The sequence below is a fragment of the Mastigoproctus giganteus genome, chromosome 4 (genome assembly GCF_048544385.1).
Source record: "Mastigoproctus giganteus isolate SK-2022 chromosome 4, ASM4854438v1, whole genome shotgun sequence".
Classification (NCBI taxonomy): Eukaryota; Metazoa; Arthropoda; class Arachnida; order Uropygi; family Thelyphonidae; genus Mastigoproctus; species Mastigoproctus giganteus.
In genome coordinates this window covers 229,867,875-230,156,232 of record NC_143578.1, presented here as the reverse complement: position 1 = coordinate 230,156,232, position 288,358 = coordinate 229,867,875, and the positions used below count along the sequence as shown (strand labels likewise).

At 37.5% G+C, this 288,358-nt stretch overlaps 2 protein-coding genes across 5 annotated transcripts in view; one reads left to right on the top strand and one right to left on the bottom strand.

Moving 5' to 3' along the window:
• Positions 1 to 11,483, top strand: part of LOC150087472 (putative protein phosphatase CG10417) — a 143,286-nt gene extending 131,803 nt beyond the window's left edge. For both annotated transcript variants that reach the window (XM_090371205.1, XM_090371204.1), the window contains exons 8-9: positions 7,212 to 7,299; positions 10,916 to 11,483. In XM_090371205.1, the coding sequence (XP_090227331.1) occupies positions 7,212 to 7,299; positions 10,916 to 11,107 (280 nt within the window). In that variant the 3' untranslated portion in view covers positions 11,108 to 11,483. The remainder of the gene's footprint in view (positions 1 to 7,211; positions 7,300 to 10,915) is intronic.
• A 33,837-nt stretch (positions 11,484 to 45,320) lies between these two features.
• Positions 45,321 to 283,410, bottom strand: LOC150087471 (uncharacterized). Of its 3 annotated transcripts, XM_090372089.1 has the most exons (26): positions 283,276 to 283,410; positions 270,188 to 270,339; positions 261,453 to 261,530; positions 234,799 to 234,924; positions 215,246 to 215,391; positions 213,493 to 213,592; positions 198,592 to 198,606; positions 191,332 to 191,408; positions 186,150 to 186,313; positions 176,245 to 176,341; positions 169,508 to 169,531; positions 149,211 to 149,242; positions 141,366 to 141,399; positions 126,344 to 126,406; positions 124,257 to 124,311; positions 124,092 to 124,141; positions 118,708 to 118,778; positions 107,976 to 108,142; positions 89,236 to 89,385; positions 76,891 to 76,989; positions 75,287 to 75,395; positions 67,940 to 68,034; positions 54,206 to 54,311; positions 48,163 to 48,212; positions 47,676 to 47,751; positions 45,321 to 45,431 (listed from the first exon to the last, which is right to left on the bottom strand). In XM_090372089.1, the coding sequence occupies exons 2-25, from the start codon at positions 270,308 to 270,310 to the stop codon at positions 47,707 to 47,709; spliced, it is 2,076 nt and encodes a 691-aa protein (XP_090228215.1). In that variant the 5' UTR covers positions 270,311 to 270,339; positions 283,276 to 283,410; the 3' UTR covers positions 45,321 to 45,431; positions 47,676 to 47,706. The 3 variants fall into 3 exon arrangements, with proteins under 3 accessions (XP_090228215.1, XP_090228216.1, XP_090228217.1); XM_090372090.1 differs by lacking the exon at positions 126,344 to 126,406; XM_090372091.1 differs by lacking the exons at positions 270,188 to 270,339; positions 283,276 to 283,410 and having other exon boundaries at positions 234,852 to 234,924; positions 261,453 to 261,535.
• Positions 283,411 to 288,358: the final 4,948 nt, after the last annotated feature.

Here is a 288,358-nt window from a genome sequence, read left to right as displayed (position 1 = left end):
CCTCAATTTGAATTTATGCCCTCTCAGGTGATTATTCTGAGCGAGAGGAAGAATCCCATCAGCATTGAGCATGCTAAAACCATTCAAGGCTTTGTACACCTCTATCAGATCACCTCGCTGGTGCCTAGTCTCCAGACACTGTAATTTGCAAAACTTAAGCCTTTCTTCGTAAGAGCACCCCTTTGTTCCATTCACTAATCTTGTTGCCCTTCTCTGTACTCGTTCCAGCAGCTCTACATCCTTCTTGAAATGAGGCCTCCAGGCCTGTATACAGTACTCTAGGTGTGGCCTGACCGTTTCCTTATACAAGGGAATAATCACCTCCTTATCCCTGCTAGAAAAATTCCTATATATCATTGACAATACTCCATGAGCTACTCTTGCAGCCCATCTGCAATGCTCAGAGAACTTCATATCTGCCTGCAAACTACCCCCAGGTCATTTTCATTCTCTACCACTGTCAGTGTAGTACCACAGAGTTGATACGTTGCTCTGGGGTTGCTGTTTCCCATATGTAGTACTTTACATTTGTCAATGTTAAACTTCATTTGCCACCTCTCAGCCCATCTGCTCAACCTTTCCAGATCCTGTTGCAGCAGCATAGTGTCAGTAGTGTCCTTGACAACCCTGCCCACCTTTGTATCGTCTGCAAACTTGGACATTAAGCTTGATATACCATCATCAGTATCATTTATAAATACAGAGAACAATAAAGGACCCAATACTGAACCCCGAGGGACTCCACTAATAACATTAATCCACGATGAGCAGTGTCCATTGATTACCACTCTCTGTCTTCTCCCCCTCAACAACCCCTTTATCCAGCAGCAATTTGCCTCCAATGCCACACTGCTCCAATTTGTGCAGCAGTCTTCCATGTGCAACAGTATCAAAAGCCTTTCTAAGATCCAAGTATATAATATCAAAGTTATTCCCTGCATCCAGTTCTTTTGTGACTGCATCATAGTATCCAATCAAATTGATCAGGCAAGACTTCCCCTTAACAAAACCATGCTGTGTCCAACCTATAACTGAAGTCTTGTCTAGATGATCCTGCAGTGCTTCTTTAACCAGTGCCTCCATTAATTTTCCGGGAACAGAAGTTAAACTCACAGGTCTATAATTACTTGTGTCAGCCTTTGATCCTCCCTTGTGAATTGGGGTCACATTTGCACATCTCCAGTCCATGGGTATCTCCCCTGAGTCCAAGGAAGCCCTCATAATTATGGCTAAGGGTTTGCTTACTTCCTTTGCTGCCTCCTTTAATATAACTGGATAGATCCCATCCACCCCAGGTGCTTTTCTTGTGTTTATCTTCAACAATTTCTCCTCCACTTTACTCTCAGTTATTACAAGATTCTCTAGCTTACTGCTAGAGTTGAATACACCTCTGGCATTCCCCTCGCTGAATAACTCCTCATGTGTGAATGTCGATACAAAATATTCATTTAGTTTGTTAGCTACCTGAGCAGGGTCATCAACAGTTGACCCATCGATATCAAGTGGACCAATCTGATTCATCCCCTTCCTTCTAGAGTTTACATAAGTAAAGAACTCTTTGCTGTTTTTCTTCGCATCCCTTGCCAAGGATTTCTCGTAATCTGCCTTCGCCTGCCTAACCTCCTTTGTAACTTGGTTACAGATCAACTTGTATCTATCATAGGCTTCTGTGTCACGTGTTAATTTGTATGTATCCCATGCATTTTTCTTCTCTGCCATATGCCTCATTAGTTCATCTGACATCCATTTAGGCCTAAACCTTGAACAGTATTTCTTAGTTGGTATGTAAAGCCTAGTAGCGTGCAAGATAAGTTCTTTGAATGCTTCCCATTTTGAATTTGCTGTTGGTAACGTCATCAGTTGATCCCACTGTATAGAATTTAAATACTGTCTCAGTCCATCGTAGTCGCCTTTACGAAAGCAATACCCCTTCCCTTTACCCCTAATGGTAGTTACCTCTTTGAGTAACTCCCACTTCAGAACACTGTGATCACTGCCACCTAGTGGTTCATTTATCTGCAGATTCTTAATGCATGAAGAATCACTACTGATAATCAAATCAAGAGTATTACTCCCTCTAGTTGCCTCCCGAACATGCTGATGTAGAAAACAATCATCCAATAAATCCACAAAAGCCTTGCTAGTGTGTGAGTGACCAGCCCCCCAAATTCCAGTCAATATCTGGGAAATTAAAATCCCCCATTATAAGACTCTCTGATTTACTGGCCCACTCTATTTCTCTGTACAGTTTCTTAACTCTATTTCTCTGTACAGTTATGAAGTATAACTCCACAATATGAGATGCCAAATGGTGTACATAGTAATAATACTAAGAAAATTAATGCACAAGACGTAATACACTACGAATTAGAAATTCACTACAGAACTATCAGTGATATTTCATATAAAATAGTCTTCTCCATTCGTGAAGTGTTACTTATTTGAGGTAGTGCAATATCGTGGTAACTCATTGTGAAGGTAGTCACAGTATGAGATACAGTTAAATCAATGCCTCTTATACTACTGTTGTAGTTCACTACTATAAAAACAAAGTATTGTGAAATATCACTGATAGTTCTGTAGTGAAGTTCTAATTGGTAGCGTATTACACCTTGTGCGTTTATTTTCTTAGTATTATTACTATGTATACCATTTGGCATCTCTCATATTGTGGCGTTATACTTCATAACTGGGTTGGCATGACTTCAACACCAGGGTACCTATCCCCCACCGATGATAGGCCAGTAAGCCTTGAAACGGTGGCATCTGGGTAGTGGTGGTATTCACTGAAAATAAGTAACAGTAGTCTCCGTTGGTGAGGCATTACTTGATAGGTAGTGCAATATCATGGTAACTTGTTGTGAAGGTAGCCACAGTATGAGATACAGTTAAATCGATGCCTCTCATTGTAGTTCATTACTACGAACAGAGTATTGAGAAATTCAGGGGCGGGCCATCCCGAGGGTGCCAGGGGTGCACTGCACCTGGGTGCCAACGTTCAAGGGGTGCCTGAAAACCTGAAACTTACATACACATATGAAGACAATTTTAAATGTCATATTTTTCTGAATATGAAATGTTACTGAACTTTTGTTGATGTGTGCATAATGCATAATGTGTGCAAAATACTCTCAAATATACTATATGAATTAACCCTTCGATACTCATGCGAGGTCCAGGTGGACTCCAGCTTTTTTTTACACGGCTGTACTTTCTTGGTAAAAAAATTTCCAGAAACACTGTTCACGGCACCTTTCTAGGAAGTTGTGTAGGACTCATTCGTTTATTCTTTTTATGAATGAAATTTCGAGGAGGAGCTAACCCACTTAGGAAGACAGAGCAGCTTGTTCTTGCCCTGGATCTATATAAGACAAGCTAAGTTATGTGACTTCTACCTGTGTAGAATGCACAGTGGCCTGTGGCAATGACCACAGGCCTCTGCTGTAGTGTTTAATTTGGAAAAAGCATGCTTTTTCCAAATTAAAAATGGTAAAGAACCATTTAAGATCAACAACATCCCGAGGGTGCCAGGGGTGCACTGCACCTGGGTGCCAACGTTCAAGGGGTGCCTGAAAACCTGAAACTTACATACACATATGAAGACAATTTTAAATGTCATATTTTTCTGAATATGAAATGTTACTGAACTTTTGTTGATGTGTGCATAATGCATAATGTGTGCAAAATACTCTCAAATATACTATATGAATTAACCCTTCGATACTCATGCGAGGTCCAGGTGGACTCCAGCTTTTTTTTACACGGCTGTACTTTCTTGGTAAAAAAATTTCCAGAAACACTGTTCACGGCACCTTTCTAGGAAGTTGTGTAGGACTCATTCGTTTATTCTTTTTATGAATGAAATTTCGAGGAGGAGCTAACCCACTTAGGAAGACAGAGCAGCTTGTTCTTGCCCTGGATCTATATAAGACAAGCTAAGTTATGTGACTTCTACCTGTGTAGAATGCACAGTGGCCTGTGGCAATGACCACAGGCCTCTGCTGTAGTGTTTAATTTGGAAAAAGCATGCTTTTTCCAAATTAAAAATGGTAAAGAACCATTTAAGATCAACAATGATGCAAGAAAGGTAAACAAATTTGAGTCTCAGCGTTGAAACATTGTTTCCAGTTTCAATATTTCTGAAACTGTCAGTGATTTAATTTGAGTCTCAGTGTTGAAAAACGTATTGTTTTCAGTTTCAATATTTCTGAAACTGTCAATGATTTTTCAATAAGAAATCAAGAATAAACATTATTTAGTTTTTTACTATGATCTTATATTCTTCTTTGTTATATAATTTATATGTATGTATAACCTTTACTTCAATGTTTCTTTTCTAATTAATTTTTAATTTATTCTTTTTATTAGTTGTGATTATGTAAATTGTAAATTTTGTTGTCATACAATTATAATTGTATTACTTTTGTGATTAATTATCATTATATGAATAAAAGTACAACAAAATATAAATATTTTTGAGGGGTTGCCAAATAGTGATTTGCATCTGGGTGCCACATTCCCCAGGAAAGCCCCTGGTGAAATATCACTGATAGTTCTGTACTGTATTACATTATAGTGAATACATACTATGGAAACAACTAACAGCCAGTGAAGCAATAAGAACCAAATGGCGTGTTTGATAAAAACACAGAATCTCAGCAGAAAAAAAAGGACTAAGCAGCAAAACACTGGTAATTATTTTAAAGCTGTATAAGCCTGTACACAATGTGTAAGTAATGAATGCAAATTACTGTAATGTTCTCCAATTTTTCCTGTTTTCCATTATAATGTAATATAAAAGGGAAGTAGAAAAAAATTAAGAAAGCACATTTAAAATGAACTATCCAGTAAAGTTTACTATCTGAGGTATCCTCTATCCAGATTTTTTCAGATAATTGGGATTCTACTGTATATGCACTAACAGCTGTGCAAGAATGCAAATAGTGCAATACAAGAATAAAGTCACAGTATGTGTGTCTGTGTGCGTGGACTTTGGTAACTCTGCTGATGCATAAAAATTTAAAAACCATGAAAATGTAATGACAATTATTTTCGTGGTTTTGAGCATGTAGTTCTCTAAACTATCCAATTTTAAATTTTGCATAAAGATGACTACTTGTACTTCTGGTCTACAAGTATGTTTTGAGTTATGTGGTTAATGCATTGTTATATATTAAAATATATCATGTATTTTAATATTTGAATATGCTCGGTGTAGTTTGTGTTGTTCTAAGAATTCTTAACAAAATGCTCTGGTGGTGGTGGTGGTGGTTCTATTTCACACTTATATTAACTCAATGTTTTGCATATTTTGTTGTTAAACTTATATATCTGTATTATTGTTTGAACTGAGTACCACTGTCAGTAAGTATTGATTTAAATTTTCATTCATTCATTACTGAGCATGTGCATCAATTAACATGGTCATTGATGCTTGATTTAAGTGATTGATATCATTGATTGAAGCCTGTACTATAGAAAATTTAATTTTACTTAGCAGCTGTGTATACTAAATGAAGCAGTAAATTTTTTGCAGCAGAAAGGCAAGGTAAGTTTTGGTTTGGATGATATTTGCTGTTTAATCTTTTAACAGAAAGCATGTAAAACTGTTGGGCTGTTGCAGTTTCCTAATTTTTACATATTAACAGTGTTGTTAAACCTTTGTGAAAATAATGATCAGTGATGATACATTAAAGGCAATTCACTGATATAAAATTCACAAATATATGATTCTTCATTAATTTTGTCAGTCATGACACTGCCCATTTTTTTTTGCAAGGAGAAATATATGGAAATATCTGCTATTTGCCCCCCCCCCCCCCGCGTGCCAGTTGAGGCAGCGCCTCCGTAGCCAGGTGGGAAGGAGCAGCAGTGCGTAGCACACGCTTCTTGATTAGACCGGGGTTCGAGCCCATCACCACCAAATACGGAGGATGCGGAAAGGTCAGGGAATGACCACCGCATGTCCCGGAGCAATATGGCCTTAGTTGCTAATGCTCCTGAAAACCAAATAACAACAACAACCATTTGAGGCAAAACTTATTTCTTATCTTTCAGAATGTATTTTATTTCTCCCCCACCCCACAAAAAAATATCAGTAGTTGATGTCCAGGGTGTGGTAAATAAAATGTAGCGAATATTGTAAATAACACCAATGTTGCATAATTAATATGTTAATATATTTTATTACCTTATTGTGGGAAATTTAAAATGAATAAAATATTAATTATGCATGTGATAATGCAAAATAAAACAATGTAATTTACAGCATACTGAAAAATAAAATTCCTATAATGGCTACACATATCAATTTTTCCACAGATTTTCATGTGTATTACAGTGAATGAAAATCACTGAATATTTGCAAATGGCAGAAGGTTGGGTTTCTTATACCATGAGTTCATCCTGAGTTCAAAATATACAAAGCATTGAGTTAATATTGAATTTATCTGTATTATTGGAAATCTGCAAATGATAAGGTTGAGAGCCCACGAGAAAAGTATTGTCTACTATTTTACCTGTGTTGAGCAGGGCACAATTTTATATTTTTGATGTGAATGGCTATGGCACAAATATAAGGTTTAGGTATGTGTATATTCATTTAATTTAAAAGCAAAACAAAATTCTGTTACTGTGCAGTAGCATTCTTAATGAGACTTGCATGTTTAAATTTTTGAAGTGTAAACAATCTTTTCTGTTGTGAATAAAAATGGTGGATTTAAAGATAGGTAAAAAAATTCAATTTGGAAAGCACTTTCTTGTCTCAAAAGGATATTTTGCTGCACCTGGAAATACCAGGGATTTATTCTTACTATAGACCTATTAATTAGATCTGATAGGTTTATAGTAAGAAACTTGCTTTTCCACCTATTAAAAAAAAAAAACACCTTTATTACCTTTATTTTATAAAATTTTTGCAGTAGCAATCAGCATATATAAACCAATAATATACATTTAAATATTATCTCTATGAAAAAAGTGTAATGGAGAAATTATTTAACTTTTGACTTCATTTAGTAGTGTATATTTTCCATCTTATTTGATAAATAAACTATCTCAAAAAAAATTAAAAATATCATATGTCATGATTTAATATAGTTAAAATTATTAGTTGAACTTATTTTACCTCTAGCAGATTTATGTTAATTTACTTTATAATGACGAAAGTGATAACTTTAATTTGAAATTCTATACATTTCTAAATCTTACAGGAATTACATGTCCAGCCAGGAAGTAGTTGACTTCATCCTGGAGAGGATATCACAAGAAGGGAAAAAATTTTCAAACATTTGTGAAGAAGTAGGTTGTAAATTTATATAATTAAATATAAATCTACATTGTTTAATAGTGAACCTCGCAAATTTCTTAGTGATGAAAAATTTTTTACTTTGCAGTAACTTGTAAATATACCTACAAGCATGTCAATTACTGAAATTTGTGTTTACCTTTGACCAGGTGTGTAGGACATGGCATCAATTAACACAGAAAAACTTGTGTAGATTTTTGAAAAAATGTGAAAACTTTAATTATTTATCATGTATAGTAAAACCCCATCACCAATATGTATTAATTATTTTTTGTAAATGCATTATAACCACAGCAGCTTATGTGCCATTAAACCCCCATAACACACACAGTTATTTTTGTTGGAGAAGTACAGACATAAGTAATTCTTTAAATAAGGCTTTGTTTTGGGGTAGAAATATAGGCTTAATAAAGCTAATTTTCTAAGAGTGCCAGCTGTCAGTTGTAGCCAACATAAATTATTAACATTATTTTATTTTATATATATTTTTTTTTTGGTTAACAAAATCACTTATAAAGAATTTTTGAATATTATTATTATCCAGTATACAGGCAACCCCTGCAACACTACTTCTACAACAGTTTCGCTCTAACACGATTGACAAATTGCGACAATCCTCACATAACATGGTACTTATATAATACATTTCGCTTTAACATGGTTAGAGAATTGCGGCAAAACTCACATAATGTGATATTTTTGAGCTTTTTTTTAGGAGAAAACCCTACTATTCTGTTGGATGTAATTTTTCAATGTTTCCATTCTTTTTTGCGAATTCCCGCTGTTGACTTAATAGTCGTTATGCAAAAAAAAATATTGGGAAACCTCCGTATTTTATTTTGTTGGGAAATTCATGTAAGGTTCTGTGCTATTGAACTTGTGCTTGTTTGAGACCATAAAAAATTGTGACTTTGAAGTGTGCAGTTCGTGACTTTTTAAGGTTATTGTAAGGTTATTTTGGTTTTTATTTGATTGTTTATAAATTTTTCCGGGCATGTATTACTAAACTTTGTTCCTAAGAACCATATTGGAATAATTTCTTTGTTGTGAATTAAATTCCAGCCCTAAATTATGCCTAAGGAACTTAGGCATAATTTGGGTAATTGCCGATTTATTTAAAGAATGGTTTCTAAATTGTTTTGTGCCAGCTGTGGGAAAACTATTTAAAGTGGAAAAAATCTAGATTTCAAAGTTTTATTACTATTAGATAATACTCCAGGCCATCCAAAAGATTTAAGTCATCCAAAATGTTGAAGTAATGTTCCTACCACCTAATACAACTTCTTTAATTCAGCCATTAGATCGAGGCATTATATCTACCTTTAAAACTCATGACATGAGAAATTGTTACAATGGATTTTGGAAAAAAATTGATTACGAATCTATTGAAGTGATGAAGGCATGGAAACATTTTTCAATTGTGGACCGTATCAGAATCAGCTTTGTCACTCCAAGAAGTAAAACCATCAACATTAAATGCATGTTGGAAAAATATATGGCCAGAGTCAATTCATTCAGGAAATATGGTTGAACCGGCAGAAAACGGAATCTGTAAGATAGTAGAACTTGCTATGTCGGTAGGAAGGGAAGGTTTTGATGATATGACTATTGAAGACTTTCAAGAATTACTGGTAGAAAAAGAGGCTGGCAAAGCAGATCTGGTGGATTTATTATCTTCACTTTTTGAACATATTCTGTAACAGAGAAAACATTCTTGTTTGATTGTGCTTAGCAGCAATGAAGAGAAAGAAAATTAAATGAATGTACATTATCTGACATATATGTATCACAGTTTGTAAGACATTAAGTTATTACTATTTTTAATAAAAATTTAAGTTTCTGATAGTTATAAAAAAAAAAGTCTTTTTGTTAGCTTTTGGAACATAACCCCCTTTTTGTACTGGTTCTTAGTCCTGTATAACATAGTTTTGCACTACACGAGATTTTATAGGAACCTAACTACCGTTTTATATGAGGGTTACCTGTATTGTCAAATAAATAAATATATATATATATTTTTTTATTTCCTGTTTTCATTTATTTCTTGCCTTTTTATCCCAAAAAATCTAATTGGCGACTGTTGCATTTCTACGCCAAAAATGGCCACTGCTGTGACTAAAAATGAACCTGCTTGAAAATGTAAATAAATCACTCTAAGCCAATTTTATTTTAAATATGAGACCCTGCCATGACATCCTCTTGCAAGACTAATTGGTCTCATCAGTGGGTGGTCTCTAGTAGTGATTGTCATTCCTTTGGAAATTGCTTATTGATATGAGCTGCAATGTTTATATGTGAAAGATCACTTCAGATATATGTTGTACTGAGACAGCATTATTTTAGGCAGCTAAATGTCTACAGTCTACTAAGCATAAGAGTGAATAGGATAGTTGTACTTTATACAATCTTATCTAGACTATATAGCATATTAAAATTTCTGAAAAATTAAAATTGTAAAAAGTATTTTTTAAGCATATATTGCAAAGCATTATTAAAAAATATATTACATATTATTCTATGCAATCAGCAGTATATTTTGTGAATGAAGTTTTAGTAAGTTAAAAGCTTCCTTCAATATATTGGCAATTTGTCTAGCCATCATACACTTTGCTATTTTTACTTTATTTCTCAAATTTTAAGGTTGTTTATCAATAATCATGGTTTAATACATAGTAAACTCTATAAAATCTGGAACTCTTTAAATTTTACAGTAAATTTTACAAAAGAGAGAGAAAGAGAGGAATAAGAAAGAAAGAAAAAAATCAACATTTCCTAATCCGGATATATTAAGACAGCATTCCAGCGCTCATATTAACAATTGCGCTTGTCTTTAAGAATTCATGGGGGGGGGAGACATTTCATTCTTTATAAGATGCTTGCAAGACTGTTGTCTTTTAGTCTGTTTTTCAGGCCAGCAGGATTTAAAAGTGCCAAGTTGCAAAGGCTAGATACAAACTTGCCTTTGCAACAAGTTGTCCTGGGTTGAACTACTTTCATATGGATGGCTTCTCTAAAAGGTTAACTGACCCTTTGTTTAAAAGATGAGACTGCTATGACAGCCTTTTTCAGGACTAACTTGTCTCTCATCAGATAGCAGGTAGTCTCTAGTGAAAACACGCAGATAAAACAAGATGTAAAGAATTGTTCCATGTTTTGCCTGTATGCAAAATCAGTTTTCAAAGTTGTAATATAGCTAAAGCTATTTGTTGAAAGAGCAATGCATTATCCATGCAGTTTAAATCCTGCTGCCTGCAAAAACAAATGAAAGGACAAGATAGTCATTATAAATGTTTACAGATGTAAATAAGTTAAATTGTTTGTTTAATATTTATTGAAATATGCTCCTCTGAAACTGCACTGCCACTATGTATACCTCACTAAAATCCAGAAATTTTAAAAATCTGTCACTTCTCAATCCCAAGGGTGACAGATTTTAGAGAGTTTACTATAGTTGCTTTAAGCAGATTTTTTAGTTAATAAATTTTGTTATGACATATGGGAGGATACAGGTAAATCTAAATTTAAGGAAGGTAAAGGGGAAAACATGCAGAGTATTATGCTACTTTTTTATGTAGTTGTGCATTACCTTTATCCTTTTTGTCTTTACAGCTTTTTGACCACTGCCTTGCACCGAATACAAGAGGAGATGGTACAGGTTGTGACAATATGACATGTATTATTATTAAATTCTCTGATCTTGAGTCTCAGCCTTCTGCCAAAAGACCATGTCCAGAGGATGGCACACTTGAATCTGTTTCAAAAAGACTTAAAGGAAACACTACAGATTCTAGTGTGTCATGAGTAATTTTGCATTATATAGTGTTACTGATGTATTGGTTCACTGCTCTCTGTCCCACCATGAGAATAAATGTATATATTGACACTTTTTTTTTTCTGCATATAGCACCTTTCTTTTTCAGTCTTTTTAATATGATTTGATATTTTGTGTTCTATTTATCTCTTATCAGTAAATCAGTTAAATCAAATAATTGAAATTTCATAATGTTGCAATTTGTGGGACATTTACCATTGTGAAAGAATAGTCAGTTTGTACAATCTACACATAATGTTGCACTTATTTCCTGAAATCCCTTCCCCTCCCAACTATGATGACAAAGTCATTACAACCTCTTTTTGGTTATTTTATATCCTAATGGATTTAAAAAAAAAAAAAACACAATTAAAATTTTACTCAGAAATAAACATTTCAGACTTTTAATTGTTGAACTATTTCATTTATATAGAAAAAATATTGCAGACGGATAGTAATTTATATGTTGAAAATATTTTCACTTTAATTTCCATTTTATTATACAGAAATGATGCCTTTAGGCTGTCATTAGGATTTCAGTAATTGTACAAATTAAATCTTGTATTTTAGTGTGTTTATTAAAATTTGTTTAGGTAGTCTATTCTTTTCTGAACAAACACGCACCATTAATAATTTAATTTTATTAATCTGGAAGTGAATTGCATCAGCATAAAGCATTATTTCTTCTAATACAGAATCTCAAAAATTGTATTCTTTAGCTCCTAGTACTTTTTCTCCTATGAATACAATATATTAATGAGCAGATCACAGTTGACCCTGGTTCTAGCCCCTTAACTGCTGAATGAGTACTCTCTTTTATTCTCTTTGTAAATTCCTCTGGTAGTTAGTGTATTTTAGTATATACAGTAAGTTCCAGTTGTATTGTATTCTTACTTACTGAGGAGATAAGAATACAATAAGTGTTCATCAAAACAATGCTGATAGAAATATCTGTGGAAAAATCATGCAACAGAAATTGAATGTCTGTGTGATAGTAAGTGGGATGTGTTTATGTAGGAATGATTAATTAACCTGACTGTCCTTGTTTGTATAGGCTAGGAGTTTGAGGTTTGTAGGGGGGGGGGGGCATCCTAGATGTGGGCACTATTAAGGAAGATTTGTAATTTGTACAATCAGAACTATATAAAAGAAAAGTAAGAATGAAAAACCCTACTTGTGTAGGGTTTCCATTGTGAAAGTGTCTGCAATTCTGCCCAGACACGATAGGAGGGAGTATATGATGAGAGCCTTGTCGATCAATTCGGCCCTGGAAAGATTGTGCAAGGCTCAAGGGGTAGAATTTTTTTCAGCCTGGACTGTACTTGTTAACAGGAGAGATTGCTTCTACAGGGATGGGATACACTTAAATAGAAAGGGTGCAAGAATATTTGCTGATGCTATCGAGGCAGTGTTAGGTGGGTCGGAAAACTGCTAGCTTGGGGGGAGACAAAGACCAATAGATTGACAGTAGCCACTGGCAGAGGTGAAAGAGATTCTTGCACTGCTTCTATTAGAATGAGCAGAAGCCTGAAAAACAAGATGCATGGTATTTCAGAGACTGCTGGGAGCCATTGCGGTACAAGTAAACACATGGGTTGTGTTAGGGTAGCTAAGAATAGAAACAGGTGCAGGTATACTTGCGTGTACACCAATGCTAGGAGTTTAGTAAATAAATATGATGAATTTGAGGTATTGCTCAAAACATCGAAGGCAGATATTGTTGGGATATCAGAGACGTGGTGTCACACAGATATAAGGGATGCAGAACTGCAATTTGGGGAGTACAACGTCTACAGAAAGGATAGACAGGATAGGAAGGGGGGAGGGGTTATGCTATTAGTGAAGAAACACATAAAAACCAAGGAAGTGAAGCCAGTCGACATCGCTGGACAGTGCAGTGTGGAGTCAGTTTGGTGTGACATAAACATTGGGAGATCAAAATTGAGAGTAGGAGTGTGCTATAGGCCTAATGACTCTGATGAGTATAATAAGGAACTGTACAGGGAAATAGAGTGGGCCAGTAAATCAGAGTGTCTTATAATGGGAGATTTTAATTTCCCAGATATTGACTGGAATTTGGGGGCTGGTTACTCACACACTAGCAGGGCTTTTGTGGATTTATTGGATGATTGTTTTCTACATCAGCATGTTCGGGACGCAACTAGAGGGAGTAATACTCTTGATTTGATTATCAGCAGTGATTCTTCATGCATTAAGAATCTGCAGATAAATGAACCACTAGGTGGCAGTGATCACAGTGTGCTGAAGTGGGATTTACTGAAAGAGGTAACTACCATTAGGGGCAAAGGGAAGGGTTATTGCTTCCGTAAAGGCGACTACGATGGACTGAGACAGTATTTAAATTCTATACAGTGGGACCAACTGATGACGTTACCAACAGCAAATTCAAAATGGGAAGCATTCAAAGAACTTATCTTGGAAGCTACTAGGCTTTACATACCAACTAAGAAATATTTTTCAAGGTTTAGGCCAAAATGGATGTCAGATGAACTAATGAGGCATATGGCAGAGAAGAAAAATGCATGGGATACATACAAATTAACACATGACACAGAAGCCTATGATAGATACAAGTTGATATGCAACCAAGTTACAAAGGAGGTTAGGCAGGCGAAGGCAGATTACGAGAAATCCTTGGCAAGGGATGCAGAGAAAAACAGCAAAGAGTTCTTTACTTATGTAAACTCTAGAAGGAAGGGGATGAATCAGATTGGTCCACTTGATATTGATGGGTCAAGTGTTGATGATCCTGCTCAGGTAGCTAACAAACTAAATGAATATTTTGCATCGACATTCACACATGAGGAGTTATTCAGCGAGGGGAATGCCAGAGGTGTATTCAACTCTAGCAGTAAGCTACAGAATCTTGAAATAACTGGGAGTAAAGTGGAGGAGAAACTGTTAAAGATAACACAAGAAAGGCACCCGGGGTGGATGGGATCTATCCAGTTATATTAAAGGAAGTAAGCAAACCCTTAGCCATAATTATGAGAGCTTCCTTGGACTCAGGGGACGTACCCATAGACTGGAAATGTGCAAATGTGACGCCAATTCACAAAGGAGGAGGATCAAAGGCTGACACAAGTAATTATAGACCTGTGAGCTTAACTTCTGTTCCAGGAAAATTAATGGAGGCACTGGTTAAAGAAGCACTGCATGATCATTTAGACAAGACTTCAGTTATAGCTCAGACACAGCATGGTTTTGTTAAGGGGAAGTCTTGCCTGACCAACTTGATTGGATACTATGATGCAGTCACAAAAGAACTGGATGCAGGGAATAACTTTGATATTATATACTTGGATCTTAGAAAGGCTTTTGATACTGTTGCACATGGAAGACTGCTACACAAATTGGAGCAGTGTGACATTGGAGGCAAATTGCTGCTATGGATAAAGGGGTGGTTGAGGGAGAGAAGACAGAGAGTGGTAATCAATGGACACTGCTCATCGTGGACTGATGTTATTAGTGGAGTCCCTCAGCGCTCAGTGTTGGGTCCATTATTGTTTTCTGTATTTATAAATGATATTGATGATGGTATATCAGGCTTAATGTCCAAGTTTGCAGACGATACAAAGGTTGGCAGGGTTGTCATGGACACTACTGACACTATGCTGCTGCAACAGGATCTGGAAAGGTTGAGCAGATGGGCTGAGAGGTGGCAAATGAAGTTTAACATTGACAAATGTAAAGTACTACACATGGGAAACAGCAACCCCAGAGCAACGTATGAACTCTGTGGTACTACACTGACAGTGGTAGAGAATGAAAGGGACTTGGGGGTGGTTGTGCAGGCAGATATGAAGTTCTCTGAGCAGTGCAGACGGGCTGCAAGAGTAGCTCATGGAGTATTGTCAATGATATACAGGAATTTTTCCAGCAGGGATAAGGAGGTGATTATTCCATTGTATAAGGCGATGGTCAGGCCACACCTAGAGTACTGTATACAGGTCTGGAGGCCTCATTTCAAGAAGGATGTAGAGCTGCTGGAACGAGTACAGAGAAGGGCAACAAGATTAGTGAATGGAACAAAGGGGTGCTCTTACGAAGAAAGGCTTAAGTTTTGCAAATTACAGTGTCTGGAGACTAGGCACCAGCGAGGTGATCTGATAGAGGTGTATAAAGCCTTGAATGGTTTAAGCATGCTCAATGCTGATGGGATTCTTCCTCTAGCTCAGAAAAATCACCTGAGAGTGCATAAATTCAAATTGAGGAAAGACAGATATAGGATAGACATGCGGAAATTTGCCTTTAGCCAGCAGGTGGTTGGTTGGTGGAACAGACTTCCATCCCTTGTGGTGGAGGTTGATAGCCTAAATAAGTTTAAGGCTCAGCTGGGCAGGTATTTTGAACGAACAGAGGGGTGAAGTGGAAGTGGTTTTTTTTTTTTTTTTTTTTTTGGCTGATGCTGCATAAGCTTGCTTTCTTGCATCAAATGCCTCTACTAATGCTAATGCTTTTCCAGGCAGTGGAAGCAATATGTTTAAGCCACGAATTGCTAGAAGTCAGATTTATTCCCAGTAAAAAAAGATATGTTTAGAAATCTAAGCTGCAGATGAGCATCTAAGGAAAATTCTGTTTTTGTGAGAAATAAGGTAGGAATGGGATTTGGAGGGATTGAAATTAAGTTATTTCCTTCCTGAGAATTATCTGGTGATAAGCATTTAATAATTGGTGATGGATTTCTGCAGAGCAGGGTTTGTCAAAGTGGAATGTAGTATACTGTCGTCAGCAAATCATGGTTAGGATTTTCAACAAGAAGAAAGCAAGTGTACAGGAGACAAAGAGTGGATGAAGGAACATTGGGGAACAAAGTTAGTCACTGTATTTTAACTATTTCAGTATTTTTTAAATATATAAATTAAATGTAATTTAACTCCAGTATTATGTGATAAGATAGAAAACTAGCTACCATAACAAGCAGAAAATGGCCAGAGAAGAAACTGGCTATCAAGTCGCAAAAATCAGTAGGCAGGCCATAAGATGGAAGCTTCTTTACAAAACCTTGAGCACAATCAGAAGCCTTAGAAATATTGATAGCAGCCTCTTCAAAATTTTCCATGGAATTTTACCATAGAGGAATGATGTAAACTAAGATTATCACTATTGGATCAGCACTAATGGAATTCATATTGGTGATCAATAATCAGATGGAAGGTTTCAACATAGCATAAGAGATAAGATTTGAATATCTACTAGTTTGGAAAGGGAGAAGTGCAACAGGCTGATAACTGAAGAGGAGTTTTTTTTTTTTTAATTAGTTCTATATGAGCAAATTTTCAAGCAGAGGGAAAGAGGAGTGGAAAAAAGGAGACACAAAACAGGAGCAGGTTTTAAGGAACAGATATTATTAAGAATGTTTGAGATAACAATAATAATACAGCACATCCAATAGAGACAATAAGATAATAACTAATCTTAGTTTTATCTAGTTATTGTCTCACTGGATGTGCTGTATTATTATTATTATCTCAAACCATGGAATCCAGTACTATAGGCCCATTTTTATTAAGAATGTTGTCTTTATGGCAAAATAACCAGGTCATCAATGCAAGTTATAGGAAAACTAAGATTGCTAATAAATCAACTTTAGCTAAGTATACAGTAGAACCAGCAGGATGTAACTGTGGTTGGAAGTATAGATTGACAGATTTTTGTTCAACAGAAAATTGCCTGTACACACAACGGTAAAACCCAGAGGGTTTTATTGTTGTGTGTGTACAGGCAAGTTTCCTGCTCACAGCCCTTTCAGAGTTTTAAATTTCGATTTATTAATAAATTGTTTACAACTGTGTTCAATATACTGAAATTTTTTTTAGTATAAATTAATAGGACAGTATCTAATCTTCATAAATTAGTAGAAACAACTTTAAAACTAGTGTAGGAAGTCATCCCAGATATAGGGTTGACTTCAAACAATCTGTTAGGCTAGTAGCAAAATACACTGATCATTATAACTGCTCAGGAAGAAAGGAATTTTTGTCACCTTTCTTTGTTCAAGACTAGTGCCCCAAAGTTAAGGCCCTTTTTTGTTTCCCTTAAAGCACAACTGTTTTCTTTTTTTTTGCAGTTATTACTGTTTTAATATACACCATTTTGGAAAAAGCGCATGAAAATTTTCTTTATAGGCAGAAGAAAAGAGTTAACAGTTATCATGAAGGGAATTTTTTTTTTTTTTTTTTTATTCAAGCACAGCTGGCTTGCAAAATCAGCTAACTGTTCAGTGGTGTGTGTGTGTGTGTGTGTGTGTGTGTGTGTGTGTGTGTGTGTGTGTGTGTGTGTGTGTTAAGCACCAAAGCAACCAAGACTCTGTGGTATCAGTTTCTGTAATTGCATATATTTCTTGGCAGTTTGCTGGAAAAAACCTGGGTTTTCGGAGAAAAAAAAAACATGCCCAAAACCACTAACCCAGCCACGTGAAAGTTCCAAAAAAATACTTTGCTTCATTGATGGGATTTGACATGGGCCTTTTCCATCTGTTATGGGAGGACAGTGATTATAACCATTGCGGTGCCAGAGAGTAATCATTTTGGCAAAATCTCTTAAGTGAAAATTTGTATTCAGGGACAAGAAAGGAATTTTTGCCATAGAACAGCTTTTAATTTACTTAATTTACTACAACTGACTAGTTATGTCATTTTACATTTAATATTATATGAAAGCATATTAGTAGTAGTAAATGATACAAGAAGCAAGCTTATACAGCATTAACCACAAAAAAAAAAACAGCCCTATCCATTCCCTCCAATAGCATGTCTAGTTCTTAGTTCTTCCTTGAATTTATTTAAGCTATCCACTTCCACAACAAATGGAAGTTTTTTCCAGCAATCAACCACCTGGTAGCTAAAAGCGAACTTCTGCACAATTATTCTGCGACCATCCTTTCTCACTTTGAATTTATGCCCCCCTCATATTTGTAATCTGAGCAAGGGAAAGAACCCCCATCAGCAGTGAGCTTGATCAATCCATTCAAAGCCTGAAACACCTCACAGATCACTCCACAGGTGCCTAGCCTCCAGATACTGCAATTTGCAGAAATGAAACCTTTTGTGGTAAGAGTATCCCTTTGTTTTCATCACCAATATTGCCCATCTCTATACCCATTCCAGCAGCTCTACATGCTGCCTAAAATGAGGCCTCCAGACCTGTGTGCAGTCCTCAGGATGTGACCTGACCATTGTCTTATATAATAGGGTAATCACCTTGTCCCTGCTGATAAACAAAATTCCTGTATATTATTGACAAAACCCCATGGGCTGTTCTGGTAGCATGTCTGCAATGCTCAGAGAATTTCATATCTGACTGCACAATTACTCCCAGTTCTTTTTTATTTCCCACTACTCTAAGTGTAGTACCACACAGTCAGTATATTACTCTGGGATTACTGCTACCCATGTGCAGTACTTTGCATTTGTCAAGGTTAAACCTCACTTGGCATTTCTCAGCCTATCTGCTGAGCGCTGAAACTCCTTCAAAGAGCTAAGCAAACATGACTCCCTCACTCTCAAAACCATACTGGAAGATAGAAAAAATATAGCAGATGTTTTTCAGTTCCTCAAGAAAATAAATTACTATAATCAAATATAAAACTAAATATTATCTCTAAAGCAAGCTATAGTCATTCTCTGTTACTCTTGGAAATTATTAGCAGCAATATATGAATTAGAACAAAACCATTATATAAAACCTTACAGGCGCATTTTAGCCGTAGTAGCTCTTGCGCCAAGAATTCTTAAATCAAATCAAATCAAATCTCAGCCTATCTGCCTAAAATTTACCTAGATTCTGGTGCAGTAGCATACTGTCATTAACCATGCTGCCAACATGTGCAAACTTGGATGTGTTCAAGTGCACACTGCTCTGGTCGAAGGCGACCTAGTTTTATTAGGAGACACTATTGTCAGGGAAACGGGTAACATTTTTAATAAAAATAAGTGGTCCAGAACCAGAGTGTTTGACAGGAGCAACAATTGATGATGTTACCAACGGATTGGTAACATCATCAATTAAGGGAGGTAAGGAGAGAATTATTATTCATGTTTAACAATATTAAATAAATACAACCCGACCAGTTATTGGTTAAATTTAGGACTGTGCTGAAAATAATGCCATGAGTTAGGTCAGATTGTGTATTTGGCTCCAATTCTGCTCAGCGATACGAGGGATTATATGCTGAAAGCCTTGTGGACTGACTTGTGACTTGAGGGAATCTGTAAGGCCCGGGGGGGGGGTATGTGTGGCCCACATTTAGTATTAGCCTTATAAGAAGCCTAAGGCTTATGCTGCACCAGCCAAAAAAAAAAAAATAATAAGAGAAAAGGAAATGGACAACCTATGTATTTCCCTCCCCCATAGATAACATCCAACTAACTTTTGAATTTCCCCAAACTATCAGCCTCTACCACCCATGTAGGCAACTTATTTTAGTAATTTGTAACTAAAAGAAATTAAAAGAACTCACTGGCTAAAAGAAAACTTTGTGCACAATCCAGTCTAAAACATCTCTCCCTGTAACTTGAATTTATGGCCCCTAGTTCTAGAAACATTTATAACTGTGAAAATTTCATCTTTCATTTTGCTGTTGCCTCTCAGAGCCTTAAACACCTCAAACAAGTCATCTCTAAGGTGCCCAGTTTCCAAGCTGTACATCCCAAATATTCGAAGTCTTTCCTCATTTTGCCAATCTCACCAGGCGAGTTACCCTTCTCTAGATCCTTGCAAGATGCTGTCTTTTTTTAGGTGCGGTCTCCATACTCAACACGGTATTCCAAGTTTTGTGTAACCATAGCATTATATAATGGGATTATGACATCCTTATCTCTCCTAGCAAATGTTCGATAGGACATCATGGGCCTTCCTTGCAACCTGTCTAGAGTGCTCAGAGAATTTTATGTTTGACTGTATCATAACTCCCAAGTCCCTTTCTTCCACTACTGACTTTAGTTCAGCTCCACCAAGTGTATAAGTTATTTTGGGGTTACTGTTCCCCAGATGTAAGACTTTGTACTTTGCTGGATTAAAGCATAGCCGTCACATTTTTGACCATCCCTGAAGTCACTGAAGAAGCTCTGCTTGGTGGTGATCATTAACTACTCCACCAATCTTTACATCTGAAAATTTAGGCATCATGCCTTTCATCCCATCATTAGCATTAGCATATGATGTAAGAAAGCAAGCTTATGCAGCATTAGCCAAAAAAACTTCCTATTTCACCCATCCATTTTCTCCTCCAAAAGTTTTTCCAGTTCCTCCTTGAATTTATTTAAGCTATCAACTTACACAACAGATTGGTCCAGCAATCAACTACCCACTGGCTAGATGAGAGCTAGTCAAAAACACAATACTGAAAGCATTTTAGGGATAAAGCCCTAAAATGCTTTCAATATTGTGGGGTTATACTTCATAACTGGGTTGTCAACATTGTAACACCAGGGTACCTGCCGACCTATCAATGAGAAGCCAATAAGCCTTGAAACGGTGCAGTCTTGTTGGCGGTATCTGCCAAGAATAAGTAATAATAGTCTTCTACATTGAAACCTTACGTATTCGAGGTAGTACAATATCATGGCAACTCATTGTGAAGGTATTCACAATATGAGAGATACTTAAATTTTTTTTTTAACTGCTTTAGTAGGTTGATGCATTTGCAGTAACTGTTACATCAGTAAACTTTAATGCAACACAAGACTTTAGCCCTGAATGCTTTCAGTTCCATTTAGTTTAATTATGGGGGCATATTTGGACTTGGGGAGAGGGGATTCCTTTGGATTGGAGAAGCACCAATGTATTGCCAATACATAAAAGCAGTTCTAAGAGTGAAGCTGGTAACTACAGACTGGTTAGTCTGCCTTCAGTGGTAGGAAAAATCTTAGAGGCCGTGATTTAAGATTGAAATCCAGGGACATTTAGATATTATTTAGATATGATATTCTGAATTACACACAACATGGCATTGTTAAGGGAAAATCATGTTTAACTAACAGTAGGCTATTTTGACACAATTACTCATGAGCTGGATTTAGGGAATGATTTCAATATGATTTATTTGGATTTTAGCAAAGATTTGACTCAGTCCCTCGAGAGGTTACTGTATAAGGTTGAACAGATCAGGATTACTGGTAAGATTCTAAGACAGACTGCTGCAGGGCAGAAGGCAGAGGTTTGTGATTAATGGATATTCTTCAGATTGGTGTAACATCAAGAGTGGGGTCACTCAAGGATGGGTTCTTGGATCACTGTTGTTTTTTATTTTCATAAATGATATTGATGAAGGGATAGAAAGCATGATATCAAAATTGGCAGAACCATTAATTATAGTGCCAAATAGTGCTCCTTCAGGATGACTTGAACAGTCTTCAAAGATGGTTAGAGAAGTAGCAGCTACTTCTGAATGGGCAAAACGGGCAGCCAGGAAAGTTCATGGTGTCCCATTGTTGATTTATTGAATGTTATCCTGTAGAGATAGGGAGATCATAATCCTATAAGGCAAAAAGACCACATTTGGAATACTGTATTTAAGTTTGGAGACCTCATCTGAAAAAAGACATTGAGCTTCTTGAAAGGGTCCAAAGATGGACTACTTGAATGGTAAGATCGGCAGAAGGAGAACCATTTGAGGAAAGACTCCGATTATGCATGCTACAGAGCTTGGCAACTAGGCGCCTCAGTGGTGATCTGATTGAGGTTTATAAGGCTCTCGGAGGGATTAGTAAAATGAATGAAAATGGAATTCTCACTGTTATAATTAATCCCAGAACTAGGCCATAAATTCAAATTACAGGGGTTTGAGGTTGATTAGATTGTAGGAAGTTTTCTTTTTAGCCGGGAGTCATTGATCGTTGGAACAAGTTGTCTTTGCAGGCAGTTGAGGCTGACAGTTTGAATAAATCAAAGGTCAACTGGATTACTTGTGTGAGGAGGGAAGCATATAATTTGTATTTTCTTATCTACTTGGGTTTTTTTTTGCCAGTGCAATAAAGGCCTGTGGCTTCCTTGCACTACATGGAACTTACTATTACGAATGTCATTAATTTTGTGTATTGTAAATATTCTAACGTTTAAAACACTTTAAAAAAAATATTAATAGGAAGATGTATGTATGTATGTCTGTAAAAATTAAATGAAATCAAGTGTTTTTATATTATCTCAGAGATGAGTATTTTCACCTTGTGTAGCAAATTCGTGGAATATGTTAATTATAAGTTTTGGAAAATCTAGTTTCACACCAGGCTTTTTTCCCAACCTGATAGTCGGAAGCTAGAGTTGAATGGTCATCCCCCCCCCTCCCCCAGAAATTAGAATGTTTCATCCAGAAGACAAATGAATCAGCCAATAATATGAACAATTTAGTCACAAATATACTGATGTCTCATAGCCTTAATTGCTTTGGTACCTGACACACATACCTGAGGACCAAACTAAAATTTTGACTTTAAATGGTTGAGAAGAATGTAACAATATTTGTCATTCATCAGTGTGAACCCAGATAATGTTCTAGGATCACTCCTTTATGATCCCACCCTAAAGTGAATAGTATTATAAAGGAGTTCAAGTTCAGAGTTTTGTCATATGCAGCACCTTGAACTTGTACATTTGCTTTCTGGTGTGTAATAGTGCACCTAAATGCCACATCTTGAGCAAAATGTTTTAAAAAAATCCAACACCCCGCTAATGACGAACTAATACCAACTTTGCATGCCAAATATCATATAAGTTCTTCCACTGTGAATTTTTGTGTTGTGACAATGTGCTTGCCCAGGTCAAGGAGTATCCTCAATACTTTACTGCTCCTAACCTTATTTGCCACTTGTTATTGTCTCATGCCCTTGATACTGGTAGGTGTATTCCTTCTCCATTCAAAATTCTGATTAGTATCTCTACCTTGGTTTTAAAATAACCTAGCTAGCAGTTAGTATCATAGTGATTCTCAGTGTTACCAGTAAACAGTTTTTTTTTACATAACATACATTTTATGTTAGTTTTTTTTTTTTTCCTTTTTTTTTTTTCAGTTTTCATTTGAATAACTTATGCTTTGGGACACCATTGAAAACTATTATGAAAGTTAATCTCTGTAAAATGGATAAATGGTGTGGCAAAAAGTGGTTTTAGCATCCATTATATTACTATATAGTCCACTTCATGGAAATGACATCTGTGTAAAAAAATATGGCCGCACTTACCCATTACAACTTCCAACAGATTTACATCTTTTCAGGATGTAATTTTGTGGAATGGGTTTAGGGGCACAGAAGGAGTATGTTACACCTATTCCAACAGATTTGCATCCTTTATAAAAGGATATACATCTGTTGGAACAATTACATAGAACAACAAGATTAGTCAGGCCAAAAATGATACTTTTACTAAGACTTGAGTTCTGTAAATTGTAGCAAAGTTTAAACTAGGCATTATGAGGTGACCCGATTGAATTGTTTAAGACTTCAAGTGAGTGAAAATGTTACTGGCATTTTTATTCTCTTTAGTTACACAGAAATGGTCAAATTCAAAGTAGGAAGCCAGAATGATTGTTGGAGTAAGTACAAATGGGCATTCAGAATACATTTAAAAGGGTTTGTGGAGATTATTAGAAAGGATAGAGGCATGTTATAGTAGAGTCCCCCCCCCCTTTCTTTGTTTCTTTCATTTTGCCTGATGCTGTATAAGCTTGCTGGTATAATTTCACCACTGCTAATCCAAGCACTAAAAAATCATTTTTAGATCAACTTCAGATGTCAGTATATGTTTAGTGTTAGAAAAACATGAGTTAATAAATACCAATATTTTTATGGATATTCACTGAGTGGCCACCTCATTAGGTACACCTACTGTAGAGCAGTTCCTTTAGCCCAGAACCTGGATTTGTTACGGAACGGACTTAATGATGTGCCAAAAGTTTAACTAAACTGCCTCATACAGTTGCAAATTGGTTGCGAATCTTTCTTCCAAAAGAGCTTGCCTCACCATAACCAACAGTTGTATGTGAAAATCCCAACAGGGTTGCAGTTTTTGGGTTACAACCATGTCTCGACTGACTACTATACCATAAGTTAAATCTTTTCTTGTCTGTTTGTGCTGAATTGTACATGTACAGCATCCCTATGCTTGACTTCTTTCTACTGCATGGTAGAAAAGTGATTCTGTTACTCAAGGAGCACTCCATTACTTGGAAAGGGTAACTGTATCCAATAAAGTGGTCACTCAGTGTATAGTGATGCCTACTAATTAAAACTTTTTTTTTATAACCAAGATGAAAATTTTGTATAAGAGGTCATAAGTTATGTTTTAGAGAACATCATCACGGGATATATTAACCAATTTTTGTTTTTACAAAAATTGGTTAATATATCCCGTGCTGTAACAATTTACTTGCACAGAACTTGTAAAGCAGGGTGCATATTTTTTGTGTGTCAGTTTTCTCCATTATGAATGGCCCCTAAATAGCTTAGAAATGCATGTGTTTAATAATTAATGTCCAGCTTCTTGGTTTAAATGCATTGTCAGTGTTACTGAATCTCAACCTTATTGCATTATTAAGTGGAATTTAAGCATATTACATCCTATATCAGTAAATGAATATTCTTTCACAGGTCCCTTCATAGTTTAATTTCATTTTTGCCCAACTAATCTTTCAAAAAGCATGCTGGGAATCTTTTTGGCATTTTTTTTTCTCCAAAAAAAAAATATTCCATCAGACATTCCAGCCAATATTACAGTGAATCAGGTGTAGGTTTATTTTAAAAACAAGGATTGCTTTGATGCAAAAGTGGGCACTTTATCTTATCATTTCATAATTTGATATTGTATCATATATTTTGAGCCCTTTTGGCTCAAAAGGGCATTTAATCTCATAATTCATGGTTCGAAATCCCAGAATGGTACTCATACATTTTCAAATGACGACTTTCAGTAGTTTTTGGATGATCTTAGCATTAGGCATATGATGCAAGAAAGCAAGTTATACCGCATCAGCTATATAAAAAAAACTTCCCATTTCTCCCATCCATTCACCCCAAATGTCTGTCCAGTTTTTCTTTGAATTTATTTAAACTTGAGGTGTATAAGACCATTCTAGCAACTCTACATCATTCCTAAAATGAGGCCTCTAGACCTGTATGCAGTGCTCAAGGTGGGGCCTGATTACAAAGGGATTATCACCTCCTCACCCCTGCCATAAAAATTCATGTATGTCATTGGCAAGATACCATGACCTGTTCTGGCAGCACTACTCAGAAAACTTCATATCTGACTGCACAATTACCCCCAGGTCTTTTTCATTCTCCACTATCCTGAGTTTCTCTGGGATTACTGCTACCATGTGCAGTACTTTGCATTTGTCAATGTTAAACTTCAGTTGCCACTTCTCAGCCTAGCTTTTCTAGATTCTGTTGGTGGCATACTGTCATTAAAAATCCTGCCAACCTTTGTATCATCTGCAAACTTGGACATTAAGCCTGATATACCTTCATCAATATGATTGATAAATATACAAAACAACAATGGGCTGAACACTGAACTGGGGGGGGGGGGCTCCACTGATAGCACCAGTCCATGAAGAGCAGTGCCCATTGATTACTACTGTCTTCTTCCACTCAACCATCCTTTATCCATTGTAGCAACTTGCCCTTAATGCCATACTTCTCCAATTTGTACAATAGTTTTCCATGTGCAATAGTATCAAAAGCTTTCCTGAAATCCAAGTATATGATATCAAAATTATTTTTTGCATCCAGTTCCTTTGTGACCACATCATAGTATCCAATCAAATTTGTCAGACAAGACTTCCCCTTAACAAACCCATGCTGTGTCCAAGCTATAACTGAAGTCTTGTCTAGATGATCCTGCAGTGCTTCTTAACCAGTGCCTCCATTAATTTCCTGAAAACAGAAATTAAACTAACAGGTCTGTAATTACTTGTGTCACCCTTTGTGAATTGGGGTACATTTGCACACCTGCCCTGAGTCCAAGGATGCTCTCATATGACTAAGGGTTTGCTTATTTCCTTTGCCACCTCCTTTAATATAATTGGATTGATCCCAGGTGCCTTTCTTATGTTCAACTTCAACAATTTGTACTCCACTTTGCTCTAAGTTATTAGAAAATCATTTAGTTCCCTGTTAGAGTTTAATAAGCTGTCCTGCACTTCCCTATAGAAATTTTCTTTTCATAACAAGGCCTACCCCAGCTACCTGTTGTCTCAAAATGGTTTGCTGTGCCAACATTTGATTGATTTTTCATTTCTGATAATCATGTTATTGGACTGTTAATTTGAAATCGCTTGTGTGAATATTTGGCCAATGAGGTGCTTGCCCTTGTGTCATGTTTGGTCTTTGATGTCTTATTAATAGAGGATTTTTTTTTTTCTGTTTAGTACCAACTCTTGACTAACTTCAGAATCTCTTTCAGCAGCATTACAAATTTAATTCAAGAGTTTAACTGCTAACCTGATTAATATCACTTTAAAGCAAAAAAAAAAAAAAAGATTAAAGCCTCAAAAAAAAAAAAAAAAAAGTCAACCAAAGTGTATGGTTATGGTTTCAAACATTATATAAAATTAAAATATGAAATTAATTAGTAATATTTAGAAGATATTAGTTGCTGGGATTACTTGTAAAAACCTTTCTCCTTGGCAAGGGTGGGGAGAGCCAGTGGTTGCTGCACCAAGCAAAAGATAGATAACAGAAAGATCCATTAAGTGTATTTTTTGAGAAGCATGCAACCCTTCCTCTATCAAAAAAAAAGGGGGGGGGGGCTGAATTGTTCCATTCCTATAATTGGGAAGGACATGGTTGCACTGCTTTCGTAATAATTATATAATCATGACACTAAAAAAATATATATATATATTTCAGAGAACACTAACATACCATATTTCCCCATGTATAAGACGCACCTTTTTTCGAAAAATTTTGGGTCTAAAAACTGGGTACGTCTTATACAGTGGTTCTAGATTCTTTTACTTGCATTTCCCACTTTTTCGCGCTTGTTGTCTTTGCGCTCATTGTTTTGCACTTGTTACCGGTATATTACGTTTTGCCACGTTCTGCCCAGAAATGGCTCAGAAAAGATTTTTGTACAGTGCTGAATTCAAGTTAAAAGTGATCCCGTTTGCAAAAGTGAATGGAAATTGTGCTGCTGTAAGTTTGATCCTCCAACTGAGAAAACAATCCGAGACTGGCTACGAGAAGAAGAAACCCTACTGAAAATGCAACAGCAGGAGAAGGCTAAATCAGCAAAATGGCCTGATTTAGAGAGGAAATTGAAGATATGGATTGAAGAGCAAAGGGCAATTGGAATTCCTGTGTCCACAAAGATGGTTCAGCATGAGGCAAGAAGAATTGCTGATAAAAAAGAAGTTACCGATTTCAAAGGAGGACACAATTGGTGCTTCAGGTTCATGAAACGGAATGGACTAAGCATGCGTACACGCACCAGACTTGCCCAAAAGATGCCTGAAAGCTATGAGAAGGTCCTTGAATTTCATCGTTTTGTCATTCAATGTCAGAAGACACATCAGTTTGAGTTGGGACAGATTACAAATATGGACTAAGTCACCCTTCAATTTGTCCCAAGTAACAGAACTGTTGATAAGAAAGGGGTGAAAACAAGTCTGTAACTGTGAAGACAAGTGGACAGGAAAAGAGCCATTATACAGTTGTTGTGCTGACGGAACCAAGCTGCCTCCTATGCTGATTTTCAAACGCAAAAGACAATCCTCGAGGAGTGATTTTCCACGTTCATGAAAAGGGTTGGATGGATGAAAATGTGGTTTGGGAAAATTTGGAGCAGGAGACCATGTGGGCTCTTATGCAAACCTGTTGGTGCTTGATCAGTTCAGGGCACAACAAAAAAACACAAGATTGCTGCAGAGCAAAAAACAAAACTTGCCATCATACCTGGAGGCTTGACATCCCAGCTCCAACCACTGATGTCAGCATTAACAAACCCTTCAAAGCTGCCATGAGAGACGAATGGAACCAATGGATGAAGTCTTCTGGGGACAATTTGACACCAGCAGGAAGAGTGAAGAAACCAACTATAGGAGAAGTTTGTACCTGGGTGAAAAGATCCTGGGATAATATCAAGATTGAGATCGTTGTCAAGTCATATAAGAAGTGTGGCATTTCAAATGCAATAGATGGAACTGAGCAATATATGAAGACAGTGATTTGTCATCAGACACAGATGAGGACAAGCTAATGGAATGGGAGTTTTGACAGTGATGAGGAGTTGTATGAATTTTCTGATGAATAAAACTTTGAGTTCAATAACTTTATGTAATACATTTTTTTTTTTTTTTTCCAAATTTTGGGTCCTAAAATTAAAGTGCATCTTATACATGGGGAAATACAGTAACTAGAAGAAAAAAAAATTTAAGGCTTGTAGTGTTGGAGTGGCCATTGTACACTGCTGTGCAAAAGTTAAGGACCAATCAGGTTTTCACCTGTAGCTTCTCATAGGAATGGTCTGAATATGGGAAAAGCATACCAAAGGAACCTCGTGAGGTACAGAAATGAAGGAAACAACAGAAACAAAACGGTACAGAGGGACTTTATTCAAAAATGGCAACATAGCACCGGCTGCCATGATACAGATGCATGACTGCCAAAAATGGAACAAAGGGAAGAAATGTTCCTTAGTAGGAGATATGGCCACTTCTAATGTTGATGCAGGCTTTGCACTGCCTGTCCATACTTAGAACAATGTTAAGTTTTTGTGGTAAGACTGTCCATTCCTTTGTCAGTGCCATTTTCTGGTGGGTGTGGATGTGCTACTAGGTGTCTCCCCAGAGCATCCCATATGTGTTTGATGGGATTTAGATCTGGTGGAACGGGCAGGCCAGTCCAGTCCATACAAACAATGTTCTAACTTTCCAAAAGCATATCAACAGCTGCAGTGCAATGGGGTGTGGTATTATCATCCATAAACACGAACTCGGGGCCAATTGCTTGGAAGAGGTGCAATTGGACTCGTCTGCCCGTTCCACCCGATCTAAATTCCATCAAACACATATGGAATGCTCTGGGGAGACACCTAGTAGCATGTCCACACCCACCAGAATTGCACCTTGGAAGACGTCCATCCAAGATAACGCCTCCCCAGATGAGAACATATCGATCCCTTTCAGTGATGTTTGCAGGGGGTGATACCACGTGTCAACCTCTCGCCAGATTAGCTGACATCCAGAATCGCTGCTGAGACTGAATCTACTCTCATCGGTAAAGAGCACCTTAAGTAAAGATTTTGTGGTTGCAACCTTTGGAACACCAGCGTAGTGAAAGAGGTCATTTGAAGATGAAAATCTAAAATAGGCAACATTCTGCTGTAGCACTCTCTAACTTTCTGGATGCAGGTCTACTAGAAGGAAACATAACTAGGATCCTTCCATTTTTACTTTAGGGGAGGCTGTATGCCTCATTTCTGGTGATATGTAGGGAACACTGGAAATTTCCTTGTTTTTTAGGTAGGTATACAGGGTGCTGAATGTAGATTTTTTTTTCTTGCTGGTATGCCACCACTATTTTCAATAGAATATTATGATAATCATAATAATAAATACATTTTAAAAAGTATGTAAAATTTTTTTTTTTGTCAAGCTGAATGCTTCATTGGAAACAATCTGAAATATTTTTATTTTTACCAGTATTCCATACCAATCTACTTTCAGCACAGTTACAGTAATTGAGTTTCCACTTAAAATTATGGAAACTTATTATTAAGAAAAAAAAATGACTATTGAAAGTCATTATTTAAATAATTATGTTGAAAACACTTATAAAAATTCTGAGCAAAAAGCTTCATGATGTTAGTTTAATAAATGGTGTTTTGATTAAAATTTGATTTTTGTTGTATTCAAGCTTAAACATTTGAATTTGATGTTAACTAAGTGTTACCATTTAAATTTTGCTTAATCAAATAACTGCATACTGCATTTTTCTTAATGGGAAAGTTGCTCCCTGGCCTTGATATAGCCAGAAAACAGCATTGGCAAACTTCTAAACTGAAATGTAAACCAATTTTATTTCAAGAAAATAACTACAGCAGTTGTAGTGTGAATACAGATGACATTCTTCCCTTATTAAAAAATTAACACCTGCCACACAGTTAAATTTATAGCAAAGGGCAAGCATAAACAACCACTGTGTGTGCTGTGTTTTTTCCTTCAAATAAAATGTTTATAGCTTTCTTTTTTCTTTAATAAAGGGTGGAGTCAAGTTCGAATAGCAAAGCTTAATAAATGGTACTCACCTTAGATAATCTGCTGTTGCTAAATGAAGTAGGATGGATGAATAATTTTGAGGTTTAAGAGGTTTCGAATAATTTAGAGTTTAAAAAAATAAGTTAATTAGCAAGGATACGGAATTGAAAATTAAAAATGGAATTAAAATATGATCAAGGAAGTAGAAGTGCACAACTTTGTCCCTGGTTGTCATTAAAAACTTTAAAATATGAAACTGGTGAAGCCAAAAGTCATAAACGAAGTGAGAAGAGAATGCATGTTTTAAAGACTTCTCTGTTCCCATGATGCTCTTTGTGACATGTGGGAATCTTAAAGTGCGTGAGATTCCAGACCGGGGAAAGGTTGGAGGGTAGTTTTGCATTTATGACATTTAGTTTGGTGTGATGGCGGCACCATTCTATAATAAAGGCTTCATGTTGAAAAATTTTGTAACTAGATTTTAATTTTGTGATGGCAATGGCAAAATCAACTAAAGGGGTGTGGTTGTGGGAATGTAGGTGTAGTGTAAGCTCGGTACTGGATTGCCTTGTTATAATGGTAATAAGCCCGTGTGTTAGAAGTTTTTGTGGAACCGTATTTGGTAGTGGTGCTTCTGATGTAGCAGGCATTGCAATTTTGCTGCCATTTAATTAAATATACAATATTCATGTCATTTATTGGGTATTTATATGTTTCTTTGTATGTATTAAATAGTGACCCTAGTTTGTTATATGAGGAAGATATAAGTGTGATGTCAGTGCCTGCGAACACTTGACGTAATTGTCTAGCGAGACTACTGTGATAAATGTGTTTGGATAAATTGTTGGTGTTATTCTTGGCGACGGAAATTGTGTTTGGATTAATTGGAACAGATATTTCCTGGACATGAACTTTTTTGTAAGATATTGTAATTCAACAGATAAGTCATCTTGTGAAAAACTATTTTATAGTATTATGAATTTGATTATAAAGAACGGTTTTTTTTTTTTTTACTAAGTGGGTGGTGTGATTCAAAGTGTAAATATTTACCTGTGTGTGTATTTTTCCTAAAAATCTTGGTTCCCAGTTTGGTGCCTGTTTTGTATATTGTGAGGTTAAGGATATTGATTTGATTGTTAACTTCTGTTTCAAGTATATATTTTAGTCTATCATGTATTGAGTTGAATTAATAAAAAGATTATCAATTGTAGTTCTATTTCCTATTAAGAGTAAATACCCAATAAATGACATGAATGATATTGTATATTTAATTAAATGTCAGCAAAATTGCAATGCCTGCTACATCGGAAGCACCACTACCAAATACGGTTCACAAAAAATTCTAACACACGGGCTTATTACCATTATAACAGTTTTAGAACTTTACAATCCAGTGCCAAGCTTACACTAAACATACATTCCCACAACCACACCCCTTCAGTTGATTCTGCCATTACCATCACAAAATTTTTCAATACAAAGCCCTTATTATAGAATGGTGCCGCCATCACACCAAACTAAATGCGAAACTACCCTCCAACCTTTCCCCGGTCTGGAATCTCACGCACTTAAGATTCCTGCATGTCACAAAGAGCATCATGGGAACATAAGTCTTTAAAACACGCATTCTCTTCTCACTTTAGTATTTCCAACTGATGACGTTAAAAAACGAAAGTCAGTCGTTTATGACTTTTGGCTTCACCGGTTTCATATTTTAAAGTTTTTAATTAATTCTTCAATGACAACCAGGGACGAAGTTGTGCACTTCTACTTCCTTGAGCATATTTTAATTCCGTATCCTTACTAATTAACTTATTTTTTAAACTCTAAATTATTTGAAACCTCTTAAACCTCAAAATTATTCATCCATCCTACTTCATGTAACAACAGCAGATTATTTAAGGTGAGTACCGTTTATTAAGCTTTGCTGTTCGAACTTCAGTCCAATCATATTGGTACTTTAAGAAATTCTATAACTTATCCAAAGGGTGGAGATTACCTCTGCATGTGTTTCTGTGTCAAGAAAACTGGCATTGGCTATGGTATAGTGAAATGTGTGATGCAGATCAAGGAGTGATTGGCCGAATCTGTGACTCCAACAAATTTTTCGACTGTCTTAATCATGTGTTTTAGGACACATTCATGGAAAACGTTTTTTTTTTTTATGGATGCAATAAACCATATAATTTATGTGCAAAAAAAGGTACAGATGTTGAACAGAAGAAAATTGTAAAAAAGTTATTTTATCAAATTTGTGCCATTTTTTAGATGTTAAATCTGGCTAGGTAGTAAAGATCTGCCCACAGCCAGCATTCGATAAACATCCGTCTGTCCAAAAATGCTTTGAATATGAAGGATAGATACTATTATACACATATACAACTTAAAAACAAATTTATTGGAATACATGAAACTGCAGTCACTGTAATGATTCCTGGTTATGGATTATCAACCATATTTAATTACATTTATTAGCTCAATATGAATTTTCTATTTGCATTGGGGTATCCATGGTCAGTTTTCTGGTGACAAGTAGGCCATAATGTAAACAGTTGCAAATTTCAGTGGCAGATGCTTCCATGAAGTTGTATCCCAAAACTTTTTTTTTGTGTTAGTAGGTGTTAGCAACAGCACCAGATTTAGGTGGTCTGGGATCCTGATGCACATATTTTAGAAATCCTAAAAATAATTCTGCTGGGATATGGACCAACAATAATTTCATTGCGTGATGATTATAATGGCCATCCTGCACAGTGAAAATGTCTGAGTTTGATTTTACCAATGTTGCAAGGAATTTTTGTGGACTTTTTTCACCACGTGGCGGAGTTGATTTTGGGCAAGAATTGCATGGCTTTTGCAGACCAAAGAATACAATTAGACACAATATTCTGATCTGTCATGGCCTTGGTTTGGCATTTAACACCCACACATCTGCAGTCTGGTTGAGGAAAATCTTTGAATCCCAGGAATACCTTGCCACATATCAGGCTGCTGCTTTGAACTTATTTGGGGTGGGCAACTTGTGTTCCTATACAGTTTCTTGCATTTCTGGAGCCAGACTCATCTCATTACTAATTTGAACATAATCTTTCTGGTCTTCTTTTAAAATATTAAAAATTTTCTGACATTTTTGTCCAATTCTTTGAAGCAGTCAGAATCTTTAGAACCCAGCATAGGTTTATCATGAAGTACAGCAGAACCTCCCAAGTTCAATACTATAGGATTACAGGGGAGGTTTAAATGCAGTAGTTGAAATTGAATAGAAAAAAATTTTTGTGTGCCATACTGCATTGAGATCAGCGATCATCTTGTGACCACAAAACTTCCATATGCTGCGGCTCGGTGTACATTGGAAATTTTCTGTTGAATAAAAGTTCTGTTTTATTGCTATTTCATGTCATTAATTTCTTTGAGTGAAAAACATGTTGCATCAGTATTAGCACAGTTAATAAGAATATTAAGGCAGGTTCTGCTTCTGTGTAATTTAACTTTTTTATTTATTCTTCATCACCTATACTTCCTGTTGAACTGCTGTTTCTTCTTCCATTCCCAAATTAATATAATTTTTGCTACAATTGTGCAGCACATATTGATGCTCTTTGTCATTGATTCAACTTAAATAAATGAGAACATTTATTATCACAAATATATATATAATGACATATATATACCGATCACAAATGTTGAGGTATTTTAAAAACTGTCTTGTATTTGTGCTTCAGAACTTTAAATTCTAGACAGTATGTGTAAAAAAAGCATGCAGCTTGTCTGTTATTCTTAACTAGATGACAAGCAATTCTACCCTCCTTCCTAAAATGAGGCCTCCAGACCTGTACGCAGTACTCAAGGTGTGGCCTGACCTGCTCTAGCGGCCTGTCTGCACTACTCAGAAAACTTCATGTCTGCATTGCACAATTACTCCCAGGTCTTTTTCATTTTCTACCACCCTAAGTGTTGTACCACACAGTTGGAACATTTATCTGTGGTTACTTCTATCCATATGCATTAGTCAATGTTAAACTTCAGTTGCCACTTATCAGCCCAACTTTACTAAAACCTGTTACAGTAGCACACTCATTAATAACCCTGCCAACCTTAGTATCACTGAAACTTGAACATTAAGCCTGATATACCTTCATCAATATCATTGATATATGTATACAAAACAACAGTGGGACCAATGCCAAACCCTGGGAGACTCCACTAATAATGTTAGTCCATGAAGAGCAGCATCCATTGATTACCACTCTGTCTTCTTCCACTCAACCACCCTTTTATCTATTGTAGCAACTTACCCCTCAATACCATTCTGCTCCAATTTGTGCAGCAGTCTTCCATGTGCACCAGTATTAAAAGCTTACCTAAAATCAAGTATATGATATCAAAATTATTTTTTGTATTTAGTTCCTTTGTAACCACATCATAGAATCCAATCAAATTGGTCAGACAAGACTTACCCTTAACAAACCCATGTTGTGTCTGACTGAATTATTTCTGCTGTCTTGATCAGATGATCCTGCAATGCTTCTTCAACCAGTAACTCCATTATTTTACTCAGAACAGAAGTTAAACTAACAAGTCAATTTACAGGATACTAGTTATAATTTTTTTTTATTTTATTTATGTAACTTAACCTTTGGCATGACAGCAGTTTGGACTTGACAATATAATTTTAGCATTAGCATAGGCATATGATGCAAGAAAGCAAGCTTATTCAGCATCAGCCAAAAAAAAAAAAAAAAAAAAAACCACAACCACTACTCCCATTTCACCCCTCCGTTCGTTCAAAATACCTGTCCAGCTGAGCCTTAAATTTGTTTAAGCTATCAACTTCAACAACAAGTGATGGAAGTCTATTCCGCAAACCAACTGCCCACTGGCTAAAGGCAAATTTCCACACATCTATCCGACATCCGTCCTTCCTCAATTTGAATTTATGCCCTCTCGGGTGATTATTCTGAGCAAGAGGAAGAATCCCATCGGCATTGAGCATGCTCAAGCCATTCAAAGCCTTGTACACCTCTATCAGATCACCTCACCAATGCCTAGTCTCCAGACTCTGTAATTTACAAAACTTAAGCATTTCTTCGTAAGAGCAACCCTTTGTTCCATTCACTAATCTTGTTGCCCTTCTCTGTACTCGTTCCAGCAGCTCTACATCCTTGAAATGAGGCCTCCAGACCTGTATACAGTACTCAAGGTGTGGCCTGACCAATGCCTTATACAAGGGAATAATCACATCCCTATCCCTGCTAGAAAAATTCCTGTACATCATTGACAAGACACCATGAGCTACTCTTGCAGCTCGTCTGCACTGCTCAGAGAACTTCATATCTGCCTGCACAATTACCCCCAGGTCCTTTTCATTCTCTACCACTGTCAGCGTAGTACCACAGAGTTGATACGTTGATCTGGGGTTACTGTTTCCCATATGTAGTACTTTACATTTGTCAATGTTAAACTTCATTTGCCACCTCTCAGCCCATCTGCTCAACCTATCCAGATCCTGTTGCAACCTATCCAGATTTGTATCGTCTGCAAACTTGGACATTAAGCTTGATATACCATCATCTATATCATTTATAAATACAGAAAACAACAATGGACCCAACACTGAACCCTGAGGAACTCCACTAATAACATTAGTCCACGTTGAGCAGTGTCCATTGATTACCACTCTCTGTCTTCTGCCACTTAACCATCCCTTTATCCATAGCAGCAATTTGCCTCCAATGCCACACTGCTCCAATTTGTGCAGCAGTCTTCCATGCGCAACAGTATCAAAAGCCTTTCTAAGATCCAAATATATAATATCAAAGTTATTCCCTGCATCCAGTTCTTTTGTGACTACATCATAGTATCCAATCACATTGGCCAGACAAGACCTGCCCTTAACAAAACCATGGTGTGTCTGAGCTATAACTGAATTCTTGTCCAGATGAACCTGCAGTGCTTCTTTAACCAGTGCCTCCATTAATTTTCCTGGAACCGAAGTTAAACTCACAGGTCTATAATTACTTGTGTCAGACTTTGATCCTCCTTTGTGAATTGGGGTTACATTTGCACATCTCCAGTCTATGGGTACCTCCCCTGAGCCCAAAGAAGCTCTCATAATTATGGCCAGGGGGTTTGCTTACTTGCTTTGCTGCCTCCTTTAATATAACCGGATAGATCCCATCCACCCCGGGTACCTTTTTTATGTTATCCTCAACAATTTCTCCTCCACTTTCCTCTCAGTTATTAGAAAATCATCTAGTTCACTGCCAATGTTTACTTCACCTACGACATTCCCCTTCCTGAATAACTCCTCGTGTGAATGTAGATTAAAAATACTCGTTTAGATTGTTAGCCACCTGAGCAGGATCCTCAACTGTTGAACCATCAACATGCAGTGGACCAATCTGATTCATCCCTTTCCTTCTTGAGTTTAAATAGGTAAAGAACTCTTTTCTGTTTTTCTTTGCATCCTTTGCCAAGGATTTCTCATAATCTGCCTTTGCCTTTGCCTGCCTAATCTCCTTTGTGACTTGGTTACAGACCAACTTTATCTATCATAGGCTTCCCTGTCACCCATTAATTTGTATGTATCCCATGCATTTTTTTTTTCTCTGCCATATGTCTCATTAGTTCACCTGACATCCATTTAGGCCTAAACCTTGAACAATATTTCTTGGTTGGTATGTAAAGCCTGGTAGCTTCCAAGATTAGTTCCTTGAATGCTTCTCATTTTGAATTTGCTGTTGGTAACATCATCAGTTGGTCCCACTGTATGGAATTTAAATACTGTCTCAGCCCATCATAGTCGCCTTTACGAAAGCAAAAACCCTTCCCTTTACCTCTGATGGTAGTTACCTCCTTGAGTAAATCCCACTTCAGCACACTGTGATCACTGCCATCTAGTGGTTCCTTTATCTGCAGATTCTTAACGCATGAAGAATCACTACTGATAATCAGATCAAGAATATTACTCCCTCTAGTTGCCTCCCCAACATGCTGGTGTAGAAAACAATCATCCAATAAATCCACAAAAGCCTTGCTAGTGTGTGAGTGACCAACCCACAAATTCCAGTCAATATCTGGGAAATTAAAATCCCCCATTATAAGACTCTCTGATTTACTGGCCCATTCTATTTCCCTGAACAGTATCTTATTATACTCATCAGAGTCATTAGGCCTATAGCACACTCCTACTCTCAATTTTGATTTACCCATGCTTATGTCACACCAAACTCACTCGACACTGCCCTGTGTCGAGTCAGTTTGGTGTGACATAAAACTGACTCGACACTGCCCTGTCCATCGATGTCGTCTGGCTTCACTTCCTTGGATTTTATGTGTTTCTTAATTAATAGCATAACCCCTCCCCCCTTCATATTCTGTCTATCCTTGCTGTAGACATTGTACTCCCCAAATTCCAGTTCTGCATTCCTTATATCTGCGTGACACCATGTCTGATATCCCAACAATATCTGCCTTTGATGTGTTGAGCTAAACCTCAAATTTATTTACTCAACTCCTAGCATTGGTGTACACGCAAGTATACATGCACCTGTTTCTATTCTTTGCTACCCTAACACAACCCATGTGTTTACTTGTACCGCAATGACTTCCAGCAGTCTGAAATATCCTGCATATTGTTTTTCAGGCCTCTGCTCATTCCAATAGAAGCAGTGCAAGAATCTCTTTCACCTCTGCCAGTGGCTACTGTTAATCTATTTGTCTTTGTCTCCCCCCCAAGCTAGCAGTTTTCCGAACCACCTAACACTGCCTCGATAGCATCAGCAAATATTCTTGCACCCTTTCTATTTAAGTGTATCCCAACACTATTTTAAATAGTGTTCTCCATTTTCAAAGCCCATTGCTGTATATATTTTTCATGTTTTAATGTTCTCAGCAAAGATTTTAATTCTTTAATTGATAAATCTCTTAGATTGTCTTATACTAGGGATAGTATAAGATGGTATAAGGAGTTTTAAATTTTTTTAACTTGCAGCTAATTTTTCTGAAATTCTTATGCTATCCTTCCCACCTACAGCAATAATAAACATTTTTATTTTTTAGTTAAGTGAATGGGTAGAATCATCCACTTGAAAAACTACATGTTTTTATAACAAAGAATGATGACAATTTCATTGTTTATGATAAAACAAGTGACAAATTTTTATCATGTTTAATGTAGAATGAAAATTTTCAAACTGCAGTGCAAAGCATTTATATGGATGCCATTGTATAAAAGGTACACCTTAGCTTATACAAGCCTTTTGTGAATTTCCTTGGGGTTTGTTTTCTTATTGAGGAATTTAATGATTTCCATATCCCAAATTCTACAGATCAATGGTACCTTCTAAAAAAAAAAAAATCTGGACTTTTTATGACATTATTTTGAGTATAATCAAATAACTTATGACCCCCCCCATCCCATTTATATACAATGCTTTTTTTGGGACGGTATGCAACGGTACGGCATATCGGCACCTTTATTAACAGTGAAATTTGGATGCAGTGCACTTCAAAATTTATAATATTCCATAAATTTTTTCACATGTTTACCTATTATTCAAATAAGCTTAAAATTATTTAACTAAATTTGCATTTTCACTGTCTATTGTTAAGATATTTTCTATATAAAACTGTATAACCATTTTTATAATTCTAAATTACTCAGTCGGGCCTCTGTTTAACAAAGTCCTTTATAGCGAATCATTTTGAATTCCCTTTGGAAGCAATTCATTTAAAATACTTTCCGTTGAGCGAAGAAAATTTTCATATAGCAAACGGATTAGGAGAGAATTAACTCGGTACACACTGTTCGCATTTCTGGCCTTCAGGCAATTAGTGCTGCTGCGCGAATTAAGAGATCTAAAGGGATTACCATTGTACAACTTAGTGGTACCTGGTAAAACCTATCCGACCACCTGTCCCACATACGGTGAAGTCGCGCTAGTCAACAGTGAGCAGGTCAAGGGGTATTCCCAATGGGCTCTGGCCCACCTACTGCAGTGGTGTCCAACCTTTTCCTGTACAGGGGCCATATTCAAAAAAATTCAAAGTTAGATTTCTTTAGTGTGTTACATTTTTCATATCTTGTTGCATGTAAAAGTAATATTGAAAATATTCGAAAATTTTATTAAGTACAATACACAATTACATTTACTGAACAAAACATTTAATGAGAAAATTTTTTTGATAATTAACAAAAATTAAAATGCTGTTCTAGTTCACTTTCCGGGCGGGGTCTGTAGGTTGGACACCGCTGTGAATCAACTGTAAGCGCCCCATTCGAGAAATTAGGAGAGCCTGATTTTCTTTTACATCGACAAATAATCATCTGTTGTTTCGTGGAAGTGCGTTACCCACATTTTTCCCTATCTCTGTTTACATGGCACAGTACCTGAATATCGGAATGACAGTGACATTTTGGACAGTTTCAAAAAAAGAAAAGAAAAAATTCAAATTTAAGAACTAGTGACGAAACCTATGACGAGAGAAGGAAAACGAGGGCAACAAAGGTATTAAACCTTCTAAACATGAATTGTTGGCATTTGGTGAAAATGAAATTAGAAAATTGTCAATTAGGTTACAGTTAAATGAAAGATAAAATTCGTGGATTTCAGGAATACCTAATTGAAATGGTGGTTTTGGAAGAATTGAAGCCTTTGATGGACGCTCTGAGTGCAATACCAATTTCATCGAGTGAATATGTGAACGACGATTTTCACAAATGAATCTGATCGGCAGCCCAACCAGAGCTTCGTTGATGACAAAACTGTTTCTTAAAATTGTAGGCCCACCGTTGAGCCGTTTTGATCCAGCAAAATATGTTGATTCGTGGCTGCTTCGGAAACGTCATTCAGCAAGAGAGACAACACAAAGAAGAAGAAAAAAAGTCGGCAAGGGTGTTGGATGAGAACTTAATAAAAATTTGGAATATTCTACAAAAGCTTTATTATGAAATTATTTTTACTTATTACTTTTAGGGTTTTTAATAAACCCTAAAAATAATAAGTAAAAATAAATGTCACTCAGTTGTACGTCTGTCACAGCAGTGTATCTCCCGAACCACTCAATCTATTGACTTGAAATTTTGCATGGGTTTGTACATAATGTGAGCCAACATACGCCATATTGATCGTTGTTGATAAATTTGTTTAAGAAATGGGGGAGGGGTAAAATCTTTTTGACAACCTATAGCTTATTATACACCGTTGGAAAGAGCTCAACAAGTAGGTTTAAAATATAATTTTAAAATATTTTTAAAATTAAAAATGGCGGCACCAGACAGGAAAATGTAATTTTCGTGGCCCCCCTCTATTTCCGTTGCTAATGGAGCTAAAAATTTAAAAATCACATTAGCTATGCGTTATTCGATGCTTTTCAAGGGAAAACTATTCTGATTGAAATCTATCATTTACTTTTTGTGTTAAAATTAAAAAAATAATTTTTTATTGCACCTCAATAGTGCACTTCTTTTTACTAAGTAATCCTCCTTTTGGTGACGAAAAGATTGCTAAATAGTTATTTAATAATTCTATAAAGGTCATTTATAAATTTTGCGACGAGAACTATTTTTTAAGTTTTCAAAGTTGGAGTTGTCCCGACAAGGAGGTAGTCAGAGAGCCAGTGTTGAGGCGGCGGTAGTGGAGAGGCACCTGCTTGTAGTCTTGCATGGCCCTCGACTGCCAGTTGCCTCTCCCCCCACCAAGACTTTAATCGCTTCTCCAGGAAGAAGTCGGAGTTGCTTCTCCCACCCTTGCCATTCACAACAACTGGAAAGACAAACAGACGTTTTCGTTAGTTCCTCAGTTTTAGGCCGAGCCGGGGTACTAGAAACTTTTTTTCAGTTACCATAAAGCTCTCTATTTGAGATACTACACTAACGACCATTCGTGACTACGGACCTTCATCCTGAGTGCCCCCGGCACTCAGTAGTTGACCGATTTATTTACTTATTTTACTCACATTTTACTTATTTTTTTATATACTTGAATAAATTCATGCTTAATAAACTGTTAATATACTAAATTTGTGGTTCTTATTCCAAAATTATTACTACTAAAGTAACAATATTAAGAAAAAAAATTTTTACACTACTTTTCATATCCTTTTAATTTTAAATTTTTCCTGATAGCAAAGAATGAGTACCAACACCTATTTTTTTACAAAAAAAGCACTGTATATATATATATATACAGCGAAACTTCCCTTTAACGGACAGCCATGGGGAACGAAAATGTGTCCACTAACAAGAAGTCTGAGGGAGAAAAAAAAAAAAAAAAGGAAAGAAAAATCGTTAAACGTTTAATGTAAAATTAAATTAAAATATATACAGATTTTGCACAATATTTCTGTAAATAATATACATACAATTGTGCTATGCATATTATGACTTTATCTTAAGAAAAATGCATACAGTAATCACTTATTTTCTTCTGCACCTTCTTCCGGCTGATAATTTTGTTTTCAACATTTGTTTGGAGTGAAGAAACCATCGAAAGTCCTTCAGTATCTTCTTCAGCGGCGAAAAACATTTTTAAACCATTGATTTGTATGAGCGCTTCTTCTATTTTCATCGGTGGTATGTTCTTCGACAGAATGACCTCCTTCCATTTCTTCATCCTCATGAGGAACTTCTTGAAAAATATCGATGATAATGTCGTTGATATCTAGAGCACCATCTTCTGTAAGGTTTGAGTCTATATCTTTGTAGCCAGGGTCACTTGTAGCGGAAGTATCGTACATTATCAATAGATGTTGAAGTTCTTGTTCTTCTTGGTGCTCCACATTGCTGTTCACAACTTCAATTTTTGCGTTTGAGAAGCCAGACTTTACAAAACAGTTCACGACAGTTTGTTTTCTAATTGCGTTTACTGAAGAGGAAATCCACTGAATCGCATCTAGGATGCTGATTTTCTTTGCAAGGTCACTCGCACATGTTTACAATGAGATGTCTTAAAACACGTTTTCTGTAGTGAAGTTTAAAATTTTTTATTATCCCTTGATCCAAGGGCTGACACTCTGCAGATGTGTTTGGTGGCAGAAAAATGATTTGAATGTTGGACAATTCAATGTGCGGGTGAGATGCAGCATTATCCATGAAAAGAATAATTTTTCTGTTTTGACGAATCATGTTTTGGTTAAAGTGACTTATCCATTCGCTCATGATATTTCGTGTCATCCACGCTTTTTTATTAGACTTCCAGTCAACATTCAAAATATTCAACTTTATGCCCTTGAAACAACGAGGATTTTGTGGGTTTCCTATAACAAGAGGTTGTTCAAAGTCTCCCAGCATATTTGTACACAATAGTACAGTCAAGCGTTCCTTAGAAATTTTTCCGCCCTGGCACTTTTCGTTTTTTAGACTCGTTTTTTCAGGATGAACTTTAAATAAACAACCCTGTTTCGTCACAGTTGTAAATATTCTTAGCTTCAAAATCACGACATAAATCTTCCAATTTGACGGTCCACTCTGTTACAACACCAGTATCAACAGATCCACCTTCATTACTTACGGTTTTCCAAGAAATTTTATGCCGAGTTTTGAACTTGTCTAGCCATCCCACAGAAGTTTTGAACTCATTTACTCCCATAGATTTCGCAACCTCCAAAGCCTTTTCCCTAATAATAGGCCCATTAATGGGAATTTTTTTAGCATGTGCGCGACAAATTTGAAGTCCAACAGTTTTCGGGAATGATTTTTGAACCTGATCATTTCCGTGTTGCCAAAATTGTTTGAGCAGTTCATTTTTTTTCTTTAGGATGTCGCTTACCTGCGTCTTCCCGATTTTGAATTTTGTACCGAAATTGCGAACACTATTTTTTTGCCGACTATACGCATTAATGAGTTTGACTTTATCTTTTAAAGTTAAATGTTTACGAGAAGACATTGTGCACTTACACGACACTGAACAAAACTGAAAGCTGAAACTGAAAAGATGAAAGGCTGACCATATTCCCCCCCCCCCCTGCACACACCGAATTCATCAGAAGTTTTACACGTGCCTTAAAATTCTTGAAAAAGGGTTTAGAACCGCGACGTAAACCTTGATAAAATTCAGAGAATCAGAAATAGAAAATAAACACACGATTGAGGCAATACGTGGAAGAAACGTTCCTAGAAAGAGGGCCGTGAGCTCACCCGCTGTCTGTTATGGGGAGATCAAATTAAGTGCTAATCTAAACGAAACAGTGCAGATTGCCTGTCCGCGTCCGTTACAGAGAATGTCCGCTAGACAGAAGCTGCAAACACATTAAAACCAATGGAGGTGAGTTGGGGAATTTGAAAATATCCGTTGTAGAGAGATGTCCGTTAGGAGAAGTTTCACTGTATATAATGAATAGATCTGGAAATATTATTTGTGTTTTTATATACTGTGCTCCATGTCCAAAGGTGCCACTGAAGAAAGGCTAGAAGATTTTTATATAAATTTTTAGCCAAGAATGCAGTGAAGTATTTCCTATTCAGTTCGTAATTACCTGTATTAATGTTTAACGACCATAGCAGTCACTTATAGTTACTAAATTCAAGTGGAAAAAAAATATTTTTTTTAAATAGATTCTCTTTTTGCAAAATGGATTTCTACAGGTGACAATTTGCTTAATATATGTTTTTTAGATCAGAACCTGCATCTTATGAAACACTTGTATTATAATTGGTTGAACACATTAGTTGTTCAGTTTATGAAGTTCAAGTAACATCAAGCCTGTTCAGCAATCCAGAGGAAAATGATCTGGTCCCCTCCCATGTTTCAATTTTATTTTTACCATAGTAGAAAGCTGACACATTTGTACCGATTAAAGAAAGTATTTATTTCAGATATAATAATTTAATATTAATTAATAAAATTTATCTAAACCCAAATGCTGAGAGTATTTCATTATAATTGCATAATCTGTTTGTGGTTCAGTTTTACTATCCTGGCCCAGCAGTATATATATCAAAGAGACAATACTGCTTTTCACATACAAATAAAATATGTTTAGAATCCTTATATTAAAAACAAACACAGGAACTCAGTATCAGTGCACATAAATACAACATAAACTGCATCATTTTATTTTCTGTACAATACATCATCTATACTACATTAAAAACAAAACTATGTTCGTTATATTAACTATATATATTCAGCAGTAAAAAATAAATCAATTACCAATTTTATAAATGCTCAAATTCCCACGTTTAACGTGTACGTTTTTAATGTTTCGGGTATTGCACACATTATTCAGTTTTAATAAATTATTTTCTTTTTTTACAATATGCATAACGCTTCTGCTGTTGCACTGTGAACATTTCCAATGCCCTTAAAATATTCACAATAAATGAACTATATTATCAAGTGCAACAAATAATCTCATTCAACAAAAAAAACTATTCACTTGATTTCTATATCTACAGAAGCAATGCTTTCTGCTGATGTCTTATTTGTTGTTGTGCACTTACCAAACTATGCTTGAGACCAACTCCTATGGAGCTTTAGGGTATGAAGAACATTTATAGTGTAGCTGCAAAAATAAATATTTCCATTAAGTGTCTTTAAGGAAAATACAAATGCAAAAAATATGTGTACATTTTTAACTCTGTTGTAATTCTTTATAGACAAATCACAATGTTACTATGTATTTTTCTTTTACAGAATACATAAATTTTATATACAATAAATATACAAATCAAAATAGTGTTAAAACAAAAACTACCATACTTAATGAAGTAAGTAAAGACTATTATTCTCAATATAATTTATGACAATACATTTATGCACTTAATGAAAACAATCTATGATGTGGAGATTTTAAGAAATAAAATCATTGCACACATGTATCATTGACACTTTTATGCTTTACTGTAAATAAATTAAGACTGCTGGAGTTTAAAATTTAATTATAATAAGTAATTATACTATTTTGTTAACCATATTCTCAAAACAGCTTGACATGAGATTAGGACACTTCTGGTTTAAAAATTTATATACATGGTAATAAATATTCACGCTGACTTAAGGAAAATTTGTGAATTCTTGATAGAAGGCACTCTGTGGCATTTAGAGCTCTCTGAAGCCTGGTATTTCTACATAATTAATCCGACGGTGCACAGATACCTGCAAGTAGATACACAGAAAAATGGATTCTAAAATACATTTTATAAATATCACCATAATGGCAATCATAATCAATAGTTATCTAGATAGATATGAATTCAGAAACCATTTAAGTTATATTTTTGCCTGTTTTAAATTTAATCTAAAATAGTCTTAAAACTAGGATGAAATATCAGATGGCAATATTTATTTCAGCCCAAAAACATGATTTAATTTAATTTAATTTTTATTTACCACATAACTGCAGCTGTGGGTAAGGAAACAATTCTTCTTTCATCCATAATCATCTACTTCACTCCACCACCAACCACCTGGGTGGCTAATCCTAATACATCCATGTCTCTTTTGTCTATACAATGTGTGTTTTGTTTTTTTTCAGCTAATTTCCACATTGTGTGGGTAGAAAAAAACAATACAACTTATGAGGAAAATCCTTGCTTCCACCAATTGAGATCTGCTGAGATGTCGAATTCAGACCTCTCCAAATGACTGGCAGGCAGTTAAGTCCTCCATCGGCATGATGTATCATGCCGATGGAGAACTTAATTTCGTTATGATGAAATAAATCAATAAAATAATTTCATTATGATAAAAAAATAATTTTGCAATGACGTATCTGAAATTTTAATTCATTTCATCTTTTGCCTATCACATTGATTCCCAACCCATGGGTACTGATTCAAACATGGGTTAGCATTAGATTTGCTAGGGTCATAAAAATACATTTCTGTTATACTATATTTAAGTTATACTTAAATATAGTATAACACTGTCGATAATCTGAACTAATTGGGACAGGGGGTATTCAGACTTCCGATCTGTTTAGATTTTAGAATTTATCAAAATACTGTTCTGGAGACTTAAAAAAAAAAAAAAAAAAAAAAAGGTTTAATAAGTTTAGGAATAAAAATAAGTTTGTATTTACATATTTTTATTCATAGGTTACAAAACAAATGGAACTTTCAGCCACAATGATACATATGTATAGGCCTTTAACAAAAATAATTTTTTGCTGCACCATTTTTGAACTTCGTTTCATTATTGCCAGATCTCTCACTCTTTTCAACAAGAATAGATGAGTTGGACAGCATTCAATTTGTTGATTGTTTGCCGATTCATCAATTTTCACATATTTAATTTTGTTAATTGGTAAGATAATAAAAAGTGTAAATTGGCTCTTTATATCTTAATTTTTATAGCCTGTGTATAATATTTTTCTGATTTTTGCTTGTTAGAATTGCTGTTTAATAGAATCAAAATTCAATTTGCAAATGTGATCACAATAACTGGCACTTACTGTAATTATTTTATAGCACCAGCATAAAAATAAATGCTGGCTTGTTTGGGTTACTGACACTCTACTGTATTTAATAAAATAATACTAAAAATAATATTTAATAAAATATTACTCCTAACCATGCCACTGCAATTGTGTATATCACAATCAATACAACAGCACCAAACCTGTTATACTTATTGCAATATGTACATTATGATTCATTAGTACAGCATCAATGTGATGTTTGCTTTATGCACTTATTTTTGTTATCATATAGCAACACAGTATATTCTTTCACCTTTTATTCGAAAAACGACTAAAAGCAGAAAGAGGATACAATGACAAATATATCAAGTATGGATTTTATTTGTTCGGAAACTTAAATTTGCATACTGTAAATAGCCAAACCAATCATAGAATCAACCATGTTATGGTAATACGTTACCATAACATGGCTGCAGTTCCTCTGGTCAGTTCAGTATAGGCTCATTTACCACACATTCTCTTAAGTTAATGTGCTGAAAGGCCTTGGAGATATGACTTCGTCTTTTATCAGAACTTTTGAATACAGTTCTGATAAGCAAATACAGTTATTTTATTCAAGAATAAAATGTGGTTGGTTGTTCAGAATTCGTTGGCAAGTCGGATAGATCACGAGGCACTGCACTTCATTTTCATCTTGATCGGATTTGAACCAATTTTTTTTCCACCTGTCATGGAAGGACAGTGATCAAAACTGGTATGTAGCTATCAGAGTGACAAAATGTCAGAAATGAAAACTGTAGTACTGGGCATAATCAGTAAAGGAAGAACTTTTTATAGGAGAGGAAATGCTTCTAAAGCAAAGCTTTTGTGGAAATAATCCATGCCCGTATTGATAATGCCAAAAGACAATTATTGACATAAAACAGCAGTAAAATGTATATCATTAAAAATTACACTGAAATATGATATTTACTACTTACCATGTCTACAAACTTGAAGAATGTCGAAACTTTAGTCAAAGTTTACCACATCTATGTCATTTTCTACTTCATTTTTCTGTAAAGAAATTAAGTAGACATACTAATTACTCTAATAAATTCAATACTTAAATGTATTCATGTTTTAGGGAAGATATATCTGCATGAGGCATAAAAATCAGATATAGCAATATGGCATGTTCAACCAAGGTAAATCTGATGATGTTGAATTATGATAAAAAGAATAACTGGAATACAACAGAGCAATCTTTTTAGAGAAAAAAAATAAATAAATAAAAATGTATTTTAAAGTTACCTTAGTCTAGTGATTGGAGCCTTTCAATTAATTAGTCTGTTAATTCTTATAGCAGCTACTGTCTGTCATAGAAGAATACTCCATTTCTTTATACTTCCATTTCTAAGTAAATATGCACATTAAGTTCATATTATAACACTTTCTCTAAAAAAAAAAAAAAAAAAATGTACTTACTGATTGTATTCTTTTAGTTGGGGTGGAATTTCCTGAACCAACAGAGTAGCCTGCAAAGAAAATAAAATAAGTTTTGATGATATGCAATTAAATCTTTTTTTCTCCCCCCACCAACATACATGACAAAGAATGTTCTTGGCAAAATAAAAACTATTGCCTGTTATTGAAGATAGGAAATTTTTCGCTGGTTTGAAAATACTAAGAACCTCTGTTAACTAAATGGAGTACAGTACGAAGTATAGCTATATTTAAAAAAAAAAATGCATTACACTGAAATCATGAAGAAAACATGCACTGAACAATGGCATAAAAATACATGCATGTATTTTTATGCCATTGTTCAGTGCATGTTAAAACTTTACACACATATACATGCATGTATATGTGCGTCAAGTTTTTTTGGTTTTTTTTTATTGTTGAATATGAGATAAAAATAATGAGCCTAAAATTGAACATTTATAAAGAAGTTTACTTAAATTATAGGTGAAAAATTTCATACCTTTTTAGTAGGACTGTTAATTTTTTTTTTTTTTTTTGGTAGTTGTTGGCGCATCGGAATCTGTGGCCATAATGCACCTCCCAAGATTTTTGCAGCACTTTGATCCAAGCCCGAGGTGGGATTCGAACCCGCGACCTTTGGGTTGCCAGAGGACTGTTAATCTCAACACTCAATCGCAAATGATTATAATATGAACTTACCCCCCCGTGCATAGGCAATAAATAAATCAAATTAAAATAGCTATTAATTAAAATAATCATGCCATCAACTCTCATATCAAGGGTATCAGAAAGACGGCGGCCACCAACCTCCAAAAACCCAACCAAGATCACAGAAAAACAATTGTCACAAAATTCTAATAAATTAAACTTTAAAACCGTTTTTTAACTTCTTTTAAGAGACCACCTTATTCGGTTTGTTACCGTGCAAATGATCTGACACGAGATTATTTATATAAACCAATGTATGAATTACTATTTATGCATGTGCGTAAGCATCCATGAGTCCATGTGTATATTAATAGAGTTAACATTTAATCTCATTTCTAATGTTTCAGCAATTAATAATTTAAAATATTCCTGCTGTTTATTAAGAACCTTCGATTCATTAAAAAGGAACACATGTCCATCAGTGATTGCATGAAACGCAAGCTCAGAGGCACTCGTCCTACCTGCCCTAACTGATGCCACATGCTGCTATACCGAATAATAGGAATAATATGAATCTGTTTTTTTTTTTTTTTGGCTGATGCAGAAGTCTGCTTCCTTGCATCATTTGGCTTTAAGATGCATCCACAGGGAAGAAGGCAAATTTTGGAACAAAGTATTTTTTTGTGCATACAGTGGACCTCACGTTACGATTGGTTCATTGTATACTGCAATGCATAGCACACGCTTCTTGATTAGACCGGGGTTCGAGCCCTTGCCCACCAAATACAGAGGATGCGGAAAGGTCAGGGAATGACCACCGCATATCCCCGGAGCAATATGGCCTTAGTTGTTAATGCTCTTAAAAACCAAATAATAACAACAACAACAACTGTATGATGAAATCACTTTACAATGGACTCTTCATAATAAAATACCGCTCACTATACAATATGTAGTATTGTATAGTGAGTAATTACCTTCTTCTTCTTCTTGGTCCTTAGCTGGCAGCTGGGGGAGGCGGTTGGCCACGCAACCAGTATGCTACTGTAGGTGCCGCAGGGTTTCGGACTTGCTCTGTGATGTTCTTCCATACTTTACAATCCATGGCATCAGTCCTGGCCTGGTTAAGGTCGAGACGTCGGCTCTTCAAGTCATTTTCCACTTGCTTGGCCCACGTTTTCCTAGGCGCGGTCCGTTGGGTGGGTCGTTGTCTCCAAAGGAGTGTGGATGGTATTCTGTTCGTGCCCATTCTACATACGTGGCCAAACCATCTAAGCCTTCGCTTCTGGATTTGGTCGGCAATGGTTGGTTGCTGTTGGCATCTGGTGCGGATGGTATCATTAGTGATGCGGTCACGAAGTGAGATTCCCAAAATCTGCCGCAGGCATCGCATTTGGAATACCTCAAGTTTGTTTAAATCTAGCTTGAGACAAATCCATGTTTCTGATCCGTAAAGGAGAATGGGCAGGATCAAAGTCCGGAAGAGTCGGATTTTAGTCTTTGAGGAAATGTTGGTCCTCTTCCACAGACACCATTTGAGCGAGGCGAACGCAGTGGCCGCCTGTCCAATTCTGCTGTGGATTTTCATGGAGATCCACAGCAGAATTGTGGATTATCGCAATTACCTTATCAATTAAAATTAAATGATACATAAAATTGGAAGAATATTTTCCACAGGTTAGCAAAATAAAAATAAATTTATGCTTATGTACATAGCTTAATTAATATAGTAATATGTGCATACTAACTAATTGTATTTCTGTTCACTGACATTCTTTTTTTTTTTAAGTTGTAAAAGTTAAAACAGTAAAAAGGATAAGAAATCAATAACAGAACACGGCAAACACAAATTGCAACTAATACGATACCTGCAAGTGAGATACAGAGTAATAAGTACGAAGCTTAAAAAATAGGAATGAGAGAAGATTCTGAAAATTTGTTTTTTATATGATTGAAGATTTCACAGAAGGGGGAAACACATTTCACCATAATAACTTAAAAACCCACAGAATTCCAGCTATCGGTATTATCGCAAATGCAATAAGATTGAGTTTACTATCTGTTTATAATAGAGTGCATTAACAGAAAAGCCCAATAAAATGGAAACTGCAAATTGTTTTTATTGTTTTAAGGACATTACCTCCAGAAATGTGCTTTAGAAAAATATCACAAAGTCGTTCAAAACTGATTCTATAAAGCAACTGATTCTATTAACCAGTGATCATGTCAACCAGCACCCTACTTATTTTACTTTACAATGGGCTTAATAGATTATCTCCAACCGGACCATGTGGTCCTTCCTCTCAGCCAATAGCAGCATTTCTAAACATGTTGACCGCATGTTTGTTTTTGCATCCTTTAGTTGAAGTGATATTTTATATTGTGCTTTAATCAATACATTAGTTTTAATCAATATATACAATTTCCATTATAAAAAATCACCTTTTAGAGAGATAAACAGCTTAGTTATATAGCGAAAATTTCAACTTCTCAGATCTTGGAACGAATTAGCAAAAACAATGTGTTATTGGGTTCACATTACAATATTTTCACAATATGATGGTGTCTCTGGAATAGATTGATGTCATAAAACGGTTCCACTGTGTTTGTTTCAAACACAGTGGACCAGTTTTATGCCATTAATCCATTCCAGTAGGGGTCCACTGTGTTTGTTTGAAACAAACACAGTGGACCCCTGCTTTCACTTTCTGCAAAGAGTGCAGCATCTTCATGGCTATCAGTAACTTTGCTAATTCCACATTTTACAACAGATGCCTTGTTTCACTATCCCCACTAATTTTTCAATCATTCACACACCTGGAAAATGGTCACATTGTTCATCCAGTTGGTGTCATCATGATTTAGGGAGTCCATCCATTTAGTCCACTATTGAATGAGTACCTAAAGTTTTTGTTTCTATACTAATGGTTAAGCCATGTACCTAAAAACTTTGCATTCAGCTTTTCAAATATGCTGGAAGTGTTGTGATATATTTTGCAGGCTGGTATCACAATGCTATATTTTATTTCTTCTCCACTGCAAATCTTTACCATTAGAAAATGCCACTTATGGTTTTGATAATAACAAATCTATAAAGGCTGTTCATAACATTATATCTGGTTCTGAAAACTTATTCAACCATTAGTTCTTTTCACTAACTCACTGAAAGAAATTGCAGAGAAATTTTTTTCATTGGATTACTAAAAAGCACATTTTACACATCTTGATATACAGTTCAAGTATGAGCTAAAGTCTGTTAACACAGAATCGTGTACAATGGGGAAAACTATAACAAATGTATTCTCTATCATCACCTAGTTGGAAAAATTTATACCATTATCAGAAACGTTATGTGATCGTTTTCACTTTTGAGTAGCAGCTCACATATGAATACAGCACCAATAGTAATTAACTCCAACTCAACACAAGGAAGGTCTAGCACTTTTATTGTCAAGCTACCAAACCTCAGCCTCAAATTTTTTGATGCAATTCAACTAATGCCAGTTGACACTTACTCTATTTTTTGCACAGCAGTCTTAAGTTGCCTGTGGATAAATGCAATTGTCTTGTATCAGGTTTTTCTTTAACATTTTTATCATGTTTAGTTGCATGCAACTGAAAATAATGAAACAAGGCACCAACTTATGATCAGCATTATATGCATGCTACATAATTCATTCAGAAGTGTGTGTGCACGTGTGTGTTATGGGTGCATAAGCTGCCGGGGCTATAGTGTGCCTTCATTCAGAAGTGTTACAATATTGTCCTGTTCAGAGTTTGTTCCCTAAAAACATCTTAAGTGGGTTTTATTGTATATTTAAAGTAGTCTTCACCATCATCATCAGCCAAATCTGTTATACCTAGTGGTCATTATGATAGTCCATAAGGACTGATTTGTATTCTCTTCACTATTTTCCTTCATACTATCCTACTTTCTATTAGGTTTTAACCCTGGCCAGAGTAAGCCATTTTTCTTCTACTGTTTCTACCAATACTGCTGATTTTACTTTAATACCATTTAAATTTGTTTCACTTATCTTCGAGTGGATATTTATTACCCCAAGATTTTTTTCTTAATTTCTCATTTGTAATCTGATCTTGCCACTGCTTTCATTTGTTAAGAGAACTTTTCGATACTTCCAAAAGAATTCAGAGAGAATTCACTGAGTGATCAAAGTCAGTTTTTTTTAGTTTTTACTCTATTCTACTGCACACAAAACATGTTTAACTGGTGTAGCCCAGTACTATTATCGGACATTAGAAGAGCCACAAATCCCTTTAATCTCTGTAGGCTGAAAATAGTTGCAGTAACTTTTCAGTTAATATACAGGGTGTCCACAAACCTCTTTATAAAATTAAAATGTTATTGTGTGAATTGGGTACATGATACAAACCTGAAATCACTTCCAACATGATAGAAGATATTTTCAAGTTTTTATTCAACAGCCAGAAAATGTGCATGCTGCAGCAGACAGCAGGATAATCAAAAACTAATCATGGTGGAATTTACTAACTCCAAGAAGGGTGCAATTTGAACTATGGTTCAACAAACTGAAATCTACCACTGCTATTATATGTAAATTTCAAATATGGCTTAAAAAGAAACTAGTAGGCCAACAGATCTGCAATGGTATAGAAAATTTATAAGGAATGCCTATTTACATAGTCATCCTAGCCAAGGTGGTGGCTGAAAAAAAGCAAGTGAGAGAGCAGTGGAACTGGTTTGAGGAAGCTTTGCAAAGCCCAGAGAGAGGGATCCACATGATATGCATCTCCGGCAGTGTGCACATTTTCCAGTTGTTAAATAAAAACTTGAAGGCATCCTACATAACCTGCAAGTGGTTTCAGGTTTGTATCCCTATTCACAGAATAATATTTTGATTTTGTGAAGAAGGTTTGTAAACAGCCTGTACATATATCGTATTTCTGCCTTTTCATCTGTTTCGTACCTTGGTTTCTAGAGCGAATCAATCATTTATTGCAGAAGACATTTAAAAAAATTACTATTTATATTTTTCACAATAGTATTTTTCATATTAATGTTTTAAACATTAATAACATAATATAAGGACATAATATCCTTCATTACCAATAACAAATATTAACAGCAATTGTTAGACATTTGATTTCACAAGGTCTTATCTATGACTTTATACAAAATTAGAATTTACAAAACTTTTTTTATTCCATATAATGAAATATTTATAAAAAAATTAATTTTGGAAAAGAATATTATTGTAGATAAACTACATTTTTTGAACAATTACTATACTTTTTTTCTCTCTATGCTCTGTTACGCTAATAATATGTGAAACAGTAGTTAAAGAATTTTTAAAGAGATAAATTTTGAAATATCCTGTCAACATGGAAAAAATGAAAAAAATTCTTCACTTACTTTTATTTTTGTTTGTATTTTTCAAAGAGTAACTGTCGTCGTCATCATCATCTTCATCAGCATGAGCTTGTGATACACCTTTTCGATCCATTACTCTATAATTTTTCTGAAATTTTTAAAAATCATTATAAAATAAATTTAAAAAAAAACATGAATTTCAAAAGCAATTTTTGAAATTCTTGACATGTGTTTTGTACAGTGCTATGCTTTTAGTATTATGTAGAAAGAATTAATTTCAAGAAACTGTATAAATTCTCTATATGACAAATACACTGAAATCATTTATTGCTATAAACCCACTCAGTACATTGAAACTACAGAAAGCAAGGTACTACATTTCAGCTTACTCCAATATTCTGTTCAAATTATAAAGTTTTTGTTCCGACAGTTATCAGAATAACCTCGAAAACAGTAACTATACTTTACAGATCCACTTCTTTCGACACTAGAATACTGATTAAGAAAGAGTCAATTGCTGCTATGCTGGTCAGAGATTATTTTGAATAGAGTAATTATAAATGACAATGTTCAACCAGCAGAGCAATAAATGACTTCTCCCAAATAGTTTCAGTATAAATTACTAGGAATAAACTCTAGTTCAAATGGATATAGCACATAGTCTAATTTAATATTAATATTAAATGGCAGAATGATGCAAACAAGCAAATCTTACATAGCATAAAAAAAAAAAAATATATATATATATATATATATATATATATATATATACACACACACACACAATAAAATAAATAACAAAAATGAGAAAAATGTCTCCCTACTTTTATATTTTATTATTACTACTACCAAATATTTATCTAATCCCTCTTTAAAACTACACCAGTGTTCTGCCTCTAAAAGCTAGTTAGTAACTTGTTCTAATAGTTTGATTACCTTTTGACTGGATATAAGGTGAATTTCCTGACATCCAGTCTAAAATTATCTTCCTTAATTTGAATCTGTCTTCTTGTTTGCATGATCTTAGAAAATATGCCTCCGTCATAAGTTTGATCAACCCTTTTATGGCCTTATACAGGTCAATATGATCTCCATGCAGAGGCCCAAAGTTTGCAGATCCTAGGCACATATCCCTCTGTATACAACAAGATTAGTTGTGCAATATAGAAACCTGAAATGTTTTTTTAAAAAAAAATTTTAATAACACTGGCCCAACCACAATCCTGAAGGACCCTGCTCATGACACTGGTGCATTCAGCCTGCACATTTATGAGTGCCTCATAATGCCTTATGACATTAGTCACACAAAGCATTCCCTTTAACAAAAACCATGCTATGATGCTTATAATATCATTATATAAATATTATATAACTATTGATGTAATCCTGCAAAGAAATTAGACTTATAGGTCTAGATGGACAGATCACTCTTGGAACTTTTTATATCCCACCTTTGTATATGGGAGAAATATTTTCTCATTTATAATATTATGAAACTTCACATGAAACTATGGATGCCTCTATTATTATTACCGATAAGAATTTAGTGACCTTAGTTGCTTCTTTCAGTATTAACTGGATAGATACCAACTTCTCGTGCTTTCATTTTACACCTGATAATTTCATATCCAGAACAATTTCACTAAAACAAATTCATTTAATGCTGAATAGCTGTTATCTGTATGTTCTTGAGTGAATTGAAAAGCAAAGAACTTGTTCATCAGTTAACTTCTTGAGGATCATCTATATTGATCATACTGTTCTGCAGTGGGCCAATCATTTTTATTTTAATGCTCATATACAGAGAACTCGTTAATATCTTTCTTGGACCTCTTCTGCTAAATTTTTTTTCATAATCTGGCTCTCACACACACACACACACACACACACACACACACACACACACACACACACACACACACACACACACACAGCTGCCTCCATAGCCAGGTGGGCAGGAGCAGCAGCAGTGCGTAGCACACGCTTCTTGATTAGACCGGGGTTCGAGCCCGTCACCACCAAATACGGAGGATGTGGAAAGGTCAGGGAATGAACACCGCATATCCCCGGAGCAATATGGCCTTAGTTGCTAATGCTCCTAAAAACTAAATAAACAAACAACAACAAACACACCACCCACCCATCCTGAATAACCCAATTATAGACAACTTTATACATTCCATATTGAATAGATTTTATGGATAATCTGTAGATATCCCAAGCACTCTTCTTTTCCGATACCAAATTCATCAATTTTTTGATCTTATATTTCAGTTTTCACTCTGTGCCATATATTTTTAAAGGTATGAAACAGTGTATAGAATCTATCTAGAATTATTTTTCTGAAATATTTCTTATTTGGTATGTGTATCCCTTAGGAATTTCACCTGCCACCACAGGATTGAACTCAAATAATGTCTAAGACCAATATAATCTCCTTTAAGAAAATGAAAATCCTTTCCTTTACTTTCAATATCTGTAATTTCATTGATGCTTCCTATATTTACCTTATGGTTTTTAATAACAGATGAATTTTCAGTAATGACATGATCAAGTGAAGAATATTTATTTCTCTCATAGCATTCCTAACAAGTTGATGTAGAAAGCAGTCATCCAGATGGTCCAAGTACTGACTGCTAGTAAGCAAGTAAATCCTACCTTCAATTCTCCCTGTCTATGTCTTGAAAGTTATATAAAAAGAATCCCCCAAAATAATAAGATACTCTGATTTGATTGCTCATTCTATTTGCATGTACAGCTGAATCGTCATGCCCAACACATTCATTAGCATTAGTATTAGTTGAGGCATACGATGCAAGAAAGCAGGCTTATGCAGTATCAGCCAAAAAAAAAAAAACCCCCTCCCATTTCACTCAACCATTCACTCCAAATGCCTGTCCAGCTCAACCTTAAATTTATTTAAGCTATCAACTTCCACAACAAGAGATGAAATCTGTCCAGTAATCAACTATCCGCTGGCTGAAGGCAAATTTCCACACATCAATTCTACAACTGTCTTTCTTCAATTTGAATCTATGACCCCTCATGTTCATAATCTGAGCAAGAGGTGCCTAGTCTCCAGGTGCTGCAATTTGCAGAACCAATCTTGTTGCCCTTCTTTGTACTCATTCCGGCAACTCTACATCCTTCCTAAAATGACGCCTCCAGACCTGTACACAGTACTCAAGGTATGGCCTGACATTTGCTTGTACAATGGGATAATAACATCCTTTTTCCTGCTAGAAAAATTTCTATATATCATTGAGAAGACTCCATGACCTGCTCTGGCAGCCCATCTGCACTGCTCAACAAACTTCATATCTGACTGCACAATTACCCTCAGGTCTTTTTCATTCTCCACTTCACTGAGTGAAGTACCACACAGTTGGTACGTTCCTCTTGGGTTTCCACTACCCATATGCAGTACTTTGCATTTGTCAATGATAAACTTCAGTTGCCACTTCTCAGCCCATTTTTCCAACTTATCTAGATTCTGTTGCAGTAGCATATTGTCTTTAACACTCTGCCAACCTTCATATCATCTGCAAACTTGGACTTTAAGCCTGATATACCTTCATAGATATCATTGATGAATACACAAAACAACAATGGGCCCAGCACAGAACCCTGGGGAACACCACTAATAATATTAGTCCATGAAGAGCAGTGTCTGTTGATTACCACTCTCTGTCATCTGCAAATCAACATCCTTTTATCCATTGTAGCAACTTAGCCTTAATGCCATACCTCTCCAATTTGTACAGCAGTCTTCCATGTGCAACAGTATCAAAAGCTTTCTTGAAATCCAAGTATATGATATCAAAATTATTTTGATATCATATACTTGGATTTCAGGAAATTTGTTTTGCATCCAGTTCCTTTGTGACCACATCATAGTATCCAATCAAATTGATCAGACAAAACCTACCTTTAACAAATCCATGCTGTGTCTTAACTATTACTGTGGTCTTGTCTAGATGATCCCACAATGCTTCTTTAACCAGTGACTCCATTATTTTCCCCGGAACACAAGTTAAACTAACAGGTCTATAGTTACTTGCGTCACCTTTTGAACCCCCTTTGTGAATTGGGCATACATTTGTAAACCTCCAGTCCATGGAGACCTCCCCTAAGTCCAAGAAAGCTCTAATAATTATTGCTAAGGGTTTGCTTGCTTCCCTTGCTGCCTCCGTTAATATAACTGGATAGATCCCATCCACCCCAGGCACCTTCCTTATGTTTAAACTTCAACAATTTCTCCTTCACTTTGCTCTCAGTTATTACAAAATCACTTAGCTCCCTGTTAGAGTTTGATAAACTTCTGACATTCCCCTCCTTGAGTATTTCCTCATGTATGAATGTAAATGCAAAATATTCATTCAGTTAGCATTAGCAGAGGCATTTGATGCAAGAAAGCAAGCTTATGCAGCATCAGCCAAAAAAAAAAAAAAAAAAAAAACCCACTTCCACTTCACCCCTCTGTTCGTTTAAAATACCTGTCCAGCTGAGCCTTAAACTTATTTAGGCTATCAACTTCCACTACAAGGGATGGAAGTCTGTTCCACCAACCAACCACCCGCTGGCTAAAGGCAAATTTCCGCACGTCTATCCTACATCTGTCTTTCTTCAATTTGAATTTATGCCCTCTCAGGTGATTATTCTGAGCTAGAGGAAGAATCCCATCAGCATTGAGCATGCTCAAACCATTCAAGGCTTTATACACCTCTATCAGATCACCTCGCTGGGGCCTAGTCTCCAGACACTGTAATTTGCAAAACTTAAGTCTTTCTTCGTAAGAGCACCCCTTTGTTCCATTCACTAATCTTGTTGCCCTTCTCTTTACTCGTTCCAGCAGCTCTACATCCTTCTTGAAATGAGGCCTCCAGACCTGTATACAGTACTCTAGGTGTGGCCTGACCATTGCCTTATACAAGGAAATAATCACCTCCTTATCCCTGCTGGAAAAATTCCTGTATATCATTGACAATACTCCATGAGCTACTCTTGCAGCCCGTCTGCACTGCTCAGAGAACTTCATATCTGCCTGCACAACCACCCCCGAGTCCCTTTCATTCTCTACCACTGTCAATGTAGTACCACAGAGTTCATACGTTGCTCTGGGGTTGCTGTTTCCCATGTGTAGTACTTTACATTTGTCAATGTTAAACTTCATTTGCCACCTCTCAGCCCATCTGCTCAACCTTTCCAGATCCTGTTGCAGCAGCATAGTGTCAGTAGTGTCCTTGACAACCCTGCCAACCTTTGTATCGTCTGCAAACTTGGACATTAAGCTTGATATACCATCATCAATATCATTTATAAATACAGAAAACAATAATGGACCCAACACTTATTAGTGTTGGGTCCATCGTGGACTAATGTTATTAGTGGAGTCCCCTGAGGGACTCCACTAATAACATTAGTCCACGATGAGCAGTGTCCATTGATTACCACTCTCTGTCTTCTCCCCCTCAACCACCCCTTTATCCATAGCAGCAACTTGCCTCCAATGTCACACTGCTCCAATTTGTGTAGCAGTCTTCCATGTGCAACAGTATCAAAAGCCTTTCTAAGATCCAAGTATATAATATCAAAGCTATTCCCTGCATCCAGTTCTTTTGTGACTGCATCATAGTACCCAATCAAATTGGTCAGGCAAGACTTCCCCTTAACAAAACCATGCTGTGTCCGAGCTATAACTGAAGTCTTGTCTAAATGATCCTGCAGTGCTTCTTTAACCAGTGCCTCCATTAATTTTCCTGGAACAGAAGTTAAGCTCACATGTCTATAATTACTTGTGTCAGCCTTTGATCCTCCTTTGTGAATTGGGGTCACATTTGCACATCTCCAGTCTATGGGTACCTCTCCTGAGTCCAAGGAAGCTCTCATAATTATGGCTAAGGGTTTGCTTACTTCCTTTGCTGCCTCCTTTAATATAACTGGATAGATCCCATCCACCCCGGGTGCCTTTCTTGTGTTTATCTTCAACAGTTTCTCCTCCACTTTACTCCCAGTTATTTCAAGATTCTCTAGCTTACTGCTAGAGTTGAATATACCTCTGGCTTTCCCCTCGCTAAATAACTCCTCATGTGTGAATGTCGATGCAAAATATTCATTTAGTTTGTTAGCTACCTGAGCAGGATCATCAACAGTTGACCCATCAATATCAAGTGGACCAATCTGATTCATCCCCTTCCTTCTAGAGTTTACATAAGTAAAGAACTCTTTGCTGTTTTTCTTTGCATCCCTTGCCAAGGATTTCTCGTAATCTGCCTTAGCCTGCCTAACCTCCTTTGTAACTTGGTTGCATATCAACTTGTATCTATCATAGGCTTCTGTGTCATGTGTTAATTTATAAGTATCCCATGCATTTTTCTTCTCTGCCATATGTCTCATTAGTTCATCTGACATCCATTTTGGCCTAAACCTTGAACAATATTTCTTAGTTGGTATGTAAAGCCTAGTAGCTTCCAAGATAAGTTCTTTGAATGCTTCCCATTTTGAATTTGCTGTTGGTAACATCATCAGTTGGTCCCACTGTATAGAATTTAAATACTGTCTCAGTCCATCGTAGTCGCCTTTACGGAAGCAATAACCCTTCCCTTTACCCCTAATGGTAGTTACCTCTTTGAGTAAATCCCACTTCAGCACACTGTGATCACTGCCACCTAGTGGTTCATTTATCTGCAGATTCTTAATGCATGAAGAATCACTGCTGATAATCAAATCAAGAGTATTACTCCCTCTAGTTGCCTCCCGAACATGCTGATGTAGAAAACAGTTTATCAGCTACCTGAGCAGGATCCTCAATAGTCGAACCATCTATGTTGAATGGGCCATTCTGATTCATCCCTTTCCTTCTAGAGTTTACATAAGTAAAGGACTCTTGGCTGTTTTTCTTTGATTCCTTTGCCAAAGATTTCTCGTAATCTGCCTTCGCCAGCCTAACCTCCTTTGTGACTTGATTACAAACTAGCGTATGTTTGCCATAGACTTCTGTGTTGCATGATAATTTATATGCATCCCATACATTTTTCTTCTATACATGAGCCTTATCAATTCATCTGACATCCAATTGAGCCTAAACCTTGAACAGTATTTCTTAGTTGATATGAAAAGCCTAATAGCCTCCAAGATTAAGTCCCCAAAGGCTTCCCATTTAAAATTCACCTTGGTGACATCATCAGTTGATCCCACTGTAGTCACCTTTACGAAAACAAAAACTCTTCCCTTTACTCTTCACGGTAGTTACATCTTTAAGTAAATCCCACATCAGTACCCTGTGATCACTGTCACCCAGTGGTTCCTTTATCTGAAAATTCTTAATGCATGAATAATCACTGCTGATAATCAGATAAAGAGTATTACTCTCTCTGGTTGTTTCTCGAATATGTTGCTGTAGAAAACAGTCATCCAAAAAATCGAGTCTTGCTAGTGTGCAAGTGACCAATCCACTAGTTCCAGTCGTCAATCATCAAGTTCCAGTCATCTGGAAAGTTAGAATCCTCATTATATGACATTCTGATTTAATTGCCCACTCTAGTTCTCTGCACAATTGTTCATTATACTCATCAGAGAAATCAGGCCTATAGCACACCTTCTCTCATTTTACTCTTCCCAGTGCTTATGTCACACACAACACTGACTCAATATTGCATCCATCAATGTCAATTGTATGCACTTCCTTAGATTTTATGTGTTTCTTAACCAACAGCATAATCCCTCCTCAATTCCTGTCCTGTCTAACCTTTCTGTACACACTGTACTCCCCAAATTCAATTCTGCACTGCTTATATCTGTGTGACACCACTTCTCTGATATTCTAACAACATCGGCCTTTGATGTCTTGACCACCACTTCAAACTCATCAAATTTATTAACTATACTTCTAGCACTGGTGTACACGAAAGTGCACATGAACCTGGTAGTTAACATGGGCTGTGTTAGAGTAACTCTTAGTTACTCTAACACAGCCCATGTATTTACTTGTTCCACGATGATTCCCAGCAGTCTTGGAAATCCCCAGCACCTTGCTTTCCAGGCTGCTGCTCATTCTAATAGAAGCAGTGCAAGAATCACATTCGCCTTTGCCTGTGGCCACTGTTAATCTTTTAGTCTGTGAATCCCCCCAAGCTAGCCGTTTTCCGACCCACCTAACACTGCCTCAATAACATCAGCAAATATTCTTGCACCCTTTCTATTTAAGTGTATCCTATCCCTGTAGGAGCAATTTATCCTGTTAACAAGCACAGACCACTCTGAAAAAAATTCCACCCCGTGAGCCTTGCACAATCTCTCCAGGGCCAAATTGATTGACATGGCTCTCATCATATACTCCTTCCTATCATGTCTGGGCAGGATTGAAGACACTTTCAAGTTTAACCCTAACTCGACACTTTTTTTCAACATAGACCTGTACTTTTTAAGTAAATCTGCTGATCTCTTACTCTTAATGTCATTAGTGCCAACAAATACAACAATATCACCTTTTGTGCCCTTAAAAGATGATATCTGCTCTAGAATGTCATCATCTGGCAGACATACCCTGGTCCTATTCCACCTATCCTTTTTGCATAATATATTTACCGTCTCCCTGACAATAGAGTCACCAACAATAACTAGTTCCTGTGGGAACAGCGCATTCTGCCTATTAGATTGCCGATGTGTTGCCTGATGCACAGGAGTGAGCTCTGGCGTTGAGTTCGGCAGCTGAACTCAACGCCTTAATTTCTTTAAGGGTATCTACAGTACACCTCAAACTATCATAGACACCCATCAGAATGCTGAATTAGCACCTAATTTCTCGACACTCTAGGCACCTAGCACATACAAAGATATCCTCCTTGGGTAGATCATGTCCTGTTCCAGAAAGATCTGCAAGCATTTGACATTTTGCACATTTTTTGAGACAGCGATGCATTGGAGAATCACGCCCTTCGTTTCTCCCCTGAGCCACAGCACTCCCACTAATCTGTTCACATTGCTTCGCAGCTCTAGTCTGAGTCATGATTTCCATTTAAATACAATTTAACAATGAAATTTAATAAGATTAAATTTTATTGATTAATCAATAATACTCTGCTAAGCTAACAGATTCCTAATACAGTGCTACGTATTATGCTATCTAATTTTAAATTATACCTTATGCTATCAATTCAAGAACTATAACAATGGCAGCAAGTTCAACGATATTGGTGGCAACACTGGTGATTAATAACTTAAAAAATCACTCGTTAAATTTAAAAAATAAGCTAACGAATGCTACTAAGCATATTTAATATCTTTGTAGAACACAACATAATATGTTAATTAACAAAGAATATTGTAAAACTATCAAAACTACTTATCTGTTTTCAGCAGCAGAAAATCCACCGTCTGTTCACCTCTGCGACCTCAGTGCCCTACATTAATTCTGTAGTGCAAAACCTACTCTCAGTTTTGTTGTTCCACTCTTTATATCCCACCAGACTGTTTCAATTATCCTGATGTCTCCTATCCAATTTATATACTCTTCTTGAATTTATGTGTTGTGATCAGGAGGATAAGCTCTCCTTCCCTTCTGTTATGCCTGTCCTTACTACACATTGAACTTGACATTATTCTGACATTATTAAATCACAACTGCAGCTGTAAGTAGGGAAGCATCTACTTCCTTTCGTCATCTACTTCCCCCACTCCTTTCTGCCAAGTGGGTTGACTAATCCCTATTTATGGACCATGTATCTTGTTTGTACATGTATTTCATAGGCAAATTTGCATATTGTGCAGGCAGAAAAACTCAAAATAACTCCCTTCTTGAGATCAGCTGACTACAGTCTCAACTGAAGAGGCCTAAAGAATTCCTCCAGTTTCTGATGGGAACTGAACCCAGATCTCTTCAGACATGTGACAGGTGGCAATGCAACATGCAAACTAGGCTGTCTAGCTACTATGAAGTACAAACTGCAGCATTTACCACTTCAAATTCTACACGATACATGCAGAATTTAAATATGATTTAACCAGTACTTCCAATCATCAAATTTATTAACTATACTTCTAGCATTATTAAACAAACATGTAATAGACTGTCTTTTTAATATTCTTCGTATCCTGTTAGGGATACAAAGAATATTAATGATACAAAGAAAGTTAAAAAGTTAATGTTAAACACATCCCAGATAGTTGCTTATAGCAATGCTCCTCTCCACCAGAAATTAGTTGTGTAATTTCCCATTATTTTCCCATGATTCCATAATCCTAAAGTCAGATCCAGGTCTTACTGTATTAGTATTATAAGAATTTCCAGCAGGTACTTTCCAAGTCATTGTATTTAAAACATTTGGGGTTATTTGACCAGGAAATTTTACGTGGTCAAAGAATTTGATCCACACCACTAATCTGTAACTTTCCAGTGAATTTCCCCTCAGACCCCCCCCCATTAGCAGTTTCCCAGAATCCTTACGGCCTCTATAACATTAGCAAAAAATTTTTTCTGCCAACTAGGGTAGGCCATATACTAAGAAAAATTCTTTTCTCCCCTATAAGCTTTGTAGAGTCAGTTGAGTGAGTTAACAGACAAGGGATAAAAGCGATAAAACATTGACTGAAGCTTTTGGAGGCTTCTGCCTCATTTCTCAACAACAACGATGTTTAAGCAACACATCTTTAAGTAACAGGCTCACAGCACACGTGGTTGACCAGGCGCATGCTCAATATTTCTTCCATACGATCCAGAACCGGAAGCGGCTCGGGAGCGTGGAAATATAAAACGCTTGTCTTTTGCCAGGAACACAGCTTCTAGTAGGGGGTGAAATCGAACACCCCGTCCCTATTCATACTATTGTTCTCAGACGAGCCTATCCACAAACTCTCTAGCCACTTAAGGTCCCAGAACCTATGCGCCCGGTCAAGGATGACAGCATTCACCGGGGAGACCTGATGATGTTTCTCCCAATAATGCTCAGCAATGGCGGACATATTGAACTCTGTGGTCTGTATAGCTCGCATGTGCTCCCCCAGATGGTCTTTTAGTCGCCGTCCTGTCTCCCCCACATAACATTCCCCACAGTCCGGGCATTCAATCTCATATACGACCCCACTACTGGAATCCCCAGGAATGGGGTCTTTGACCTGTGACAACACTGTGTGCAACTTCCGACCCGGAAGCTGCATACAGCGTGTCTGAAAGTCACGTAGCATTCTTGAAACTCGATCTGACAGGCCCGGATAGTAGGGAATATAAACTGTGGCGACTGGAACGGACGGTATTTCATGATTAGGCTCCACGCCTCTATTATATTTATCAATGACCCTCTGGGGGTAACCGCATTTCATAAGATCCGCCCTAACTCGCCCAATTTCTTTCTCTCTCTCCTCAGAGGTGCTACAATGCATCCTAACCCTACCCAAAAGTGCCCTGGCCATGCTGTTTTTATGCTGGGCAGTCTGTGCTGACCTATAATGGGTGTACTGGCTCCTACACATAGGCTTCCTAAACACTGTAGTACTAAGCCTGGAGCCTTCTCTACTCACCATTAAGTCCAGGAATGGGAGGGAATCATTCACTTCCACCTCTGAGGTGAACTGTATAAAAGGAGAGAAATCATTGAGAAAGCCAACTACATCCTCTTCTCTCCCCTTTTGCACCAAAGTGAACGTGTCATCCACGTATCTCTTCCACTTGCGCATAGGGAACTCCAAACTTGTAAAAACCCTATTTTCTAACTCTTCCATTGCCAGGTTTGCGACAATGGCACTAATAGGAGAACCCATAGCTGTGCCGTGAACCTGTTTGTACATCACTCCTTTATACAGCAAAGTCGTACTCGAAAGACATAATTCTACACCACAGCATATATCCTCTACACTTAGGTGCGATCTAGTACTTAGGGTATCATCTCTTTGCAGTGACACCCTTACACATTCCAACCCATGGGCTATGGGTATACAAGTAAATAATGACACCACATCTAGCGACACCATTATTTCATTCTTCCCTACATTTTGACTTTTAACGAAGTTCACAAAATCCACACTGTCTTTAACAATATAAAGGAGTGATGTACAAATAGGTTCACGGCACAGCTATGGGTTCTCCTATTAACGCCATTGTCGCAAACCTGGCAATGGAAGAGTTAGAAAATAGGGTTTTTACAAGTTTGGAGTTCCCTATGCGCAAGTGGAAGAGATACGTGGATGACACTTCACTTTGGTGCAAAAGGGGAGAGAAGAGGATGTAGTTGGCTTTCTCAATGATTTCTCTCCTTTTATACAGTTCACCTCAGAGGTGGAAGTGAATGGTTCCCTCCCATTCCTGGACGTAATGGTTTGTAGAGAAGGCTCCAGGCTTAGTACTACAGTGTTTAGGAAGCCTATGTGTAGGAGCCAGTACACCCATTATAGGTCAGCACAGACTGCCCAGCATAAAAACAGCGTGGCCAGGGCACTTTTGGGTAGGGTTAGGACGCATTGTAGCACCTCTGAGGAGAGAGAGAAAGAAATTGGGCTAGTTAGGGTGGATCTTATGAAATGCGGTTACCCCCAGAGGGTCACTGATAAATATAATAGAGGCGTGGAGCCTAATCATGAAATACCGTCCATTCCAGTCGCCACAGTTTATATTCCCTACTATCCGGGCTTGTCAGATCGAGTTTCAAGAATGCTATGTGACTTTCAGACATGCTGTGTGCAGCTTCCGGGTCAGAAGTTGCACACAGTGTTGTCACAGGTCAAAGACCCCATTCCTGGGGATTCCAGTAGTGGGGTCGTATATGAGATCGAATGCCCGGACTGTGGGGAATGTTATGTGGGGGAGACAGGACGGCGACTAAAAGACCGTCTGGGGGAGCACATGCGAGCTATTACAGACCGCAGAGTTCAATAAGTCCGCCATTGCTGAGCATTATTGGGAGAAACATCATCAGGTCTCCCCGGTGAATGCTGTCATCCTTGACCGGGCGCATAGGTTCTGGGACCATAAGTGGCTAGAGAGTTTGTGGATAGGCTCGTCTGAAAGCTGAGAACAATAGTATGAATAGGGACAGGGGTGTTCGATTTCACCCCCTACTAGAAGCTGTGGTCCTGGCAAAAGACGAGCGTTTTATATTTCCACGATCCCGAGCCGCTTCCGGTTCTGGATCATATGGAAGAAATATTGAGCATGCGCCTGGTCAACCATGTGTGCTGTCAGCCTGTTACTTAAGGATGTGTTGCTTAAACATCATTGTTGTTGAGAAAGGAGGCGGAAGCCTCCGAAAGCTTCAGTCAATATTTTATCGCTTTTATCTTTATTGTATTTTAAATATTTTATTTATTTATTTATATTTTATTGTATATTAAAGTTTCATCGTATATTTATTTTGTAAATCAGTCTTTTGCATATATCATTTTACAGTGTAGTATCGTTTGGTACATTTTATTTTCTAGTATTAAACCATTATAATTAAATGGTTGGTGTATTTGTTTTAAATTCTGGATATGTACTCTCCCAACCTTAGAGGCCTTTTTGAAGATAACAGACAAGGGTCTCATCATATAATCTCTCTTGTTGTGCCTGGCAGGACATCTGTGATAATATTATTTTGACCTATTTCATGCATTTTTCCATCATTACTTTATTCATTCCTTTTTTTCATTCCATCATTCATTTTCTCATTTACTGTTTATCCCTCCATATGGTCATTGCTGACAGCACAGATGACCATTACAGAATGGTAATGAAAAGGAAAATATGCTAAATGAAAGATGGATAGTTAAAACAGTATTAAAATTTGAAAATGAAGTGTATTACTTAACTGTTTGTTGATGAAGTTTTTCCCTCATTTTCTTTTGTTCTTCTTGTAGTTGCAACCTCATCTGAGATAGTTGACTCATAATTTGTTGACGTGATTCTATAAAATTAAGAGCACATTTTCATTCATTTTTTAAAAAAATATAAATCTTTTATACATTAAATATGATTTATATATATAAATATATAAAGATAAAAAACTAAAATAAGACATAAAAGGAATTGTTTAATATGGCCTTTGATCTGAAACCATGACTCAAGACCATTTTTAAATCTGCTCAATAAATGAAAAATTGTTAACAGGAGTTCTCTTAATAAAACAACATAATATATCTTTGATATGAAATAATAATTCTACCAATGAAAAATAAAATCAGAAAGTGAATTATCTTTAGCTTCAGAATTTATTAAATTACATATATGATAGAAAATATACAATTTCTTTTTGTCCACTCAATCTAAATACAGAAAAATTCTTTGTTATGTAACTTCTAGTAACTTGCTATGAGTGCATCAAAAAAAAAAAGCCATAACTACAGATGCATCTTCGTCATCATTGAGTATTTTTCAGAAAAAATGCAAGATAACTGACTTCATCACAGTAATTAACACTAATCAGAAATGACCTTCCCTTCATTAATCCATGTATAAATCCTGTTATGATCCATTAGGGATACCTTTCTAATCAATATGGTCCTGAATGCCATTTCCTTAACACAGACTCCATGATCTTAACCAACACAGATGTCAAACTCTCACTGGTCTATACACCGATGAGCCAAAACATTATGACCACCTACCTAATATGATGTTGGTCCTCCATGTGTAGCCAAAACAGCTTGTACCTGACGAGGCATGGATGCTACAAGATTTCTAAATGTGTCTTGTGGTATCTGGTACCAACACGTAACCAGCAGATCCTTTAACTCCTGCAAGGTCCATGCTTAAGACGCCGCAGATCGGAGTTGCTGTTCCAACACAAACCACAGATGCTTGATGGGATTGATGTCTGAGAAATTTCAAGGCCTGGAAGTCTTCCTCATGTTCCGCGAACCAGTCTCAAACAATCCAGGCAGTGTAGCATGCTACATTATCCTGCTGAAAGACGACACTGTCAGAGTGGAAGACCGTTGCCATGAAAGGGTGTACCTGGTCAGCAATGATGTTTAGGTAGATAGATGTCAGAGTGCCCTGCACACGGATGACTGGACCCATAGTACCCCAGCAGAACATTGCCCAAAGCATGACATCACCGCCACTGGCTTGTTTTCTTCCTACAGTGCATCCAGGCATCATCACTTCCCCAGGTAAACGATGCACACGTACCCGGCCGTCCACATGGTACAGCAGAAAACGTGATTCGTCGGACCAGATGACCTTCTTCCAATCACTCAAGGTCCAGTTTCGATGCTCATGTGCCCATTGTAAGCACTGTCACCGGTGAACTGTGGTTAGCTTGGGCACTCAGAGCGGACTGCGGCTACGTAGCCCCGTTTTCAGCAGGGTTCGATGTACTGTGTGTTGTGACACATTACTCCCGTTACCAGCATTCCTATTACTGGTCAGTTGTGGCACAACTGACCGGTACGTGGCATCAGAAGTCGCCCTTCTGTTGCCACGTACCATCCAGAAGAGCCTTCGCTCACCTCGAGCATTGATAGCCCTGGTCATCCAACACCTCACCGGTGGTTCGTGGGTTCCCCCCTCCCTGGACCACTTTTGGTAGGTACTAACCACGGCTGACAGTGAGTACACCACCAGCTGTGCCGTTTTGGATATGCTCTGACCCAGTCGTATGGCCATTACAATTTGGCCTTTGTCAAATTCGCTTAAGTCCTCTGCCTTTCCCCTCTGAAGAACAAGAGTAACACTGGTTAATGGAGCTCAGTATCAGGTGTTTTTTTATACCGTGTCCCGACCCACGCACCAATTTGATTTCAATTTGCATTACAACTCGCTGATCATAATGTTTTGGCTCATCGGTGTAGCTGCCTTCTGTATCTTTGTGAATTGGGAATTATTCTGGAGTCTAATGATGGTCTCATTAACATTTCCAATAGGTATACACTGTCCCCATCTAGAGTGTCACTTTCTCTCAGTCTCTTTTTTATAGCAATCTATATGAGGATTGGTAAGGGATGTGTTTGCTAGTAATTTCTCATACTTGGCTTCTGCTTAATTTACCATATCAATGGTTTTGTCATCTATATTCTCATACTTATATAATTTGGTGCCTTGTAGTAGTCTGTTACTGTCCCATTCCTTTTTATTTTATTCAATTAAACCCTTTACTGTTTTTGTCATCTCTCTTCTTCATGAAACTTCTTCACTGGAATGAATGCATTGCAGCTTCCAGTAAATTTCCCATAATGGACTCATATCCGATAGCATAAGTTGTGTCTTCAGTTAAATGAGCTTAAGAAATACCTCACTCCACTACAGTCTCCTCTCTCAAAACCAAAGTCCTCATCTCTACCTTTGATCACAGAAATTTCTTTAAACATTACTGATTTTATGACAGTGTGGTCACTACCCATTACTGGCTCCAGCAAGGTCAAATTTTTGATGCAGTTTGAATTCTTGGTGAGAATCAGATTAAAGATATTAGAGCCCCTTGAATTTTTGTTATGTGCTGGAATAAATAACATTCATTAAGATAGTTCAAAAATGTTTCCACATAGCATATATTGCTAGCTCACATTTTTCAATCTATAAGAGGTAGTTTGAAGTTGCCTACAATGAGGCAATCATACTTCCTGCCCATTCAAGTTGCCTACAGAGATATTTGTTATATTCCACTGAATTATTTGGTTTGTAATGTATACCAACTATTATTTTCCCAGAAGTCACAGTACACAGACTTGACATCTATCTCAACTTGGTTCTGTTGTTGTTGTGTTTTAGGCACATCAGCAACTTAGTCCATATTGTATCCATATAATTTCTGCAAAAGTGCATGTGTTCTGTGGCTGTGTTTGCTGGATGAAAAACCTGAGTTTCCAGGAGGAAAAAAACATGCTATCCTTGCCTGACACTGACTAAATCAGCCACATAATGAGAAAGACCCATAAAAATTCCCTGTGATACTGACAGGATTTTAAACTGGCTTATTTCCAACTGGTGTGGGGAGGATGGCGATTATACCAACTGTGTTACCCACAAGAGCAGTCACTTGTAGAAAGATTTTGATGAGGTACGATTCTAGCCCCCCCACACCAATTAATCTATCCCAATTCTACAACTGTCCTCCAAATTAGCAGTTTCCCTTCCCTTAAAGCCTCCTCAAAGACATTAACAAAAATTCTTACACTTCCTCTGCTCAAACAAATTCTTTTTATTAACTGGGCATGCAAGGGCAGGCTGAGAAATACTCCCCCTTCTCTATAAGCCTTGCAGAGTCCTCAAGCCTAGAGTAAATTCACAAGCTTTTCATCATATAATTCCTCCTATCATGTCTGGTCAGAACCACAAACACATGGTCATTTTGTCCCTCTGTGTAACATTTTCCCAACATGACCTTGTATTTCATAACAAAGTCATCAGTTTGTTTGTACCTTATATCAATAGTTCCCACGATAACCATACACCCTTCAGTACCTTAAGAACTGGCAAACTGGTTTGTTACATCAATATCAACAATTTTTGCACCCAGTAAACATTTCTTGGTTCTGTTCCATTTGTTATTCCAAAACATATTCCTGGTTTCCTTTATAATTGAACCCCCCCCCCCGTAAAACTACCTCCTGTGGAAACAGAGATTCTACCCTGAAGGATCCATTCCTGGACCAGAATAGGTGTATAAAGCCTTGAATGGTTTAAACATGCTCAATGCTGATGGAATTCTTCCTCTTGCTCAGAACAATCATCTGAGAAGGCATAAATTCAAATTAGGAAAGACAGATGTAGGACAGATGTGCAGAAGTTTGCCTTTAGCCAGCGGGTAGTTGGTTGGTGGAACAGACTTCCATCCTTTGTTGTGGAAGTTGATAGCCTAAATAAATTTAAGGCTGAGCTGGACAGATACTTGGAACGAACGGAAGGGTAAAATGGGAGCGTGTTTTTTTTTTTTTTTTTTTGGCTGATGCTGCATAAGCTTGCTTTCTTGCATCATATGCCTCTACTAATGCTAATGCATCTCCCAGCATAGCATTAGACATATGAGTTTCAATTGAGTCCCCATTTTGATTCTGCTCTAACTTGTTTCCTTAGAGATTCAGTATTGTCTAACAGTACACAGTTTTGCATGTTGTGTGTGTGTGTGTGCTGAAAAACCTGAATAATTCACACAGGAAAAATATTCCACTCCTCCCCCAAGACTGGCTGACTACAACTTCAATTCAAGAGGACTTTAGAAATTGCTCCAGTCTTCAAGGACACTGAACTCAGACCTCTCAAAATGAGTGACAGGCAACAATGCTGTTTGTTTGTTTGTTATTTGGTTTTTAGGAGCATTAGCACCTAAGGCCATATTCTCCAGGGATATGCGGTGGTCATTCCCGGGGATATGCGGTGGTCATTCCCCGCATCCTCCGTATTTGGTGATCACGTCCTCGAATCCCGGTCTAATCAAGAAGCGTGTGCTAAGCACTGCTGCTCCTGCCCACCTGGCTATGGAGGCACCTAGGAAACAATGCATCTTGTTGACTAAGTCATGGAGGATATGTCCAGTACACAGATATGATGCTCCATAATCTACAGAAAGTTCTGCAAACATGCAACTGTGAGTACAAGCAGAAAGGCCATAACTTGCAGGTAAATTGCTAGTGATAATTCATCTAGCAGTTCTGTAATTCTGAGACATGTTATGTTTGCCTTTTCTAGTTGAAATATATTTAACTTTAAATAAAAATTCAAATCACAAAAACAACAAAACAAAGTACTGATGAATTACCTTAAAAATTACAAAACCATTACAATACAGGGCGATTCTAAATTATTGTTGGGGTTTCCACGGCCTATAATTTTCGAACTGGAATCAACAAAATAAAACTGCTTACGGAATATGAAATTGTAACTCAAAAAGTTTTATTTGGCAATGCTGTACTCACCGCATTGATGTCTGGGAGATATTGACAGTAATACTTCAAAATTGCTACTGTTCAAGAGAAGGCAATGTGCATACTTTGGTTTTTCGAAACAAAGTCCATTATCATAATGCAACGTCGTTACAGAACTCAGTATGGAAAATATCCACTTTCAGATAATGCTAGCCGACATTGGTTAAAGCAATTTAAAGAGACTGGTAGTGTTCTGCACCGAAAAGGAGCAGGAAGACTGAGCACTTCATAAGAAGCTGTTGATCGAGTCCATGAAGCACTTTCTCGAAGCCCACAAAAATCAACTAGACGAGCTTATTTGCAGTTAGGTATACCACAAACGACAGTTTGGAGGGTTGTTCATAACCGCCTTCACCTCCATGCCTACAAACTGCAAATTGGGCAGGCTTTAAAGCCAAATGATAAACCACGCCGTTTCCAATTTGCCCAAGACATTTTGTCAAACACTGAAGCTGATGAAAATTACCTTCGGAGATGGAGATTTAGTTATGAAGCAACATTTTATGTATCAAAGAGGGTAAATCATCATAATTGCAGAATATGGGGATCAGAAAACCCTCACGCCATTCGAGAATTCAAAAGAGATAGTCCAAAGGTCAATGTCTGGTGTGCTTTGTCATGTTCAGAAGTTTTGGGGCCCTTTTCCTTTGTGGAAAAAACAGTGACAGCAGTGACCTATCTGGACATGCTACAGCTGTATCTGTTATCCCAGTTGGAAAATCATTAGCCAGATGTGGTGTTCCAGCAAGATGGTGCACCACCACCACATTGGGCTCTTATTGTCCGAGAATTTCTTGACATGCATTTTCCTGAGCGCTGGATTGGGCGTGGTGGACCGATTCCACGGCCTCCACACTCACCTGATCTTAAGCCGCTTGATTTCTTCCTGTGAGGATACGTGAAGGGCATTGTGTACAAGACCCCTGTGACCTCCCTTGATGAACTGAATCTCAGAATTGTTGCTGCGATTGAAACAGTTACACCGCAAATGCTGGAGAACACTTGGAGGGAAATTGAATATCGCTTGGACATCTTACATGCCACGAAAGTTGCACATGTTGAAGCTGTTTAGCATTCTGCAGTATTGATTCTACAGGTAATAAAACGTTTTGAGTTATACTTTCATATTCTATAAGCAGTTTTATTTTGTTGTTTCCGGTTTGAAAATTATAGGCCAAGGAAACTCCGACAATAATTAAGAATCACCTTGTATATTCGATAAAGCTAAACTTAGTTTTGATTAAGTCTGTCAAATTAGTTCTTTCAAGGTGAATGCGCCTAACTGATGCCTCACTTACTTTATAACTCAATAATCCCAGTTTTTGCAAAGGTTTCCCTTTTATTTTGATGAAACAAGTAGCCAAGATGCTCACTTTTCAGAAAAAAAGTATACTAGGTGTTAACCTTATGGTTTGATACTGGACTTCTGTATTCACCTTTTAATGCAAGGTAATCAGCTGGTTAAAAGAGTTAAAAATAATATCTACTATGTATTAAACTTTTTTTATAGTTTAGCTACAATTGAACTAGCAAATTATACTTTATAGTGCAGGTAGAAAAACAATGGTCTTATGAAAGACACCAATTTCTCAAACTGTAATGCTACCATGAGTTGTCTTGTGTTGCACTACTAATAAAGTAATGCTTCTCTAAAAGAGAAGCATAGTGTAATTTAGTAAAGTGGCCCCCACCCTACTTCCAAGATATTACATCCTTTCACATACTTAATTGATGAATGATCATCTGTGGTCCTTTAAGACCATTGTTCACACTTGGATTCTGACAGCTCCTCCTCTGAACTTTGAGAAGAGTGCAAGTGAAACCTTTACCCATACCAACAGGTAACTACAAATCTAATTTTGATATGTTTGTTTTTTTCTGTCTGTGCAAAATATGATGTAAGTCCTAATACAAACTGTATTATTTACATGCAGGTTAACACATTTCATTAGCTTATTTTTGAAAATATACTTTCTTTATAAACTCAACAATCTTTTCCTCTTTTTATTTGTAAAAATATTAAGGTCTACCTATGTATCACTTGCTAATTTTTTTATTTTATTTTTAAAATTATACTGTTAACAACTATGTAATCCAATATGCTAACTTAAAGCATATTTGGAGTAAACAGCCAATTTTGCTGTAATATGGCAAACTTAATATATACTAGCAAATCACACCAACCTCTATGTTGGTAAAAGCCTTATGAGGTAATAAAATAATTTAATGAGTAGTTTTTAAAAATACTCATTAAATTCCCAAAAAAAAAAAAAAAAAAGGAAGAGTTATATTCACCTCTTCGGTGGTTAACAGATTCTGGAATAGGTGATGGTGTTTTCAGAGACTGAGTACGAACAGCAGGTACAGGAGGAGACCTAGCTCTCTCAGGCTGGCTTTGAGCTCTCTGTATTGGATAAAAATATATATACATTTTATTCATTATTTTATATAGTAAATCCCATTTCAACAAACACCGATAAAAATTTCACTATAGAGAAAACATTTTATGGTCTCAGCTGACTTCCCTTATTAATAATGCTTTGTAAATCTCATTTGAGAAAAACACAGTTCTGAAGAAATATAATAATATATTCAGTATAATAAATTATTTTCAAAGTCTGCCTTTGCCTAAAAATATATTGGTTTACCTATGTGAAAATTATAAATGACACTATGAATGCACCTTATATTTTAAACAGATAAAGGAAGTGTTGTTTGAAGAAGAAAAATTAGTTTTAAAATATGCTGCAAAAGAATCAGTTTCATACACTCTACTGAGTTTTCCATGTTTTTGAATGATTATGCTCATATTCAATTTGGTACACCAAGTCAGCACCTTTTCAAACCCCCTCCCCCAAAGTGGATGACATGAGTTCATACATATGAGATGATGAATTTGTAACTATTTACTTTTACTAATTTTTTTTTTTGTGGTCAGGTGAGGGCCTCAAATCAAGGAAACAGTTCACTCATTGTAGAAAACACAAAACAAAACAAAAACAAAAAAAAGCTTAAAAGCAATAATCCAATCCAACTTAGTGTAACTTAAATGTAAATTTTCAATTCCATTTAAGTTGAATTTTTATATTAATTCCCACAAGTTAAACATTAAAAACAAAAAGTTATGTATTGATACATGCAAAGTTATATTTACTGTACCATATTTCTGAAAGTCCGGGTTATTAAAATTTTATACCAAATAGTATTTCAATATATTTTATTTATTTATTTATTTTGATTTTAAAGTTGACACTGAAGTAAAATAAATTGCTACTTCTATATATTAGAAAAACTGAGCAGAATTTATTTGAAAAAATAATTATTCATCTGAAATAATTTTCAGCAATACTGATTAAAACAAAATTTCTGCACAATGAAATGATTCATGCATTCTCAAGAAGTTTGTTGCAACAAGATTTTACTATATTTATATATATTCAAATAAAATAACAGAATTATATGAATGCTCAAATTCCATATTTCTCATTCATGATAACTAAATACCAGTTTTTTTAAGAAATGTAAAAGTACCAGTGAAGTGAAGTGAAGAATAGTATATACTAGATGCAAAGAAAACTGTTACATTCCTTAAAATTAAGTTTAAGATATGGATACTAAAGCATGGAGTATTTCAAGTACTTGATGATTATGATGAGCATGAGTATTTCAAGATTATAATAATTTTTTTTAATATATCCAGGGTACCTCACAAAGATAGTAATGACTCTAAGAGCAGAAATTTATGTTAAAAAAAATAGGAATCATAGTTGCAAATTTACAGCCACAGAAATCTGAGTGGAGAAAATAAGGGTGGTCACATAATATAATGTGACCAGACAATACATCTTGAACATCAAAAATTATTATTATACTGATATAAGACCTAATTAAGCAACTACCTCTTTTTCTCTTTGTAATGCTGCTTCCTGATGCTTCTTTTTGTCCCCTCTCCGCCTTTCCTCTTGAAGTTGCAAGAGTCTTTCCTGTTTTTCCCTCATCTTTAGGGATAAAAATATTATATAAATTATATAACAGGCACTGAATAGAATAACAAGGAAGTGGAAACAAGTAGGCAAAATAAAATGGAGAAAAAAAAAAACAACAGAAAAATGGGGAAAGTCTTTTTTTCTCACTTAAATTTTTATATATATATATATATATATATATATATATATATATATATATATTATTTTATCTTTCTATTGTGGTTTATTGTGTTTATTTTCTTAATTACGGGTGTTTTCTACTCATAGGTATTATGGTTAATACATTACTGGTCTTTAAGCTAGCCTAAACTCGGTTATCTTAAATGCCCAGGGCCTATTCATTTTTTATTTTTCAACTTGTTACGTATTGCTAAAGAAATTGTCATATTAATTATAGATGAAAAACTGTAGCAATACTACTTTATGACAAAATGATAAAATATTAAACATTTTTATACATTTATTGTATTACATCTTTATACATATTTGTATTACATCACATGGTCGTCAATCCCCTACTTCATCGGGGGCTTTGAGCGGATTGACGGTCCATTCGATGTAATGCATTACTTACTTACCCGTTTCTGTTTGTATCTATCACAGCTTTGCTATTTTGTCCGATACTGAATTCTAAGTTTCTTTTAAATTCCCATTTTTGTCCCTTTCCCATTGCTATTGGTTAAATAGGTATTATTTATTATAAATTTATTATGAACCGAATTAATATCCCATAATTTCTACAGCAACTGTGATAGAATACACAAAGCCCAACGGGTGAGTTTTTTAAAAAATTACAATAACTTTACTTACTTGATGTGTATAAGTGGAGGTCGTAGTGTCGAATCAGGAAAGTTTCCCATCCTACTTGATGTGTTTCGGTGGAGGTCGTCGAGTCGAAAAAGGAATGTTTCGCACCCTTAACTTGTTTTATAGATGGCTATTTTTATGGCTTTGTCGCTTTAGCGTTTCCCTGTGTTCCGATGGTGTTTTGGCGGAAGTCCCCGAACTTCAGGCCAAGGTCTATTATGGTGGTTTTGTGGCAGGTTAAATGAATTTATTTAGTTGTGTATTTACAATATTTTTACATTTATTTTATGTCTCACCTCGGACAGTGCCGGTACCGCTTTTCCAAGGCGTAACAGCACTTGTTTGTCCAGAGGCAAAACTATATACATATATACAGCCTCTTACTATGGGAGAGGGAGGGGGGGGGTTTAATTTTGGCAATAGGTTGTAGTGCAGTCAGGCGACGAGCCTCGCCTGAGTGCAATAAACCTAGTAAATAAGGGGATACTCTTCTGAGTAATTACTATTATATTTTTAGTTGGCTTTTGATAAAAGTATATGGGTCTACATTGGGATGGTGTTTTCTAATATTTGCGTATATGGCAGTTTTTACGTGATATCTACTGTATTGTTTGGGAATTTTGTTTCTATCCAGCGTTATAATGAGTTTTTTAATGGCTATATTTCCACTATTTATATTGTTGCATATTTGTAATAGTCTGTTTGTCTGATTTCTTATGGTATTACCATGTATATGGTAATACCATAGGGGATTGACGACCATGCGATGTAATACAAATATGTATAAAGATGTAATACAATAAATGTATAAAAATGTTTAATATTTTATCATTTTGTCATAAAGTAGTATTGCTACAGTTTTTCATCTATAATTAATATGACAATTTCTTTAGCAATACGTAACAAGTTGAAAAATAAAAAATGAATAGGCCCTGGGCATTTAAGATAACCGAGTTTAGGCTAGCTTAAAGACCAGTAATGTATTAACCATAATACCTATGAGTAGAAAACACCCGTAATTAAGAAAATAAACACAATAAACCACAATAGAAAGATAAAATAATAAAATGTACTCTGTTCGTACCCGGGCATTGCTAAAACAGCTACCGGGACAACAGAAAAATCTAGAAATAATTTAAGGAAAACCACTATAAAAGTATATTAAAAGTAAAATACAACATAAATTATCATATTACTAAAGAATAATATTAAGTACTCTGTTTGTACCCAAGCTCTGCTAAAACAGCTCCTGGGACAACAGAAAAAGCTAAATTAAATAAACTATTATAATAGCCTATAAAAATTCCTACCCAGGGGTATTAAGGGACATACACAAAAAAAGGGCCTTAAATTAATTACAAAATGCATTAATCACAAAATGCACACTTGTGAGCTAAATCGTTTATTATCAGTATGGACGGTGTTTTAAGAAAACGGAAGACCGGTGTTAGTAAAAATAAAAAGAAGTATTGGCAGAAGTATTCAGATATAAAAGATGTCGAGGAATATTTGGAAGATGTTAGGCAAGATCAAAGAACAGGGTAAGTTTTTTTGTTTTTTTATTTGTTAAGTCGTTAGTCTTGCCAGTGCAGCAAAAACGTAGGCTTCTGTACACCGTTTAGCAAATAGTGCTACTCACAGAGTAGCAACATACAGAGTGGACACTCTCGTAGACGACAATGTTCCGGGGTAAAACTTTAGAACAGGGGGTACCCCTTCCAAAATAGCGTCAGTGATTGACATGCCTAACCCGCTATGGTTAGTGTTAGTTAGGGTGTTTATCCGCCCCGCCACTGTTTTTAGATCGAGAACTCCTTTTCCTATTTTAAAACAGCACGAAGGGGGTAGATAAACACCCTAAGACTGAGGCAGTCTGGAAGGGGTACCCGTTTCTGAATCTCTGCCAAGAGGAGAAAATGCCAGGGGGATGAAAACGGAGGGAGTTGAACCGAGGAAACTGCAGCGTGCACCATTAATATAAACTTGCCGAAATCTTTACTTATGTTATATTTCGCCATTCTTCCACCGTTCTTATGTCCTCTTTTAATTGTTATTCCAATAAAAAAAAAAAAAAAAAAATTGTGAATATCTCATACTAATAATCAGTGAATCGATATATTAACCCCAGGGGCTCACATCTGGTGAGTATGGGCTTGCCAAACCCAGGGCCCTGAGCTGGATATCATCATTTTTCTCTTTCTTGCTTTCTTGGTGATTTCCTTCTACTTTTCTCTCTCCCTCACTCTCTCTCTTTCTCTCAGGGTAATGCGGAATTTTTTTTTTTTTTTGGCTTGTGCAGCATAAGCCTCAGGCTTCCTTGCACCATATGGCTAATAATAATAATAAATAACTACATGGAAACTAATACAAATAAGAATAACATGCTGTACGGGTATCACAGCATAAATTGCACCCCGGGACCGTATATGACCACACGGGATCCGTCTCTTCATAGCAATGGTCGCTTAGCATACAATGCTGTCACACCACATGGGAGTAAAGAAGCATATAACCATAAACGTCTAAACAATGAAAATATCGGGCTACACATGAAACAACTCAATTTCAAAAAATGCAACAGCAAACTCTGTAAAACCTGTCCCTACATGCACAGACACCATCTAAATTCTGAAGAAGCACCAACATTCTGTCACACCAAAAATGTAATCTACCTAATTACATGCGAGATATGTGGGATACAATACATCGGTCAAACAAGTACAGAGCTCCACCTTCGTATGAACCTTCACAGATCACAAATAAACAGATATGATGAAAACACTGCAACAGACGCTCAAAACAGGTCAGACAAATACAATAACGAAATCGAATACAGACATTTCAAAATGCATGACTTCGCCAACGTATCCATTGCCATTCTAACCATTATCGATAACAACACACAAAGAGAAATCATGGAAGATATGTTCATTCTTTTATACAAATCCCTATATCCCTATGGATTAAACAATCGGTTCAATGGAAGGAACTTCGCATTCACCAGCCCAGAAACATGTACTTACAAAATCTTCCAGATCAGCAAAAACTGGCAATATAACGGGATTAAAAACGGAAAATTACAGGTATACAACAAAAACAACAACAAAATACCAATAAATATAAATGACTTCGAAAAACTATTAACAGAATGGGATACAAACCCCATAAACATCAAAAATATACACAACATACTTTTCTCTATTAAAATAAGCAAACTTAAAGCACTTAACAAAATATACCAAAAGAAAAAGACACAGAATATACACCTCAACAATATACTTGAAGATATATTTAAATTCAGAATAGGCATAAATTTCAACGAAAGCACTAAAAAAGAGTACTGCATAATCAAATACCAAAACCGTTTATACGACACAGTTAATATAAGTAATATCATAGATAATAACAAATGTTACCTACCCATCAAAAACACACAAATAAATATTAGATACAGATACACCAAGCCAATTGGACTAACCATCTGCAATTACAAAAACACCATTAATAATATGAATGAAGGAGAACAACCTTGTCACTGCCAGGAAAGTAGATATAAAAAATTCATTAATACACATTACAATCATATAGTAACAGGAGACCTCAATATTATCGAAGACAAAACACTAAGAGAAACAATGAAAAAGGGTACAAAATTCAGACCCAACACCCCAATTAGGTTGGAAAATATTAAAAAATCAATATACACAGATCTGTTACAATTTGCATTCAAAGCCGCATACAAAAACAATGAACCCATAGAATCATTCCAATGTTGGATAAACGCCAATACTGAAAACATACTAGACCATTTCAAGGAAAACATAACAAAGCAAAAACATCATATAAAAAACAATCACTTAAATTTAAAAAATATCAACAATAAAATCAAAGAAATACAAAACAAATTTGTTATTACTAGATCCGACAAAGCAAGCAATAATTTCAGTATCATTTGCAAAAAATTCTACATAGAAGCCATCAAAGAGGAATTGCATGACAATGAAACATACAAGTACATAGACTCCAATCCAAACAGCATCAGCAAAAAAGTATTGGCCATGCATAAAAAGCTTAAAATTAAAATAGACAGAATGCAATACCCCTACATATATTGGATTCCAAAATATTACAAGATTCCTACGGGAAAAAGATTCATTACTTCAGGTAAAAACAGCTATATCAAATATACCAGTAAAATCATGGAAGACAAATTAAAAAACATCAACAAAGAAATTAAAAACACCAGAATTATCAACAACAACAAAGAATATTTGGATTATTTAAAAAAACAAAACAATAATATTAAATGTATAAACACATACGACTTTAAAAACCTCTTTACAAGCATATCGCATGACAACCTAATAGAAGTACTACAGATATATTACCAAAAATATCACAACATACTACAATGCAAAAAACAATACTGGAATGACCTTACAAAAATCAGCGTCAAAGGAAACTACATTCTAATGGGAGGCAAAGTGTATTTACAAAGCAGGGGTATAGCTATGGGATCCAGCAGTTCTTGTGCCATGGCTAACCTCTACTTACACCATTATGAAAGTAACATTACGGACAGTTTAAAATTCTACAGATACATTGATGACGTAATAGTATTCAACCATGACAACTTTATAAATATTGCAAAGAATTATTACCCAGCAGACCTTAAAATAGAATGTACAAATCCGGATAACAACTTAAAAGCTGTCTACTTAGACAGCGAAATTACCATCCACCCAGACAAAATATATACACATCACCATGATAAAAGAGATCATTTTAATTTCGAAACAATAAAACTCACACACTGGTAATACCATAAGAAATCAGACAAACAGACTATTACAAATATGCAACAATATAAATAGTGGAAATATAGCCATTAAAAAACTCATTATAACGCTGGATAGAAACAAAATTCCCAAACAATACAGTAGATATCACGTAAGAACTGCCATATACGCAAATATTAGAAAACACCATCCCAATGTAGACCCATATACTTTTATCAAAAGCCAACTAAAAATATAATAGTAATTACTCAGAAGAGTATCCCCTTATTTACTAGGTTTATTGCACTCAGGCGAGGCTCGTCGCCTGACTGCACTACAACCTATTGCCAAAATTAAACCCCCCCCCTCCCTCTCCCATAGTAAGAGGCTGTATATATGTATATAGTTTTGCCTCTGGACAAACAAGTGCTGTTACGCCTTGGAAAAGCGGTACCGGCACTGTCCGAGGTGAGACATAAAATAAATGTAAAAATATTGTAAATACACAACTAAATAAATTCATTTAACCTGCCACAAAACCACCATAATAGACCTTGGCCTGAAGTTCGGGGACTTCCGCCAAAACACCATCGGAACACAGGGAAACGCTAAAGCGACAAAGCCATAAAAATAGCCATCTATAAAACAAGTTAAGGGTGCGAAACATTCCTTTTTCGACTCGACGACCTCCACCGAAACACATCAAGTAGGATGGGAAACTTTCCTGATTCGACACTACGACCTCCACTTATACACATCAAGTAAGTAAAGTTATTGTAATTTTTTAAAAAACTCACCCGTTGGGCTTTGTGTATTCTATCACAGTTGCTGTAGAAATTATGGGATATTAATTCGGTTCATAATAAATTTATAATAAATAATACCTATTTAACCAATAGCAATGGGAAAGGGACAAAAATGGGAATTTAAAAGAAACTTAGAATTCAGTATCGGACAAAATAGCAAAGCTGTGATAGATACAAACAGAAACGGGTAAGTAAGTAATGCATTACATCGAATGGACCGTCAATCCGCTCAAAGCCCCCGATGAAGTAGGGGATTGACGACCATGTGATGTAATACAAATATGTATAAAGATGTAATACAATAAATGTATAAAAATGTTTAATATTTTATCATTTTGTCATAAAGTAGTATTGCTACAGTTTTTCATCTATAATTAATATGACAATTTCTTTAGCAATACGTAACAAGTTGAAAAATAAAAAATGAATAGGCCCTGGGCATTTAAGATAACCGAGTTTAGGCTAGCTTAAAGACCAGTAATGTATTAACCATAATACCTATGAGTAGAAAACACCCGTAATTAAGAAAATAAACACAATAAACCACAATAGAAAGATAAAATAATAAAATGTACTCTGTTCGTACCCGGGCATTGCTAAAACAGCTACCGGGACAACAGAAAAATCTAGAAATAATTTAAGGAAAACCACTATAAAAGTATATTAAAAGTAAAATACAACATAAATTATCATATTAGTAAAGAATAATATATATATATATATATATATATATATATATGAAGTTATGTAGAAGAATATAAGGAATAGAAATTACTTGGCCCTTTAAACTAATGAGTATATTTTTCACCACTAATACTTATATTCTAAATTTTCGAATTTATCCAGTTATTATAATTAAAAAATGTTATATATATATATAATAATAGGTATTATGGAATTATGGATCAGGGACACTGCTTAAGCAAACGTACCCTACAATCATAATGTATAAAGAGTGGTACAGTAGACTCTCGATTTTCTGGGATAGATGGTAAAAAAAAAACATTCCTGGATAATGGATTTCCCGGTTAATCCAAAAATACAGTAAGTAACGGACATATGTAAGAGATACGTTCAAGGACTTCTTATAAGTCATTATTTTATAAGTCATTCCTGAGTTTTACATAACACGGGAATGACTTATAAAATATTGCTACTACATCCCTGATGCTACTATATTGCTACTATATCCCAAAATTACCACATAATATCCTCAGAAGAAAAATAGTTATATATTTTTAATTAGTTCAATTAAAAACTTTATCTGGGGACAGAGGTGAAGTAGACAGAGTGGCACATAAGAAAAGAAAACAAAAGAGGAAGAAAAAATGCATGTTATTGTACTGTAAAAACTGATTTGTATTTCGTAGCCTTGGTTATTATAGTTGACTTCATTGGTGCCGATCCTTTCACTGCTTCTCGTCTTTCTCCTTTATTGTGTTCATGGTTGCCACTGAAAAATCTGAATTCTGTGCGATACTTGTTAATGTTTGGCCATTTTTATACATCCTTATTATTTTAATTTTCTGATCCAACTTGATCGTTTTCCTTTTCTTCATAGATTTACTAGTACCACTGTCACTTATTCTCTTAGTTGGCACCATGATAACAGTCAAAATTAAATTTTCTGATAAGAACTTCACAGAGCGAAAACTCACTTATAACCCCACGTGAACTCGCATTTCACTAAAGCACATTTCTGGAGGTCACTTTCATAAAATAAAAACAATTTGCAGTTTCCAGTTTCTTGGGCTTTTCTGTTAGCGCAATCTATTATAAACAGGTAGTAAACTCGATCTTATTGCATTTGCAATAATACCGATAGCTGGAATTCTGTGGGTTTTATGTTATTATGGTGAAATGTGTGTCTCCTTCACTGAAATCGTCAGTCATATAAAAAAAATATATAAATAACGTAATGCAAGTCCGAAGCTACATAAGTTGGGGACTTACTATATCAAAAAAAGGTCAGGGACCTACGTAAAAAGTATGGCAATAGATAAAAAATTAAAAAACTTACCACGCATGTCCAATATGCACTACTCGCATGTCCAATACGCGAGTAGTGAATATTGGACATGCATTTAATTTTTACGATGTCGATTTTAAATCTAATAGTTTCCCCTTATTTTTTACAAGGTTGTGTATGGGTTGATCATCAATATTATAATGGTTCTTTAGAGATTTAGCGGATTCACCATTTTCAAACTTTTGAATAATTTTAAGTTTTTGTTTAATTGAATGCACAACTCTTGCATTTGCCCATAATTTTTGTGATTTCTAAACAAAAAAAAAAAAAAAAAAAGTTACTATAAAAAAAAATTCTGACATTCCTGACATAAATAAACAAAATTTGTCCTTTTGCGGTGCGACAGAACCCAACAATCGATGCGATGCACTAAAACAAACTAACATTTGGTCTCTTTTTTTTTGAGTGGTGGGTGTGAAGACAGCGGAGTTGCAAGATAATAGGCACATTGATCTCCCAATGATGACTTATAATGCGCTTCTTCTTCCTTATTTACAACTTGCACTATATCTGTTTATACCTATTCTACTTATTACTTGAATTTTATGATTTCTCATTAATATATATATATATATATATATATATTTTTTTTTTTTTTTTTAAATTTGGAGTCTTGAAGTGTCCCAGTTAATCCGATCCCAGTAAATCGAATGAATGTAGTTAATAAGAAATGTAGTGATATACAATAGGATAAAGTGACAAATTAAGATAGGATAAGATGACTAAAATAATATGGAGGTAAAATAAGATTACATTGCAGTGGTAAGATCACATTGCAGTAATAAGTTACACATAACTTATTAGGCCCTATTCTTACCGGAAAATTCAAATTCGTCCATAACATGTGGTCAGTAGCATACAGAACATGTCGGAAACAGAAGCAAGCAAATGCCATTTTTTTCATAACTTCGGTGGATGACCTCTGACGAACATATTGAAATTGTGAGTGACACTGCAATGTGATCTTATTTTATCTACATATAATTTTAGTCATCTTATCCTATCTTAATTTGTCACTTTATCCTATTGTATATCACTACATTTCTTATTCATTTCTTCTAGTTCACTTCTTATATATACCATAGATTCAATAACACTATTTATATAAATATTATATATAATTTGTATGTAATAAGTCTTTTAAAATTACATTTTTTAAATAAAGTATATTCAAAATAATAAAAAAAGAAGTATAAAACTAATTCCCTTTGAGGTTTCGTGAAACAGGTAATTCAAAAGAGTATTCAACATAACCAAATTTTCACAACATAATACCAAAAACATAAAAAGGTCTCTAGAAGGCTGTATCTCCTATAATAGTTATTATGAAGCAGATTCATTTTGCATGACTTATTGGAAACAACAAAGATTATTAGAGTAGTTTTGAATTAGACAACTTATGGCATGACAGAGTCTGCAACTCACATGTATTCTAGTAGTTTTAATGAAAATAACCAAGAAAGAACATAATAGAGGAAATGGTCTCAACAAATTAATCCACAGTGAGTGCACATCAACTTACTGTATTTCTTCGATTCTAAGACGCACTTTTTTTCTCCTATAAACATCTCTAAAAACGGGGTGCATCTTGGAATTGATGACGTCTTACAATCACAGTTTTTTTTCAAATTTTCCTGCGCTTTGCACAGCACCACACATTTTGTTTTTACATGGAAACCCCCGCCTCCAAGTTTGACCATTATCGCATTCTCCAATTCCATTGGAGAATAAAGTGGCATCAGTTGTTTGGTTTTTAGGAGCATTAGCAACTAAGGCCATATTGCTCCGGGGATATGCGCTGGTCATTCCCTGACCTTTCCGCATCCTCCGTATTTGGTGGTTATGGGCTCGAACCCTGGTCTAATCAAGAAGCATGTGCACGCACTGCTGCTCCTGCCCACCTGGCTACAGAGGCTCCAGTGGCATGAGTGATTTCACGTGCTTTCGAAATGTGAAGCCACCGTTATTTCATTGTAGTGGAGCTCACTCAGCAAAAACTAGGAAGTTTTGTTTGTATCTTCGAAAGTACGTAAGAAGTGGAGTTACTGTATTTCGTTAATTCTGATCCCTTATTGCACATTAAAATGTCAATAGAGCCGTGGGTCGACATTTTGACATTAGTGAAGTAAATGTTCGTCGTTGGAGAAATGATCACAATTCCGTATTTTCGTGCAAAGCAACAACCAAGTGCTTTACAGAGCCTAAGAAAGGAAGATTTCCACAAGTCGATGAAGCTGTGATACATTTTGTAACGGAGACATGTGCAAAAGGATTACCCATCACTTGCCAAGCCATGCAATTGAAAGCCGGAGAAATTGCCAAGTCCCTCGGAATAGAGAAAATCATTTTTAAAGGTACTCGCGGCTGGTGAGACAGACTCATGTGTCATAGTGGATTATCGTTAAGGCGCCGACCATCTATCTGTCAAACAATTCCTGCACACTTTCAACAGAAGCTGATTAACTTTCAGCGACAGGTGATGAAATTAAGGAAAAAATATGAGTTCAAATTGGAAATGCTGATGAAACCCCAGTCTTCTTCGATATGCCTCAAAATTACACCGTCAACGCTAAAGGTGCTAAAGAAATCAAGATTATAAGCATGGACCATGAAAAGCAGCGTATCACCGCTGATGGTCGAAAGTTGCCATCATATTTAATTTTAAATCGAAAAACCACCGAAGAATGAAATTTTCCCCAAAGATGTTATTGTGCATGCACAAAAAAATGGATGGAAGTCAGCAGAGTTTATGGAAGACTGGCTAAATGCTGTGTGGAATAGACGTCCTGGAAGTCTTTGTAACCCACCCAGCATGCTAGCACTTGATGCATTTCATGGACATTTGTCCGAACGGGTCAAAAATAAAATCGTGCAAAAACGTGGTGACTTGGTTGTCTGGTGAGTATGGGTATGGCACACCCAGGATCCCGAGCCGGATATCATCATTCTTCTTTTTCTTGGTGAGTCCCTTCTGATTCTTGTTTTCTCTCTCTCTCTCTCTCTCTCTCTCTCTCTCTCTCTCTCTCTCTCTCTCTCTCTCTCTCTCTCTCTCTCTCTCTCCCCCTCTCTCTCTCTCTGGTAATTCAGATTTTTTTTTTTTTTTTGGCTGGTGCAGCATAAGCTTTAGGCTTCCTTGCACCATATGCTAATAATAATAATAATAATTCCTGGTGGCATGACTAGCCAACTTCAGCCACTCGACGTTTCAGTCATTTAAGGATTATTTGAGAAAGGAATATGAATCCTAGCTGCTGACCAACAACTTTCTGCTGACACCTTCCGGAAAAATTAAGAAAGTGCCGGCATCAAAATTGGCAGAATGGGTATCAACAGCTTGGAAGCTGATCCCAGAAAGAATAGTCAAGCACTCATTTAAAATACGTTGCATCACCAACGCTCTCAATGGCTAAGAAGATGATATATTATGGGATAATGAAGATAATGATGGCTCAGAAGAATCTGACTCTGAATGTGAAGTAGACTCTGATATTGATTCAGATGCAGATATCGATGATTCAGAAGGAAGTGATGAATAACATACCTACTGATAAATACCGGTATTATTGTTGTTAGTAAATTGAATTCAATTATAATAAAAATATTTGTTAGATTTTCTTTTTCTTAGAATCAAAGCTTTTTTTTCTGAAATAAAGGTACTGAAATTAAGGTGCGTCTTACAATCGATGGCATCTTAGAATCGAAGAAATATGGTATTATATGTGGAGAATGGGTTAAAAAAAAAAAAGAAAAAAGCACAGATAAAATACACTAAATTAAATACAAAATACTTACATGTAACAAAAAAAAAATTTCACATAAAACTTTTGCTTTTTTTTACCTCTTCATCTTTTTTACGTCTTTTTTCCTGTTCCTCTAAATATTCCATCTGCATTCTTAGTCTCTGTTCTTCAGCACGTTGTGCAAGCCGTTCTTCCTCTAATCGCTCATTTTCTTTCTCTTGTTGAGCTCTTTTCTTCTTTTCCTCTATCTGCACAACATAAGATGACAAAAATTTAAGAGAAAGGATTATAAATTCCTTTATTTGTGTTTATTTAACTATCTGTACAAATAACATTTATGAAGTATAATGCCAGGCTTTTTGAGGAGTTAAAATTTATTACTGCTTCTGTATATACACAAGGTAAGGATTATGTGAAATATGTAGACGTCCATATTTTAACTTGTCTAGAAGAGCAATGAGCCATTATTTTTACACAGACTGCTATATGGAAATATTACAAAGTAAGGTCAGAGAGTACCACAACAATGATTCTATATTTTTAAAATTGTTGACATCTTTGAATTAAGCATGATTTAAAGAAAATCTTCAAAATCAATATATACCAGACTAAATGAAATCATTTAAAAATGATACAAAAATTAAAAATTTAATGTGTGTGCTCAAAATAAATCAAACAAATTTGAAAGGAGGTTGAAATCCAACCCCTACATTAATATACAAATTGACAAACAATTCAGCAATACCTATTTAACACCATTTCACCTATCTATCCCCCCTCCAATAGTTTGTCTAGTTCTTCCTTGAATTTATTCAAACCATCTACTTCCACGACAACGGATGGAAACTTCATTCCACCAATCAACCACCCGTTGGCTGAAAGCAAACATCTGCACATCTATTCTGCAACTATCCTTCCTTAATTTGAATTTATGTCACCCCATGTGCATAGTCTGAACAAAGGAAGAATCCCATCAGCATTCAGTTTTTTCAAGCCATTTAAAGCCTTAAACACCTCAATCAGATCACTTTGCATGTGCTAGTCTCCAGATGCTGCAGTCTGCAGAACTGAAGCATTTCTTGCTAAGAGCACCCCTCTGTTCCCCTCACTAGTCTCGTTGCCCTTCTCAACAAGACTGGTCATGCATCAGTAATGTCATGTATGTACTCAATTATTAAAAATGAGATATTTTATTAGCAGCATTCTATTTCATAAAATTTCCACTTCAAGGAAATTGAACTTTAAAGTATCACTTAAATAGTTCATCTGCAAAAATTCATTGCTACAATCTCAAAGTAAAATTGCCTATATGTCATTCACCCTACAATGTGACTAAATCAATGCTCTGATATGCATCTCCACACTGGCATCTAATAATCACTTTACATGGAAAACTGTCTGGTGTCTTTTTGAGAACTATAATTTTATAATAAATATTATTAGATTCTTTATTGTTAATTTTGTGTTATTTTTAATATTGTTAATTGACTGTGCACTTCCACATTACATTTCCCTGATGTGAGATAGCCCAGTTAATTGCAAATTTACAATCATCACCACCAAATTTTCCAAGTTCAACTATTTCAATAAAATAGTAGATTTGTTTTTTTATAAACAGATACAATTGCAATTGGAAACACTGCACATAATATATAGAGTGGGATATAGTGTAAAAAAAATTATGGAGGTCCTAAAGTCTCGAAACTTTATTAGACAGTTGGGCAGACAACTTGAGTAGTCGGACCCGCTAATTTTCGTAAAGTCGAAAAAATGCTATTCATTTATTGTGATTTTTCCTTGCAGTGGATCTGCGCTCTCATTACGGATTTAAAATAAACTTTGTGGATTTTTCTCAAATCGATAGTATAGGCTATTTTTGAAATATTAAATTTTAGAAATATAATTTTAAGGCAAAAGAATTTTCTTACCAGCGGTTTTCTTCAGGAACGGCTACATTCGGCTGAGATATACTATACTATCCATTTCGAAAGGTATTGAAATAGCATATATCTGGTAGAGGGGTGAAGGAAAAAGCAAGCTTTTGTCCTAAACCCTTAGGGAGTAATTATGAGTATAAAGGGAGATGATGTCTTAAACAAGTGTTGTGTGCATAATTGTAAATCATGAACTGTGTTTAAATTAGAAATAAAAACTACAGTTTCTTAATTGTGTTCTTATGTGTGTGTTCCTCAACTGTACATGAAATATGTCATGTTCTCACCAAAATAAGCCTCACAGCTTTTGCTACATATGCAGAGAAGTGATATTAAAAAAAGGACTTCATCTCCCTTTATAATTACTCCACATGCAAGGGTTTAGGACAAAAGCTTGCTTTTTCATTTGTCCCCCTATTAGTTGGCCCTTGAGGTTGTCACAGACATTCTCTCAGATATGCCAGACAAGCTGTACTTGCTACCTGGGAGTCTAAAATGCTGATGGAACTGATATTCGGCTGACACTCAAGTCAAGTGGACCCAATTTTGGTGAAGTCTGGATGGTCTGTGTCAGCCAAATCCTCTGTTTGCACCTTCATGATGGTAGGACTGTTAGTAATCCTGGGTATAATTCTCCATGCACAAGCACACGGTGGGTGACCACCCAGGTGTGAACGGTGCCTCCGTAGCCAGGTGGGCATGAGTAGCAGTGCATAGCACACGCTTCTTGATTAGACCAGGGTTCGAGCCCGTGACCACCAAATACAGAGGACGTGGAAAGGTCAGGGAATGACCACAGAATATCCCCGGAGCAATATGGCCTTAGTTGCTAATGCTCCTAAAAACGAAACAACAACAACAACAACCAGGTGTGAACAAACGTAAGCAGGGGTTGAGGTGTGGTGCCCACACGACATGGAGGAATGCCGCCCCTCTGTGTAACCAGGCAGTACTAGGTGGTAGATGACTCTCATCAACCAGTGCAATACCACCACTTTGCTTATTGGAGGCTTGAAGTGGTGAAACCCATGTTTAGTCTCCAGAGCTAAGTTCTGGTCAACCCTTCCACATCTCTTCCATCATGCAGTATGATTGATGACTTTTGAGGTCATGATGAACATTGTGGCGACATCCAATCTTCCTTACATTTTGAGGGTACAGCTCTAAAACGGTGTTCGCAGGCTGGCTGCTAGTTAGTACACTGGACAGAACGTATGGTAACTCTCTAGGAGGCTTCTAGATCAGATAGTGTATAATCTTGCTACCTCTACTCTGCCGGATAGTGACTGGAGGGAGTCCGAGTAGTGTGTATGTGGGGGGCATTGTCGAGGCCACGTTATGACAAGGATCTGGGTATATCCTTACCACATGTATGCCATATCCAAAAATTACATTACTTAATACAGCATGTATGAAGCACTGAAATCAGGCAACAAGTCAGCGTTGTTATGGAAGCCTATATGAGAGCTTGAAGGACAGTGTGAATGCCCTCGAAGGATCAAAACTGAAGGGCCCATCAAGCTCTCAGCTGCCCACATCAACGCCAGAGCTTGCACTTGGTCATCACGCAACACAGTGGCAACCCCCAAGGCAGAATGCACTGGTCTCACAGGAACTAGTAGTTGTTGGTGACTCTATTGTCAGGGAAACAGGGAACATGCTTTGTAAAAATGATAGGTAGAACAGGACCAGGGTATGTCTGCCAGGGGCAAAAGTTGATGACGTTGTAGAGCGGATATCATCTTTTAAGGGCACAAAAGGTGATATAGTTGTATATGTTGGCACTAATGATATTAAGAGTAGGAGACCGGCAGAATTACTTAACAAGTACAGGTCACTGTTGAAAAAAAAGCCGTAAATTAGGGTTGAATTTGAAAGTGTCTGCAATTCTGCCCACACACGATAGCAGGGAGTATATGATGAGAGCCTTGTCGATCAATTCAGCCCTGGAAAGTTTGTGCAAGGCTCAAGGGGTAGGATTTTTTTCAGCCTGGTCTCTACTTGTTAACAGGAGAGACTGCTTCTGCTGGGATGGGATACATTAAATAGAAAAGGTGCAAGAATATTTTCTGATGCTATCGAGACAGTGTTAGGTGGGTCGGAAAACTGCTAGCTTGGGGGGTTACAAGGACTAATAGATTAACAGTAGCCACTGGCAAAGGTGAAAGTGATTCTTGCACTGCTTCTAATGGAATGAGCAGCAGGTTGGAAAACAGAATGCAGAATATTTCAGAGACTGCTGGGAGTCATTACAGTACAGATAAACCCATGGGCTGTGTAAGGGTAGCTAAGAAAAAGAACATGTGCATGTATACTTGTGTGTACACCAATGCTAGGAGTTTGGTAAATAAATTTGATGAATTTGAGGTATTGCTCAAAACATCAAAGGCAGATATTGTTCGGATATCAGACATGGTGTCATACAGATATAAGGAATGCAGAACTGGAATTTGGGGAGTACAATGTGTACAGAAAGGATAGACAGGATAGGAAGGGAGGAGGGGTTATGCTATTAATTAAGAAACACATAAATCCAAGGAAGTGAAGCCAGTCAACATTGCTGGACAGTGCAGTGTCGAGTCAGTTTGGTGTGACATAAGCATTGGGAGATCAAAATTGAGAGTACTAGTTGCTATAGACCTAATGACTCTGATAAGTATAATAAGAAACTGTACAGGGAAATAGAGTGGGCTAGTAAATCAGGGAGTCTTATAAGGGGGATTTTAATTTCCCACATATTGACTGGAATTTGTGGATTGGTCACTCACACACAAGCAAGGCTTTTGTGGATTTATTTGATGACTGTTTTCTACATCAGCATGTTCGGGAGGCAACTAGAGGGAGTAATACTCTTGATCCGATTATCAGTAGTGATTCTTCATGCATTAAGAATCTGCAGATAAAGGAACCACTAGGTGGCAGTGATCACAGTGTGCTGAAGTGGGATTTACTCAAAGAGGTAGCTCCCATCAGGGGTAAAGGGAAGGGTTTTTGCTTTCATAAAGGCGACTACGTATTTAAATACATAGTATTTAAATTCTATAGAGTGGGACCAACTGATGATGTTACCAACAGCAAATTCAAAATGGGAAGCATTCAAAGAACTTATCTTGGAAGCTACTAAGCTTTACATACCAACTAAGAAATATTGTTCAAGGTTGAGGCCTAAATGGATGTATGATGAACTAATGAGACATATGGCAGAGAAGAAAAATGTATGTGATACATATAAATTATCATGTGACACAGAAGCCTATGATAGATATAAGCTGATCTGTAACCAAGTTTCAAAGAAGGTTAGGCAGGAGAAGGCAGATTACAAGAAATCTTTGGCAAAGGATGCAAAGAAAAACAGCAAAGAGTTCTTTCCTTATGTAAACTCTAGAAGGAAGGGGATGAATCACATTGGTCCACTTGATATCGATGGTTCAACTGTTGATGATCCTGCTCAGGTAGCTAACAAACTAAATGAATATTTTGCATCAACATTCACACATGAGGAGTTATTCAGCGAGGGGAATGCCAGAGGTGTATTCAACTCTGGCAGTAAGCTAAATAATCTTGTAAAAACTGAATCTTGTAAAAACTGAGTAAAGTGAAGGAGAAATTGTTGAAGATAAACACAAGAAAGGCACCTGGGGGTGGTGATATCTATCCAGTTATATTAAAGGAGGCAGTAAAGGAAGTAAGCAAACCCTTAGCTATAATTATGAGAGCTTCCTTGGACTCAGGGGAGGTACCCATGGGCTGGAGATGTGCAAATGTGATCCCAATTTACAAAGGAGGATCAAAGGCTGACACAAGTAATTATAGACCTGTGAGTTTAACTTCTGTTCCAGCAAATTAATGGAGGCACTGGTTAAATAAGCACTGCGGGATCATCTAGACAAGACTTCAGTTATAGCTCGGACACAGCATGGTTTTGTTAAGGAAAGTCTTGCCTGACCAATTTAATTGGATACTATGATGCAGTCACAAAAGAACTGCAAGCAGGGAATAACTTTGATATTATATATTTGGATCTTAGAAAGGCTTTTGATACTGTTGCACATGGAAGACTGCTGCACAAATTGGAGCAGTGTAGCATTGGTGGCAAATTGTTGCTATGGATAAAGGGATGGTTGAGTGGCAAAAGACAGAGAGTGGTAATTAATGGACACTGCTCATCGTGGACTAATGTTATTAGTGGAGTCCCTCAGGGTTCAGTGTTGGGTCCATTATTGTTTTCTGTATTTATAAATGATATTGATGATGGTATATCAAGCTTAATGTTCAAGTTTGCAGATGATACAAAGGTTGGCAGGGTTGTTAAGGACACTACTGACGTTATGCTGCTGCAACAGGATCTGGAAAGGTTGAGCAGATGGGCTGAGAGGTGGCAAATGAAGTTTAACATTGACAAATGTAAAGTACTACATATGGGAAACAGTAACCACAGAGCAACGTATAAACTCTGTGGTACTACACTGACAGTGGTAGAGAATGAAAAGGACCTGGGGGTTATTGTGCAGGCAGATATGAAGTTCTCTCAGCAGTGCAGATGGGCTGCAAGAGTAGCTCATGGGGTCTTGTCAATGATATACAGGAATTTTTCTAGGAGGGATAAGGAGGTGATTATTCCCTTGTATAAGGCAATGGTCAGGCCACACCCTGGGTACTGTATACAGGTCTGGAGGCCTCATTTCAAGAAGGATGTAGAGCTGCTGGAATGAGTACAGAGAAAGGCAACAAGATTAGTGAATGGAACAAAGGGTTGCTCTTATGAAGAAAGGCTTAAGTTTTGCAAATTACAGTGTCTGGAGACTAGGGACCAGCGAGGTGATCTGATAGAGGTGTATAAAGCCTTGAATGGTTTGAGCATGCTCAATGCCGATGGGATTCTTCCTCTTGCTCAGAATAATCACATGAGAGGGCATAAATTCAGATTGAGGAAAGATATATGTAGGATAGATGTGTGGAAATTTGCCTTTAGGCTGCGAGTAGTTGGTTGGTGGAACAGACTTCCATCCCTTTTTATGTAAGTTGATAGTCTAAATAAATTTAAGGCTCAGCTGGACAGGTATTTCGAACGAACGGAGGGGTGAAATGGAAGTGTTTTTTTTTTTTTTTTTTTTCGGTGATGCTGCATAAGCTTGCTTTCTTGCATCATATACCTCTACTAATGCTAATGTCCCACCTAGTTTTTCTTACTATTGAATACACCATGAATTGTCAAACTAATAGAGTAAGCTTTTCTGAAAAGATCTAAATCTCCCAAACACTTCCTAATTCATTTCACAAATATATGTGGTCTCAATTCTAATCTCAACCGATGTCCATTTCCACGTGCAGTCTGCCAACCCCATGTACTTTTTCTGACAGAATCTCAGTTATCGGTTGATTCGACTACTGCTCATCTCAAGTTGCCCAAATTATTCACTGTATGATTCCTTTCACCTCAAAGGTGGTACACTTGTGCATATGTCCATTCCGATATGCATTGTCAGAGACCTGGTAATTTGGAATCTCCTCTTTTCGATCTTCTGTGGCTTAAAATCACTCTACCTCATTGTGTCAAATTCATCTGTTGTCTCTACTCTTTTCCAACTCCACCAATCACTTGGAGCTCATTGACTTCCTCTCTTCGCAACTTGACTTTCTCCAGTCCAACTTTACTAACAGTGAGGTAATTTTCCTTGGTTACTTTAATGTTCACAACTCCAGCTAGCTTCCGTTTTCTAGTCACACCGATCCAGCTGGTCGAGATGCTGAGGCTTTTGTAATTACTAATGATCTTACACAGATTGTTCATTTAGCTACAAGAATACCAGACAATCCTAACTATACAGCCAACACACTTGATCTTTTTCTCACAAACAACTCTTTTAAGTACACGGTCGAAGTGAGAGGTCCTTTAGGCACCTCAGATAACAACTTGGTGATTGTCTCTTCTCCAATGGAGCCTTTATCCCATGGCTATTCCCAACCTTGTATTGTTGTTGTTGTTGTTGGGTTTTTAGGAGCATTAGCATCTAAGGTCATATTGCTCCGGGGATATGCGGTGGTCATTCCCTGACCTTTCCGCATCCTCCATATCTGGTGGATCACGGGCTCGAACCCCGGTCTAATCAAGAAGCGTGTACGCACTGCTGCTCCTGCCCTCCTGGCTATGGAGGCGGCGTCAACCTTGTACTGTTTGGCATTACAAGAATGCAAAATGGGATGTCCTGCGAGATTTCTTTTCTTCATTTCCTTGGTCAGATTACTGTTTCAAAACTTCTGATGTAAACATTTGTTCAGATCGTGTCAGTGAAATTATTCTCGCAGGAATGGAATCCTTTATCCCACACTCCACTTTAAAATCTCGTCCTTTATCTAAACCTTGGCTTTCCAATTTTCCAATAAGGCTCTTCAAGAGAAGAACGTTGCGTATCATAATTGGCTTATTTCTAATTCTTCAGTTTCATTTTCTGCCTACACCAACGCTCGCAACAATTGTAAAGCAGTTATTAATCAGTCCAAACTAGAGTTTGAACAGGGCAAGAGTAGAAAACTTGCTTCTTGCCCTAATGGTAGCCAAGCATTCTGGTCTCTTGCCAAAGCTATTGGCTGCAACTTTTGCCCATCTCTACTCCCACCTCTGTCCAAACCAGATGGTTCTGTTGCCCCTTCAGCCAAGGATAAAGCTGACCTGCTAGCATCCCATTTTTCTTCCAACTCATGTATTAATGATCTTGATAAAACATCTCCCACCATTCCCAACATGCTCTATTCAATGCCTCCTGTGTCTTCCATCAAAAGGATGTCAGAAGGATTTTGATGAATCTTGATGCTAAGAAAGCTCCAGGTCCCGATAGTATTTCTCCACTTGTTCTCAAAACCTGTGCTCCTGAACTTACTCCTGTTCTTTGCTGCCTTTTTTCACTTTCTTATTCCAAAGGTGTTTTTCCTTCTGCTTGGAAATTTGCTCATATCCGGTCAGTTCCTAAAAAGGGTGACAAATTCCTCCCATCCAATTATCGTCCCATTGCAATTACTTCTACTCTTTCTAAAGTAATGGACAAATCAATTAACCGCCAACTTTTAAACTATCTAGAAATCTTCCGTCTGATCAATGATCGTCAGTATGGATTCCATCAGTGTCAATCCACTGGTGATATTCTGGCTTATGTTACCCATTTCAATGGAAAGGTTCGGTGAAACACAAGCAGTTGCCCTTGACATCTCAAAGGCTTTCGATCGTGTTTGGCATAAAGGTCTTCTAAACAAGCTTCCATCTTATGGTTTGCCAATTGTTTTTTGTAATTGGTTATTCAGTTTTCTCTCTGATCGCTCACTAAGGGTGATGGTAGATGGCTATCTGTCTTCTAACTTCTCCACTAATGCCGGTGTCCCCCAAGGTTCAATTCTTTCCCCCACTCTTTTCCTCTTGTATATTAATCACCTTCTTCCATTGACTGGAAATCCTATCCATAGTTTTGCCTATGATTGCACATTGCATTCCACTTTGCATTATGAGAAACCTTGCCCTGCTCAATCAGCTTCAACTTCTCAAAAATCTGCTACCAATTCCTTAAATGCCGATCTTCAGGTAATTCTTCATTGGGACAAAGACAACTTGGTTGATTTCAATCCTTCTGAAACTCAGTCTTGTCTTATATCTTGCAAAAAGGATTCTTCTGCTCCTATGCTTTTCTTTGGTGACACTCCAATTTCTAGGCAAAATGATATATCTCTTTTGATTACCCTGACTTCTAATCTCCCTTGGCACAAGCACATTACAAATGTTGCTTCCTCTGCAACTAAAAAACTTGGTTTTCTCTTTCGCTCTTGGTGTTACTTTTCTTCCAAACAGCTGTTCACTCTGTACAAATCGCAAATCCGTCCTACCATGAAATATTATTCCTACATCTGGGGTGGTTCCCCCAAAACCTCTCTCAGGCTTCTTGACTGTTCAGAAGAGGGAAATTAGGTTAATTAATGATTCATCTCTAACAGAGTCTCTACACTCGCTGTCTCATAGACATACTGTTTCTGCTGCATGCCTCTTCTACAGATATTTCCATGGGCACTGTTCTGAATTGGCTTCTATAATTCCCACTCTCTCTTTAAACACAGTCTGAACACATACCGCCACCAGCCAACATCCATTTACTGTCCAACTTCAAACTCACAGAACCAACTTTTCATCTTCCTCATTTATTCATTTAACTGCCATTTTCTGGAACAACCTTCCTTCATATGTATTTCCTGAAAATTACAGTGTACAGAAATTCAAATCCAGTGTCATCAAATATCTTCTTTCTTCTTCTCAACCTCCAACCCAAGCACAGTACTAAGTACTATATGTTGTAATACCTCTCGTGTTTAGGGTTTACATAAAAAAAAAAAAAAAAAAACATTCTATTTCAATACCTTTCAAATTACATTTCACCTGGATGCAGCTGTTCCTGAAGAAAACTCAAGGTAAGAAAATTCTTCTGCCTTAAAATATAATATTTCTAAAATTTAATATTCCAAAAATAGCCTATATAGTCCATTTATGAAAAATCCACAAAGTTTATTTTAAATCTGTAATGAGAACGCAGATCTACTACAAGGAAAAATCACAATAAATTAATAGCCTTTGTCCGACTTTAAGAAAATTAGGAGGTCTCGACTACTCAAGTTTTCTGCCCAACAATATATAGAGCAGCTGCTCAGTATAACTTCTGTGAGTTATAAGTTATTACCTAAATGGTTGGCATCAATTTCCTCCCTGAAATAATTTTGACAAATTCTCATAAGAAATATGTTCAAAAACTCAGATATGTGCTTAAAAAGTTCTCATCACCTTTCGTTTTCAAATATCGTAGGTTAATAACTGAAAACCAAGAACTGCAGTAGGTGTAATAATCTTTTCCATCTATTTTATTTATTTAATTTTTTTTTTCTAGAACATTCGAGAGATTTCTAGAGCCTTTGGGAGCTTTCTAAAACATCTGAGAATGTTCCGGAACATTCTAGAATATTCGTTTGTGTGGAAGATATGTTGTGATGTTTCCAGAAGGTCCTAGAACTGTTGACAGATTTCTCTAGAAACATTGCGAGCATTCTAGAAACCTCTCTATCAATATATATATGAGTGGTTTCCGCACCAAGCAAGCATTTTTGTATTTCAAAAAGTGTTTTCAGAGAGAGAGAGAGAGAGAGAGAGAGAGAGAGAGAGAGAGAGAGTGATAAACAAAGTGAACAAGCATTTTAGTGAATTAGTGTTTGCAAATAAGTGTTGTGTGCATAAATGTAAATCATGAACTGTGTTTAAATTAGAAATAAAAATCTACAATTTCTTAATTGTGCTCTTATGTGCATGTGGTGTACATGAAATATGTCATGTTCTCAGCAAAATAAGCCTGATAGCTTTTGCTACATATGCGGAGAAGTGATATTAAAATCACAGCAGAAGCCACTGTCACAACTTGTGAGAATAACCTATGAGCTCTATTTTGGATGTAAGGTTGAAGATCAAGATAAAGTATGGGCTCGAAAGACTTCCTGTAGCTCATATTCAAGGACATTAACAGGCTGGCTTAGAGGCAGTCATAAATCGATGCCTTTTGTTGTTCCAGTGATATGATGGGAACTTCGAGACCACATAAAAGATTGTTAGTTTTGCCTGACCAATAATTTTGGTTTTTCTGGGCAATCCAAGCATAAAGTAGAGTATCCCAACATACCTTCTGCTCTAAGGTCAGTTCCTCATGATGAGACAATGCCACTGCCAAAGCCACCAGAAACTTATGGACTAGATTCTGGTTCAGAATCGGAAAGAAGTTGCCAGAAAATGCAGAACCCAGAACGAGTACAGATGAAGACTTGATACTGCAAGGCTGCATCTAATTACTCAGGTAGAGTTGGATTTGGTCAGAGATACGGAACTCCACTAAACCAAGGCTCAATTAGTAGGATCAGCAGATTTCAGCAGTGAAATCTTCTTGAAAAGGGCATCAAAGTGTCTTTTTATATGAAGAGGCAATTTAACATAATGTCTTATTACTCCATGGATGGTGCTTTGGTTTATTGTGAAAATATCCAGGAATTAATAAAAGAGTAACATCTGGAGCATGTCCCCGAGCAGTGGAGACTTTTAAATGATTCATCCAAGGTCATTTGGAAAGTAGTTTTACTCCATAATGGAAATAAGTATCCATCTATACCACTGGCCCATGCAGTTCGCATAAAGGAAACTTATGAGAACCTATAGGTTCTTTTGCAAACATCTGTTTAGTATGCTATCAAGAACACAAATGGAATATCTGTGCTGGCCTAAAAGTGGTAGCTTTGCTGACTGGGTTGTAAGGTGGATACACTAAATACTGCTGCTTTTTATGTATGGGACAGCTGAGCAAAGGATTGCCACTACGGGGTAAAAAAAATGGTTTGTGTGAACACACAAACCATTGACAAACTATGACAGGCCAGAAAAATGTAGCACATCTTATTTTGGTGGATAAGTCAAAAATCTATTTACCTCTACTGCACATCAAGCTAAGTTTGATAAAAATATTTGTGAAAGTGATGGACAAAAACAGAGGATTTTCTTGTTTGAGGCAAAAGTTTCCTTGAATCAGTGAGGCTAAAATAAAAAAAACAGAGAGTTGGGATGCAACATGTTGTTAAAGCTTCATTTCCTACATTTCCATTTAGACTTTTTTTTCCTGAAAATTTGGGAGCAGTCTCTGATGAACATGGTGAAGGGTTTCACCAGGATTTTATTCAAATGGAAAAAAAGATACCAGGGAAAATGAAGTCCAAATATGTTGGCAGACTACTGTTGGATTCTTGTATGGGAGACACCAATGGATGATTATAAAAGGCAAGAATTAAAAAATATGTGTTTTGTTATCAGATAAGCATTTTTGTTTATCTGATAACCCATTATTTAATATTTTGTACTGTATTTAACATTTTTTACTAGAAATGGAGAAGGGATTAAAGTCAAAACTGAGTGTCTAATAAAAAAGTTTTTTTTACTAGAAGCTCAGTTTTGACTTTAATCCCTTCTCCCTTAAAATTGCAGTGGCATATCCAGGTATCACGGTAAGGGTGGTCATGGCGGCCAGGTGTTTGAATGGTTTTTTTTTTTTTTTTTTTTTTAGATAGACCTAGGAACACTTATACATGCACAAGTTTTATTAATTATTGTTTTATTGATTGATCAATGTTTCATTGATTATTATCTTTATTTGAATATTAGGAAAGCATGTGAATAATAATAGGTATTAATCACAAAAAATGACAATAATATATTATTTCCAAACATCTGGCAATAGAACACACGGAACAAATAAGTTTATGAAATACACACGTGTACATAAGAAAATTATAAAAGGAAAGAATAATAGAAGTACGTGTAGAGGCAGATTTACAGTGAAGCTTAAGCTCCAGGGCCCCTCAATATGTTCTTATTGTCATATGTTTTTGTACAATTTGAAAAAGTAAGCTATTTTAACCACCAATGTCTCTTTCCATTCTGACTTCCCCTCCGTCACACTGTTGTGTTGGGTGGCATTGGAGTCATGGGCGCCAGCAGGATATTTTGGAAGGTGGTGCATGTGGAAATAAATTTTTGTTCACCAAATTTTGGGGGAAAAAATGCATTATTTTAATTAAGTTAAGTCTGACTGATTTACGTGTACTGTTGAGCCAATGTTTCGTGACTGGCAGGAGAAAGGACTTGTATTGTTTTAATGTTTCAATAGATTACTTCAATATCCAAGGTGGTACGCTTGCACCACCTTTGGACTTTGAATGTCCATGGTGCAAGGCGGTGCACTTTACATGACTTTGCACCATGCTGCCTTCGCCCATGGTCTGAGTGACCATCGGCTTTAAAAAAAATACAAAGAAATTTTGCAATCTTTTTCTTAAAGAGGGTCCACAAAACCTCCATCCCCCCTGCACAGCTATGAAAAATGCTGTGCTGCCTTTTTCTGTTGCACATTCTGTATTGCCAATTTTCTTGAACGGCAATACTCTGCTGAAAACTAAAGGTCTCTTCGGCTTTCTTGTGATTCATTTGTATTACGATGCCTTTCAATATCACTTAATTTGGCTGTCAGTGTGCATTTACAATGTTTACAAAAACATTTTAAATAATCATCATCTAATTTGCAGAGCCAGTTCTTAGATTTTTAGATCTTTAAGTCATTGATTAATATATAGTCAACACGAAAGTGTTGACTATATTTTTTGCTCATTTTCAAAAAAAAGGGGCAAAATTACAAACTATAGTTTAATATCTATAAATAATATCTATATGTATATCTATAAATAATATCTATAAATAATATCTATATATAAATATTATGCCCAGTTGCATTTAATCTGACTTATAGTTTAATATGAAAATTCATAATCGAAAAAAAAAAAATTAGTTACCTACTAAAGTAAGTGAATCATCACAAATGAAAAAGGGCAAGTTTTTGTCAACACTCTGTTAAACCTTTTCAGAAGAGTGGTTTGCATGGAGAAATGATTTAAGTTATTGCATCTTTGTTCTAGGCAGTCTACTATAATTTGAAAGTAAATTCTAAGTAATTCGAACCAGCATAAGGTGAACCAGCATAAAGCGACCCTCCATATTAGGAAAATTAGACCGTCGAATTTCAAAGAAAAGAAGTTGGAAGAGTTCTGAGTGATCCAGGGCCATGCTGAACCATTTTAGTACCTGAGGCAAGAATGAAAAATTGCACCCACTATTAATCATGGTAACATCGGCAATTATTTAATCTTTCTTTTGACACCCCTTTCAGCTTTTAATCTGAGGCAAGAGCCTTGTTCGCCTCACCCTCGGCACGGCTCTGGGGTGACTGGTGGAAATTCATATTATATTTTTTTTCTGATGTGTAAATGATCCAACAATGAACTTTCAATTAAAAAAAAAAAAAAATACTGACATCAGAATAATTAAATTACAAACCGTTCTCTCGAATTGTTTGAGACGTCATGGACCAATCATAATTTGTAAACTTTAAGTGCACCACCTTTGGATTTTGAAGTAATACACAATTTTTAATATTTTCATTAAGTTATTGAAACATTAAACAATACAAATTCTTTCTTTCGAAATAAAAGTACTTTCTCCCACTGAACACGAAATGTTGGCTCAGTCGTAAATCAGTGAAATTTAACAATTTAAATATTGCATGTATTCGAAAATTTGGTGAGCAAAAAATTTATTTCTGCATGCACCACCTGTCAAAATATTCTGCCAGTGCCCGTGCCCATTAAATATGGTGCCATTTCTTCTATTCTCCCTATCCTGTGAACTTCTCTGACCATGTAGTCACCCAGAGCATAAAGAGGAAATTCATTCATAAAATCACTCACTTATTACAGAATCACTACAAAGTTGGCATTGCATTGCGCATATAAAGCAAACCAATGCACACTGCTCTGTTCAGAGGTGCACATTCATCATTTACTGCACGCAAAAGGAGAAAAAAGGCGAGAATACGAAAAATAACTTTTTGAAATTCATATTACATCTTTCTTAGATAGTATGAATCAGAGCTGTAATACTCAATATGTTCTACGTTGATAATAATATTAGTAAATTATTTACTAATATTAGTATTAAAATTATTATTAAAATTAGTAAATAACTCCTCTTATTAATTTACTTTAATTTCTGGAGGGTATCATACGGAAGTGTTCCACGTACTATATTGAGGTAAACTCCTCTTATTAATTTACTAAAGGAAGGAAGATCGTTTTGAATATTTTCGTTATTCTTTTAATTGCGTTAATTTGAATTTTAATTGTTTTGAATTGATTTTGAATTGTGTTAAATTGATTATTTAATTATTTATATTTTACTTTATTTATATTTTACTTTAATGGACCGGTAAGTTGCCGATTTTTTCGTTTTTTCCGTTTTAATTTCTGGAGGGTATCATACGGAAGTGTTCCACGTACTATATTGAGGTAAACTCCTCTTATTAATTTACTAATATTACATCTTTCTATAATCTGTAAATGATCCAGTAACAGGTTTTCAATAAAAAAAAAAAAAAATACTGACACCAGAGTAACAAAATTACAGATCATTCTGTCAAGGTGTAACAAAATGCAAAGAATATTAAAAAAAAAATAAGAAATCTACAGCAACGAGTAACATTATTATCAAAACTGGACAACCTTTTGACTATTGCAGACATAATGGATCATTCAACATTTGTAAACAGAGCTGTGGACTAGGTCAAAAATTCTTACCTACCGGGGGAAACTTTCAGCAGCCTCACAACAGTGTTTAACCTTGCTTAACAAACTCGCAGTTTGTTAAGCCAGGTATCCATTTAAATACAGTCAGTCCTCATATAACACGTGTTTACATTACACGAATTCGATCATACACGATTTATAAATAGGGGAACGATATCTTATATAACACGAACCGAATTTGCTTATGCACGATTCGCCTTTGTGTTTACAAGAAATGGCAGTCGAACGCAACATGATAGGAATGAAGAGAAGATTCTGAAAATGTATTTATGTTTTTTATATCAGTGAAGGGGAAACACATTTCACCATAATAACGTAAAAAGCAACAAAATTCCAGTTATCGGTATAATCGCAAATGCAATTAGATCGAGTTTACTACCAGTTTATAACAGATTCCACTAGCAGAAACGCAACTGGAAATTGTTTTTATTGTTTTATGGTAGTAACCCCTAGAAATGTGATTTAGTAAAATGTGAGGTGTTAATAGTGTATCTCTGCCTTTACAGTGTTGTTTATTCAGTTGCTACACGCGCACAGCTTTGTTTATGTGTATCACGCGTGCCTCCTCATTTTGTAATTGTGCTTTATTCCTTAGAAATTAGTAAAATACTAAAAGGTGTGAAAAGGAAGTGTCCTGGTGACGACACTGCAGATTCAGAGAGAAAAAGAAAAGCAATATCGATAAACAGAGGCAGACTGGATCAAAAATTCTTACTCGGGAAAATTTGTAGTGGCCTCATACTATGGCTTATGGCCAAAATCACACCGGCCACCGGGGTTTCCCCGGTAAGGCTTATGGCTAGTCCACCTCTGTCGATAGAGAAAAAATATGAAATTGTGAAACGCTTTGAGCGAAATGAAAGACCATGTGATATTGCATGTGCTACAAACCTAAATGAGGCAACGCCAGGAATTAGAAAGAATTCAGAAAAAATAAAAAAACTTTCATAGCAGGAATAACTCAAAGTGTAATTAAAATCCATTAGATTAAGACACAAAGAATTGGAAGAGGTGGAACGGCTGTCATCTGTTTGGATCGAAAATCAAATAAAAAACAAGGTTGCTTACGATAGAAGCAAAAGCATTAGCAATATTTTATTACGTAATAGTTGTAATAAAATACGTAAGTATTTTATTACAACTTTTTATTACAAATTTTATTATAATCGTAATAAAATACGTAAGTATTTTATTACGATTATTTATTGTGTTTGGTAATGTTTTGGTTACAAATGTGTGTTCAATCTTGGGTGGTCAGCACCTAACCCTATTTTTCCCATAGGGCCTGTTGTTTATATTGCACGATTTTGCATTACACGAGGGTTTCTAGGAACACAACTATCGTGCTATACGAGGACTGACTGTAATAGTTCTCACCATTTATACATAGAGGACCAACTTACACTATGGATGTACATGTCTTCCTCCAATAAAATATGTCTACAAACAACAGACCAGGATTGAGTGACCCATGGCTCGTGGATCCTTTTCATGTGGCGATTTTTTCACAAGGAGATCCTTTTCAGTGATCTCCTTGCAAAAAAATTGGTGCCATTTCTTATTTCACAACAAAATCTTAACCTCCATCTGGAACTCTTGATTTTTTTTTAACTCTTCACTTCTTTTTTTTTTTTTTTTTTATTTCTCTGCGATTCTTTGAATATATGGGTAGGACCGTGCTCTCCCATATAATCTTCCCCAATCTCTATATGATATAGAATTTTCTGTTTCCAGCTTTAATTTACTATTGATTACAAGAGGTAAACTGATTATATAAGACAAAATTCAAGGCTTGAACTTTGACCTCTTATAATCAGTAGTAAATTAATATTAAAAATAGAAAATGCTGCATCAACGTTTAGAGCAGATATGTCAAATTGGAGGCCCATGCATTGCTTGCATTCCTCTGTATTTATTGTGTAGCCCACAAGTGTCGCCAACTTTCACAGGCAGGTTAAAGTTATATGAAAATAATGATAAATGGTGATATTTAAAGGAGATACTAATATAAGATTTAAATAAGATTCACAACTTAAACAAACCACGAGCACTTCTGAGTATGACAACTCTGATTTAGAGGCACTGATCCACAGTAGTTTATAAAACTTTCATCTGACTTACAGTTAAACAAGGGTTGCCATCCCTGCTACAGATTCTGTTACTACTATTTGATTTCTGTAATCAGATGGCAAATAGATTTTGTAAGGATGTGACACTATCTAACTGAAAGAGTTTCCAAGTGATCTTGTTACTCCTGATAGTCAGCTATGGTACTTCAGTTACCTTGAACACTTTTGCAAACTCTGCAGTGATGCTTTTGGGTCCATTCTGTTTATCTGATATCCTTATGCAACAGGTGTAATGAGCAATGAAAAATTACCACAGACTGAATTGCTGACATTGGCAGTTATAAATATTTAATAGCTTCTACTGAATAATGCAGGGTGACACCCTGTAGCATATGTCAATGCTGTCAGGTTAAATTTCCCATGCCTCTACGCTCAGAATTTCAGAATATATTCAAAATTTCCTTGTTCACTATCTATAGATATAATGAAATGTTAAACACCTGGTCATCCTCTGTGTAAATAATTTAGAAAATATTAAAATTAACTAAGTGAACTAATACAAATTACGAAATACAAGTGAGAAGGACTCACCTGTTCTCGAAGTGCATTTCTATAATAATCATTGTCCATATGAGCATATTTGTTGGCAGTTTTAACACTATTCAGATCACGAGGAATACTATCAGGAATTCCAAATGGGTGATTTTCATTTTTGTAATAAGAACCAGAAACTTCAGAATTTATATTTCCTCTTGAATCTTAATGATGGAGAGAAAACATAATAACATTACACTAATGCTATCACATTAATTTGCTTATAAATAACTTTACTTTTCATTAACTGGTTTGTGAAGAGGAAAAAGAAGATTATTTAATTTTGATAAGTTGACCAATTAGTTATTAGAAAAACTGAATAGATATTAGGGTCAGGTTGTCTAGTGACTGGAAAGGTAAGTGATATTTTTGTCATGGATTTTGTAAACTGCTCAGTATGTATCTATCTATCTTACTGATAACAAGGTCTCCAGCAAACACCAGCCTAATCAACAGCACTATACAAAATTTAATCTGCTGACTGGAGAGTATGTGCAATTTCAGAACAGAATGATCTAGAGCAGGCCTTCTTAAACTATGGGTCGTGACCCCATTTGGGGTCGCGTAGCAAAATTCTGGGGTCGCGAGAGATTTTAATGTCAAATATTTAAATACACGATTTTATAACATCTAGATGTGTATTTGTGCAGAGTCACACTCACACACCTGCACACAAAGGGAGGAATGCGCGCGCACACGTGCAGCGAGACTATGATTCAGTAACACTGACTGTAATGTGAACTAGTGTAGTATTGACGCTCTTCTAGTGTAGTCAATTGTCAGTGTTCCGCCGCAACGAGATTTTAGTTTTTTTTATTTATTCGGTAATTAATAAATCAATTATTATATGCAATATGTTATTTTTATATATTTATTGTATTTTAGGATCAAAATAATTTTTGGCCATGGATAAATGGCTGAACTTAAATAAGAATAGCAATGACGCAGATAATAATGCTACAAACTCTTCTCAGGCAGGACAAAATATTGAAAAACAGGCATCGTATGTGCGAAAAAGAAAATATGATGAGTCTTTTCTTCAATTTGGCTTTACATTTCAAAATTGTAAGGGTAATGAACAACCTGTTTGTTTGATCTGCAATGAATTATTGGCTCCGGAGAGTCTGAAACCATCAAAATTAAAAAGACATCTTGAATCAAAGCATGTTTCGTATGTCAATAAACCAAAAGAATATTTTGAAAGACTGTATAAATCTTTAAATAAAGAAAAAAATCCTTTGAAAAATTTATAACCGTTAGTGAAAAATGTTTACTAGCGTCATATGAAGTTTCATACTGTATTGCTAAAAATAAAAAGCCGTTCACCATTGGAGAAGATCTTGTATTACCTGCTGCTATTAAAATGGTAGAAATACTAAATGGAAGTAAATATGGCGATGATATTCGAAAAATTCCTTTGTCGAACGACACTGTCTCGAATAGAATTTCTGATATTAACAAGGACCAATTAGTGCAACTTATTACAAGAATTAAAGAAAGCCCAAAATTTTCAATTCAGTTGGACGAAACAACTGATATTACTAAATTGGCTCAGTTGTTAGTATATGTCAGGTACGTTTATAAAGAAAGCGTGGAGGAAGAATTGTTATTTTGTCGTCCTATGGAAGACCATACTACAGGGAAAGACATATATTGTAAAGTTGACGAATTTTTAAAAACTGAAGGTTTAGAATGGAAAAATTGCTGTGGAATATGCACAGATGGTGCAAGAGCGATGACCGGCAAAAATTTTGGTTTTAAATCATTTTTTCAAGCTGCTCATTATGATCATATAACTTTTACTCACTGCCTTATTCACCGAGAGGCCCTTGCAGCAAAAAAATTAGCACCAGAATTGAACGATGTGCTTCAGGATGCTGTTAAGATTATAAATTTTATTAAGAGCCATGCCCTTAACAGCCGCTTATTTTCAAATCTCTGTAAGGATACGGATTCCAACTACACAACTTTATTATTACATGCAGAAGTAAGATGGTTGTCAAGAGGTCAAAGTTTAAGAAGATTATTGCTATTAAAGGACGAGATCGAAATATTTTTAACCGAACGAAAATGTGAACTTGCTGCTTTTTTTCAAAATGACTTATGGCTATCCAAGCTGTGTTATTTGTCAGATATTTTTGCGAAATTAAACGATCTCAACTTGTCTCTCCAAGGAAAAAATTGCGATATATTTACTTCGAATGATAAAATTGAAAGTTTTATCAAAAAGATCAACATTTGGAAAAGTAGGGTAGAAAAAAATTTGTTCGAAATGTTTTCCAGTGTCAATAATTTTATAATCGAGAAAATTCTTTGTAAAACTTTTATTGCAAAAATTATTGTAGATCACTTAAAAGCGCTAGAAACACAGTTCCGTACATATTTTATATTAAATATTGATTTCCAAAAAATAGTTTGGATTCAAAAGCCGTTTTGGATTGGCTTAAGTGAGATTGATCACCTGCCACTTAAAGCTCAAGAGGAATTTGCTGAGCTTTCGAGTGACTCAAACTTAAAACTACAATTTCAAAAAAAGTCCTTGACTGAATTCTGGATCTGAACTAGAACTGAATTTCCCACAATCGCTGATATGGCGTTAAATGTACTTCTGCCATTCAACACCACATATTTATGTGAAGTTACTTTCTCAGCTTTAACACATATTAAATCCCAGTATCGTTCAGCGCTAAAAAATGTTGAAGAGGTCTTACGTCCAGCAGTGTCAAACATTCCACCAAGATTTAATTTGTTATGCAATAAAAAACAGGCACATCCATCTCATTAAATTTTTTACTTTAATTTTAATTTAATACTTACCACTCAACGACTGCGTTCGAATATATTCGAGCGAACTAAGACGGTCAGAATCCCCTTTTATTTATGTTATTGCAAAAAATGCAATTTTGATGAAAAATAGGGCATATAATTTTTGTAACTATAATAAATACAATTTTACAATTTTTTGTGCAATTTTTAATTTTAGATTTTTGTATGTTTCAAAACGAATTCTAAAACTATATATTTTCATATGTATATGTATATTGTTACCTAATAAATAAATCATCAAAAAATATTAATTTATCTTTCTTTTATATTTATATGGGGTCGCCAAGAAACTCGCAATCATAAATGGGGTCGTGAATGAAAAAAGTTTAAGAAGCCCTGATCTAGAGTTCAAAACTTCTTGTTGTTATTTGGTTTTTAGGAGCATTAGCAACTAAGGCCATATTGCTCCAGGAATATGCAGTGGTCATTCCCTGACCTTTCTGCATCCTCCGCATTTGGTGATGATGGGCTTGAACCCTGGTCTAATCAAGAAGCGTGTGCTATGCACTGCTGCTCCTTCCCACCTGGCTATGGAAGTGACTCTCAAAACTTGTGCATCCTCTTGCACTACTCAGTTTTTTTGTGACGATACTTGATCAGAATCTACACTTCATTAATGTGTTTATGAATATATCATATAAAGGAATTTTATTTTATATTCACAAACAATTTATTTTATGTTGCATAAAATGAACTGTGTTTGTGCCTAAATATTACAATATCAAAATATATCATTCTAAAGCAAAGTAAAATAAAGAATAACTTAACTTTACTGTAAATTAATAAAATGCTTATGGTGTAGGCATATCAGAAAATTTCCAATTATCCTGATGCTGGTGGCATCCTAAAGTGTAGCAAAAATTTTGCCCAGCACCCAACAAGAGCCAATTTTCTTTTTTAATTTCTGGAAAATGTTTTGGTGTTTTTGAATTCTGCTTTGATGTTACCAATATTTTCTTTTCCGTATGGATTTCAATACTTATTGAATGCAACTTTTTTATTTTTGAATGAATTCATATATTTAAATTCATTAAATTAAATTAATTGTTTTAATATTTAAAAATTCTGCAATTTTTATACTTGTCATTTTCAAAAATTAGAAAAAAAAAAGTTTTAGGTAAATTAATAGACATGAATTTATTTAATTGCATCCATTTTCCACTTGTAAAGACTGTTAAGTGTGGGACATTTTAAATTTGTGCATGCACATATATTTCTGCTCATTATGTGTACAAATATTCTAAAAACATTAAAAATGGCTATGTATATATTACACAGATATCATTATTTGCTTCTATTTTCAAATTTTTTCAAAATTTATTTCAAATTTGGCATGCTTTATTGCTCCCACAACTTGAAATTTTTTTGTATTTTGCTTCCTTCAGAGTAGCGTCCATCTTGAGCAAATATCATGTTTTGTTTTCTCATTTTTATTTATGTGAAAGCAACCAAAAATCTTTCAAAAATTGATCTGAGACGATAGATGTTTGTTTAACATGAGGGAGAGGAAAATCAAGTACAGTCTGTCCTCGTATAGCACGATAGTTGTGTTCCTAGAAACTCTCGTGCAATGCAAAATCGTGCAATATAAACAACAGTCCCTATGGGAAAAGTGGGGTTAGGTGCCGACCACCCAAGATTGAACACACATTTGGAACCAAAACATTACCAAATACAATAAATAATTGGGTAATTTTAATCGTTATAAAAAATAATATAATATATTTTTTATTTTTATTATACAATAAATAATAAAAAATATTAATTTTATTATATTATAAAAAAGTATTTTTACGAATAAAATATTGCTACTGCTTTTGCTTCTATCGTAAGCAAACTTGTTTTTTGTTTGATTTTCTATCCAAACAGATGACAGCCGTTCCATCTCTTCCAATTCTTGTGTCTTAATCGAATGGATTTTAATTACACTTTGAGTTGTTCCCGCTATGAAATTGTTTTTATTTTCTCCGCATTCTTTGTAATTCTCGGCATTGCCTCATTTAGGTCTGTAGCACGTGCAATATCACATGGTCTTTCATTTCGCTCAAAGCGTTTCATAATTTCATATTTTTTTTCTCTTTTGACAGAGGCGGAGTGACCATAAGCCTTACCCGGGAAATCCCGGTCTGATTTTGGCCATAAACTGTACTATGAGGCCACTATAAATTTTCCCGGGTTTATCGATATTGCTTTTTTTTTCTCTCTCTGAATCTGCAGTATCTTTGCCAGGACGCTTCCTTTTCACACCTTTTAAGTATTTTACTCATTTTTAGGGAATAAAGCACAATTACAAAACGTGGAGGCACGCTTGATACACATAAACAAAGCTGCGCGCGTATAGCAACTGAATAAACAACACGGTAAAGGCCGAGATACGCTATTAACACCTCACATTTTACTAAAGCACATTTCTGGGGGTTACTACCATAAAACAATAAAAACAATTTCCAGTTGCGTTTCTGCTAGTGGAATCTGTTATAAACTGGTAGTAAACTCCATCTAATTGCATTTGCGATTATACCGATAGCTGGAATTGTGTTGGTTTTTACGTTATTATGGTGAAATGTGTTTCCCCTTCACTGATATAAAACATAAATACATTTTCAGAATCTTCTTCATTCCTATCGTGTTGAGTTCGGTTGGGGTGATTTCGCATTTGACTGCCATTTCTTGTAAATACAAAGGCGAATCGTGCATAAGCGAATTCGGTTCGTGTTATATAAGATAACATTCCCCTATTTATAAATCGTGTATGATCGAATTCGTGTAATGTAAACACGTGTTATACGAGGACCGACTGTAATCTTGAACTTAAATCTGTATTTCAAAACTTCATAGCAATATCAGAGCATATCAGTTCCACATTATTCTTTGCAAATAAAAAAAAAAAGTTATATGGTACCACTGCGAGGTTAATCCCCCTACTCCTCCCTAAAATCAGCAATACTAAGTTTGCTACATTATCTAGCTAATAACTGTTACAAAAAGTTACATTGTGGTGTTGCATCTGATAGTTGCTCATGATACTGCTCTGGATAAACCATAAAAAAAATTCAGGAACTACTACTTTATAATTATTAATTAAAAGGCAATGCAGGCACATTATTTTCTGCGAGGAATCTCTTGGATAACACATTACCACTGCAAGGTTAATCCCCCTACTCCTCCCTAAAATCAGCAATACTAAGTTTGCTACATTATCTAGCTAATAACTGTTGCTTCATGTCTGTCACAATAATACCTATTACAGTAGTCTGTAATCATTTTAGATGGCCATAAATATATGTAGTTTAGTATCAATCCAGTAGCATATGCATACACAGTCACATTGTTAAAGCCACTCCACAACAGCTAAGCAGTGTTCCCCATAACTTATGTTAATCCCTTCCTCAAGCAATTAGATGTGAATACTTAATCTATTGAAGGCGGGAGGAGAAGAGAGAAAAGAGAATATCTGTATTAATGACAATATGTGTTTTTGGCAAAGATAAGCAGAAGAAGATTGCCAGAAATTATCCATCAGATTTCAATAAGAGAAATGAAAAAGACAAAACCAGGCAAGCAGTATTCCAGATCTGTCAGGCACAAAATGCAGTGCTAATGTTATTCTCCACATTTCTGCCTCACTGTTTTGGTACGACACATGAAAAATAAAAGAAATTGCCAAAGAACAATACTTTGTGGACTTGTGGTACATGGTCTAAATCTGATCTTACAGATATGAATGGTGTAGAAGAGGAAGAAATGAAAAAGAAATCCTTAAACATGGATGGAGAGGACTCTGATATCAAGCATAATGATGAAATAGGCAGTGATACGCCAACCACACTTACTATTGACCAGGAATGTAAATAAGCATTGCTCGATATATACAAAAGGTAAGATCTCTATATGCTCAGCAAATTAATATTAAGAATGAAGTAAGGGAAAACCACATGGATGTTCAGACAGAAGTAATTCACCTTCAAAACAAACTGGAAATAATAATTAATACCCAAGAGTTAAACAAACATTACTTAATGCAATTGACTATGTCACAACAAGACATAACAGCAAAGTTGCTGGAAGTCACAGAAAACAAAGAAATGCTGCAGATTATAAACATGTCAACCAGTGCACCATAAATCATGTGTAATGATAGTGAGAAAGGTTTTGCAGAAGGTTGAACAGGATCAAAAAACTGTAAAAGAAAACTTAATTACAACAGTCACACAAACATCATAATGCTATCAGTGACACACACATGCAATCAACTTAGAGAGAATGGCTTTTTGCAGTGTAACTGATTCAGTTAATCATGAAATAGAATACAAATGTATGGGAGATTCTCATTGGAATACAACACAAAAAGATATAACTGACTTAGAAAGTTTATAAATGGACCAATACTAGAGCAACAGGTACTAGGTGCACAGAACCTCCTGCTCGCCTACAGAATCAGATATCTGAAATACTGTGTTACTGGGTTTCCATCCCTGAAATGGGATGGACACCCAGTAACAGAAGACCTGGGATCAGTCAGATGTACTGGATCAAAAGGAAAAAGGTGGATCTGAAAAGCGATGGAATACTAATTCATTTTGTTTATAATGTAACCACAATATTGCAGTTACATTATAAATAAAATGCAATGACAATATGTGCAAAGAACCTGAATTCACAGAAATAAATGCAAACCAGTTAACGACACTTCTAAAATCTCAGTAAACTACTGCTTGTGAGTAACTTGGTGCAAGTGGAACCAGTACACGCCAGACAGTACCGTATCCAGAAGAATGCATGTGGAACAACCAGACCCAGAGATGGCCACCACCATCATAACTAACACCATGTAGCAATTAGCTGCCCAAGCAAAACATTACTGAATGCAAACTATATCTGATGCTACCTCCAGAATGTAAGGAGTATCTCTAATAAGCTTCATGCATTTGAAACTCTTTTGTTTCATACAGATTTCCCTATTCTGTGCTTCACAGAATCCTGACTCAACAAAGAAAAACAACTGGATATTCTCAGAAAACCATCATGCTACAACTACATCATCAGTGATAGAGAAGGGCAATGAAGAGTGGGGTCATGATTCTCTTTTATCTAATTTTATCCCAACAATTCAGCGTAGCTAAGAGGTCATCCAAAACATTCAATACCCTTCCACATGAAAGACTGCTGTAAAAATTTGGAACATTATGACATTAGGACAAGTTACTTCTGTGGATAAAGGATCATTGAGTGGCAGAAGATAGAGAGTGGTTGTTAATGGATACTGCTCTTTTTGGACTAATGTTATTAGTGAAGTTTCTCTTAGTTCAGTGCTGGGCCCCCCTTACTGCTTTTGATATTTATTAACAACACTGGTGGAGGCAAACAAGCTGGAAATAATAATTTAGTTTCAAGTTTCATGTCTAAGTTTGCTGATGATATAATGGTTGGCATGGTAGTTAATGATTGGAATCAGGATTCACACATGCAAGAAGATTTAAAGAAATTAGGCAGATAGGTTGTGAAGTGGCAATTGAGATTTATGAGGGGCATTTGAAGTTTGCAGCCCGAGTAGGAAGGGTTTATTTGAGGAGTTTGGTAACATGTTACTTCTCAATGTAGTCCCTTTTGGAGTCGATACATTTTTGCCGCTGATGCTGCAACAGTTTATTCCAGCTGAGAAAAAAGTTTTCTTTTGGGCCTCCAGGAATGCATCCACTGCAATAATGATGACAATGTTGGTGAAAAAATGGATGCCAGACAGGTATTTTATCAAATTAGGAAATAGGTTAAAGTCTAATGGTTAAAGTCTAGGTCTAGTGAATATGGAAGATGGTCCAAGATTTCAAAGCTGCAGCCATGGCAATGGCAGACTTGTGAGCATGCATGCTGTCCTAGCAGAACAAGACTTCTTTGCTGAGTTTCTCCTCAACATTTGTCGTTCATGTTTTCATGCAAATACTTCGTAAGGTCTGCATAATATGCCCCTGTGCTGTCTGGCCTTTCTGAAGGAACCACTAGCAACACTCCATTGGCATCCCAAAAAACCAATATCATCACTTTTCCAGCAGAAGGAAATCAACCTGGCTTTCTTTGGAGGAGGAGGAGGAGAAGAGCTGTGTTTCCAGTGTTTGGACTTCTTTGTCTCTGGTTATTTTTACAAGTACATGTTACAGGTAACAATATTTCTTCACACTGTTGAGTTTGGATAAAACTCAAAGTTCCTTGGGGGAGGGGGTGCAGATGGATAATAACTCTTTCTCCATACACACATATTATAAAAGAATACTTCCCTCGTTTAGATGGCAATATATATGATAAACAATAATATACTGTAAAATTTGTCATAGCTGATTACCAACTTTCAAACATCACATGGATGACTTCCTTTCTATCTTCTATTCTCTCAGGGTCTAACTATGGGAGGGAAAAATCATAAGTTTCCTCAGACACCTGGCACTGAGAGAAAAATTATCTCTTTAGAAGCAAAAAACAAACAAACAAACAAAACCTAAAAACAAATATTCTTTGGGGAAGAGGGATTGAAGATACTTTTGCCTCAAATTTATGATTGAGACCCTGACCAAAATATATATATACAGTGGATTCCGGTTATTTGAGCCACTGGTTAATCAGTGCAGCCATTTATTTGATGCAAATCTTAAAAATCAGAAACCAATCGAGAAAATAGCCAGAATTTACTTCGCTTAATTGGGACAGCATGCCATTTAATCGCGGCAAAAGAGACCGCAGCACTGGAGATTACCCTACGATTGTCTCCGACGGTACCATGTGGTTCGGTCGAAATTCTGGAGGTTATTGTTATTTGGTTTTTAGGAGCATTAGCAACTAAGGCCATATTGCTCCGGTGCGGTGGTCATTCCTTGACCTTTCCGCATACTCCGTATTTGGTGGTGACGGGCTCGAACCCCGGTCTAATCAAGAAGCGTGTGGTACGCACTGCTGCTCCTTCCCACCTGGCTACGGAGGCGCCCATTCTGGAGGTCACAACCATAAAACAATAAAAACAATTAGCAGTCACCTGTTTATTGGGCTTTTCTGTTAGTGGAATCTATCATAAACGGACAGTAAACTCGATCTTACTGAATTTGCGATAATACCGACAGCTGGAATTCTGTGGGTTATTATGGTAAAATGTGTTTACACTTCCATGAAATCTTCAATCATATAAAAAAATTAATTTTCAGATCTTCTCTTCATTCTTATTTTTAAAGCTTGGTAACTCGATACTCCATTCTCACTTGCGTGTATTGTGTTACTTGCAATTTGTGTGTGCCGTGTTCTTGTTATTGATTGCTTATCTTTTTATGTTTTAAATTTTAATCCACACAATGTCAGTGAGCATGACATTGTGTGGATTAAAATTTTCATGATTTGATTATCATGTATATTCTTCCGATTTTAATGTATCATTTAATTTTTTAATTGGTAAGGGAATAAAGGGTAAATTTGTGCTTAAATATCTCTTTGCTTTTATAGCCTGTGGATAATATTCCTCCTATTTTCGCTAATTAGAATCACTGTTTAATACAATTAAAATTCAATTCACAAATGTGAATTGAATTTTAATGACCGGCACTTACTGCACATCGTATAGTGAATGGTACTTTACTATGTTGAGTTCGTCGTAATGTGATTTGATTGTACAGTGAAACAATTGTAAGGGGGGGGGGGGATATTGTATTTTTAACTATTTACGTGAAACTTCGGATAATTGGGGCAGCTGCTTAATCGGGCCAAAATGCACTAGTCCCAATGTGTCCCAAATAACGGAATGGACTGTATATGAGATAACAATATTCTTGCATACTGTATCCTAAATGGGTTTCTGTTGAACCTACTTCTTAATTTTTTATCAGTAAATTTAACTCTTGGTAATCTAAATAAAAAAAAATATACTTACTATGTCCTTCTACTGCAGCAGCAATCCCACTTCCTCGTCCCCAGGGAAAGTAAGTTCCACGCTGCTGTGTACTGAAACAGAATTGGTAGCAACTGGTACTTAATATAGCCATTGAAATCTATATTCAACTCATATATACATATATTTATGAAATCCCCACACACAAAAAAAGGTATTAGAATCTATCATACTAGTACCACGTATGGGTTGAAAGCTGAGAAGGCAGAAGACATTTGTTAACATTAAACCTGAATTGCAGCATCAGCCAAAAAAAAAAAAAAAAATTTACAAAACAATTCTCTCTAAACGTTTGTCCAGTTCCTCCTTAAATTTATTTAACCTATCAACTTCCACAATGACAGATGGAAGTTTGTTCCAGCAATTAACCACCCACTGGCTAAAGGCAAATTTCCGCACATCCATTCTACATCTGTCTTTCCTTAATTTGAATTTATGCCCCCTTAGGTTCGTAATCTGAACAAGTGGAAGAATCCCATCAGAATTCAGCATGCTCAACCCATTCAAGGCCTTATACACCTCAATCAGATCACTTTGCAGGTGCCTAGTCTCCAGCCATTGCAATTTGAAGAACTTAAGCCTCTCTTGGTAAGAGGATCCCTTCATTCCCCTCATCAATCTTGCCCTTCTCTGTACACACTCAAGCAAATCCTACATCCTTCCTAAAATGAGGCCTTTAGACTAGTACGCAGTACTCAAGGCATGACCTGACCATTGCCTTATACAGAGAGACAATCACCTCCTTTTCCCTGCTAGCAAAATTCCTATATATCATTGATAAAACCCCATGACCTGCCCTGGCAGCCTGTCTGCATTGCTCAGAAAACTTCATATCTGACTGCACAATTACTCCCAGGTCTTTTTAATTTTTTATCACCTTAAGTGTAGTACCACACAGTTGGTACATTTCTCTGGGGTTATTTCTACCCATACGCGATACTTTGCATTTGTCAAGGTTAAACTTCAGTTGCCACTTCTCAGTCCATCTGCCCAAATTTTCTAGATCCTGTTGCAGTAGCACACTGCCATTACTGTCATTAACAACCCTGCCAACCTTCATATCATCAACAAACTTTGACACTAAGCCTGATATATATCTTCATCAATATCATTGATAAATATACAAAATAACAGTGAACCCAACACTGAACCCTGTGGGACTCTACTAATAACATTAATCCATGAAGAGCAGTACCCATTGATTACCACCCTCTGTCTTCTCCCACTCAACCATCCTTTTATCCATCGTAGCAATCTACCCTTAATACCATTCTGCTCCAATTTGTACAGCAGTCTTCCATGCGCAACAGTGTCAAAAGCATTCCTGAAATCCAAGTATATAATATCAAAATTATTTTTTTGCATCCAGTTCCTTTGTAACCACATCATAATAACTAATCAAATTTGTCAGACAAGACTTCCCCTTAACAAACCCATGCTGTGTCTGAATTATTGCTGCAGTCTTGTCTAGATGATCCTGCAATGCATCTTCAACCAGTGACTCCATTATTTTACCTGGAACAGAAGTTAAACTAACTGTTTTGTAATTACTTGTGTCACCCTTCAATCCCCCTTTGTGAATTGGGGATACATTTGCACATCTCCAGTCAGTGGGGGACCTCCCCTTAGTCCAAGGTTGCTCTCATAATTATGGCTAAGGGTTTGCTTACTTCCTCTGCCGCCTCCTTTAATATAACTGGATAGATCCCATCCACCACGGGTGCCTTCCTTATGTTTAACTTCAACAATTTCTCCTCCACTTTGCTCTCAGTTATTACAAAATCACTTAGCTCCCTGTTAGAGTTTTATAAACTTCTGGCACTTCCCTCATTGAATAACTCCTGATATGTGAATGTAGATGCAAAATACTCATTCAGTTTATCAGCTGCCTGAGCATGATCATCAATAGTCAACCCATCTATGTTAAGTGATCCAATCTGATTCATCCCTTTACTTCTAGATTTTACATAAGTAAAGAACTCTTTGCTGTTTTTCTTTCACCCTTTGCCAAGGATTTCTCTTATACAAAGGATTTCTATTAGGACTAACAGAGCCAGAAAGCTCTAAGTCTTAATAGCGTTTCTCCACTTGTTCTTGAAACCTATGCTACTGGGCTTGTTGCTATACTGTGCCACCTTATTTCACTTATTCTTATTCCACTTGTGTTTTTCTTTCTGCTTGGAAATTTGATCATGTCCAGTGAGCTCCTAAAAAAGAGAAATCCTTGGCAAAGGATTTCTCTTATACCAAACATGAACAAAAATCTTGGAAATGTCAAGAGCAACTGCTTGAGTTTTAATAAATTTTTCTATTAAATTTGTCCAAAGATAACTAACATAAGCCAATATATCACCAGTGGAATGATACTGACAGAATTTGTATTGGTGATCATGTCGAAGGTTCAATTCAGATGGAAGCTTAAAAGAGTTGGTGGCTGATGGATTTCTCCATTACCGTGGAAAGCGTAAAGGTAAGAGCAATAACTGAAAGGGAGGGATTTGTCATCCTTTTTTAGAAGCTCATTGGATATGAGCAAATTTCCAAGCAGAAAGAAAAACACAAGTGGAATACGAAGTAAGTGAAATAAGGTGACACAGTATAGCAGCAAGCTCAGTGGCATAGGTTTAGAGAACAAGATCGGTGTTCGAGCCCGTGACCATCAAATACGGAGGATGCGGAGAGGTCGGGGAATGACCACCGCATATCCCCAGAGCAATATGGCCTTAGTTGCTAATGCTCCTAAAAGCCAAATAACAAACAAACAAACAGTGTTTGCAAAATTATTCTTGTAAGGATTTCATCTTTTCAAGAATAATTCTACACACAGGTTGCCTGTCCAACAACCTCATCTGTTCCATCATGTAGTATAAGTGATGTCTTTTGAGATGATGATGGGTACCACGGAGATATCTAATATTCCTTACATTTCAAGGGTAAAGTTTTAAAACAGTATTTACATGCTGGCTGCTAGATAATCAACCAGACCATACCCATTTGTAATTCTAGGAGGCAAAGCACAAACAGTGTATATGAACTTGATGTGTATACACCATATCCAAAAATTTCATTAATCCATACATGCTCACTCTCTGCATCTTTTTTTTTTTTTTTTGTCCTCGCTTTTTCCCATTACATATGGGGTCAGCGTTTTTTTTTTTTTTTTTATTGTTTTGGCATGCAATTTTTTTTACAGCCGGATGCCTTTCCTGAAACCAACCCTCACCCTTTATCCGGGCTGGGGATATGCGGTGGTCATTCCCTGACCTTCCGCATCCTCCATATTTGGTGGTCACGGACTCAAACCCCAGTCTAATCAAGAAGTGTGTGCTATGCACTACTGCTCCTGCCCACCTGGCTACGGAGGCACCACTCACTCTCTGCATCTACTTTTACTTTATCTACTGAATACATCAAGGAATAGTCAAACTAACAGAATAAACTTACCTGCAGAAAGACTTCCTTCTTTGAAACTTGACTTTCTCCAATCTAATTTTCCTAACAGTGAGGTACTTTTCCTTGGTAATTTTAACATTCACAACTCCAGTTTTTGTTTCAGTTTTCTTGTTACACAGAAAACTGAAACAGACACAAATGGTTGAGGTACAGGGGCTTTTAAAATTATTAATAACATACACACTTTGTTCATTTACCTATAAGAATATCAAACAAGCCTAATCACATTCCCAACACTCTTTATCCTTTTCTCACCAAGTATATGTTAGTGGTCCCCCAATGGTGCCTCTTTCTCATGACCATTCTCAGCCTCATATTATTTGGCATTACAAGAATACAAAATGGGATAATCTGCATGATTTATATTCTTCTTTTCATTGGCTGGATTACCATTTTAAATCTAACAATTTTATGATCCTCAATGTTTGCTCAGACAGTCTGCAGTCAAAAAGATATTGAAAAAAGAATATTATACCATTTATGTAACAAAGTTGTCCTCAAATCCTGGATATGTGGACAAATGATTGTGCTGATGAACAAACGTTTACAACTCATCCACATACTCAATGGGATTGGTTTTGATAATGTACTTGAAGCTTTACTTGTTTCTCAAATCACTCTTTCATACATTTGGGACATGGTAGATGTAATGTTCTTCTTCAACAGGCAACACTGCATGTTGCCAGTTGTCTGTTAGTTATTTGTTTGTTATTTGGTTTTTAGGAGCATTAGCAACTAAGGCCATATTGCTCCGGGATATGCGGTGGTCATTCCCTGACCTTTCCGCATTTTCCGTATTTGGTGGTGACGGGCTCGAACCCCGGTCTAATCAAGAAGCGTGTGCTATGCACTGCTGCTCCTTCCCACCTGGCTACGGAGGCGCCTGTTGCCAGTTGTCCCTCATCTGCAATGTGCTCTCTGGCATTTGCGGTGCCAGACTGAGATCAGGAGACAAAGAGTATGGGCCACAAAAACACACTCCAGAACATTACATCTCCTCCAGCAGCCTCTAATACTGATACACAACAAGATGGTTTCAGTGCCTCCACATGTTCACTCTTTCATCAGTGCTGAAAAATATCAATTAGGATTCATCAACAGATGACTTTCCTCCAGTCCTGTGTCCCTCCTTTGCATTCCTGAAACCAGTGCACTCATATTTTCTAATCAGTGACTTCTACGAGGGTCTACTACTTCTATTTGCCTTCTTTGTAGATTCCCATGTGTTATTTACATGGGAATAACAAGGCATCAGTATCCACATTAAATGTACAGGTTAACTGTTCTGTCATTTGGCAACAATTACACTTGATAATATCTCCTCCAGGTGTAGGGCACTTCACACCCCCTCTTCTTCCCCATCACCTTATATTTTATATTTTCGGCCTCAACTGTGTCTGTTCATAGATGTTTTCTAAGCATTTTTCTATCCATTAAAGACTCAAATGACACTAGTCTTTGAATACATATATGCTGGGAACAAACCATCTCAAGCAGATGGAGTATATATATGCCCGACCCCAAAAGTAGAATAAGTTATGGAGTTGAGTTTTTCAGCCTGCACCCTATGAACACACACACACCTGTATGGGCATAATACACAATAAAAGACCACAGGAACAAACAAACTATGTGAACTGGTGGCAAAAAATTTTCAATAAAACAGTCTAAATAATATGTATTTTGAAACTGTTGAAAATCATTATAGAGGTTTTAAATTAGAAGTATTTGTTAAATAGGTAAGAAGGAAAAGAAAACGTGCTACATCAAATAAAATTATAATTTTTTATTTAGAATTTTCAAATACTCATAAAATGAACACATCCACAAATTTTCTTCAAAATTATCAGGTGTGTGTGGGGGGGTGCAGTGCACAGGTTTACAAAGAATAAAGTTTTAAAAAATGGCATTACCTAATTTGAATCTGTGCTTCTTCCAATTTTCTTTGCTGTTTTTCTTTTATCTAAGAGAAAAAAAGTAAACTCCTGTATCTACAGTTTTGAAATATTGTCTATGATTATAAATACAGATTTTTCATTTTCCCATTACAAATGGTAAAATTCTTTTATGGAACATACTTGTTGGTCAAGTTCCTGCTGATATGCTAACTTCTGATTTCTTAGATCTGTGAGACTATAATGCAAAAAGAAAAATACTAAATGAAGAAGAATGGAAAGGGGGCATTTCAACATACAGTATATAAAGGTAACTTAATTTTTTTTTTATGTGAATAATTTTTATAGCTGGAAGAAATATATAAAACAAAATTGAGAAAATTAGTACTAAACAAAGTTCTGTTAAATGTGTTATCTGTTAGTGTTAACAGTTAAACCTGTACGTACTGTAAAGATTGATACAAATTACTGATGCTCTTTACACCATGATAAAATCATTTATTATTCAGTAATATGTTACAACACTCACATCAAATTATTTCAGAATCAATTCCAGGCAGTTCACAACTCCAGTAAAGCAGCTATAATGCACTGCTGAATAATAAATGATTTTGTCATGGTGTAAAGAATGTAGGCAATTTGTAAGAATCTTTATGGATAATCCCCAAGAAGAAAATTACTAGTTTAAATTCTTGTTTAAAACTAATAGTACTAAATAATGGATGTACCTAATTATTAGATGTAAATTTAAAATGGGAATTCCTGTTGACAAATACATGGCAAGCCAGAAATATTATTACAATTAATTTCAATTATTTTATCTTTGTTTCAAGTTGAAGACTACATGGAATTTAATTACTCTGGAAGTTTTCAGAGCAAAAAAAGACCTAAAACTTGGAGCTTTATTTCCAATATGGTTTCATTTCATCTGAGAGAAAAGAGATAATAGTGGCAAAGTACTAGAAAACATAACTTGCTGAGAAGAAGAAAGTCATTACTAGCAATCAATGAGAACATCAAAAATAGTTACAATAGCAACTGCTATAGTGCAACAATGGCTTAAAAAATATCTACAGGAAAAATCTGAACTTGACGATAGGATAAGTTGTTCACAAATGAAACCTGCTGAATACTAGAACAGATTATGTCATACTCAAACTACGCTAAACACCATATAAGGATAACTAGATATCAATCTTGTCTAATGAGATGCATTTCAATCTGAAAGACTATTAACAAATTGTCAGAGGGGTTGGACAAAATCCGCAGATTATTCAGGAAAGATGTATATGTCCATATGCAGTTTGGCAAACAACACACAATTCAGTAATGAATATATTGTGCACTGCAAGTCAGCTGCATCATCAATCCTTATTTTAGGTCTGTCCAATATCTTAGCACAATGATATACATGAAATCTGTGTGTAAAAGACAGTATATGCACTATGTTTCTGATCATCCTAACAGCACAGATCTCACTCCAAAGATCCCAGATCCTAAAGAGGAAGAAATGAGCTGAGTCAAAGAAGATCTCTCCAGGTGTGAATTTCCTGGCGCATGTTCTCAATAAATATGAGAACCTCTTCTTAAATCCCATCTTACATCTGTCAGTACTTGTTTGGGAACTAAAGCACATATCTGCACAAACAGCTCATTCATGCTACATTAAGGGGGGGCCTCATGTAATCCCTAACTTTTTAAAACTATCTCCTTGCTCATTTTTGCCTCTGATAGTTAAACAAAGATATTTTTTCCTACTTCCTTGCATTTATTCATCATTTTTAGATATTCATTCTTATTTATGGACACAATAAATAAGATGGATAAATGGACACAAAGATGTATATGCAAATATTTTCTAATTTCCAAACAACTGTATTTTAAGTTTCCTTGGTTCCTTCTCATGTTTTCTTTTTCTCCTATTTTTATCTACTTGAATTTAAGCACAAGGTTATCACAATAGCGAGATTTTAAGCCCCGAAGCCTTTTAAACTACTTTATACAAAATGTTTAACTGTTATACCCTAAATATTACTTGTTACTACTTACTAATTTTGTAAGTGCTTCACTTGCATAAGAAAAGTACATCAATTATTCTTAAATTTTGGGTTAGCCTTTATACTTCTTTAATCAAGAAAATCTCTGAAGAAGAGATCTTGTTAATTTTTTTTTTAAGTGCAGCTTAAGGTGCAAAGATCTTAAAGAATAAATTGAAAAAAAAAAAAAAAAAACTGTGGTGTGAGTGGAACAAATATTAACATTATACATACACAAAAGAGTTCCTTCTATTATCCGGCTGACCAGCAAAACTGGGTTGATACTGATGACTTAAACTGTAATGAACATTCACATGTGAACTAAATAAATAACAAAATATGTGAAAGCAAGAGAGAACAGTCTTATTATTTATGCTTATGGCTTAAACTTCGACCAGAGCTAATATTCTTATTTTCATTTTTCACATGAATAAAAAATTTTATGTAGTGTACATATATCTAAATTGTATGAGTAGGGCACAGCCCTCAGTTGTTACATAGAACTGCACAAACCAAGTTTGCTACTAAGTGCATTAATCTTATATTATAGAGGCCCTTCACCACAAGCTGCCTCAGTATTGCACTATGCACTTCATATTGCTGTTTATCTAAAATGCATGCCATTCTCCAAACTCAGATTCTGATCCTTTCTGAGGCCTCATTGGTGGGAAAGTAGACACAATAAGTATCTGATAATCCACTAATGAGAAATATCCACAATATATTTGTTTGTTTGTTTGTTTTAGGATTTCATGGAACTTGATAATCCCTTGCTCAGTCACCTTATATTTTTGGCCACAGTTGTGCCTCTTCACAGATGTTTTCTGAGCATTTTCCCATTCATTAATGATCCAAATGACACAGTTTGGGTCTCTGAACACTCAAAAAGTACAGCCATCCTCTCTGCCATTGCACCTGCTTAACATATACCAACAATCAATCTTTCATACATTTGGGACATGGTAGATGTAATGTTCTTCTCTTTTCCATGCAATCTAATCCATTCCCCATTGCAGGTTAACTGATTTGGGCAGTAGTCACTGCACTTTCCTGTATGTCACATCATATAACCTCTTCAGTTTTCATAGTTTTGCGTAGTACCCGAATAATTAGACCCATAGGCCCTAATGAAGTAGTCAGGTAGTGTTATGTTATTTACACCGAGTGATCAAAAATCACGGAATATCTACCTAGTAACGGATAGGCCCACCTTTTGCCCAGATAAGTCACATGGCTAGGCATTGAGTCCACTAGTTCATGAAAGTGTTCAACGGGTATTTCTATTTTTGCTTGCTGCACCGCTGTCCATAATTCTGTTGCATTCCTGGGTGGAAGATTCAAAGCTCAAACAGACCTCTCCACAGCATCCCAAAGATGCTCCACAGGGTTCATGTCCGGTGAATGGGGAGCTATTCCATAATGGTAAAGTCTGTGGAATGCTCTTCAAACCATTTTCTAGTCACCATGGCTCATTGGGGAGGTGCATTGTCTTGCTGGAAGGGTCTACTGCCCTGTAGATGCACGATGACCATGAAGGTCTGCAGATGGTCTGCAAGGATGAACACGTAACCTGGACCATTCAGAGATGTGTCTAGACGTACCAGAGGTCCCAACAACGTGTGCCAGTTCAACATGTCACAGGCAATTACCAACCATCCACCTGCCTGAACAGTTCCTTGTTAACATGACGGGTGCATAGCTTTATGTGGTTTCCACTAAATACGCACCCTCCCATCCACTGGAAATGGGACTCATCACCAATCATCTGGGAAAATCAATGGAGGCACTGGTTAAAGAAGAACTGCAGGATCATCTAAACAAGACTTCAGTTATAGTTCAGACACAGCATGAGTTTGATAAGGGGATGTCTGGTTTGACCAGTTTGATTGGATATTATGATGTGGTCACAAAGGAACTGGATGCAAAAAATAATTTTGATATTATATACTTGGATCTTAAGAAGGCTTTTGATTCTGTTGCACATGGAAGACTGCTACACAAATTGGAGCAGTGTGGCATTGGAGGCAAACTGCTGCTATGGATAAAGGGATGGTTGAGTGGGGGAAAACAAAGAATGGTAATCAATGGTCACTGCTCTTCGCGGACTAATGTTATTAGTGGAGTCCACCAGGATTCGGTGTTGGGTCCATTGTTGTTTTCTGTATTTATTAATGATACTGATAATGGAATATCAAGCTTAATGTCTAAGTTTGCAGATGACAAGGAGGCTGGCAGGGTTGTTAATGACACTAATGACAATATGTTGCAACAGGATCTAGAAAAGTTGAGCATGGGCTGAGAGTGTCAATTGAAGTTTAGCATTGACGAATGTAAAGTACTGCATATGGATAGCAGTAACCCCAGAGTAACATATCAACTGTGTAGTACTACACTGAGGGTGGTAGAGAATGAAAACGACCTGGGGGTAATTGTGCAGTCAGATATGAATTTTTTGAGCAGTGCAGATGGTCTGCAAGAGTAGCTCATGGTGTCTTGTCAATGATATACAGGAATTTTTCTAGCAGGGAAAAGTATGTGATTATCCTCTTGTATAAGGCAATGGTCAGGCCACACCTCGAGTACTGTATACAGGTCTTTAGGCCACATTTTAGGAAGGATGTAGAGTTGCTGGAACGAGTACAAAGAAGGGAAACAAGATTAGTAAATGGAACAAAGGGTTGTGCTTATGAAGAAAGGCTTAAGTTAGCAAATTACAGTGTTTGGAGACTAGGCACCTACGAGGTGATCTGATTGAAGGCCTAGAATGGTTTGAGCATCTCAATGCTGATGGGATTCTTCCTCTTGCCCAAATTAATCACCTGAGAGGACATAAATTCAAATTGAGGAAAGACAGTTGTAGAATAGATGTGCAGAAATTTGCCTTTAGCCAGCATGTGGTTGATTGCTGGAACAAACTTCCATCTGTCGTTGTAGAAGTTGACAGCTTAAATAAATTCAAGGCAGAACTAGACAAACATTTGGAGCGAATGAATGGGTGAAATGGAAAGTATTTTTATTTTTTTGGCTGATGCTGTATAAGCATGCTTTCTTGCATCATATGCCTCTACCAATGCTAATGCTAATCCAAGGTCCAGTCAATGTTATTTTACCCAGTTGAGGTGTAGAGTCCTGTGTTGTAGTGTTAGCAATGGGACTCTAGTGGTCGGTGGCTCCCATAACTTATTGTGGTTAATCAATGCCTGATGGTCTTGGTGGAGATGTTTCTGGCACTTCCTAATTAAGTCAGCAGTGATTTGTGCCACTGTCACTCTCCGGTGGGCTGAAACAACTCAATTCATCCACCACCTTTTCCGCCCACAGCACTAACCACGATGAGATGCATTGGGCATACTGACATCAAAAAATTACTGTCTACGTAAATGCAGTGATGCAATGTACCTATATACCTACCAAGCGGCGGGTTCGTCCACTAGTGAGGGGAGTGACAGCGTCACGTTGCCCAGCAACTAGATATCCCATGAATTTTATCCTCTCAGTGTACTTCATTAACTGCTACTGACTACAAAGTGATTAAGTTTATCAAACCAACAGGCAAGTATGCAGTCCTGCTTTTAGCTCACTAAAAGTTTATAAAGTTTTAAAATAGTTCAATAAATTAATAAACAAATCAAGCTTAGATACAATGACTAAGAAATTTTTACCGCTGAATATATTAAAAATAGATTTTATATTTAATTTATTCACAAACTTAATTTTTTTGTTATTGATATTTAGAAAATTAATTAAAACCCAATAATTTGAAATGGGTTGTAAATTACCAAGGATAACATTAAAATTTTGTAAAATTTGCATAATTATTTTATTATGTTAGTATATTTCATATAGTTCTATATTAGAGAACAAAAAAATTCCCAGCAAGGCTTATGAAGTTTTTTTGCAAGTCAGATGGGACAGACTTCTAATTTACTTGAAAAATACAAAACGAGAAGTAAATTAAATTAATTAACTAGACACCCAATGCTTTGCTAACTTTTGGTAAGTAGACTGCAGTGATTTGTAATTAGTTGAATGGTTTCATGATCTAAATACTAATCATTATTAGAAACCAATTTCAATTTTTACATCACATTGGAATTTGTATCTCATAACTAAGTCCATAGTAAAAAGGCATTAGTATCCTTGTCATCACTTTCTCATTTCAGCATTGCTTGGTGCTTTTTCAATGGAGAAATAGGGAACATAAACACACCACAGTCTGGGGAATTACATACATTTTAAATAAATAGCAATGTAGTTCTTAATTGGAGCAGTGGTTTTAATTTGAGGTGCAACAGTGCAATACAGTAAAACCGCACTAGGATAGACGTGTGGAAATTTGCCTTTAGCCAGCGGGTGGTTGGTTGGTGGAACAGACTTCCATCCCTTGTGGTGGAGGTTGATAGCCTAAATAAGTTTAAGGCTCAGCTGGACAGGTATTTTGAACAAACAGAGGGGTGAAGTGGAAGTGGGTTTTTTTTTTTTTTTTTGGCTGATGCTGCATAAGCTTGCTTTCTTGCATCAAATGCCTCTACTAATGCTAATGCTAATGTTTTCTTTAATTTTCAAAAAATGAAACTATCTTCGAATGAGGGATCTCTTAGAAAATTTCAATAGACAGATTTATCGGGGTGCAGTGGAGCAGGTGTTTCAATGCCATACAGTTCAGGGGGAAGGGAAAGGGCCAGAGCAATTACTCTTTAATTCCAGATCTCGCCACACCAATTATCCTTACGGCCTTCAAAAATATCACTAGCGTTTCTCTTCGGCAATATTTTTTTGGCCTTTAAAAATAGGCCAAGCGCCCAGTGACTACGTAAATTTGGCACTGGCCCTCAAGTTAACAAGTTACAGGATCCAGAACTTATGAATTTCTGTTACATACCTAAACTTTTGTTGTAGTATACGAAAAATAAGAATAAACAGTTTAACTTAATAACAGATTGCAGAACTATTGTTGCAAGTTAATTATTATCTTGCAATTGTAGAATAGATGTGCAAAATTTGACTTTAGCCAGCGGGTGGTTCATTGCTGGAACAATCCTTGGACTGAGGACTCATTCTAAGTTGATAGGTTAAATAAATTTAAGGAGGAACTGGACAAACATTTAGAGGGAACTGTTGTGTAATTTTTTTTTTTTTTTGGCTGATGTTATATAAGCTCATACGCTTGCTTTCTTTCATCAGATGCCACTATTACTACTACTACTACTAATTTGAAGGTGAAGGGACCAAAACACTGCTGTTTCAATTTACATGGGTTCAAAGTACACATACAAGTTCGGAACATGATGGTGGAAATTAATCAAGAGAACTTTTTTATTCACTCTTATTAACACTGCAGAATTCAGTACATTTCTGGCACCTGATAACAAGATTGCTAAATTTTATTCTTGCTGCCATTATAAAGTTCAATGCATAAAAATAAGTGCTGTTTGTTGATAAACAAAACAATTGTTTATATACATAATTGTTCATACTTTGAGAGAGAGAATATCCATATTTTTGTTGATATCATCTGCTATTTAATACTTGTAATCTTCTTCTTCTTCAAGAGGAATGTTTCCATTTACAATGGGTTTCCTCAGCCTACAAGTTATTTTTTGGTAGGAATTTTTTCCCACCATAAAGTGTGGTTCAAGGTGTCTTGGTCAGTTTAATCTCTGGCTGTCATGCACTCACGTACTCCATCCAGTATACTTGTAATTCAAACAGAAAAAAAAGTGACATTTCTGTCTTTTTTTTTGCAAAACAAATTGCTTTTTCTGCATGAGCCAATGATTAGTTCATGTCACTTTAGAACAGCTGAGAGTGGTGGATAGAAAAATTCCTACTATCTGAGTTCAGCTGAAAAATGTTTGATTACAGTTGCGAAATTAAATTGGTTTCTTTATTTTTTCCTCTCCTTGTGTGTAAATAAGTTGCTATTTACTGAAAAGATTAATCGTGGCCACTACACAAAATGGTTTAATTCTTTTCATGGTTAATAATTTCCATTAAACGGACACTTATTTATGCACAAAAATATATTTAATTCACACAACCAAGGTAAAATTTCACAACTGTAATGAAACATTTTTCAAGATCTACCTAACCACACTGGGTACTCACTCAGATGCTCTAAAGCAAAGTCAAACTAGTCAACAGCTTGCACAAGCACCCTATAAAAATAAAATAAATCTTCTATTTATACTCCAGAATGACTACATGATCAGGGGCATTCACAAGATAAATAGAATACAAGAAATACAAGCACCATATTTTGTAGTTATGGGCTTGAACCCCAGTCACTCAAGGCATGTATGCTTATGCACCCTCACGCCTGACCATTAGGCTACGGCTGCCTTATGACTAGCAAGAATAGTTGGATGTTATGTTACAAACATTACAGAATGGGTGGAAGTGCTGCTGCCTTATAACTAGCATATGTAGTTATATGTATATTAGCAAGAATAGTTGAATGTTATGTTACAAAGGTTACAGACGGTTGTTGTTGTTGTGGTGTTTTCTGGCGCAAGAGCTACTTAGACCATATTGCGCCTTCCAAATTAATTAAGGTACTTATGATAACTGCACGGTGAGCAGTTAGAAACGGTCATACATTTTTATTTGTTTTATATAGTAAAAGAATTCAGAGAGATTTGCTTCTTTGCCTATTATGCTATTCAGAGAGAGAGAGGCTGCTGTAGATCTGAAATGAAACTAAAAGACATTCGTCGGGCATTGCTGAACAAGTTACATTCAAGGAGTATATGTTTTACTGTAAGTGGTTGCAAGCAGTGTGCACACTGCGGAGGATCATTTCCTGTAAACAGATAGAGATGTGTGAGGTGAGTGTGACCTATACGAGTTCTGGCTAAGATTACTTCTTCTTTTCTATTTTTACGAAGGCTAGAAGTCCATAATTGTGGTTCAGGTTTTATTTGAAATAGCTTGTTATTTGTTTGCATTTTCCACATAAGTGTCCATTGTTCAAAAGATGTTTGCCGTATGTTATGCCTATAATCAGGATATGGGACTAGGTCATTTATTGAGGGTATGATGGAAGGACACTTGGCAGCACTGTCTGCACATTTGTTTCCTGGAATACTACTGTGTCCAGGGATCCATGAAAAGATAACAGTTTTCTGATGCTCATGAAGACGCATCAGCATATGTTTTATGAGCTTTAGTAAAGGATTTTTAGGTGGGGAAGTCCTTTTCAAAGCTAAAATAGCACTCTGTGAATCAGTGTATATTATACTTTTATTTATTGACATTAGCGAGATGTTTTCCAGAGCAAGCTTAATGGCATGGAGTTCAGCAGTATAGCTGCTGCATTCGGTTGAAAGTGAAATTGAGACAGTTGTATTAGGGAAGACGGCAGCTGCACCCACTCGACTGTCAGACTTCGAACCATCAGTATAGATCTTAGTAAAGTGGGGGTACTTTTGTGAGTGAGCAACATGTAGTTGTTGGATGTTAGTATCTGCTATAGAGTCTTTACCCCATTGCTCAAAGTATTCATCAGAAGAAAGTGTGAAGTTAGTCCAAGGGGGATCCGGATCTTTTTTTTCTCTGATGATATTATCAAGCTGAATATTCCAGCTTTCTGTTAGATTCTGCAGTCTGATGCCAGAAGGTCGAATTGCTCTAGGTTTATTTGTATAATGGGTTTTCAATTGAGGATTATGCAACAGTGGCCAAACCGGATGAGTAGGCAGACTTTTAATTTTAGCTGAGTAGTTTATCAGCAACATCTTTCTTCTGATGCTAAGCGGAGGTTCGTGAGCCTCAACATAAAGACTTTGAACTGGTGATGTTCTATATGCACCTAGGGCTATCCTAAGAGAAGAATGTTGGATGGGTGCAAGACGGGCCAAGGTGCTCTCCCTAGCTGAGTCATAAACAGGTGCTCCGTAGTCTAACTGAGATCTAATTAGAGATTTATATAAGTGGAGCAGGGTATAACGATCGGCGCCCCAAGATGTACTGGAGATGACCCGGAGTATATTCATTTTCTTTGTGCAAGTGGTTCTTAGGTACTTGATGTGCTCCTGGAAGTTTAACTTTTTATCAAAAATTAGCCCTACAAGGCGAATACTGTTCACAGTTGGTAGTGGATGATCGGCCAAGTGCAACTCGGGTTCAGGATGCATTGCGCGCTTCGTGCAGAAATGTATAGCTGTAGATTTGTGGCTTGACAGTTTGTATCCATTTTGCGCAATCCATAATTCAATGTTATTAATGGATATTTGTAGATGCCTCTCAATATAGTTCATATTCTGGGAATGGCAGGATATGGTAAGATCATCTGCATAGAGATACGAGTCAACGGTATTTGGAATGCTGTTTGTGATGTTGTTTATTCGTATTGCAAACAGAGTGGCACTAAGAACAGAGCCTTGTGGGACTCCTTCTTCTTGAATGTATGTTTGAGATAAAACCTGCCGGAACCTCACTTGGAAAGATCTGTGCTGAAGGAAGCTTTGAATAAAATATGGTAAATGGCCTCTCATATGAATAGAATGGAGATCTCTTAGGATACCGTAGCGCCATGTGGTATCAAAGGCCTTCTCTATATCAAGGCATATCATAACGAGATGGTGATTTCTGATGAATGCATTTCTTATGTTGGATTCGGCTTTGGTCATGAGGTCTAGGGAAGATCTATTCTTCCGAAAGCCAAACTGATTATCACTGATTATGTTTTCGGATTCAAGATACCAGGTGAGTCGATGGTGAACCATTTTTTCTAAAGTCTTACTCAGGCAGCTGGTTAGAGAAATTGGTCTATAGTTGTTACGAATTGAATGGTCTTTTCCAGGTTTAGGTATGGCTATTACGTAAGAATGTCGCCAGGAAGTAGGGAATATATGTTCTGAGAATATTCTATTGTAAAAGTTTAGCAATGAAATTAGTGATTTCTGATTGAGGTGTTGAATCATTATACAGTAAACCCCCGCTATTCGCGGTATCTATATTCGCGGTTTCGCGATCGCCGATTTAATATAAAATGAAACCTAAAAAAATGTGAATTTTAAAGCGCCGTGAATATTTTCCGCCATAAAAAACATGGGCATGGCTAAAATTATCTTTCCCGGTCAAAACAGCGCTCAGTGGGTGGGGGGAGTGGGGTGACAAAAACGCAAACGTGGATGTTTCTCGCTAATCCTTGTTCAGTATGTGTTATGCATTTGTCATGGAAGGTTTCGTCGTTTGCTTTTAATTTATATGTTTATAAATTGAATAAATTTATCAATTTATAAATTGATATGCTTACAAAAATGATAAATCTACCGTTTTACAGTGTAAAACAGACTTTTTCGAGTGTATTAACGGAAGAAAGTGACTTTATTGTGGACAATTTCTTTCTAACCCCTACAAAAATATGGCTACGAATAAAAAGAGAAATGTGAAAATATCAAAGAAGGTGATAACATTAGCGAATAAAATTGAGTTATTAGACAAAATTTCTAATGGTGAAATTGTCTCCTCAGCGGCAAAACATTATAAAATCAATGAGTCAACGGTACGATCAATCAAGAAATCGGAAGAAAAAATCCGCCGTAGTGTCCGTGAAAATGCGCTAATTGCTTAAAAAAATTTGGTCTGTAACTCGTGATGTTAAATTATAAAAAATGGAAAAAGCTTTAAATCTGTGGATAGAAGACCGAACTCAAAATAAAATTCCGTTAAGTTCACTCATCATTCGCGAAAAGGCAAAACTCCTTTATCAACACTTTAGCGAAACTAGTGATAGCACTGGCGTGATGTTTTTTTTTGCTAGCAAGCAAAGGCGCTGGTTTGAAAGATTTGTTTGAAATTTCTAATAAATATTACATTTAATATTAAATTGTTTCTTATTTTCATTTCGATGCCATATGCTTGCATTTCATTATGTACTGTCTATGTACATAGTCATATTATGAAGGTACATATAATACATACATAGACAAAATTTTAAACTAGTTTTTCTTATATATTTCATACTTTGGAACGGAACCCCTTTATTACTATGGGAGCCATAACTCAGTATTTGCGTTTTTGGTATTCGCGACATTTCTCAGGAACGTAACTCCCGCGAATAGCAGGGGTTTACTGTATTGTAGATTCCATCAGGGCCAGGAGAGCTGTTTCTTGAGGTATATATAGATTCTTTCAGTTCAGATATTGTGAGCGGTTGGTTATATGTAAAAGAACATGCAGTTTTGAAGTTTAGTTTCCTTCTTTCAGCTTCAGCTTTGATCTTTTGAAAAGATGGTTGATATGCAGTTGAGGCGGACAATTCACAGAACACCGTTCCTAGGGCATTGGCAATTTCATCAACAGATGAGATCTCCTTCCCATTCCAATTAATAATAGGAGAAGGTAACTTATGATATTTACCATTTAGTTTCTTTATTTTTTCCCAGATTATTCTGGTATCAGTATCTTTGTTGATTGAGGAGGCAAATTTTATCCACGAGTCTTTTTTCGCCTTCCGCCGGATATAACGAGCTTTAGCTCTCAGTCTTTTGAAGTTAATAAGGTTGGCAGTGGTGGGATGTTTGCGGAAGGCGTTCCATGCTTTTTTTTTTTCTCTCTTTGCTTTATTACAGTCACCATTCCACCAGTGATTGATATGCCGATGGTTTCTTATTTGAGACTGTGGGATGGCGGCTTTTGCTGCTGTTAGTATCTGCGTTGTGATATGATCGGTGAAATAGCAGAAGACTCTATGGTGTCATCATCAAAAGATACATGACTGGTAAATTTCGTCCAGTTTGCTTTGGAAAATTTCCATTTTGTTTTTGTTTCAGTTTGTTTGGAATGGGTGGTTTGAATACTACAGATCAGCGGATAGTGGTCACTATTTAGAGGATTGTCATGTACTGCCCACTCTATAGTTGGGAAGAGGATCGGAGAGCAAATTGAGAGATCTATTGCACTGGTTGACCCAGTAGGAAAATGGATATATGTCGGTAAGCCATTATTCAATAGTGTCAAATTTTCTCGGTCAAGTAACATTTCAATGAGATCACCACGTCTGTCTGAGACCAGAGATCCCCATAATGGATGAGGCCCATTAAAATCTCCTAGTAAACAAATAGGAGGTGGTAATTGAGAAATTAGATTTAACAGTTGCTGAATTGTACATGATTGATTCGGTGGAAGATAAATTGAGGCTAGTGTCAGTGTGATAGCGATTACTATACAGGTAGCAACAGCTTCTAATGGTGTTTGTAGTGGAATGTGCCTGGAGGGAACTCCTGATTCCACTAGTATAGCTACTCCTCCATGGGGGCTGTTAGTTTCAGATCAATCTTTTCTGAAGATAGTATAGTTTTTGACTGAAACGGATATTTTTGTTGTTAGATTTGTCTCTTGCAAGCATACGGCAGCAGGATTGTAACGGTTAATTATTTCATAGATATCATCAATATTGCTGCGAAAACCTCTGCAATTCCATTGTATGATTTGTTCCATTATTTGGTTTTGTGAGCGGAAGAGGAGTCTGTTTGCTTTTTGTGAGAGGTTTGTTTAAATCTGTCGTGTTTTGATTTTTCTTTTTTTGAAAAATTTGGGCATCTTGAGTCATTGCTTTCTTCCATATCATCATCTGCATGTATTTCAAGCAGATCTTCTGAGTTGGTGGTATCATCGGTGTCCATGCTTGAGGGGTGAGATTGCTTCACCTCAACTGGATCTAATTTTTCCGCTGCTTGACAATGGAGAAGTTTCTGGGATGGAACTGTCAGTGGCGTATTACTGCATTGATCGACTGCCTTTGATGGATGTTGGACCGAGAGGACTGATCTAGCCCAGTCTGAGATCGATGTATCTGGAGGGATGGACACATCTGTCTGACATCCTACTGACTGGTGACTATAAGTAGCAGAGGCATAAGTGCATTTTGGATTATTTAATCTTACTTGTTTTCTTGCCTCTTGGTAGGAAACTTTATTTTCAACTTTATACTTTTGTATCTTTTTCCCCAACTTCCAGAGGTCGCAGTCTTTGGAGTATGCTGGATGGCTACCCTTGCAATTTGGACACTGTGGGGTTGGTGCCTTACATTCTGTTTGTGTGTGAGTTTTACACCCACAGTTTGCACATGTTGCGTCTCCACGGCATGCTGTCTGGGAATGGCCAAATTTCTGGCATTTAAAACATCTTAGGGGGTTCGGAATATATGGCCGAACGCGACAGTTTAAATATCCTGCCTTGACTGAAGCTGGTAGGTTTGGAGAACTGAAAGTTAAAATTATACTCCGGGTAGGAACTAAACTGCCATCTTTTCGGATCATGATCCTCTTTGCCTGAGTGACTTTTTGTTCTTTAAGTTCCTGGGCTATTTCATCTTCAGGAACGTTTAATAGATCCAATTCAGTGATCACTCCCTTTGAGGAATTGAGGGTGTTATGTGGTGTGATTTGAACTGGGATTCCACTCAAGGATGTCATACTTAATAATAGTTCAGAGAGTCGAGAATTGGTGGTCTCTATTAATAAATCCCCAGATTGGAAACGTTTCACCATTTTTGGTGAACCTGCGGCATGTTCGAGGCATCTCTGAATAATAAAGGGGAGAGCTTGCTCACAGGTTGTGTTGACAGAGAATGTATTATCAGGAATGCTGGTAATTCCTGTCTGCCAATGTCTTTCTTCATTCTCTTCGATAGAGAGAAGTCATGGTCAGTGTCGTGTATGTCATTTGCTTGCGAGCTCTTTGGCTCTAAGCGTGGAAAGTCACTTGTTTCCATCTCTGCTCCTTTTAGCCCCGGGGGTTGGCTTATCCCCCAGGTTACCGGCCCCGCCACGTGGAGGCAGGAGCGGTGCCACCAGTGACCAAGCGGTTGTTGAAGAAAATAAAGGGTTAGTAATGAATATATAGAATAAAAAAAGAAAGGTAGATTTCCTCTCTCGGTTCTTACTTTTGTCCTTTAAAGTACAGAACCTCTTCAAGTAAACTAAAGAACAGGTGACGCTAGAAAAGAATCAAAACTATAACACTTTGGGAGAGCGCTATATATTCGCAGGAAGAAAATCGCTTGTCACTATCGCTTGGCACTCGGGGCCGTTACGGATGGGGTGGAGGTGCTAGAAGAGAGAAAATGTCATCCTTTCTTGCAGACATTACAAGTATTAAATAGAAAATAACATCCCAAAATATGGATACTCTCTCTTTAGAAGATATTTGCAATTATACATAATAAACAACACAGTGATTGTTTTAACAACAGTTCCTATACATTGAGTTGTATGACTATTATGGCAGCAAAAATGAAACTCAGTGATCTTTATCATTATGTGCAAGAAGTTTAAAAAGATTTCACATGCCTCATTGGAATTCTGTAAGAATTGTTGTTCTTTATTTATTTATTTTTTAAATCTTTCAATGGGAAAGTTTATCCCCCCCCCTCTGAAGTACATTTATTATTATTCACTTTCAAACTGAGAGTACATTAAGACACTTGAATACGCAAAGTAACTATGCTGGAAAATTGTACATTTCGTATCATTTGTGATCATTGCCCCATGCAGTGGTGCAAACAAATTGGATTACACATGCACCCATAATGAGAATTATGGGAATCACTGAAATTTAAATGAATTTTCTGTGACTTTGCATGCAGTTGTTCTTAGGGAAATGAATAAATGAACTTGTGAATAGCTTATATAACGATACTAAATTTTGCAAGACTACAAGCAACATCATTATAATAATGTTGCCTGTAGGGTTTCAGCAAAGCTGTTCACAAGTTTCTACTAGACCTAAACTTTTCAGCCTTTGAATTTCACTCTAGACATATTTCAAATAATCCATACTAAAACTGATATAAAACTCTGCACAACTGGTTAGAGAATGGCAGAAACTTCAAAATACATTTCATTTTGAATAATCCGATATCACATTAAACGGTACCAAGGCAAACATGGTAAAGTGTTTGCACAATATGTGATTAATGCTGGCTAGGGAATGGCATACATTTTAAATAAATAATAATATGCTTCTACATTGGGGCAATTTGTTTTTTTTTTTTATTATTGAAAATGTGAGGTGCAATACAAGATGATTAGTGGTGAACTGCCTCCACAATGCAAGATCAATATTTGGTAGCATATTGTTTGTTCAACCATATACAAACTGGGACTATGCCTTTAATTATTTACTGTTACAAAACTGTTTAATTACCAATAAATTTTATATAATTATAACTTTGAATTCTTTATACAGAGAATAAAATTAATTATCTAAAACCTAGGAATTTTCTCTATTCAACTGAAAAGTCAAACAATACAGTTAACACTAAATATTATTGCAGGAGCATCATACAAATTCATCAATTTGCAGTATCTTCCATTTTTATCACTATTGATGAAAAACTGATATTTCAAATTTCATGTTGGTATTCATGATGATTTAAAATTTCAGAATCTTATTCATCATTATTTACCCACACGAGACCTTTAAGAATGCCTCCAGTCACTGATGGGATTTGAACTTAACTTCTATAAATGAGTCATAAGTAGCAGATCAACTATACTACTCTGCAGGAGGAGGAGGAATGCTCTGAAAGTTTTTGTCTGATGAAGGCCGAATTCATATTGTTATCATATTTTTGTTATAAATTTATAATCGGTAAAAATGTAATAAGGTGTTCAATGTAGCTTTTATAACTTTCTATACTACACTCAGGTGAGTATAGAACAGCGTTTCCCAAACTGCATTCCATGAAAAAAATCGTAATAAAAATCTTTTTTCTTTCTTTCTTTCTTTTTTTTTTTTGCCAATTTAAACTTTGCATATTTGAAGCATACAACACTTTTTGTATGAGTACAATTTAACATTATTTTTTTCTGGTTATTGACAGATCACATACTGATGATACATGTTCACCCAACACGTTTGTATGCATATAACTTTTTTATGTAGAACACAGTTGTTAATTTTGAATGGATTTTTATAATATTTTATATGCATTTTCCTGATAGAAATTACGCATTAACGATATTTTATGGTTTTAGTTCTTATTTTGTTTTCAAAACAAAAATATATTTGAGCATCAGTTATGTATTTTTTATTTCAAAGCCAAATAGCCACAAAAGAATATGTGTTCCCAAAATATATTGTAAGATAAAAAGTGTTCGTAACTAAAATGTTTGGCAAATGTTGGTATAGAAGGTCTTGGAATTATTTCAACACACACTTGTATCAAATAGTATAAAATAAGACTAGATGATATGATTCATTCATATTCATTTTTTTCTTTTAAATTAACTAAAAAACTAAATACCTGAAGTCTGGAGGCATGGTAACAGGATTCTGACCTATTTGGTAAAGAAACAAAATGATAATAATTTTCTCTTACTAGATATAACATTATTTAGAATAGTTTATTATAAAGTATTTGATCAAAAAATTCTAAGGCTTTATTTTTTTAAAAAAGTTATGGTATATACAATATTTTTATAAGTCATACCTTCAACATTGTTCCCCCCCCCTGCTATTTCGGGAAACATAGCTGGAAGTCTACAACATTCAACCAGTTTTTTTGAGTTCTACTGTCATATTTTGCTGGATGAGTGAAATATCATCAGATCCATTCATGTCCATCATGATGTTAATAACATATTGTTATTAATATCATGATGAAGTTGATTGATGAAGATGATGAGTTTATTAAAATGGCAAACTAATTATGTGGTTGTTAAAAAAAAAAATGGTATATTATCTGCAATTAAAACTGAAAATGTACAATTAAAACAATAAATATAAGATTGTATATAGACTATGATTAAAATGCACAATAATTATTGTTTTTAATTGTTCACTTTCAGTTTTAATTGTAGATAATTTATCATTTTAACATCCGTGTAACTAGTTTGCCATTTTAATAAACCATCAAGACAATGGAAACAATACATTATTAATACACCGATGAGCCAAAACATTATGACCAGCGAGTTGTTATGCAAATTGAAGCAACTGCACGTGAACTACGGCACGTGCGTGGGTCAGGCCCAGTATAAAAAACACACAATACTGAGCTCCGTTAACCAGTGTTACTCTTGTTCAGATGGGAAAGGCAGCGGACTTAAGTGACTTTGACAAAGGCCAAATTGTAATGGCCAGACGACTGGGTCAGAGCATATCCAAAACAGTACAGCTGGTGGGGTACTCATGATCAGACATGATTAGTACCTACTGAAAGTAGTCTAAGGAGGGAAACCCACGAACTGTTGGCCGACCACGGCTCATCGATGCTTAAGGTGAGTGAAAGCTCTCCCGGATGGTACGTGACAACAGAAGGGCAACTGTGGTGCAACTCGCCAGTAATTGGAATGCTGATGACAGGAGTAATGTGTCATAACACAGAGTACATCGAACCCTGCTGAAAATGGGGCTGCGTAGCCACAGGCCACTCTGAGTGCCCAAGATAACCACGGTTCACCGGTGACAGTGCCTAAAATGGGCACACGAGCATCGAAACTGGACCTTGAGTGATTGGAAGAAGGTCATCTGGTTCAACAAATCATGTTTCCTATTGCACCATGTGGATGGCAGAGTTCGTGTGCATCGTTTACCTGGGGAAGTGATGACGTCTGGATGCACTGTGAGAAGAAAACAAGAAAGTGGCAGCGATGTCATGCTTTGGGCAATGTTCTGCTGGGTCCGTGTGCAGGGCACTCTAACGTCTACCACCTACCTAAACATCAGGTCAGATGTAAAATTTGTTTGGTGTAAAGTGGTTAGTGTGTTACACTAACCACTGGATCTCGAAGTGGTCAGATGCGGACTAGCATACTACGTATCAAAAGGAATCTCTGTGACCTACTTGGGCTTTACAATTCAACCCACAAACAATATAAAAATGGAAAAAGCTTGGCACACTTAAAACAGGAATGGCAAAACAGGAGGACAGACTCAACAAAGGGGAGGTGACACGATGCTTCATACCTGATGTAGACAGGGTTTTCCCGAAACTACCTGTATTGTTCCACCTACTTATTGACGGGTCACAGCCCCTTCAACGAGAAACTAACATCTCTGGGCCTCCTCCAAGACCCCAACTGTTCATGTGGCAAACCAGAAAGCTGGACCCACCTCATGCACGAATGTACAACCTACGAAGACCTACGTGGAAACCTAATAACAAGATTGACATACGTGCCGCTAGGCCAGGAGCATCATCTCTTGGACACAAGCGAATAAGAACCTAACCAGATTTGCACAGGAACTCTTTGCCAGAAGAAGAACCTATTCTGCGATCAGGAACTAAGGGCACAGTATGCCTTGTAGCAGACATTAAACTTCGACAACAACTGGACTATGGGCAAATACACCAGCACTGAAACCCAAATTGTCTGACCCAACCAACCTACTTGAATAGGAAGCACACCACAGAAACAATGGGCTCACTGGATGGAAAAGGCACTGGACCGCCCTCCCTTATGACAGAAACAGGATCAACGGACCAGACCCATCCGGGATGCAAAAGAGACACTACCCTGGTCGAGTATATAACCCATAAACGTAGCACACAAATGACATCGGGGCACTGGTTCCGACTGCTTCGTTGGACCCATATCTTTCCCCCACCTTGGACAGCAGATTTCCTGCCAGTGTGCCAATTGGCAACCGAGCTGGCACTCTTTCCTGGCTTTCTTTCCACTCCACTTCCCTGGCAGGGGGGGGGGGGAGGTGACTGTCCTCTTGTCTCCTCCCCTCCTCTCCACCCCCATTTTTCTTTCTGGTGGGGCATGGGCATGCCCCACTGACACCTATTGGAGTCGCCTTCCCTATTGACTCCATATTTCTCTTCCCCCCTAGTCTTTAGTCTCCCTCCCCTACTCTATCTGTACACAAATGATTGCCCTACACGTCCAAATTACTGTTTGCCAATAGTTTCGGCCTTTCAAATCCTAGCGCTCTTACCCCCCACACGAAAGATCAAAAAAAATTTTTTTTTTTTTTTTTTTTGTTAAGGTCCTGGCCACAGAAATCTCAGGAAATTAGGTGACAGGATCTGCCAGATTAAATAATTATAATGCTGGTATACCTGTCCTGCCTCCACGGTGCTGAGTGTGGACAACGTTGGGCCTCAGCAGGGGTCCAACGGCTAAATGGCCAGAAAAACAATGGTACATGACACTAATGATATCAAGAGTAGGAGACCGGCAGAATTGCTTAACAAGTACAGATCACTGTTGAAAAAAAAGCCGTGAAATAGGGTTGAATTTGAAAGTGTCTGCAATTCTGCCCAGACACGATAGGAGGGAGTATATGATGAGAGCCTTGTCAATCAATTCGGCCCTGGAAAGATTGTGCAAGGCTCATGGGGTAGAATTTTTTTCAGCCTGGACTGTACTTGTTAACAGGAGGGATTGCTTCTACAGGGATGGGATATACTTAAATAGAAAGGGTGCAAGAATATTTGCTGATGCTATCGAGGCAGTGTTAGGTGGGTCGGAAAACTGCTAGCTTGGGGGGATACAAAGACGAATAGATTAACAGTAGCCACTGGCAGAGGTGAAAGAGATTCTTGCACTGCTTCTATTGGAATGAGCAGAAGCCTGAAAAACAAGATTCAGGATATTTCAGAGACTGCTGGGAGTCATTGCGGTACAAGTAAATACATGGGTTGTGTTAGGGTAGCTACGAATAGAAATAGGTGCATGTATACTTGCGTGTACACCAATGCTAGGAGTTTAGTAAATAAATTTGATGAATTTGATGTATTGCTCAAAACATCAAAGGCAGATATTGTTGGGATATCAGACACTTTGTGTCACACAGATATAAGGAATGCAGAACTGGAATTTGGGGAGTACAACGTCTACAGAAAAGATAGACTGGATAGGAAGGGAGGAGGGGTTATGCTATTAGTTAAGAAATACATAAAATCCAAGGAAGTGAAGCCAGTGGACATCGCTGGACAGTGCAGTGTCGACTCAGTTTGGTGTCACATAAGCATTGGGAGATCAAAATTGAGAGTAGGAGAGTGCTATAGGCCTAATGACTCTGATGAGTATAATAAGAAACTGTACAGGGAAATAGAGTGGGCCAGTAAATCAGAGAGAGTCTTATAATGGGAGATTTTAATTTCCCAGATACTTACTGGAGTTTGGAGCTGGTCACTCGCACACTAGCAAGGCTTTTGTGGATTTATTGGATGATTGTTTTCTACATCAGCATGTTCGGGAGGCAACTAGAGGGAGGAATACTCTTGATTTGATTATCAGCAGTGATTCTTCGTGCATTAAGAATCTGCAGGTAAATGAACCACTAGGTGGCAGTGATCACAGTGTGCTGAAGTGGGATTTACTCAAAGAGGTAACTACCATTAGGGGTAAAGGGAAGGGTTATTGCTTTCGTAAAGGCGACTACGATGGACTGAGACAAGATTTAAATTCTATATAGTGGGACCAACTGATGATGTTACCAACAGCAAATGCAAAATGGGAAGTATTCAAAGAACTTATCTTGGAAGCTACTACGCTTTACATACCAACTAAGAAATATTGTTCAAGGTTTAGGCTTAAATGGATGTCAGATGAACTGATGAGGCACATGGCAGAGAAGAAACATGCATGGGATACATACAAATTAACACATGACACAGAAGCCTATGATAGATACAAGTTGATCTGTAACCAAGTTACAAAGGAGGTTAGGCAGGCAAAGGCAGATTACGAGAAATCTTTGGAAAGGGATGCAAAGAGTTCTTTACTTATGTAAACTCTAGAAGGAAGGGGATGAATCAGATTGGTCCACTTGATATCGATGGGTCAACTACTGATGATCCTGCTCAGATAGCTAACAAACTAAATGAATATTTTGCATCGACATTCACACATGAGGAGTTATTTAGCGAGGGGAAAGCCAGGGGTGTATTCAACTCTAGCAATAAGCTAGAGAATCTTGTAAGAACTGAGAGTAAAGTGGAGGAGAAACTATTGAAGATAAACACAAGAAAGGCACCTGGGATGGATGGGATCTATCCAGTTATATTAAAGAAGGCAGCAAAGGAAGTAAGCAAACCATTAGCCATAATTATGAGAGCTTCCTTGGAGGTACCCGCAGACTGGAGATGTGTAAATGTGACCCCAATTCACAAAGGAGGATCAAAGGCTGACACAAGCAATTACAGACCTGTGAGTTTAACTTCTTTTCCAGGAAAATTAATGGAGGCACTAGTTAAAGAAGCACTGCAGGATCATTTAGACAAGACTTCAGTTATACCTCGGACACAGCATGGTTTTGTTAAGGGGAAGTCTTGCCTGACTGCATCATAGTATCCATTTAATTGGATACTATGATGCAGTCACAAAGGAACTGGATGCAGGGAATAACTTTGATATTATATACTTGGATCTTAGAAAGGCTTTTGATACTGTTGCACATGGAAGACTGCTGCACAAATTGGAGCAGTGTGACATTGGAGGCAAATTGCTGCTGTGGATATAGAGGTGACTGAGGGGGAGAAGACAGAGAGTGGTAATCAATGGACACTGCTCATCGTGGACTGATGTTATTAGTGGAGTCCCTCAGGGCTCAGTGTTGGGTCCATTATTGTTTTCTGAATTCATAAATGATATTGATGATGGTATATCAAGTTTAATGTCGAAGTTTGCAGACGATACAAAGGTGGGCAGGGTTGTCAAGGACACTACTGACACTATGCTGCTGCAACAGGATCTGGAAAGGTTGAGCAGATGGGCTGAGCGGTGGCAAATGAAGTTTAACATTGACAAATGTAAAGTGCTACACATGGGAAACAGCAATCCCAGAGCAACGAATCAACTCTGTGGTACTACACTGACAGTGGTAGAGAATGAAAGGGACCTGGGGGTGGTAGTGCAGGCAGATATGAAGTTCTCTGAGCAGTGCAGATGGGCTGCAGGAGTAGCTCATGGTGTATTGTCAATGATATATAGGAATTTTTCTAGCAGGGATAAGGAGGTGATTATTCCCTTGTATAAGGCAATGGTCAGGCCACACCTAGAGTACTGTATACAGGTCTGGAGGCCTCATTTCAAGAAGGATGTACAGCTGCTGGAACGAGTACAGAGAAGGGCAACAAGATTAGTGAATGGAACAAAGGGGTGCTCTTATGAAGAAAGGCTTAAGTTTTGCAAGTTACAGTGTCTGGAGACTAGGCACCAGCGAGGTGATCTGATAGAGGTGTATAAAGCATTGAATGGTTTGAGCATGCTCAATGCTGATGGGATTCTTCCTCTCGCTCAGAATAATCACCTGAGAGGGCATAAATTCAAATTGAGGAAAGACAGATGTAGGATAGACGTGCGGAAATTTGCCTTTAGCCAGCGAGTGGTTGGATGGTGGAACAGACTTCCATCCCTTGTCGTGGAAGTTGATAGCCTAAATAAGTTTAAGGCTCAGCTGGACAGGTATTTTGAACGAACAGAGGGGTGAAGTGGAAGTGGTTTTGTTTTTTTTTTTTTTTTGGCTGATGCTGCATAAGCTTGCTTTCTTGCATCAAATGCCTCTTCTAATGCTAATGCTAAACGTATACAATATCCACACACTTTTAAATCTCTGGCTTTTCCAGTGAACTGGCACACCTACAATGAAAGCAATGCAGAGATGGGGGAAACCCCTGGTGATGCTTGACACTAAATACACTCTACCTAAACATCATTTCTGACCAGGTACACCCTTTCATGGCAACGGTCTTCCCCTCTGGCAGTGCCGTCTTTCAGCAGGATAATGCACCATGCCACACCACCCGAACTGTTCAAGACTGGTTCGCAGAACATGAGAAAGACTTCCAGGTATTGCCCTGGCCTCCAAATTCCCCAGACATCAATCCCATCGAGTATCTATGGCTTGTGTTGGAACAGCAACTCGGATCTGCAGCGTCTCAACCACGCTGACACCTATTGGGGTCGCCTTCCCTATTGTTCCTTACAGGAGGTAAAGGATCTGCTGGTTACATACTGGTACCAGATACCACAAGACACATTTAGAAATCTTGTAGCATCCATGCCTTACCAGATACGAGCTGTTTTGGCTGCACGTGGAGGACCAACATCATATTAGGTAGGTGGTCATAATGTTTTGGCTCATTGGTGCATGTCTAATCCTGATGCCCACAGCCTCTTCTATAATATTCATCAAGATTGTGGGGTAAAGAAAAGAAAAAAAAAAAATGGGAACACAGTCAGGTCAATATGGCAGGTGGGATACTGCAAGAATGTTCTATCTGGGAAAAAAATAATTCTTGAATGAAGAAAGTGCAATGTACAGGGACAATTGTCATGGTGGTGAAACTGTACACCATTTTTAAACAGCTGATGGCATTTTCTCATAATTTTTCTCTCAATTATATCTTTCCTCTTTATAATATGTCTGGTTTAATATTTTGAACAAATTCATAATAGATGATACCACTGAATGTAAAAAAAAAACAGGTTTCCCAAAACTATATATATATAATTTTTTTGTTGTTATTTCTCACCTGTGTTCACTTTTGGGAGATGCAGGAAGGGATTCCTAGCATTACCTCAGATAGCAGTCATGCCATAACTGCAGAATCCCATGCTGATCTCCTTCCCAGGGTGAATGCAGGCTCTTGCTTGTTTATTTTGCTTATTTTTACAATTTTATTGCTTGCTTAATAGTTTATTTTATTTAATTTCTTGGTAGTGGATAGCATCATTCAAGTATTCCTTCTGCATTCAGAAACAATTTTAATATGTGATATAATTCAGACATAAAACTTTTAACTCTGAACATTGACAAGGAACTAACATCGAAATTTTCAAGTTTGAAATCCATTAATACTAAAAAGTATCACAGGCTCAACAAGTTGTTAATTTCTGATATAAGTTACTTCCATGGGTAGCTGAGGCTGACACCTTCAGGTAATTCAAAGGTCAGCTGGATAGCTATCTACATGAAGGGAGAAACATAAAAGTAATTTATTTTCTTAATATTTTTTAAATTTTTATTTAGTATTTGTTTTATTTTATATATATATCTTTTATTGGGGACAGTGCAGCATAAAACTTGTGCTTCCTTGCACTATATAGCTACCACTAATACTAATCACAGAACAACCAACTTTAATTAAAAACAGCATACTACATAAAGGGGAAAAATACTTAATACACACCAAGTGGACCAACATGACTGGGATAGAAAGAACTGTAAATAAAAAAAGAAAACATATTACTTGGTGTTACTGATTATTGTGGAATTTATCATATGAATTCAAATTAAATATAAATATATAAATATACATTAAATATACAATCATTACAGAATAATAAAAATGAAATAATTCCTATATGTATGTATTCGAATACACCATGAATTATCAAACTAATAGAATAAGCTTATCTACGAAAAGATCTAAATCTCCCAAACACTTCCTAATTCATTTCACAAACATATGTGGTCTCAATTCTAATCTCAACGATGTCCATTTCCACTTGCAGTAAGCCAAACCTCATACTTTTTCTGACGGAATCTTAGTTATCGGTTGATTCAACTACTGACCAAATTATTCGCTGTATGATTCCTTTCACCACAAATGTGGTACTTGTGCATATATCCATTCCGATATTCCCTGTCAGAGACATGGTAATTTGGTATCTCCTCTTTTCGATCTTCTCTGGCTTAAAATCTCTCTACCTCATTGTGTCAAATCATCTGTTGTCTCTACTGTTCTCCCAACTCCACCAATCACTTGGAGCTCTTTTGACTTCCTCTCTTTGCAACTTGACTTTCTCCAGTCCAACTTTCCTAACAGTGAGGTAATTTTCCTTGGTGATTTTAATGTTCACAACTCCAGCTGGCTTTCATTTTCTAGTCACACCGACCCAGCTAGTCAATATGCTGAGGCTTTTGCAATTACTAATGACCTTGCACAGATTGTTCATTTACCTACAAGAATAATGGATAATCCTAATCATACAACCAATACGCTTGATCTTTTTCTCACAAACAACCTTTCTAAGGACATGGTCAAAGTGAGAGGTCCTTTAGGCACCTCAGATTACAAATTGGTGATCTCTTCTCCTATGGAGCCTCTATCTCGAGACTATTCCCAACCTCGTATTGTTTGGCATTACAAGAATGCAAACAGGATGACCTGCAAGATTTCTTTTCTCCTTTTCCTTGGTCGGACTACTGTTTCAAAACTTCTGATGTCAGTTTGCTCAGATCATGTTAGTGAAATTATTCTTGCAGGAATGGAATTCTTTATCCCACACTCCACTTTAAAATCTTGTCCTTTATCTAAACCATGGTTTTCCAATAAATGTGCTAAGGCTGTTCAAGAGAAGAACTTTTGCATATTGTAATTGGCTTGTTTCTAATTCTTCAGTTTCATTTTCTGCCTACACCAACGCTCACAACAATTTTAAAGCAGTTATTAATCAGTCCAAACTAGAGTTTGAACAGGCTAAAAGTAGAAACCTTGCTTCTTGCCCTAATGGTAGCCGAGCATTCTGGTCTCTTGCCAAAGCTATTGGCGACAACTTTTGCCCATCTCTGCTCCTACCTCTGTCTAAACCAGATAGTTCTGTTGTCACTTCAGCCAAGGATAAAGCTGACCTGCTAGCATCCCATTTTTCTTCCAACTCATGTATTAATGATCTTGGTAAAACACCTCCCACCATTCCCAAAGTGCTCCATTCAATGCCTCCTGTGGTCTTCCATCAAAAGGATATCAGAAGGATTTTGATGAATCTTGATGCTAAGAAAGCTCCAGGTCCTGATGGTATTTCTCCACTTGTTCTCAAAACCTATGCTCCTGAACTTACTCCTGTTCTTTGCCGCCTTTTTTCACTTTCTTATTCCAAAGGTGCTTTTCCTTCTGCTTCGAAATTTACTCATAACCAGCCAGTTCCTAAAAAGGGTGACAAATCCCTCCCATCCAATTATCGTCCCATTGCAATTACTTCTACTCTTTCTAGAGTAATGGAGAAATCAATTAACCGCCAACGTTTAATGATCAATGATCGCCAGTGTGGATTTCATCAGTGTCACTCCACTGGTGATATTCTGGCTTATGTTACCCATTTATGGACTAATTCAATGGAAAAGTTCGGTGAAACACAAGCAGTTGCTCTTGGCATCTCAAAGGCTTTCGCTCATGTTTGGCATAAAGGCCTTCTAAACAAGCTCCCATCTTATGGTTTGCCAACTGCTTTTTGTAATTGGTTATTCAGTTTTCTCTCTAATCGCTCACTGAAGGTGATGGTAGATGACTCTCTGTCTTCTAACTTCTCCATTAATGCCAGTGTCCCCCCAAGGTTCAGTTCTTTCCCCCAATCTTTTCCTCTTGTATATTAATGACCTTCTTCCATTGACTGGAAATCCTATCCATAGTTTTGCCGATGATAGCACATTGCATTCCACTTTCCATTTTGAGAAACCTTGCCCTGCTCAATCAATGTCAACTTCTCGAATATCTGCTACCAATTCCTTAAATGCCGATCTACAGGTAATTTTCCAGTGGGGCAAAGACAACTTAGTTGATTTCAATCCTTCTAAAACTCAGTCTTGTCTTATATCTCGCAAAAAGGATTCTTCTGCTCCTATGCTTATCCTTGGTGACACTCCGATTTTTAGGCAAAATGATATATCTCTTTTGGGGATTACCCTGACTTCTAATCTCCCTTGGCACAAGCACATTACAAATTTTGCTTCCTCTGCACCTAAAAAACTTGGTTTTCTCTTTCGCTCACAGCGTTACTTTTCTTCTAAACAACTTCTATTCACTCTGTATAAATCGCAAATCTGCCTTACCATGGAATACTGTTCCAACATCTGGGGTTGTGCCCCCAAAACCTCTCTCAGGCTTCTTGATTCCGTTCAGAAGAGGGCAATTAGGTTAATTAATGATTGATCTCTAACAGAATCTCTCCACTCACTGTCTCAAAGACGTATCTGCTGCATGCCTCTTCTACAGGTATTTCCATGGGCACTGTTCTTCTGAATTGGCTTCTATAATTTCCACTCTCTCTTTCAAAACAGTCCGAACACGTGCCACCACCAGCCAGCATCCATTTACTGTCCAACTTCAAACTCACAGAACCAACTTTTCATCTTCCTAGTTTATCCATTCAACTCCCGTTGAATGGATAAATGAGGAAGATGAAAAGTTATCCATTCAACTGCTGTTGAATGGATAAATACATATTTCCTGAAAATATGAGTCTACAGAAGTTCAAGTCCAATGTCAACAAATATCTTCTTTCGTCTTATCAACCTCCAACCCAAGCACAGTACTAAGTACTATAGGTTCTAATACCTCTCATGTTTGGGGTTTACATAAAAAAAAAAAAAAAAAAATTTTAAAATACTGCAAAAAAGGGTATTTTATCTATGAAATTTGTGAAATTCTATTATAGCAAAAAACAAGTCAAACATAGATGTAGTTGCAATGCATAATCTTTCAAAATATTAATCACAATAAAACTAATTAAATGCTTCATTCTTTTCAAAATATTAGATAAGAGCTCTCTTCAAACTTTAAGCATAGATTAAATATAAGAAATATACAAAATAAAAACTAATTTACAAAACTACTACAATGAATAATACAGTAATACCCCGACTTACGCTACCCCGACTTACGCGAACTCGGAGTTACGCGGTTCTTGATTTTTTCGTTTGGCAACGCTGCCGCCCACTATCTTCAAGGTCGTTTTTCGTATGTTATCGATATACGGTGCGACGGCGGAGAATGAGAGCGAAAGATGAACAAAATTCAACTTTGCTGCTTTTATGTTTTTTATATCAGTGAAGGGGAAACACATTTCACCATAATAACGTAAAAAAAAACACAATTCCAGCAATCGGTATAATCGCAAATGCAATTAGATCGAGTTTACTACCAGTTTATAACAGATTTCACTAGCAGAAACGCAACTGGATTTTTATTGTTTTATGGTAGTAACCCCTAGAAATGTGAGGTGTTAATAGTGTATCTCTGCCTTTATGGTGTTGTTTATTCAGTTGCTACATGCGCGCAGCTTTGTTTATGCGTATCAAGCGTGCCTCCTCGTTTTGTAATTGTGCTTTATTCCCTAAAAATGAGTAAAATACTTAATTAAAAGTGTGAAAAGGAAGCGTCCTGGTGAAGACACTGCAGATTCAGAGAGAAAAAGAAAAGCAATTATCGATAAACAGAGGCGGACTGGATCAAAAATTCTTACCCGGGAAAATTTATAGTGGCCTCATACTATGGTTTATGGCCAAAATCACACTGGCCCACCGGGGTTTCCCCGGTAAGGCTTATGGCCAGTCCGCCTCTGTCGATAGAGAAAAAATATGAAATTGTGAAACGCTTTGAGCGAAATGAAAGACCATGTGATATTGCACGTGCTACAGGCCTAAACGAAGCAACGGCGAAAAGCACATGACAATTGCAAACTTGACAGGTTGAAAATTGAAAAGGGCTCAATTGTAAAGGGCTTAAAAATTTTAGAAAACATAGACTCCAACGAAGAACGCGTTATAGCTACAAAGCAAGGAATAAAAAAATTATTAGCTTGCTACGAAGAAATTCTGCGTGAAAAAAAGAACGCGCTGTGTCGTCAGACGAATTTGTTAGATTTTATGAAGCCATCGACATCGAAATAACTTTTTAACGTAAGTCATTTGTTTTTTAATACATATTTTGTATTAATATGTATAAAGAACTGCCATTTTATTAATATTTTTCTTCTAAACTAGTGTTTTTGTTAGTCCTTGGTCCCAATTAAGCAAAATTTATATGTATTTATATGCAAAGTTTTACCCCGACTTACGCGAATTCGACTTACGCGATTTTCGTCGGACCCACCTATCGCGTAACTTCGGGGTATTACTGTACTGAAAATATACAATTAGTAAAAAATTCAGAGCTACAGGGCTCAATAACATCCATGGTTTTTTAATATATCAAAAAGTACGAGATCACCTCGATCTTTTTCGTGAATGCGTCCAATCAATTCTCTCTCACATGTGACAAATAAAATAAGATGAAAAATGTGAAAAAATGAATTAATGAATTCCCTCACTCATAGGGATATGACCAAATCCAATGCGCAATGGAATTGAAAGCCGAGAACCCCAACCCAACCTCGAAACACATGAAACACCACAGCAAGACCATGAGTGCGAGAAGACATTGTGTCATGATAAATAGTTAAAACTGGTTCTGATAATATATAATTAAAATCACTATTAAAATCACAATTAAAAAGATTAAAAACTATTTAAAATTAAACGGATTAAAAGTTATGATTTGGATGAATACTCAAATTAAAAGAAATGCACAGCTGTTACCCTTCCTTAGGCAAACCATGCTTTTCGGTTGATCGCCGTGTTCACAGGATGGGAATATCACAAAGTGTTTGTGTGTGTATTCAACTCTGAAATATAGAGAGATTATTTATATTGGCGCATGCACATAAAAGACCAGAAATCCAAAATTAGATAAGGCCATCCCACATTGATAGAATTTTCGTGTGGTTTCATTTCAAGCATTTCAGCGATCAATAATTTTATGTAATTGTGTTATATATTTAAAATTACCACTTCATCGAATAGGAATATGTGACCATCATTGACCGCATGAAAGGCCAACTCCGACTTGCGGACGGAAGCAGCATGTTGCTTGACACGTAACTCTAACGTGTAACGAGTGGGACCCTCTTACGATGAATCACACTGACTACACGAAATCTTGTACATAAGATCATTTACCTGTGACGAGCAAGAAGGAAGAATTCAGTATTTCTAAAGAGTTTATTAAGCTGCCTGTACCATTGTTCAACGTACGGTATGGAAATCAAGTGTGTTTTATTGGCATTATTAATGGGTATCATATTTGATGTTTTATTTTTAGCCTGTAACCTGATTCGATTTATAACGGAGTGAGGATAGCCTCTATTTAAAAACCTATTGGTTAGTGTAACAATTTCTAAGTGTAAGGTGAGTTCAGACGTGGAATATTTGTAAGCATTGAAAAACTGGTTGAATATAATAGATCTCTTATACGTGAATGGATGATAATTTCAGTAATGCAGGTACATCACCGAATTAGTGGGTTTTCGGTAAATGCTAACTTGGATTTTTTGCATGTCGTGTGTGAGGGTGAAATTTAAGAAGTTTAGGGCTTTTGTTTCTATCTGTAAAACTATATTAAACTCACCTTAAATTCTCGTTTTGCGGTGAAGAGGTGTTATTATTCTCAAGTGACTGCACTTCATGATAAAATAAAAAAATATTTACATTCTAACGACTCGACCGTGTTAAAATCCTTTATAGATTTAAGGCGGGCACATTGGCTACCGACATGAAAAATAGGCATTTGCTTAAGTTAAATGCTTTATTAACAGTTTCATATCGGGATCGACCCCCCCTCCCCTTATACAGATGCAATACACCCACCAATAACCCAGACATGTTCATGCAAGCGGACGCTCATACACACAGTAGTACATCCACTATTTGTAGACATAAAACAGATCCAGCTTACATGCGTTCTTCCCCACATCATACGCATAATAAGAAGACATAAAAACAAGTTACTATTTGTCTTCATATGCGTTATCTGAGGATCGGATTTCTCTTCTTTTGAAGGATCTGAACTTTAATTTACCCCCTCATAAACTCCCCAAGAAACAATTTGTGATAGACTTTGAATATGGTCTCCGCAACATTCCGCAAAAAGACTTATTGGTTCAGCAGGTTAATCAAGTAATCAATAACTCCAAAACTTTTCGGGTACCCAGACTTAATATGAATAAAATTATAGCATTGCGTAGTCTTAGAGGGAACAAAGATATTGTTATCCAAAAAGCAGATAAAGGAGACAGTGTAGTTATTATGGATAAAATGGACTATTTTAGAAAATTGGACTCTATCATATCAGACAGTTCTAATTACAGGGGGACAGACCAGTCTGTACTTACAAAATTAGTAAACCAATACAACAAAACCCTAACAGCATATTGCGAAAGTGATTTTATTTCCATGGCCCAATTAAAAGAGCTGAAAGCAAGGACATACAATATTCTTGTACTTTACGGACAGGTTAAACTTCATAAACCCGGTTTCCCGTACGCCCTACTGTATCATACAAAAATTCAGCCTTTCAAACTTAGCTGCTCACTTATACAACATCATTAAACCATTTAGACAGTTGATTAGGTTTGGCATAAAAAATTATGACACTTTATTTAATAATATTAAAGATATTACGCTTGGCATTCATGATAAATTATTTTCATTAGATGTTACCTGTTGTTGTTGTTATTTGGTTTTTAGGAGCATTAGCAACTAAAGCCATATTGCTCCAGGAATATGCGGTGGGCATTCTCTGAACTTTCCGCATCCTCCATATTTGGTGGTGACGGGCTCGAACCCCGGTCTAATCAAGAAGCGTGCGCTACACACTGCTGCTCCTTCCCACCTGGCTACGGAGGCGCCTTAGATGTTACCTCTTTGTATACCAATGTAAATGTGGACTTCACTCTTGATGCAGTTCAAGAACTGTTAAACAACGATCCTATTGCGAAAAATCACACTAAATTACCCAAAAAAAAAATTTTTTTTAATTAATCAAACTTCTTCTTGAAGCAAACTATTTCATGTTTAAAGAGACTATATACAAACAGGTTTTCGGTTTACTGATGGGTTTGAACCTGAGCGGTCTTATAGCAGAAATCTATCTTGCCAATATCAAGGATATTAATTTAACGCCGTTTCTTCCCCGCATTACTTACTGTGGGAGATATATTGATGATATACTTGTCATAACAGATCACAACACCACTCAAGACATTCTACAGGTATTCAATAATATTCACATCAAGACTAAATTATACACTGGAGGAGGAACATACAGAAACAAAAGCCCTAAACTTCTTAAATTTCACCCTCACATGCGACATGCAAAAAATCCAAGTTAGCATTTACTGAAAACCCACCAATCCGGGATGTACCTGCATTACCAAAGTTATCATCCATTCACATATAAGAGATCTATTGTATTCAACCAGTTTTTCAACGCTTACAAATATTCCACATCTGAACCCACCTTGCACTTAGAAATTGTTACACTAACCAATAGGTTTTGAAATAGAGGCTATCCTCACTCCGTTATAAATCGAATCAGGTTACAGGCTAAAAATAAAACATCAAATATGATACCCATTAATAATGCCAATAAAACACACTTGATTTCCATACCGTACGTTGAACAATGGTACAAGCAGCTTAATAAACTCTTTAGAAATACTGAATTCAAAATAATAGCCAGGCCCATGCAGAAGCTCCTATATATATTAAAAAATCACAAATTCTTCCTTCTTGCTCGGCACAGGTAAATGATCTTATGTATAAGATTTCATGTAGTCAGTGTGATTCATCGTATGAGGATTCCACTCGTTGCATGTTAGAGTTACGTGTCAAGCAACATGCTGCTTCCGTCCGCACGTCGGCGCAAACGCGTCGGAGTTGGCCTTTCATGCGGTCAATGATGGTCACGTATTCCCATTCAATAAAGCGGTAATTTTAAATATACAACACAATTACATAAAATTATTGATCGCTGAAACGCTTGAAATGAAACTACATGAAAATTCTATCAATGTGGAATGGCCTTATCTAATTTTGGATTTCTGGTCTTTTTTGCACATGCGCCAATATAAATAATCTCTCTATATTTCAGTCGAATACACACACAAACACTTTGTGATATTCCCGTCCTGTGAACACGGCGATCAACCAAAAAGCATGGTTTGCTTAAAGAAGGGAAACAGCTGTGCATTTCGTTTAATTTGAGTATTCATCCAAATCATAACTTTTAATCCGTTTAATTTTAAATAATTTTTAATCTTTTTAATTGTGATTTTAATAGTGATTTTAATTATTTATTATTGGAACCAGTTTTAACTATTCATTATGACACAATGTCTTCTCGCACTCATGGTCTTGCAGCGGTGGTTTGATGCATTTCGGGGTCGGGTCGGGGGCTCTCGACTTTCAATTCCGTTGTGCATCGGATTTGGTCGTATCTCTATGAGTGAGGGAATTCATTAATTCGGTTTTTCACATTTTTCATCTTATTTTATTCATCACATATGAGAGGGAATTGACTGAAAGCATTCCACGAAAAAGATTGAGTTAATCTCTTACTTTTTAATGAAAATATTCAATGAATAGCATGTTGTGTTCCCTTAGAAACACAATTTAAGTCAGTGGATTAGCTGAAGAATAATTTAAAAAATGCCAACATTAGTCATGTTTAAATACATCCACTATGACACCAATTTCCTTGTTTATTCTCTACAAAATTGTACAAATTCTGCTTAAGATGGGAATTATTATGTTTTGCGTGTAACAATTCTCATCATAGACATAACCTCTGTTCATCTAGTCTTCAGTGAGAGAGATCAATAGGTTATTAGTATCAGTATCACTATATGTTATTATATCAGTTAGTAGTAGTAGTAATAGTGGCACGTGACATAAGAAAGCAAGCGTATTAGCTTGTGCAGCATCAGCCAAAAAAAAAAAAAAATTCACACAACCATTCCCTCTGCATGTTTGTCCGTCCAGTTCCTCCTTAAATTTGTTTAACCTATCAACTTCCACAATTACAGATGGAAGTTTGTTGCAGCAATTAACCACCAGGTGGCTAAAGACAAATTTCTGCACATCTATTCTACATGTCTTTCCTCAGTTTGAATTTATGCCCCCTTAGGTTCGTAATCTGAACAAGTGGAAGAATCCCATCACATCTCAGCGCACTCAACCCATTCAAGGCCTTATACACCTCAATCAGATCACCTCGCAGGTGCCTAGTCTCCAGCCACTGCAATTTGCAGAACTTAAGCCTCTCTTGATAAGAGGATTTCATTCCCCTCATCAACCTTGTTGCCTTCTCTGTACACGCTCAAGCAAATCTACATCCTTCCTAAAATGAGGCCTCCAGACCTGTATGCAGTACTCAAGCCGTGGCCTGACCATTGCCTTATACAAAGGGATAATTACCTCCTTTTCATTGCTAGCAAAATTCCTTTATATCATTGACAAAACCCCATGACCTGCTCTTGCAGCCTGTCTGCATTGCTCAGAAAACTTCAAAATCTGACTGCACAATTACTACTAGGTCTTTTTCATTTTCTACCACCTTAAGTGTAGTACCACACAGTTGGTACGTTTCTCTGGGGTTACTTCTACCCATATGCAGTACTTTGCATTTGTCAAGGTTAAACTTCAGTTGCCACTTCTTAGCCCATCTGCCCAAATTATCTAGATCCTGTTGCAGTAGCACACTGCCATTACTGTCATTAACAACCCTACCAACCTTTGTATCATCTGCAAACTTCGCCACTAAGCCTGATATACCATCATCAATAGCATTGATAAATATACAAAACAACAGTGGACCCAACGCCGAACCCTGTGGGATTTGGTTTGGTTTGGTTTTGGTTTTATTGGCGCATTAGCTACTAAGGCTATAATGCGCCAAGACCAGGTCATTTATAAAAAATTTTAAACTTTCAGTGACCTAATTAGTTAGGTCACTATGTCAAAATGTATAACAAATATATCAAAGAAAAATGTAAAAATTTTATATACGAGTAAAAATATTTATTGATTTTAAAAAGCTAAAAACAGCAGACACATTGTCATTGTCAGATAAAATCTGACTGAGTGTATACGGCTCAGTCAGATGGTTAAAAGCGGTAAAACGGATACTGCTAAAATCTGGACATTCAATTAAAATGTGTCTAATTGATAAAATTGTGCCACAGGACTCAAACATAGGAGGGTCATCAGCCCTCAGCAAAAAAGTATGAGTCAAATGACTATGTCCTATGCAGGTCCGGGCAAGAACAACTTCCTCCTTACGATTCCTGCGCAGACTAGACTGCCACGGTTCAATTACAGGCTTTATATGATATAGTTTATTCCCAGTCTGTCCATTCCACAAATCCTGCCATTGGGAATGTATCTTCTGCTGTATTGTTTGCCTGTAGTCTGTATACGGGACTGACAGGCAGCGATTATTATTGGGGATTGCTGATTTGGCTGCGGTGTCAGCCAAATCATTTCCCCTAATCCCAATGTGGCTGGGAATCCAGCAGAAGCAGATATCACATTCACGTCCACGGAGGAAGTGAATCTTCTGCTGGATACTAGACAGAACTGGATGAGGATTATATCTCACAGATATTAAAGCCTGTAACATGCTAAGCGAGTCAGAATATAAAATGAACCGTTGGTATTGGCATTCACTAATGTGATCCAAGGCTAACTCTATAGCGTGCAGCTCTGCAGTAAATATGCTGCATTCAGAGGGAATCTGCTCCGATGTAGTAGTGTCTGTAAAGACAGCAGCAGATCCCACATATGATTCCGACTTCGAACCGTCTGTGTAGACTGGCGTGAAGTCAGAATATTCAGTTCGGTGTGCTGAATGAAGCTGCAGGTAGACAGATGATGGAGTGTCCGACTTTCCCCAATTTCTAAGAGACAAGTCACATGCCGGGACATGAGCATGCCAGGGTGGAAAGGGTTGCTTTGGTGTTTGGGCAACCTTGTCTACCTTGATATTAAGTTCTTTGAGTAGCTCTTGGAGACGAATACCAAAAGGACGATTGGCAGTCTTACGGGTATTGTATAAATTTTCCCATCGTGGCTCAAAAACGGATGGCCACGTAGGATGGTCTGGCAGGGATTTCAGTTTTAAAGCGTACTTTAAAGACAACTGCGTCGAAGCGATAACGGTGGTTCGTTTGCTTCGACGTATAAGCTCTGGACAGGAGATGTGCGATATGCTCCAGTAGCAATAAGTAGGGCCTGATGATGGATGGGGTCCAGACATCGCAGGACAAGGACACTGTCTCTGGCTGAGGAATATACCTGGGACCCATAGTCTAGTTTGGATCGCACAAGTGCACGGTAAAGCCGAAGAAGGATACATCGGTCTGCTCCCCAAGATGTAGAGGAGAGCGAGCGGAGAATATTAAGCCCACGTGTGCACTTTGTGCGGAGTTGACGGATATGATCCAAAAAGGTCAGTTTTTTATCAAATATGAGTCCCAAGAATTTTATGTTCGCTGCTACTGGAATAGCATATTGTCCGAGCCTTAATTCAGGTTCAGGATGAAGATTACGCTTACGACAAAAGTGTACGAAAACGGTCTTCTCCGGCGAGAACTTGAAGCCATTAGCAACTGCCCAGAAATTCAGATTATCAATGGCTTTCTGCAGTTGTCTTTCAATAACCCTCATGTTCCACGACTGACAAAAAATGCTAAAGTCATCAACATAGAGGGCACTGTTTACAGTTGGAGGAAGTTGTTCTGTGATGGAATTTATTTTGATGGCGAAAAGTGTGACACTTAATACTGATCCTTGTGGTACTCCCTCCTCTTGACTGAAGGAGGGAGAGAGTGAGGATCCCACTCAAACTTGGAAAGATCGATTGGCTAGAAAGTTTTTAATAAAAATTGGAAGTTGCCCCCTAAGACCAAGGCTATGCAGATCTTTTAAGATGCCAAATTTCCAAGTTGTGTCATACGCTTTCTCCATGTCAAAGAACACTGACACCAAGTGTTCGCGTTTTAGGAAAGCATCCCGGATGGATGCTTCCAATCTAATAAGATGGTCCAAAGTGGACCGGTTCCTTCGGAAGCCGCACTGGATGCTGGAGAGAAGGTCATTTGATTCTAAATACCATATTAAACGAGAATTAACCATTCTCTCCAGGATTTTGCACAGACAGCTAGTCAGAGCAATAGGACGATAATTGGTGGTGACTTTTGGATCCTTTCCTGGCTTAGGAAAGGCAAGAACGATTGCCTTTCGCCAGGAGTCCGGAAACTGCCCTTCAATAAAGATTCTGTTATACAGAAGGAGCAGACAATCCATAGATTTTCGTGAAAGATGTTTAATCATTTCATAATGGATGCCATCTGGTCCAACAGCACTTGCTTTGGAAAGAGTGAGGGCTCTTTTCAGTTCCTCTATAATGAACGCCCCGTTGTAGGGATAGAGGCCCTTGGACTTAAAATTAAGTGCTTGTTTTTCCAGTTTATGTTTCAGGACCAGGAACTCTGGGGAGTACGAGGATGTTGCGGAGATGTTAGAGATTGTTTCCCCAAGAGCATTGGCTATTGCAGTTGGATCTGCAATAGTGCATCCATTATAATCTAGGATTGAAGAAGGGTGGGATGTATATTTCCCCTTCATTTTCCGGATTTTATCCCAGACTACCTTAGAGTTGGTAGACTGGTTAATAGATGATGTAAAACGGATCCACGATTCCTTTTGACTCTGATGATGGAGCGTGCTTTGGCTCATGCATGTTTGAAGGCTATAAGGTTGTTCGTGGTAGGATATCGGCGAAATATTCCCCACGCTTTGTTTTGAGCCTTTTTTGCTGTTGTGCATTGTGAATTCCACCAAGGTTTGGGAAATGGTGGAAACCGGGCAGATGTTTTTGGGACAGCATTAGCAGCTGCTTGGACAATAATTTCTGTGATGTACTTTACTGCGACATTGATCGGCTCCCGACTGACTGTACTGAGGTCGAAATTTGCCTGATGTTGGAAGGCATTCCAGTCACCGTGATCAAACTTCCACCGTGGTAACCTAAAAGGAAGACATGGGCTCCCACTGTGTAACAAGGTTATCAAAGGGAAGTGATCACTTCCGTATGGATTCTCCTCCACTTCCCAAGTGAGTGAAGGGAGCAGAGAAGGGGAGCAGATAGAGAGATCAATGGCAGAAAAAGTACGGGTAGGCATGTGAAAGAAGGTGTTTGTTCCAGTATTTAGAAGGGAAAGGTCATTGTCATTGAGCATACGCTCTATGACTCGTCCCCTTCCGTTGATGTTAGCACTTCCCCACAGGGCATTATGTCCATTCATATCCCCGAGAAGTAAGTAAGGGGGAGGCAACTGCGTTAGACGATCATCAAGGTCTTCCTGGGAGATGTCAGTCCCAAGTGGCAAATAGATAGAGCAGACCGTTAATAAAAATCCCACCGTAAGGCGAATTGCAACAGCTTCTATGCTAGTTGCAATTAGTAAGGGGTGCACTAAGGTCTGGTTACCCACAAGGATAGCCACTCCCCCACGAGCAGAGCCATCCCCAATTCTATCCTTTAGAAAAATTGTGATGGTGGGATCATCATTAGCCTTTTGATATGTCTCCTGCAAGCAAAAGCAAACTGGCTTGTGCTTTTGCAGGAGGGCCTTGATGTCATCAATATTTCGCCGGAATCCACGACAATTCCATTGTAGGAATTTAGCCATTATTTGGGTTTGGTAGGTCCATCAGGCGGCTTCCGAGGTGCTGAGGGCTTACTTTTATCAGTCTTGAGTTTATCTTTTTTGGGAAAGAATGGACGCTGTCCCGTGTCCATTTCTTCCTCCGCAAATAGTTCCAAGACTGAATCTTCGGGTACCTCCTTCTGCTCGACATCCATGTTGTCGTGGGTACTAGGGGAGACTTCCCCTTTCTTATTCTTTTCTTTCATAATTACCTTTGTTACTTGTGGAGCATTGGGAGGTACCGATATAGGAATGGCAGCTGATTGGTCCTTCTGTGCAGGTTTTTGAGAACTTAAAAGATAACGTGCGATAGGAGTGAAAGACTCCTTTGGAGGAATGGTCATGTTCGTCGGAGTTCCGACGGAACATCTCCCTGCTACCTTCTGGGCGTAGGTAAGTTTGTTGATATTCAGGGGTTTCACCGATTTCCTGGCCTCCTGGTACGATATATTTAGCTCTGCCTTCAGCCGTTGAATTTCTTTTTCTTCTTTCCACCTCTGGCATGCTCGTGAGTAGGCCGGGTGTTCGCCTTCACAATTAATACAGGTGGGTTTTGCGGCTGAACATGCTGTTGTTTCGTGGTCCTTTGCACCGCATCGAGCACATGCAAGGACTCCACGGCAGGCCATTAGAGTGTCCATACTTCTGGCATTTAAAACACCATAAAGGGTTCGGAACGTATGGACGTACTGAACAATTGATGTATCCAGCTTTAATCTCATCAGGAGGTTTAGGAGAGTTAAAAGTCAGGATAACGCTCCTGGTTTTAACAAGTTTTCCATCCCTTCGCGTAGTAATTCTCTTGACGGCAATAACTCCCTGTGGTTTTAATTCCGAGCAGATTTCCTCCTCGGTTACGTCGAGAAGGTCCCACTCCGAAATGACAACTCTCGATGAATTGAGTGTTCTGTGTGGTGTCACTGTTATAGGTATTCCTCCAATTGATGTTGTTCGGAGTAGATGTTCCGATTGCCTGTCATTTTTAGTTTCAATTAAAAGGTCTCCAGAATGAAGCCTCTTAACTGATTTGGGTGAACCTACTAACCCATCTAACCCTTTTTGAATAAAAAAGGGCGACATTTTACCAATCGGTGTTTCATTGGTAGAATGCATGATTAAGAACCTTGGAACAGGCCCTGATGGTAATTCAGTTCGCTGCTTCTTTTTAGCAATAATGCTATCTGTTTCTTTGTCATTGATTTCGGATAGGGACCGGGTTGGGGGCCCCTGAAGAAATAGGTTTATCAGGATTCATAGAAATTTTATTTGGTTCAGTGCCCGGGCTCCCCACCCACCATGGAGCCCAAGGGGACGCCCACTACCCAGCATGCAATAAATGTGCTCGGGAGTGGAACGCCAGGGCTACCCAGACACCATACCCGCACCGCCGCCAGCCTGAATCCTGTCCCTCGGACCATGAGGGAAGGGGCGTGGCATTGACACGGCTGACCCTCGCAGGCGAGCCTATTAGCCGATTGATCCTAGCCGGGCCTTCCGGGACCTCCTGTCTTGTCGAAGTAGGGGCCAAAGTGGTGTATTGAAGCTGGGCACCTCAACCACCAGGATCCCCCTTTCCGAATTTCCACGGGTCGCAGCGCACAGCAAACATGCCGGATTCCATTGATGTAAGCCTGGAACCTGGGCTGTGGGCGTTGGATCCCAGTGATGCTAGTTTGGAAGTCCAGCAGCGTCACTGGGAGGTCCCCTCACCACGTACAGGTGCCCACGTCGAGGGGCCCTGTGGGATTCCACTAATAACATTAGTCCACAAAGAGCAACGCCCATTGATTACCACCCTCTATCTTCTCCCATTCAACCATCCTTTTATCCATTGTAGCAACTTACCCTTAATACTATTCTCCCATATCACTGTGAAGCAGACATTCAGAAAGGATACTCATGTGTAGCAAACTTATTTTTAACCATGCAATTTAAGCACAAATTAATATAAGAAATATAAAAATAACTAATTTGGACCTAAATAAACAAGGAATAGCACACTATGTTCCTTCAGAAACCTGACAGTGTATCAATGTATTAAGCAAAAATAATTAAAGAAATACAAATATTGGTCATGTTAAATATATTCACCATGATACCAATATTCTTTTATTCTCTATAAAACTATATGAACAGAGCATAATAATTCTGGTCCGATGATCCTATCCTTATTCACATAAAATATTTGCTGAGAAATCAAGAGGTTATTAGTATCATGGTGTTGGTATCACTATGAAAAAGACACCAAGAGAGTCCCCATATTCAGTAATCTTGTTTCAGGTGGTAGATGACTCTCATCAACCGGTGCAATACCATCACTTTGCTTATTGGAGGCTTGAAGTGGTGGAACCCATGTTTAGTCTCTAGAGCTAAGTTCCAGTCAACCCTTCCCTATCTCTTCAATCATGCAGTATGACTGATGACTTTTGAGGTTATGATGAATATCCTGGCGAGATCTAATCTTCCTTCCATTTCGAGGGTACAGCTCTAAAACGGTGTTCACAGGCCGGCCGCTAGTTAGTATACGGGACCGAACCTATTGGTAACTCTCTGGGAGGCCTCCGGATCAGCTAGTGTATAATCTTGCTACCTCTACTCTGCCAGATAGTGACTGGAGGGAGTCCGAGTAGTGCTTATGCGGGGAGCATTGTCGAGGCCACGTTATGTCAAGGATCTGGGTATATTCACAAGTTTATCTGCAAAAAGATCTAAACCTCCCAAGCACTTCCTAATTCATTTCACAAATATACGTGGTTTCAATTCTAATCTCAATGATGTCCATTTCCACTTGCAGTCTGCCAAACCCCATGTACTTTTTCTGACAGAATCTCAGTTATCGGTTGATTCATCTACTGCTCATGTCAGATGCCCAAATTATTCGCTGTATGATTCCTTTCGCCTCAAAGGTGGTACTTGTGCATATGTCCGTTCTGATATTCCCTGTGAAAGACTTGGCAATTTGGAATCTCCTCTCTTTGATCTACTCTGGCTTAAAATCTCTCTACCTCATTGTGTCAAATTCATCTGTTGTCTCTACCGTTCTCCCAATTCCACTAATCACTTGGAGCTCTTTGACTTCCTCTCTTTGCAACTTAACTTTCTCCAGTCCAACTTTCCTAACAGTGAGATAATTTTTCTTGGTGATTTTAATGTTCACAACTCCAGCTGGCTTCCATTTTCAAGTCACACCAACCCAGCTGGTCGAGATGCTGAGACCTTTGGAATTACTAATGACCTTGCACAGATTGTTCATTTACCTACAAGAATACCGGATAATCCTAATCATACAACCAATACGCTTGATCTTTTTCTCACAAACAACCTTTCTAAGTACATGGTCAAAGTGAGAGGTCCTTTAGGCACTTCAGATCACAACTTGGTGATTGTCTCTTCTCCAATGGAACCTTTATCTTATGGCTATTCACAACCTCGTGTTGTTTGGAATTACAAGAATGCAAAATGGGATGACCTGCGAGATTTCTTTTCCATGGTCGGATTACTGTTTCAAAACTTCTGATGTCAACGTTTGCTCAGATCGTGTCAATGAAATTATTCTTGAAGGAATGGAATGCTTCATCCCACACTCCATTTAAAATCTCGTACTTTATCTGAACCTTGGTTTTCCAATAAATGTGCTAAGGCTGTTCAAGAGAAGAATGTTGCATATCGTAATTGGCTTGTTTCTAATTCTCCAGTTTCATTTTCTGCCTACACCAAAGCTCGCAACAATTGTAAAGCAGTTATTAATCAGTCCAAACTAGAGTTTGAACAGGCTAAGAGTAGAAAACTTGCTTCTTGCCCTAATGGTAGCCGAGCATTCTGGTCTCTTGCCAAAGCTATTGGCCGCATATTTTGCCCATCTCTGCTCCCACATCTGTCCAAACCAGATGGTTCTGTTGTCACTTCAGCTAAGGATAAAACTGACCTGCTAGCATCCCATTTTTCTTCCAACTCATGTAGTAATGATCTTGGTAAAACACCTCCCACCATTTCCAACACGCTCCATTCAATGCCTCCTGTGGTCTTCCGTCAAAAGGATGTCGGAAGGATTTTGATGAATCTTGATGCTAAGAAAGCTCCAAGTCTCGATGGTATTTCTCCACTTGTTCTCAAAACCTGTGCTCCTGAACTTACTCCTATTCTTTGCCACCTTTTTTCACTTTCTTATTCCAAAGGTGTGTTTCCTTCTGCTTGGAAATTTGCTCATATCCAGCCAGTTCCTAAAAAGGTGACAAATCCTTCCCATCCAATTATTGTCCCATTGCAATTACTTCTACTCTTTCTAAAATAATGGAGAAATCAATTAACCGCCAACTCTTAAACTACCTAGAAACCTTCCGTCTGATCAACGATCGCCAGTATGGATTCCATCAGTGGTGATCCACTGGTGATATTCTTGCTTATGTTACCCATTTAGGGACTAATTCAATGGAAAGGTTCGGGGAAACACAAGTAGTTGCTCTTGACATCTCAAAGGCTTTCGATCATGTTTGGCCTAAAGGTCCTCTAAACAAGCTTTCATCTTATGGTTTGCCAGCTGTTTTTAGTAATTGGTTATCCAGTTTTCTCTGTGATCGCTCACTGAGGGTGATGGTAGATGGCTCTCTGTCTTCTAACTTCTCCAGTAATGCCAGTGTCCCCCAAGGTTCAGTTCTTTCCCCTACTCTTTTCCTCTTGTATATTAATCACCTTCTTCCATTGACTGGAAATCCTATCCATAGTTTTGCCGATGATAGCACATTGCATTCCACTTTCCATTTTGAGAAACCTTGTCCTGCTCAATCAGCTTCAATTTCTCGAAAATCTGCTACCAATTCCTTAAATGCCGATCTTCAGGTAATTCTCCAGTGGGGCAAAGACAACTTAGTTGATTTCAATCCTTCTAAAATTCAGTCTTGTATCAGCTCTCGCAAAAAGGATTCTTCTGCTCCTATGCTTATCTTTGGTGACACTCCGATTTTTAGGCAAAATGATATATCTCTTTTGGGGACTACCCTGACTTCTAATCTCCCTTGGCACAAGCACATTACAAATGTTGCTTCCTCTGCAACTAAAAAACTTGGTTTTCTCTTTCGCTCTCGGCGTTACTTTTCTTCCAAACAGCTGCTCACTCTGTATAAATCGCAAATCCGCCCCGCCATGGAACATTGTTCCCACATCTGGGGTGGTGCCCCCAAAACCTCTCTCAGGCTTCTTGATTCCATTCAGAAGAGGGCAGTTAGGTTAATTAATGATTCATCTCTAACAGAGTCTCTCCACTCGCTCTCTCATAGACGTACTGTTTCTGCTGCATGCCTCTTCTACAGATACTTCCATGGGCACTGTTCTTCTGAATTGGCTTCTATAATTCCCACTCTCTCTTTCAAAGTGGTCCGAACACGTGCCGCCACCAGCCAACATCAATTTACTGTCCAAATTCAAACTCACAGAACCAACTTTTCATCTTCCTCGTTTATTCATTCAATTGCTGTTTTGTGGAACAACCTTCCTTCATACATATTTCCTGAAAATTACAGTCTACGGAGGTTCAAGTCCAATGTCAACAAATATCTTCTTTCGTCTTCTCAACCTCCAACCCAAGCATGGTACTAAGTACTATAGGTTGTAATACCTCACGTATTTGGGGTTTACATTAAAAAAAAAAAAAAAAAAATCTCTAAAAATAGCCATGTAGGAAAAGTATCTTATTTATATGACAGAAGAATTTACATCAGGGTCAGAAACAGCGTTTTGGATTCTTTCGTTCGTTTGTTTGTTTGTTATTTGGTTTTTAGGAGCATTAGCAACTAAGGCCATATTGCTCCGGTATATGCGGTGGTCATTTCCCTGACCTTTCCGCATCCTCCGTATTTGGTGGTGATGGGCTTGAACCCCGGTCTAATCAAGAAGCGTGTGTTATGCACTGCTGCTCCTTCCCGCCTGGCTACGGAGTCGCCCTGGATTCTTTCATCACAGCATACTACACTGAGAAAAAACCACACTCATTATTTGCAGCATGGTAATTATTCAAATAAAATTATTTGAGGAATAGACAAATCTATATGCTAATAAATAAATATAACTGTTTTAAAGTGAAAAGGAAGCAGCAAGTTAATTTTTAGATATTCTGAAGACTTACTTTTGCATATTGCTTAGATGTTCCCTATAAAGAGAAAGAATTATAAGTGAGTTCTAAGAAAAATTAAAATCTGAATTAATTATTTCAGACAAATTCATTGTTCAGAAAAATACATCTTATCATCGTAAATACATATAAATACATCATATAACCATCTTATCACTAAAAAGGATAGTACAGTAAGCAAAACCTTCCAATAAACAGCATTAGATTATATATATTAACACATGATTCTAACATTCATATACACAAAAGACCAAAACTAATTGTGCTTCAAGCCTGTATAAGGTTTGCTTCATAATTATGAGAGTTACAATCCTCAACAAGTCTGCAAATGTGGACTTTATTTAAATGGTATGACTGGGTTGAGATCCTGAACCAACAAAAGTTTACATGGACCTATACTTGCAGCACATGCCGAAAGTATAGGTCTTTGGAAATAAACCTCCAAACAGAGCCAACCACATCCTTAGTCATCTGCATAACGCTATCCAATGGAAGCATTATGCAGATGAATAAGGATGTGATTCTGCATGGGGGCTTAGCTACAGGATCATTCAATATGCAATTCATATGTAAAAACAAAAAAAATTGAGTGCTGCACCATAAAATCTTCAGTGCTATGAAGAAACTTTGTAAAACTTGAAATACTTGTGCCTTCATAACCTCTCTTTTACTTAACTTGGCCCTCATGATGTTTTTCTGTTCTCTCTCAAATGAGAAAATCTTAAGGAACTTCCAGTGTGAGAGATGGCTACTTCTATTGTGCACAAATAAAAAATGCTGCAAAGGAAGAATTTCAGATATCAAAAACTAGGGACAGCTTGCTTCCAGAATATGCATGCATGTGTGTGGGGCAGCAGAAAGGAAACATTTAATGCAGTAATCTTTTAAGAAATTTTGTAATAAAATTGACTCCAACTATATACCGTAGTTGGAGTCAATACTATCTAACAGGTTTTAAGCTCTATAAGATGTGAGAAGCCAAACAGCTAAATACAGAATAAAATTCAGTAATAACACTAATCACCTTTTCAAACTCATACACAGAAGATTTAACAATTAGAAGAAGAAAAAGAACTCTTTATTATATACAGAAGGCACATTGCTGTATACAACTGCCTTCACGGCTACAAGCCAGGGGTTTTATTACTATTTACAATATAATTATATTGTAAATTCCAATTTCTAATAATCATTACAAACTGAAAGTGCCTCCGTAGCCAGGTGGGAAGGAGCAGCAGCGCGTAGCACACGCTTCTTGATTAGACTGGGGTTCGAGCCCGTCACCACCAAATACGGAGCATGCGGAAAGGTCAGGGAATGACCACCGCACCGGAGCAATATGGCCTTAGTTGCTAATGCTCCTAAAAACCAAATAACAACAACAACAAACTGAAATTGGATGATGTTTCTAAGGCTTTTCAGCAGAATTTTTATATGTTCATGTGTTTCTCCTCGTAATTACAAAAAGTAGGGTTACCCCTGCAAGTTATTCCAAAGTTTTCAGCCTGCACAACATGCAAATCAACCAATGAACACACATATTTATAGATAAATAAACATATATAAGTAGCAAGTTTGGTGCTGCTAAAATAATAATTTTTTACTGAGACAGTTGTTGTTTGTTATTTGGTTTTTAGGAGCATTAGCAACTAAGGCCATATTGCTCCGGGATATGCGGTGGTCATTCCCTGACCTTTCCGCATCTTCCGTATTTGGTGGTGATGGGCTCTTTTTTTTTTTGTTTTTTTTTTTTGGTAGTTGTTGTTGTCACAGGCTTCTGTGACCATAATGCACCTCCCAGGTTTTTGCAGTACTTTGATCCAAGCCCGAGGCGGGAATCGAACCCACGACCTTTGGGTTGCCAGGCAGGCACTTTACCCACCCGGCTAGCCCGGTCGGCAGGTGATGGGCTCGAACCCCGGTCTAATCAAGAAGTGTATGTGCTACGCACTGCTGCTCCTTCCCACCTGGCTACGGAGGCACCCTATTGAGACAGTCCTCCATGGCAGTACTCAGCTGGCATAATACATTCGTCTCACACTCATTTGAAGAGGTCTGAGTGGGAATTCAATTCCCATTGTCAACTTGGGGAATATCTAAAAGTCTTTCAAATGAGGATAGACTTAACCGATCTCAGGCACAGGGAGTTGGATTTTCCCTCTTAAATTAGTATTAATGTAGCAAACAATGCAAGGAAGCAAGCTTATACAGCATCAACAAAAAATAATATTCATCAAATTCTTTTTTTCATCCTTTCTAATAAGAAGTCTAATTCTTCCTTAAATTTGTTCAAATTCATTTCCACAACACCAGATGAAAATTTATTCCATGAAACCTATTGCTAAAGTCATTCTGGGGCTGATTTATATATTTTGAAATGTAGTAAAAATACACTACATGGATATAAGTGATAAGCTTTCAATGCCATTAAAATTATTTGATTTTATTTGTTGAGAAAGCAAAACAAAGATATTAAAATTCAACATTCAAACATTAATAAAGACTAACAATGTCTTAATGTTTAAAAGACAACTCAACAAACTTTTAACAATAACCCTGCTAATTACTGGTTTAACATTTGCACATCTTGAGGAATGAACAAAAAACAGTATACAAATTTCAAAAATAAAGTATTAGTTATTTCTTATTAGTTATTAGTTATTTAGTGGCAGTAACAGGTAAATTGGTATCACATTCGAAACAGAAGCATTTCTCCCTATATAGGTTAAATCAGTGGTTTTCGACCTTTTTTTTTAATAACTGCACCCCCTAAATAATTTATTTTATTTTGTGGCACCCCTATTCAATTTTCTGCCTGTTAGATCCATCCATTTCTCTCTCTGCACACACATATATATATCGTATGTAGAAAGTGTGAAGAAGAAGATTTTTTTTAACCTACTGAATCTATGGTATACACCAGAAGTGAACGACTAAACGGATAAGGAATGTAGCGATATATGGTATGAAAAAGAAAGAGACAGATAGTTGGCAAGAAATTAAAAATAAGAAATGAAAAGGCGACCAAAATAAGATTACATTGCTGTGTTTTTCACAATTTCAGTATCTTCATCAGAGGCCATCTACCGAAATTATGAGAAAGACGGCAATGTTCTTGCTTCTGTTTCTGACATATTCTGCATGATATGGTACATGTGTAGCCCCATGTTGAGAACAAAATTTTAAAATTTTGAAATTTTGCGTCAAGAATAAGGTCTAATAAATTGTGCCAATAAATGTAATTATATTACGTAGGGCATAGAGATCATGGATGACCTTACAGAAGCAAGTAAAAAGAATTGAAAAAAACTAAAGTAATGAATATCAGAATGTAGGAATAGGCAAGAAGAAAGGGATTACCATTACCTTGTAAGACTGAAATTGACCAAATGACCAAGATGGCGGCATGCCAGTATATTTATGTGTAGGTACGCTAGCGGCTCCTGGCATTAGAAAATGGTGGCAGAAATTTGAACTAATATTTTTTCTTCTAAAAATCATTTCCCCATACTCTAAATGATATACCCACCGATTTTCACAGCACTAACTCTGACCGTTTTGATATTTCTTCTCCCATTTATCTTTTATCCAACTTTCTCTTCCCTTCCAATTCCCATACTTCTCATTCTTATATTCACTTCCTTTCCCTAAACACCTTGGAGCTCCCAGGCTTGCCTGATAGCCCCAATAAGAGTTTCAGTTTAAATACAGTCCCTGGCATACCTCCTCGTGGTCAATGTTGGGAGTCAGAGGGCAGGGAACCAGATGTCTGGAGGCCTCATTTCAAGAAGGATGTAGAGCTGCTGGAACGAGTACAGAGAAGGGCAACAAGATTAGTGAATGGAACAAAGGGGTGCTCTTATGAAGAAAGGCTTAAGTTTTGCAAATTACAGTGTCTGGAGACTAGGCACCAGCAAGGTGATCTGAGAGAGGTGTATAAAGCCTTGAATGGTTTGAGCATGCTCAATGCTGATGGGATTCTTCCTCTCGCTCAGAATAATCACCTGAGAGGGCATAAATTCAAATTGAGGAAAGACAGAGGTAGGATAGACGTGAGGAAATTTGCCTTTAGCCAGCGGGTGGTTGGTTGGTGGAACAGACTTCCATCCCTTGTCGTGGAAGTTGATAGCCTAAATAAGTTTAAGGCTCAGCTGGACAGGTATTTTGAACGAACAGAGGGGTGAAGTGGAAGTGGTTTCTTTATTTATTTTTTTATTTTAAAATTTTTTTTTTTGGCTGATGCTGCATAAGCTTGCTTTCTTGCATCAAATGCCTCTACTAATGCTAATGCTCAAGTCCCCAGTTGCTGGCACTCAACATAACATATATACACTTGCCAACCTTGGCCTTTTGCCTTTTCAGATGCTAATGCGGTATATAAGGGAAACCCTACAGACGGTAATTAAAACAATTAACACCTTGACCTTGACCATTTTGACACTAGGGTCTCCTGAATAGTGAACTTCTTTTATAACCACCCGGTATATATAAATATATATCTAATATTAAAAAATATGTTATATGATAGTTATTACAATAATATAACTATAAACAAAATTACAATTCATAATACAAATTATATATATATAATAATTTTATTTTTATACAGAGGGTCTAATTAAATATCAATTATAGATCACCACAAAATTATAAAGATACCGTACACCTTTTTATATGAAATAAATATATAAATTTTAGGTTAAACTCTACATTTATTTCTCAACTGATTGGCCCATTTAGATGTTTTGTGATTAGGTAGAATAATAAGATGGTAGAATAGAAATTCTAGATATGCATCTGTAAATTGTTTCCATTAAAATTAATTTACAGAATCTAATTTATATTAACTGTTTGTTCCTTTCACAATCAGAAAACTCATTAGCATTAGCAATAGTAGAAGCATATGATGAAAGAAAGCAAGCAAGCTTATGCACCAACATGCAAAAAAATACCCAAAAAATTTGCCATTTCACCCATCCATTCGCTCCAAAAGTTTGTCCAGTTCTTCCTTGAATTTATTTAAGCTATCAACTTCCACAACGACAAATGGAAGTTTTTCCAGCAATCAACTACCCGCTGGCTAAAGGCAGTTACCCCCAGGACTTTTTCATTCTCCATAACCCTGTTTGTAGTGCCATCCAGTTGATACATTTCTCTAGAGTTATTGCTATCCATATGCATTACGTTACATTTGTCAATGTTAAACTTCAGTTGCCACCTCTCGGCTCATTTGCTCAACTTTTCTAGATTCTGTTGCAGAAGCGTACTGTCCTTACTGTCATTAACAACCCTAGTAACCTTTGTATCATCTGCAAACTTGGACATTAAGCCTGATATACCTTCATCAATGTACAAAACAACAATGGGCTCAACATTGACCCCCCCCCCCGGGGGATACAATAATAACATCAGTCCAGGAAGAGCAGTGTCCATTGATTACCACTCTCTGTCTTCTCCCACTCAATCATCCTTTTATCCATTGTAGCAACTTGATCTTAATGCCATACTTCTCCAATTTGTACAATAGTCTTCCATGTGCAACAATATCAAAAGCTTTCCTTATATCCAAGTATATGATATCAATATTATTTTTTGCATCCAGTTTCTTTGTGACCACATCATAGTATTTAATTAAATTGGTCAGACACTACTTACCCTTAACATTATTTGAAAAATGAGAGCAATTCAACTTTTTTACTTAATAAGAAAATGAAAAAGACCTGAGAGAAATTGTGCAGTCAGATATGAAGTTTTCTGAGCAATGCAGAGAGGTTGCAAGAGTAGGTCATGGCGCTTTGTCAATGATATACAGGAATTTTGCTAGTAGGGAAAAGGAGGTGATTATCCCTTTGTATAAGGCAATGGTCAGGCCATGCCTTGAGTACTGTGTACAGGTCTGGAGGCCTCATTTTAGGAAGGATGTAGATTTGCTTGAGCATGTACAGAGAAGGGCAACAAGATTGGTGAGGGGAATGAAGGGATCCTCTTACCAAGAGAAGATTAAGTTCTGCAAATTGCAGCGGCTGGAGACTAGGCACCTGCAAGGTGACCTGATTGAGGTGTATTAAGGCCTTGAATGGGTTGAGCATGCTGAATTCTGATGGGATTCTTCCACTTGCTCAGATTACGAATCTAAGGGGGCATAAATTCAAATTGAGGAAAGACCGTTGTAGAATAGATGTGCGGAAATTTGCCTTTAACCAACGAGTGGTTAATTGCTGGAAACTTCCATCTGTCATTGTGGAAGTTGATAGCTTAAATAAATTCAAGGAGAAACTGGACAAACATTTAGAGGGAATGGTTGTGTGAATTTTTTTTTTTGGCTGATGCTACCTAAGCTCATAATGCTTGCTTTCTTGCATCACATGCCTCTATTACTATTGCCATTTCAACCTATGCAGGAAGTGTTAAAATTTTAACAATTACAACAACAAAATGAAGCATCCTAAAAAAGAAAAATTAGGAAGGAAACTTAGAATTTTTCAGAATGAATTTTTAAGCACTGACTAAAAAACTTAATCAGGAGAAGTAATCATCTTTTATAAATTTTATCTAAAAATCCCATGTTCTGGTTATAAAAGTTAAAGTAAATGATCTAAAGTAGCTACTAATTTATGACAAAAGTAACTGCAAATGCTATTATTTAAAAATTGCTTTTCTCAACAAAAAAAAAAAAAAAAAAAAGCTTTAAACACTTTTTTCTAAGTAATTTATATAACTAATATACTAACATTTCTCGAAAATTCCTCTGTTCTTCAATCTGTTGTTGCAATGCTTGTTTGTAATCATTTTGCCTACTCCTCAACCTCTGTTCAAACATGGCATCCTCTATTGAATAATGGAGAAAGAAATAAAGCTAATCAAAAAAATTACTTGTTAAGCAACTAATGTTATATAAATTGGACTGTTAATTTCATTTCTAATAATGTATGTTTATGTATACTCACAGATACATACATACATACATACATACAGTTATTTGCCTCTTTAATAGAGGTATTGGAGGCAAATAACAACTATATGTGTGCATCTGTATATGAATTAACTCCGTTTACTAATTTACAGAGAGTGGCACAAATTAAAAAAATATGCCCACCAATTTATATGGTAGCTCATAAATTTTCTGTTGCAGGTAAATTAAAGAAAGGCTTATCAGTTCACACAAGAACAGGGAGCATTCACTGTGTAGTCCTTCAAAGAAAATAATTATTTAGCTGGTGTGAAACAGGCATTTCAAAGGAAGTTTCCAGACAAAAACTTACACCTGCAACTGGAATAATTAATAAGATGGCAAGAAATTAAGGAGAAAAAGTGGCTTATATGTAAATAAAGGAAACTGTGTTCATTCAACAACAATCCATAAAAGAAGCAATCGATCAGGAAGTTATTTGGTTGCTCTAGGAATAAACATAATAATTTAAAAATTGTTATAGAAAAAAAAAAAATAAGAAACACTAATTGCCACAGAATTCTAGCAAATTAATACTACAATTAGGAATATGTTTGGCAAAGTTCCATTCTGCCATATGAGTACCAAAATACCCTAATATTCAAAATGAAATAAAATCATAAAAATAAAAAAGACAAAAAACACTCACCCGAGCAGTACTAATGCATGACTCCCTTGAACAATGACATATACTCTCACACAAACTAAGGTATGAGTGCCACTTATAAAATAAATTAAATAAAGACAGGAAACTCACAGGCACCATTATTTCACAAGAACACAAGTGCTGATGAACTCCAAAAGGACTGTATTTCAATCACTGACCACTGTCTAATCAAATGTCAATGGATGTCCAATTATGAGCCAAACACAGAAGAAAATAAACTGAACTCAAAATAAAAAGCATGACATAGCCGCTACCCTTTATAAGTTAAATAAGCAAATTTAACAAACAGAATAAAAATTTAGCATTAACAAGGGCAAAAGATGCAAGAAAGCAAGCTTATATAGAATCACCCAAAAAAAAAAACCATACAGACCCTTCTCATTTCACCCATCCACCCACTCCATATGTTTGTCTAGTTCTGCCTTGAATCTGTTTAAGCTATCAACTTCTAAGGCGCATTTAGGGCTAGAGCCTCAAGCTGCGAACAAATTTAGACTATGTATATAAAGTGCTTAGCATCATAATACACAGCCATTTCTGAATAAACAGAAAATTTTTAAGGTGGCATCGTTTTATGTTATATCTCATATTGTGAATACCTTCACAACGAGTTGCCATGATATTGCACTACTTCGAATAAGTATCTGAGAATAAGTAACACTAGTCTTCTCCTTAGGTGAAGCGTTACTTATTCGAAGTAGTGCAATATCATGGAAACTCGTTGTGAAGGTATTCACAATATGAGATATAACCTAAAACGATGCCACCTTAAAAATTTTCTGTTTATTCAGAAATGGCTGTGTATTATGATGCTAAGCACTTTATATACATAGCTATCAACTTCTACAACAACAGATGAAAGTTTGTTCCAGCAATCAACCACCAGCTGGCTTCCGCACATCTATCCTACAACCGACTTTCCTCAATTTGAATTTATGCCCTCTTGGGTGATTATACTGAGCAAGAGAAAGAATCCCATCAGCATTGAGCATGCTCAAACCATTCAAGGCAATATACACCTCAATCAGATCACCTCGCAGGTGCCTAGACTCCAGACACTGTACTTTGCAAAACTTAAGTCTTTCTTTGTAAAAGCAACCATTTGTTCCATTCACTAATATTGAATTCAATAATCACCTCCTTATCGCTGCTAGAAAAATTCCTGTATATCATTGACAAGACACCACGAGCTACTCTTGCAGACCATCTGCACTGCTCAAAAAATTCATATCTGACTGCACAATTACCCCCAGATCATTTTCATTCTCTACCACCCTCAGTGAAGTACCACACAGTTGATACATTACTCTGGGGTTATTGCTATCCATATGCAGTACTTTACATTTGTCAATGTTTAACTCCAGTTGCCACTCTCAGCTCATCTGCTCAACTTTTCTAGATCCTGTTGCAACATATTGTCATTAGTGTCATTAATAACCCTGCCAAACTTCATGTCATCTTCAAACTTAGACATTAAGCTTGATATTCCATCATCAATATCATTAATAAATACAGAAAACAACAATGGACCAAACACTGAACTCTGGGGGACTCCACTAATAACATTAGTCCACAAAGGGCAGTGACCATTGATTACCACTCTCTGTTTTCTCCCACTCAACCATCCCTTTATCCATAGCTGCAGTTTGCCTTCAATGCCACACTGCTCCAATTTGTGCAGCAGTCTTCCATGTGCAACAGAATCAAAAGCCTTCCTAAGATCCAAGTATATGATATCGAAATTATTCTTTGCATCCAGTTCCTTTGTGACCATGCGGCGCCGCATGTGCCATCACAAAAGGGTGCTTTGTCAGGAACACCAGCCATTCGTTAATGTAGTCGTATCTACTGCCCATCTCCGTCGATCATGGTTATGGGATATGATCGCTAGGGTGCAGCAGGGGATAGATGTTAGCGCCGTCAAAAATTAGAGTGCAGTGCAACATTCGGCTACATATATTTGGAATATTTTCTGTGAAGATAAGATAAACTTCTGTTAAAAGAAATTAAAATAAGTGTAAGTAAAAGTAAGGTAAATTCTTGTAAAATATTATATACAAAAAGTAATTATATAGTAATATGTAAGTAAGAAATTGTTTCTCCTTTCTAGATATTTTTCTTCGCCATTCTCCCATAGTTATGGCTACTAAGAAAAGAAAAGTAGATGCTGAGTGTCGCCTTTTCAATGAAGAATGGGAAGAAAAGTACTTCTTTGTGGAAGCAAGTAACCAAAGGGCTATGTGCCTGATATGTAATGACAGTGTTGCCGTTTTACAAGGGTATACAATCTTCGGTGTCATTATGAAACAAAACATCTTTCAACATTTTCGAAGTTTTCTGGAGTTACGTACTGAAAAATTTAAATACATAAAACATAGTTTGGAATCACAGAGGCACGTGTTCACAATAATATTTACTAAAAATGAATCTGTAACCTGTGTAAGTTACAAAATAGTAAATAAGATGGTAGAGCAAAGAAAACCATTCGCTGATGGCAGCTTCATCAAAGAATGTATGATGGAAGCGGCAAATGACTTGTGCCCTGAGAAAAACGATTTATTTAGAAGTGTGAGCCTTTCAGCAAGTTCAGTTGTGCAGAGAATAGAAGAACTTGGAGAAAATATAGTACTGCAGATGAGCGAAAAAGCTAGACAATTCTTGTGGTATTCTCTAGCGCTGGATGAGTCTACTGATCTCTCGAGTACATCACAATGTCTCATATTCATTCGTCGTGTTAATTTGGACTTTTAGATCACAGAAGAGTTGGCATCCGTTTGCAGCATGCACGGAACAACAACTGGAGAAGATATTTTCGTGGAAGTGCAGAAAACTTTGCAAAGCTATAACCTTCAGTGGAATCAGCTTCGATGTGTCACAGTTGATGGAGGAAAAAACATGGCTGGTGTTAGGAAGGGTCTTGTAGGGACGATTAGAACTAAGTTAGATGATCTTCAACTTCCGGGTGCTTTGTTTATACCCTGCATTATACATCAACAAGCACTATGTGGCAAAGACTTAGATATTTCTTGCGTACTGAAACCAGTCATCTCTGCGGTGAACTTTATCCGGGGCCATGCACTTAATCACCGCCAGTTCCAGGCTTTTCTTGAGGAAATTGACTCTGAATTTTGTGACTTACCCTATCACACAGCAGCAAGGTGGCTTAGCTGCGGTAAAGTCCTGTTTCGTTTTTATAAGCTATGAAAAGAAATAGATATTTTCCTCACTGAAAAGGATAGAGCTGATACACTTCTATCAGATCCCACCTGGCTATCAAAATTGTCATTTTTGGTTGACATAACATCTCACATGAAGGAAAGGACAACTTTATCTGTGACCTTTATTGAATCATTAAAGGATTTTGAAGAAAGCTATTACTTTTTGAAGCACAACTAGAAAGAGGAGATTCATCTCATTTTCAGTGTTTCAAAGCATTTCTTGCTGAAATCGGAGAAGATATCAATCTCAAGTTTCCAAAGAAAATTATTAATGACTTAAGAAAGATTTTCAGACCTCGACAGAATTGAGAGTGATATTCTTTTGTTTCAAAATCCACTTCATTGTAACGTTGATGACGTGCCAGTCGAACTACAGTTAAGAGATCATTGATTTACAAGAAAATGACCTATTGAGAGAGTGGTAGATGACTTTCATCAACCGGTGAAATACCACCACTTTGCTTATTGGAGGCTTGAAGTGGTGAAACTCATGTTTAGTCTCTAGAGCAATGTTTCCGTCAGCCCCCCCCCCCCATACTTCTCCAATCCATGCACAGTACTAAGTACTATAGGTTTTGATACCTTTCGTGTTTGGGGTTTTCATAAAAAAAAAAAAGAAAAGAAACAAAGATAAGGAAATCTTGTAGAATTTTATCGCTGCTTATCTGATAATGAGTTTTCAAAATTAAAGAAATTTGCCTCTGGTATGGCATCAGTGTTCGGTACAACTTATGTCTGTGAGCAAGCATTTTCAAAACTGAAATATGTAAAGTCCACATATCAAACAAGGCTGAGTGATGAACATTTAAAGGCAATTCTCTTGGTTACGTGTACAATATAAAAGCAAACACTGATGATATTTAAAAGCTAAACACCAGTTCCATAAATAACATTAATCTTTTCTGCTTATCTTATTCCTAATGTCGCCTTCCTTGATAAGTTTTTGATAAATAAATATATTTGTTATCTTTATTTTTCTATATATTCTTTATTTTTGCATATTTTGTGTATTGGTAAATAAATATATTCGTTGTCTTCATTTTTGTTGTATTTACTGAATTGAACATATTGAATAAAATGATTATATGGCCCATGCTCGTCAATCTCTCGGTTATCTGGCCCATCGTGAAAAACGTTTGGTGACCCCTGGTCTAGATGATCCTGCAATGCTTCTTTAACCAGTGCCTCTATTAATTTCCCTGGAACAGAAGTTAAACTACCAGGTTTGTAATTACCTGTGTCTCCCTTTGATCCTGTTGTGCGGACTGGGGTCACATTTGCACATCTCCAGTCCATGGGTACCTCCCCTGAGTCCAAGGAAGCTCTCATAATTATGGCTAAGGGTTTGCTTACTTCCTTTGCTGCCTCCTTTAATATAACTGTATAGATTCCATCCACCCCGTGTGCCTTTTTTATGTTTATCTTCAACAATTTCTCCTCCACATTCCTCTCATTTATTACAAAATCATCTAGCTCACTGCCAGAGTTTAATTCACCTCTGGCATTCCTCTCCCTCAATAACTCCTCATGTGTGAATGTAGAAGCAAAATACTCATTTAGTTAGTTAGCCATCTAAGCAGGATCATCAACAGTTGAACCATCAATATCCAGTGGACCAATCTGATTTATTGCCTTCCTCCTACAGTTTACATAGGTAAAGAACTCTTTGCTCTTTTTCTTTGCATCCTTTGCCAAAGATTTCCCATAATCTGCCTTTGCCTGCCTAACCTCCTTTGTGACTTGGTTACAGACCAGCTTATATCTATCGTAGGCTTCCATGTCACCCATTAATTTATATTATGTGTCCCATGCATTTTTCTTCTCTGCCATATGTCTCATTAGTTCATCTGACATCCAATTAGGCCTAAACCTTAAACAATATTTCTTATTATTGTATTATACCTGTAAAGCCTATTACCTTCCAAGATTAATTCTTTGAATGCTTCCCATTTTGAATTTGCTGTTGGTAACATCATTAGTTGGTCCCACCGTATGAGACCTCCATAGATGCCTTTATGAAAGCAAAAACACTTCTCTTTACCCTTGATGGTTATTACCTCTTTGAGTAAATCCCACTTCAGCACACTGTGATCGCTGCCACCTAGTGGTTCCTTTATCTGCAGATTTCTTAATGCATGAAGAATCACTACTGATAATCATATCAAGTGTATTACTCCCTCTAGCTGATTCCCGAACATCCTAATGTAGAAAACAATCATCCAATAAATCCACAAAAGCCTTGCTAGTGTATGAGTGACCAACCCACAAATTTCAGTCAATATCCGGGAAATTAAAATTCCCCATTATAAGACTCTCTGATTTACTGGCTGACTCTATTTCCCTGTACAGTTTTTTATTATACTCATCAGAGTCAATAGGCCTATAACACACTCCTACTTTCAATTTTGATTTCCCAGTGCTTATGTCACACCAACCTGATTTGACACTGCACTGTCCAGTGATGTCGACTGGCTGTACCTCCTTAGATTTTATTTGGTTCTTAACTAATAGCATAACCCCTCCTCCCTTCCTATCCTGTCCATCTTAACTGTAAATATTGTACTCCCCAAATTCCAGTTCTGCATTCCTTATATCTGTGTGACACCACGTCTCTGATATCCCAACAATAACTGTCTTTGATGTTTTGATCAACATCTCAAATTCATCAAATTTATTTACCAAACTCCTAGCACTGATGTACACACAGGTATACATGCACCCGTTCCTATTCTTAGCTACCCTAACACAGCCCATGTGTTTACTTGTACCGCAATGACTTCCAGCAGTCTCTGAAATCCCCTGCATCTTGTTTTCCAGGCTGCTTCTCATTCCAATAGAAGCAGTGCATGATGTGGTTACAAAGGAACTGGATGCAAAAAATAATTTTGATATCATATATTTGGATTTCAGGAAAGCTTTTGACACTGTTGCGCATGGAAGACTATTGTACAAATTGGGGCAGAATGGTATTAAGGGTAAGTTGCTACAATGTATAAAAGGATGGTAGAGTGGGAGAAGACAGAGGGTGGTAATTAATGGGTGTTGCTCTTCGTGGACTAATGTTATTAGTGGAGTCCCACAGGGTTCGGTGTTGGGTCCTCTGTTGTTTTGTATATTTATCAATGATATTGATGAAGGTATATCCGGCTTAGTGTCAAAGTTTGCAGATGATACAAAGGTTGGCAGGGTTGTTAATGACAGTAATGCCATTACTGTGCTACTGAAACAGGATCTAGATAATTTGGGCAGATGGGCTAAGAAGTGGCAACTGAAGTTTAACCTTGACAAATGCAAAGTACTGTATATGGGTAGAAGTAACCCCAGAGAAATGTAAAAACTGTGTGGTCCTACACTTAAGGTGGTAGAAAATGAAAAGGACCTGAGAGTAATTGTGCAGTCAGATATGAAGTTTTCTGAGCAATGCAGAAAGGCTGCCAGGGCAGGTCATGGTATTTTGTCAATGATATATAGGAATTTTGCTAGCAGAGAAAAGGAGGTGATTGTTCCTCTGTATAAGGCAATGGTCAGGCCACACCTTGAGTACTGCGTACAGGTCTGGACGCCTCATTTTAGAAAGGATGTAGATTTGCTTGAGCATGTACAGAGAAGGGCAACAAGATTGGTGAGGGGAATGAAAGGATCCTCTTACCAAGAGAGGCTTAAGTTCTGCAAATTGCAGTAGCTGGTGACTAGGCACCTGCGCGGTGGTCTGATTGAGGTGTATAAGGCCTTGAATGGGTTGAGCACACTGAATTCTGATGGGATCCTTCCACTTGTTCTGATTAAAAACCTAAGGGGGCATATATTAAAATTAATAAAAGACAGATCTAGAATAGATGTGCGGAAATTTGCCTTTAGCCAGAGGGTGGTTAATTGCTGGAACAAACTTCCATCTGTAGTTGTGGAAGTTGATAGGTTAAATAAATTCAAGGAGGAACTGGACAGGCATTTGGAGGGAATGGTGTGATTTTTTTTTTTTTTTTTGGCTGATGCTGCATAAGCTCATACACTTGCTTTCTTGCATCACATGCCACCACTACTGCTACTACTACTACCTCTGCCAGTGACTACTGTTAATCTATTAGTCTGTGTATCCCCCCCAATCTAGCAGTTTTCCGACCCACATAACTGCCTCGATAGCATCAGCAAATATTCTTGCACCCTTTCTATTTAAGTGTATCCATCCCTGTAGAAGCAGTCTCTCCTGTTAACAAGCACAGACCAGGCTGAGAAAAATTCTATCCCTTGAGCCTTGCACAATCTTGTCAGGGCCAAATTGATCGACAAGGCTCTCATCATATACTCCCTCCTATCATATCTGGACAGAATTGCAAACACTTTCAAATTCAACCCTAATTCACGGCTCTTTTTCAACAGTGACCTGTACTTGTTAAGTAATTCCGCCGGTCTCCTACTGTTACTATCGTTAGTGCCAACGTGTACAACAATAACACCTTTTGTGCCCTTAAAAGATGATATCTGCTCTACGTCATCAACCTTTGCCTCTGGAAGACATAACCTGGTCCTGCTCCACCTATCCTTTTTTCACAATATGTTCTCTGTTTCCCTGACAATAGAGTCACTGACAACTACTAGTTCTTGTGGTACCAGTGCATTCTGCCTTGGGGGTTGTCGCTGTGTTGCGTGATGTTCAAGTGAAAGCTCTGGCATTGATGTGGGCAGCTGAGAGCTTTATGGGTCCCTCAATGTAGATCCTTCAAGGGTATCCACCCTGTCCTTCAAGCTCTCATATAGGCCCATAACAACACTGAGTTGATGCCTGGTTTCCTCACACTCCTTACATCGTGCACACACAAAGACATTCCCCTTGGCAATATCATGTCCCGTACCTGACTGCTCCACAAACATCAAACAAGCAGTGCATTTTTAAAGGCTGTGATTCAGAAGGCAACTGTCCCCCTCAGTTCTCCCCTGAGCCACAGCACTCCCATTAGCTTGGGTCTTTTGCTTTGCTGCTCTGGTCTGTGTCATGATTTCGATTCAATTTCAGTACAAAATTATAACCCTAAACTTATATCCCAATGCAGTTATAACACTATATATATGTATTTTTATTTATTTTTTTTTTTCAATATTGAGTATTATCTCTGACTTTCGTTGTATAAATTCTGTATCAAGTTATGTATTCCTGCAAGCTGAGCTCCCCAGATCAGGGCTATCCCCATCTTCTTCTCACCCTCAATTTCCAATCATTTGAAGGATGCCTTCCTTCCCTACTACTATCTCTCCACTCACTCTTCCTATTTTTTATTTTGATACCCCCAGAAAGCACAGTCGACTCTGGGAGTTGCCTTGTCAGAGTTTCTGTTTTCTCTATGTCCTGTTTTCTCTGGTCCAGCTCTCCCAGGCTTACAGTAACCAGGGATTGGTGGTGTTTCCTAGGCTAGAAGGCCAGATGAACAACATAACTCTATACTACACTACGTAAACTACATATCACTCACACTAGCTGACCTTTACAGGGTGCCGAATTCAACACAAGAAAACTATGTGGAGTTGTGAGGAACCACCAGTGCTGCTTGACCCTAAACACTATGTGCTATGCAGGCCTGACATAGCTGAGTTGTCAGGAGCAAGAGTGCAGTAGTACACACTTTGAGTGGACTGGGGTTCAAACCTGTGACTGCTAAATATGATTAATGTTTGTATTGATAATTTATTGTAAACTCCACTGACCTGGTGGCCATGCTGGAGTATAAAAACGAACATTTTTTTTATGTCCTAGAAATGTAAACAAAAACATACTTAAACAATTGCAGAAATTTTTATAATAAGCATTACCTGTAGGAAAGATACCTATGCTGGAATGAGCAGCAGCACTGGCAGGAGTAGTAACTGGGAACTGCCTAGTAGGCTCTTGCAAAAACTGAACTGGTGGTCGATTACTAATAGTAGGCAAAAGGTTCTGCACAACTGGTGCTGTAATGTGTTGGTTTAAGGGAACACTGAAACACAGAAAAGAAAAAAAAGTGATTTCCACATTACATTACTTCCCCAATCCATATAAGAGGTTGCATTCTACTGGCAAAGTTATTTTCAAACTAATTATTTTAGTTGTAGTTATATGAGTTTTGGTTAACTGAGACTTTTTACAGTAGTGTATAAAGCAAAATCTTTGGGTATAGGCAAAAATCTAATGAATAGGAAAAGAAAAGTCTCACAAAACAAAAGCTCACTTTTCTAATTACATATATTTATTTTAACTATACAGTGTTTAGCACGAATCTGTTTCCCTTTGAGATCATAAAAAAAATTAACACGTGGCTTTCTATACATTCAGAAAATAAGGTTTAACACATTCATGCAGGGAAACCCAACCAGTGGGTTGCTGAGTGCTATGATGCTTTTATCCGCTTTACTGGACTCTGAAGAAAAATCTGTTTCACCATGCTCCCCACCTTAAAGATCAACTATAGTTTATATAAGAAGTTTATGCTTATAGTTTATGAATCTCTATTATTATTTGCTCTATTCGAGCAAAGAGGGGGGATAAAGAATTCTTCACATATATAAATGCCAAGAAGAGCAGGACAAACCAGATCGGACCTTTACATAAGGGAAAGGGGATAGTAATAAATACACCAGCTGCTGTTGCAGATGAACTCAACAGTTATTTTGCATCGATATTTACAAATGAAAAGCCTTTTGTGGCAATGGGAAATTGTGGGAGCGAAGTTAAAAAATATGTAATTAATGATATTGAAATTTCGCAAGATTATTTAATGAAAAAAACTTTCGAGCCTTCAGACCAGTAAGGCTCCTGGAGTTGATGGAATATACCCTATAATCTTAAGAGAGGCGGCAAGCGAGTGCATTGAACCATTGAGGCTAATTATGAGAGCATCACTAGACTCTGGGGAGATTCCCTTGGATTGGAAAAGTGCAAATGTATCTCCCATACATAAGGGTGGCTCTAAAAGTGAAGTTGGAAATTATCGACCTGTCAGTCTGACTTCAGTAGTAGGGAAAATCATGGAGGCAATGATCAAGGGTGGAATTCAGGATCATTTGGATCGAATTGAAATTCTCAAGGATACTCAGCATGGTTTTGTAAAGGGAAAATCGTGTTTAACAAATCTGGTTCGCTATTTCGAAAGGGTCACTCACGAGCTGGATTTAGGGAATAATTTCGACATTGTTTATTTAGATTTCAGCAAAGCTTTTGACTCAGTCCCACATGAGCTGTTGCTTTATAAGCTGGAATAGGTTGGAATCACTGGGAAAATCCTTAGATGGATAGAAGGATGGCTTCAGGGCAGGAGGCAGAGGGTTGTGATAAATGGCTATTCCTCAGATTGTCTTGATGTAAGAAGTGGGGTTCCCCAAGGATCGGTATTAGGACCACTGTTGTTTTTAATTTTAATAAACGACATTGATGAAGGGATAGTGGGCGTGATGTCTAAATTTGCAGATGATGTTAAGATTGGTAGAGTAGTTAATGATCACTGTCAAGCTGAGCTTCTTCAGAGAGACCTAGATAGACTTCAAGAATGGTCAGAAAAATGGCAGCTGTGCTTTAATCCAACAAAGTGTAAGGTATTACACCTGGGAAACAGTAATCCCAAAAAAACTTATTCACTTGGTGGAGTTCAACTAAACCCAGTACTGGAGGAAAGGGACTTGGGTGTTACGATACGGTCAGACATGAAATTCTCTGAGCATTGTAAACAGGTTGCAAGGAAGGCCCATGGTGTCCTATCGATGATCTATCGAACTTTTGCAAGTAGAGATAGGGACGTGATAATCCCATTATATAAGGCTTATGTTAGACCACACTTGGAATACTGTGTTCAAGTATGGAGACCGCACCTAAAGAAAGACATTGAGCTTCTTGAAAGGGTGCAAAGAAGGGTAACTCACCTGGTGAGATCGGCAAAAGGGCGTCCTTATGAAGAAAGACTTCGAATATGTGGGTTGCAGAGTTTGGAAACTAGACACTTTAGAGGAGATTTGATTGAGGTGTTTAAGGCTCTGAGAGGCATCAGTAAAATGAATGAGGACAAAATTTTCAAGATTATAAATGATGCTAGAACTAGGGGACATAAATTCAAGTTACGGGGGGAAATGTTTAGATTGGACTGCAGGAAGTTTTATTTTAGCCAGCGAGTTATAAATTACTGGAATAAGTTGCCTTCATGGGTGGTAGAGGCCGACAGTTTGGGGAAATTCAAAGGTCATCTGGATAGTACTTTCGGGTAAGGGAAGCGCATAGGATGATAGGTTTAATTTCCTTTTTATTTATATTTTATTTTATTTTTTTTATTTATTAATTATTATTATTTACTTATTTATTTTATTTATTTATTTATTTTTTGTTTTTATCATTGTTTTGTTCGGATTTTTTTTTTTTTTTTTTGGCTGGTGCAGCATAAGCCATAGGCTTTCTTGCACCATGCGGCCGTTACTAATACTAATACTAAAAAAATTAACACGTGGCTTTCTATACATTCAGAAAATAAGGTTTAACACATTCATGCAGGGAAACCCAACCAGTGGGTTGCTGAGTGCTATGATGCTTTTATCCGCTTTACTGGACTCTGAAGAAAAATCTGTTTCGCCATGCTCCTCACCTTAAAGATCAACTATAGTTTATATAAGAAGTTTATGCTTATAGTTTATGAATCTCTATTATTATTGCAGAAGGAAAATATCTTAATTTTTTATTGCAAAAAATGTGGTAATGCAGCCAGAGTAACTCAACAGTGGGTCATTAAATGCTTCGAACTACAAATTTATGTGAATATAACTGACACATTTGCTTTTTGCTCTTCATATATTAAAGTAAAATTAATATAATAAATTTAATATACTGAAAAATTTACTAGTATTATAAAATTATGTATATTTTGAAATTTATATATACTGTTGTGAAAAAATATTATTTATATATTTTATTGTGAAAAAAAAAATAATAATGGTATCAGATGGTGTACATCCAATTATACTGGGAAAAAAAAAAAAAAAAAAGGTGGCAGATGAGTGCATTTAACCATCAGTAATAGTAAAAAGACCATTATTAGATTCAGGAATTATTTCCTTGAAATGGAGAAGTATTAATATTTCCCCAATCCATATAAGAGGAGTCAGAGAAGTGAGGCTTGCTCAATTACAGATTATGAGTTTGACTTCTGTGGTTGGTAAGATTATGAAATCTATGGTTAAAAATGCAATATGATCATCTCCGAAAGAAAGGTATCCTAAATGGATCTCAGTGTAGTTTTGCAAAGGGAAGATTTTATCTTACCAATCTCTTGGATGTGAGAAACAACTCTGACATATCTGAATTTGAGTATGGCTTTTGATACAGTTCTTCAAGAGAGGTTATTGTATAAATCAGAGCAGGTCAGAATAACTGGAAAGATCCATCAGTGAATTAGGAATTGGTTGAAGGCAGGAGAGGATGATTATAAATGGGCATTCTTCAGCGGAATGGAGTAGCAAGCAGGGTCCCTTGGGATCAGTGCTTGAACCTCTCATTTCTCATCTTCCTCTTTCGAAAAGATATTAATAAGGGAATAAAGGAGCAGTTGTCAAAGTGCTAACAACTTAAAAGTTGGGAGGGTGGTTAATGATCAGAACCAGGTTGTGCTGCTTCAAAAGATTTGGGTTGACTGCAAGTATGGCCTGAAAAATGGCAGCTAAAGTTTAATGCCACCAAATCAAATGCACTTGGAGAAATAGTAACCCAGGAATTTATAGATTACTGGAGAGAAGATTTGGGGATTACAACACAGAAGGGCAGTAGTTCAAGTTGCAGTGTAAAGGCAGTAAGAAAAGCATAAGATGCTCTATCTATGATTTATCAAAATTTTACAAGTAGTGAGAAGGAGATCATCATCATCATCATCTCTCTCTCTCTCTCTCTCTCTCTCTATATATATATATATATATATATATATATATATATATATATATATATATATACACTACTGTGAGACTACACTTGGAATACTGTATCTAGGTCTAGAGGCCAAATCTAAAGAAAGATACAGAACTCCTAGAAAACATGCAAAGAAGGGCGACTAGACTGGTGAAGAGCACTATGCATTATTCCTATGAGAAATTGCTTAGATGTGATGTGCAGAGCTTAGCAACTAGATACGTTTGGGGAGGGGGAGAGATTTGACTGAAATGTATAAGGCCCTAAAGGGGATTCGTAAAATGAATGAGGGGGAGATATTCTAACTGGTGAGTAAGATAAGAACCAGACGCCACAACTATAAAATCTCAGGGAAAAACAATAGACCAAACCTTATGAAATTCGTCTTCAGGCAGCATGTTGTTGAACACTGGAATAAGTTGTCTGCAAGGGTAGCCAAGGCAGAGAGTTCGGCAAAATTCAATAGGCACCTTTTTGTGATGAGAGTAATATGAGCTCCCCCCCCCTCAACAGATACAGATATGCCATTTTAGTACTAATACTAATCTTTGTACAACTAGAAAGCATACATAAATTTAAGGAAGGATCAGAAAGTTAACTGGATGGAACCTGGTTGCTTCTTATTTTTTAGGCTTATGCTGAATAAACCTGGCTCTCCTGTTTTTGCCTTCATTAATACAGTTACTAATATCATGTAATTCTTGTATTGCTGATACAGTTTATATTGAAATAACATCATGTTAGCTCCATTACAATTTATAATCAGAGTTCAAGTAAGATGCATGCAGATATTATTTTAACCTCCCAGTTTATAGTGTCCCTATAACAATGTTTCACAACTTTCTTATTAAGAAGATTGTGAAATTGTTATGCCTAAACTTCAGGAAATTTCTTACAGTCCACCTATAAATCATATATCCCATATTTTTATTTATTTATTGATATATTTTAATCACTGCAATGAATATTAAAATATTTATAATCAACCTTAAAACTCGGGAGCCCATCAATTGAGTATACCTTTTAATATAAAACTTGATTTGTATCAAGAATAAACAAACTTTTCTTCATTTAAATTTTTACCTTGGTTGAACGAACTGTGTAACTTGAGGTTGGGGCATAGTAAGTGAAGGAGGCTGCTCATTTTGGTCTCTAAAGTTCTATATACATGCAAACAAAAAAATATATAAAAATATTCATTATGTTTTATATAATTCTATTACATGGCAACAATAATTTATTTAAAATTTTGGTTATAAATTTTCACATTACCCATCAATTCAAAAACAAAAAAATTCTGTATTTTCTTAATAAAATTAATTTAATAAAAATAGAAATAGTTTACTAAGCGCAATTATTTACTTCAAATGCAAAAGTTAAATTTTACAAAAATTCAAATTGTAACTGATAACATTCAGGACAAAACACTAATCAAATAAATCCACTAAACTAGGATAGTTTTCAATTTTTTATAAAGATGAATAAAATTCCTTCACAAACTGAAGATTGGCAAGCTTTATGTATTAATCGCTACCTTGTGAGATCTGTGCCAATACTATGAGGTATTTCAGCAAAAAAAAAAAAGAAAAAAAGCTGGCCACCCAATTTGTTAAATGATATATACTCTACCACGTAATGATAATCAAATTTCCAATCCATATTTTGTCTTTGAAACTTACCTTCGTTTTGTACTTTTATATTAACTTCTTGTTATCACTAGTGAACTTACCAAGTCAATGAAACAAATAGGAGATGGGAGCCAAAAGTTCTCAAACTGAAGGCTAGAAATGCAAACTGTGTACTGTACTACACTGGTGTGCAAAACTTAAGGACCAACACTATTTCTAAAGGTTACAACCACAAAATCAAACGAAACAGTCTGTGGTGATTTGCATAACTATGGCCGTTCAGTAGAGGGCTGGTGCACATGCAAAAATTTTAATCATGATGAGAGGGCTCACACAAACAGATAAAAGCAGCAGTTCAGCAGTATGTGAAAATTACTGAATGGTGAGCACGATTGTTACAGACATTCGATTGGTTTTATACAGTGCTACAGACAACGAAATGGCCAGTAGACAACATCTGAATGACTTTACCTGGGGTTGAATAATTGGGAAGCTCAAAGAAGATCGAAGTGCAAGGAGTATGGCTGCAGAGTTCGGTATCTTCCATAGCATCATCTCACGTGCGTGGTCGGCCTTCAGAACAACAGGTTGTTGTTGTTGTTATTTGGTTTTTAGGAGCATTAGCAACTAAGGCCATATTTCTCCGGGAATATGCGGTGGTCATTCCCTGACCTTTCTGCAACCTCCGTATTTGGTGGTGACGGGCTCGAACCCTGGTCTAATCAAGACGCGTGTGCTAAGCACTGCTTCTCCTTCCCACCTGGCTACGGAGGCGCCAGAACAACAGGTACAGCTGTTCGAAGGATCAGTGGTGGTCATCCACAAAAAACAACGCCCAATGATGACCGCTAGCTATATACTCCTACAGGCCAAGAGGAACTGACACCAGACAGCGGGATCCACTGCAAACCAGCTGCACAGGACAGAGGATATCACGGTTTACTGTGGCCAGGCGACTCCACAAAGGAGGACTGTTTGCCTGACAGCCAGTATGCTGTGTCCCTTTAATACCTCCCCATCAGAGACACTGTTTACGGTGGTGTATCAAACACAAGGACTGGACAGCAGTGCAATGGGGTAAGGTACTCTTTACTGATGAGAGTAGATTCAGTCTCAGCAGCGATTCTGGACATCAGCTAACCTGGCAAGAGATCGGTATCACCCTGCAAACATCACTGAAAGGGACTGATATGGCGGTCAAAGTGTTCTTGTCTAGGGAGGCGTTATCTTGGATGGACGTACACAACTCCAGATACTGGAAGGCGGTACTGTAACTGGTGCACGCTACTGTATTGAGGTAATCCTTCCCCATGTGCATCTGTTCCGAGGTGCCATTGGCCCCGAGTTCATGTTTATGGATGATAACGCCACACACCATCACACTGCAGCTGTTGATATGTTTTTGCAAAGTGAGGACACTGTTCGTATGGATTGACTTGCCCATTTCCCCCGATCTAAATTCCATCAAACACATATGGGACGCTCTGGGGAGATGCCTAGTGGCACATCCAGATCTACCTTGTTTGTTTTGTTTGTTTGTTATTTGGTTTTTAGGAGCATTAGCAACTAAGGCCATATTGCTCCGGGATATGCGGTGGTCATTCCCTGACCTTTCCGCATCCTCCGTATTTGGTGGTGACGGGCTCAAACCCCGGTCTAATCAAGAAGCGTGTACTACGCACTGCTGCTCCTTCCCACCTGGCTACGGAGGCGCCCCAGACCTACCTGTCCATACTTAGAACAACATTGTTCTAAGTATGGACAGGTGGTGCAAAGCCTGCATGGACAATAGGGGTAGCCATATCTCCTACTGAGGACACCTCTTCCCTATGTTCCATCCTTGGCAGTGATTCATTTGTATCATGGCAGCCAGTGCTATGTTGCCATTTTTGAATAAAGTCCCTCTGTACCGTTTTGTTTCCATTGTTGTGTCGGTTGTTTCCTTAAGCATTTCTGTTACCTCACGAGGTTCCTTTGGTATGCTTTTCCCATATCCAGGCCACTCCTATGAGAAGCTACAGGTGAAAACCTGACTGGTCCTTAAGTTTTGCACACCATTGTACTTTGCATCAATAGATACAATTGTATTACTTCTTTATAAGCTAGTCTAATATGTTTCACCATTATGTAGCTAAGAATAGAAACAGGTGCAGGTATACTTGCGTGTACACCAATGCTAGGAGTTTAGTAAATAAATATGATGAATTTGAGGTATTGCTCAAAACATCGAAGGCAGATATTGTTGGGATATCAGAGACGTGGTGTCACACAGATATAAGGGATGCAGAACTGCAATTTGGGGAGTACAACGTCTACAGAAAGGATAGACAGGATAGGAAGGGAGGAGGGGTTATGTTATTAGTTAAGAAACACATAAAAACCAAGGAAGTGAAGCCAGTCGACATCGCTGGACAGTGCAGTGTGGAGTCAGTTTGGTGTGACATAAACATTGGGAGATCAAAATTGAGAGTAGGAGTGTGCTATAGGCCTAATGACTCTGATGAGTATAATAAGGAACTGTACAGGGAAATAGAGTGGGCCAGTAAATCAGAGTGTCTTATAATGGGAGATTTTAATTTCCCAGATATTGACTGGAATCTGGGGGCTGGTTACTCACACACTAGCAGGACTTTTGTGGATTTATTGGATGATTGTTTTCTACATCAGCATGTTCGGGAGGCAACTAGAGGGAGTAATACTCTTGATTTGATTATCAGCAGTGATTCTTCATGCATTAAGAATCTGCAGATAAATGAACCACTAGGTGGCAGTGATCACAGTGTGCTGAAGTGGGATTTACTCAAAGAGGTAACTACCATTAGGGGTAAAGGGAAGGGTTATTGCTTCCGTAAAGGCGACTACGATGGACTGAGACAGTATTTAAATTCTATACAGTGGGACCAACTGATGATGTTACAAACAGCAAATTCAAAATGGGAAGCATTCAAAGAACTTATCTTGGAAGCTACTAGGCTTTACATACCAACTAAGAAATATTGTTCAAGGTTTAGGCCAAAATGGATGTCGGATGAACTAATGAGGCATATGGCAGAGAAGAAAAATGCATGGGATACATACAAATTAACACATGACACAGAAGCCTATGATAGATACAAGTTGATATGCAACCAAGTTACAAAGGAGGTTAGGCAGGCGAAGGCAGATTACGAGAAATCCTTGGCAAGGGATGCAAAGAAAAACAGCAAAGAGTTCTTTACTTATGTAAACTCTAGAAGGAAGGGGGTGAATCAGATTGGTCCACTTGATATTGATGGGTCAAGTGTTGATGATCCTGCTCAGGTAGCTAACAAACTAAATGAATATTTTGCATCGACATTCACACATGAGGAGTTATTCAGCGAGGGGAATGCCAGAGGTGTATTCAACTATAGCAGTAAGCTACAGAATCTTGAAATAACTGGGAGTAAAGTGGAGGAGAAACTGTTGAAGATAAACACAAGAAAGGCACCCGGGGTGGATGGGATCTATCCAGTTATATTAAAGGAGGCAGCAAAGGAAGTAGGCAAACCCTTAGCCATAATTATGAGAGCTTTCTTGGACTCAGGGGAGGTACCCATAGACTGGAAATGTGCAAATGTGACCCCAATTCACAAAGGAGGATCAAAGGCTTACACAAGTAATTATAGACCTGTGAGCTTAACTTCTGTTCCAGGAAAATTAATGGAGGCACTGGTTAAAGAAGCACTGCCGGATCATTTAGACAAGACTTCAGTTATAGCTCAGACACAGCATGGTTTTGTTAAGGGGAAGTCTTGCCTGACCAACTTGATTGGATACTATGATGCAGTCACAAAAGAACTGGATGCAGGGAATAACTTTGATATTATATACTTGGATCTTAGAAAGGCTTTTGATACTGTTGCACATGGAAGACTGCTACACAAATTGGAGCAGTGTGACATTGGAGGCAAATTGCTGCTATGGATAAAGGGGTGGTTGAGGGGGAGAAGACAGAGAGTGGTAATCAATGGACACTGCTCATCGTGGACTGATGTTATTAGTGGAGTCCCTCAGGGCTCAGTGTTGGGTCCATTATTGTTTTCTGTATTTATAAATGATATTGATGATGGTATATCGGGCTTAATGTCGAAGTTTGCAGACGATACAAAGGTTGGCAGGGTTGTCAAGGACACTACTGACACTATGCTGCTGCAACAGGATCTGGAAAGGTTGAGCAGATGGGCTGAGAGGTGGCAAATGAAGTTTAACATTGATAAATGTAAAGTACTACACATGGGAAACAGCAACCCCAGAGCAACGTATCAACTCTGTGGTACTACACTGACAGTGGTAGAGAATGAAAGGGACTTGGGGGTGGTTGTGCAGGCAGATATGAAGTTCTCTGAGCAGTGCAGAAGGGCTGCAAGAGTAGCTCATGGAGTATTGTCAATGATATACAGGAATTTTTCCAGCAGGGATAAGGAGGTGATTATTCCATTGTATAAGGCGATGGTCAGGCCACACCTAGAGTACTGTATACAGGTCTGGAGGCCTCATTTCAAGAAGATGTAGAGCTGCTGGAACGAGTACAGAGAAGGGCAACAAGATTAGTGAATGGAACAAAGGGGTGCTCTTACGAAGAAAGGCTTAAGTTTTGCAAATTACAGTGTCTGGAGACTAGGCACCAGCGAGGTGATCTGATAGAGGTGTATAAGGCCTTGAATGGTTTAAGCATGCTCAATGCTGATGGGATTCTTCCTCTAGCTCAGAAAAATCACCTGAGAGGGCATAAATTCAAATTGAGGAAAGACAGATGTAGGATAGACGTGCGGAAATTTGCCTTTAGCCAGCGGGTGGTTGGTTGGTGGAACAGACTTCCATCCCTTGTGGTGGAGGTTGATAGCCTAAATAAGTTTAAGGCTCAGCTGGACAGGTATTTTGAACGAACAGAGGGGTGAAGTGGAAGTGGGTTTTTTTTTTTTTTTTTTGGCTGATGCTGCATAAGCTTGCTTTCTTGCATCAAATGCCTCTACTAATGCTAATGCTAATGTTTAAGTGAATGTGTTGATTGCATTCTGCTATTTATGAAATGTAATCGATGATTAGAAATTTTTTTTGTTTCAGATACAGGTAAAGTCTGCTTTCTTGCATCATTTAGTCATTCTAATACTAAATGACTGATGTGAAAGAACAAGGAGTGTGCATAAATTTTGCTTTAAACTCGGAAAACCTGCTTCAAAGACTCATTGAATGCTGAAGATAACCTTTGATGATGATGCCATGAGAAGGATACAAGGCATTCAAATGGTGTCTCATGTTCAAAAGTAGTCAAATATTGGCTGAAGATTTAGAGCATTTAGGTCATCCACGTCAAGATAGACTGACAAAATGTGCATTGAGTCATCATAAAGACTGGCAATGGATCATTAATGATGTGGCTGGAATGTAAAGTCAACCATATGGAACGTGCCAGTGCATTTTACTAGATGATTTGAACATGTAGCAGACTGCTGCAAAGTTTGCCTGGTCTTCTCAGCTATGAGTGGAAAGAAAATGTCTGTGCACTGGTAGAATAACATCAGAAAACACAAATGCTTCCTTTCCAAGGTCATAGTATTAGGGAAATCGGTTTATGCTTTTGATAAAGAAACAAAGTAACAGTCATCCAAGAGGAAATGTCCATCTTCTTCTTCATGTCATGTCCAATTTGAACTGTAAATTCATCTTCCCCAAGGTGAATTTACAGCTCAAAAGATAGATATTTGAAAATGTTTACTAGATCCAGAATTGCAGGTGGTACTGAACTTGACCTCAAAAAAAAATCGCCCAACAGTGGCAGAAACACTGAACTCTATGTATTAGTGGCAAAGAGTATTAATTTTAAAGGGAAAATATCAACTTGTGATTAAGGTAAGCTTATCCTTTGCCTAATGAGTTAGTCTGTCTCTTTTGTTAGCCCACAGTTCGTCCTAACCTGAAACAGTGAATTTTATGTTGATGATGACCATGTTTACATAATTAAAACACACACATCACTATTATCCAGTTCTCCAGTTCCTAAAAGCCCTCTTCCTCCAACACTTATCAATTCTTGGACTGCATCCCAATGGATGATAACTTATCAGGATAACTTTGAATTTTGTCACGAGCATGCAGACTCACTGTGAAGCCAACATATTTACAAGAGAATGCCACATTCCATTCCCAACTAAATATGTCTACATTGTTCTCCAAGTACCCTATTTTTGAACCCTATTTTCTGACTTTTCTCACATTTCCATTATTTTATGCCAAACAATGTTTATAACCCTTTTATATGCAAATATGTGCAAAGCTACTGCTTTAAAACCAGGGGATCATATTTGGTGAGTATGGGCTTGGCACACCCAGGATCCTGAGCTGGATATCATCATTTTTCTCTTTCTTAGTGATTCCTTTCTCTCTCCTCTCTCTCAGGGTAACACAGAATTTTTTTTTTTTTTTTTTTTTGGCTGGTGCAGCATAAGCCTCGGGCTTCCTTGCACCATATGGCTAATAATAATAGTAATAATAATAAAGATCTGTGTTTTTGACCAATTAAAACTTGTATTAATGGAATTTTTGTGACTGACTGTTGCTTGAATTTTGATCATAGTGTAAATCACGGATGGCAGGCAGTTGAAAGGTATAAAAAACTTGTCAATTTATTCTGATCTAGATATTTAAAAAATTTTAACCAATTGGATATAATAAAATTTTTTCATTAAACTCTTACCTTCAGACTTTCTATCTGCAAGAAAAAAAAGTGTACTTATCATCAAGAGAAAGTATTTGTTATATTATAAAAATTTTTTAAAAAAATCATAAAAAAGAAATTATTTATAGTAAAATACATTCAATTGCTAGAATAAAATAAGCATTTCCTGATAACAGAAACACTATTTTCATGAGCAATTTATTGGATAATAATTATTGGCCAGAAGAGTAGAGGAGATGTGGGAGGGATGACATAATTTTGTATTATGTGAACTTGTTATAATAGGTTCATGTATGTGTGTGTGTTGCCATAATTGTACCTTTGAGGTCATTTGTACGAGATCTCATTTTATGTTTCTTTATATAAAGTGGTTGCTTGTTAATGAATATTCCGAAAGGCAACTGGTGTGCTGTGTGAATTCAACAAATAAACAAATTTCTGGCAGATGTGTACATATTTTGGTTATAGACCGACACCAGATTTTTTGGGCAATCACTGGCACAGAATTACAGTGACATACATACAGACTGACATCACATCAGCCTACAATAAAATGGTTAAACATATCTATTATCTCTATTTTGGATACCAGCTGGGAGATTAAGAGAGAAATTCGGCATCATGCTATGTAAGGCAAATTAAAGCTCGTTGTGGATGAACAGAAAAAAGAGCAGGCCCTTTACTGTTCCTGTGTCATGTCATAAACCCAGCAGATAATAATGAATACTATTTTTTTAAAAAAAATTTATGGTTTTTCACACAGCAGCAAAAAATAAGAGCATCCAATATTGCTTTTGCAATAAAACCAGTCCCACATAGAGAAGGGTCTTCATATTTCTGTACACAAACTAATTGCAAAGAACTGTCCATTCCCAATAAAGATCCAGGTTACATTCCACAGAGTAGCAAAGAACTACATCTAACTGAACAAATTAAACTAAATGACCTATTAAACAACTGAAATCTATCAAAGCAACAGGCAGACCTTCTGAGATCATGACTTCAAGAGTGGAATTTGCTAGCAAGTAAATTAATTGCTGCATTTGAAAGAGAAATAAAAAACTGTTTTCACATTTTGTAGTGTAGGGTTTTCTTTGTGTGTGGCTAGGCATAACTGGACTGATAGAACTGTGATTTGAACACAAAACTGAAGATCCATTCACTGATCCACCTCAAGTAAATTTAAAAGCAGTTTTATTATATAGTAAACCTTGCTAACGTGGACCTCACTCCCTCTCATTTCGAGCCCTCTATAATTTGGACTGCCTTTTTTTTTTACGTATTATATTCATGCAGAATGGAGATTTTTCCTAAATGAGAATTTATTAGTATTAATATTAGCATACTAATACTAATAAATTAATAGTATTAATGATGCAATTCCAAATTTCTTTCAGAGTGGTTTCACAATCAATTTGTAAAAGTAGTAAAATCATTCAAAAATAAAAATTAAATACAAATAAAAATATGAAGGCACTGTCATTATTAGATAAAGCAACTGCACATCCTACCAAAATTTTATCAAAGGATCATAGCAAAATCTTTTTCTTACCATCCAAATAACATAGGCCCATATAAAAACTGTGGATCATGCATTCATACTTAGCTGTAAATGTTTATATCAATGGTGAGCAGAACCCAAGAGGAGAGGGAGCAGTTAAAAGTGGCTCAGGACAAAAGGCTGGGGGGGGGGAATTATGATTCAGTCAGAAATGAAATTTTCTATGCAGTATAAACAAGCAGTTAGGAAGGCACGTGGTGTCCTGCTTATAACATACAGGACACCTTTGCAAGTTGGGAAAAGGATATCATTGTCCCTTTATATAAGTTGATGGTGATACTGCATTTAGAATAGTGTGTTTGGGTCTGAAGGTCACACTTGAAGAAAGATACAGAGCTCAAAAGGGTTCAAAATAGTAGAACAAAATTTTTGAGTAGTGCTAATTGACATAGGCAGAACAGCTTAGGCAATGCAGACTGCAAAGCTTAGTAATTAGACATCTCTGGGTGTGGGAGGGAGCAGATATAAGGCAATAAATGAAACCAATAAAATGGTAGGAGAAACAAAAACTAGGAGACAAAAGACCGGAAAGAAAGAAAGAAAGAAAGAAAGATAGGAAGGAAGGAAGGAAGGAAGGAAGGAAGGAAAGACGGAAGGATGGATTTTTTTTTTTTTTTTTTATTAAAACGTGAACAGTAGATACATTTTCAACAACAACTATTTACATTCTATGTACAAAAGCAAAAAAGGAAAGATAAAGAAAACTGTTTAGAATGAAATACAAACGTTTCAACATTTCAATTTCAGGAATTAAGAAAACAGTTTCTTGGCGTTGGATCATTCTCATATTAAGTGTCACACGTTAAAGGTGATGGACTGTTCAGTGAGGTTGAAGAGGTGACTGCCCCTGTTCCATTCGCTGTTAAGATGATCCAGTTTATGGTCTTTTGCTGCGGAATTCGAGTAGAAGTCTGCTCTGCAACTTCCTCCGTAGGCTCCACTTCAAATGTTGCACCGATGTGTCGATAGGAGGCACGTCGTCACTGCTTCTTGTGTGCTTCAAGTAGAAGTTGTAAATGACGGTCTTGGCCACAATGAATAGGAAGTTGCAGGTTGTTATTTGTTATTTTTTTTTTTTTTTAGGAGCATTAGCAACTAAGGCCATATTGCTCCGGGGATATGCGGTGGTCATTCCCTGACCTTTCCGCATCCTCCGTATTTGGTGGCTCACGGGCTCGAACCCCGGTCTAATCAAGAAGCATGTGCTACGCACTGCTGCTCCTGCCCACCTGGCTACGGAGGCGCCAAGTTGCAGGTGGTGTGTGCTGTCTGCTCAGAGTGAAGCAGGTACCAGTAGTCCTTTGGAGTGTGGGCGTGGTTGCAGGCATGCTTTGCTGCATCCAAAGCGTATTTGACGAGTTCCTTGTTCACAGGGCATGCCAGGTATATGTGTTCCAGGGTACCTGGAGTGGCGCAGGACAATAGTTTGAGGAGCGTAACCCGAAGATTTGTAGCTTGACTGGGGTGGGAAGGATGTTGTGCCACAGTCTCCACTGGATGTCTGCATCCGATTTGGAACAGTTCATCCTGCACGGAAGGTTCCACTGAAAGTTTGATGGTGGCTTGTGGCAAGTGGAGAGGAGTGTAGGGACAGCTTGGCAGGCGGATGATGGGAAAATCATGGTTGTATGGCGAGACATGATTAGCTGATAGATTTTTTTGGAAGGTGCAGGAGACAGAAGTACTGTGTCTTCTGGTGATGTGATGACGAAGGTTGGTGTAGGTGAGGATCCAGTGACATTTCCAAACTCTTTAGTTGTAGTGATGTCTGGAAGAGCTTGTGTGATCGCTGATTTTAGATGTCTGTGTTGCTGCTTTGCATTTATGGTTTTAATGGGCAAATCTTCTGATCCTTTCCATTCAAGGTTTGGTGTCAGGAGGTTGCCTATGGTTCTTATTCCTGCCCAGTTCCACGTAGGAAAGAAGAGAATATCATCATTTGCAGGGTCTATTATTCTTTTACTGTAGAAGAGCGGTTCTAAAAGTATTCCGGGAAGGGATGTTCTCTCAAGATTATGGTGAAGGTTTAGCTTTTTCCAACGGTTCAGTGCGTCTTTATAAAACGGCAGTAGTTTGATATATTGTTGTTGGTTTTACTGTTATTATTGTTTTCAATATTGTTGAAAGAGATAGTCCTCTAGTGGCTGTTGCTAGTGGTTTATCTGTAGTGTCGGAATGTGGGTATTTTGTTTGCAGCATCTTAAGAAGAAAGGTGATCAGGAATGCTGTGATTTTGTTGTCAAGAGAGAGATCAACCCTTGACACCTGTGAGTAAGTGGCTGGCTAAGTTTGGAGCAGGACATCCAGTTGGTTTTGTTCCAAAGGAAGCTTCAGACAGATGCCTGGATTTGGTGGAGCAAGTCAACAGATGGCATGAGAATTTTGAAGGTGTGCCAGAGAACGCTTGCCGCCATATGATTGACCACAAGCACTCTCCCTCTCAGCGAAATGTGGCACACACGCTTCTCCATTTCCCGAGTACTTTGTTGAAACGACTCAGCAATTCGGGCCAGTTCTTCTTGGAGAAAAGGAGGGCATTTCCGAGGTACACACCTAGGTATTTCTGTCCCTCGCTGGACCATGTGCATTGGATGGGGGAGTCGGATCTAGTTTTCCAGTTGCCAGCCCATAGACCGCTGGTCTTACAGTAGTTGAGTTTTGCGGCTGATGCTTGAGCACAGAGATCATGAGCCTTTTGGATGACTTCAAATTTGCTCTCGTGGCGTATTGCAATTGTGACGTCATCTGCGTATGCTGAGTAGGTTATATTTAGGTGGGGTTCTGGTAGCAGTGTTCATCAGGATTGTATACTGGTGGTAATTTTATTAAGGAATGGTTCTATGGCAATTGCGTATAGTTGTCCAGAGAGTGGGCAGCCTTGTTTTATCTCTCTGGAATATGGAAAGTGGCAGGTGAGCTGGTTGTTGAGTTTCAGGCAGAATTTGGCTTCCTTGTCTAGCAGATAGATTGTTCCGATGATGTAGGGTCCATATCCAAAGGCTTTCAAGGTCTGAAATAGGTAACTGTGTTCAATGCTGTCGAATGCCTTTTCCTGGTCAAGACTAATTAGTGCTACGAATTCTCTTTGGCTGTTTGCAGTGGAGAGGAGGTCTCAGATCAGATGTAGATTGTCGTGAATCGATCTTCCAGGTACTGAGTATGTTTGTTGGTGATCGATGATATCGGGGAGAGTGGCTTTTAATCTATTGGCGATGGTTTTGGAAGTGATTTTACAGTCCGTATTCATTAAGGAAATCGGGCGCCAGTTTTGTAGATTGGTGCGATCCCCTTTCTTGGGAATCAGTCAAGCGACAGAGGTGGTGACCGAAACTGGTAGTCCATGGGACTGAGCTTCTTCAAGCATTCGAAAGAGTAGCACTCCGAGTTGATCCCAAAACGTTTGGAAGAATTCAGAAGTCAGTCTGTCTAGACCTGGTGATTTATTTTTGGAAAGGGCTTTGCATGCTGCTTTTAGTTCTTGTAGGGTGATTTGTTTCTCCTCAAGCATTCGAAAGAGTGCTACTCTTTCAGATGCTTCTTCAAGCATTCGAAAGAGTAGCACTCCGAGTTGATCCCAAAACTTTTGGAAGAATTCAGAAGTCAGTCCGTCTAGACCTGGTGATTTATTTTTGGAAAGGGCTTTGCATGCTGCTGTTAGTTCTTGTAGGGTTATTTGTTTCTCCTTACTGCATTGGGCCGTATAGGAGATTTTTTTAAGTCCTGAAAGGATTTCCTCGGTTGCCTTTGTGGAGGTTTCTTGAGAACTGTAAATTTCTCTCTAAAATCTTGTTACTTCATAAAAGATTTCCTCTGGGTCTTCAGTGATGTTTCCATCTTGCAGCTGAATGGCAGTGATGGTGGTTGATTTGTGATGATGTCTGCGTTCTAATGAGAAAAAGTATTTGGTCGGAGCATCAGATAGATTTATGTGGGCGTATCTCAATCTGAGTAGGGCGCCTTTTGCAAAGTGTTCTAAGTGGGTTTGCATGGCTTGTAGTGTTGACTAATGGGTCTGACTATCAGATGGGAGATTTTTCAGCCTTTGCTCAAGTTAATAGAGGTTATTACGCTTTTGTTGACTTTTCTGATGGCTGTAGGTTTGCGAGAATGATTTCAGTTGACTTTTAAATCTAGGCCACCATGTGTTCATGGGCTCCAATCTGTCTTTGGAGTGGGCAAGATTGGATATCAGGTCTTGCAGCTTAGAGATGTATTCCTTATCTTGAAGAAGGCTATTGTTGAACATCCAATAAGAACCTCCACTTTTGTAGTGATTGGATGAGAAGGAGAGCTGTAATTTGATAAAGGAGTGATCTGAGATATAAGATGGCAAATGTGTGATGCTTCTGACCAGGGGGATGGTGTGTGTTTTGGGATGTAGTATCTGTCCAGTCGGGCTTGGTAAGGTAATCTTTCAAATGCTGTATTTGCTGATCTCCAGGTGTAGGACTTTTCTTCTGGGTGCTGGGGTCTAAATACGTCGACCAGTTCATTGTTGTTTATCAAGGCCTGCAGGTTGTTGATTAATGTTGTGCGGTGCTCAGTGCATCGTGCTCTGTCCATTTCTGGGTCAAAAGTGCAGTTGAAGTCGCCAGCAAGAATGATGTGTTCTTGATCTATAGTAGAGAGGTGGCTTTGTATGAAGTTGGTTAGTTGAATAGCATGTCTGTCCTGCTGTGGCATGTAGATGTTAAAAAGGTGCAGGGTTTCCTTCTGTGGTGTATCCAGGTGGGTGTAAATTGCGTAGCCAGCGATCTCTGCTATCATATTGAGCTTACAGGCAGATTTATGATGAAGGCCGACACTCACTCCTGCTCTATGATGTTGTTGTGTTGGAGAATGATGGAATACATATGGCTAATCTGTCCATTTCAAAGATGGCCTTGTGTCTATTTTAATAGCTCACTAAAGAACAGGAGGAAGTCCTAAATCTAGACCCCAAGTTCACACTTGTACCCCCCCAAACCCCACATTGTGGAGATAGCAATGGGTATTGAATGGGCCATCAATAAGTTTCCTGAGGTTCTAGCTAATGAAATCTGAGTAAAGTCTGCTGTGGTTTTGAGCCAGGTGAGGAGAGCATCCCCCGAATATTAGCCTTAGTCAAAAGAGAGCACTAGAAGAGTTGAGAAGAGACAAAGGAATAGTAACTCTTCCAGTGGACAAAGGGAGATCAACAGTGGTTCTAAATACAGAGGACTATAATAAGAAGGCATTGGATCTTCTGTAAGATAATAATACTTTTAAGGTGACCCAGAGGAACCCGTTGGTGGGCCTGGAATGGCGAGCAACAAATTAGTGCAATCTTGGTTGAATACGGAAAAAGATTTCCAAGGAAACTTTCTGGGCATTACAAGCTACAGGTAGTCAACTCCCTAGGTTTTATGGACTACCAAAAATTCAAAAGGCTGAAGTACCCCTGAGACCCATAGTATCATTTATAGGAAGTCCTTCATATGCTCTATCGGGGTACTTGCTAAATTAATTGTGCCCATAGTGGGGCAGTCCGAATATGTTATTAAAGACAGTAGAGAGTTTGTAAATTTTGTGGGGAATTTGACTATAAATGATAATGAGAATATGATCTCTTTTGATGTTGTATCTTTATTTACATGTATTCCTATTAAACACGGAATACATTGTGTAAAAATGGCATTGACCAAAGATGTCTCACTTGGTAACAGATCACTGCTTGGTATACAGGATATTTGTGCCGGGACGGAATTATGTTTGGCTAGTACTACCATGTTATTTCAGGGAACTATGTACAAACAGGTTCACGGTACGGCCATGGGTTTGCCCATTAGTGCCACCGTGGCCAATTTGGCCATGGAGGGGTTAGAAAGTAGGGTTTTTAGTGGGTGTTCGTTTCTATTAGAAATTGGAAGAGATATGTTGATGATACTTTTGCCCTGGTCCAGAAGGGGAGGGAGGATGATGCAGTTTGCTGGCTTAATAGCTTCTCCCAGTTTATACAATTTACCTCAGAGATGGAAATAGACGGTACCTTGTCATTTTTGGATGTATTGGTCTCTAGGATGGGTTCTAGACTTAAGACGTCAGTGGTTAAGAAACCCATGTGTAGAGGCCAATACACCCACTACAACTCAGTACAAGCTGGACAATATAAGAACAGTGTAGTAAAAGCTCTATTTGATAGAGCAGGATCACACTGCACCACCTCTGAGGATAAAGAAAAAGAAATTAATCGTGTCACGGCATACCTTAGAAAATGCGGATACCCCCAGAGGATCCTGAACAGATATAGTAGAGGAGGGTCTGAACATAGGGAGCCGTTTGTGCCGGTAGCCACCGCATACATCCCCTACTATCCGGGCCTTACTGAGCATTTCAGGAGAATTTTAAGGGGTTATAAGACACACTGGGGGTTAGAGGAGAACAGGTATCCTGTGTGTTATCAGACACTCAGCCTAAAACACTGATGGATCCAATATCTCTCTATTACAGAAGATTTAGGAGAAGTCCGGTTGGCCTGCCTCCCTAAAATCCACTCATGCACACCTTCTCGATGGTAAGCCCTGTTATGTCACTTAGGTGGCAACGAACGTGTGGAGTGGTTCTCTTCAAGACGCCTGGTCAGCGTGAAGAGGAAAAGACCAAACCCTCCAGCATATGACAGCACGATAAAACAAATGGCCCTCAGTCGCCAGCAGCTTTCACTCCCCCTCTTACGGCAGTGAGAAGATCAGAGTAGAAGCAGAGGGTGCTAAGAATCTCTGGATACGACCAGGCTGCCATGTACGGAAACTGAACTTGTCCTGTTATAACGTAAGATCACTCATCGGTGAAGACAGGATATTACAGCTGAATGAATCACTTTTAAGTTTATCAAGTGGAAATCTGCTGTACACCAATGGAAACAGTGAAAGGAGTGAAGATGGAGTTGGGTTTCTGGTCCATAAAGATTTAAAAAACAACATTTTGGAATTCAAAAGTACATCACCAAGGGTGTCAAGACTAATACTCAAGATTTCTAAGAGGTACAAGCTAAAGGTTATAATGATTTATGCACCAACATCGAGCCATGATGATGAAGAGGTTGAAGAAATGTACACCGAAATTGAGAGCCTTCTAGATGAGCATAAAACCCAATACACTATTATTATTGGGGACTTCAATGCTAAGGTTGGAAAAATACAAAACAGCGCAGAAAAGGGAACTATAGGAAATTTTGGAATTGGTGAAAGAAATGAAAGAGGTGAAAGACTTGTGGAATTTGCAGAATCTCAAGGATTGTCAGTAATGAACAATTTTTTCAAGAAAAGGGTGAACAGAAAGTGGACATGGAAGAGTCCAAATGGATTAACTACTAATGAAATCGACTTCATCCTCACTAACAGAAGATATATTGTGAATGATGTTACCGTCCTGAATAAGGTAAATGTCGGAAGTGATCACAGAATGGTAAGGTGTCCACTTGATATAGATGTAGGTAAGGAAAAAACTGACTCAAGTAAATAATACAAAGGTCTTTGAGATAACAGAAGAGGAGAAAAAGCAGTATTTACTGGAACTTAAGAACAAGTTTGAGCTTCTGCAGACTGCTCAGGACCAAGATATCAACGAGGAATATTACAGCTTTCTGAAAGTGATAAAGCCCAAGAAACCTATAGTGAAAAAGAAATCTATAGAAGAAAAAATTAGTCAAGAAACACTTGATATGATGAACCGAAGGCAAAAAATGAAGAGCAGGATAAATACTAACAAGTAAAAAATTGAGTATACTGAGTTATGCAAAGCCATTAGAAAGAGACTCAGAGAGGACATAAGAAGATTTAACACAAGAAAAGTAGAACAAGCATTAAAGGAAAACAAAGGATTTAAATCAGCAGCCATGAACAGTAATACAGAAAGAGAAATGATACTGAAACTGAAGAATAGCGATGGTGTACTTATAAACAGCAGAGAAGGCATAATTCAAATAGCAGAACACTACTATAGAGAATTATACAAAGAGCAAGGGAATGATGCCAGCAGTGGGGAAGATGGATTGCAAAGTAGCAACGCATACGACATACCTGATATTCTTCCTGATGAGGTAAAACATGCATTGAAGAAAATGAAGAATCAGAAAGCCCCGGGAAAGATGAATTTACTGTAGAGTTGTTAAAATTGGGAGGAAGAAGAGACATAACACAAAAACTGGCAAGACTCTTCACAAAGTGCATTAGAAAAGGCGTGACGCCTAAGCAGTGGAATAATGCAATCATAGTTTTGCTGCATAAGAAAGGAGATAAATCAGAAATTGGAAATTATAGACCAATTAGCTTGTTATCCCACATCTACAAGTTGTTCACAAAGGTCATTACTAACAGATTAGAAAGAATACTTGATGAGAATCAACCGAAAGAGCAAGCTGGCTTTAGGACAGGATTCTCAACTGTGGATCACCTTCACGTAATATCACAACTAATGGAGAAAGCAAATGAATATAAAACACCATTATGCCTGGCATTTGTGGATTATGAAAAGGCATTTTACTCCATACAGCATAAGGCAATGTTTCGGGCACTGGAAAGATAAGGCATAGATACCCCACATATTATAATTTTGAAGAAAATATATGAGATTGCTACCTCCTTTATTAGACTAGACAAAGACAGTAGGAAATTTAACATCGAGAAAGGAGTTTGACAAGAAGACACAATATCTCCGAAGCTGTTTACTGCTGCCCTTGAGGAAGCTTTCAGAAGATTAGACTGGTCGCAGAAAGGAGTCAATGTGAAGGGAGAGTACCTAAACCATTTACGGTTTGCAGATGACATTGTGGTCATAAGGCACGATCCCAAAGAATTAGAGGAAAATCTTAATCAGTTATACACAGTTAGTAAAGATTTTGGACTAAAGATGAATATGGCTAAAACCAAAGTAATGATGAACAAGTATGCCACAGAAAGGGACATATTGATTGAAGGAGCAGTAATTGAAAACGTGGAGTCATATACTTATCTATGACAAGTTATTAGCTGTAATAATGATAAATGGCTGGAAGTCAAGAGAAGAATAAATTTTGGATGGATAGCATTCAGGAAATATAGTCACATACTGAAGAGCAATATCCCAGTTTGTCTGAAACGTAAAATAATGAACCAATGTATACTCCCTACCATGACTTATGGAAGTTAAACTTGGGCACTCACCAAAAGAATGGAAGAAAAGCTGAGAACTACACAGCGAAGAATGGAACGAATTATATTGGGAATCAGACTGTTAGGTAAGAAGAGAAATACATGAATTAGGCAGCAAACTCAAGTAAAGGACATTCTTATCAAAACTAAAGAACTAAAATGGTCTTGGGCAGGACACATAGCTTGTAGACATGATGACAGATGGACTAAGAAAATAACAGAATGGTACCCAAGAGGAGCTAGAAGAAAACCTGGACGACAAAGGCGGAGATGGATAGATGAAATTCATGAGTTTGTGGGTAGTAAATGGATGTCAGTGCTCAAAACAGAAGGAACTGGAAAGTTGCTGGAGAGGCCTTCATCCTGCAGTGGATTGAAAATGGCTGATGATGATGATGATGATAAAGACATGCTGTGTACAGCTTCCCGGGCGGAGGCTGTGCACAGCTGTGTACCAGGTGAAAGACTGTATACCAAAAGACCTCAGTAGTGGAGTTGTATACAGAATAGAATGCCCGGATTGTGGGGGAAACAAAATGACGGCTCAGGAATCGTCTGGGGGAGCATTTAAATGCTATAAGAACCGCCAATTATAAGTCTGCTGTTGACAAACATTTTTGGGAGAAGCAGCATCAAATCTCCCCAGAAGACGTGATCATCGTGTGACCATGCGCATGGGTACTCGGAGCGTAAGTGGCTAGAGGGTTTACGGATTGACTCATCCAGTAAGAATATCATGAATAGAGACAGAGGTATACGTATACATCCTATTTTTGAAGCATTTGTCCGCAGTATGGATGAAGGATTTTGTTTGCCAAGTACCCGAGCCATGTCCGCTTCCGGTTCTGCCCAAGCACACACACAGAGGGAATCACATGGAGGAATACCACGTGTGGAGGTACCGTGAGCCTGTTATATAAGGGGATGTTGCAGGAAGTCTTATTACTGTTGAGGAAGGGAGCTGATGTTCTCGAAAGCTTCAGGTTTTTTAAGCGCTTTTAATCTTTATATTTTAGCATATTTTATAGTAAATATTTTATTATAGTTTTAGCATTCTGCAATATACAGCCATCAGTTTATTGTAAATTATAGTAAATTATATAAATTGTTTTTTGATGTTTATTTGTAAAAACTTTAAAGTTACAGTAAAATTTATTTAATGATTGGTGTATGTGTTCACTTATTTCCTAGACACGAAAATTACCTCACTGTTAGGAAAGTTTGACTGGAGAAAGTCAAGTTGCAAAGAGAGGAAGTCAAAAAGGTCCAAGTAATTAGTGGATTTGCAAAACCGGTAGAGACAACAGATGAATTTTAAACAATGAGGTAGAGAGATTTTAAGCCAGAGAAGATCAAAGAGAGTAGATTCCAAATTTCCAAGTCTCTGACAGGGAATATCGGAATGGACATATGCACAAGTACCACCTTTGCGGCGAAAGGAATCATACAGTGAATAATTTGGGCATCTGACATGAGCAGTAGTTGAATCAACCAATAACTGAGATTCTGAAAAAGTACATGGGATTTGGCAGACTGCAAGTGGAAATGGACATCATTAAGATTAGAATTGAGACCACGTATATTTGTGAAATGAATTAGGAAGTGCTTGGGAGGTTTAGATCTTTTTGCAGATAAGCTTGCTCTATTAGTTTGACAATTCATGGTGTATTCAATAGTAAGAAAAAAGTGGGTGGGACATGCTGTATGAAGTAATGAAATTTTTGGAGATGGCATACACATGGTAAGAATATACCCAGATCCTTGACATAACATGGCCTCGACAATGCTCCCCGCATACACACTACTCGGACTCCCTCCAGTCACTATCTGGCAGAGTAGAGGTAGCAAGATTATACACTAGCTCAGTGGTCTCAAACTCAAATTGCATGCGGGCCGAATGCTCGATCTGAAAGCAGCTGACGGGCTGGAATTTTTTTTTAACAAAATAAGAGTGAATATAAACACCGTATTTACAACAAATACATAATTGAAATGTATTCATGGGCCGTATAAAATTGCTTCCGGGGCTAGACGCGGTCCGCAGGCTGCCAGTTTGAGACCACTGCACTAGCTGATCCAGAAACCTCCTAGAGAGTTACCAATAGGTTCGGTCCGGTGTACTAACTAGTGGCCGGCCTGCGAACAAACATCGTTTTAGAGCTGTACCCTCGAAATGTACGGAATATTGAATCTCGATGTTCATCATAACCTCAAAAGTCATCAATCATACTGCATGATAGAAGAGATAGGGAAGGGGTGACCGGAACTTAGCTCTAGAGACTAAACATGGGTTCCACCACTTAAAGCCTCCAATAAGCAAAGTGGTGGTATTGCACCAGTTGATGAGAGTCATCTACCACCTAGTACTGCCTGGTAACATAGAGGAGCGGCATTCCTCCATATGGTGTGGGTGCCACACCTCAACCCCTGCTTCCGTTGGTTCACACCTGGGTGGTCACCCACCATGTACTTGTGCATGGAGGTTATACCCAGGATTACTAACAGTCCCACCATCATGAAGGTGGAAGCAGAGGATTTGGCTGTCACAGACCGTCCGGACTTCAGCGAAATTGGGTCCACTTGACTTGAGTGTCACCTGAATATCAGTTCCATCAGCATTTTAAACTCCCAGGTAGCAAGTGGAGATTGTCTGGCATATCTGAGAGAATGTCTGTAACAACCTCAAGGACCAAATTGATTGATTGATTGATTCATTGCAGCACAAAAGAATACAAAAGTAAAGAAGAAAAGTTGTTGTTGTTATTTGGTTTTTAGGAGCATTAGCAACTAAGGCCATATTGCTCCGGGGATATGCGGTGGTCATTCCCTGACCTTTCTGCATCCTCCGTATTTGGTGGTCACGGGCTCAAACCCCGGTATAATCAAGAAGCGTGTGCTACGCACTGCCGCTCCTGCCCACCTGGCTACGGAGGCACCTGAAGAAAAGTAAAGTAAAGTTAAATTACACAAAGGCAGAAGCGGCCTTATTACCCTTTTTAAATTTGTTAATTCTGATGACAAATTAAAAAAATATTTTTATGCTCTGAGAGAAGTGATCAATGACATTATAAAGTGGCAATATCATAAGACCTTTACTCAACAAAAAATTTTTCCAATTTCTTCAAAAAAAGATTATGATTAGTGATAGATCATCTGTATTTTATTAATTCTATTAACATTTAACACATTACCATTTAAACAAATCATATTTTTTGAGATGTGAACTTGTATTTAATTTTGTTTAGAACACATTTTCATTAAATTTTCTTTTTCTTTTTGTCATATATGTGTCCAAATACTAACTGTATTAAAATGTTACTGCAGTAAGAATAAATCTGCTCATTTTTATGAACTACGAACTTTTATAAACTATGACTACATATAATTATATTCTATAATTTGGATTTTTTACTAATTGAAATTACCTCTGAGGTTTTATCATATAATGAGAGGTGCCACCTCTTCAAAATCACTCTACTGAAAATGATTGGGGTGGGGGAGTAGTGAGAGCAATCCTGAAGTTTTTTAATATAAAATACACATTTTTTAGATTACTTTTTAACGAAAAAAAATTTTAAATGTTATTTACAATTTAGGGAAAAAATCATTACAAGGACTTTTTGTGATAATTATTTCTAATTTCCAATTTATCAATAGGTATTATTTATTGGTTTTATTACATTATTATTTACTTTTTTTTTTTGTTATTTAATAATTTTTCAAAGGATTTGAAACTATGGCATTAACAAGTAATTAATGTTAAATTACTTATTTAAAACATTCATGAACACAATAGAAGTACTAAAGTTTTTTTAAGTTATACATTCTAAAAAATAGCATATCGTACAATAATATCACATTCACCTAAAAAAAAAATGGAATGAAAAGTTTTTTTTTTTTTATCATTCTGAGAACTGGAGAAGTGGCAACAAAATACTGGAGATTAAGTTCTAACCCATAACTTTTTTTAACTTTTTATTCTCACATTCTCTCTCCCTCTCTCTTCCCCTCCCCCCCGATCCTCTCCACCACCACTTCTCAACATCAAAAATACTTATATAGTTCAATAAAAATAGATATTTACTTTTTGGTCTAACACTTTTGCACTCACACAGTATATTATATATTTATAAAGTCTAATGTTAGAACTTGCTATAGCAAGGAAAACTTCCAACTTATTTTTGTGTTAACTCATTTAAAACTGCTTACCAATCTCAGAAATTCCTCTCTTTCTGCTTGAAGTTGGCGTGTTTGTGATTGTAACCTGTTCAGCTGAGATTCACCCACATTATTCAGGCCATTTATGCTACTAAAATAATAAATGAGAGAAGTAAAAAATTATTGGATATTTTGCACATTACTCAATTCTTCAATTAACATTCACAAAACTGACTTGATGTTCTATTGCAGTCAATTATCTATAAGAATTTACTTCTGAAATTTTGCAGATTGTTAGAACTAAACACTGCCTATTAAAACTGTATAAAATCTACTGTTCTGAATACTTTCTAATTTGCTCTAACTACAATTGTCAAAAATAAATGAAGTTGTTAAGAGAAAAACAGAAATTTATGGAGACTTTTAGATAAAAATGTTTTCTATGGGAGAAACCTTCAACTTCTATAACTTTGAAAGTGTTGTATCCATCTCATTCTCATCATGCTAAACACAGAACTGTTGTATCCATCTCATTCTCATCATGATACCAATAACAGTCACTTCAATTTCTGCTCATAATTCTTCAAATAAGGTTTGTTACGGTAACAGTAATGCAACTCCTTAACCCTTTCATGAGTCAATTTGCTGCATATGTGGGTGAGTTGTCTTCCCCACCACAGTGAATATTTCATAGTGGCAAGCTCTGCAAAGTGGCTCTTCAAATTCCCACAAAATTCTTAGTGGGAATTTGAAAGTTTGTAAAAATTAAAACTTTGTATATAAATGCTTTAAAATACTAATTTGTTCTTTTTCACTTCATTTTCTAATAATACTAGAGTAAAATTATTGTTAAAAATCAAATCAGAATTTTTTAAAATTTGTAAATAAGACACTTTTTTTTATATAATAATATCTTCTACATTTATTTATTTATTAATGGATTTAGTTTTATCAAATTCTGGCCCTGAATTCCCCTTTGTAAGCCTAAACTGGATAACTAAAGTCAACACGTGTGATCTTCTCTGATTTTCAAAGCAATTTTAATCTGCCATGAATTACAAACTCTACAATTATATGGAAACAGATAAGAGATGGCAGCATGTATTAGAAAAATTTCAAGATTAAGACAGTTTGAAGCAACCTTCAAAAGGTTAAAAAAACTCATTGAAAAATCTACCACAGGGATAAAAGTCTGGGAAACATGGTGATTGTGACAACCAAAGTTGAAACCATTGTGGAAAGCAAATTTATGTTATTCAAGAGCTTAGGATTTCAAGCTTGTCAAGTACTGCAACATATATTGTCTTGATAGAAAAAAAACTGGGTCATACTTCGTGAGCTCTCTACTGCACTTTTATTCTTCTGAGGATGCAGTGTTGCCAATTTCAATATCATATCAGCATTATTTATATGACTACAGTAAGTACAGTATTTATATGAGTTACATTCCCAGAGCTGTCCTAGCAGCCCATCTGCACTGCTCAGAGAACTTAATAGCTGACTGCACAGGTCATTTTCGTTTTCCACATTGGTGGTATATTTTCTGGGATTACTGCTATCCAAGTGCAGTACTTTGCATGTGGATAATGGTGATATATGCTAATGCACCTAAAAAGGCAAAGTTCCAGCAAAACTATACATAATATTAAAAAAAACAAAAAAAATACTGTAAATTTATGGGATACGGCTTTCTTTTATTCTGTGAAAAGAAATATATTACAAAATACATGCATCAAAGTTTTTAACTTTTTTTTTCTATTGGAAATACAGGCTAAATTCAATTTTCTAAAACTCTATTTCTTACCGATATCTGTTCTCTTCTTCCTTCTTCTTTTGTAGTACCTGTTGGTAATCAATGGGTGCTGATACTTGTGATACTGTAGGTACTGCATTCAGATCTTTTCTACCTAACTCAAGAGAATTTTTTCTAAGTTGATCTTGTTTTCCTTTCTGTATAATTATATAATAAATATTAATGAATATTACAATTTAAATGATGATATACAGGGCAATTTTAAGCTGCACAATTCAAATTTCAAAAATTTGTGCACTGGAAAAAGAAACTGATAAAAACAATTATTATTAGCATTAGGAGAGGCATATTATGCAAGAAAGCAAGCTTATGCAGCATCAGCCAAAAAAAAAAAAAAAAAAACAAACCCACTCCCATTTCACCCCTCCGTTCGTTTCAAATACCTGCCCAGCTGAGCCTTCAATTTATTTAGGCTATCAACTTCCACAACAAGGGATGGGAGTCTGTTCCACCAACCAACTACCCACTGGCTAAAGGCAAATTTATGCACATCTATCCTACATCTGTCTTTCCTCAATTTGAATTTATGCCCTCTCAGGTGATTATTCTGAGCAAGACGAAGAATCCCATCAGCATTGAGCATGCTCAAACCATTCAAAGCTTTATACACCTCTATCAGATCACCTCGCTGGTGCCTAGTCTCCAGACACTGTAATTTGCAAAATTTAGCCTTTCTTCGAAAGAGCAACCTTTGATCCATTCACTAATCTTGTTGCCCTTCTCTGTCTGGAGGCCTCATTTCAAGAAGGTCTACATCCCTCTTGAAATGAGGCCTCCAGACCTGTATACAGTACTCAAGGTGTGGCCTGACCATTGCCTTATACAAGGGAATAATCACCTCCTTATCCCTGCTAGAAAAATTCCTGTATATCATTGACAAGACACCATGAGCTACTCTTGCAGCCCGTCTGCACTGTCAGAAAACTTCTTATCAGCCTGCACAACTAACCCTAGGTCCTTTTCATTCTCTACCACTGTCAGTGTAGTACCACAGAGTTGATACGTTGCTCTGGGGTTACTGTTTCCCATATGTAGTACTTTACATTTGCCAATATTAAACTTCATTTGCCACCTCTCAGTCCATCTGCTCAACCTTTCCAGATCCTGTTGCAGCAGCATAGTGTCAGTAGTGCCCTTGATAACCCTGCCAACTTTCGTATCATCTGCAAACTTGGACATTAAGCTTGATATACCATCATCAATATCATTTATAAATACAGAAAACAACAATGGACCCAACACTCAACCCTGAGGGACTCCACTAATAACATTAGTCCACGATGAGCAGTGTCCCCTGATTACCACTCTCTGTCTTCTCCCACTCAACCATCCCTTTATCCATAGCAGCAATTTGCCTCCAATGCCACACTGCTCCAATTTGTGCAGCAGTCTTCCATGTACAACAGTATCAAAAGCCATTCTAAGATCCAAATATATAATATCAAAGTTATCCCTGCATCCACTTCTTTTGTGACTGCATCATAGTATCTAATCAAATTGGTCAGGCAAGACTTTCCTTAACAAAACCATGCTGTGTCCGAGCTATAACTGAAGTCTTGTCTAGATGATCCTGCAGTGCTTCTTTAACCAGTGCCTCCATTAATTTTCCAGGAACAGAAGTTAAACTCACAGGTCAATAATTACTTGTGTCAGCCTTTGATCCTCGTTTGTGAATTGGGGTCACATTTGCACGTCTCCAGTCTATGAGTACCTCCCCTGAGTCCAAAGAAGCTCTCATAATTATGGCTAAGGGTTTCCTTACTTCCTTTGCTGCCTCCTTTAATATAACTGGATAGATCCCAACCACCCCAGGTGCCTTTTTTTTCTTTATCCTCAACAATTTATCCTCCACTTTCCTCTCAGTTATTACAAAATCATCTAGCTCACTGCCAGAGTTTACTTCACCTCTGGCATTCCCCTTCCTGAATAACTCCTCATGTGTGAATGTAGATGCAAAATACTCATTTAGTTTGTTAACCACCTGAACAGGATCCTCAACTGTTGAACCATCAATATCTAGTGGACAAATCTGATTCATCCCTTTGCTTCTCGAGTTTACATAGGTAAAGAATTCTTTTCTGTTTTTCTTTGCATCCTTTGCCAAGGATTTCTCATAATCTGCCTAATCTCCTTTGTGACTTCGTTACAGACCAGCTTATATCTATCATAGGCTTCCATGTCACCCATTAATTTATATGTATCCCATGCATTTTTTTCCTCTGCCATATGTCTCATTAGTTCATCTGACATCCATTTAGGCCTAAACCTTAAACAATATTTCTTAGTTGGTATGTAAAGCCTAGTAGCTTCCAAGATAAGTTCTTTGAATGCTTCCCATTTTGAATTTGCTGTTGGCAACATCATCAGTTGGTCCCACTGTATAGAATTTAAATACTGTCTCAGTCCATCGTAGTCACCTTTACAGAAGCAATAACCCTTCTCTTTACCCTTGATGGTTATTACCTCTTTGAGTAAATCCCACTTCAGCACATTGTGATCACTGCCACCTAGTGGTTCCTTTATCTGCAGATTCTTAATGCATGAAGAATCACTACTGATAATCATATCAAGAGTATTACTCCCTCTAGTTGATTCCCGAACATGCTGATGTAGAAAACAATCATCCAATAAATCCACAAAAGCCTTGCTAGTGTGTGAGTGACCAACCCACAAATTTCAGTCAATATCCAGGAAATTAAAATCCCCCATTATAAGACTCTCGGATTTTTTGGCAGACTCTATTTCCCTGTACAGTTTCTTATTATATTCATCAGAATCATTAGGTCTATAGCACACTCCTACTCTCAATTTTGATCTCCCAATTCTTATGTCACACCAAACTGACTCGACACTGCACTGTCCAGCGATGTTGACTGGCTTCACTTCCTTGGATTTTATGTGTTTCTTAACTAATAGCATAACCTCTCCTCCCTTCCTGTCCTGTCTATCCTTTCTGTACACATTGTACTCCCGAAATTCCAGTTCTGCAGTCCTTACATCTGTGTGACACCACGTCTCTGATATCCCAACAATATCTGCCTTTGATGTTGTGAGCAATACCTCAAATTCATTTACCAAACTCCTAGCAATGGTGTGCACGCAAGTATACATGCACCTGTTCCTATTCTTAGCTACCCTAACACAACCCATGTGTTTACTTGTACCGCAATGACTCCCAGCAGTCTCTGAAATACCCTGCATCTTGTTTTTCCAGGCTGCTGCTCATTCCAACAGAAGAAGTGCAAGAATCACTTTTACCTCTGCCAGTGGCTATTGTTAATCTATCAGTCCTTGTATCTCCCCCCCCCCAAGCTAGCAGTTTTCCGACCCACCTAACTCTGCCTCAATAGCATCAGCAAATATTTTTGCACCCTTTCTATTTAAGTGTATCCCATCCCTGTAGAAACAGTCTCTCCTGTTAACAAGTACAGACCAGGCTGAAAAAAATTCTACCCCTTGAGCCTTGCACAATCTTTCCAGGGCCAAATTGATCGACAAGGCTCTCATCATATACTTCTTCTTATCGGGTCTAGGCAGAATTGCAGACACTTTCAAATTCTACCCTAATTCAAGGCCCCATTTTTTTCAGCAGTGACCTATAGTTTTTAAGTAATTCCGCTGGTCTCCTACTCTTAATATCATTAGTGCCAACGTGTACAACTATATCACCTTTTGTGCCCTTAATAGATGATATCCGCTCTACAACGTCATCAACCTTTGCCCCTGACAGACGTACTCTGGTCCTGTTCCACCTATCCTTTTTAAATACCATGTTCCCCGTTTCCCTAACAATGGAGTCACCAACAACTACTAGTTCCTGTGGGACCAGCACATTTTACCTTGGGGTTGCCGCTGTGTTGTGTGATGACCAAGTGCAAGCTCTGGCGTTGATGGGCCCTCAATTTAGATCCTTCGAGGGCATCCACCCTGTCCTTCAAGCTCTCATATAGGCCCATAACAATGCTGAGTTGTCGCCTGATTTCATTACACTCCTTACATCGTGCACACACAAAGACATCCCCCATGGCAATATCATGTCCCATACCCGATTGCTCCACAAATATCAAGCAAGCAGTGTATTTTAAAAGGCTGTGATTCGGGGGGGCACTCCTTACATCGTGCACACACAAAGACATCCCCCATGGCAATATCATGTCCCATACCCGATTGCTCCACAAATATCAAGCAAGCAGTGTATTTTAAAAGGCTGTGATTCGGGGGGGCAACTCCCCCCCCCCCCCCCCGGTTCTCCCCTGAGCCACAGTTCTCCCATTAGCTTGAGCCTTTTGCTTTGCTGCTCTGGTATGAGTCATGATTTTGATTTAATTTCAATAAAATTTCAATTTCAGTACAAAATTATAACCCTAAACTTTATCCCTTTATACTTTGGAAAATCTAAGTCGCTATATGTATTTAGTTAAAAAGTACAATTTAATTGACAATGAAGTTTAACAAGATTAGTAGAGTTTACTGATTAATTGACAATATTATATTATATACTATACTATACTATACTATACTAAGCTAACGCTATCTAGTTCAGGATATAACGTTGTATCGTATAACAATGGCGGCAAGTTACCAACGATAAATCTACAGACACTTAAGTATTAATTAACTTCCCAATCTCGCTGTCTCAATTCAGAATAAACTAAGGATCCTGACCAAGTCAATAAGCTACTTATAGAAAATAATTTAATATAACAATTGGTCAATAAAGCGGCTAAATATGGCTAAAAAACTTCTCATTCAGCGGAGCTGCAACGTGTAACACGTGGATTTGATACCCTTACCGATACTAAGTAATACGTACAAAATCTCTATCTAAGTTAAACTTTCAACTAAGTATCGTAACTAGCAATATAAAGCTACTCTAGAAAATAAGTTAATATGCCAATTTAATATAATAAAACAGAAAAAACTTCTCTATTCCAGGAGCAGTAAAAACTTCGCCTGCACACAAGGCTACTCTTGTTCTTGAAAAATCGATTATTGCTAACATGAAGCAACAGTTCCAAATGATTTTGTAAGTTCATCAATAATATTACCATCATTATCCTGTGGTGGATTTCCAAAAAAATTCTTTATTTTTGCCCTTGACCCTCTTTTTTTTAATCCTTTCCAAAGTCTGCCTTTTTACTCATTACTTACTCCGTGAGTAATTTATTACACATTAAGTTATACTTATGTCTTGATACATGCATTCCACACAACTTTCTTTTATATTGCCAACTGCAAATGTGATTGAATTATATCAGCCTTTTGCTCAGCATTATAATTATACCAATCCTGGAGGTTATCAAAGCTTTTCATTAGACAAGAATCAAAAGTTTGCAGTCATAATTTTTACAGCTATTCTAATGGTCTCATACCATGAGTTATTTAAGAGTTTTTCTCAGCCACTACACCCTGTGGTTGAGAAAAACTCCTCTAAGTTGACACCGTTAAAATTGCTCCAGAGCTGGAATCCATTGTGATGACATTTTTTAATCTCAAAACTAGGTTCGCTCTTTCTAAGTAACCAACACATAGTTCTATTAATTCATTAAACTGACAGTACAGGGGAATTAGATATACTATCCCCATTGTCTGATGGCCACACAGAAAATACCATGAGTATAACACAAAGAGGAAATCATGGCAACAACTAAGTTAGAATTTCTAATCAATATAATATATTACTGCTTGAGAAGAGCTGCTGTACTCTATTAATCCTATCTAACAGGATTCTATAAGAGAAAGGATATCCCATAACCTTACCACCAAAGGAATATTATTCTTACACTAGTAAGAAATTGACAATCAATTTACAAAACACTTTTGTCCTCTGCTTGCTTATTCGATAAATCGATAATACTACACTGTTATTATTTCTACTCATAATTGGTTCATTTTTTAACACCATCAACAGTGTTCTTATATCCTACACAAGATTTATTCAATGGAGTTTGAAGATGCCGACTTCTTCTAGCAATTTATACATTTTGTAGGTTCTTCAATAATTAGACATTTCTTACAGGAATGACTACCCCATGGAAAATTGATCACAAAATACTTCATTTTAACAAAATTTAAATGTTTATTATGCATGTCCATATGATAAACATTAAAAACACTTAGTTATAGTCCCTATATCCATAGCACTGCACGAGAACTGTTAACATAAACTCTGCCACTATTTGCAGATTCTTAAATCTTGCAAATTTGCCTTGTAATCTGCAGGATCTATTGGATCCTGCAGATTACAAGGCAAAAAACATTCTTATTTCTAACTTTATTTGTGACTAATACAGCTGTTGTTGTTGTTATTTGGTTTTTAGGAGCATTAGCAACTAAGGCCATATTGCTCCAGGGAATGCGGTGGTCATTCCCTGACCTTTCCGCATCCTCCGTATTCGGTGGTCATGGGCTCGAACCCCAGTCTAATCAAGAAGCGTGTGCTGCTCACTCCTGCTCCTGCCTACCTGGCTACAGAGGCGCCGCTAATACAGTAAACATTTCTTTAACATCATCATAGTAAATCTGTGTCATTAAGGTTTCTGCTCCACAACTGCTCCAAAAATTGTTCTTTAATTACCTTCTTATCCACATCACAGAGAACAATTTTTGGCACAGCAAGGGATGAACTGATTTTAGCAGTTCACTTTTAACTCAATCACTATTGTTGTAGTTATCAGATTTTTCCTTCACAAAAACCACTTCACATGGTTGACACAGTTTCCATATCTTCTTTTATAGCCCTTTCTCATATGCTTATGGAACTAAATCCTTTTTAATACATTCTACTCTAGCAACTAATATGTTGTTTTTTATTTGGTTTTTAGGAGCATTAGCAACTAAGGCCATATTGCTCCGGGATATGCAGTGGTCATTCCCTAACCTTTCCGCATCCTCCGTATTTGGTGGTGACGGGCTCGAATAATATGTTATGTGTTTCTGTGTGCGTGCGGTGCATGTTTCTAAAGTGGCCACTTCCAAATTATCCTACAAATGAAAGACTTGTGTGACAACAGGGACAGACTCATAACAGGGAAGAAAAATGCATGGGATGCATATAAATTATCAAGCGACTCTCAAGCCTATGGCAGATATAAGCTAGTCTGTAATCAGGTCACAAAGGAGGTTAGGCAGGCGAAGGCAGATTAAAAGAAATCTTTGGAAAAGGACATGAAGAGAAACAGCAAAGAGTTCTTTACTTATGTAAACTCTAGAAGGAATGGGATGAATCTGATTGGTCCACTTAACATCGATGGTTCGACTGTTGATGATCCTGCTCAGATAGCAAACAAACTGAATGAGTATTTTGCATCTACAGTGGTACCTTGGATTACGAGTAACTTGGTATGTGAGTGTTTTGCAAGACGAGCAAAAATTTTTAATAAATTTTAACTTGATAAACGAGCGAGGTCTTGCAATACGAGTACAGTCAGTCCTCGTATAACACGTGTTTACACTACACGAATTCGATCATACACTATTTATAAATAGGGGAACAATATCTTATATAACACGAACCGAATTCGCTTATGCACAATTAGCCTTTGTGTTTACAAGAAATGGCAGTCGAACGCAGAATCACCCCAACCGAACGCAACCCGATAGGAATGAAGAGAAGATTTTGAAAATGTATTTATGGTTTTTTATATCAGTGAAGGGGAAACACATTTCACCATAATAACATAAAAACCAACAATTCCAGCTATCGGTATAACCGCAAATGCAATTAGATCGAGTTTACTACCAGTTTATAACAGATTCCACTAGCAGGAACGCAACTGGAAATTGTTTTTATTGTTTTATGGTAGTAACCCCTAGAAATGTGCTTTAGTAAAATGTGAGGTGTTAATAGTGTATCTCTGCCTTTATGGTGTTTATTCAGTTGCTACACGCGCGCAGCTTTGTTTATGTGTATCAAGCATGCCTCCTCGTTTTGTAATAGTGCGAGCAATGAATCTGATTTCCGTGAAATCCTCAAAAGGAGGCAAAAGCAAGTGTCATTGGAAAGATTCCTTGTTAAAGTCGCACAAAAAGAAAAAATCAACAGATAGCAGTGATTCTGTTAGAGACAGTGAAAGTCGTCCTACCCAATAATTAATAAATTCGATTGCTTTATGTATATTAAATTTAAATATTAAAAATATAAAAAGGTATGTATTTTGTATTAATCATTTTTACAGTATATGAATATTTTTGAGTTTTGGAACAAATCATCTGGGTTTCCATTATTTCTTATGGGGAAATTCGCTTTGATATACGAGTGCTTTGGATTACGAGCACGTTTCCGGAATGAATTATGCTCGCAAACCATGGTACCACTGTACATTCACACATGAGGAATTACTAAGGTTTGAAAATGGCAGAAGGTTATCAAATTGTAGCAGGATACTTAATGATTTTGTAATAACTGAGAGCAAAGTGGAGGAGAAATTGTTGAAGTTAAACATAAGAAAAGCACCTGGGGTGGATGGGATCAATCCAGTTATATTAAAGGAGGCGGTAAAGCAACTAAGCAAACCCTTAGCCCTAATTATGAGAGCATCCTTGGACTCAGGGGAGGTTCCCACGGACTGGAGATGTGCAAATGTATTCCCAATTCACAAAGGGGGGATCGAAGGGTGACACGAGTAATTACAGACCAGTTAGTTTAACTTCTGTTCCGGGTAAAATAATGGAATCACTGGTTAAAGATGCATTGCAGGATCATCTAGACAAGACTGCAGCAATAATTCAGACACAGCATGGGTTTGTTAAGGGAAAGTCTTGTCTGACAAATTTGATAGGATATTATGATGTGGTTACAAAGGAACTGGATGCAAAAAATAATTCTGATATCATATATTTGGATTTCAGGAAAGCTTTTGACACTGTTGCGCATGGAAGACTATTGTACAAATTGGAGCAGAATGGTATTAAGGGTAAGTTGCTGCAATGGATAAAAGGATGGTTAAGTGGGAGAAGACAGAGGGTGGTAATCAATGGATGCTGCTCTTCGGGGACTAATGTTATTAGTGGAGTCCCATAGGGTTCGGTGTTGGGTCTACTGTTGTTTTATATATTTATCAATGATATTGATGAAGGTATATCAGGCTTAATGTTGAAGTTTGCAAATGATACAAAGGTTGGCAGGGTTGTTAATGACAGTAATGGCAGTGTGCTACTGCAACAGGATCTAGATAATTTGGGCAGATGGGCTAAGAAGTGGCAACTGAAGTTTAACCTTGACAAATGCAAAGTACTGCATATGGGTAGAAGTAACCACAGAGAAACATACCAACTGTGTGGTACTACACTTAAGGTAGTAGAAAATGAAAAAGACCTGGGAGTAATTATGCAGGCAGATATGAAGTTTTCTGAGCAATGCAGACAGGCTGCCAGGGCAGATCATGGGGTTTTGTCAATGATATATAGGAATTTTGCTAGCAGGGAAAAGGAGGTGATTATCCCTCTGTATAAGGCAATGGTCAGGCCAAGCCTTGAGTACTGTGTACAGGTCTGGAGGCCTCATTTTAGGAAGAATGTAGATTTACTTGAGCGTGTATAGAGAAGGGCAACAAGATTGGTGAGGGGAATGAAGGGATCCTCTTACCAAGAGAGGCTTAAGTTCTGCAAATTGCAGTGGCTGGAGACTAGGCACCTGCGCGGTGATCTGATTGAGGTGTATAAGATCTTGAATGGGTTGAGCACGCTGAATTCTGATGGGATCCTTCCACTTGTTCAGATTACGAACCTAAGGGGGCATAAATTCAAATTAAGAAAGGACAGATGTAGAATAGATGTGCAAAAATTTGCCTTTAGCCAGTGGGTGGTTAATTGCTGGAACAAACTTCCATCTGTCGTTGTGGAAGTTGATAGGTTGAATAAATTTAAGGAGAACTGGACAGGCATTTGGAGGGAATGGTGTGATTTTTTTTTTTTTTTGGGCTGATGCTGCATAAGCTCATACACTTGCTTTCTTGCATCACATGCCACTACTACTACTACAACAGTTTCAGTAAATATTCAGTATTCCCTTTTCAAAAACAAACTTCTCAATTTCAATCATGTATTCTTAAACATATCAAACCCAAGCATTTCTGGAACAGACTCTTCTGAACTTTCAAGACCCACCCCCCTCTCTCTCTCTCTCTTGTGGTTTTTTCCCGATTGGTTAGGATATTCTATTATTCTTTCTATATGCTGAAAACATAGACTATGATTTCTAATACCAAGGAAGGATGATTCCTTCTTCCCTTGATCCGTAACACCTAAACAACTTCATTCACCTATCATTTTTCTATTTAACTTCTATACATCTTTACTTTTCTTTTTCTGACATTAATTACTATCTAATGGCTGCTAGTTACTGTCTTAATAATTTAATATTAAACGTAGTTAGGGATCTTTTTTAAGTAACTCATCTCACTATCTGTTAGGTTAAATGATCATAAAAAGTACAGATGAAAGAATTTTAAAACTCAAGAGATGTAAGTTTATTTAAAAAACCAAACTTGTTGATCATCATGTTAATCACATTTTAAAAAAGGGCATGCTTCAAATAGAATGCATTTCAGGAGGAATAAGACTGGTTTTTTAAATAATCATTCATCTATGCTTTTCATTAGCATTAGCAGGGCATATGATGCAAGAAACCAAGATTATATAGCACCAGCCAAAAAAAAAATAAAATAACACAGACTCTTCTCATTTCACCCATCCACTCGCTCCAAATGTTTGTCTAGTACTGCCTTGAATCTGTTTAAGCTATCAACTTCTACAACGACAGATGAAAGTTTGTTCCAGCAATCAACCACCCACTGGCTAAAGGCAAACTTCCGCACATCTATCCTACAACTGTCTTTCCTCAAATTGAATTAATACCTCTCGGGCGATTATTCTGAGCAAGAGGAAGAATTCCATCAGCATTGAGCATGCTCAAAATATTCAAGGCTTTATGCACCTCAATCAGATCACCTCGCAGGTGCATAGTCTGCAGACACTGCAATTTGCAAAACTTAAGCCTTTCTTCATAAGAGCAACCCTTTGTTCCATTCACTAATCTTGTTGCCCTTCTCTGTACTCGTTCCAGCAGCTCTACATCCTTCTTGAAATGAGACCTCCAGACCTGTATACAGTACTCAAGGTGTGGCCTGACCATTTCCTTATAAAAAGTAAAGTGCAGCCATTATCAACCCACTGCAGGATGGAAGCCTCCTTAACAATTCATGCTGAGGGAAACGGACCATAAATCTGCCATGCTGGTCCAGTGCGGGTTGGCAGATCTTTTCCTTATACATGGGGATAATTACCCCCTTATCCCTGCTAGAAAAATTCCTGTATATCATTGACAAGACACCATGAGCTACTTTGCAGCCCGTCTGCACTGCTCAGAAAACTTCATATCTGCCTGCACAACTAACCCCAGGTCCTTTTTGCTCTCTACCACCGTCAGTGTAGTACCACACAGTTGATACGTTGCTCTGGGGTTACTGTTTCCAATATGTAGTACTTTACATTTGTCAATGTTAATCTTCAGTTGTCACCTCTCAGCCCATCTGCTCAACTTTTCTAGATCCTGTTGCAGCAACTTACTGTCATTAGTGTCATTAACAACCCTTCCAACCTTTGTATCGTCTGCAAATTTGGACATTAAGCCTGATATACCATCATCAATATCATTGATGAATAAAGAAAACAACAATGGACCCAACACTGAACCCTGGAGGACTCCACTAATAACATTAGTCCACAAAGAGCAGTGTCCATTGATCCACTCTCTGTCTTCTCTCACTCAACCATCCCTTTATCCATAGCAGAAATTTGCCTCCATTGCCACAATTTGTGCAGCAGTCTTCCAGATGCAACAGTATCAAAAGCCTTTCTAAGATCCAAATATATGATATCAAAATTATTCTTTGCATCCAGTTCCTTTGTGACTACATCATAGTATCCAATCAAATTGGTCAGACACGACTTCCACTTAAGAAACTAATGCTGTGTCCGAGCAATAACTGAAGTCTTGTCTAGATGATCCTGCAATGCTTCTTTAACTAGTGCCTCCATTAATTTCCCCTGGAACAGAAGTTTAACTAACAGGTCTGTAATTACCTGTGTCTCCCTTTGATCCTTCTGTGTGCACTGGGGTCACATTTGCACATTTTCAGTCCATGGATACCTCCCTGAGTCCAAGGAAGCTCTCATAATTATGGCTAAGGGTTTGCTTACTTCCTTTGCTGCCTACTTTAATATAAATGGATAGATTCCATCCATCGCAGGTGTCTTTCTTATGTTTACCTTCAATAATTTCTCCTCCACTTTACTCTCAGCTATTAAAAGATTATCTAGCTTACTGCCAGAGTTTAATACACCTCTTGTATTCCTCTCCCTGAATAACCCCTCATATGTGAATGTAGATGAAAAAAATATTCATTCAGTTTGTTAGCTACCTGAACAGGATCATCATTTCTAGATGATCGTGCAATGCTTCTTTAACCAGTGCCTCCATTGACCCATCGACATCAAGTGGACCAATCTGATTCATCCCCTTCCTTCTAGAGTTTACATAAGTAAAGAACTCTTTGCCGTTTTCCTTTGCATCCTTTGCCAAAGATTTCTCGTAATCTGCCATTGCCTGACTAACCTCCTTTGTGACTTGATTACAGACCAGTTTATATCTATCACAGGCTTCTGTGTCACCTGTTAATTTATATGTATCCCATGCATTTTTTTCTCTGCCACATGTCTAATTAGTTCATTTGACATCCATTTAGGCCTAAATCTTGAACAATATTTCTTAGTTGATATGAAAAGCCTAGTAGCTTCCAAGATTAATTCTTTGAATGCTTCCCAATTTCAATTTTCTGTTGGTAACATCATCAGTTGGTCCCAATGTAAATTAGGAATTTAAATACTGTCTGACTACCATAGTCACCTCTACGAAAGCAAAAACCCTTCCTTTTACCCCTGATGGCAGTTACCTCTTTGAGTAAATCCCACTTCAGCACACCGTGTTCATTTGTCATTTGGTTTTTAGGAGCATTGGCAACTAAGGCCATATTGCTCCGGGGATAATGTGGTGGTCATTCCCTGACCTTTCCGCATCCTCCATATTTGGTGATCCCGAGCTCGAACCCCGGTCTAATCGAGAACCGTGCTATGCACTGCTGCTCCTGCCCACCTGGCTACGGAGGCGCCCCAGCACATTGTGATCACTGCCACCTAGTGGTTCCTTTATCTGCAGATTCTTAATGCATGAAGAATCACTACTGATAATCAGATCAAGAGTATTACTCCTTGTAGTTGCCTACCAAAGATGCTGCTGTAGAAAACAATCATCCAATAAATCCACAAAAGCATTGCTAGTGTGTGAGTGACCAACCCACAAATTCCATTGGGTTTAATCTCTGGGAAATTAAAATCCCCCATTACAAGACACTCTGATTTACTGACCCACTCAATTTCTCTGCACAATTGCACATTATACCCATCATATTCATTAGGCCTATAACACACCTACTCTCATTTTTCATTTCCCAGTGCTTATGTCATACGAAACAGACTGAACATTGTATTTTCCACCAACATCAATTGGATGCGCTTCCTTAGATTTTATGTGTTTCTTAACTAACAGCATAACCCCTCCTCCCTTCCTGTACTGTCTATCCTTTCTTTACACACTGTACTCCCCAAATTCCAATTCTGCACTGCTTATGTCTGTGTGACACCACATCTCTGATATCTCAACAATATCTGCCTTTGATGTCTTGACTAGCACTTCAAGCTCATCAAATTTATTAACTATACTCCTAGCACTGGTGTACATGCAAGTATACATGCACCTGTTTCTACTCTTATTTGCCCTAACACTGCCCATGTATTTACTTGTTCCACTATGACTTCCAGCAGTCCTGGAAATCCCCATTGCCTTGCTTTCAGGCTGCTGCTCCACTGCATTTTAATAGAAGCAGTGCAAGAATCACTTTCACCTCTGCCAGTGGCTACTGTTAATCTATTAGTCTGTATATCCCCCAAGCTAGCAGTTTTCCTACCCACCTAACTCTGCCTCAATAGCATCAGCAAATATTCTTGCACCTTTTCTATTTAAGTGTATCCCATCCCTGTAGAAGCATTCTCTCCTGCTAACAAGCACAGACCAAACTGATTAAAAAAATTCTACCCCTTGAGCTTTGTACAATCTCTTCAGGACCGAATTGATCGACAAAACTCTCATCATATAGTCCCTCCTATTGTGTCTGGGCAGAATTGCAGACACTTTAAAATTCAACCCTAACTTGTTTTTTTTTTTTTTTTTGGTAGTTGTTGGCGCATCGGCTTCTGTGGCCATAGTGCACCTCCCAAAATTTTTGCAGTACTTTGATCCCCAAGCCCGAGGCGGGATTCGAACCCGCGACCTTTGGGTTGCCAGGTAGGCACTTTACCCACCTGGCTAGCCCGGTCGGCACAGTAACTTGTGGCTTTTTTTTCAACATTGACCTGTACTTGTTAAGTAAATCTGCAGATCTCTTATTCTTAATATCATTGGTGTCAACATGTATAACAATATCACCCTTTGTGCTCTTAAAAGATGATATCTGCTCTACAATGTCATTCAACTTTTCAACTGGTCCTGTTCCACCTATCCTTTTTGCACAATATATATTCCTCGTTTTCCTGACAACAGAGTTAGAGTTGCCGCTCTGTTGCCTGATGCACAGGAGTGAGCTCTGGTATTGAGTTAGGCAGCTGAGAGCTTGATGGGGCCCTCAATTTAAATCCTTCAAGGGCATCCACCCTGTCCTTCATGCTCTCATATAGGCCCATAACAACACTGAGTTAGTGCCTGATTTCCCCACACTCCTTACATCGTGCACACTCAAAGACATTCCCCTTGGCAATATCATGTCCCGTTCCTGATTGCTCCACAAAAATCAAACAAGCAGTGCATTTCAAAAGGCTGTGATTCAGAGGACAACCGCCCGCACTCAGTTCTCCCCTGAGCCACAGCATTCCCATTAGTTTGGGCCTTTTGCTTTGCTCCTCAGGTCTGAGTCATGATTTCTATTCAATTTCAAATAAAATTCCAATACAAAATATAATCCTAAACTTATATCCCAATGCAGTTATAACACTATATATATGTATTTCAGTATCAAATGTTATCTCCGAGTTACGTTATATGACTGTCTTATCTCTTGTCAAGTTATATGTATTCATTTATAATGTTACGTTTGTAAAAACAAGGTCGTTATGTGTACTTAGTTAAAAAAGTACAATTTAATTTAATAAGATTAGTAAATTTTACTGATTAATTTAGTTTTCCGTTAAACCTTACGCTATCTACTTCGGGTATATGTTGTATCTTATAACAATGGCGGCAAGTTACGAACGGTAAATCTATGGACACGAGGTATTAATTACTTTCAAAATCACACTATCTAAATTCAAAATAAACCATGGAGCTTTACTAGGTCTATAAGCTAGTTATAGAAAATAATTTAATCTAATAATTAAGTCAATAAACTGGCTTCATAATCACTTAATTCTCCAGTGAGATGTGTGTGTGCGTGCATGCCCATGCATGGGTTTGCGCATGCATGTGTTTGCGCATGTTTCTAAAGTGGCCGCTTCCAAATTATCCCACAAATGAAAGACTTGTGTGACAACAGTTCCAGTAAATATTCAGTGTTCCCCTTTTAAAAAAAAACTTCTCAATTTCAATCATGTATTCTTCAACATTAGTTAGTTGAGTTACTTAAGAAGCTCTTGTTATTTTCTTTTTTCGTTAAAGCCACTTCCTGCTTCCCTTCAGCTGCAGCTCTTTTTGGAGCTAACTAAGGAACCATCTTTGATACTTTTAATAATCTCTCTCAGTACCTTGAGACAGGATTTTTCTAATAATCCATCACACTCACTATTCAGTGAGATCATAAGCAACATCAATAAGATCTTTATCATACATTAGGTGCATAGCCATATCTATTGACAGAAAGAGATTAGAAAGAAAGAGAGTCAGAGAGAAAGAGAATTAGAAAGAGAGTCAGTAAAAAATCACAATAATCCCATTGCCATATTAGAATAAGTAAAACAAAACTAAATACAAGTTAAAAGGAAGATTACAGCAAATTTACAAACTTAGTAGGTTAACTTGAGTCAGCCAGCCAAGTACCACTATATATACAGGAGAGAGGTCTATAGCAGGGGTGGCCAACTTAATTTGTGATGCGATCTACTTTTTTCCTTCAAAGTGTGCCGCGATCTACCATCTCAAAAATTTCATTGCACAAGGTTAAAAAAGTTAATCAACACACATTGAAAAATGTTGTTTATAAATTTTAAAATTCAATACAATTCGGAATTCTTATTTTAAATTCATAGGTATTTAAAATTTTAATTTATGTGAAGTTTGTGTCTTCATGTCCTCTGCCAAGCTTTCAAAATCGGGGATATACTGTGATAAGGCTAATAGTAAAGAATCTTCTCTATGTAAGTCTGTAACAGCACAGCAATTCTTTGTCTTTGTTTGTTTCAAATACAAAAAGACCGATTCACACAGAGATGTGGAACCAAAACAGGAATTTAAAAGTTCACTGCATTTTTTTTACATTTGGGTACTTTTCTCGGCAAACATATTTCCAAAAGTCTTCTTCTGATGATCTGGCTTTTAGGAAGATATTGTTTCGCAATGTAATAATTTCATTTTCAAGTAATATTTTCTCAATGTGAAAATTCACAGTGATTTTTTCTGCAATTTGTTTCGTATCTAAGTGGACATTTAATGGATAGAAATATATTAAACAATGTCTTCAATCGTTTTAAAATCACTGATTCTGGTTTCAAAATCGTCCGCAACATTCTCAATTTCAGAAACATATTTCTCACTATTAAATTCAAAAACAGGATATTTTTGCAAAATGGTCGAATTTTTTTTCTTTGAAATCCTTAGCCATTGCCAAAAATTGATATTTATATGCAGAAATACTACTAATCATGTCACCACATTTTTATTTTTTCCTTGTAATTCCAAATTCAGATCACTTAATTTACTGGTAAAATCTGCCAAAAAAGCCAGATCACACAACCACTCCGTATCTTGTATCTGCTGATAATAATCTCCCCTTTGATTAACAAATTTTTTAATTTCATTCAGCAAATTTTGAAATCTCTGTAGAAACTCCGACTCAGCCACCTCACATCTGTGTGTAATATCAGATCTGGTTCTTTTTCATACGAGTTGCATTTTGAAAAGTCTCCTTTAAAGAGATTGTCCTCTGATGGAATTCACGATTTCAAAAGCGATGTCCATAACACTTTTAGTATTTAATCTTTTTCTGGCTAACACTTGTTGGTGGATGATACAGTGGTAACTCAAAAAATCTGGGAATTCATCATCCTTTTGGCACAATGTGATGAATCCGTTAAGATGGCCCATCATTGCTTTGGCTCCATCTGTTGTTACTGATAGGAGCTTAAATAGCGGTAATTTAATTTAATTTAATTTTTTCAATAAAATGTTTGAATGAGTTAAAGATATCAAGACCTCTAGTTCTTTCTTTTAATGAAACCAAACCCAGCAGTTCTTCTCTAGTGGCAGAATCATCGAAAAACATACCAACAAAAGTGAGCTGTATCACTGACGTCTGTAGATTCATCCAACAAAAGTGAGCTGTATCACTGACGTCTGTAGATTCATCCAGTTGTAAAGAAAAGGACACTCAATTAGCAATATCAGCATGCAATTGTTCGCTCACATTTCTACTTATTTTTTCGATACATCGCATCATAGTATTTCGAGATAATTGCAGATCTTGAAGGGCACTTTTAATTTCATTTTTGTTCTTAAAATTTTCAAAGAGAGAATCTGTTATTTCTAAAAATGCATCTTTGATGGAATTGACTGACCATCAGAAAATGATTTGCATTTTTTTTGCAAGAAGATGACTCATTTTAAATGATGCTACAGTTACTGCTTTAGATTGTAAATTAGGTGTCATGAAGAAATTTTGTTGCGCGAATAATCTGGATTTAAGTTCTAATTTATTTTTGCTAAGGTCACTATTCGGCAGAAAACCCGATTGATATTTACCATGGAGTGCATTGAAGTGCCTTTCTAAATTTCCTTTTTTGGGTATAGCCACAGAAGCATTGCAAATCAAACAGCAACATTTTTCTTTCATCATTTCAAAACAGTATTCTAGTTCCCACTCTTGATGAAAATGATATGTTTTACTCTTTTTCGCAGTATTCATTTTAAATCAAAAGGTATTAAATTAACATATAAGTACTGTCCAGTTATTAAATCAGCAATGCTTACCGATTAAAACACTTTAAGGTGCATGAACTGTAAAAATATTCTGTCTGAACAGCTAACGTAGGATAATTGATGAAGAGGATTCCCGAGTGAGGGTTGTTTCCAAAATAACCGGACAAACATACCACCGTTTATTGCTCTATTTGGTTATATCCTTATAAGAATCAGTTTTGAATGCCTTTGTGATATTTCTCTAAAGCTATTTCTGGAGGTCACGACCATAAAACAATAAAAACAATTTGCGCTTTTCTGTTAGTGCAATCTAATTATAAACGGGTAGTAAACTCAATCTTATTGCATTTGCAATAATACTGACAGCTGGAATTCTGTGGTATTTTATGTTATAATGGTGAAATGTGTTTCTCCTTCAATGAAATCTTCAATCATGCAAAAAAAAACAAAAATAAAATTTCAAAATCTGCTCTTCATTCCTATTTTTGAAGCTTCGTAAAAAATAAAAAAATAAATAACGCGCAGGTAGCAAAACCCTCTGCGCAATATAAAATTTTGGTAGTATACCTGACCCCGCAAATCGAGGGATGACTGTATATTTAAAATTCGTCGTGATTGACCAAAATTAAAGCCGTGATCAACTGGTAGATCGCGATTGACTCGTTGGCCACCCCTGATCTATAGGATGGTCTACCAAATAACACTGAAAAATCTAATACAAATTGTGTAAACATAAAAAATTTCCTCAACAGGAGCAATAAACACTTAGTACAATACAATATAATGCAAATAAAACTAAAAGTGATGGCCTAGATACAGGGACAATGAAAGTACAGCTCTTTTCTTCAAAAAAGATTATTTAAGGAGACAAATATAAAACAATAAAATTTCTTGTTTTCATAGGAAATATATTGCAGTGTTGAAAGAATGCCTCTATAAACCCAGCCTTTTGGCATAAAGGCCAGTGTCACTTTACAAAGCTAATATATATATTTTCCCCCCCATGTTACTTCTTTTATACAGCCTGATTGTTGTTTATTCGAAATTTCGGCTTTTTGTAATAAGCCATTTTCTGCCTACATGCCTACGAAGTGATGTAGTTTAACTACTCTACACACTGGTTTAATTAATGTAGCTGTAACCTATGGCTTCACTGACAATAAACTAAATGCAAATTTAAATTAAAATGCAAGTAATATTTAATTTTATTAATTTTATTCATTTAAAACACCCATGTAATGCACCATCATTATTTTTCCTTAAATTTTTGCCCAAGGGGGAAAAATCCTTCACAGCGAATAAATCTTACTTGTTCTAAAAACTTATTGTATTCAGCACGTCTTTCTTCAGCAAGTTTCTTACGTTTCTCTTCATATCCACCAAGCGGAAGCCCAAAACGATCCCCGTCATCCAGAAATGATGGTTTTTGTTGAGCCTGAAATGAAGTCATTCGTTTCATTTTTAGTCATGAAATCAATAAAATAAAATACTGTTATGACACAACTGACTTACACACACTACTGAATAATATAAATAAAATCTGAAGACTATTACTGATATTACTCAAAGCATATCCAACTTATGGTTATAGAAATATTGATATAAAATATATGTATTCATCCAACTATCAAATATCATCTAATTTATAATTATTCATATTATCCCTTTGCTGGCATTTTTTGACAATTATTTGTCCTTGGGACAACCAGCGCATTTTAGAATGATATGGCAGATCCATGCTGAATGTTTCATCATCATGCTGAAGCATGTTGCAAAATTGGTGATGTCATGATGTATTTGCTTGAATGTAGTTTACAATACCTATCACTTTATTTATGTGTCACTTAAAACAGTGGAATTGGCACACAGATTCTGCTGATGAAGAATACAGTGAAAAGAAATCAAAATATCTGTATCTGACAATTCTTTCTGTAGTAATGCAACAAATCCTTCTTCAAACAGGCCTCTGGGGTTGGGTAAATTCATATTGTGATTTTAAATGTTTCTCACCAACCACTTATAAAATAAAACACAGAAACTGGAATTTTGAAAACTGTGTGTTTACTACTATATATTTACAATTAAAATAACTTTACAACTAAAAGTATAAAATACATAATATATATATATATATATATATATATATATATATATATACATTGAATAAAATACATTAAAATACCGGGGTTAAGAGCGATAAAACCGACCGTAGATTCCGAAGGCTCCTGCCTTCTTCCTCAGCGGTAGCTTCCTTGTACTGCGGTGCATCTTAAATACCAGCAGGTTTACGGTCTAAATCACGTGTTTCATCGCCACGTGTTCTATTCTCCTATGTACTGGGACCACAAGCGGCTCGGGAGCACGTCATGTGAAATCATTCATCCCTTCTGAGGATCGTAGCCTCAAAGAGATCTCCCTGGACAAAGCTATCATCACTGATCGGGTGCATAGGTTCTGAGACCGCAAGTGGCTCAAGAGTTTGCGGATTAATTCGACAGATAACATTAATAGAGACAAAGGTTTGCGGATTCATCCCCTCTTTGAGGCTACAATCCTCAGAAGGGATGAACGATTTCATATGAAGCGCTCCCGAGCCGCTTCCAGTCCCAGTACATAGGATAATAGAACACGTGGCGATGAAACATGTGATTTAGACCGTAAACCTGCTGGTACTTAAGATGCACCGCAGAACAAGGAAGCTACCGCTGTGGAAGAAGGCAGGAGCCTTCAAAAGCTACGGTCGGTTTTATCGCTCTTAACCCGGTATTTTAATGTATTTTATTTGGTGTATATATATATACTTTATGTATTTTATCCTTTCAGTTGAAAAGTTATTTTAACTGTAAATATATAGTAGTAAACACATAGTTTTCAAAATTCCAGTTTCTGTGTTTTATTTTATAAGTGGTTGGTGAGAAACATTTAAAATCACAATACATAACAAATCCTTCATGTTTTCCTCTCATGGAAAATGCACCACTGTGCATACACTTACTAAATTACATAAATTCAATTTTGCTTCAGGACATTTTTCTTTGAAGATGGTGAAGATGTCAATTCCACATATTCTGGCAGTAACGGTACCCAAAGCCAGTAACTCCTTACAACAATGAATATCTGCAGTTATAACACGAATAAAAAATAACAACTGTGCTGAGTTAGTAATGTCAGTGGATTCATTCAAGGGCAATCGAATAATAAATGTCTTTGCTTTGGAATATTGCATGAAGCTGTTCTGTTATATTACAGGCTAATTATTGTCGTGATTAGTTATGGTCCTCCTTGAAAGAGGTAGTTAGCATTAGTAGAGGCATATGATGCAAGAAAGCAAGCTTATGCAGCACCAGCCAGGGGAAAAAAAAAAAAAAAAAACCCACTTCACCCTTCTGTTCATTCGAAATACCTGTCCAGTTGAGACCTAAATTTATTTAGATTATCAACTTCCACGACAAGGGATGGAAGTCAGTTCCACCAACCAACTACACGCTGGCTAAAGGTAAATTTCGGTACGTCTATCCTACAACTGTCTTTTCTCAATTTGAATTTATGCCCTCTCGAGTGATTATTGTGAGCAAGAGGAAGAACCCCATCAGCATTGAGCATGCTCAAGCCATTCAAGGCTTTATACACCTCTATCAGATGACCTCGCTGGTGCCTAGTCTCCAGACACTGTAATTTGCAAAACTTCAGCCTTTCTTCGTAAGAGCACCCCTTTGTTCCATTCACTAATCTTGTTGCCCTTCTCTGTACTCGTTCCAGCAACTCTACATCCTTCTTGAAATGAGGTCTCCAGACCTGTATACAGTACTCTAGGTGTGGCCTGACCATTGCCTTATACAAGGGAATAATCACCTCCTTATCCCTGCTAGAAAAATTCCTGTATATCATTGACAATACTCCATGAGCTGCTCTTGCAGTCCGTCTGCACTGCTCAGAGAACTTCATATCTGCCTGCACAACTACCCCCAAGTCCCTTTCATTCTCTACCACTGTCAGTGTAGTACCACAGAGTTGATACATTGCTCTGGGGTTGCTGTTTCCCATGTGTAGTACTTTACATTTGTCAATGTTAAACTTCATTTGCCACCTCTCAGCCCATCTGCTCAACCTTTCCAGATCCTGTTGCAGCAGCATAGTGTCAGTAGTAGTGTCCTTGACAACCCTGCCAACCTTTGTATCGTCTGCAAACTTGGACATTAAGCTTGATATGCCATCATCAATATCATTTATAAATACAGAAAACAATAATGGACCCAACACTGAGCCCTGAGGGACTCCACTAATAACATTAGTCCACGACGAGCAGTGTCCATTGATTACCACTCTCTGTCTTCTCCCCCTCAACCACCCCTTTATCCATAGCAGCAATTTGCCTCCAATGTCACACTGCTCCAATTTGTGTAGCAGTCTTCCATGTGCAACAGTATCAAAAGCCTTTCTAAGATCCAAGTATATAATATCAAAGCTATTCCCTGCATCCATTTCTTTTGTAACTGCATCATAGTATCCAATCAAATTGGTCAGGCAAGGCTTCCCCTTAAAAAAACCATGCTGTGTCCGAGCTATAACTGAAGTCTTGTCTAAATGATCCTGCAGTGCTTCTTTAACCAGTGCCTCCATTAATTTTCCTGGAACAGAAGTTAAGCTCACAGGTCTGTAATTACTTGTGTCAGCCTTTGATCCTCCTTTGTGAATTGGGGTCACATTTGCACATTTCCAGTCTATGGGTACCTTCCCCTGAGTCCAAGGAAGCTCTCATAATTATGGCTATGGGTTTGCTTACTTCCTTTGCTGCCTCCTTTAATATAACTGGATAGATCCCATTCACCCCGGGTGCCTTTCTTGCGTTTATCTTCAACAATTTCTCCTCCACTTTACTCCCAGTTATTTCAAGATTCTGTAGCTTACTGCTAGAGTTGAATACACCTCTGGCATTCCCCTCGCTGAATAACTCCTCATGTGTGAATGTCGATGCAAAATATTCATTTAGTTTGTTAGCTACCTGAGCAGGATCATCAACAGTTGCCCCATCAATATCAAGTGGACCAATCTGATTCATCCCCTTCCTTCTACAGTTTTCATAAGTAAAGAACTCTTTGCTGTTTTTCTTTGCATTCCTTGCAAAGGATTTCTCGTAATCTGCCTTTGCCTGCCTAACCTCCTTTATAACTTGGTTGCATATCAACTTGTATCTATCATAGGCTTCTGTGTCATGTGTTAATTTTTAAGTATCCCATGCATTTTTCTTCTCTGCCATATGCCTCATTAGTTCATCTGACATCCATTTTGGCCCAAACCCTGAACAATATTTCTTAGTTGGTATGTAAAGTCTAGTAGCTTCCAAGATAAGTTCTTTGAATGCTTCCCATTTTGAATTTTGTTATACTGGGGGGGGGGGGGTTATATACTTCTTACTATTTATTATTATTATTTTCGTTCGGACTTCTCTGGACAACACATCTGTATGGCGGGACACTTTCCTTCCTTAATCATTTGTTCAATGATAACCCCAGTATACTCATGTGATTGTCTAGTGGTTTTTCATATTAGGACAATGATCTCGGCCCTCGGTAAACTATTCAAGGGAATAGGAACTGCAGCTTCGATCAGGCGTTGTGAAAATACTCAAACTCTGTCCAGTTATAGGTAGAAATTCGAGTACCCGCGGTATCAGTTCTATTATATAATTCTTTGCTTACTCATTCGTGTGAATAGAGGATAGGCCTGAGGCATATGTTTAAAACAAAAATATAGTTTAATATACTCCACTATAGAATTGATACATGTATGAAAACTACTGCCCTAGCGGCAGTGACAAGCAAATCCTAAATCATTTGGTTACAATAATATAAACTGACTTTATGGAAGTATTTAAGAGTTCTTAGCATTTATTGATGTTTTGGAAATTAATGGGTTCTTCACATAGGTGTTCTTCGTGTGGATACTTCATCTCAGGCAAGGACTAGCATATGACATAATGGTTGTACAAACATGATGGGGTCAATACTAAAAATACTGCACTATTTAGGATAGCATGCTTAAGATACATCCTTTACCTATTGTTAATTTGTGAAACTGACAATCTAAGTGATGCGCTATTTAAGATAGCGGTATTAGGACATTTTACAATTTATCAATGCTAACATAATTAATTATATTATTGAGGAGTAAGGTTTATGTATAGCTGTGGGATGACTTACCTAAATACGGATGACTCATTCTACGGGGGGCGGAACTCGGTGAGGGGATTCCGTGCTTTCGCAGCCTTCCTTCGGGTTCTGCTATCTTTGCTCGCTCATTCTGTATCTTCTTGTGCTGTTCTTCAAGCTTCTCTCTGTACAGTCATTCTGTAACGTAATTCCCGTTTCCAAAAACTTACTGTATTTTTTCACTCTCTCTCATACAGACTAACTAACCGACTGCTTCTACCAAAAGCCACCACAAAACAACCCCTTTCGCTCATCGTCCACCAGGGTATATGCTCCTTATCGCATGAACTTTCGCCTCACACCGAGCTTGAACTAGGGTGGGACACTTTTCTCACGCGGTCAACATCAGACACACTGACCAGTATTTGTCAGGGAGAGCGAAGCTCGTATTTTCGTGGACTTGTGAACTTACTTCTACGTAGCGACTGTTATCTTCAGTTAGGAAAATAATGGCAAAGGGAATTTATAACTGAGAAAGCAACTAAGTCGAATTTTACCATTCTATATTTGACAAGAAACTGATAGCGGTTACTCATGTACGATTGGCATTTATATTTTCTGCTGAAACGGTCAAAACAACTCTTTAGCAAGAAGGGGCACAGCAAAGGGGGGGGGAGGGAAATGCATGGGAAATATCTGTAAATTAATATGAAAAATGTGGGCATTTTACACTCCTCGCCACTACCGCTGAGGATTTCAGTCGGGGTACACAACTAAGACTGAAATTCTCAACGTCCCTACTGGGGCTTTGACTTTTGTCAGGGGGGGACAACATAAACATTCCTCCTCTTACAGTATGTAAAAGAAACTTAATTACTAACATATTATATGGATATAATCAAATAAAATACAAGACAAACAAAACAAAGCGTATAGCACTTAGTTCACTGTGTGGACTTAATGTATTCACACTTCTCAATGCTGTTCGCTCTCCACATGGAGGCCATTGTCTGCACCCATCTGTTGAGAAATTGTTTTTTTTTTTCTCACCACTAAAGTCCGTGCTTCAGTTAACAGTTTCCCTGGTTTAAATAAGTGAGCATTTTGAAGCACAACAGAAAACAGATCTGGACTTCCAGGCTGAGGTTGTCAGGCAGTAAAAGAAAAAGTTCTTCTGTAGTCCATGATTCGGTGAGGTTATTCTTCAGCAGGCTGGAGACACACAAAAGGAGCTTATCCCTCCAAGGAATGTTCTGGGCACTGCTTTTGTTCATAGTCCTTACTTGGCTCACAGGCACGACATAAAACATAAACAATCACACAATTAGTAACTGTCCTTAGGTCATGGACACAAAGCATCTGAAGTTAATTAAGCAAGTACATTATAATTGTATACATGTAACTAAACATCACAATAACATAGACATGAACTAATAACTAAAATGGAACACTGCAACATACATAAAAGAAATATCATATATGTAAAGCTGATAAAAATATTAAAGTTAGGTCTATAAAATATATATATGTATATATATAATTTTTCTTTTGAATATTGTAGACCTTAGCAATCTCCTTACACAGAAATGAATGGAATTACAATCTCTTCTGTCTCCACGTTTGGCCTTGTCTTTCTTGGCTGTTAACACATGGCCTTGTGGTAAACCACTTTCACTATTCAGTTCTCAGGAAGAGCTTTTCTTGCCTTCACTAGACCGATGAATTCCAGCCACTGGGTGCAAAGGTTCACTGTGCGGACTGCACAGTGGTCTGCCAGGTGGTTCCAGGGATAATGAAAGGGATTGTTTCTTGCATCAGGCAAGAATTCTGGATTGGGACAGGAGAAGACTTTAACATCCACCACAGTCCGGAAGGGAAGGACTTTTTCCAGGTTTCGTGCCTTACTTTCTCCTATAGCTATGATCGTTTGGTATGGCTTCGTAAGGATGCTTAACCATGATCCGAAATGCCGAGATGCAAACGCTCCTGCCTTTGGGGTTGATGCAATATACTGATGGTCCCAACTTACTAGGGCAATCTCCTCTACTTTGAGTGCACTTTCTTGGTTACTGGCAAATAGAAAATCAATGACGATCCACTTCGAGAAAGGAGGAAGTGATCCAAGGGGGTGTGTCGTTGGTGACCGGGGAAGGGCAGGTGTGCACCAGGTTGGGCGGACAAAGCGATCCACCATCCCAAGTCTATGTTTTGAAACCTGCACCTCACCTTTCCAATTTAGGAAACTTCTCGTGCCATGGTTCTCATAGTGGCAGGGAAAACGCATTTCCAGGGCTGCCTTAAGTTTCCTCCTCATGGGTTGAGACCGCCTTACTTCCTTTTGTTTCCGCTCTTGCTGGGAAAGCTGCTGCGGGGTTAGAATCAGCTCAGCTCCAGAAGACTCCTGACAAGGACTTATGGATTGATTAGGCGCTGGGATCTCCATTTCTGTGGGGGTCGCCCTCTGTATCCAACGTAAAGGTGCTAGGAGGAAGGTCAGCATTCTAGCGATGAGGCATCGTATAGACCTGTGAAACTCCACCATCGCGACTAAACAAGGACGGATAAACACGACTAGTTAGTGAAGAAAATACTTCTGTTTATGCATTCCATCCATCCTCTCTTCCATACTAAAGATTTGCCCCACTTACACATCTTTTCCTCCTTATACTTTCGAATCCCGGGTGAGGGAGTATTTGGTACCATACATACTCCACATTTACCTTTCATTCATTCTTCCTGCTCTCACTCACAACCTCAAATGTCACTTTCTTGATTTCCTTGCATACCTCTCCGAAGACGAATTACTCAATTCATTTGCAAAATCAAACATGCCATGCATGGAAAAAAAAATAATATCCCCATCAGAAAACAAAAACTTTAGAAATCATTCTCTTATTTTAAAATAGCCCTTGATTCTCCTAATTAGCACAATGTTTTGTTTATCAGCAGTCTGGATTTTTGAAGGCACAAACATGAGTACAGTACTTCAGCAATCTTGTTTCTGTTTTTTTTTTTTTTTTTTTTATAGTCAATATTACCTATATGTTTTGTTCTATATTGACCTTCTTACATTAATGCACTATCACTTACTCCCTACTGTCATACATGATGAAGTTCTCATTAGTAGGTAAACTTTATTCAAAAAGAAATTATTGACGGAATTAGAATTCTGATTAATATTGTTTTGAGGATTTCTTTCCACAGTGAAGTTTTTTTTTTTTTTTTTTTTAATATTATTTATATAGATATATAGTACAAGAAGATGGATCCCAAGTCTAGATCTTGAAGTTCAGAAGTTACCTCCTATTCACTTAAATTTTTTTTTCCTCTGGAAAGTGATAAAAACAACTAGTGACTGGGAGGAACCAGCCGTCCCCAGGCCAATTGCCCTATCCTCTCTCCAAAAGAAACCAAATATTATCTCCCTCTTGTTCTCCCCTTTTTTTTTTTTTTTTTTTAGGATCCTCTCTCTTGACTTTTGGATTTCGATGTGCAATGAGAGAGAGGGAAAACAAAAAGTGACTAGGGGATTTCCGGACATTCCCTCAGCCACCTGTATCCTTCCTCTCTCCATTTTTATACCGCATAATTTCATAAAGTCTAGATATATTTGGTGGAGAAAGGTGTTTGCTTTAATAGTATTAGCTCAATGGTCATATTTGAATAGAATTCGGATACAAAATCTCTGGTTTTTTTTTCAAGGTTCATTGGAGTGGTTCGTGCTTCTGCGTGAGATTTATAAAGATAAATTAATTCTATTTTCCTACTTGTGCCATGTCATTCAATTTGCCATCCATTTATCTGGCTGCTGATAAAACACACTGCCAGAATCCAACAAAACTGATCAATTTCTTCACCTCTGTGGTCAGTTATGTACTTTGATCCTTTTCTTATCATAACTTCGCTTATCCCCTCTCTCTTTCTCTTGAAATAACACAAGTGTTTTTTTTTTTCACATTAGTACAGGAAGATGATCTACTTATCTAAAATCTTGATCTCCTGATGTCATAAATTTTTTTTTTGTACTGGTAAAGTGGTATGTAAATTAAAAAGAACCCTTTTCTCAATAGTCCTACCACAGTTTAAGCAGAAATGCAAATTACATTCCCAATCATTCCTCATACTCTCCTCAAAAAAAAAGACTTGTGCTTGCTCTTCACATCTGCTCCTATAGTTCTCGGTATTCTCTGTCCCTTTCATCTCATGCATTATTATGCAGGGGATGTGTATACAGGTGTATATCCCTTCCTCCTTCTGCGATTTAGCTATTAGATACAGAATCGGAATCGAACCTTTTGTACATTGAATGCCTTACAAGAATGCTAAAAAGATTTTTTTTTTTTTATATCTTCTCTCTTCTGTGTTTCCACCTGTGCCATTTACACTTCTCAATCCTTTTTCCTGCTTCACTTTCTGTCACCAATCTTATTATTATTAATTTTTTTTTTGAATTTACTGGTACTGGTTCTGAAACTGGTCGTTCGGTGTACACAACTGTCTTGCCAAAGCATTCACTTTGCTAGTAACTGTAATTATGGCTTGTTTCTCCTTGAAATCGATACACTTCACTATCCTCACTTTAGTCTCTCCAGGCATCTCTCAGAATACCTGCCAGATCAGAACTACTGCCATCGCTTGGTCGAAGGTATCTCTCAGCAAGATGTGGACCCAATATCCACTGAACTGCTCTTTCTATCCTATCTGGTGGCTCGCTTTGGCTTGTGTTTGCTTGAGTGTTGTTACTCTGATCTGGGGTGACACCTCTTTCTGCTTCAGCGACATTGCTGGGAGTGTCAACCACTGTATCTGCTCTTTCCACTGAAGCTGTCTCTGGTACTAATTCCTCAGTTTGTGACTGGGACACCACAATTTCCTTTGGTGGGGCATGAGTTACTCGGTCGCGACTACGTAAATTATATCCGTGGGTCTGAGTAGGTGCTTGCACAGCTCCTTCTGGTCTTACTAACTGATCTGTCCTTGGTTGGCCCTCCTGATTTCTTCGTGGGAGGGATGACAACGGGATTGATACGGGTAAGCTGGTCGGCCTGGACATAGTTGGACGGGGAATTATAGGTGGGATAAGATCACAATCCTCCACTAAAGGTTCATCAAAGATCCATGTCTCTTTGGGCACTGATGTAGTGCTTGTTTGGTCTGGTGAATTGCTATCCTCTGATTCCTCTGATTCCTCTACTCTCAATTCGGGAAACACTTTCCTGTCAATAACCTTTGTCAATCTGTCCACGTGCACAATTTGTTTATCTTTAAGGTTATACAGGTGCTGTATTTCATAATTCACTAATGATGGCTGACTGATCACACGGTAGGGACCTGTGCTCAATCGAGCCAATTTCTTTGTAGTGCCCACTTTTATTTTAGGGGTAAAAAGATAAACAAGGCTTCCTACACGGATGTTTTTGTCTACTGCAACAGATGCTCTACGATCCTCTTGCCTCTGCACTGCCTCTTCCAGGTGCTGAGAGACGATTTCATAGGATCTGCGAAGGCGTGCACACAATAGTTCTGCATAGTTTTCCAAAGACGCATATGAATGTCTCTCTTTGGAATGCCATAAGTCGGAAGGCAACACCAAATCTCTGCCATACATTAAAAAGTTTGGCGATTCCTGTGTGGAACTATGGGTTGCCGCGTGGTACGCAGCGATTGCTAGTGGGGCCATGACATCCCAGTCCGTTTGAGACTCGTTCACTACATGAGACAGGATGTTTGCCAAGGTGCGGTTTAGACGTTCGACCTTTGCATTGGCTTGGGGGTGGAAGGAACTCGTATGAAGCTGATGAATATCTAGCTTTTTACACACCTGTCGTAACAGTGATGACATGAAGTTAGTGCCCTGATCTGTTAGGATGTATTTAGGAATCCCATGTCTCGAGATCACATTGTTTATGAAAGCTGTGGCCACTTCCTCAGCCTTCTGGGTATAAAGCGGGCTTACTTCTGCGTAACGGGTAAAATTGTCTATTGCCATCAGTAAATATTTGTGCCCTTTCAAAGTCATTGGAAGGGGTCCCAAAATGTCCAAGGACACTCGGACCCAAGGTGAGTTCTCATTAGGAACTCTCATCAGGGCTGCTTTTGCCTTAGGGTTATACCCTCTACGCTCCAAACACGATGGACAAGTCTCCACATAATTCTTGACGTCGCCAAAAAGGCCTAGCCAGAAAAAGTGTTTTCTAACCTTCTCTAACGTCTTGTGTAGGGCCAGGTGGCCCCCGCTGAGTAAACCGTCGTGACAGGACTTCAACACTTCTGCTTTCAAGCTGGTTGGAACTACTAACTGTTCACAGGGCTCTGAGCGAGTAGCTCCATGGTCAGGTAAAGTGTAGTGATACAGTATCCTGTCCTCACTCAGATAGAAGGAATCTGGGACTTTACTTGTTGCCTGGAGTGCTCCTTCTAATTGCTCAATTAACTCCTGCAAATTAGGGTCCTCTCTTTGGAGATTCCTAATCAAAGTTCTGGTTTGTTGTTGCGGCATGATCAGTGACTCTATGGTGGGATTTGCTGCTATAGGAGCAACTAATTCAGCAGTTTTGGATTTCTTAAGCCCCTTTTGTCTTTCCTCTTCCTCTAACACTGGCCTTGAAAGGAAATCGGCATTTGAGTGAAGTCGACCCGGCCTGTATATGATTTTGAAATTGTATTCTTGTAGAAGCATACTCCAGCGAGCTAATCTGGGGGATGGATTCTTTAAGTGAAGAAGATAGCTTAATGGTTGGTGGTCTGTTATTAGTGTGAAACTGGAGGCTATTAAGAATGGTCTGAACTGTGATACCGCAAAGACTATTGCCAAAGCTTCCTTTTCTGTGGTACTATACATAGTCTCTGCTTTCTTTAGTAGTCTGGAGGCGTAAGCGATTGGCTGTCTTTGATTTTCGTCAACTTGTTGCTCTAGCACAGCCGAGATTGCATAATTAGATGCGTCAGAGGACACAAAAAATGGTTTAGAAAAGTCAGGGTAAATCAATAGGGGTGGTGTGGTCAAAGCGACCTTCAGCTTGTCGAAGGCCTCTTGGGCGGCACTGTTCCAGAAAAAGGGGGTGTTCTTTTTTGTAAGTTGGGTTAGCGGCCTGACTATCTCTGCGTACTCTGGGACAAACTTTCTGTAAAATCCTGTCATCCCAAGAAACGATCGCACTTGCTTCATTGTTCTTGGCTCTCGACACTCTCGAACGGCCTTCACGTTCGCTGGATCGGGACGGACACCGTCCTTATCAATGAGATGACCTAAGTATTTTATTTGCTCTTTTAGGAACTCACACTTCTTTGGTTTCAGCTTCAGATCGTACTTTCTCAGGCGCTGGAAAACTTTCTCAAGCTTCGAAAGGTGTGAGGACCAAGATTTCGACACTATGATTATGTCATCTAAGTAAGCGAAAATGGAATCTCGTTGTAAATTATCCAAGACAAGCCCCATTGCTCTCACAAAACTAGATGGCGCGTTTTTTAACCCAAAAGGCATGCGCCGGTATTGTAGCAGCGATTCCCCTGTAGTAAAAGCTGTCTTGTGGCGGTCCGCGGGGTGCACTTCAATCTGGTGGAATCCGGCTTCGAGGTCCAAAGAGCTGAAGTAGCGCGCGCCTCCCAGAAGTTCAAGTATCTCACTCATGGAAGGGATCGGGTATGCGTCGGAGATCGTCTTGGCGTTAAGTTTCCTAAAATCAATACATAACCTGTATCCCCCACCTCGCTTCTTCACCAGGACGATGGGCGCGGCATATGGAGAGCAGCTGGGTTCAATAATGTTTGAATCTAGAAGTTCTTGGACCTGGTTGCGAATCTCATCCTTTAGTAAAAAGGGGGTTCTGTAAGCATTCTGTCTAACAGGAATGTTGTCTGTCAATTTAATTCTGTGTTGGATAACCTTTGAGTTGCCTAGTTGGGCTGGTGATTTGGCAAACACATCCCAGTATTTGCGTAACAGGTCTGATAATTGGTGTCTTTGATCGGCAGTCAGGTGATCAAGCTTAAAGTCCTCTATGGTAACTGGAGAAACTTCCCTTTTGCCTCTTTCCTGGCTCTTAGGGTTAATTGATTGAGGATTCAGGTTCTCCAGACACGCAATACCCATGCCTTTTGGAAGATGCAGCGGTTCCGCTGTTAAATTGGCGACGAGCACAGATATTTTCCCACTTTCGTCTACCTGGTCTACCGAATATTTCACTGCTAAATCATCCCGGCTTAAGTTTGAATTTGGCCCTGCTAATACTAGTTGTTTGGGAGGAGCAGCAAGCTGGTCACAAGATACTGTTACCACCTGTTCTGTGCTTGCTGGGAGCACATGTTTACATGTAAGCTTAGCAACTGTGGGTGTGGAATCCACCAATTGTTGCCGAATATCCTCTTCCCTCAGGCAAATCCCTAATGGAACTGATCGTATGATCCCTTTACCTAAGTCTAGGCTGAATGAAAACTTCCTTAATATGTTCAAGCCGAGGATGATATCATATTTGCCACTAAAATTTTTTGAAGTAACCAGAATTTTCTCCCTAAAAGTTGCCTTATCTAATTTAATATTAGCAGTTACTGTAGTGTGTATTGGCACAATATTTCCCGAAACTCCGGTTACAGTTAATTCTGGAGGTCTGAAATCTAACGATGTATCATTTTTAATTTTATTAAATAAATCTGCACTCATTAAAGAAACGCCAGCACCTGTGTCTAAAAGAAATCTAGTTTTAATGTTTTGTACAGAACCCAATACCACAGGTAGTTTAGTATTATCCTCCAGAATGTAAATGCCATGTTGTGTTCTGATATCTCTGACTTCTGGCTTACTAACTTTACTAAAGTTAGGGGTTGGCAAAAGGGTTTTATTACATTGCGAATCCTTCCTATTAAGTTTAGAACCCCTTTTTAGTCATAAATTTCTATCTCTATCTCGCCTGTAGCTTCCAGTATTTGTATAATTATTTTGTCTGCCCTGAAATGTTTTTGGCCGAATTTGCCCCTGAATATGCTCATTCCTATATGTTCCTCTCCTTATCCTAGAATAAGAGTCTATATTACTCCTATTATGATCAGCATAATACATTCTACTGGCGACTTGATCTCGATTTTCATTAAAATTACAATATTGATTATTAGCATAGGACGTCCTAACTTTTGGAGATGCAGTGTACATGTCCGTTTCGTAATTCGTGCACGGGCGGCTGCGGAAAAGCCGAGTGGGTTGATGGAAGCTCGGACGGCCGTCAAAAATGCGTCTTTCCCTTCGTTCGCGATTGTTTACCATATTTCTGGCTGCCTGCTGCCGGCCGTGGTATGGCAAGATTATGCGTCTTTCCGGGCGGTCAACGACCTCTGATCTGAAGGTCACGTTAGCGTCGGTTAGCGGATCTACTGCGCTGTCCGAGTGGAGGTAGGTAGCGCCTAATGCTGCCTGACCGTGGGGAGGGGGAAATTTTCCCACCTTCATAGTTTGCATCTGCTGACTCAGGGCGGCTATCTGTGTCTCTAAATTGTTGATTGTTGCGTGATTTATTGATAATGAACTTAACGATTGTTGTAAGTCGCGTATTTGATCTTGAATGGGTTCAAGAATGTGTTTGGGATTGTTTTCCTGTCGCTCCCGTTCATTCTCGGCCCTTACAGGACTATTAATAACATGTACAGGGACAGTTTTTGTGTGAGTAAGTTGGTCATTAATTTCCTCTCTTTTCGAAATCTCAATTGCCTGTGAAAAAGTTAAAGGATTGTGTGTGAGCACCATTTTTCTAATTTTTCCCGATATGCCCCTAAGGAATTGGGCCAGCATTGCCTGGTCTAAAATGTTTAATACTTCAGGTGTCTCTCCCTGAATTTTGAAAGCTGCCCTTGCCAAATTCCTCACGCGCGTGCTATAACTCGCAATGGTTTCCGAAGGTTCTTGCACAGCACTGGCGAACTGCTGAAGGGAAGTGATAATTGGTTCCGTTTTTTCGAACTGAGCTAAAAAAGCATTCTTAAATATGTTGTAATTCTTTTCCCCGCGTAATTCAAAGGATTGGGCTAAAAAGTCGGCTGCCGAAGCGCGAAGTTTAGATTTCGAGACTGCCAAAAGTTCTCTGTGTCCCCAGAGTGCTAATTCTCCAACACTCTCCAAAGTTTCGAAAAACAATTGGACTGAAGGGCCTTCATCATTTTTGCCAAAGAATAATGGCACAAGACTTAAAAATCCTGCGATATTCGCTGAATGCGGTCTGTCTGGTTCTGGGGTGGGTGGTGGCTGTTGTGTTTCAGGTAGGGGGGATGATATTCCTGTTGTTTGAGGAATTTGATCCTCCATTTTTTTTTTTTTAAATTTACTAGGAATTGGGAAATTTAATTGCTAATTTTGGGCCCCTGTCTTCCAAAATAATGTGACTTACCTGTTGCTGAAACAAAATTATGATGTTAGTAATCACTTATTTAAAACAAGAGTGTGTTATAGCATGTAGTCATTTGTTTATTAAATCTAATTATAAAAATAGCAATAATTTATTAATTAGTGTAGATGTCCTGTGTTGTTGCAAAGGAGTAATGCCTCCTACCTATTCTCTTAGTGCACGAAATCAACAATCTTACTACTTATCAGTAATCCCTTTAGATTCTTTCTCTTTGTGACTTCTTCTTCTGTGTGGACAGTTTTTCATCCCGCAAAATATTTAATCCTGGACACAATTGGCACAAGTGTTATACTGGGGGGGGGGGTTATATACTTCTTACTATTTATTATTATTATTTTCGTTCGGACTTCTCTGGACAACACATCTGTATGGCGGGACACTTTCCTTCCTTAATCATTTGTTCAATGATAACCCCAGTATACTCATGTGATTGTCTAGTGGTTTTTCATATTAGGACAATGATCTCGGCCCTCGGTAAACTATTCAAGGGAACAGGAACTGCAGCTTCGATCAGGCGTTGTGAAAATACTCAAACTCTGTCCAGTTATAGGTAGAAATTCGAGTACCCGCGGTATCAGTTCTATTATATAATTCTTTGCTTACTCATTCGTGTGAATAGAGGATAGGCCTGAGGCATATGTTTAAAACAAAAATATAGTTTAATATACTCCACTATAGAATTGATACATGTATGAAAACTACTGCCCTAGCGGCAGTGACAAGCAAATCCTAAATCATTTGGTTACAATAATATAAACTGACTTTATGGAAGTATTTAAGAGTTCTTAGCATTTATTGATGTTTTGGAAATTAATGGGTTCTTCACATAGGTGTTCTTCGTGTGGATACTTCATCTCAGGCAAGGACTAGCATATGACATAATGGTTGTACAAACATGATGGGGTCAATACTAAAAATACTGCACTATTTAGGATAGCATGCTTAAGATACATCCTTTACCTATTGTTAATTTGTGAAACTGACAATCTAAGTGATGCGCTATTTAAGATAGCGGTATTAGGACATTTTACAATTTATCAATGCTAACATAATTAATTATATTATTGAGGAGTAAGGTTTATGTATAGCTGTGGGATGACTTACCTAAATACGGATGACTCATTCTACGGGGGGCGGAACTCGGTGAGGGGATTCCGTGCTTTCGCAGCCTTCCTTCGGGTTCTGCTATCTTTGCTCGCTCATTCTGTATCTTCTTGCGCTGTTCTTCAAGCTTCTCTCTGTACAGTCATTCTGTAACGTAATTCCCGTTTCCAAAAACTTACTGTATTTTTTCACTCTCTCTCATACAGACTAACTAACCGACTGCTTCTACCAAAAGCCACCACAAAACAACCCCCTTTCGCTCATCGTCCACCAGGGTATATGCTCCTTATCGCATGAACTTTCGCCTCACACCGAGCTTGAACTAGGGTGGGACACTTTTCTCACGCGGTCAACATCAGACACACTGACCAGTATTTGTCAGGGAGAGCGAAGCTCGTATTTTCGTGGACTTGTGAACTTACTTCTACGTAGCGACTGTTATCTTCAGTTAGGAAAATAATGGCAAAGGGAATTTATAACTGAGAAAGCAACTAAGTCGAATTTTACCATTCTATATTTGACAAGAAACTGATAGCGGTTACTCATGTACGATTGGCATTTATATTTTCTGCTGAAACGGTCAAAACAACTCTTTAGCAAGAAGGGGCACAGCAAAGGGGGGGGAGGGAAATGCATGGGAAATATCTGTAAATTAATATGAAAAATGTGGGCATTTTACAATTTGCTGTTGGCAACATCATCAGTTGGTCCCACTGTATAGAATTTAAATACTGTCTCAGTCCATCGTAGTCACCTTTACAGAAGCAATAACCCTTCCCTTTACCCCTAATGGTAGTTACCTCTTTGAGTAAATCCCACTTCAGCACACTGTGATCACTGCCACCTAGTGGTTCATTTATCTGCAGATTCTTAATGCATGAAGAATCACTGCTGATAATCAAATCAAGAGTATTACTCCCTCTAGTTGCCTCCCGAACATGCTGATGTAGAAAACAATCATGCAATAAATCCACAAAAGCCCTGCTAGTGTGTGTGAGTGACCAGCCTCCAAATTCCAGTCAATATCTGGGAAATTAAAATCTCCCATTATAAGACTCTCTGATTTACTGGCCCACTCTATTTCCCTGTACAGTTTCTTATTATACTCATCAGAGTCATTAGACCTATAGCACACTCCTACTCTCAATTTTGATCTCCCAATGCTTATGTCACACCAAACTGACTCAACACTGCACTGTCCAGCGATGTCGACTGGCTTCACTTCCTTGGTTTTTATGTGTTTCTTAACTAATAGCATAACCCCTCCCCCCTTCCTATCCTGTCTATCCTTTCTGTAGACGTTGTACTCCCCAAATTTCAGTTCTGCATCCCTTATATCTGTGTGACACCACGTCTCTGATATCCCAACAATATCTGCCTTTGATGTTTTGAGCAATACCTCAAATTCATCAAATTTGTTTACTAAACTCCTAACACTGGTGTACACGCAAGTATACATGCACCTTTTTCTATTCTTAGCTACCCTAACACAACCCATGTGTTTACTTATACCGCAATGGCTCCCAGCAGTCTCTGAAATATCATGCATCTTGTTTTTCAGGCTTCTGCTCATTCTAATAGAAGCAGTGCAAGAATCTCTTTCACCTCTGCCAGTGGCTACTGTCAATCTATTGGTCTTTGTCTCCCCCCAAGCTAGCAGTTTTCCGACCCACCTAACACTGCCTCGATAGCATCAGCAAATATTCTTGCACCCTTTCTATTTAAGTGTATCCCATCCCTGTAGAAGCAATCTCTCCTGTTATCAAGTACAGTCCAGGCTGAAAAAAATTCTACCCCTTGAGCCTTGCACAATCTTTCCAGGGCTGAATTGATCGACAAGGCTCTCATCATATACTCCCTCCTATCGTGTCTGGGCAGAATTGCAGACACTTTCAAATTCAACCCTAATTCTTGGCTTTTGTTCAACAGTGATCTGTACTTGTTAAGTAATTCTGCCGGTCTCCTACTCTTAATATCATTAGTGCCAACGTGTATAACTATATCACCTTTTGTGCCCTTAAAAGATGATATTCGCTCTACAACGTCATCAACCTTTGCCCCTGGCAGACATACCCTGGTCCTGTTCCACCTATCCTTTTTACAAAGCATGTTCCCCGTTTCCCTGACAATAGAGTCACCAACAACTACTAGTTCCTTCGGGACCAGCGCATTCTGCCTTGGGGGTTGCCTCTGTGTCACGTGATGCCCAAGTGCAAGCTCTGGCGTTGATGTGGGCAGCTGAGAGCTTGATGGGCCCCTCAATTTAGTTTCTTCAAGGGCATCCACCCTGTCCTTCAAGCTCTCATATAGGCCCACAAGAACGCTGAGTTGTTGCCTGATATCGATACACTCCTTGCATCGTGCACACACAAAGACATCCCCCATGGCATTGTAAAAGGCAATGGCTACATTGTGAGTACAGTTCTGGAGTACATACAGTGAGTACATACAGTTCTGGAGGCCTTTTTTATGATGTATACAGATCTGCTGGAATGGGTGCAGAGAAAGGCAACGTGATTGATGAAGAGAACAAAAGGGTGGTCCTACCAAGGAAGGCTTCAGTAATGAAAATTACAGTGTCTGGAGACTTGGCACTTATGAGGTGATCTGATCGATGTGCTTAATACTTTGAATGATTGAACAAGCTCTATGCTGATGGCAGTCTTCCACTTGCTCAGACTGCATATGAGGGAAAATAAATTCAAATTGAGGAACGATGGTTGCTGGATGGATGTGTGGAAGTTTGCCTTCAGCCAGCAGTTGAATGACTGTTGGAAGAAACTTCCATCTGCTGTTGTTGAATTGGTTTGTTTGAATAAATTTAAAAAAAAAGCTAGGCAAATTATTGGAGGAAATGGACACGAGGTAAGGTAAGGTTTTTTATTTTTTTTTGGCTGATGCCTTATAAGCTTACTTTCATACATCATTTGCCACTACTAATACTATTTAAGGTACTTCAAAACAAGTTGGAATTTATCAATGATATTGATGAAGGTATATCAGGCTTAGTGTCGAAGTTTGCAGATGATACAAAAGTTGGCAGGGTTGTTAATGACAGTAATGGCAGTGTGCTACTGCAACAGGATCTAGATAATTTGGGCAGATGGGCTAAGAAGTGGCAACTGAAGTTTAACCTTGACAAATGCAAAGTACTGCATATGGGTAGAAGTAACCCCAGAGAAACGTACCAACTGTGTGGTACTACACTTAAGGTGTAAGGTGTATTTAGTGTCAGAGGGTGTACCAGTTCACTGGGAAATGCCAGAGATTTAAAAGTGTGTGGGCTTTGTATCTGTATGATGTTGTGTACCGTTGTTCATCTGGTCGTTTAGCCGCTGGACCCCTGCTGAGGCCCAACGTTGCCCCACCTTCGCCCCGTGGAGGCAGACCAGGAACCCAGTAGTTTTAGTTTCACTCTGGCAGGTCCTGCCACCTAATTTCCTGAGATTTCAGAGGCTAGGACCTATAAAAAAAAAAAAAAAAAAAAATGCGCACGCTCTTTTATATGCATGTACGTACAGACAGATACATATATCCATCGTCGTCGGTTTGATGATCGTTAGGTGAGGGGGATAATGCTTGCATAATAAAGGCCGAAAGAATGGGCGAACGGGAATTTTGACATAATTACGTTTTTGTGTGTGGGACATTCGCTAGCATAAAGATAGAGTGGGTGGTAGACTGAAGGCTGGGGGGTTAAGGCAGAAATATGGGGATGACAGAGTAGGCAACCCCAGAAGTCAGTGAGGCATGACCATGCCTCACCAGGAGAAAGTAGGGGGCACCGGGGGGGCCGTCCCACCACCGGTGCAGGGGAAGGGGTGGAAAGGCACCAGGCAAGGGAGCCCGGTGCGATCGCCAACAAGCGTCTGCAGGAAAACTATACAATGACCCTGTTGGTAGTGTCCAATCTGGTGTCATGTCCAAGTTGTCATCCTTGGGACCTGGGTCCCATCCATGTTAGTCTATTTTGGTATAGTTTGTTTCTTGAGTTTTATAATTCTTGGGGGTGGGTCATTTCTGGTGTCCCAGTCCTAGCGAGCTGAAGAACAGATGTTCTTTGGTTATAATGGTAGAGGGTTGTGGGCTGCGGCCATTTGGTTTCTCCTCGTTCTCCTCCTCGTGAACAGTGCTTGTGCGTAATCCGAGAAGGCTTGATACTCCTCCTTCATGTCTAGGAGGTGATGTTCTTGTCCCTGTGGTAAGTAGTGGATTCTGGTGAGTAAAACACCACGTAGGTCTTCATAGAGCCTGCAGACATACATTAGGTGCTGCACAGTTTGGCATTAATAGCTCCATGTCCAGTTAAGAGGTATGTTGCTTGTAGACCTGTGGAGAACCAGTTGGGTGAGGTTGGGTAGTTTTGTTCAATATTGGGTAGAAATTTCGTTGTGATCTCTCCCTTTTGAGAGTTGCTCCACCTTTCCTGCCATGCCTGCTGCAGGTGAGTTTGTATGCTCTTCTTTTCCACATTTCTGTTGCTGGTTAGGTCAATAGTGAACCCCAGAAAAGTCTGTGGGGTGCCTTTGTCTAGGTAGTATAGTAGGCCACGTTGTATGATTTCTAAGTCCAGCGGGAGAGTGCCTGCAAGCACTTGCAGGGCGTGGGTGCTCACCGTGCGGCAAGCGCGAGTGATGGTTAGGAGGATGGATCTGTGAATTTGGTCCGTGATACGTCTGTTTACTGCTGTTGTAGTTTTTTGAAACCATGCACCGGATGCGTAGGTGACGATCGGAGTGAAGATAGCTTTGTAGAACAGTTTGAGGACTCGCTTTTTCAAGCCCCATTCTTTACGCGTGACCCTGGCAACCATGGCTGCGTAGCGTCTTATTTTTTAACGGAGATATTTCAGATGGTCCTGAAATGACAGGTTTTGGTCCAATATCACGCCTAGGTATTTCAGTTGGTTAGAGAATTTGATTGTTTCCTGCCCAATTTTTATTTGCGGAGGCCGCCTAAGATCAAGGCGTCCCTTTAGTAGGATGGAGTTTGTTTTTGTGGAGGATATTTTGACTTGATTTCGGTTTGCCCATTCTTGGAGAGTTGTCAGGGCCCGATTTGCAAGGACCTCTAACGCAGCTCTTGAGTTTGCCTGTATCGTCAGAATGAGGTCGTCCGCAAATGCCTGAGATTGTACTTCATTGAGATCGATGTTAAGAAAGGTGTCCAAGACAATATTCCACAGTAGTGGGCCAAGGACCGAACCTTGAGGGCAGCCCCGATGGACATGCCTGGAGAGTGTGCCATGGGGGCGGTGACTTTGATGGTTCTGTTGCTTAGGTAACTTTTGATGGTGTTATAGAGGTTTTCTGGCATGTTGGCTTCGCGCAACCTCGCCAGGATGCTCGGCCACCAAAGTGAGTCGAACGCCCCAGCGAAGTCCACAGCTATCACTAGGAAGTACTTTGTATTACATCTGTTTACCCTGGTCAGGAGGTGAGTTAAGGCATCCACGGCGGAGGTTCCCCGTCTGAAGCCGAATTGGTTTGCTAAGGCCAGGCCTGCCTCATCATAGTAATGTTGGATCCATGTGTAAAGTAGTCGTTCAAATAGCTTACTGATAACTGTCAAAAGTGCAATGGGCCAGTAGGAGTCCGGAAGGTGTGGTGGCTTTGTTGGATTCTTTAGGATGAGTTTAACGTTTGCCATCTTCCAGGAATTCGGGAAGGTACCTTCTCTGAGATAGAGGTTATATAGGTTTAGTAGTAAGTTCGGAGAGTACTCTACCGTTTTTTTGATAATTTCGGGTTCCAGAAGGTCCGGTCCAGGGCATATATTTCCTTTTATTAGGTCTGCTGCATTGCTGATCTCTTCCATGGTGAAAGGGTGCTCTTTTGTTGCCGTTTGATGAATCTCGTTGGCCTGGCAAACTCGGATCTGTTCTGTTGTCATTGTTTGTATCTCTGGATGAAAGTCAGCGTCAAGGATATTGTTGATGGTGTGTTCCCAAGTGATAATCAAGTTTCCTTCAGGTGTTTTAGTAGCTTCAACTACTTCCCCTCTGGGAAGTTTGTTGGTGACGATCTTGTATACAAGTCCCCAAGGGTCCTTGTTTCCAGTGGTGGAGACCAGGCGCTCCCAGGATTGGTTTTTGCTTTCTCTAATTTGTGCTGTATAGGCGTTTCTCGCCTCTTTGTAGCTCTGTCGTAGCGTTTCGATTTCCGCCATCGGCCAGGAGCGCCTGGCTCGCTGGAAGGCCTTTCTTCTTTCCTGTGCCTCCTTTCTGAGTCGCTGGAGGTTTTGATTCCACCCTTAAGGTGGTAGAAAATGAAAAAGACCTGGGAGTAATTGTGCAGTCAGATATGAAGTTTTCTGAGCAATGCAGACAAGCTACCAGGGCAGGCCATGGGGTTTTGTCAATGATATATAGGAATTTTGCTAGCAGGGAAAAGGAGATGATTGTCCCTCAGCATAGGACAATGGTCGGGCCACGCCTTGAGTACTGCGTACAGGTCTGGAGGCCTCATTTTAGGAAGGATGTAGTTTTGCTTGAGCGTGTACAGAGAAAGGCAACAAGATTGGTGAGGGGAATGAAGGGATCCTCTTACCAAGAGAGGCTTAAGTTCTGCAAATTGCAGTGGCTGGAGACTAGGCACCTGCGCGGTGATCTGATTGAGGTGTATAAGGCCTTGAATGGGTTGAGCCCGCTGAATTCTGATGGGATCCTTCCACTTGTTCAGATTACGAACCTAAGGGGGCATAAATTCAAATTAAGAAAAGACAGAGGTAGAATAGATGTGCGGAAATTTGCCTTTAGCCAGCGGGTGGTTAATTCCTGAAACAAACTTCCATCTGTCGTTGTGGAACTTGATAGAGTAAATAAATTTAAGGAGGAACTAGACAGGCATTTGGAGGGAATGGTGTGATTTTTTTTTTTTTTTTTTCTTTTGGCTGATGCTGCATAAGCTCATATACCTGCTTTCTTGAATCACATGCCACTACTACTACTAATACCACTACAAAGAAAATAACTTGTCTTCCTTTTTCCAAAATAAAACAATGTGATTTATATAATATATACAGAATTATTAATTTATAGAAAAAAATAATTATTAATAGAATAAACAGTTCTCATAAATCTATACTTTTTTTTTTTTCGTGGTGATTTCTAATGACATTCCAGTATTGCACTTAAAACTGACTGTAACAAAATAGCAGCCTTTGATTTCTCCTAATAAACAAGACCAGATCAATATCCATTTCTGTAGTAATTACTTATCATATATAATATATAATCTATATAATACTACAAATATTAAAAAAGTATTAATCAAAAGTCAAAGCTATTTAAAAGATCTATATATTTTCTTAGCATTCTTTAATATAAACAGTATGCGATCTTTAACTTTATCGCAACCTTGCAGCTACATCCTTGCAGTGCGTAGCACACGTTTCTTGATTAGACCGGGGTTCGAGCCCATGAGCCACCAAATATGGAGGATGCGGAAAAGTCAGGGAATGATCACTGCATATCCCTGGAGCAATATGGCCTTAGTTGCTAATGCTACTAAAAACCAAATAACAACAACAACCTTGCATACACACATTTCTAATTTCTAATTAATGGAGTAAACACTTCCTTTAAGCAGTTTCTCTGCAGTTGGTATACACCAACTTAATGTCTTCCCTACAAGAAGGGAGAATCTTTTAGATCCTGCAACAGCCTCAAATCCATGCACCATTGATGCCACACCAATAACTCTAATTCTGATCGTGTATCCATAGTGATCCTTCAATTGCCAACAGCAAATTTTAATACTGCACGAAATGTATGCACAATGGTTATTATGTGACCAAAACAGCTGGATCCAAACCAATGCTTAAAGGGAGCAAGGTTAATCCTATGGTCAGTATTAGAATTTTGCAATGCTGAACTAGTTTTGGAACTCCTTACAAGTTGGCCAACTTCAAAACTGGTCTTATCAGAGAGCATGCTCTTCAGCTTGTTTCAGCATAATGTGCTGTAAAACAATCTAGATCCATCAAAATATTCCTATTTTTCTGAACTCACTCTTATATGTCAAATGTATTTACAGTTAACGATTACGAGCTTTACAACACGGGTTAGTTAAAGTATTATGCTTAAAGCGTTTTATTATTTATTGTGTGCCCATTTTAAAATCGGCGAAACAACCAGCATTTTACTCAGAATGGTACGTGTATCATTTACTGTGTAGTCGCAATACTGAAATGTCAAATAAAGGAAAATTTGACCTTATCATCCACAATGCAACTGAAAAACATAAAATGAATCAAAGAAATACATAAGTTTGCATAGTGTAGAACTTTTTTTAGATATTATTTATGACTTACAAGATATTTTTAAAAATTTTGTTATTTTATAATTATTGTTATATACCTAAAATCCATATTTCATTCTTAAAAAGTTGGTGTCCTTTTTTTTTTTTGGAGAAGGCAGAATCAACTTTGGTGACCTCTTTCTGAATATCAAAATATGGCAACCCTAGTGCCACTGTGCTGTATTGTGGTGAGCATTGTACTGACTCATCAAGTCATATGTAGTGAAGCTATGTACACGTCTTAGGATAGTAAGTACTCGTGTTTGACAGACAGTAATAAAATGGGGAAGAGACACGGCACAAAAACTGGCAAGACTCTTCACAAAATTCATTAGAAAAGGTGTGACGTCTAAGCAGTGGAATAATGCAATCATAGTTTTGCTGCATAAGAAAGGAGATAAATCAGAAATTGGAAATTATAGACCAATTAGCTTGTTATCCCACATCTACAAGGGTCATTACTAACAGATTGGAAAGAATACTTGATGAGAATCAACCGAAAGAACAAGCTGGCTTGTTCTTTCGGAAGTACAGGACAGGATTCTCAACTATGGATCACCTCCACGTAGTATCACAGCTAATGGAGAAAGCAAATGAATATAAAACACCATTATGCCTGCCATTTGTGGATTATGAAAAGGCATTTGACTCCATACAGCATGAGGCAATGTTTCGGGCACTTGAAAGACAAGGCACTGATACCCCATATATTATAATTTTGAAGAAAATATATGAGAATGCTACCTCCTTTATTAAACTAGACAAAGACAGTAGCAAATTTAAAATTGAGAAAGGAGTTCAACAAGGAGACACAATATCTCCGAAGTTGTTTACTGCTGCCCTTCAGGAAGCTTTCAGAAGATTAGACTGGTTGCAGAAAGGAGTCAATGTGAATGGAGAGTACCTAAACCATTTACAATTTGCAGATGACATTATGGTCATAAGCCACAATCCCAAAGAATTAGAGGAAAATCTTAATAAATTATGCACAGTTAGTAAGGATTTTGGACTAAAGATGAATATGGCTAAAACAAAAGTAATGATGAACAAGTATGCCACAGAAAGGGACATAATGATTGAAGAAGCAGTAATTGAAAAGGTGGAGTCATACACTTATCTGGGACAAGTTATTAGCTGTAATAATGATAAATGGCTGTAAGTCAAGAGAAGAATAAATTTTGGATGGATAGCATTCAGGAAATATAGTCACATAATGAGGCGCAATATCCCAGTTTGTCTGAAACGTAAAATAATGAACCAATGTATACTCCCCACCACGACTTATGGAAGTGAAGCTTGGGCACTCACCAAAAGAATGGAAGAGAAGCTGAGAACTACACAGTGAAGAATGGAATGAGTTATATTGGTAATCAGACTGTTAGATAAGAAGAGAAACACAGGGATTAGGCAGCAAACCCAAGTAAAGGACGTTCTTATCAAAACTAAAGAACTAAAATGGTCTTGGGCAGGACACATAGCTCGAAGACATGATGACAGATGGACTAAGAAAATAATATAATGGTACCCAAGAGGAGCTAGAAGAAAACCTGGAAGACAACGGCGGAGAGCGATAGATGAAATTCATGAGTTTGTGGGTAGTAAATGGATGGCCATCGCACAAAACAGAAGAAACTGGAAAATTGTTGGAGAGGCCTTCATCCTGCAGTGGATCGAAAATGGCTGATGATGATGATGAATAAAATAGGGGTGTATATATATTCCCAACTATAAGCTTTTTAAGAGATTTATTAGATTTTTTATAAAGACTTACAGGAACACAAATAGATAAAACTAAAAATTACAATAACATCATATGCTTTTTTCTGAAACTTTCAATTTGGAAAATTTTGGGGAATCAAGCAAGGTTTCAGTAAAACCATTCCTGTCATTTTATATTTAACAAAGCTACAGTTATTCTTTCCCACTCTCCCCAATATTAATGAGAAAGAATCAGTAAAAAATAATGTATACTGAATATCCAAGTTAACATCTGTTAGGGAAATATTAAAAACTACTACTTACAGCGATCATGGAATCATTCTCTTGATATGCAGTATTACACTTATCACTTGTTGCAACATTAGAAGTTGGAGAAACTGGCTAAAAAATAATCCAAAGGAATTATCAACTGGTACCAATGATAACTTAGGAAAAAATAAATTATCTTTTAAAATGTAACCATAAACAAAAAGTTTATATGTAGACCTCATTAAAATATTTATTCTTTATTAACATTAACCCCTAATTACTGCACAACGTATTTATAACAATGATGGCATATCTGACTTGTTTGCTTCCTGGTTGCTATCCCTTTTGCATTCAGTGCTTGCTCTAATACAAAACAATACAAATCAATAATAACTTTCTCTAAGTATTTTGTTATCCATTCCATTCCATTCAGTAAGAAATATTTGCTGACATACCTGAAACTAAGTCCGATTCTTGCCTAACGCCACTAAAAATAAAGATACTTTGATTTTAAGATTCCTCACTGACCACAGCATTTCACTGGCATACAAGGACATTATCTACATGCAACTGTCTGAATTACAGAAAGGAATATTGATTAGGCAGTTGTTGCTATAGAAATCACATACAGTTGATGCAATCCTTAGTTACCTTTGTTTACACACCATGGATAAATACAGAAAAAACAGGTGTTCAGGTGACATGATTTAATTTTTTTTTTTCTTGTTTACTTCAAAGTCATATTTCTAAAGAATATAAATATTTCACTTGTAGCTGATATACTTATAGTGATGATATATATATATAACACATTAGCACATACTTTATAACCTAAAATTATACCTGTGAAGATTTTAATGTAAATGCATTGATATTGTGAAAAATTCTATTTTCCAATGCAATTTACCAATTTGCAAAATTTTTTAAAGTTTTAAATATAAATAGTTATCAAAGTGATATTTATTAGCAAAATATTTATTAAACATAAATCTGATAACTGATAACAATATATAACCAACTGTGCTAGCTATCAAGAACTTAATGATATATGACTACTTGTATTTAAAACTTGAAAATTTTTTTTGTAAATTTTTAATAGCAATATGGTTCACATATTAGTACTTACAAAGAATATTTTGTTAAATACAGATAAGTTTCAGTATAAATTTAAATCTATAAAAAGTTATACAGAGAAGTTTCAGTATAAATTTAAACCTACAAAAAGTAATAAATTCCTATTTTATTCATTTTATTTTATTCTATTTCTATTTTATTTTATGATAAAACCATATAAAACCACAATATCTTGTATGTGGCATAAAACCACATACAAGCATATTCAACTCAAATATTTAATGGGGAAACTATGAGAAAAATTATAGAAAAAGTAGAGGGGGGATAAAAAAATTCCCAGATAATCAAATGGCTAAATATTGGCAATCAAAAATGTTGGAAATCAATGAAATAAGAAACAGTTTAATATATTAATATCATTATGCTGCATACTTTTAATGCGAGATTTTGAATAATGTGACTTTAAGGAAAAAGAATATACAGTAAGTTAGGATTTCAAGCCTTCTAATAATTTGATGCTAGATACTAGGAAGATTATCTGAAGTTCTTAGTAAAATTAGGATTCATAATCATTTATAGGATAAAAATTTAGTTCTTTAAGTCACAGAAATCAGACACATCCAAGGAAGTACAGACAGTCGACGTGGCTGACAGTGCAGTGTTGAGTCAGTTTGGTGTAACGTAAGCAATAAGAAAGCAAAATTGACAGTAGGAGTGTTTTATAGGCCTACTGACTCTCATGAGTATAATAAACAACTGTACAGAGAAATAGAGTGGGCCAGTAAATCAGAATATCTTATAATAGGGGATTTTAATTTCCCAGATATTGACTGGAATTTATGAGTTGGTCACTCACACACTAGCAAGGCTTTTGTGGATTTATTGAATGATCGTTTTCCACAGCAACATGTTCGGGACGCAACTAGAGGGAGTAATACTCTTGACCCGATTATCAGTAGTGATTCTTCATGCATTAAGAATCTGCAGATAAAGGAACCACTAGGTGGCAGTGATCACAGTGTGCTGAAGTGGGATTTACTCAAAGAGGCAACTACCATCAGGAGTAAAGGGAACGGTTTTTGGTTTTGTAAAGGTGACTATGGTGGTCTGAGACAGTATTTAAATTCTATACAGTGGGATCAACTGATGATGTTACCAACAGCAAATTCAAAATGGGAAGCATTCAAAGAATTAATATTGGAAGCTACTAGGCTTTCCATATCAACTAAGAAATATTGTTCAAGATTTAGGCCTAAATGGATGTCAGATGAACTACACGTGGCAGAGAAGAAAAATGCATGGGATACATATAAATTAACAGGTGTTACGAGCCTGTGATAGATGTAAGGTGGTCTGTAACCAAGTTACAAAGAAGGGTAGGCAGGCAAAGGCAGATTATGAGAAATCTTTGACAAAGGATGCAAAAAAAAAACAGCAAAGAGTCTTTACTTATGTAAACTCTAGAAGGAAGGGGATGAATCAGATCGGTACACTTGATATCAATGGTTCAACTGTTGATGACCTGCTCAGGTAGATAACAACCTAAATGAATATTTTGCATCTATATTCACACATGAGGAGTTATTCAGGGTGGGGAATGCCTGAGGCGTATTAAACTCTGGCTAGATAATCTAGTAATAACTGTGAGTAAACTGGAGGAGAATTTGTTGAAGAAATGCATCTGGAGTGGATGGAATCTATACAGTTATATTAAAGAAGGCAGGCAAAGGAAGTAAGCAAACTCTTAGCCATAATTATGAGAGCTTCATTGGACTCAGGGGAGGTATCCATGGTCTGGAGATGTGCAAATGTAATCCCAATCCACAAAGAGGATCAAAGGGAGACACAGGTAATTAGAGACCTGTTAGTTTAATTCTGTTCCAAGGAAATTAATGGAGGCACAGGTTAAAGAAGCACTGCAGGATCATCTAGACAACTTCAGTTATAGCTCAGGCACAGAATGGGTTTGTTAAGGGTAAGTCTTGTTTGACCAATTTGATTGGATACTATGATGTGGTCACAAAGAAACTGGTTGCAAAGAATAATTTTTGATATCATATATTTGAATCTTAGAAAGGCTTTTGAAACTGTTTCCATTGGAAGACTGCTGCACAAGTTGGAGCAGTGTGGCATTGGAGGCAAATTGCTGCTAGGGATAAAGAGGTGGTTGAGGGGGAGAAGACAGAGAGTGGTAATCAATAGTCACTGCTCATCGTGGACTAATGTTATTAGTGGAGACCCTCAGGGTTCATTGTTGGGTCCATTATTGTTTTCTGTATTTATAAATGATATTGATGATGGTATATCAAGCTTAATGTCCAAGTTTGCAGATGATAAGAAGGTTGGCAGGGTTGCCAAGGACACTACTGACACTATGCTGCCGCAACAGGATCAAGGATTAATCCCAAGAATCTGACGTTGTTAGTCACTGGAATGGTAAAGTTTGACATCTAAAGTTCAGGATCTGTATGCATTTTCCGTTGATTACAAAAGTGGATTGCAACAGTCTTCTGCTGTGATAGATTATAGCCATTTAACCTTGCCCACCTTTGGACTTTATTCAGGGATATCTGCAGTTGCCATTCAATGGATCTCATGTTCTGAAAATGGCAAGAAATTGAGAGATCATCGGCATGAAGGTAGGTCTGAACAGTATTTGGAAGTTCTTTTGTGATGGAATCGATTCTAAGGGCAAAAAGGGTTTCACTCAGTACAGTCCCTTGTGGCACTCCTTCTTCATGTAAAAATGTCACAGAAAGTGAGTTGTGATATCGAACTTGGAACGAATGATTCTACAGAAAGTTCCTAATGAATATAGGCAGGTTGCCTTGTAGGCCAAGAGCATAAAGGTCCCTGAGAATGCCACGATGCCAGGTAGTATCAAATGCCTTCTCTATGTCTATGGAAACCATAATAAGATGTTTATTTTTTACAAAGGCATTACGAATTGAAGACTCGGCTTTGATCATGAGATCTATGGAGGACCTGTCCTTACAAAACCCATGCTGATGATTACTCATTAGGTGTTCTGTTTCAATGATCCAAACAAGTCAATTATGGATAATTTTTTCAAGTAATTTACAGAGGCAACTGGAGAGGGAAATTGGTCAGTACCTGTACGGACTGGTAGGATCTTTTCCAGGTTTCAAAAAAGCAAGCACTGTGGCATGATGCCAAGAGCTGGGATAAATGTTTTCCAGAAATATTTGGTTATAGTAGACCAGCAGTATTTGCAAATGATATAAGATATTCCATCTGGCCCAGCGGCACTGTTGTGTGTTGTTTTATTGGCTTGTAGAAGTTCAGAATATTGAAGAGGCTGGTTATACGGAAGGGAAACTGAGGTTAGAAAGTTGATGGCATGTTGTTCAGTCGTGGTCTTTATTTTTTTGGAAATCTGGAGAAAAATTTGATGCCACAGAAACTTGGGCAAAGGTTTTGCCCAAGGCATTTGCTATGTCCTCAGGAGCAGAGAGTTCTTGCCCAATCCACGAAAGAATTGGTGAAGGGATGGTTGGAAATTTTCCAGAAATCTGCCTAATTTTCTTCCATATTAACCTGGAGTTAGTATTTCTATTTATGGTAGATGCAAACCAAATCCAAGAATTCTTCTTGGCTTGCCTCTGAATGAGACGTGCTTTTGCCCTTAATTTCTTGTAGCTGATAAGATTAGCTGTGTTTGGGAATTTATGAAATAAATTCCATGCTTTATTTTTTAACTTCTTTGCTTTTATGCATTCTTCATTCTACCAATAGTTAAGGTGCTGTCAGGACTGAGGATTCGACAATAGAATTGAACAGTTAGCTGCAGATTATAGATGTGAAGTGATATAATCTGTGGCTTCATCTATCGACTGTGTTCGTATAACTTTCTCATCCAGAGTGACAACTGACTGAAATTTGACCCAGTTGGCTTGCGAGAACTTCCATTTCTTGCAGGGTTTGGCTAATGGTGGTTTTGAAGTGAGCAAATCACAAATAATTGGAAAATGATCACTGCCCGTAGGATCGCCCATAACAGACCATTCCATGATTGGAAACAGAATCAGGGAGCATATCAAGAGATCGATTGCAGAAGTTTTTCCAGTTGGTAATTGTATGTGAGTAGGTTCACTGGTATTAAGAATGGTAAAGTTTTGCTTATCTATGGAGGTTTCAATCAGGCGGCCATGCCTATCCAATTTAGCAGATCCCCATAAGGGGTGGTGGCCACTGAAATCCCCCAAGAGACAGACAGGGGAAGGTAACTGCATTAGCAGGTTTTCAAGGTCTTGGTAAGAGAAGGTATGACTTGGTGGGAGATAAACTGATACTAATGTAAACTCAATTTGGGTTATCAAATGTACAGCAACAACTTCAATTTCAGTTTTCAAAACAATCTGCTTGGTTGGGACCTTTGAGCTGACCAAGATGGCCACACCCCAACGGGCAGAAGTTGAAGTATTATGATCATGTCGATAGATAGAATAGTTCTTTATGCTGGTAGAAATTTGAGAAGTTAGAGATTTGAGAAGTTAAATGTATCCCCAATTCACAAAGGGGGTTCGAAGGATGACACGAGTAATTACAGACCAGTTAGTTTAACTTCTGTTCCGGGTAAAATAATGGAGTCACTGGTTAAGGATGCATTGCAGGATCATCTAGACAAGACTGCAGCAATAATTCAGACACAGCATGGGTTTGTTAAGGGAAAGTCTTGTCTGACAAATTTGATAGGATATTATGATGTGGTTACAAAGGAACTGGATGCAAAAAATAATTTTGATATCATATATTTGGATTTCAGGAAAGCTTTTGACACTGTTGCGCATGGAAGACTATTGTACAAATTGGAGCAGAATGGTATTAAGGGTAAGTTGCTACAATGGATAAAAGGATGGTTAAGTGCTAGAAGACAGAGGGTGGTAATCAATGGGTGCTGCTCTTCTTGGACTAATGTTATTAGTGGAGTCCCACAGGGTTCAGTGTTAGGTCCACTGTTGTTTTGTATATTTATCAATGATATTGATGAAGGTATATCAGGCTTAATGTCGAAGTTTGCAGATGATACAAAGGTTGGTAGGGTTGTTAATGACAGTAATGGCAGTGTACTACTGCAACAGGATCTAGATAATTTGGGCAAATGGGCTAAGAAGTGGCAACTGAAGTTTAACCTTGACAAATGCAAAGTACTACATATGGGTAGAAGTAACCCCAGAGAAACGTACCAACTGTGTGGTACTACACTTAAGGTGGTAGAAAATGAAAAAGACCTGGGAGTAATTGTGCAGGCAGATATGAAGTTTTCTGAGCAATGCAGACAGGCTGCCAGGGCAGGTCATGGGGTTTTGTCAATGATATATAGGAATTTTGCTAGCAGGGAAAAGGAGGTGATTATCCCTCTGTATAAGGCAATGGTCAGGCCACGGCTTGAGTACTGCGTACAGGTCTGGAGGCCTCATTTTAGGAAGGATGTAGATTTACTTGAGCATGTACAGAGAAGGGCAACAAGATTGGTGAGGGGAATGAAGGGATCCTCTTACCAAGAGAGGCTTAAGTTCTGCAAATTGCAGTGGCTGGAGACTAGGCACCTGCGCGGTGATCTGATTGAGGTATATAAGGCCTTGAATGGGTTGAGCACGCTGAATTCTGATGGGATCCTTCCACTTGTTCAGATTACGAATCTAAGGGGGCATAAATTCAAATTAAGAAAAGACAGAGGTAGAATAGATGTGCGGAAATTTTCCTTTAGCCAGCGGGTGGTTAATTGCTGGAACAAACTTCCATCTGTCGTTGTGGAAGTTGATAGGTTGAATAAATTTAAAGAGGAACTGGACAGGCATTTGGAGGGAATGGTGTGATATTTTTTTTTTTTTTTTTTTTTGGCTGATGCTGCATAAGCTCATACATTTGCTTTCTTGCATCACATGCCACTACTACTACTATACAGAAACCAACTAGAGAGTAGCAGTTAATTAAGTCTTAAATATCGTTAAAGTTTCTACAAAATCCTCTACAATTCCTTTGAAGAATAAGACATTATTGGTGTTTAATAAAAGAAGCTGTATCTAACTGTTTTTTTTGATGTGACTGGTCTATGGCGTTCAGGTTTCAGTTTGTCTTTTTTGGAGAAGAATGGCTGACCGGTGTCCATATCTTCTTCCAGATATATTTCTAAGACTGGGTCTTCCTGTCTGGACAAGTTAATTGTATCCATGGATGTCTCCTGAATATTCGTTTTTACGTTTGAGTCTTGATTATTTGATGCAGCAGCATTCACTGGAGGAGGAGGAGAAAGAGATTTCACTGGAACTGTAAGAGCAGTATTGCTTGCCTGGTTCAACTCTTTGGGGATATTGGACTGTTGCTGGGAGAGAACAGTTCGTACCCAGTCAGAGATTGAGGTATTTGAAGGGACTGTAACATCAGTCTGGGTGACCACTGATTGATATTTTTGTGCAACACTGGCATACGTACGTTTAGTAATACTGGGAGCAATTAAATTTCTCGCTTCTTGAAAGCTTACTTTATTTTCAATTTTATACTTCACAAAATTTTCTTTTCAGTTTTCCACCTGTCGCATATCCTAGAATAAGTGGGATGGTTGTCTGTACAGTTAGGGCAGATCATTTCTGTTGCTGAATAATCATTTTGAGTATGATCGGAGGACCCTCAGTTAGGACAAACTGGGTTTCCTCTACATGCAGTTTGAGAGTGGCCATACTTTTGGCGCTTATAACATCTCAAGGGATTAGGAATGTACGGTCGAATGTGGCAAAGAAGATAACCTGCTTTTATGGACGAAGGTAGGTTTGGGGTATTAAAAGTGAGTATAATATTCCTTATAGGTGTCAGTGTATTGTCCTTTTTAGTCATGATTCTTTTCACTGCAATTACATTTTGCTCCTGAAGCTCTTGACTTATCTCCTTCTCTGAAATATTCATTAGATTCCAGCTGGATATAACTCCCTTAGATGTGTTTAGGGTTCCATGGGAAGAAACTTTTACTGGAATTCCAGCAAAATTTGTAATTTTCAGTAGATGCTCTGAATGTTTCCGGCTATTTGTTTCTACTAGTAGGTCCCCTGATTGCAGTCTCTTGACTGTCTTAGGAGATCCTGCCAGACTTTCCGGATGTTTCTGGATAAGAAACGGAGACAGTTTGGTCAGAGGTTGATCTGTAAGAGAGTGCATTATGAGAAATGCAGGGAAATCTGTCACCAAGGAGTTGGTTTTAAACCTCTTGGATTGTGACGTGTCATATTCGGTTTCTATGTCAGGCTGAGAGCTTGTCGGCTCTTGAGGAGGAAACACATTATGTTCCATAATTGCACCTTTTGGCCCTTGGAAGATTAACTGTTCTGCCAAGGTTTCTGGCACCGCCATGGGGAGGCAGAAGCAGTGCCCGGTGTGGCCAAGCATAAAGTAGTAAGTGTTAGTAATAGAAATATGAAAAATAAAGAAAGGCAGCTTTTCTTTCTTGCTCTGTACAAGTACTTTTGTAACAGTAGCTGATATTAAATAAATAAATTTCTTAAGGACAGGAACTTAAAAGAACTATAAATCACTTTTATACAATAGCACTTTAAGCACAGAGAAAACGCTCAATCACAATCACTTGGCACCCAGGGCCAGTTAAATGTCTTATTTTCATCAATAACAATTTAGGAGCATAAAAATTAAAATTTTTTTTTTTTTTATTAAAGAAAAATTCCTTAAACTTCATCCCATTTTACCTGAATTGTTTGGTTCTGTGCATCATATCTTGTAAGAAAAGATTTAACACGGGTTGCTAGTTGTACTTTCTCTAGCTGTAGTTTTTTCCTTTCAAAAGCAATAAATTCTTCAATTGGTGTCATAATGGATTTCACGGGAATCTAGCCTCAACCTATAAATGGAAATATAATTATCACTTTATTTATAAAAGTATTCATTAATGAATAAATGTTTCTGATATTGTCTACTGATATATTACCCCAGGGGCTCACATCTGGTGAGTATGGGCTTGGCACACCCAGTGTCCTGAGCTGGATATCATCATTCTTCTCTTTTTTGATGATTACCTTCTAACTTCTGACTCTCTCTCTCTCTCTCTCTCTCTCTCAGGGTAACTCGAAAATTTTTTTTTAGCTGGTGGAGCATAAGCCTCAGGCTTCCTTGCACTATATGGCTAGTAATAATAATAATAACTTATTTTATATGGACAAATTTATCAATTCTCCGATTTAACTAATTTTTGCAATTTTAACTGTGGTTAAACTAATCTAACCTAACGTTGTGTATTCACTTCATTTTGATAATATAAGGTAATAAAAAAAATAAATTTTTAAGTTTATATGTATATTTAATTGTTACTTATAAAATTTTGTGCTGAATCCAATGGTATCATTGTTTTTCCTCCAGTATCAATATTTTGGCAGCACTTAAGATTTTATGTTCTTGCAACATTTAATATATAATACACAAGTTTATACCAGTACTATGATATATAAGAGCCTGTAGTACTCATATAATGCTTCTTTTTTTTTGTTTCAGTTTTCTGTGGCTATCAAATAAAGTAACAACAAGGACCAGGGGAGAGTTGAAAGTTTAAAAAAGTTGAGACTCTACTGTTTTATTGAAACTACTTTTAATCAGTCTCAATAATATCCACTTAATTCAAGATCACATCACCAATAGTAAAATACAGCAAATTATGCTTAATTCAAATTTAAAATATAGCTAAACATTACAAGTATATTGGCATTACTGATGTATGGGCCTTTTCAAACTTATAAAAATCAGGGCCAGCAGGTTTAAATGATAGGTATATGCAATGGTCTTAATGCTCATGCATGGAAAATGAATTTCACCTTTAGGAGTTATCTTGGTAATAGTGCCACATACAAATGGCATTGGCAAATGTTAATCTGCCATTTATGCCCTCATGAATCCCATCAAGACAAGGGTAATTTTATTTTATTTTATGGGAATATTGAATAAAGTACACAAAGTTTATTTAAGTTTGTTAATAACTTAAATGACTTAATAAAAAAATGAAAGGAATTTTCCACTTGGAAAAAAAAAAAAAGTTTATTTTTGTACAATTGTCAAGTATATAATACAAGCATCTAGCACAACTTGCTGAATCAATTGTTACAGGCTACAATTTTAGATCCTCCACGTGATAACTTTTTTTTTTTTGGCCTAATAGTGAAATAACACAGCCTATAAAAACTGATTCATCAAAATATATTATTGGATGTGGGCTATTGTATGCTTGACAAATGCACAAAAATAAACTCTTTATGTTGAAGTTTCTTCTACTGTACACACTTCTACTGTACACTGTGCACTTACTAAATGCAGTGGAGTCTCAAACCAAGGTAAGCAGAACAAGGATTAGTCTAAACTCAAATTATGTGGGGTGATAGATAAAAAGGGGAATTTCATAATTTCCTTTATTAAGTTAATAAAAAAGCCCTTTACACTAAACTAATGAAAGAAATTCAATTATAAAATAAAATGAAACACTTTTTTTATAACATTTTTAACATTTGATGTGGCAGCAACAAGGTTATCTTCGTAAAAGTGCCGCACTACCTGCATTTCTAGCTAAATTTATAAAAGTCTGGGATACATAGCCAAGTGGTCAATACAGGAGTGCAATAGCATACATTTCTGTTGACAATGGTTTGAGTCCATGTGACTGTCAAATATGGTTATAACGGTTTTTAAAAAATACTGTTACATATTCTAAACACTGTTAATGATAACATTCTAGGGATAAATTAAACAATTAAATTGCTAAATTTATCATTAATTTATCTCTTTAAAAGTTTAAGCTTGTTGCTGGTGCATCAATTCTTACACATGATATAAAAGTGCTTAATTTATAAATCAGTGAAATAAACATTTCACAATAATGACCCAGAATTACAAAATAATAACTGTCTTGTTATTACAAAATAATAATAACTGGATTATTAATTTCAGAATTGATAAGTCAGTCAATTTTTAAAAATTTTTTCACCCCCTAAATGGAAATGCCTTTTTTTTGTCATATCTTTTTTTGTTTTTTGGCACTACTTTTGTACTTTATTTCCACTGTAGGCCATCTGAGAATATGCCAGCCCTGAGATATATCAATAGATGAGCAATTGTTTCTTTTTTATTTAAAAAAAGCTAACTTCTTTTTATGCATATCATTAAACTTAAATTATGTGATAATACAAACCATCATTTATTCATCATAAATTTCTTATTACAATTAAAATGTCTCAGTAAAATAACTTCTAAAGATAACATCACATAACCTTTATATAAAGGCCTAGAAGCAAACAAATCCAAGTGGCAGACCTCAGTGGCAATAAAATAAACATTAATTGAATCTTTTCATGCAGTGCAACAAAGGAAAAATTAATGCAGTTTTATTTGAGTTTTTTGTGCCTAAATGCAAATTTAAAAAAAAAAATGGCATTTTCTTGTTTGCATTTGGGTGGTTAAAAGTTCTGTCACAGTCAGACTTTATAGACAAATGTTTAAGTAGTGACACTTCTATCAAAATAATGAGACAATAGATTGAAAACATAACTGACTCAGATGAGTACAATGGTTATATAAGACATGTATTATTATAAAAACCGAAAATAGCAGAACCCCATTATCCTTTACTTTAGAGGACGTATGCATAATAACATAATAAATGTAAATTTAACATATTATAAATTTATAAATTTATAGAAATGTTAGCAAATTTCGCAATACCAGAGATGCAACAATGTGGGTGCCTTCAGGATACCATATTCATGCAAGATGGTGCACTACCCCACATGTTGTGTCCAAAGATTGCTAAGGCAACACTTTACAGACGAATGGGTCATCAGCCATTATTTCCAGACATCTTGGCAACCCCGATCACTGGACCTCACCCCATGAGACTTCTGGTTGTGGAGTTTTTTGAAGAACCAGGTGTATCAGGATGTCAAACTCTGGCAGATCTGAAGGACAGCATTAGACATCATGTGCTGACTATTCCAGTTGACATGTTAAGTTCTGCTGCAGAAAATGCTGTTCTTTGAATGGAAACTGTTGTTGACCAAAATAGAGGACACATTGAACAATTGTAGCACTGTTCAAGTGATTTGTATTGCCACAGTGCCATATAGTGACAAATTTTGTAACTAATTTTTTTTTCCAATAAGTGGCAAGTGCATTCTTTATTGTACCTGTTATCCAAATTTCTCTTCAGTAGAAGCCTTAGAACTTGCTCCAGAGCCCTCTACATAGGGATACTTTAATTTTTTAACAACCCTGTACTCTACTATTTTAATACATTCCCATTCTTTAAACCTTGCAAAATCTTCAATTTTATCCTTTTCTATAATTTGGCCCTTCCTGTGCATTAATACAAGTTTGACCATTAACTCATTTTAATTTAAGCACTTTAATTATAATCTATAATTTATTGTTAATTTTTGTATTAGAAATAATTTTAATGTACTTTTTTTATTTTTTCATCATGCCTACTATTCTAGCATCTTTTAGGCTTGGTAATCCAGGTAATGAATACTACATCCCTTCTCTAATACATTTTCCCAAGTGAACATATATTTCATAATCCATACCTTATTTCGAATTCTTATATCCACCCATACCAGTTTTTATATTACATTAAACAGAATTTCTAATCTTGCTTTATACTCTGACCTAGCATTAACATCTGGAAACATGCATATCTACAAATAACCTTTATTTACAAGAGCACTAATAGTGTTGCTGAAACCTTCAGCTTTTATGACAACTTCTAGTCTCCATGGAACACTCTAAACTAGTTTTTTGTACATGTCCTCTGCTATTTTCCACCATTCAGCTCTGTTTTTTGGGAAGTCTCACATCACATGACCCAATGTTCCAGTTCATCCCGGAGGTTCTCTATAGGTTGAGGCCAGGGCTTTGGACTGGCCAGTCCAACTTTTGAACACTCATATACCCAGATTAGTCTATCACAATGCAAGCAGTATGACATGAAGGTGTTGTCCTACTGATGCAGGTATGGGCCTTCCCCAACATGCTGCCACAATATAAGTAATGCATTATTGTCCTGGACATCTAATAGACCTCAGAATTCATGGTTTTGTCCAAAATAACCAATGGTCAAACCATGAAAAACAATCCCAAGCAATCATGCTGCATCCACCCAATTTCAATGTCAGGACAACACAGTCTGGCAGGTAGCTTACTTTGAGCATCCACCACATCCAGGCATGATGACCATCAGATCAGTAGACCGTGTACCATGACTCATCACTTCAAGGCATAGCTTTGCATTGGTCTACTCGAGTTCAAGAATGGCAGGCCCTACACCATGCTATATAGCATTTGACATTAGTCAGAGTGATTAGTGGCTTTAGCATTAGTAGAGGCATTTGATGCAAGAAAGCAAGCTTATGCAGCATCAGCCAAAAAATAAAAAAATAAAAAAAAAACACTCAACTTCACCCCTCTGTTCATTCGAAATACCTGTCCAGCTGAGCTTTAAACTTATTTAGGCTATCAACTTCCACGACAAGAGATGGAAGTCTGTTCCACCAACCAAACACCCGCTGGCTAAAGGCAAACTTCCACACGTCTATCCTACGTCTGTCTTTCCTCAATTTGAATTTATGCCCTCTCAGATGATTATTCTGAGCAAGAGGAAGAATCCCATCAGCATTGAGCATGCTCAAAACATTCAAGGCTTTATACACCTCTATCAGATGACCTTGCTGGTGCCTAGTCTCCAGACACTGTAATTTGCAAAACTTAAGCCTTTCTTCGTAAGAGCACCGCTTTGTTCCATTCACTAATCGTGTTGCCCTTCTCTGTACTCGTTCCAGCAGCTCTACATCCTTCTTGAAATGAGGCCTCCAGACCTGCATACAGTACTCTAGGTGCGGCCTGACCATTGCCTTATACAAGGGAATAATCACCTCCTTATCCCTGCTAGAAAAATTCCTATATATCATTGACAATACACCATGAGCTACTCTTGCAGCCCGTCTGCACTGATCAGAGAACTTCATATCTGCCTGCACAACCACGTCCAGGTCCCTTTCATTCTCTACCACTGTCAGTGTAGTACCACAGAGTTGATACATTGCTCTGGGGTTGCTGTTTCCCAAATGTAGTACTTTACATTTGTCAATGTTAAACTTCATTTGCCACCTCTCAACCCATCTGCTCAACCTTTCCAGATCCTGTTGCAGCAGCATAGTGTCAGTAGTGTCCTTGATAACCCTGCCAACCTTCATATCATCTGCAAACTTGGACATTAAGCTTGATATACCATCATCAATATCATTTATAAATATAGAAAACAATAATGGACCCAACACTGAACCCTGAGGGACTCCACTAATAACATTAGTCCACGATGAGCAGTGTCCATTGATTACCACTCTCTGTTTTCTCCCCCTCAACCACCCCTTTATCCATAGCAGCAATTTGCCTCCAATGCCACACTGCTCCAATTTGTGCAGCAGTCTTCCATGTGCAACAGTATCAAAAGCCTTTCTAATATCAAATATCAAGTATATAATATCAAAGTTATTCCCTGCATCATAGTATCCAATCAAATTGGTCAGACAAGACTTCCCCTTAACAAAACCATGCTGTGTCCAAGCTATAACTGAAGTTTTGTCTAGATGATCCTGCAGTGCTTCTTTAACCAGTGCCTCCATTAATTTTCCTGGAACAGAAGTTAAACTCACAGGTCTATAACTACTTGTGTCAGCCTTTGATCCTCCTTTGTGAATTGGGGTCATATTTGCACATCTCCAGTCTGTGGGTACCTCCCCTGAGTCCAAGGAAGCTCTCATAATTATGGCCAAGGGTTTGCTTACTTCCTTTGCTGCCTCCTTTAATATAACTGGATAGATCCCATCCACCCCCAGATGCCTTTCTTGTGTTTATCTTCAACAATTTCTCCTCCACTTTACTCTCAGTTATTACAAGATTCTCTAGCTTACTGCCAGAGTTGAATACACCTCTGGCATTCCCCTCGCTGAATAACTCCTCATGTGTGAATGTCGATGCAAAATATTAATTTAGTTTGTTAGCTACCTGTGCAGGATCATCAACAGTTGACCCATCGATATCAAGTGGACCAATCTGATTCATCCCCTTCCTTCTAGAGTTTACATAAGTAAAGAAATCTTTGCTGTTTTTCTTTGTATCCCTTGCCAAAGATTTCTCGTAATCTGCCTTCGCATGCCTAACCTCCTTTGTAACTTGGTTACAGATCAACTTGTATCTATCATAGGCTTCTGTACCACGTGTTAATTTGTATGTATCCCATGCATTTTTCTTCTCTGTCTCATTAGTTCATCTGACATCCATTTAGACCTAAACCTTGAACAATATTTCTTAGTTGGTATGTAAAGCCTAGTAGCTTCCAAGATAAGTTCTTTGAATGCTTCCCATTTTGAATTTGCTGTTGGTAACATCATCAGTTGGTCCCATTGTATAGAATTTAAATACTGTCTCAGACCATCGTAGTCGCCTTTACGAAAGCAATAACCTTTCCCTTTATCCCTAATGGTAGTTACCTCTTTGAGTAAATCCCACTTCAGCACACAGTGATCACTGCCACCTAGTGGTTCCTTTATCTGCAGAGGACAAGTTGTGTGACCATGGAAACCCATATCATGCGGCATCCTGTGCAATGTACTGGTGCATCCTGATTGTCTCACTGAGGGCCTGTGTGTGCTGTGACTACAGTGACCTGCATTTTGAGAGAACAATTCTTTGAAGGACTCTCCAGTCATGTTTCATCAGCTTTGGAAGTTTTCCAGGTAATTTTGTGATTGGTTTTAGTACCAGTATCCTTACATTTGCAGATCACATTGCCAGTTGTCACCCTAAGAATCTTCAGTTCCAGACTGATTGCTCATGTGGTACTTTATTATCAATCCACACTGGAACTCTGTAGATTCTGGCAACTAGCATTCATAGTTGTCCTATTGTCTTGTCGAAGGCTTATAAGCATATTTGTAGTTTTGTCTGACACACAGTGCTTGGGTAGGATGTGCTATCAATGAAAAGGTGCCCAGATATTAATCATAGGCAGTGTATATGTGTGTGTGTGCATTACTGTAAAAGTCTGAAATACAAAAAATCGTAGGAGTTACCAAATTGGAGGGTAAATGTCTAAACTGCATGTCAGGAATTCCAAATATAGTGAATATGTCATGGGTTTAGTGTCAAACATTAACTACAAAATCATTTTGTAGTAAACATTTTTCCAATTAACCAAGAAAAAGTCATTTAACATTTTCTTGGTTTACCGGAAATGTTCTTAAAGCCCAAGCTAATAAAGCATTATAAGGTACTAGAGATATACAGCTGTGTGACATGATATTCATTGTTATTTGTATAAAGTAAAACTAAAGTTATCTCAAAACAAAAATGCAATTTTGTAGCTAACGTTGTTTGGCACTAAACCCTTGAAGTTATCCAGGCAACTTTGCAGGAATATGAGTAACATCCCATCCCTCCATGCCTTTCTTTAAAAACTGAAAAGTAAACAAACCAGGAAATTTTCACTGATTCTCTTCATGCACTATATGATTATCACTTTTCTGATTTTTGGGGATATAACTCACAAGAATGTCTGTTTACATATTCACTACATTCTGAATATAGCAAATAGTTTACTCGGAGAAGCTTTCAGGGATAGGAAATATATACCCCATACCTTTGTTTAAAAATGTAAAATGTGAATAAAACAATTATGTAGAACATTTTTGGATGTAACAAACTTTTACTAAAGTAAACTGGTAAATGCTAAGGTTTTGGGCTTTTACAGTAAAATATGCACGCGCACACACACACACACACATCTATACAATCAGTAACATAGTAAGAGGAAGAAAGTAGTAATAAGTAAAAGCATTCAAAGGATGTATAATACTGTACAGTACTAAAGCAGCATTTGTCCATATATTATACAGTATAAAATGTAATCCAAGTAACAACATGCAATGATACAAAAACATGAGACAAAAAAAAAAAAAAAAAAGACTGATCTTGTATGGGACCAGAATGAAGAATAGGCAGGTTGCAAAGTTGCCATGTGCTAATGATGAAAATAAATTTATAAGTTTAAATAAAATAAAATAAAAATTCTGTTTATCCTCCAGAACAACCATATGGTCAAAGGAGCTCACAAGACAGAGAGAACACAAGAAACAGCACTGTATTTAAGTCACAGACTTGAACCCTGGTCACTCAAAGCACTTTTACTATTTAAAAAGTGTGTAAGAGAGGGGAACAAAGAGATCATCCTATACAACACCCATTAGAAAGCACTGTACAGAGGTGATCACTGAAGTTCATAATTTTGTTTTCAGTTTTCAATGGGTATGTACTTTGTTTTTTAGTGGTTTGAATAGTATAGGACCACAGTCATTAACCCAACCCTTCCTTCAGGAGGGGTAAAGATTATTGAAAACTATATCCCTTGTATGACCATGGAAACCCATATCATGCGGCATCCTGTGCAATGTACTGGTGCGTCTCGATTGTCTCACTGAGGGCCTGTGTGTGCTGTGACAACAGTGACCTGCATTTTGAGAGAACAGCATTTTGGCTGCCAGTGCCTTATGGTTCCTAATTAGATGCCTGCCCAGTAGATGAAATCCTTCATGTCCATTATATATTTTTACTGTACTCTGTAATTTATCTTTCAAAATTTTAATTCTGAAATCTAGCAACTAAAAAGCACATGCTAGAAAGGAGACAAGGTTGTCTTAGAAAACTATATACACATTTGTAAGTGATTCTAAAATTAATTTCTATTTCAATGCAGTGCTGTGTTATGTAAGTAGACATGTCAGTCACAGCTTGTTCATTTACCTACAAGAATACCGGACAATCCGAATCATACAGCCAATACGCTTGATCTTTTTCTCACAAACAAGCCTTCTAAGTACACGGTCGAAGTGAGAGGTCCTTTAGGCACTTCAGATCACAACTTGGTGATTGTCTCTTCTCCAATGGAACCTTTATCTCATGGCTATTCCCAACCTCGTGTTGTTTGGCATTACAAGAATGCAAAATGGGATGACCTGCGAGACTTCTTTTCTTCTTTTCTTTGGTCGGATTACTGTTTCAAAACTCCTGATGTCAACGTTTGCTCAGATCGTGTCAGTGAAATTATTCTTGCAGGAATGGAATCCTTTATCCCACACTCCACTTTAAAATCTCGTCCTTTATCTAAACCTTGGTTTTCCAATAAATGTGCTAAGGCTGTTCAAGAGAAGAATGTTGCCTATCGTAATTGGCTTGTTTCTAATTCTTCAGTTTCATTTTCTGCCTACACCAAAGCTCGCAACAATTGTAAAGCAGTTATTAATCAGTCCAAACTAGAGTTTGAACAGGCTAAGAGTAGAAAACTTGCTTCTTGCCCTAATGGTAGCCGAGCATTCTGGTCTCTTGCCAAAGCTATTGGCCGCAACTTTTGCCCATCTCTGCTCCCACCTCTGTCCAAACCAGATGGTTCTGTTGTCACTTCAGCCAAGGATAAAGCTGACCTGCTAGCATCCCATTTTTCTTCCAGCTCATGTATTAATGAACTTGGTAAAACACCTCCCACCATTCCCAACACGGTCCATTCAATGCCTCCTGTGGTCTTCCGTCAAAAGGATATCAGAAGGATTTTGATGAATCTTGATGCTAAGAAAGCTCCAGGTCCTGATGGTATTTCTCCACTTGTTCTCAAAATCTGTGCTCCTGAACTTACTCCTATTCTTTGCCGCCTTTTTTCACTTTCTTATTCCAAAGGTGTTTTTCCTTCTGCTTGGAAATTTGCTCATATCCAGCCAGTTCCTAAAAAGGGTGACAAATCCCTCCCATCCAATTATCGTCCCATTGCAATTACTTCTGCTCTTTCTAAAGTAATGGAGAAATCAATTAACCGCCAACTCTTAAACTACCTAGAAACCTTCCGTCTGATCAACGATCGCCAGTATGGATTCCGTCGGTGTCGATCCACTGGTGATATTCTGGCTTATGTTACCCATTTATGGACTACTTCAATGGAAAGGTTCGGTGAAACACAAGCAGTTGCTCTTGACATCTCAAAGGCTTTCGATCGTGTTTGGCATAAAGGTCTTCTAAACAAGCTTCCATCTTATGGTTTGCCAACTGTTTTTAGTAATTGGTTATCCAGTTTTCTCTCTGATCGCTCACTGAGGGTGATGGTAGATGGCTCTCTGTCTTCTAACTTCTCCACTAATGCCGGTGTCCCCCAAGGTTCAGTTCTTTCCCCCACTCTTTTCCTCTTGTATATCAATGACCTTCTTCCATTGACTGGAAATCCTATCCATAGTTTTGCCGATGATAGCACATTGCATTCAACTTTCCATTTTGAGAAACCTTGCCCTGCTCAATCAGCTTCAACTTCTCGAAAATCTGCTACCAATTCCTTAAATGCCGATCTTCAGGTAATTCTCCAGTGGGGCAAAGACAACTTAGTTGATTTCAACCCTTCTAAAACTCAGTCTTGTCTTATATCTCGCAAAAAGGATTCTTCTGCTCCTATGCTTATCTTTAGTGACACTCCAATTTCTAGGCAAAAGGATATATCTCTTTTGGGGATTACCCTGACTTCTAATCTCTCTTGGCACAAGCACATTACAAATATTGCTTCCTCTGCATCTAAAAAACTTGGTTTTCTCTTTCGCTCTCGGCGTTACTTTTCTTCCAAACAGCTGCTCACTCTGTATAAATCGCAAATCCGCCCTGCCATGGAATATTGTTCCCACATTTGGGGTGGTGCCCCCAAAACCTCTCTCAGGCTTCTTGATTCCATTCAGAAGAGGGCAGTTAGGTTAATTAATGATTCATCTCTAACAGAGTCTCTCCACTCGCTTTCTCATAGACGTACTGTTTCTGCTGCATGCCTCTTCTACAGATATTTCCATGGGCACTGTTCTTCTGAATTGGCTTCTATAATTCCCGCTCTCTCTTTCAAAACAGTCCGAACACGTGCCGCCACCAGCCAACATCCATTTACTGTCCAACTTCAAACCCACAGAACCAACTTTTCATCTTCCTCATTTATTCATTCAACTGCCGTTTTCTGGAACAACCTTCCTTCATACGTATTTCCTGAAAATTACAATCTACAGAAGTTCAAGTCCAATGTCAACAAATATCTTCTTTCGTCTTCTCAACCTCCAACCCATGCACGGTACTAAGTACTATAGGTTCTAATACCTCTCGTGTTTGGGGTTCACATAAAAAAAAAAAAAAAAAAACAGCTGCATTTTTATCATTAGCCTAACAATTGCTAACCATTTTGACTAACTGAATTTTTATATCTGGGCAACTTAAGTTTCAGTAATGACTACAGTCACTAAAACAATTCAATAAAAAAAAAATCAAAATATAAACATTACTTATAACGATACTGCTTATAAGAACTGTCCATTTATTACACAGCATGGTAGTGCTATAATAAGAAACAAGGTTCATCACAATTCAATTGCCAGGCATTATTATTATTAGCCATATGGTGCAAGGAAGCCTGAGGCTTATGCGGCACCAGCCAAAAAAAAAATTCCCGAGTTACCCTAAGAAAGAGGGGGGGGGAGAGAGAGAGAGAGAGAGAGAGCGCAAGTCAAAAGTAGAAGGGAATCACCAAAAGAAGTAGAAGGGGATATCCAGCTCAGGACCCTGGGTGTGCCAAGCCCATACTCACCAGATTTGAGCCCCTGGGGCTGCATATAACATGGCACGGCAGCATTATAAGTTAAAGGTTGTGATAATGTACAAGAACACAGTGTGAAATATAAACCAATATGCCCAGCCCATTATTGCATTAGCAGGGTTGCACTGGTTGTTGTTAGGAATCAACAATATTGACTTAATTATTTTATTATTTTTATTTGTTTCATTTTATTTTTTCTTGCTGCAGTTATATGTTACAAATGCTGGCCCAGGCGACAATTGCCAGCTAACCACCTGGAACAGTCTGGAACCTGTGAGTACATTTACAGGGGGGTGCTGGGTCCTTGGGGCCTGTACAGCATATATATATATATATATATATATATATATATATTTCCTCAATGAAGTGCCCAAATAACACAAACACAATGAGGGAGAGTCCTGCACGGATCCATTGTGTTAGATCTATCCCCCATAGTAACTGGAACCCGACCTGCACTGTTTCTATCTGCAACCCACAAATAAATAAAAAATTTAAAAAAAATTGACATATTAATGCGATGAACCACTGGATCAACAATATTGATTTCTTTTTATTGTATATAATATACAAAAACTTACAAAAATAAATATAAAAAACGTACTGAAAATATATTCATTGCATAATATATAGAAATATGTTAAATTTTTGAAATTATTGTAATAAATTACTTACATTCAAAAACTAAAACCGCAACACGACCCACTTGCGGATAATCCGCGGGTACCCGCCCCGGGACACCTCACTGTAGAGTTATACAATGAGATGTCCCAATTTTTAGTTTAAAAAAATCTGGTCATCTAACTGCTAAATACGGCGATGTTCTTATATTGTTTCTTGTGAATTCCTCTTGCCCTGTGGCCATCCTAAATATAAACAAAAACAATTATATATCAAATAAGATCAGAGAATTGCATATCCTCTGGGATAATAAAATAAAATAGCTCTCTCCCGATCATCCTCAACATTTTGACGATTAATTCTATAGCAATAACATATAATTACAAAAAAAAATAAATAAATAAATAACTACATTGAAATTGTTTGCGCATTTTTGTTTATTATTTTTTTATGTTATGAATGATCGCTTACTTTTTATTCATGACATTCAATTTCAACATATTTCACATTCCAGTTTCACAAAGAAGGAAATAAAAAAATAATTACTACATTAACTGGAAGTCGTGAAATATAAAAACAAACCTATAATATGTACACAATTTTATAAAAACTGCGTTCATGTTAAAGATCGAAATGCCCTCCAAACATGATACCGGAACGCCACCTAAACTCGAAAACCTCTTATTCACATGGAGCAATTCAATCCCTTTTAAATAGAATTCCTCTGACTGCATTTTGTATTAGGCTCTTGCTCTGTTGTGTCTGGATACAGTACCTTATTTGTTCAACACTTGTCCCGACATTTCATTGAACAAACCAAGTTAGTATTAGCATTAGTATTAGTCTTAGTAATGGCAAATGCATGGAAAGAAGCTTAGTATAAGCATTAATATTAGTATTAGTATTCGACATATAGTGCAAGAGAGCCACAGGCTTTTTGGTGCACAAGCCCAAAAAAAAAAAAAAAAAAGTTACATTTTTACAGCAACTTATACAGATTTTGTGTCCCCCTTTTGTGTTGTCCGAGAAAGAGTAACATGCCCTCATTATTTAATTTGCTCAATAAATTTAAAGCTATAAAGACTTCATTAATGTCTCTCTGTCAGTGCCTTGATCCAATCTCTGCAATTATTATTATCAGCATTTTTTAAAACAGAAGTTTCCATGGTAAGAATATCCATTTGTACCCTTAGCTAATCTTACTGTTCTTCTACATCCGTTCAAACAGATCTACATCCTTCTTTAAATGAGGCTTGCAGACTATATACAATATGCACACAGTCTGGAAGTCTCATTTGAAGAAGGAAGAAGGACATAGATCTGTTCGAAATCTGATCATCATGATGAGGTCTGATCATTGACTTGTAGAAGAGTATAATCACTACATCTCTCTGTTGGCAAGTCCTCCTCACATCGGGTGGAAAAGGAACTAGTTTAAGTCCAGTCGATGACGGGAGGAATTTTATAGGCCTTTTTCACAACGTGACTGAGTTAGTCGATCTCAAACGAGGGTAGCGTGGTTTGTCTCCTGAAAACTCGGAATTTTCGTCCAGCAAACAGAAAATCGACCACAGAACTCATGCAAATTACAGACAGTATACGAGGGACTTAGTTAAAAAAAAAAAAAAAAAAAAAAAAGAAACGTTACACCAATGAAGAAGAATATTACTTTTCAGTTAAAATGCATGCAATTTCCCCCCGATCGCGGTTTTGGGATCCAGTTTAGAGATGTGATTAATGGCAATATTTATTCACGCCGTGCTGATTAAGTTACCCTCTTTCAGAAGCTTGAACAGATCGGGAGGCTGTTTTTGCTCAGCTTGACCAGTTCCTACGTGCCGAACCACATTTCGTACAAAACCCTTCAGTGGTATACCACATTGTATAAAGCAAAATCAAGAAGCAGAATTTTTGAATATCACCGCAGGCGGATGGATTTACGGATTAAAAAGCGAAACTACAAATAAATTCATTCCTGAAGTTGTTTTCCTCACCTCCAAGAACCTGGCTTACTCCAAACATGGAGATAACATATATGCTAACTGGTCATGACTCGATTAAAACTAGGTTTATGGACTTGGTACTTTCTGAAACTGCATTTGAGAAAGTACCAAGTCCATAAACTTTCTGCGTTTGTGGTTAAAGAGGAACTTGGATGCACCTAATGACCAACTGCGTCACCTACCTTGACCTGCGACAACATCTCCTTACAAGTGCTGACTTCAAGTCACAAAGCAGGTTAGGCAGGCGAAGGCAGATTACGAGAAATGTTTGGAAAAGTATGCAAAGAAAAACAGCAAAGTGTTCTTTACATATGTAAACTATAGAAGGAAGGGGATGAATCAAATTGGTCCACTTAACATAGATGGTTCGACTATTGATGATCCTGCTCAAGTAGCTGATAAACTGAATGAGTATTTTGCATCTCCATTCACACATCAGGAGTTATTCAAGGAGGGCAATTCCAGAAGTTTATCAAACTCTAAGAGGGAACTAAGTGATTCAAACTCTAACATGAAACTAAGTGATTTTGTAATAACTGAGAGCAAAGTGGAGGAGAAATTGTTGAAGTTTAACATAAACCCTTAGCCATACCTATGAGAGCACCTTAGATACACAGGAGGTCCCCATGGACTGGAGATATGTAAATGTATCGCCAATTCACAATGGGAGTGTAAATGTATCCCCAATTCACCTAGACAAGACTGCAGTAATAGTTCAGACACAGCATGAGTTTGTTAAGGGGAAGCTTTGTCTGACCAATTTGATTGGATACTACGATGTGGTCACAAAGGAATAGTATGCAAAAATTAATTTTGAAATCATATTCTTGGATTTCAGGAAAGCTTTTGATACTGTTGCACATGGAAGACTGCTGTACAAATTGGAGTGGTATGACATTAAGGGCAAGTTGCTGCAATAGATAAAGGGATCGTTGAGTGAGAGACAGCAGAGAGGTAAAAATGGACGCTGCTCTACATGGACTAATGTTATTAGCGGAGTCCCCCAAGGTTCGGTGCTGAGCTCACTGTTGTTTTGTATAATATATGAATAATATCGATGAACGCTTAATGTCCAAGTTTGCAGACGATATGAAGGTTGGAAGGCTTGTTAATGACAGTAAAGGCAGTATGCTACTGCAACAGAATCTAGAAAAGTTAGGCGAATGGGCCCTGAGAAGTGGCAACTGAAGTTTAACATTGACACATGCAAAGTACTGCATATGGTAGCAGTAACCCAAGAGAAACGTACCAACTGTGAGGTACTACACTCATAGGGGTGGAGAATGAAAAAGACCTGGGGGTAATTGTGCAGTCAGATATGAAGTTCTCTGAGCAGTGCAGACGGCCTACCAGAGCAGGTCATGGGGATTTGTCAATGATATTTAGGAATTTTGCTAGCAGAGACAAGGAGGTGATTATTCCTTTGTATAAGGCAATGGTCAGGCCATACCTTGAGTACTGCATACAGGTCTGGAGGCTTCATTTTAGGAAAAATGTAGAGTTGCTAGAATGAACGAGTACAGAGAAGGGCAAGACTGGTGAGAGGGACAAAGGGGTGCTCCTACCAAGAGAAGCTTAAATTCTGCAAGTTACAGCATCTGGAAACTAGGCTTCCAGGTGATTTGATTGAGGTGTATAAGGCCTTGAATGGTTTGAGCAGGCTCAATGCTGACAGGACACTTCCGCTTGCTTAGACTAACAACCTGAGGGGGCATAGATTCAAATTGAGGAAAGACAGTTATAGAATAGATGGCTGCAGTTTGCCTTTAGCTAGCAGGTAGTTGATTGCTGGAACAGACTTCCATCATGTTGTTGTGGAAGTTGATAACTCAAATTTCTTTTTATGGCTGATTCTGTATAAGCTTGCTTTCTTCCATTGTATGCCTCAAGTAATGCTAAAGTGCTGACCTCTTATGTATGCAGCGTTTTCATTCTCTTGTCGACACAAAAAGGTCTTCACTGCCTTTATATCATTTTGTACTACCCTGTTTAAGGGAATAAAACGTTTGATGGCTGCGGCTGTCCAGCTACCCCAGATGCACACCACTGCAAAAAATTGCTGACGCCAAAATTTCGGAGTAAGGTCTCTAAAATGGGTTCTCCCATATGTGCTGCTAACTCTTCTTTGGGGTAGGATGAATTCAGAAAGTCCCATCTGCGACTTTCCACTGCTTACTCTTCATCATCAGTGATGCCTATGCCCTTACCCCTAAGTTTCCTTCTCACCACGGGTGATATCATCCCCATCCTCCCCACATCGGGTGGAAAAGGTCCGGGTTCGTATCTTGTCGATGGCGCTAAGAACTTTAATGGGTTTTTTTACTCCCTCGCTCAGTTAGTCAGTCTCAATCGTAGATAGCAAGGTTTTCCCCTCCCGGCAACTCGGGTTTTTCGTCCAGCAAAACAGCCAAATCGACCACAGAATACATGCAATTTACGGTTATAATACACAATGCACGGCAGATGAATTTAATTATTCGGGTGGCTTAAAAATAATAGTTTGTTGATAATAGTTGGCTGGACACACTTTCCCGTCTGGCTTCAGCTTTACCCTCAGGATGCTGTCCAGAAACTCCATGTACTTTCAATCTTTCACAACTTTAACCTTACTCTCCTTAAGAACTCCTCCCACTAATGGTCTTATTCTTCTACTTGTCTCGAGAGATATTCTCTTATATCCCTTGTTTACCTTCCTCGGTTTTTCTCAATTATTACTTCTTAGTTCATTTGCCCGTTTCACTCCTTGGGGCCACTCTCTCCTTGCTCTACTGGAGTTCCTGACAGGCGTCCCTCCAACTGTCCTGGCCGGCCTGTTGTGCCAGTGGCTGATGCTGGAAAGAGCCTTTCCATGGTGATCAGGCCGCCCAGTAACTAAATACTTGATGAACAACACACACAACCCACACACCCATCTAGCCTTGGGAGAGCTTTGCTTCAACACAAGGACATATCTCGTGCTTTTGTGGGTGACCACTGGCACCACTCATGGTTACACTGACTATATTCACATTATCGGGACAACTGTCTTCGCGGTAGCACAGTGGTTATAATTAGTGTTCTCCGCACATTGGCTGGAAAAAGTCCAAATTCGAATCCCGTCTATCATGTGGAGGAACTGTTATAGGCTTTTTTTGCTCCATGGCTGAGTTAATCTGTCTCAAGCAAGGACAGCAATGTTTTCCGTGGAATAAATTCAATTTTTCATCCATTTATAAAAGCTGACGCAAAATACCAGTTCAACTCGTCTGCTTTATGATTTCACCATTTCGGACCTGGAGTGAGAATAAATGATTTACCGCCTTTATTGCATTAATACAGAATCAAACTCCTTTTCTCTGATCTTAACTCTTTTATTCATGGATTTCTCGTACACAGCTTTTGCTTTTCTTATCTGATCCACATTATATTATTAGATTTCTGCTTATAGTTTCTCATAGGTAAAAGTGTCGCATGATAATCTGTGACTATCCCAATCGAATTCCGTCGATGACGTGAGGAATTGTTATGGGCCTTTTGATAATCTGGCTGAATTGATTGGTCTCAGACGAGAG

What these genes read in the sequence shown, in the direction of transcription:
- LOC150087471 (XM_090372089.1), bottom strand. Translation starts at nt 270,310, where the DNA reads ATGACACCAATTGAAGAATTTATTGCTTTTGAAAGGAAAAAACTACAG. An exon ending in GAAATGCACTTCGAGAACAG is followed by an intron (nt 89,386 to 107,975) that starts GTGAGTCCTTCT and finishes TATGTTGTGCAG; the next exon opens with ATAGAGGAAAAGAAGAAAAG. An exon ending in CATTACAAAGAGAAAAAGAG is followed by an intron (nt 75,396 to 76,890) that starts GTAGTTGCTTAA and finishes TATCCAATACAG; the next exon opens with AGAGCTCAAAGCCAGCCTGA.